Here is a 234,827-nt window from a genome sequence, read left to right on the forward strand (position 1 = left end):
AAATTGAGAAATACTGCTCGAGTTAATCTACTGGATGAAATAAACAGAAGTTTATTTCATCCAGTGAAGGATGAAGGATGAAGGTTCAGGGAGAAGGTTCAGGGTTCCTTTGTGTTAATATAACCATCTTAAATATTCGTTTGTACCACTCTTCATCAGTCTGATAATGGCTGACTAGCGAGGCCTGTACAGAGTAATGGGAGGCCCAGACGATGATCAAGAATAGCATGAAGAGGATGTATTGTATATGAATGGAAATGAGATGGCTTTGGGGGTGTACTGCTAATCTGACGTTTGTGTTTTTATGTATTTTTTTACTTTTTGCAATGATGTTATTTTTATGTACCTATGGTTATTGTCTTTTTTGAAGTATTGTTTATTGTTGTACTGCAGCCTTGCCCCTACTTCCTAAACAAATATCTCCTATGGGAGACTAATAAATGATCTTATCTTAGTTTACATGGCAAATGGTAATGTGTTGCTCATGGTTGTTGCTAGGGAATCTCTTGGGTGCATGATACCTCATCGGACCTATGTAGGGAGTTACTGATTCATGAAGACAGAGGTAGAAAATAGAGGGTTCAGAATGCATAATCGCAGTGGACAGAGTAGAGCAAGTACTGAGGTCACGCTGATAGTTTGTCATGCACAGGGAATGAGTTGAAGAGAGAAGTGATTGCTGACTTCTTGACTTTGGTTTCAATGACTGATCAGATCTTTATTTTTTTAAATTTATTTCTGTGGATATTACTGAGTAATGTGACTAAAAATGGAACTTGATTTTGGTCATTTTCCCACTAACAACACTGAGTCTAATGTAAACCCTTGCTTTAAAATGGCTTCTTATCTGCCGACAGAAACGCCTACTATTGTGTGTGTATTTTTGAATGTTTTTCTTGGTTCCATATCTGTAATAACTGTTTGTGGAAACCTCCTGGTAATAATCTCCATCGTTTACTTCAGGCAGCTTCACACTCCGACCAATGCTCTCATCCTCTCTTTGGCTGTGGCTGACCTGCTTGTGGGCGCTCTGGTCTTCCCTCTCACAATGGAGTTCTCCATTAGCTCGTGTTTGTATCACGAGGAGATATTTTGCAAAGTGAGAAGCAGCTTCGACATAACGCTCAGCACGTGCTCCATTCTGAACCTCTGTTGCATTTCTGTTGACAGATATTACGCAGTGTGCCAGCCGCTGGCATACAGAACTAAAATCAGCAGCCATGTTATTGTGGTGATGATCTTGGTGAGCTGGGGTGTTCCAGGTGTGGTTGCGGTCAGTCTAGTAGGGTTTAACAGATCAAAATGTGGACAAAACTGTTTTTTTACCGTTGTGCTGGGAAAAATTCTGATTGTTCTGATTACGTTTTACTTACCACTTCTGGTAATGATATGCATCTACCTAAAGATTTTTTTTGTGGCGCAGAAGCAAGCACACAGCATCCAGAGCATGAAAAACTCTGGGGCATCTGTCAGCAAGATGGAGAGGAAGGCCACTAAAACCTTAGCGATTGTAATGGGAGTTTTTCTGCTCTGTTGGCTGCCTTCCTTTTTATGTACAACCGTTTTTACTTTCAGCAACGCCTCCCATCCTGGCCCTCTGGTAGAAATACTCAACTGGCTTGCGCTGTCCAATTCAACGTTCAACCCGTTTATTTATGCTTTGTTTTATAGGTGGTTCAGATCAGCGTTCAGGATGATTATTTCAGGAAAAATTGTTCTGGGAGATTTCACTGACTTCAAACTTTTTTGATGTTTGAAGTTCTTCTTAGAGTAAATCCATAATGCCTTATTGAAATTGTGCTGATAACACCTGTAGCTTTACAAGTGCTTAAGAATATGTTAACTGCAAACAAAGCCAGATGTTAATGATTTGTCAAAGCGAAATCTTTGTCAGGGAAAATGGAAAAATAATTTATCAATGTAAAACTAATTAAATTAAACTCCTTTGTGTTCAAGATGTGTTTTTTGTAGACTGCCTCCATATTTCAATAACGTCTTATTTACACACACAAATTAAATGACTATACATGGGGTATATGGAGACTTTCAATCTAATATGTCTAATTTGTTTTATGAAATATTCCATTTGTTCTTAGTCTCAACAAATAGAAACAAGTTGCAAAGCAACAGATTTATTAATGTTTTTATAGCACATTGTCTCTGTTAAATAAACTAAACTAGTATAGACACAGGAAGTAGGACTTAACTACAGACATGATTGTTAAACTTGATTATACAGTTTCCAGCATCCTGCACAGAGGTGATCCTAACAAGTTTGGAGGCCCTCACCTTACAAAATGCCACTCTGGGCAGTTGTCCATGTCACCCATATCAGAAACCACCACTGATCCTGCATGGATATATAGAAAAAAGTCATTTCATTTCCACCTTGACTTTCATTTAGAAATGATCTAGCTGATATCACGTGTAAACACAGACCTCTAATGCCAGGGTTTTTTATTTATTTATTTAAGATCATAAAACACTTAATTGCCCTCATCTTTCTGTCTGTCAATTGTGCATTAATTTTCAAATATTGTCTCCTTAACACATTCACAGCAGGGATATCCTAGGAAGTCGAAAGTATTTGTTCTTTGAACCCAAGCTACTCATTGAGGTGCCCCATTTACATCCATGCCCACCTGTGTACACAATCCAGCCCCTAAGCATTCTGTGAAATGGTGGGTCAAGTAAAATCACAGAACAGAGACAGCAGATCCTGAGGTAAATAGTGCACAGGTCATCAATGGTGGAATGATAGAAAACGCCGTCAACAGACTTGAAGGTAAATGTCTGCAAGTATTTTGGATTTAAAACGCAAAGCAATAAACTGGAGAAAAGCCGAACGGTTTGTAAGATTTGCTTTGTGGGTGTGAAATATTGTAGAAACACAAACAATCTCTGAAACCAGTTAACAAGACACCACCCACAAAAACAATGTGCCTCTGTCCTCGAACAAATTCAGCTCGAGAAAGCATTTGAATGCAAGTTACCAGCAAACTCTTTGCAAGTCCAGAAAACTATGAAAGCTGTCACTACAAATATCTGCAACGACATACGGCCATAGAACAGAGTTGAAAATGACGGTTTCGGCGAAGATGGTATTCAAAAATGGTTCAACATGTCTGCTTGTCCACACAAATGCATCTCCTGGTGCCATGTTTAATTTCTAATAGGAAGTGGTGGTTGTTTTGAAGGATTGTGTTTGGCTGATAAAGGTTTTATTTATTTTTTTTCTCCGAAGAGTTTTTGCGGCGCTAGTGGCTCGTATTTTTTCCACAGTAGACAGGAAGGAGGGTGAGGAGAGGGGGGAAGACATGCGGCAAAGGTCGTCGGGACCGGGAGTCGAACCCGCGACGTCCGCGTCGAGGACTAAGGCCTCCAAACGTGGGGCATGCTAACCCCCTGCGCCACCACAGCACGCCCCTAGGTTTTATTTTTGACCTACCCTGCTCTCAATGGGATTGACATGTTTAAGAAAACACTCAGTAGTGGAATTAATCAGGTTTGTGTGGATGAAGACTTTTCTTTAACCGATCATGTCTGGACGAGATTATTTTATAAAAACAAATATCTCCCCTACATCATATTAAAAAGACAAGGTTAGGTGTGGACAAGGCCTCAATTTTCATTTGTTTCTAGCTGACAGCTATGTAACCCGCTGAGATGCTCTGTTGTATTTGCTTCAGTGGTTGTCAACCCTAAACCAAATCTGTAATATATTCACTAATATATTCACAACACCATGCACAAGTTGTAGTGTGTCCCATCTGACTTGGTGACTGAATGTTTGCATTCATTATGATAATTAGATGGACTCCCCTATTTATTTGTCAGGCACCTTGGTAAGAGGGAAGAGGGTGAGTGCATTCTGACATGCTTGGTAAGCTGCAGGAGATTTATTCTGATGTTTTGACTGTGATGTGTACGATCCATACTGGTGCTGATTTTGTGGTTTTTAATAGTAAAGCATATTTATACTGATTGTGACATTTCAGATATCATCCACTATGGGACCAGAGGTGAATGCCAGCAGAACTGCCATACATCTCTGTTATGAATCATACGACTCATCTTACAAATTTACAAGCAACCCTTCTTTTATTTGTGTAGCATTGTATGTTTTCCTTGGCTTACTGTCTCTCATAACAGTGTGTGGAAATCTCCTTGTGGTAACGTCAATCATTTACTTCAAGCAGCTCCACACTCCCAACAACTACCTTGTCCTCTCCCTCGCTGTGGCCGACCTGCTTGTCGGCGTTTTAGTTTTCCCCTTCAGCATGGCGTTCACCGTCACTTCATGCTGGTATGATGAAGATTTGTTTTGCAAAGTGCGAGGCAGCTTTGACGTAACACTGAGCACAGCTTCGATTTTGAACCTGTGTTGCATTTCTATTGACAGGTATCACGCTGTGTGTAAGCCGCTGACTTACAAAAGTACAATGACTGATCGTATCATTGCAATGATGATTCTGGGATGCTGGGGTACGGCGGCCTTAATTGGAATTGGCATCATCATTGCAGGATTCAATCAGGGAAAATGTGAAGGGGACTGTGTAATTGATGCTTTGATATCGACCACTTTGGCATGTATTTTTTCTTTCTATGTCCCAGTCATTATAATGCTTGGTATTTATCTAAAGATTTTCCTTGTTGCGCAGAGTCAGTTAAACAGCATCCACAGTACTGGCTGTCGAAGCAAAAAGTCTACTGCAGCTGCTAGCAAGACGGAAAGAAAAGCAACAAAAACTCTTGCTGTTGTGATGGGAGTTTTTATCTTGTGCTGGAGCCCCTACTTTCTGTGCATCATCTTTCAGCCTTTATCATATGATGTAACACCAATTTCTGTTATTGAAACTCTAAACTGGCTAACTTTGTCGAATTCTATGTTGAATCCTTTTATCTATGCTTTCTTTTACAGCTGGTTTCGATCAGCTGTCGGAATGATGATTTCTGGAAAGATTTTTCAAGGAGACTTTGCAAACGTAAAGCTCTTCTAACCTTATGTTTTAATGCACATGTAACTTTCATTGGGAATTGATGTTTATAAAATGAATAAACGTTAATGTTTCTACGACACAGTGTTTATTTACAGCACATTTACACAAGATGCCAACAACAAAAGAGACCAAAATGTATGAATCAGATTTAGATCAGTGATTACATTTTGGAACTGTCTGTGTTTGCACAAGTGCGACTAAAATTTATCATTTCCAGAACAGGTTTCAAGATATGAAGAGTTATATGCTCTTGATGGATGATGTAGGGCACAGGTGTCAAACTCCAGTCCTCGAGGGCCGCTGTCCTGCAGTTTTTAGATGTGCCACAAGTACAAAACACTGGAATGAAATTGCTTAATTACCTCCTCCTTGTGTAGATCAGTTCTCCAGAGCCTTAATGACCTAATTATTCTATTCAGGTGTGGTGCAGCAGAGGCACATCTAAAAGTTGCAGGACACCGGCCCTTGAGGACTGGAGTTCGACACCCCTGATGTAGGGGAATGCCCAAAAATCCCCTACTAGGCCACTTGAAGATGTTAGCTATCAATCTATTGTAGCTCATTTTGATAACTGCAAATTAGCTTTTTCAACAACAGCTGGAGAGACGCAGGTTTGCCAGTCCTGCTCTAGATAAACAATGAATTAGACAGCCACAGTATTTAATAGAATCAGCATGAATGCTTCCGGACAAACCTTTACCACATTATGTGTTAAAATAACTTTGAAACTAAACACAGGAATGATTAAACTCTGGGTATTTGATGTAATAAGAAACAAATACGTATACTTTATTTTATCTATGTTTCCTGTCTAACCAGTCCCATCACTAAACTGGTGCTATAAACTGTTCTTCCTGTTTCCACCAAAAAAGTACCAACTATGGTCCAAGCAAACCAGTTTTATCTTAGTTTTGATTCATCGGCAGCCTAAAGCAAACTCATGCAAGCAAAATGGTGTGAGTTATTGTCACTTTTACTCTGCACAATTGAGGCAAAAACAAAAACAACTTGTTGCTTTAAAGTTAATTTTAAAAGTTAGATTACAAATGGAATAACTGTGATCATCATCAGAATTTCAGTCAAATCTACAGTCACCGTTATTGGAGTTCTGAAATGCCAGTCAGGAATAGAGTTGCAGTGAGGAGTGTTCACAAAACCATAAATATATTTCTCGATATGGCATTCATAAATCTAGCTGGTTGTACGAAGATGTAACTATTAAAAAAAATTTGTTTTGCTTATATTTGTATTATTTCCCAGTAAGTGTACCTGTTCCCACACTAATATGCATATATTATGCAAACATGATAAAGGAGCTTACATCTAATTGGCTAATCAAATCAGGTGGTGAATATGGTAATGAAAAGTGGATCCTATAATCCAGGTGGACAGAGCTGAGCTCTGGACACATCACAAGGTAAGGGTGAGTGAAAACAGTCCACACAGCAAACCTGCAACACGCTAAACTGAATCCTGTCTGCTTTTCTCATCATCATAGGTCGATGCCAGTAAACTCTTCAGCATGGATGCAGACCTTATGGTCAACAGCAGCAATGGTGTTGACCCCACACATCCCTGCTACATCTCGGACAATGACACTTATATGTTTGCAAATAACCCCTCTGTTGTATGTGTGTCTTTATACATTTTCCTTGGATTACTGTCTGTAATCACTGTCTGTGGAAACTTTCTTGTAATATTTTCCATCATTTACTTCAGACAGCTCCACACTCCTACCAACTACCTCATCCTCTCTCTTGCTGTCGCTGACCTGCTTGTCGGGGTCGTGGTGTTCCCCTTCAGCATGGCTTTCACCGTGACTTCCTGCATGCACTATGAGAGTTTGTTCTGCAAAATACGCGACAGCTTCGACGTCACAATGTGCACGTCCTCTATTCTCAACCTGTGCTGCATCTCCATAGACAGATACCATGCGGTGTGCGAGCCCCTGGCGTACAGGACAAAAATAAACACTCGGGTAACCGGGGTGATGATCCTGTTCAGCTGGGGCGTCTCTCTTCTAATAGGAGTTGGCATCATTGTTGCGGGATTCAGCCAAGGTGCATGTGAGGACACATGCTCCGTTGACATTATAGTGGCCAACACTACGGGACCCGTTTTCTCCTTTTACCTTCCAGCAGTCATAATGCTCTGCATTTACTTTAAGATTTTCCTGGTTGCTCAGAGACAACTGAACAGCATCCAGAGCACAAACGGCCAGAGCATGAAGTCTGGAGCGACAGCTAGCAGGATGGAGAGGAAGGCCACCAAAACCCTGGCAATTGTGATGGGAGTGTTTCTTTTATGTCTCACTCCCTACTTTATCTGTGTCGTCTTCCAGCCATTATACTACGACCCGCCACCACTTCCTGTGATAGAAACACTGAACTGGCTTACGCTGTCAAATTCAATGCTGAATCCTTTGATTTATGCCTTCTTTTACGGCTGGTTCCGATCAGCTTTCAGGACGGTCGTCTCAGGAAAGATATTCCACAGCGATTCAGCCAACTCCAGATTATTTTGATTTTTATATACTGCTGTACTTTACATATTGGGGTTTTTATAAATAATGATTAATGATAAAACCATGTAACAGGAATATAGTTTTGAAAAAGTACTTAATCTATTTTTATTTGCATAAAGAAGCAGCATGTCAAGAACTATTTGTACCTTCTCAATAATCAATGCAAAAAAATTTAATCGCATTACGTCAATAAAGCACTTCTTTCATTTGTTGACCAATTTTTTTTTTTTTTTTGCACATCTCCACTATTTAATTTTAGTTATTCATTTTTTTAGGTTTCATACATTTTTCAAACACAAGTTTGGTACATATCCGGTCAAAGTCGCGTACATTAAATGGTCTGATTCAACCTGATTTTTTTATCATTTGGACAAATCCGCTAAAATCCGAAAATAAAGACACTTTATTGAACACAGAAATAAATAATTGTTGCAGTTCATATCATCCAGGGTTCTTTAAAGAGTTATTGCAGATACTGATGACTGTGAGCAGGAAGGAACTCCGTTAGCAGTCTGTATAACAGCAAATCTGAAGAAGCCTCTGACTGATAACACTGATGAAGACGATGCTCAGGGTTGTTCATAAATTTCCAGATTTTATGCAGAATCTATTTTTGCGCCATCATATCTAGATGAACACTGAGATATTTATATTCCCCAACCACCAATACTTGTCTCCCGTGATGGGACTAGTGTTTGACCAAATCGTGTTTCTTCCAAAATCGACAGTCGTCTTCTTTGTTCTGTTCACATTCCATGGTCCTACACCTTGATACAAAGCTCCACCAGAGTTCATCAGGGTTCATTAGAGTCTTTTCCATCTCTGATGAACCCAAAGACTTGAGTCTAAAATCAGGGAGATAGATCACATCGGCCCTGCACTGGCAGAGAATAGACTTTAAAATACTGTTAGTTTATGAATCACTTGGCACCAATATGCATTATAGAACTACTGCTGGAGAGCACGAGAGCAGCATCAGCATCTATGCACCATAAATCTAGAACAAACCTTCAGAAAACTAAAAACAGCTGAAACACTGAGGGCCTTTAAATCAAGGCTTAAATCCCTTGATTTAAAGGCATCATTATTATGGTTCAAGTTGATCTTGAACCATAATAACACTGATCAACATATTTGATGTGTACTGATAATACTGTTGATGGCATTTTGTCATCTAGTGATGGCAAATCACTACATTTTGATGACATTGTCACCTTCCATATATTGACTGGTGACAATACACAGTCATCCATCAATTTGTGACTGTATATAGTTTTTATGATCTAAGGCACTTTGAACTGCCTTGTTCCAGAAGTGCTATATAAATAAAATTGATTGATTGATATAAATCACTGAACTGCTTAGCCTTCCTGACCAGAACCAGAAGACTCTTCAGGTCTGCATCCCGAGATTCAGAACCAAACATGGAGAAGCAGCATTCAGCTTCCATGCTCCTCTAAATTAGAACAAGCTTCCAGAAAAGTGCAAAGATGCTGAAACACTGAGTTTCTTTAAATCAAGGCAAAAAAAAATCCACCTGTTTAGAGTTTCTTTTGATAATAGCTGGAACATAGATGAATTCTGTTGTGGATTACAAGTTTTCATTATTTGTTCACTAATTTATTATGCTACTGTAATGTTTCCTTTTTTTGTTACTGAAATGTGCGATACAAATAAGTGTGACTTGTACAACTTAAATCTATGACACGCTTCCTCTCTGCCTCATTGTGTTTTCTGTAGCAAGGAGTTGTGACCTGATCATGAACCGTTAACTCTGAGGTGCAGACTGGATCCTGGTTCTTTTACAGCCTGACACAGATTAGACAGGGATTATCGCTGTAGCCAAAAGTGGAACTATTCAATGGAATGCCTCTAAAAGCTTTATTGTGTTCTATATTTTCACATTTGTCAACTAAGTGTGGAAAGATTTTGATTACTTGAGAGCTATGTGTAAAAGACATTTTTAATGATGCATTTCATGCTTTGCTTTGGCCTCGGATGGCTAAAACAGCCAATTTTCTAAGCAGAGAATAATCCGGTTTAAGGTTGATTGAAATGCTGGACCGATATTGAAGTCAATCCGCATATTGTAAGCACAATTCTTGTGACTTTTCACTGTAGTGAGAAAAATTGGATAACCCTTACTGATTGGATATAGAAAACAGGAAACCTCAACACCAACAAAGTCGTCTGTCTCTGAAACATTGTGGCTAAGGTAATCACAAAAAAGAACACCGTCTGTCTTACCCAAGTATTCCTTGTTTATTTTCTAACTTCATTGGAAACTTTGTAAATAGGACATAATTGCATTGAGGCAGTTGGCTTGGACACCTAATACAGACCTTGGGGAGAAGAAAAGCTCTGTGCAGCACCAGCGCAGCTCAGGGACTGAAGACTCTGCAGTCATTTACACCTTTAATGACAAACGGTGTTAGGTTGCATTATGTCTTTGCATCAGAAGGCAAACCATTAAGTTTGCCATACTGAGTTAAAGCAACTTTACTGCATCATAAAAACATATTTTTAATAGAAATCAAAAACTTTAATTTGAGATGTTCAAATTTAACTCTGTCTCAACAGATTTAGTAAAAAAATAAATTAATAATGTCCCTTTATTTTCTTTCCCATGAAAAGAAATGAATCATTTTCTACTCAAATCACTTATCACTTATCCAATGCCATTTTCTGGGGCAGTTAAAATCTAGAGAACCTGTGTTCTTATTGACACAAGGTTCTCAGCCGGGTCAGTGTTGCTGGATGGAAGAAGACCTTCCATCAGTGAGTGTTAGGCCAGTCTTCTAGGTTGAAGGATTGGTCCTTTAGCAGCCCAAAACCTTTTCTGTCCATTTTCTTGGAAATCTTTTTTTGGATAAAGAATCAACTTGGAGGTCACAAAGCTCATCTTTGTTAACTACAAAGATGAGCTTTGTGACCTCGTCTTTGACAGTGGGAATGTCAGGGGCCATCACCCATTCTCCTGACAGATGCTCATCCATGTCGGCAAAGCAGCTTTTCATCTCCTGGCAGAGCAGCTTCATCTGCTGGATAAACGTCGTGCGTAAAGACGATGTGAATAGTGCCAATGTTGCAGCCGCGTGTTTTTGTCGTCGTAAAGCGTGAATATGTCGGCAAGTTACGCCATTTTGATCCAAAACACGTCATTCAGATGTTCAAACACTGATCGACTGTTTCCAGCAGTGCTGCAGATGCACAACCGCTCTGCTGATCGGCCCATTAGTCGGGTCACAAAGATATCTGTGGACATGCTGGCAGCCCAGGGAGAAGGCACTCAAACCCTAGACAGTGAAGTTGAGAGGCTTCTCCGGTGATCGTGTCAAATACCACGGCTGAGAGAAGCTTCTCCAGCCTCCGTCGACTGATCAACAAGGTCAGATCAGCGCCTTAATCACCACCTCTTCCTACATATCTACAAAGAGTTGACCGATAGCCTGGACCTCAGAGTACTCTGCAACTTCTGCTTTGCCAGTGAGCGAAGGGAGGCGTACTTTGGTAAGTAAGGAGGAAAAAGTAATCTTATGAGGACATCCATCCATTAATAGGCAACGTAGTTACAAATGGCATAAGTAAGTGTAGTTTTTGCATATTAATTTTTTGGTTGTGTTCAAAGTTTGACAACATTTCAAAAATGTTTCAAAAATGAATGCTCTAAATTGGTTCCACTGCACACCTGTCTCTGTGTGGAGACTGCTTTTGCAAAATAAATAAAAAGGGTTTGGATCATTTGCAGAGAAACATATTTTCTAAATGGTATTTGACAAGAATGGAAACTCAGACAAAAGAATTTGCTGAGAAGGAAGCTCGTTTCCAGGAGAATGATTGGAAGAACAAGCAAAATCAAGATGCCTGGAATCAAGGCAAAAATACCCAAAGTGGTAATTATTTTGAGGAGAAGATTAACAGGCTCAAAACTCTTTTAGATGCAGAAAGAGCCAGATTCAATGAAGAAAACCAAAGAGCAAATGGCCTGGATAAAGAATTGCATGACCCGAAACTCAAGCTGTAAGAATGTGAGTTTAATGAAAACAATGTGGACACGGGGAGTGAGACAAAAAAAGGATTGAACGCCGGTGACATAATGCTCTCCAACAGCTAAAATCTCCTCAAGAAAAGGAGACACTTTTACAGAGAGCGGGAGGAAAGTCTGGCCTTATTTTAAGGAATTCTCACTAAGCTTCAAACTGACATAATTAATCTGTCAGAACAGGTGGCAACATTGGAGGAAGAGCTGGATATAGAAAGAACAACTGACTCTCGAGCAACCACGAACAAGGAGCCTCTTCAGACTGTGAAGGGTGAAAACACATCTCAATGTACAGAACTGAAGAAGCCATTGACACTGCTGAAAAAGACATCTGTCGATACGGAGATGAAAGAATCATACCAGGAACTAAAAACCAATTACCAAACTGATGTTAAAACCTTGATACTACATCATTAAAGGAGAAGATAAATGACAACAAAGAAGCTCATCTTGAGGTGATGAAAATGAACCAAACACTGTATGTGGGTCTAAAAGCTGAGAATGAGGATCTTCATCAAAAACTGTTGTCCTTGCAAAATACCTCAGGAGAAACAGAGACTTGTCTCCAGAGCGACCTGTAGCAAGTCAACGAGGCAAACCTGGAAATGGTCAAGAAGTATGAAGCAGATGTTTTAACCTATAGGAAGCGGGTGAGTACACTGGAGCAGGAGCTGGAAGATGACAGAGAATCTCATGCTGAAAGGGTGAAGATGAACAAAATGCTTTACACGGATCTAGAAACTGAGGATGATACTCTGTCAAAAAATAGCATCCCTGCAAAACACTTCCGTAGAGGCAAAGAGATGCATCCAGAAAGAGCTAGAGCAAGTCAAAGATGCAAGTCTGGAAATGGTCAATTAGTACGAAGTAGATATTCTAAGCCTTAAGGAAGAAATAGAAACAATGGGGCAGGAGAACAGGAATGAGAGATATTGTCAGAGGTGAAAGTAAGCGGGTACGGTCGGGTACTGGGTACCACTAGAAGGTTTAGAGGGGTTACACAGTACCAGAAAGAGAGGGCAGCGGCTGTCTGCTGTAAAGAATCAGTGAGTGCACCCACTAATTAGCCGTGACTGATTAGTTTTTCAAGAACAGTGTAAAACATGACTTAATCAGATAGTAAATAGCTTTTTTCCTCATTTCATATTGTTTCTGAACTGTTCATGTTATGCTAGAGCAGGAGATTTGAGTCGATCTCGGCAGTAGGTGACAAACTGAAGCTGCCAGGATGCTGAGACCAGCACTTCCTCTTCTGGCTCGCTCATCAAAATATTCACTAATATCCAAAATGTTTGTAACTTTATTAAAGAATAAAAAAAAAAAATCAACACAACGTGTTCAAATTAATAACTCAACAAAAATAATAATCTCAGTAATTATTGTTTCAACTAGGTGCTGTGCAATTCTGTGAGTTTCGGCTCCATTACCAAAATAATTAAGGGACTCAAAGACTGACTGACTAGCAGAGCAAGAATTTAAATGACCTATTCAACCACCGCTGTGTTCATGAGAGGCTGATTAATAATCGCAAAGTAAATATCAAGCCTGGAAACCTGATATCGTAACGGACTGAATGTTATGTTTTCTACGTAATCTCTGCTCGGTTTATGGGACGCAGGCGGTTGCCACAGCAATAAGTGTACTTAAACAACAGAGAGAGAGAGAGAGAGTAAAAAGGTAAGAGTGGTTCTGAGTTGATCACCTGTTCAGGTTATTTTACCTTTGTTTACCTTTGCTGTGGCGCATTACAGCCGCTGTAGTTTCTGAACGTTCAATAAACGACACACTTGGACTGATTCTCTCGTTTGTTTGCGAGTTTACGTCATTCACAACAAACATCAAACACGGTCAATATGTTTCATTAAGTATGTAACAAACAAATGGCTTGTATCGCAATAATTATGTGAAATTAAATTGTCTATCATTTAGAAAAAAAAATAGTTTGGTGTTCTCTGGCATCTGGCTTTGAGCTCAGAGTCTGAGAGGTTTTTCCTCTATCAAACATGCTATTTATTTTAGACTCTTATTTAGTGTTAATATTGATTATATATACACACACTTTTGTCATAGTTCCGCCAAGAATGTAAAACTACTTTCACCGCTGGATATTGTCATGCTGAGGTTGAGATAAGGATTGGTAAGAGAGCCAAATTAATTCCTCCAGGCAGAGAAGAACATGCCACAGAAGGAATTGGACGAAGTCAACCGTACGCTCTTTTTAAACAAAATAAAGTATAAAGAAGAGCTGGATGCGTCGAAAGTTTAAATTGAACGCCAACTCGCACGTAAGCAATCATAAGCTCTCTGAGGAGCTAAAAGAGAAGGAAGGGGAGATTGCTGAAGCAAAGGCTGCCCTCCTGGTAAAGAAGCCATTTTTGAAAAAGCTTCGGCACGCTCCTGGGTTGAGGAAAACAGAAAAATGGAAGACAAAGGAGGCTGCTGGAAAAAACGTGTAAGGTTGAAAATTAACCCTTACATATTTTCTGTTTGTTTATGCTTCGAGCCAATACCATTCCTGTAATTTATATTATTAATTAAATGAATTATCTCATTTAATTAATCAGATTTATTGAATAAGGAATGAAGGAATGAGGAGATGAAGGGATGAATGAATTTTACTTAATCGTCTTTGGAGAATGCTAGAAAGTTGGGAGTCAGCATAGAACCCCGCAGATGAAACCTGCAGCAAAAGGAGTACAGAGGTAAATAATGACACTTTTAATGCAAAGTTGCTTTGAAAGTTGCATTAAAAGTCCAGTAAAAGCACCAACTTTGCATTAAAGTGTACCAAATAATGCAAAGTTGGCACTTTTAATGGACTTTTAATGCAACTTTGCATATTAAAGTGATAGAAAACCTAATGCAGTTTTTTCTTCAGTGAGATTCTGATACCCCGGGGAGGTTGCTGGTTTCTCATAGTCAGAAGCTGGTTGCAAACCTTGAGGCAGCAGGAATCAATCAGTGATGGTAGATCTGAATTTTGGTTTGACAACCTCAGGATGAGAAATTGCAGACTGATAGGAACCAAAGAGCTCTGCTTAGTTAAAGCCACATCTTCTGAAGTTGGGATATTTTTCCTCCATCAACAGGTTCCAGAGGTGTCACCTACAACCAGATGTGTTTCATATTTCATATTCCACACTGCAATGTGATTCATAATGCTTTGTATCTATCTTAAGATTTTGTTTGTGGCACAGAAACAGACACGCAGCATCCAAAGACTTAAAGGTGGAACGAGCAACAGTTAGATGGAAAGAAAAACAAAAATGTTCCCTATATGGGGAATCTACATATGTACCAAATTTCACATGTCTACAATGTGAGGTACGGCCTCCCTCAGTGTAAGGAGCGTTGTACAGAGGTTTTTCCAGGCTCCTTTTTGATTCCATTAAAAACCTGTTATTTCAGTCAGGGGACAATTTTGGGCAAAGCTTGGTGAGTTTTTATATACAGCTTGGCCCCCAAGTTTCTATTTTCATATAGAAATCATGTTATAATAGGCCTTTGCAGCACTTTAATCTCTCAAGTCTAATTAAACTATATGACTTAGACTTATATTTTATATGTTGCTTCAGACACCAAATCAGATTTTTTTTTTTTTTACCTTATGTATCAGACATGTATCTGATTTTTTTTATGACAGTCAGTACAACACACAGGAGATCACATACAAGTCGCATTTATTTGGACATGTGAACGACCACTCAAAAAAATCTGAACTGATGCAGTGTGAATACTTACTTAGTTTGAACTGCAAATTTGTCCCCGAGTGGGTTTAACAAACATGACAGGTAAAGGTTATCAAAGTCAAGCTAGCATAACTCTACACTGCCTTCAGCACTAATCGGTTCTACCATACATGGCTCTTGGCTACACCCACTAACTTGTTAAGCCAATGAACACATGAACATGGAATAATAAATCTAGGATAAAGTGTGCTTTTCAGTCATGGAGAACACAACGTGCAGCTTTGTGTGAAACTTACAGCAAAGCACAGAGCACTTAAATATCTGCCATCTCCACAGCTCCATAAAAGCAAGCAAGATTTTGTTCAAAGATTTATTTTTTTTCAACAGAACTGAAAACATGGTTGAAGATCAACGTCTCTGTAATGAGTCAGCAGAGGTGGATGGACAGACTGTGACCTCTTATATACTAAATGCTTTTGTGGTTACTTGGTCGATTCTGATAATATGTGGAAATCTTCTTGTGATCATCTCTGTCGTTTACTTCAAGCAGCTCCACACTCCAACAAACTACCTCATCCTCTCTCTGGCTGTGACTGACCTGCTGGTTGGGGCTTTAGTTTTACCTTTCAGCACAATATTGTCTCTGAGCTCATGCTGGAATTCAAGTTATTTACTCTGCAAAATGCGAGGCCTGTTTGATATCTTACTGTGTGCATCATCTATTTTAAATTTGTGCTGTATATCCATTGACCGATATTATGCAGTGTGTCATCCTTTAACATATGGAAGTAAAATGAATGTTCGTGTTATTCTGGCCATGATCCTGGTGAGCTGGGCTCTTTCAGCTCTACTCGCTATAAGCATCACTGGACGTGGGTTAACTCAAGGAAATCTCAACCGGAGGTGTGCTATATTTATAGCTACAAAGGAAACCAGTCCTGGACCATTTTTTGAATTCTACATTCCAGCTATTATAATTTTAACAATCTACTTGAGGATTTTGATGGTGGCAAAGAAGCAGGCGAGACAAATCCAGAACACGATGAAGTCTGAAGCAGCTCTCAGTAAGATGGAGAAAAAGGCCAACATAACTCTGACTGTAGTGATGGGAGTCTTCCTCATGTGTTGGACTCCTTTCTTTTTATCTCTAGGTTTATACAGTATGGGAAAATTCACAATACCTATTGCTGTTATGGAAGCATTTAAATGGTTAGGATGGTCCAATTCCATGTTAAATCCATTAGTTTACGCTTTCTTTTACAGGTGGTTCAGACGGGCCTTTAAAATGATCATCTTTGGTAAATTATTTCAAGGAGATTTTTCCAATGCAACTTTGTGACACATTTTGATTCTATGTGCTGAGGTGCAATTTAACATGTTATCTTTTTATTGTTCACAATATTTTAGTTTAACATGGTAGAATATTCTAATGCTACAAGATACATCTTGCTGACTTTCATTACTTTCAACTGTGAAATATTACAAATTCTAAAAAATTAGAAGTGATTATATTTTTGATTTTGATTTGTAACAATGAAACTGTCATCTATCATATATTTTGACAGCCCATTTAAATCCCAGTTGAAACTTTCCTCTTTTTCTTTCTTTTGGAAAGTTGGGATCGGTGTAGGTCATTAAAACCTACACTACCTGAATAGTTTCAAATACTTTTGGCACTTAATGCCTCATCGCTGAATTATTATTAAATTGAAATGTGCATTACAATTATTGTCAGATTAAAAGTTGCTTATGACGATAACGTTTAGGCAGGGTTTAAAACACTTCATTGGGCTCCCATTTCTATATCTAATTGTTTGAACAGTGTATTTTGCTCATTTAACAAATAAATTTATTTTTGTTAGCTTTAAGCAGAAATTCATTGTAGTTAACAGAAGTTGAGCCGCCTTGAAAACATCAGTCTGTTTTATTGATTTGTGTTGTGGTTCACCTTGTGAATTGGGCTAATAAAATAAATAGCAAGTCTCTGTGTTAGAAATTAGTGAGGCCTGCCAGATCTATTTTATGTCATTGTAATACATTCTTATAACCATATCCTTTTTCCTTGTCTTAACTCTGTTCTTAATGTTCATTCGGAAGTTTCAAAGAAACTTTGTACCAGTTTTCTGAATTATGGTCTATGCCAACGCCTTAATAAAAAAAACAATAAAAATTGACAGAATATGGCAAGACAAAAAAAAAAAAAGAAAGAAACATCAAGGAAATTGTTAAAACAAATGAAAACCAAAAGTGGAAAATGACATAAGATGCAGTTGTGGTAATCAGGTGATTGGAAACAGCTGTGGAAGTGAGCAGGATGAATTGAGGAAAATGATTAACACAAAGAATCCATCCATCCATCCATCCATCCATCTTCTTCCGCTTATCCGAGGTCGGGTCGCGGGGGTAGCAGCTTCAGAAGGGAGGCCCAGACTTCCCTCTCCCCAGCCACTTCTTCTAGCTCCTCCGGGGGAATCCCGAGGCGTTCCCAGGCCAGCCGAGAGACATAGTCCCTCCAGCGTGTCCTGGGTCTTCCCCGGGGCCTCCTCCCGGTGGGACGTGCCCGGAACACCTCACCAGGGAGGCGTCTAGGAGGCATCCTGACCAGATGCCCGAGCCACCTCAACTGGCTCCTCTCGATGTGAAGGAGCAGCGGCTCTACTCTGAGTCCCTCCCGGATGACTGAGCTTCTCACCCTATCTCTAAGGGAGAGCCCAGCCACCCTACGGAGAAAACCCATTTCGGCCGCTTGTATCCGCGATCTCGTTCTTTCGGTCATGACCCAAAGCTCATGACCATAGATGAGGGTGGGAACGTAGATCGACCGGTAAATCGAGAGCTTCGCTTTTTGGCTCAGCTCTCTCTTCACCACGACGGACCGGTACAGCGCCCGCTTGACAGCAGACGCTGCGCCAATCCGCCTGTCGATCTCCCGCTCCCTTCTTCCCCCATTCGTGAACAAGATCCCGAGATACTTAAACTCCTCCACTTGGGGCAGGACACCCCCCCTGACCCGGAGAAGGCACTCTACCCTTTTCCGGCTCAAGACCATGGCCTCGGATTTGGAGGCACTGATCCTCATCCCGGCCGCGTCACACTCGGCTGCGAACCGCTCCAGCGAGAGCTGCAGATCACGATCTGATGAAGCCAAAAGGACCACATCGTCTGCAAAAAGCAGAGATGAGATCCTAAGGCCACCAAATCGGATCCCCTCAACACCTTGGCTGCGCCTAGAAATTCTGTCCATGAAAGTGATGAACAGAATCGGTGACAAAGGGCAGCCCTGGCGGAGTCCAACTCTCACCGGAAACGAGCCCGACTTACTGCCGGCAATGCGGACCAGACTCTGACACCGGTCATACAGGGACCTGACAGCCCGTATCAAAGGGCCCGGTACCCCATACTCCCGGAGAACCCCCCACAGGGCTCCCCGAGGGACACGGTCGAACGCCTTCTCCAGGTCCACAAAACACATGTAGACTGGTTGGGCGAACTCCCATGCACCCTCCAGGACCCTGCCGAGGGTGTAGAGCTGGTCCAGCGTTCCACGACCAGGACGAAAACCACACTGCTCTTCCTGAATCCGAGGTTCGACTATCCGACGGACCCTCCTCTCCAGGACCCCTGAATAGACCTTGCCAGGGAGGCTTAAGAGTGTGACCCCTCTATAATTGGAGCACACCCTCCGGTCCCCCTTTTTGAACAGGGGGACCACCACCCCAGTCTGCCAATCCAGGGGAACTGCCCCCGATGTCCATGCGACATTGCAGAGTCGCGTCAACCAACACAACCCTACAACATCCAGAGCCTTAAGGAACTCCGGGCGGATCTCATCCACCCCCGGGGCCCTGCCACCGAGGAGCTTTTTAACCACCTCGGCGACCTCGTCCCCAGAGATTGGAGAGCCCAACCCAGAGTCCCCAGGCTCCGCTTCCTCAGTGGAAGGCATGTTGGTGGGATTGAGGAGGTCTTCGAAGTACTCTGCCCACCGGCCCACAACGTCCCGAGTAGAGGTCAGCAGCACACCATCCCCACTATAAACAGTGTTGGTGCTGCACCGCTTCCCCCCCCTGAGACGCCGGATGGTGGACCAGAATCGCCTCGAAGCCGTACGGAAGTCTTTCTCCATGGCCTCTCCAAACTCCTCCCACGCCCGGGTTTTTGCCTCAGCAACCGCCCGAGCCGCATGCCGCTTCGCCCGCCGGTACCCATCAGCTGCTTCCGGAGTCCCACAGGCCAAAAAGGCCCGATAGGACTCCTTCTTCAGCCTGACGGCATCCCTCACCGAAGGTGTCCACCAGCGGGTTCGAGGGTTGCCGCCGCGACAGGCACCGACAACCTTGCGGCCACAGCTCCGATCGGCCGCCTCGACAATGGAGGCACGGAACACGGTCCACTCAGACTCCATGTCCCCCACCTCCCCCGGGACGTGTTCGAAGTTTTGCCGGAGATGGGAGTTAAAGCTCCGTCTCACAGGGGATTCCGCCAGACGTTCCCAGCAGACCCTCACAACACGTTTGGGCCTGCCAGGTCTGACCGGCTTTCGCCCCCACCACCGGAGCCAACTCACCACCAGGTAGTGGTCAGTGGACAGCTCCGCACCTCTCTTCACCCGAGTGTCCAAGACATACGGCCGCAGATCCGATGAAACGATGACAAAGTCGATCATCGAACTGCGGCCTAGGGTGTCCTGGTGCCAAGTGCACATATGGACACCCTTATGCTTGAACATGGTGTTCGTTATGGACAATCCATGGCGAGCACAGAAGTCCAGCAACAGAACACCGCTCGAGTTCAGGTCGGGCGGGCCGTTCCTCCCAACCACGCCCCTCCAGGTCTCACTGTCATTGCCCACGTGAGCGTTGAAGTCCCCCAGCAGAACAAGGGAGTCCCCAGGAGGAGCACTCTCCAGTACCCCCTCTAAGGACTCCAAAAAGGGTGGGTAATCTGAACTGTCGTTCGGCCCGTAAGCACAAACGACAGTCAGAACCCGTCCCCCCACCCGTAGGCGGAGGGATGCTACCCTCTCGTTCACCGGGGTAAACCCCAACGTACAGGCGCCGAGATGGGGAGCAACAAGTATGCCCACTCCTGCCCGACGCCTCTCACCTTGGGCAACTCCAGAGTGGAAGTATGTCCAGCCCCTCTCAAGGAGACTGGTTCCAGAACCAGAGCCGTGCGTCGAGGTGAGACCGACTATTTCTAGCCGGAACCTCTCGACCTCACGCACTAGCTCCGGCTCCTTCCCCACCAGAGAGGTGACATTCCACGTCCCAAGAGCCAGTTTCTGCAACCGAGGATCGGACCGCCAGGGTCCCCTCCCTCTGCTGCCACCCATCCCACACTGCACCCGACCCCTTTGGCCCCTCCCACGGGTGGTGGGCCCATGGGAGGGGGGGCCCATGTTTCCTCTTCGGGCTGAGCCCGGCCGGGCTCCATGGGTAAAAGCCCGGCCACCAGACGCTCGCCATCGTGCCCCCCCTCCAGGCCTGGCTCCAGAGTGGGGCCCCGGTGACCCGCGTCCGGGCGAGGGAACACCAAGTCCAAAGTTTTCCTTCATCATTGGGGTCTTTGGGCTGCTCTTTGTCTGGTCCCTCACCTAGGACCTGTCTGCCTTGGGTGACCCTACCAGGGGCATGAAGCCCCAGACAGCATAGCTCCTAGGATCATTGGGACACTCAAACCCCTCCACCACGATAAGGTGGCAGCCCATGGAGGAGTAACACAAAGAAGCTGGTCTAAAAATCAAAAGCAAGTTTAAACCAAGGAGAAAGGAACACAGATCAAAACATAGGTTCTCATTACATTTTTGAGTTGGTTTAAGCAAGGAAGATGCCAGATAATTCATTTAAACATCTGGGACTACAATATCTCAATCACACAAAAGCTGTGTCAAAATTCAGGGCCTGCGTCCTACGAAGGACGACGTTGGACGTAGACTGGAAGTTGGCAGTGATGAAGTCAAACAGGAACTTCTTAAACGGACAGAGGTCCAATTTTAAGGGGTTAAATTACAAAGTCAATTTTCTTTTGAGTCATGTTTTAGACATACAGCAATTCTATAACAAATGAAGGTGACATATTTACTTGATTGTGCTATAAAATGATATGTGGCTGGAAAGCACATAATACTGCCCCTTTAAATATTTTTGATGTGTTCTAATCTGGTTTTATTTAAAAATGTTTTCTTTTTATCAACTATTTAAAATGTTCAAATGAATTTGTATGTTCAATTGTTAAACGTTAATACATTTATAACATTTATTAAAACAGAAACACTAACTTTGTGAACAGTCTTCAGAAATATTATTTGAAAAAAAAAAGAGAAGAAAACCAAAATTTTTAACATATTTTTTCCATATGAAAAATAACTTATCCATTCTTTCCCTACTTTCTTGAGCTCTTCGTTTGGAGCCTCAAAAAGCTTCAGCAGCTCATCATCTCCTCTCTGCTTTTTCTGACTCATATGCACAGCCCATTTGTACAAACTAGGGCCAAGTAGCAGCATTGGGCTTCCCACTCATGCCCTCGTATTACCCTGGATACTTGCAATTCTGAAGGGAAAATCAAAAATTGCAGTTGACAAAAACGACAACAGAGAAAACTTTATTAAATGTATGTTAATTTGCTTGTGGCACTAAAAATTGACATTTTTAAATATTTTTATTATGTTGCCCTGTTTTTATTTTGCTTGCAATGGGGTTACTTTGCCCTGCCGGCCCATCTACTCTAGAATTAACCTGGCACATACAGAAAGTGAGAGAGGAAATCCCTGAATCCACACCGGACGACAACAACGAAGGCGTTTATAAAACTGACCGCTCAATTTTATAAACTGGGTCGTCTGCTCCCTGGTCTCTAAAATAAATTGGTCAGGGTTCCCACAGGTCCTCGAAAAGTCATAAAAGGTATTGAATTCATCAATCTAAAACTGCTCCGTGTCCAGGTAGATCTGAGCATACCTGAATGCTTTGTTCGTCTTGTGCTCAGCGATCTGTGAGACAAGAAGACACGTTTTATATCAGTGGAGACACCACTAGTCCTACTTTCCACTTTTCTTCTGATTGGCTGATTTTGGAGAGTGCAGGACTTTCCAACAGTCATTCCAGCGCAGGAACTCATTGAGCAAACCTCTGAGCGGGTCAGACACAAGAGCCTAGCCGCTAACATTCGCGTAAACGTTTTATAAAGTGCTGTTTAGCACTGTAACGATTCCGTGAATGATTCGAAGAAAATGTATCTGCCTCAAAGCTTCTTTAAATTATGTTTTATTATTCTGCGCACCGTCTGGCCGGGTCATTATTTGCTTTGCACAAAGGAGTGCAAAGAAGGGCTGTCAATGTTCACAAGGCAAACAATCATATCTCTAAACTAATGAGCAATACAGCTTACCTTTTCCAAATGGGCTATGTAGCTTTTCTCCATTAACTCCAAATTTTCCTTTTGGACTTTCCTTCCAGAATTCTGGAAAAGTAGAAATGTTTCCCTGCTTAATTCGATGTAGCAGGAACCATGGGGGCAGGTTCATTGTCAAACTCCATAAACACCCTGGGTATTAGGATGTTTGGCATATGTCTGCCCCTGTTCAAAGCACAAACAATCGTACCTCTAGATTAACGAGCGATGTGGCTTACCTTTTCAATACGGGATGTGCACCTTGAGTTTTCTCTTCCAGAATTCTGGAAAAGTATCTCGAAATAATGTTCCTCAATATTATTGGAGGCAGATGGAACCATCAGACCAGGCACATTTTTGCCGTTTAACTTTCTGATCTGAGAGGCACCCTTAATAGATGGTAAATAACTTGCTAGCTATTGAAAGTTCCAGTTGTTATGGATAAATGGGCATATATATTTTCATACAGGACATTCGAAGAACTACGTACAATTAAAATAAGCAAAAATATCCAGGCAGAGATTTGAAAGGTAGGTCATAAAAGGGTTAAGCCACCTCACTGTATTAATTAATGATCTTTGTTATTCATATTCCTACAGAAGCAGTTGTGTCTGCTTCCCAAGCAATCATATCTCTAGGTACTGTTCTTAAAATTTTATTTTTTCCCTCCATGTGACTGGGCTGTGAAGGCTGTGTGAGGTTTCTTTGGTGTGGTGGTCGTCTTCCTTAACTGGAACTAGATATTTAGAATTACTTACACTGTATATGCAGCTGCTTTTACAACGGCTGAAAGATGAATTGTTTCATAATTCCACTAAAATATGCATTAATTTATCAAGATATTGAGAAAATGATACATTGTTGGCCAATAAAGGATGTTTCTGTTTCTACTTTGTCACATACTGTATGTATTCCATTGTCATTTGTCAGCCTACTTGATGTAATTGTCTTTAAATTTGCTAAAAATAATTTTTTTTTTTTTTTTACCCCTCCAGGGGGTCTTTTGTGGGTTCTAGTGTCCCTTATATGACAGTAGGCTGACAGGAAACTGGAAAGGAGAGGGGGGAAGACATGCGGCAAATATCGTCGGGTCCGGGAGTCGAACCCGTGACGGCCGCTTCAAGGACTCAAGGCCTCCAAATATGGGTCACACTAACCACTACGCCACCTAGGCACACCCTGAAAATAAATTTTGACATTGTAAGCCAATAAATGACCCCTAAAAACTTTATTCATAAATTGACTTCTGGTGATTTAAGGGTCATATTTTTTTCCCTTTCTTTTCTCAACAGCAATGCATAACATTTTGCGACATCATAATAGAACACCGCTAGCTGACCAAGAGGCACATCTATAACGACTTCAATAACATAAAAGGCCTTAGTTTAATTTTATAGTACTGATAAATTAAATTAGTCATGGTTAACAACAGTTAGCAAATAAGAATGAGCCTTAATTATTTAAAAAATTAAATAACGACCAGCTCAGAAGCAGGAACCCAGACATACTGCTCAGAGATTAGCTTTAGGATACTGGCACAGGATCGGAAAAGTTCACGGTGCTCTGTGGGTCCCCAGTTTTTTGAGGCCCCAAAATCAAACCTTTTGGCCCTTAACTTTGGACCAGAAAGGAGTATAGCCGTCATATCCGGAGTGTAAGCTTGCTGGTGGCACTGCTCTAGTAGAATATTAAGAAAATGCAAAAATTATTGTTTGAAAGCACTGCTTTGCTGCAAGAACAATTCTTTTTTAGAAACATTCTGTTATTTTGCTGTGTACCCCTTTATCTACTCTAAATAACTGAAATGTTAATGCATCATGGTTATGTATTTCTTTGTAAGATCTAAAGGGCAAAGAAGATCCAAAGTAAACACACAACTCTATTAGCACTAAAATGTAAATTAGTCCTGTCAGAGACAGCAGGGAACATGTCACCGTGGAAACCAAAGACACAAGTTGAGCCAATGAACACATGGAGATGAAACGATAAATCTAAAAACATGCTGCTTGGTCAGGACCAGAGTAAAAAAAACTGGTCTTCACACTTACAGCTAAGCTTAGGATGAAACACACACAGGACTAAAATCTGAAAACAAGTGCATTTGTTTTTTCATTATTGATTATATTTCAACAAGACCGATGATATGGTTGAAGATCAGCGTGTCTGTAATGAATCAGCAGAGCTGGATGGACAGACTGTGACCTCTTATGCTTTAAATGTTGTTGCCGTTTCTTTGTCAATTCTGATAATATGTGGAAATCTTCTTGTGATCATCTCTGTCGTTTACTTCAAGCAGCTCCACACTCCAACAAACTACCTCATCCTCTCTCTGGCTGTGACTGACCTGCTTCTTGGCAGTTTAGTTTTACCTTTCAGCACAATATTGTCTCTGAGCTCATGCTGGAATTCAAGTTATTTGCTGTGTAAAATGAGAGATATGTTTGATATATTACTATGTACATCATCCATTTTAAACTTGTGCTGTATATCCATTGACAGATATTATGCAGTGTGTCATCCACTAGCATATAGAAGTAAAGTGAATGCTTGTGTTACTGTGACCATGATCCTGGTGAGTTGGACTCTATCAGCTCTACTTGCTATAAGCATCACAGTCCGTGGGATAGGTAAAGTGAATCCCACCTGGAGGTGCAGGATATTTATAGCTACAAAGGAATCAAGCCCTGGACCAATTTTTACATTTTACATTCCAACTGTTATAATTTTAACTATCTATTTTAAGATTTTGATGGTGGCGAAGAAGCAGGCGAGACAAATCCAGAACACGATGAAGTCTGAAGCAGCTCTCAGTAAGACGGAGAATAAGGCCAACATAACTCTGGCTATAGTGATGGGAGTCTTCCTCATGTGTTGGACTCCGTACTTTCTATCCATAGGTTTTTACAGTTTGAGAAAATTCACAATACCAGTTGCAGCCATTGAAGGATTTAAATGGTTAGGATGGTCCAATTCTATGTTAAATCCTCTGGTTTATGCTTTTTTCTACAGGTGGTTCAGACGAGCTTTTACTATGATCATTTCTGGTCAAATATTTCAAGGAGATTTTTCCAATGCGAAATTGTTGTGATATAAAAAATAACTATGTTGATATAATCTGATGTATGTCAATAGATTGTTTATCTCTGTCCACATTTTTTGAACAACATGCATATTGTAGCTATAGTAAAAATGACATTAAACAGAAATTATTTATATGCAATATTTTTAACTTCAGCATCAAAGTTGTAAAGGTCTAACAATTTTGTTGTGTATGTCTTTGTTCTTGTTGTTCCCACTTTCTTAAAAAAAATAAATATATATATATATATATACTGTATATATAGTATGTTAGAATTGTCACCGTTATGTTGTTCCCTGCATAATCCTTTCAGTTGCACACTTGAAAAACTTAGGAATATCCACAGTAAAGTTTATGGTAATATTAAAACATTACACAAAAGTAAAAACAACAAAAGAAAGGTTTGCTTTCGTAACAGAACAAGTAAATGAAAGTAAAGGGCTTCTCACAAGATATTGGCTTTTGGTCCTCACATCCCGCAACTTTAGTTTTGGTTGTTCTTGTGTGTAAAGGAGAGGAGACGGAGTTCAGTGTTCAAGAGCTATCATCCCAGAACTTTTAGATTGATCTCTTTTCCAACAAACCCAAGTCAAATTAATAAATTTACCAGGCATCTTCATAAGCATCTGACTGCTCATATCAAATATCAGCAGTTTGCTTTTCTTGTGTTGGAGCAGTGATGCTCTAACATTAGCAGGATGGTAGCTCTTGAGGACTGGACTTAACCTTAACATTGTGTTAAATAAGTTTTATTTCTTAAGGCATTAAAATCAATTAATTCTGTTAGTCTTAAGTTCAATATTTTTATAAAGTCAGAGAGCTCAATGGCTTTTACTGTCAAAGTAGAAAGACTGAGTCATGCTTCAACAGTCATACACAATGTGACATGTGTTTAGTTATAAGTTCTAATACATTTAATCAAGTGGACTTTTTATTTTTCCTTCCAAAAACGTAAACAGGTAAAACTAGAAGCCCAGCAGCACTCACACTGAAATGCAGATCAGGTGCCTTAGAGGACACCAGGGAACATCTCACTGTGGATACAAAAGACACAAACCAGTTCAGCCAATGAACTCATGATGCTGAAATGTATCTAACACGAATATGTTGCTCAGTAATGACGGACGCTCTACCTCACACATTTACTAAGGCTAGAGGGAAAATTACAAAGATGATGGCCAATGATTTATATGCTAACAGCAGTAATGATATGGTAGAAGGCCAGAATCTCTGTAATGGACAGACTGTGACCTCTTATGCTTTAAATGTTGTTGCTGTTTCTTTGTCAATTCTGATAATATGTGGAAATCTTCTTGTGATCATCTCTGTCGTTTACTTCAAGCAGCTCCACACTCCGACAAACTACCTCATCCTCTCTCTGGCTGTGACTGACCTGCTGGTTGGGGCTTTAGTTTTACCTTTCAGCACAATATTGTCTCTGAGCTCATGCTGGAATTCAAGTTATTTACTCTGTAAAATGCGAGGCCTGTTTGATATTTTACTTTGTGCATCATCTATTTTAAACTTATCTTGTATATCAATTGACAGATATTTTGCAGTGTGTCATCCTCTGACATATAGAAGTAAAATTAATGTCTGTTTTGTTCTGACCATGATTTTGGTAAGTTGGACTTTCTCTGCTCTACTTTCTATCATCATCACAGTTCGTGAAATAGGAAAAAAGATTCCTAGTGGGAGGTGCATGATATTTGTAGCTACAAAGGAATCCATGAGTGGATCTGTTTTTGCCTTTTATATTCCAGCTATTATAATTTTCACAATCTATCTAAGAATTCTGGTGGTGGCGAAGAAGCAGGCGAGGCGCATCCAGAACACGATGAAGTCTGAAGCAGCTCTCAGTAAGATGGAGAAAAAGGCCAACAAAACTCTGACTGTAGTGATGGGAGTCTTCCTCATGTGTTGGACTCCTTACTTTTCATCTATAGGTTTCTACAGTTTGGGAAAATTCACAATACCTGTTGCAGTGATTGAAGGATTTAAATGGTTAGGATGGTCCAATTCTATGTTAAATCCTCTGGTTTATGCTTTTTTTTACAGGTGGTTCAGACGAGCTTTTGCAATTATATTTTCTGGTCAAATATTTCAAGGAGATTTTTCCAATACAAAATTGTTGTGATATATAAATAATTGTGTTATGATTAATATTTTGTTTGTGGTTTTTCTGTCTTAATAATTAGTGTACCATGCACGCCATGCCTATGAAGTAAAACCAATGGCACTATGCACATGCAAATTATTTTATTTTGTGTGTACTTCAAGTTTCAATTTACTCCATCAGTAATGTTGCTTTCACATCTTTTAAATATATACATGTGAATCTTCTTGTAGGACATCAGAAGTTAAAAACATGAATTGGGCCGTTTGCCTGGATGTCCAGATATTGTAAAGAGTTAAATTTGCATAAAGTTCACTGAAATATGAAATAGAGTAAAATTCCTCCGCCTCCCCACAATCCTCAACTTCCCACATTTGTTTCATTCTCTTGCTTAGGAAATTGCATTAGGGAGGCACTTCCTGTCAGTATAGGTGTCTCACTCTTTTCATCCAACTATGTTTCTGTTATAAACAGTAAGATTATGCTCTATACTTAAATATTCATTAGAAATGACTTCATAGACAAAGATTTCATGTTGAATAAAACCAGTTTATGTGAAAAACACTTTGAACAGTTGAGGAAAAAGGAATGTATTGACATTGTTTTCTCTTACAGAAGTGAGCAACTATGATTTTGAATACAAATAATTAGGCATGTTTACTATTTTCTTTTACAGAAGTAAGCCTGCAATGAACCAAACTATGAAGACTGTATCCCAGGAGAATGTTTCATCAGTCATGGTAATATTTGCTTATTAAATAATGGATGCACTTTAATACGTTGAGATTTTTACAATCATTTTGAAGGTAATTTAAATTGTGCAATGTATAATTACCAAGGTAATAGAATGACATGTGACAGATCGATAAGGAACTAGTTATGTAGGCGTATGGAAATGAAGGTGAGCAGTCTGCACATGGTGACGACTAAACGGATGGGATTTGAAAAATGCACAACCATCATCATGCCGACGGCATGAACAAGCTGAAATCACCATCTACCCAAGCAAATAACCAATAAAGTGAGTTGCTGACTGAAGCCTGCCTCCCATTCGCTCATTTTCAAGAAGATCTGATCAGACTGGGGTCTGAAAGCGATCCCATCCCCAAAGCCTCCACCTTCTGATTCAGCATTCAGGAAATAAAGGTTAGATTAAATTGATAATATGTATTATTTGAATGTTCTCAGCTGCTAAATTAAGCCGTTACTGGCTTTTGCAAAACATTGCTAATTAAAGAAGAATGTAAAGTTTTAGAGAAAACGGGGAATATTTGATTATTTGAGTCATCTTTAATCATAAGTTCTACAATGATGGTAAAATTCTTCTGGTGTATGGTTCATAAAATTATAGTTAGTTTTTAAAGGTTAATTTAAGCCCAAAGTTAGTAAAACAACACCTCCGGAGCTGCATGCAAGTCACCAAATAATATCTGGCTCAGAGTCCAGAGCAAGTTGCAGAGTAGAGGGAAACTCCCCCTTAATGGAGGCAATTTGTGGTTCCTAGGTGACCGAAAGGCAACCAGACTGTGAGACCTGACCCCAGCTGTCCTTCATCTGGACACCGAGCATCAGTTCATGTGCTGAGCCTCATTGTGTACTATGTCTACACCTATGATGACAGTCTGTAACACAACAGCCACCTCATCTTCAAATTTGCTGATGTCATCACAGTAGTGTGAGCAATCTCAGAGAGAGATACGGCAGCGTACAGAAAGAAGGTCCTGAAGCTGGTAGCCTGGTTTTTAAAGAACAATCTGGGTCTGAACACCAAGAAAACCAAGGAATCACTGTTGACCTCAGGATGCACAGTACCAACTGTTCTCTATCCGTTAACCCACTTGGACAAACAGCTACTATCACAAAACGTTCTTTCACAGAAAACACAGCAGAAACATTTCATCAAATCTACTCTTCTTCACCCTTAAGCTGTAATGTTGTAGATAAGTTGGTAAATGATTTTCAGTCTAAAGTTTCAGATATCATTGATTCCATCACCCCCATTAAAGTGAAGGTTGTGTCTGGTAGGAAGAAATCTCCATGGAGAAATACACAAACAGTTCAATCTGCAAGACAACCCTACCGTAGGGCAGAACAAAAATGGCGTAAAACTCAACTTCACGTTTATTATGAAATCTATTAAGAAAGATTAGGTAACTATCACTCAACACTGAAACATGCAAGAGAGGCTTTCTTTGCAGATGTCATAAACAAAAACATTAACAATGCTCGAGCTTTATTTGCAACAGTTGACAGAATCACAAACCCTCCTGTGTCGTTACCGCCTGAATTCCAATGTATTGCCGCCTGCAACCAGTTTTCCAGCTTCTTTTCAGAGAAAATTCAAAAAAATCAGAGGATTAATCTGTACATCCACTATAAAGTCAGTACCAATGCTGTGCCCAAACAAAACAAATACAGGAAAAATGACCCAATTTCAACTACTTAATTATAAAACCCTACAGGAAATTATAAGTCAACTAAGCTCCTGTTCCTGCTGTCTGGATGTTTTACCCTCACATTTCTTTAAGAAAGTCCTGCCTGTTACTGCTGCTGATCTGATCCAAATAGCAGAGGTGTGACCAAGTCACTGTGTTGCAAGTCTCAAGTAAGTCTCAAGTCTCTGTCCTCAAGTCCGAGTCAAGTCTCAAGTAAAGACAGGCAAAAGTCGAGTCAAGTCTCAAGTCAGGAACCTTTAATTTCAAGTCATTTCGAGTCGTTTTTATTTTATATTTTTTTTATAATTTGCAATTATACATAAAATTCCAATAATAGACCATTTGTTCGTTTTAAAATATGTATTTATCTCAAATGATAGAACATGTGTAGCTGAACACAAAGTATAAAAAACATTTTTAAATTGGACCACTTTATTGCCCAGTTCTGTTAAACTTGATATTCAATAAAAAAAGACGAAAATGCTGACATTTCCACAGCACAATACAAAGAACCATAACAACAGTTTTTTCCTCTTTTCTCTGACCTGTCAAAACAATATATTGTCAATATAATTTCCCAACGTAGATGTCTTCAAATACACCAACCATCCTTAGATGATACTAGACCCGGCTCATCATCATGATGGGGCAGAGAGACTCTGTTCCCTGTGTTCAGGTCCAGAATCTGCTTTCTGTTCCGGAGCCCCGCTCACTATCCACCGGCTTCCTGAGCTAACACGGTGCACATTATTTGTGGAGGCATTTGAAGGACCGGATTTATGGTAAATCATCACCAATTTAACCCGGAGTACACATGCTAACACGAAGTTAGCTATAGTCAACTATCTTACAGCAAAAGAAAAGTGCCACCTACCGATCTTTGTGAAGCTTCAAATGCCGGACAAAGTTGGACGTCGTGGCATCTCCATCCGATATTCTTTTCTTGCATGTTTTACAAGTTGCAGTTCGTTTTTTAGTCGAAAGTTCATAACCTACATAGCCAAAAGAAATTACTCGCGGAAGCATATTCGAGCGGTTATTTCGTATTTCGTTCCCTGAGCTCTGTAGCTTTGCCGCGTTTTTTTAAACGTCCAAATCCTGTTAATTTGATTGGTTGTGCTGCAGCTACGTACACATACATACATAAGGAGAGAGGAAAAACATAGTGACGGTCTGCGCATATTGATACGGAATGAGTGAAATTAATTAATGACGCCACTTCATAAATAATGTGTTTTAAATTTTAAGACTTTGAGTAAAAAATATCAAGTCTTTTCAAGTAAACAGCTTCAAGTCGAGTCAAGTCCCAAGTCAATGGCATGAAAGTCAAAGTCAAGTCCGAGTCTTTGAGCATTTTTTCAAGTCAAGTCTCAAGTCGTGATTTTAACGACTCGAGTCTGACTCGAGTCCAAGTCATGTGACTCGAGTCCCCACCTCTGCCAAATAGTAAACTCATGGCTCTCATCAGGCGTTTTCCCCCAGGCTTTGAAAACAGCAGTAATCAAACCACTGATAAAAAAGAACAATCTGGACAAATCACTACTGCAGAATTACAGGCCGACCTCTGACCTCTGACCTCCCATTCATCAGCAAAGTTATTGAAAAAGCTGTTTTAACAATTAACTAGCTTCCTAACTATAACCAACCGCTTTAACTCCTTCCAGTCTGGTTTCCAGTCTCACCACAGCACAGAGACCGCCCTCGTAAAAGTGTTCAATGACATCCATATAAATACGGACTGTGGCAGAACCACAGTGCTGGTTCTGTTGGACCTCAGTGCAGCTTTTGACACTGTTGACCACGACATATTACTGAATCGACTGGAGAGTTGGGTCGGACTCTCCGGTCCAGTGCTTAACTGGTTTGAATCCTACATAAAGAACAGGGATTTCTTTGTTTCAATTGAAAACTTTTCATCAAAGAGGTCAAGGGTCACACGTGGGGTACCCCAAGGTTCAATCCTAGGACCAAGTTTATTCAATATTTATATGCCCCCACTAGCTCAGGTTATAACAGGAAATAATATTAGCTACCATAACTATGCAGATGACACACAGCTCTACATTACGATGTCACCAGGGGACTCAGAACCCATCCAATCACTGAACAGATGCTTAGAACAGGTAAATGTGTGGATGTGCCAAAACTTTCTCCAGCTGAACAGAAACAAAATTGAAGTTATTATTTTTGGACCTAAAGAGAAACGATCTAGAGTTATAGATCTAGAGTTATAGATCTAGAGTCAATGCACAGCTTCAGTTATTACAACTAAAAACCAGTGATCAGCCCGAAACCTGGGAATAGTGATGGACTCTGACCTGAACCTCCAGAGCCACATAAAGACAGTCACAAAGTCGGCCTTTTATCACCTGAAGAACATTTCCAGGATTAAAGGACTAATGTCTCAGCCAGATCTAGAGAAACTCATTAAATGCGTTTATCTTCAGTCACATTGATTATTGCAACAGCGTCTTCACAGGTCTGTCCAACAAATAATCGGTTTAACAGTTCTCACTAAGACCAGGAAGATAGAGCACATAACACCAGTTTTATGTGTAAAAAAAATCATTGGCTGCCCTCTCCCCTCACTGGAGGACCTGCACAGCGACCGCTGTCTAAGAAAAGCACAACACATCACAAAGGACACGTCTCACCCCGGACATTCTCTGTTCACACTGCTGCCTTCAGGCAGAAGATACAGAGCAACCAGAACAAGAACCAACCGTCTCAGAGACAGTTTTTACCCGATAGCAATAACAAAACTAAATGCAATCAAAAACAACCATTAATCATCATAAATGATGTATGTGAGAATGTGGCTGTTCTTCTTATTATTTATTTATTTATTTTTTGCCAGTTGTTTGTTGATTCTTGCGTTGTGTGTGAATTGTGAGACAGTTATTTTTTGTTTTTGGGCATGTGCACCGACTGATGGCACCTTTTGAATTTTATTGTTCTTGTGACAATGACAATAAAGATTTATCTTATCTTTTAAAGTCCTTCCACTGGCTCCCTGTAGCTCAAATAGACTTTAAAATACTGTTGTTAGTTTATAAATCACTGAACGGCTTAGCACCACAATACATTAAAGATCTGCTGTTGTTGTATCAACCTTCCAGACCTCTCAGGTTCTGGTTCTGGTTTGCTCTGCATCCGCAGAACCAGAACCAAACGAGGAGAAGCAGCATTCAGCTTCTATGCACCACAAATCTGGAACACACTTCTAGAAAACTGTAAAACAGCTGAAACACTGACTTCCTTTAAATCTCGACTAAAAACCCACCTGTTTAGGATTATATTTGAAACGTAACCAGTTACGAATTTCATGATGGAACTTGACTTAATGTCATGTATTGATTATTGATTCTATGTTGCATTGTGTTTCTGTGTTTGTTATGATGTAAAGCACTTTGAAATGCTTTGCTGCTGAAATGTGCTATACAAATAAAATTAGATTTTGATTTGATTTGTCTTTGCCTGCAGTATTTTTAAACACTTTTCAGTGAGACTTACTCTTTCCTCCAAAGTAACAGATGCCATCAAATCCAAAAATAAAGAAAAAATACATCTGGCTTATTGTGTGTCACGTCATTTAAAAAGTATACAATAAACATTCAGTTTGACAGTAAATAACTTCTTTATCTTTACTTTATGGTAACACAGATTATTCATATAAGTGTAATTAAGAGACTAAGCATATCAGAACAGCATCAGCACTAATATGTGAATTGTTCCTCATTGTGACACCAGGGAGAACATCACTTGGATACTAAAGAACTCCTGGCAACACCCACAATATTAAGCCAATGAACACATGAACATGGAACAATAAATCGAACACATGGATGCACTTTAGTCACATGGATACCAAGGACACAACTCTCCACCCTGACTTACACTGAATCACAGAGAGCACTGAATTATCCGTTATCTCTGCAAATCTATGAAAGCAAGCAAATTTCATTTGCTCATCACTGTTTTCTATATTGATTTGTTTTATAACAAAACTGAAAACATGGTTGAAGATCAGCGTGTCTGTAATGAATCAGCAGAGCTGGATGGACAGACTGTGACCTCTTATGCCTTTAATGTTTTTGTCGTTTCTTTGTCACTTCTGATAATATGTGGAAATCTTCTTGTGATCATCTCTGTCGTTTACTTCAAGCAGCTCCACACTCCAACAAACTACCTCATCCTCTCTCTGGCTGTGACTGACCTGCTGGTTGGGGCTTTAGTTTTACCTTTCAGCACAATATTGTCTCTGAGCTCATGCTGGAATTCAAGTTATTTACTCTGTAAAATGCGAGGCCTGTTTGATATTTTACTGTGTGCATCATCTATTTTAAATCTGTGCTGTATATCCATTGACCGATATTATGCAGTGTGTCATCCTTTAACATATAGAAGTAAAATTAATGTTCGTGCAATTCTGGCCATGATCCTGGTGAGCTGGGCTCTTTCAGCTCTACTGGCTATTAGCATCATAGCACGTGGGATAAATCAAGGAAATCTCAGAAGGAGGTGTAATTTATTTACAGCTACAAAACAATTCAGTCCCGAAACCATTTTTGAATTTTACATTCCAGCTATTATAATTTTAACTATCTATCTTAAGATTTTCATGGTGGCGAAGAAGCAGGCGAGACAAATCCAGAACACTCTGAAGTCTGAAGCAGCTCTCAGTAAGACGGAGAAAAAGGCCAACATAACTCTGGCTACAGTGATGGGAGTCTTCCTCATATGTTGGACTCCTTTCTTTCTATCCATAGGTTTTTACAGTATGGGAATAGTCACAATACCAGTTGCAGCCATTGAAGGATTTAAATGGTTAGGATGGTCCAATTCTATGTTAAATCCTCTGGTTTATGCTTTTTTCTACAGGTGGTTCAGACGAGCTTTTACTATGATCATTTCTGGTCAAATATTTCAGGGAGATTTTTCCAATACAAAATTATTGTGATATATAAATAATATATTAATGGGTTTATATAAAAAATGTTGTGTCTGTTATTTCTGTCTAAACATTTAGATCACTATGCATGTACAGTATGTATTTGATGTTTAATTGTGTATTATTGTGTTTTATCTGTGCAACACTTGTATGTGAAAGGTGTTATATCAATAACATTTACATATATATAGCACTTCTAGAGATGTTATTTAAATTATTTTTTGTATTATGTTGTTCAGAAGTAGCAGTTTAGCTTTGACTATGAATGATTATAATAATTTATTAGGACAGTTATTAGTAAGACTATTACTTTAGGTCCAAAATGACTAAATCAGGGCACCACTTGATTCACAAGAAAATATTAGTCTAATAGTTCAAGCTCAGTTATCATTTAGAAACGCCTGCGTGGAAAGATTAAGGATTTAAGTAATAAATGCATAAATAAGTCTGGCGTTGGAATCATTTGAATAGCAATACACCACACAATTTCTATTCTATTTAGAAGAGTTTACAAAAAAAAATTCAACCTTACAGCAAAATTTATAGAAACTATAGTTTGTTCTTTTTTTTTTTTAACAAACTTGCAATGTTTTTTTTTAAGAAAGAACTATAGTTTCTATAAAATTGTAGAAATATGAAACTAAAGCTACTAAAGGTAAAACAGTAAATTTATAAGAAAAAACCGAACCAATAAAATCCTCCAATGATGTCACAGTTCAGTGTGAATAGAGAATATTGAGCAACCAGATTCATTTCATGAGGAATTTGGAGTGTGTTGGTTAGTTTCAACTAATTCAGATTTGTTTACGGCAAAATATCCTGTTGATTCTTCACACAGCAATTCCAGGAATATGGCTCCACAGCGGGTCCTTGGTGACCTCACCGTTTCCATTGGTGATCATCATCATAAGGGGTCAGATCCTAGGATCATTGGGACACTCATCTCCCTCCACCACGATAAGGAGGCACCAAGAACACACACACACACACACACACACACATATATATATATATATATATATATATATATATATATATATATATATATATATATATATATATATATGTATAGTTCATAATTGTACAAACATTTTAACAATTCAAAATGTGTCCACAAAATTCCAGTGATCATAATATTATAATATTATATAATTATATTACTAATTAATAACTAGAATTATATCATATCGGTCAATATATATTGACCGATATTATGCAGTGTGTCATCCTTTAACATATAGAAGTAAAATGAATATTCGTGTAATTCTGGCCATGATCCTGGTGATCTGGGCTCTTTCAGCTCTACTGGCTATTAGCATCACTGGATGTGAGATAGGTAATGAGAATCCTTGCTGGAGGTGCAAGATATTGCCACCTTCAAAAGAATTCAAAAGTGGACCTATTTTTGGGTTTTACAGAAAAACCCAAAAATAGGTTCTTGGGTTTTTCTTGTAATTTTCAGCTGTTATAATTTTAACAATTTATCTAAAGATTTTGATGGTGGCAAAGAAGCAGGCAAGACAAATCCAGAACACGAGCATAGGGCGAATGACTGAGTAGTCGGTTAAGGCCAAGAGGCTGCTATCAATTCTTGTTATTTTTTCATACAAACAACACATGGAGCTGTCTGATGAAAGGGAAACATGGCTGACACAAGACAGGAAAGGCTTTCAGCATGCTTAATTTTTATAGCAATCATTAGAGCATACAGTCATCTGGACCTTTGCTAATCTACATTTATGACAATTCTGAAATTATGTAATCATTTTAGATTTGCAAGGCATATTTTAAGTTAAACTGTTGTCTTAGTTTTAATAGTAAAATATTCCTTTCTTACAATATATACAACTAAAAGCAGATGTACTGTATGTATGCACTGTATGAACAGACAATTTTTCATGTCCCCGTGACATTTAATATGACTAAGCTTTTCTGTTCATGCCAGAATTACTACAATAATTTCTGTTGCTAAATAAATAGAATACATAAAAGAGAGAGACAGGACATTTTTTAAATTTTTTTATTACTTTCTTCAAAGTCACAAGTTCACATATATACTGAACAAAAATATAAACGCCTCATGTCCAATATTGTTTCCATGTGGAGTTACCTGTAAATGAGCATTATCTGACATTTTAATTGTACAAAAGTAATATTTTTCTTGATTTATGAATAATTTTTAATCCAACTTGCTGTCAGTGAGCATTACTCTGTGAGTTGATTTTTTACTCAGTGCATGGGTGGGGCATGTCCAATGGGTGATCAGACAAAATGAGCAACAACTGGACAATCCTTGGACTGGGGACAATAAAAGGCCACCCCAAAATGTCAAATTTTGTCACAAGTCATAATGCATGCAGGGATGTCTAGCAGAGTAGTAGCTGCCTGGCTCAATGTCCATTATTAGACCACTGGCCGTTTAAGAGTTTGTTTTCAACAGACTGGCACTCCTTCAAGTCGACCTCATCCTTGTCGGCCACTTGTGACCACTCCAGCACAAGATCGCCACATCCGGCTCGTCAACCTGCAGAACTGGCCAAGACCAGCGGCACACGCAGCTCATCAGACTATAGGTCTGCTCAACAGACACATCACACCTCAGACTGTCTGTAACCGCCTATGAGAAACCAACTGGGTCAACATCAAATTCCTCAAACTGACCCCGATCATGTTCAAAGGACTGTCAATCTGCCACAAATGGCCAAACCACGATGTTGTCAATGCTGATACGAAGATCAATAATTACTGAAAATATACTTTGATTTTCTCTATATATTGCGTAATCCAAATATTCATAAAACTCTTATGGGGCGTTTATATTTTTGTTCAGTGTATTTCCACAGTATTAGGTAGATTTTTTTTTTGAGTCAAGTGTTTTGGATTTCCTTCTGAAATCTTCTAGTAAGAGTTTGCTAGAACTTTGGCCCATTACTCTTGATAGAAGATTCATAGATCTCTTTGCTTACAAGACTCCATTTATCTCTGCACATAAATATTTTAAAGTACTGATATTCCTGTGATGTCACAGAATAGTAAATATATTTCCCAATTAACTCTTTTATAATCATCTTATTTTGGGGGGAATTTTCCCCTTATGATGCTCTTTGAATTGCACATGCAAACCATAACACTGTGATTTTACACTTATAATTAAAATTAACAGCAGCGTTATATATTTAAAGACATACAAGTTAATTAAAATGCTACTTCACAGTTTCCTTCACAAATTATTGCCACTGAACCTCACATTCAAGATATCACACCTGTATATGTGATTGAATGAAAATAACAAAGATAAGATACATTTCAGCTTTACAAGTGAACAGATTATTTGTACAGAATCAGGTGTTGGAAAATGCCTCTGATCCACTACTGCTGGTGTTTGAGTTTCCAACCGGTGAAGCATGGTAACCATCTGGAACATAAACAATAAATTGTAAGGAAAGTGGTTTTAAGAGAGCAAAAAAGATAGAGAAAGTAAAACAACTTACTCCTTCCTCTGCGAAGTCGACCAAAAACGCTACTCAGAGCTGAAGTTCCACCACTGGTGCTCTAAAATAACAAATGTGTAAAAAAAAAAGAAAAAAAAAAGCAATTACAGAAAAAAGTTAATATTTAAATGTAATTTGATGATGCAACACTTCAGTAAAACACATTATCTGTTGATCTGATGTCAGGTTAAAATGATTGTTTGCAACACTTTTGCAGTGCTTCAGCAAATTACAACTTACTCTTGTTCGATTAGAGGTCGTGCTTAGAGCTGGTATTTTTCTTAATATCAGGGAACGGATCTGCATACAGACAAACATGTTAGTGATAAATCCAGTACAAACTGTTTTACAAATTGATAAAACAAAATATGCATTTGTGTAATATTTCCTACCTTTTTAAAATAGCTAGCTATCATACAGACTACTGTTAGATTCTTGGCAAGTTATCCAAAAGGTTAAGGCATATTTTTGTTAGACTGATGTAAAACCAAAGAACAATGTTTTATTATTATTAGTATTATTATAATCATTTTGTATTAGCTGGTCTTTTAAAGAAAACATACCTTGGAATCAAACAGAGTCCCAAACACCAAAATAAAGAAACCCTGTAGAGAGTAAAACATTCGTTAAAAAAAGATTAAAATGCCAGTTTTAAATTTGTATCCAACTCAAACACAAATACCTGTAAGGAATTGAAGAAAGCAAAAGCAACATGGATCCCTCCATTTGTTGGGTCCACCATGGTTCCAATTCCCAAGCACCAGGTCAGTCCGAATAGTGGACTCAGTATAGCCACACATCTTAGAATCACTACCAAGGCGTGTTTCTCGTCTGCCTGGTTTGTGTTTCTTCTTCTGAGCATCTTGTACAAAACCACCAGAATGACCAAAATATTGAACACAACTATGGCCAAGGCAGGGATCACTAAGGCCAGGAGGGCTTTGGTCTTTGTCCAGTTTAGCCAACAAGCTAGATCTTCCCTTACATATCCACCCCCAGGTGCAGTGGCAGCAACTGTAGTAACAGCTATGATCAGAGGGCAAACGTATCCCACAGTCAAGCCAATGGCGAACATGGTCCATTTGGACATTTGGGAGAAGACCAAGACTGACCGGTACAAGAGCAGCAGGCTTGAGTCAAGCATCCAAAAGAACATGGCGAGATAGAAAAAGTGCATGAAAAAGGTCGCTGCACTGCACGGTCCAACTGGAACTTTGTAGTCCTCGCCTGGGTTTTCTGCGGGGTTCTTTGAAATAGCGGCCCCAATGATGAAACAGATGTCAGCAATCAGCAAGGACAGGGCTGTGTTAACAATGGCAACATGGCGCATAAAGGCAGTGCTGTTTTTGGTAAGGGGTCGCCATACAATTCCTTCAATGATGAGACAAATAACTAAGCTGATCATTGATATTCCAACGCCGATATATGTCATTATATCCAGTAATAATCGTAGTTCTTCAGGGATGGCAGTTGACATAAGAATTGAGAACGATGTGAGATGGTTGCAGGTGCAGGTTACAGTATTGTTTATATCAGAAACAAACCTACAGCCCTGGTCATCCCAGGCACCAAGATTATCTAAGAGGCTAAAATTCCAGAAGACGCACTGAGGATTCAGTTCCAGAGTGGTATTGAACTTTTCATAGCTCAGAGTGACGTTCTGAATGTTTTCATTTAATTTTACAAGCAGGACAGCAGCATTGATGGCATTGTCAGGTTTAGTTTCATTGCTGGTGGTGTCAGACGCAGTAAGGTTAAACGAAGAATTCCGTGACGGCATAATGTTGTGGAGGGTGGAGAAAACAATCGTGGTTATAAAGACGTCACTGAGGCCTGTATTTTGAAGGTTTATGGAGACATTGGAGGTCAAGGCATCACTGAAAGAGTTGCTGAATTTGGACCTGCCCATCTGGATACGTTCAGTACTTAAAGTAAAATTTCCATCCAGTTTGTTAGAGATTGTCTCCATTGAGCCAAGAAGTGCTGAGCTAGAATTTTGGGTTTCATTTGAGTTCAGAAAGTTCCAGGAGTCTTTTGCATCATCACTAATGAGGACATCGACAGTAGCTAGCACATTCTGTGGATGAGAAATAAAATATTGGGAGTGTAAAATGTTACCAAACTTATTTGTACCTATTTATGAAGAGGTTAAAAATATAGATCGCTCCACATACCTTCATAACGTCTTTAGTAACCACTTTTGAAACCTCTGCGATTATATTTAATATGTTAACAATAGCTGATATTGTTGCCGAAGATTGTGAAATTTTCTTCTTCTCTTCTGTGACAACCGTACTTAGATTTGTTGAAAATACCTGAATCTCTTCTTCCTTCAGATCCTAAGACAATGAAATGTGCAAAAGGAAGATATCAAAATTGGACAAGCAATTTGATTTCAAGTTTATACTTGACTTTATTCTCTGGTGGTCTCTTGGTGACCACAAGAGAAACCAAATGAGAACAAAGTTCTTATTTGTAATCTTTTTTATCAAGATCCATTCATGGTTGTTGTAACGTAAGTCAGAATAGAGGAGTTCAGTGGCATGTGGGATAGTTGGTGGTAGTGCAATCCTATCGACTTGATGCCAAGAGTAGAGTTCTGAATTTATATAGTTTTTTTTAGATGCAGGATGTTATTAAATTTGCTCAATGACTACAAAGAGGTCTACAGTGAAGAAGTAGTTTCTTCCACAGCAATGAAAGTAATTTGTGGAACTTTGTGTGAAGCATTTGTGAAACGAAGCCATTTTCTCAAGCAAATGTGCAATATCTGTCTTTTGGCACTTTCTTAATATTTTGAAACACAGCTAACTGTCTATAGACTGATTTTTTATTTTTATTTTAGGCATTGAGAAACTGATCCGAATTGTGCCAGGTCTTGAAGAAACAGTGACTAGAAAGACGGATGTGCTGTGAAAACACTAGCTGTTGGGGCAAGTCCAAAAGGATCTAGGTTGGGCAGTAGTCTGTGATATTTTTCCATCAGTTATAAATGGTTTCTCCTTCCTAGCCGCTGTATTAGAATCACTCCGCAAACTGTTTTCATTGTCTAATATGTTTTTGTTTCATTAATCTTCCATGATACAAACCTTCTAGAATTGTTATTGGATTGGAATAATGATTCTTATGCTCAAGATTACTTTGATTTGGCAGGTTTTGGAGGGGCTGCTTGAAAAAAAAATGTTTAGTGGAACACCTTGACACAAATGATTTGTATCAAGTTATTAACTCTACTGAACATCCTATTTTTTCTGGTACAGAGGATCCCAGGTACTTGATTGGGTTAAGGGTCTAAACCTCTGGTGAATGGCTGAAATCCATGAATATTTGTGCCTCCCTCAAAAGAATTTGATGAATATGATTTTAATAGTTCATACACCAAATATACATAGTAGAAGCCCTCTTGGCCCAACCTCAGAGGCAAAAGTCCAAGGTTTTTACTTATTTCTGCTATTGGGTGTACAGCCAATCAATGCCAAGGAAAATGAAGGGTGCCGCTGGATTGGCTGCTTTGCAAAAATAGCCTGTCAAGTAGCATTGTGTCTAGATATTCCAGCTTTCCAAGCTGCCATACCTTTTAGATATTTTAGATTTGCTGTATGAAAAATCCACGAATATGCAGGGGCTCCACTTTGCTTTCTCTGATCTCTTTGGTTTTTGTTTTTAACTGCACCTTCAACAGTTCTCTTAAAACCCTGTGATGGAATGTGACAACTAGAGTTGCTAAGATACACACACAATTAAGATGTTAAGAAGACACTGAGAGGAATATATTGGTCCTTTTCAACACTTCAAATGAGGGTTACTAAGTTGTTAATCATATATGGTGCGGATTTCAGTAGGAAGCAACAAAAACAATTTATAGGCAAATCTATAAATTGTTGCAGGTCTGCATCATAACATCAACCATACTGTAATTCATGAAAAATACTATAGTATAAAGCTACCTACCACTGAATTAATAAGTAATTCATTGATCTTGGTTACAATGCAGGAGTCCTCCACAAGTTTCCATTCTCCTGATGCCTGACACACTGCACTCTTGTGCCCCTCCAAGCCAACAGGGCACATTGCGGTTGCTTTGTCACCGGTTCGTCCAGACCCATACACATCATTCTTACATACAATAGCTTAAAGGTGCAAAAATATATACAATCAATGAAAACAAAACTAAAAGAGAACAAAATATTTCATGTTTCAAATGCTACACTTACGATCTGTAAAAATCGTCAGGGTTGTTGTTGCGCTATAAGTCTCGTCTTCAGCAACTTTACATGTGAATAGTTTTGTTTGTACACTGCAGCTTTGCATTGGATATTCATACTTGATGCAGCCTGTATCTGCACCGGCAACTGTGGACATTTAAAATGTTTATAAAGAACTCTGAGCTACACTGATCAGCTGAGCAATATACAGCACATTTGTTTCATACTTACCTGAAGTTAAAAGCGTTGAACCATCATACCACCTGACAGTATAAGGGGACTGCACACAGCAGACGACTGGTTGTTTTTGTCCCTCATTGCATTTCGCCAACATTGTTTGTTGGACTCGCACATTAGGAGCTGATATGATCTCATTTGTTCCCACATTTCTGTCTTGGATGAAAGTAATAGTGTCTCCTGGCACTGAGCATTCATAATTTCCTGTAGTTAAAAATTCATCAGAGTGTTTATTGATTTAATGAAGTCCAAGCAGAAGAATTGCATGAATACTTGATCATGTTGGTGCTAATAACTAACTCGTTTTGATTATACGGTGTAACTATAACTCAAAGGAGAGTGGTTTGCTTGCAACTGGAAGGTTGTGGGTTCGATTACCTGCCACACGATGTGCTTTTGGGCACATCTGTGTTTGGTTGTGAACATATTAGTAAGAGGCTGGGTGAATGTGGCTTGACTGTAAAAGTAACATTTCCTTACTAAAATGTGTATATTGTAGTCTTTAGACAAGGGTCCTTTGTCCTTAAAATCTAATCTAAATGAGCCGAGTTCTGACCTGCCATCTGTTTTCTGTTGTTTGCATAAATATTGTTACTTTTTTGATCTGATAATTAAATCGGTTTTACAAAAACCTATAGATCGGTTACAGAGGGTTTGAAGTGCTTGTGCTGGACTTCTAACCAAGTTGTCTTACTCTAGTTTCACCTGTTTTTGGATTGTTCCAATTCTTTATTGGACAATGTGGTGATTATTGCTTCCTGACCCAGTATTTGGTTTAGATTCTGTTCATACTACTAGTTTACTTGGATGTCAGAGTAGGATTTGGTGCTTGCCTCCCCAATTCTCTTCTCTCTTCAGAAAACTCGACAACCTTCTGGACTGACTGACTCAGAAATGAGTCTCTCTCCTCTACACGGCTTAATTAAGAAGTTTTACAACACAAGACAAGCACAGGTAATCTTCTCATGTTTTGAAATTATTCACTTTCATCTGTTACAAAATAGCTGGAAACCTTCCTTGTTCTGTGTGATATTTGGATCCAGTCATTTTTTGGAATTTTTCTGGATGGGAAAACCAACTGTCAGCTGGATTGGGCATTAAAACATGACCTTTGTGTACTGTTATTGTGATGGAAAGTGACTTAAAGAATTGTCCCTAAACTCTCAAGACGCATACTTTAACAAAGGCTGTACTGTAATATTTAAATTTCACAATTTAGTAGTATTTTTTAACTTGATAAAGTTGTTCTCAACTTACCAGCATCACCAAGAATAACGTTTTCCACTGCCAGCTTGTACTGACTTCCAGAAATAAACGGTTTGTGCCGATGTGACCCGATTACAACATTGTTAAATTTCCATACAGGACTCTTACTGTTTCCCATTTTGGCCTCGGTAGGGTCACATGTCAGTGTCATGGTTTGACCAGTATAAATGAACTTATTTACATCTGACCCAAGATGAGTTGAACCTTTAAGAGAAAATCAGGTCAGTTACTTTTTTCCTTTTCTTTGAATATATTTCTAGGTATTTTAGACTTACTGTAGTACTTTGCAGTCACTGAGCCAATAACAGGAGCAATTGATCTCAATGCTGTCGGGAGATTTGAATTGACTGAATTCAGTGCAGTCGCATCAAGTGATCCAGATTTGACCTTGACAGTAAAATCTGTAACAACACTTCCTTTCCTTCAGGGAAAAGGAAACCAATAACATTGAATTGAAACATACATTAAGCTACTGACTTAACATTTACTTTTAATGAAGAAACATATATACCTGAATTTTGTCACAGAAACACTAAAGAAGCCATCCAGTTTGCGATACTGCTGCTCAAGCTGCACAAGAAAAAAAATCTGATTAATTATATCAACATTAAAGGACACCTAAAACCTGTTACTGAAATATAAAATACTTACCAATACAGTGATATTTCTTGAAAGGATTTTGTATTCAGGACTGTCTGGATTGTTGTACTCCTCTATAAAATCCATCTTCAATTCAACCGACATGTCTATTGCTGTTTGTTTGAAATAAGATGGATAATTTTACTTTCAGGGTTTCTCAAAACAAATATTACACATAAAACACAGATCCTATAAAAATGAATGGGTATAAATAAATATAAATATCCACCCTGCTCAAGCATCAAACACCTTCCTTAAATGAAAAAAATATACATATACAGATTTGTAGATTGACATAAACAGATTTGAGTTTGCATCTTCCTTACTGTGAGGTACTTAGTTTCTAGTGAGTCTTTCATTATGAAAGAATTAATACGTTTAAAAATCTTCTGTATTATCATACTGTAAGCTGTAATAGCTGGTCTGTGGGTAAGCAGCATGACAAGTTCATCACTTCAAAACCAATGATGACATTTGACAGTGTATGTTAGATATTTTTTCTGAAAACTGCATAGCAAGATATCCATCCAGGTCTGATTCCTGTCCATTTTTACCCTGCAATGAACAACTCTACTGCTGTCCATGTTTCCTCTTCCTCTTCTAATCACCTTTCAGTCTCAACAACTGTAAACAGAGTTCTACTTGCAAAGATATTCTGCAAGCACAGAGGTGATTGAAGTGGAAAGAAAAAAGTTCTTTCTGGCCAGAACATTGTAGACTTTTGAATGGAGACCCCCTGTGAATTAAATATATAGTAGGTCCCTCTTACTGTGTGATTTGTCAGTGTAGTAACTTACTTCAGATTTCTCACCAATCACACAATAATTGTCAGACACTACCACAGAAAAAAAACAGTTCCACAAAGATTGAAACAAGAACAAGCTAAGAACATACATTAAGACTATTGACTTAACACGTACTTTTATTGAAGAAAATATATACCAGAGCTGCAAGAACTGAATGATGGGATTTTTTTCCCCTAGATTTTCTGGGAGAGAAAACATTTACCTGTTCTTACAGCGTATGCATAAACCTAAAGATTTTATGATTTTGACATTGCACTGTGTGACAAAACAAGTATGGTTTAATTTCACAAATAACAATGTTCCTGCTTCTACACCACAAGTGTCCAAACATTTAGCAAAATGGGCCAAAATCATCAACTCAAAAGTACTCAGGCATAAAACTTTAAAAAAAATAAAAAATAAAAATCAAAAAGTTTTGATATTTTTTTCTATTTAATAAACTAAGTATAAAATATTTTAATTAAATAATGTTAAATAATGAAGAAGGTCAGATTTTTTTGTAGTAAAGGACTGTGTAAATCATTGTTGAACAAAAACTTCAAAAGGGTACATGTTACTGACAGAACATATTACTGACCTATTCTGTCAGTAACATGTTTCCGTTACTGACAGAAAAGCAATCCTTTTACTAATTTATTTTAGGGTCGATTGAAGAAACCTGCAAAAAATATGGTATATCTTTAGCAATAAATATGTGATTTAGGTCAGTATTATTTTATTTGGCTTTAGAGCCTAAGTCAATGGAGAGTTGCAGTCCAATCAACCTTGAAATGAAAGGAAAATCAGAAAACTTGGTTATTAGAAGACAGAAACTTTGTGCTGTTTCTAACATTTTTGTGAGGAGACCTCAGTACAGCATTTGACACCGTTGAACATGATATTATTGAAATTCCAGGTACAACTCTCCAGTCCAGTGTACAACTGGTTCAAATCTAAGTAACTGACCTTTGTATCAGTTAGGGTTAAAACAAACCACCTCCTAACACAAATTCATAAAACCCATTTTAAGCAGAGTAGAAGAATATATACATACAGTATATACAGTATGTATATATATGTGTGTGTGTGTGTGAGGGTGTGTCGGGGTGTGTGTGTGTATGTGTGAGTTTCTGTGTGTAAAATGAATAATTTGTTAGAAACCGTAAGATATTTGGTGCCAATGTGTTTTAAGTAAACTGGCCTATTAAAAGTCACTTACCTGATACAACTGTCACTGTAGTACTCGTAATCGTTGTTCCAGGTATTGTAGTATTCATGACTGTTGTTCTGGGTGTTGTAGTATATACCACTGTAGTTCCGGTTGATGTAGTATTTACCACTGTAGTTCCGGTTGTTGTAGTATCTACCACTGTAGTTCTGGATGTTGTAGTATCTACCACTGTAGTTCTGGATGTTGTAGTATCTACCACTGTAGTTCTGGATGTTGTAGTTTCTACCACTGTTGTTCCGGATGTTGTAGTATTCATGACTGTTGTTCCGGGTGTTGTAGTATCTACCACTGTTGTTCCAGGTGTTGTAGTATTCATTACTGTTGTTCCGGGTGTTGTAGTATCTACCACTGTTGTTTCAGGTGTTGTAGTATCTACCACTGTTGTTTCAGGTGTTGTAGTATTCATGACTGTTGTTCCGGGTGTTGTAGTATCTACCACTGTTGTTCCAGGTGTTGTAGTATTCATGACTGTTGTTCCGGGTGTTGTAGTATTCATGACTGTTGTTTCAGGTGTTGTAGTATCTACCACTGTCGTTCCGGGTGTTGTAATATCTACCACTGTAGTTCCAGGTGTTGTAATATTCATGACTGTTGTTCCAGGTGTTGTAGTATTCATGACTGTTGTTTCAGGTGTTGTAGTATCTACCACTGTAGTTCCAGGTGTTGTAGTATTCATGAATGTTGTTCCAGGTGTTGTAGTATCTACCACTGTAGTTCCAGGTGTTGTCGTATTCATGACTGTTGTTCCAGGTATTGTAGTATCTACCACTGTAGTTCCAGCTGTTGTAGTATTTATGACTGTTGTTCCAGGTGTTGTAGTATTCATGACTGTTGTTCCAGGTGTTGTAGTATTCATGACTGTTGTTCCAGGTGTTGTAGTATCTACCACTGTAGTTCCAGGTGTTGTAGTATTCATGACTGTAGGTCCAGGTGTTGTAGTATTCATGATTGTTGTTCCAGGTGTTGTAGTATTCATGACTGTTGTTCCGGGTGTTGTTATATTCATGACTGTTGTTCCAGGTGTTGTAGTATTCATGACTGTTGTTCCGGGTGTTGTTATATTCAAGACTGTTGTTCCAGGTGTTGTAGTATTCATGACTGTTGTTCCAGGTGTTGTAGTATTCATGACTGTAGTTCCAGGTGTTGTAGTATTCATGACTGTTGTTCCAGGTGTTGTAGTATTCATGACTGTTGTTCCAGGTGTTGTAGTATTCATGACTGTTGTTCCAGGTGTTGTAGTATTCATGACTGTTGTTCCAGGTGTTGTAGTATTCATGACTGTTGTTCCAGGTGCTGTAGTATCTACCACTGTCGTTCCGGGTGTTGTAGTATTCATGACTGTTGTTACAGGTATTGTAGTATCTACCACTGTAGTTCCAGCTGTTGTAGTATTCATGACTGTTGTTCCAGGTGTTGTAGTATTCATGACTGTTGTTCCAGGTGTTGTTATATTCAAGACTGTTGTTCCAGGTGTTGTAGTATTCATGACTGTTGTTCCAGGTGTTGTAGTATTCATGACTGTAGTTCCAGGTGTTGTAGTATTCATGACTGTTGTTCCAGGTGTTGTAGTATTCATGACTGTTGTTCCAGGTGTTGTAGTATTCATGACTGTTGTTCCAGGTGTTGTAGTATTCATGACTGTTGTTCCAGGTGCTGTAGTATCTACCACTGTCGTTCCGGGTGTTGTAGTATTCATGACTGTTGTTACAGGTATTGTAGTATCTACCACTGTAGTTCCAGCTGTTGTAGTATTCATGACTGTTGTTCCAGGTGTTGTAGTATTCATGACTGTTGTTCCAGGTGTTGTTATATTCAAGACTGTTGTTCCAGGTGTTGTAGTATTCATGACTGTTGTTCCAGGTGTTGTAGTATTCATGACTGTAGTTCCAGGTGTTGTAGTATTCATGACTGTTGTTCCAGGTGTTGTAGTATTCATGACTGTTGTTCCAGGTGTTGTAGTATTCATGACTGTTGTTCCAGGTGCTGTAGTATCTACCACTGTTGTTCCAGGTGTTGTAGTATTCATGACTGTTGTTCCAGGTGTTGTAGTATCTACCACTGTAGTTCCAGGTGTTGTAGTATTCATGACTGTAGTTCCAGGTGTTGTAGTATTCATGACTGTTGTTCCAGGTGTTGTAGTATTCATGACTGTTGTTCCAGGTGTTGTAGTATCTAACACTGTAGTTCCAGGTGTTGTAGTATTCATGACTGTTGTTCCAGGTGTTGTAGTATCTACCACTGTTGTTCCAGGTGTTGTAGTATCTACCACTGTAGTTCCAGGTGTTGTAGTATTCATGACTGTTGTTCCAGGTGTTGTAGTATTCATGACTGTTGTTCCGGGTGTTGTAGTATCTACCACTGTTGTTCCAGGTGTTGTAGTATCTACCACTGTAGTTCCAGGTGTTGTAGTATTCATGACTGTAGTTCCAGGTGTTGTAGTATTCATGACTGTTGTTCCAGGTGTTGTAGTATCTACCACTGTAGTTCCAGGTGTTGTAGTATTCATGACTGTTGTTCCAGGTGTTGTAGTATTCATGACTGTTGTTCCGGGTGTTGTAGTATCTACCACTGTAGTTCCAGCTGTTGTAGTATTCATGACTGTTGGTCCAGGTATTGTAGTATCTACCACTGTAGTTCCAGGTGTTGTAGTATTCATGACTGTTGTTCCAGGTGTTGTTATATTCATGACTGTTGTTCCAGGTGTTGTAGTATCTACCACTGTAGTTCCAGCTGTTGTAGTATTCATGACTGTAGGTCCAGGTGTTGTAGTATTCATGACTGTTGTTCCAGGTGTTGTAGTATTCATGACTGTTGTTCCGGGTGTTGTTATATTCAAGACTGTTGTTCCAGGTGTTGTAGTATTCATGACTGTTGTTCCGGGTGTTGTTATATTCATGACTGTTGTTCCAGGTGTGGTAGTATTCATCATCTCTGCATTTGGCACAAATAATAATGGATTAAAAACTTAACTTATTTGCTAATAACAAACCGAAGGATTTCAGTTCAGAATCCCACTGGCAATAAATGCACCTTTGCAAACAATTTCAAACTTTTAAAGATATTTTGGAGTCAATTTTATTGCTACAAAACAGATATATTAGATTTATTGGTCAACCTGATGGCTTTGCTAAATAAGCATGAAGCAACAATAACTTAGAATCCTAAGACTGCACAACTATCATTGTTTATAATAATAGTAATTATTATTATTATTATTGCTATTATTGCTATTATTACTAATAATTATTATATGATTGTAATAATTATTATTATAGCATTATTATTAAGCAAATAATTATTATTCCTAGTATGAATAAAAATGTTAGCAAACTGTATATAACTGCATATTTAAATATCTGTCAAAAATATTTTCTTGTTGGAGCATTTACACAACAAAGAATACATCAGTGCTATGTTAAATTAAATTAGTTAAAATAGACAATATTCAATTAAGTTTTCAATTAGCTCTAATACAGGTTGGAAAACCTGTATGTTGCAGTATAGCAGAAGGAAGAGTATAGTATTTCTCACCTGTTGTTGGTGATTGTGTCGGGCAGGAATCAAGATCTGTTGAAAAAGACCAAATAATTTAATAATTAATGATCAAATAATTAAATAACCAAGTAAAATAAAACTTGTCACTCCCACCTGACAGTGGCTGGCAATAAGTATTATTTGGAAGAAGTGCATTGATGCATCCACAGGTACTGCCTTGAACATTGTTGCATTGGCCATAAGTGGAGCACATGTCACAAGGCCAGCCATACTGAGCCTCACATCTGCACTGGTAGCTGGTATTATAGGGGGAGCACACTGAAAACGAGACAGGCTGTTTATTTTAAGTTATTAATAAAACATTCAATATAATGTGTCTATATTGTTAAAGTTACAGTTATTACCTGTAGAGATGTTAATAACAGAGATCAGTAGATGGCTACTGAAGCCGATAGGGGAGGTGATGTTTCTCAGCTCTTCTACAGCTCTAACGTCTGTGGTTTTCAGCTCAAAGGAAAGCAGGTATTGACGGATCTCTGGTGAGGTTGTGTCAGCTGAAAATAATGATAATGTACAGAATTTACACTGCAATAAATGCAGGGCATATTTATCAAACTCACATGGTCCTGTGGGTTAACCTCACACAATACAATTTAAGACTTACTTGTTGGTATCACCGTCGTTGATGTTCGAGGGCATGCTGTAAAGTCTGAAAAAATAAAAAGAGACAGAAATCAACATGTTATCTAAAGTTAAAGTTATCCTGAGTATGTTATGAGTTATTTTTTGTACAGTGGCAAAGTAACATCTAGATTTACATCTATGCACTATTGTGCTCACATTCCACAACTGCAGAATGCAGTTGAATTGGATTTTAAAATATTTCAGATATATTTCCAAACTCAAAAAGTTCTTTATAGGATTGCAAAAATAGCAAAAAGGAGGTAAAATATATATTTCCTTCTGTTTCTTTTTTTTCCTAATCAGGTACACTTTAATCTCTTTGAGTACAGATAGTCCTCTCTAGGATGATCTCATATCCAAGCCTAAAGCAAATAGCTGTCATACATTTTTCACAACAGCAGATGGCAGTGTTTTTACTGTTATTGTGTGGTAGTAAACCAGCTGAAAACAAAACCATGAATGCTTAGAAACTGCTTCAAAGATACTCAACTTTGTCAAAAACATTTATCATCAACATACTGTATAATCATCAGTTTTTCATTTATAAGTTTGAAACCAAACCAATATGTTTTTAAAGAAGGAAATGAGAACGGATCAATATCCAACCATTTGTTTTTGAGAAAGAACAAGCTTGAAGTTAGAAGTGTTCAAATCAGATTTGTCTTACAGTGACATTCAATTAATTTCCATTTTTGTTATGATGCATCAGTTTGAAGTTTTTCAGATCCCATTGTTGAAAGTTCTGAAGGGGTTCTGAACTGGACTTGGCCGTTTTTGTTACAAACTGTATTGACAATGGGAGTCAGCGTCACAGATAAAGAAAACATCGACTCTGCAGTGTCTGACAACATTACAGGGGACATACACTCCAGGCTCCCAAAAAGTTTTGAGTTTGAAAGGCCTCTTCAAAGTTGCATTGTCAGCCTGGACAAGACTTGTGTTTGAGATGTCAAGAAATCCTGCTGCTCACCACTCCTGGGGAAGCTTACAGTAGGGCGTCGTAAATAATGCTCTGATGGATTGTCACAGCTTGGATGAAAGAGGAACAGTGTGGCTTTCTTCCTGGCCAGAAATATACCTCACCCTCAAATTGCTTACATGCTAGTCAATGGGTTCATGAGGACACCGGTGTCCTCATAGCAGTTAAGTTATGAGTTCTTATGTTGGGGATGCTCCTATGTGGTATTGGGGCTTAATTTTCAGGGCTATCACGTCCTGCAAAATAAAATTGTGTCTGGATTCTTGGCACATAGCCAACCATATTTCCAGTCCAGTGTTATACTATCTAGTGGAGGACTTTAAATTTTCTAACTTGTTTTGAGTTGTATTTTGGATGGAGAAAAGATGGTTAATGAAAGTGATGCTCAGATTTATCATGTACAAGAAAGAGCTCAACGGAAAAGCAAACTCATGATTTACCAGTTTATATTTCAAGCTTAACCTACGGTAATCAGGTATGGATTATGGCGGAAAGAACAACCTGGTTAAAAGCAGTAAAACAAGTGTCCTGCACAGTACAACTGAACTTTGAAATAAGCTAATGAGCTCTGTCATGAGGGGGGAGGCGTAGAAGTTAAGTCACTGCTTCCTCATCAGCAATGGGGAACTGAAAGGATTCAGGTATATGAACACGGTGCCACCTTGAAGAATTCCTTAGAGCAGGGATCTGCATTTCCAGTCTTTTAAAGTCAATGTCCTGCAACATCTAAATGCATCAATGCTTTAACAGACCTGAATCAAAGAAAGGCTTTCATGACCATGCCTTTGCAAAAACTTATTGATGTGGTTATTTATCCTTTTGATTCACGTGTGTTGGAGCAGACAAGCATTCTAAGGTCAAGGATAAAGACACTAGAACTGGAGTTACAGACACCTGCTTTAGAGGGTTTCAGGCCCATCTGACTGGAAGGGAACCCTGGGGCAGACCCAGAAATTGTTGGCGGCCTCGTCTAGTAATTCTCAAAAATATGCATCAGTGTATAACTGGGAAAAAGGAGGAATACGTTTTTCTAATGGACTGGTTAATCCTCATGACCCAATCTAGGTTAAGCAGAAAACAGTAGATGGATAAATGTATGGTAGTCTGGAACAACTTAATAGCACAAGTGCAACATGTGAATGTTCATGTGGATTGAAAAATAATGTGAAATAATGTGAAATCTAACAATTGGTTGTGTTTAGTTAAGAAGTTTGTTTGCGTTAATGTAGTGTAAAAGGCTTAAAGAGAAGCGATTTCAACAGATGTGACTAACAAACTGGTTAGTCAGGAACAAGGCCATGGCAAGGCAAGATGAAGGTATTTCACACACCTCATTACCGGCAAACAGTGCTGTCATTATTGTTAATACTTCAGTGTGTTGTAAAAGTCTTCCAGTGATTCTGAAAGAGGAATTTATACATTCTTGAACAGATGCCAGGGCAATTGAAGAGATGTTCACGTGACTTCACTTCAAGCACTTATGATCAGTGTGTGCTTGTAGATCAGCACAGTAACAATGTTCCAAACTTAAGAAGAGCGAAATGACAGAGAGGTAAAGTAAAGCAAGCTAATCTCAAAACTGTTTTTAAAAAGTAATTGAAAATTTACAAGGAAAAAATAAAAAATTCAAAGAAATTTTTAGGGACTGACATACAGAAAATGTTAATCGGATTTAGTAAATATCATAAACCCTAAAAGCAGATTGAATAAATAATGATGAGGTCTTGATTTAAAAGATCATATTGATGGAAATAATTACACAGGTAATGGCATAATCTCACTGTGTTGGGAATCGAGATATAAACTTGCCATGTATAGAAAGAAATGTCTATACATATACACACACATTGAAGATTAAAACAAAAAAACATTAGAGAAGGACTCACTGTATTGATCCTCAGCCTGGCAGTACTGTCCACCAGTAGGAATGCCACTGATGCATCCACATGTGTCACCAGTGATGTTGTCACATGATCCATATGTTACACACTGGTCACATGGAAAACGATACTGATCTTCACATCTGCACTGGTAATCACCACTGATTGGAGAGCAGACTGCAGACAAAACAAAGGAAATATTTCATCAGTTTCACAAGATGCAGCAATTTGTTTTATTGAAATTGGTTCAAATGTCTCTGTTAAAGCCCCAGAATCCACTGAAAACTGTTTAGCCCTACCTGTAGTAATGTTAACATCAGAGATTCGTAAGTTCCTGTTCATGCTGATGGTGTTGTTGATGTTCCTCAGCCTTTCTACAACTGTAACATCTGTGGAGTTCAGCTCAATGGAAAGCAGGTACTGATGGAAGACTGGTGGACCTGTAGAGGCACAAATGAAAGAAGAAATGAAGAACAAAAAGATGATTACCAACGTAACCCTTTCAATTATGTACTGTTGAGTGACTGATCAACATGAACCATGCTTTCAGTCTTACTTGTTGGTTGTGGAGTTGTTGTGATTGGACATGCAGTAAAGTCTGTAAAGATGAAGACAGAAAAGGAGTAAGTGCTTGACACAAATCCATTCTCTGACATTCCTGAGGAAAATGGTTTTGCTCTCACTCTCAGTTAGCTCCAGTAGAACAAGGCCTCTAATCAATAACCTGAGTTTCAACGTTCCAAGTTATAAATATTTATTGAAAAGCATTCATTGTCAGAATTCCATCTAAAAAGTCTCACTTAGCTGATCTAACTCATTTTCAAAATCCAATATGGCTGCCACACATAAACTGCTTTTGGCATCAGTTATTGTTTGTATGCCTTTAAATCAGCCAAAACATAAACATATCTGTGAAATGTTAAAAAAGCAAAACTGAGAGAAAAAAATTGCAATTAGCTCAAATTGCTACATCTTGTTAGCCTTGTTTAACATAGTTAGCAAAGCCTGTTGGTTTTTCCATCTGGCTTTTAAGCTAAGTGATACATTAGTTGAAGCCTATGCTTTTATCCTACAGGTATTTGTATTATTCAATTTTATTGTAATACTTTAATAGTAGGTAGCGCTATTTTTAAATGTATATGCTTATCTAATGGTGAAATATAAGAGGTATTGATGCAGAAATGTATTTTGATTGGACATTAAAGTCGTGCAAATTGACGTTTAGAAGAATTATAAAACAAAATAATGAAATAATGATAAAGTATGGTAAAGAGGAAAAATTTCAATTAAATAAGTGACTTTTAATAAAAAATCATTTGCTTCAGGTAAAAAGAAGCACCATTTGTTCCTCTGTCCGTTAATAAGTAAGAGACAATACTGGACAGGAAGCCAGTCTATGACAGAAAACAACCATAAACACACAAGGTTGAAAGAGAACAACAGTCATTCCTCTCCACATTTGTGAAAAGTCTTGAAATGATCTAAATATGTTTGTTTTGTGCAAGTCTGACCTGTTGTTTCTTGATTCATGGACATTAACCCATCAATAACCTGAGTTTCAACGTTCCAAGTTATAAATATTTATTGAAAAGCATTCATTGTCAGAATTCCATCTAAAAAGTCTCACTTAGCTGATCTAACTCATTTTCAAAATCCAATATGGCTGCCATACATAATAACTGCAAAAATTGCAGCTATGTGTTTTGGCACATGTTATTATTTGTATGCCATTAAATAAGTCAAAGACATACACATAACTGTGCTAAATTAATGTACAATCAGAAATAAACAATGTTATCAGCTTAAATTGCTTCTTCTGGTTAGTTGGTCACTATAGTTAGTACAACCTGCTAGTTTTCCATCTGGCTTTAAGGCTAGCTGTTTAATTAGTGTAGTTGAAACCTGTCCTTTAATCCTACAAGTATTTGTATTATCCAATAATATTGCAACACTTTAATAGCAGGTGGTGTTTTTAATAGATGTATAAACTTATCTAACCGTCAATATCAGATACTGATGCAGAAATTTAGTTTGATTTGGCATTAAGTTCCTGTTACCTAAAGAACTAAAAGTACTCATTTGCTATGAAACAATGAAATGATGATAAAGAATGGTATTAAGGAAGAATTCAAATGCATTAAAGAAGCTAAAGTTTCAATGAGTTTGATGGAACTAGACAGCAAACCAGTCTATGAGTGGGTAAACCATCAGACACAGACCAAGCTTCAAGGAAAAATGCTGACAACAGTCAGGATACAAAGAACTTTATTTCTTCAAATATTTAAAGATTAGATTTTCCTCATTGGTGTTAAATGTGTAAAAATTATCTGTTTGTGCTTTGTTTCATGCAAGTCTGACCTGTTGATTCTTGATTCATGGACATTACATGATACAGAACAATTTACCCTAAAATGTCAACCCAACAAACTCTCCAGATAAACTCACTGTATTGATCCTCAGCCTGGCAGTACTGTCCACCAGCAGGAATGCCACTGATGCATCCACATGTGTCACCAGTGATGTTGTCACATGATCCATATGTTACACACTGGTCACATGGAAAACGATACTGATCCTCACATATGCACTGGTAATCACCACTGATTGGAGAGCAGACTGCCGACAAAACAAAGGAAATATTTCATCAGTTTCACAAGATGCAGCAATTTGTTTTATTGAATTTGGTTCAAATGTCTCTGTTAAAACCTAAGAATCCACTGAAAACTGTTTTGCTCTACCTGTAGTAATGTTAACATCAGAGATTCGTAGGTTCCTGTCCATGCTGATGGTGTTGTTGATGTTCCTCAGCTTTTCTACAACTGTAACATCTGTGGAGTTCAGCTCAATGGAAAGCAGGTACTGATGGAAGACTGGTGGACCTGTAGAGGCACAAATGAAAGAAGAAATGAAGAACAAAAAGGATGATTACCAACGTAACCCTTTCAACTATGTACTGTTGAGTGACTGATCAACATGAACCATGCTTTCAGTCTTACTTGTTGGTTGTGGAGTTGTTGTGATTGGACATGCAGTAAAGTCTGTAAAGATGAAGACAGAAAAGGAGTAAGTGCTTGACACAAATCCATTCTCTGACATTCCTGAGGAAAATGGTTTTGCTCTCACTCTCAGTTAGCTCCAGTAGAACAAGGCCTCCCATCAATAACCTGAGTTTCAACGTTCCAAGTTATAAATATTTATTGAAAAGCATTCATTGTCAGAATTCCATCTAAAAAGTCTCACTTAGCTGATCTAACTCTATTTCAAAATCCAATATGGCTGCCACACATAATGACTGCAAAAATTGCAGCTATGTGTTTTGGCACATGGTATTATGTGTATGCCATTAAATAAGTCAAAGACATACACATAACTGTGTTAATTTAATGTACAATCAGAAATAAACAATGCTATTAGCTTAAATTGCTTCTTCTGGTTAGTTGGTCACTATAGTTAGTACAACCTGCTAGTTTTCCATCTGGCTTTAAGGCTAGCTGTTTAATTAGTTGAAGCCTATCCTTTAATCCTACAAGTATTTGTATTATCCAATAATATTGCAACACTTTAATAGCAGGTGGTGTTGTTAATAGATGTATAAACTTATCTAACCGTCAATATCAGATACAGATGCAGAAATTTAGTTTGATTTGGCATTAAGTTCCTGTTACCTAAGGAACTAAAAGTGCTCATTTGCTATGAAATAATGAAATGATGATAAAGAATGGTATTAAGGAAGAATTCAAATGCATTAAAGAAGCTAAAGTTTCAATAAGTTTGATGGAACTAGACAGCAAACCAGTCTATGAGTGGGTAAACCATCAGACACAGACCAAGCTTCAAGGAAAAATGCTGACAACAGTCAGGATCCAAGAACTTTATTTCTTCAAATATTTAAAGATTAGATTTTCCTCATTGGTGTTAAATGTGTAAAAATTATCTGTTTGTGCTTTGTTTCATGCAAGTCTGACCAGTTGTTTCTTGATTCATGGACATTACATGATACAGAAAGATTTACCCTAAAATGTCAACCCAACAAACTCTCCAGATAAACTCACTGTATTGATCCTCAGCCTGGCAGTACTGTCCACCAGCAGGAATGCCACTGATGCATCCACATGTGTCACCAGTGATGTTGTCACATGATCCATATGTTACACACTGGTCACATGGAAAACGATACTGATCCTCACATCTGCACTGGTAATCACCACTGATTGGAGAGCAGACTGCAGACAAAACAAAGGAAATATTTCATCAGTTTCACAAGATGCAGCAATTTGTTTTATTGAAATTGGTTCAAATGTCTCTGTTAAAACCTCAGAATCCACTGAAAACTGTTTAGCTCTACCTGTAGTAATGTTAACATCAGAGATTCGTAAGTTCCTGTTCATGCTGATGGTGTTGTTGATGTTCCTCAGCTTTTCTACAACTGTAACATCTGTGGAGTTCAGCTCAATGGAAAGCAGGTACTGATGGAAGACTGGAGGACCTGAAGAGGCACAAATGAAAGAAGAAATGAAGAACAAAAAGATGATTACCAACGTAACCCTTTCAACTATGTACTGTTGAGTGACTGATCAACATGAACCATGCTTTCAGTCTTACTTGTTGGTTGTGGAGTTGTGGTGATTGGACATGCAGTAAAATCTGTAAAGATGAAGACAGAAAAAGAGTAAGTGCTTGACACAAATCCATTCTCTGACATTCCTGAGGAAAATGGTTTTGCTCTCACTCTCAGTTAGCTCCAGTAGAACAAGGCCTCCCATCAATAACCTGAGTTTCAACGTTCCAAGTTATAAATATTTATTGAAAAGCATTCATTGTCAGAATTCCATCTAAAAAGTCTCACTTAGCTGATCTAACTCTATTTCAAAATCCAATATGGCTGCCATACGTAATAACTGCAAAAATTGCAGCTATGTGTATTGGCACATGTTATTATTTGTATGCCATTAAATAAGTCAAAGACATACATATAACTGTGCTAAATTAATGTACAATCAGAAATAAACAATGCTATTAGCTTAAATTGCTTCTTCTGGTTATTTGGTCACTATAGTTAGTACAACCTGCTACTTTTCCATCTAGATTTAAGGCTAGCTGTTTAATTAGTTGAAGCCTATCCTTTTATCCTACAAGTATTTGTATTATCCAATAATATTGCAACACTTTAATAGCAGGTGGTGTTGTTAATAGATGTATAAACTTATCTAACCGTCAATATCAGATACTGATGCAGAAATTTAGTTTGATTTGGCATTAAGTTCCTGTTACCTAAGGAACTAAAAGTACTCATTTGCTATGAAACAATGAAATGATGATAAAGAATGGTATTAAGGAAGAATTTAAATGCATTAAAGAAGCTAAAGTTTCAATAAGTTTGATGGAACTAGACAGTAAACCAGTCTATGAGTGGGTAAACCATCAGACACAGACCAAGCTTCAAGGAAAAATGCTGACAACAGTCAGGATCCAAGAACTTTATTTCTTCAAATATTTAAAGATTAGATTTTCCTCATTGGTGTTAAATGTGTAAAAATTATCTGTTTGTGCTTTGTTTCATGCAAGTCTGACCAGTTGTTTCTTGATTCATGGACATTACATGATACAGAAAGATTTACCCTAAAATGTCAACCCAACAAACTCTCCAGATAAACTCACTGTATTGATCCTCAGCCTGGCAGTACTGTCCACCAGCAGGAATGCCACTGATGCATCCACATGTGTCACCAGTGATGTTGTCACATGATCCATATGTTACACACTGGTCACATGGAAAACGATACTGATCCTCACATCTGCACTGGTAATCACCACTGATTGGAGAGCAGACTGCAGACAAAACAAAGGAAATATTTCATCAGTTTCACAAGATGCAGCAATTTGTTTTATTGAAATTGGTTCAAATGTCTCTGTTAAAACCTCAGAATCCACTGAAAACTGTTTAGCTCTACCTGTAGTAATGTTAACATCAGAGATTCGTAAGTTCCTGTTCATGCTGATGGTGTTGTTGATGTTCCTCAGCTTTTCTACAACTGTAACATCTGTGGAGTTCAGCTCAATGGAAAGCAGGTACTGATGGAAGACTGGTGGACCTGTAGAGGCACAAATGAAAGAAGAAATGAAGAACCAAAAGGATGATTACCAACGTAACCCTTTCAACTATGTACTGTTGAGTGACTGATCAACATGAACCATGCTTTCAGTCTTACTTGTTGGTTGTGGAGTTGTTGTGATTGGACATGCAGTAAAGTCTGTAAAGATGAAGACAGAAAAAGAGTAAGTGCTTGACACAAATCCATTCTCTGACATTCCTGAGGAAAATGGTTTTGCTCTCACTCTCAGTTAGCTCCAGTAGAACAAGGCCTCCCATCAATAACCTGAGTTTCAACGTTCCAAGTTATAAATATTTATTGAAAAGCATTCATTGTCAGAATTCCATCTAAAAAGTCTCACTTAGCTGATCTAACTCTATTTCAAAATCCAATATGGCTGCCACACATAATGACTGCAAAAATTGCAGCTATGTGTTTTGGCACATGGTATTATGTGTATGCCATTAAATAAGTCAAAGACATACACATAACTGTGTTAATTTAATGTACAATCAGAAATAAACAATGCTATTAGCTTAAATTGCTTCTTCTGGTTAGTTGGTCACTATAGTTAGTACAACCTGCTAGTTTTCCATCTCGCTTTAAGGCTAGCTGTTTAATTAGTTGAAGCCTATCCTTTAATCCTACAAGTATTTGTATTATCCAATAATATTGCAACACTTTAATAGCAGGTGGTGTTGTTAATAGATGTATAAACTTATCTAACCGTCAATATCAGATACAGATGCAGAAATTTAGTTTGATTTGGCATTAAGTTCCTGTTACCTAAGGAACTAAAAGTGCTCATTTGCTATGAAATAATGAAATGATGATAAAGAATGGTATTAAGGAAGAATTCAAATGCATTAAAGAAGCTAAAGTTTCAATAAGTTTGATGGAACTAGACAGCAAACCAGTCTATGAGTGGGTAAACCATCAGACACAGACCAAGCTTCAAGGAAAAATGCTGACAACAGTCAGGATCCAAGAACTTTATTTCTTCAAATATTTAAAGATTAGATTTTCCTCATTGGTGTTAAATGTGTAAAAATTATCTGTTTGTGCTTTGTTTCATGCAAGTCTGACCAGTTGTTTCTTGATTCATGGACATTACATGATACAGAAAGATTTACCCTAAAATGTCAACCCAACAAACTCTCCAGATAAACTCACTGTATTGATCCTCAGCCTGGCAGTACTGTCCACCAGCAGGAATGCCACTGATGCATCCACATGTGTCACCAGTGATGTTGTCACATGATCCATATGTTACACACTGGTCACATGGAAAACGATACTGATCCTCACATCTGCACTGGTAATCACCACTGATTGGAGAGCAGACTGCAGACAAAACAAAGGAAATATTTCATCAGTTTCACAAGATGCAGCAATTTGTTTTATTGAAATTGGTTCAAATGTCTCTGTTAAAACCTCAGAATCCACTGAAAACTGTTTAGCTCTACCTGTAGTAATGTTAACATCAGAGATTCGTAAGTTCCTGTTCATGCTGATGGTGTTGTTGATGTTCCTCAGCTTTTCTACAACTGTAACATCTGTGGAGTTCAGCTCAATGGAAAGCAGGTACTGATGGAAGACTGGAGGACCTGAAGAGGCACAAATGAAAGAAGAAATGAAGAACAAAAAGATGATTACCAACGTAACCCTTTCAACTATGTACTGTTGAGTGACTGATCAACATGAACCATGCTTTCAGTCTTACTTGTTGGTTGTGGAGTTGTGGTGATTGGACATGCAGTAAAATCTGTAAAGATGAAGACAGAAAAAGAGTAAGTGCTTGACACAAATCCATTCTCTGACATTCCTGAGGAAAATGGTTTTGCTCTCACTCTCAGTTAGCTCCAGTAGAACAAGGCCTCCCATCAATAACCTGAGTTTCAACGTTCCAAGTTATAAATATTTATTGAAAAGCATTCATTGTCAGAATTCCATCTAAAAAGTCTCACTTAGCTGATCTAACTCTATTTCAAAATCCAATATGGCTGCCATACGTAATAACTGCAAAAATTGCAGCTATGTGTATTGGCACATGTTATTATTTGTATGCCATTAAATAAGTCAAAGACATACATATAACTGTGCTAAATTAATGTACAATCAGAAATAAACAATGCTATTAGCTTAAATTGCTTCTTCTGGTTATTTGGTCACTATAGTTAGTACAACCTGCTAGTTTTCCATCTAGATTTAAGGCTAGCTGTTTAATTAGTTGAAGCCTATCCTTTAATCCTACAAGTATTTGTATTATCCAATAATATTGCAACACTTTAATAGCAGGTGGTGTTGTTAATAGATGTATAAACTTATCTAACCGTCAATATCAGATACTGATGCAGAAATTTAGTTTGATTTGGCATTAAGTTCCTGTTACCTAAAGAACTAAAAGTACTCATTTGCTATGAAATAATGAAATGATGATAAAGAATGGTATTAAGGAAGAATTCAAATGCATTAAAGAAGCTAAAGTTTCAATGAGTTTGATGGTACTAGACAGTAAACCAGTCTATGAGTGGGTAAACCATCAGACACAGACCAAGCTTCAAGGAAAAATGCTGACAACAGTCAGGATCCAAGAACTTTATTTCTTCAAATATTTAAAGATTAGATTTTCCTCACTGGTGTTATATGTGTAAAAATTATCTCGTCGTACTTTGTTTCATGCAAGTCTGACCAGTTGTTTCTTGATTCATGGACATTACATGATACAGAAAGATTTACCCTAAAATGTCAACCCAACAAACTCTCCAGATAAACTCACTGTATTGATCCTCAGCCTGGCAGTACTGTCCACCAGCAGGAATGCCACTGATGCATCCACATGTGTCACCAGTGATGTTGTCACATGATCCATATGTTACACACTGGTCACATGGAAAACGATACTGATCCTCACATCTGCACTGGTAATCACCACTGATTGGAGAGCAGACTGCCGACCAAACAAAGGAAATATTTCATCAGTTTCACAAGATGCAGCAATTTGTTTTATTGAAATTGGTTCAAATGTCTCTGTTAAAACCTCAGAATCCACTGAAAACTGTTTAGCCCTACCTGTAGTAATGTTAACATCAGAGATTCGTAAGTTCCTGTTCATGCTGATGGTGTTGTTGATGTTCCTCAGCTTTTCTACAACTGTAACATCTGTGGAGTTCAGCTCAATGGAAAGCAGGTACTGATGGAAGACTGGTGGACCTGTAGAGGCACAAATGAAAGAAGAAATGAAGAACCAAAAGGATGATTACCAACGTAACCCTTTCAACTATGTACTGTTGAGTGACTGGTCAACATGAACCATGCTTTCAGTCTTACTTGTTGGTTGTGGAGTTGTTGTGATTGGACATGCAGTAAAGTCTGTAAAGATGAAGACAGAAAAAGAGTAAGTGCTTGACACAAATCCATTCTCTGACATTCCTGAGGAAAATGGTTTTGCTCTCACTCTCAGTTAGCTCCAGTAGAACAAGGCCTCCCATCAATAACCTGAGTTTCAACGTTCCAAGTTATAAATATTTATTGAAAAGCATTCATTGTCAGAATTCCATCTAAAAAGTCTCACTTAGCTGATCTAACTCTATTTCAAAATCCAATATGGCTGCCATACGTAATAACTGCAAAAATTGCAGCTATGTGTTTTGGCACATGTTATTATTTGTATGCCATTAAATAAGTCAAAGACATACACATAACTGTGCTAAATTAATGTACAATCAGAAATAAACAATGCTATTAGCTTAAATTGCTTCTTCTGGTTATTTGGTCACTATAGTTAGTACAACCTGCTAGTTTTCAATCTAGATTTAAGGCTAGCTGTTTAATTAGTTGAAGCCTATCCTTTTATCCTACAAGTATTTGTATTATCCAATAATATTGCAACACTTTAATAGCAGGTGGTGTTGTTAATAGATGTATAAATTTATCTAACCGTCAATATCATATACTGATGCAGAAATTTAGTTTGATTTGGCATTAAGTTCCTGTTACCTAAAGAACTTAAAGTACTCATTTGCTATGAAATAATGAAATGATGATAAAGAATGGTATTAAGGAAGAATTCAAATGCATTAAAGAAGCTAAAGTTTCAATAAGTTTGATGGAACTAGACAGTAAACCAGTCTATGAGTGGGTAAACCATCAGACACAGACCAAGCTTCAAGGAAAAATGCTGACAACAGTCAGGATCCAAGAACTTTATTTCTTCAAATATTTAAAGATTAGATTTTCCTCATTGGTGTTAAATGTGTAAAAATTATCTCGTCGTACTTTGTTTCATGCAAGTCTGACCAGTTGTTTCTTGATTCATGGACATTACATGATACAGAAAGATTTACCCTAAAATGTCAACCCAACAAACTCTCCAGATAAACTCACTGTATTGATGCTCAGCCTGGCAGTACTGTCCACCAGCAGGAATGCCACTGATGCATCCACATGTGTCACCAGTGATGTTGTCACATGATCCATATGTTACACACTGGTCACATGGAAAGCGATACTGATCCTCACATCTGCAGTGGTAATCACCACTGATTGGAGAGCAGACTGCAGACAAAACAAAGGAAATATTTCATCAGTTTCACAAGATGCAGCAATTTGTTTTATTGAAATTGGTTCAAATGTCTCTGTTAAAGCCTCAGAATCCACTGAAAACTGTTTAGCCCTACCTGTAGTAATGTTAACATCAGAGATTCGTAAGTTCCTGTCCATGCTGATGGTGGTGTTGATGTTCCTCAGCTTTTCTACAACTGTAACATCTGTGGAGTTCAGCTCAATGGAAAGCAGGTACTGATGGAAGACTGGTGGACCTGTAGAGGCACAAATGAAAGAAGAAACAAAGAACAAAAAGGATGATTACCAACGTAACCCTTTCAACTATGTACTGTTGAGTGACTGATCAACATGAACCATGCTTTCAGTCTTACTTGTTGGTTGTGGAGTTGTTGTGATTGGACATGCAGTAAAGTCTGTAAAGATGAAGACAGAAAAGGAGTAAGTGCTTGACACAAATCCATTCTCTGACATTCCTGAGGAAAATGGTTTTGCTCTCACTCTCAGTTAGCTCCAGTAGAACAAGGCCTCCCATCAATAACCTGAGTTTCAACGTTCCAAGTTATAAATATTTATTGAAAAGCATTCATTGTCAGAATTCCATCTAAAAAGTCTCACTTAGCTGATCTAACTCTATTTCAAAATCCAATATGGCTGCCATACGTAATAACTGCAAAAATTGCAGCTATGTGTATTGGCACATGTTATTATTTGTATGCCATTAAATAAGTCAAAGACATACACATAACTGTGCTAAATTAATGTGCAATCAGAAATAAACAATGCTATTAGCTTAAATTGCTTCTTCTGGTTATTTGGTCACTATAGTTAGTACAACCTGCTACTTTTCCATCTAGATTTAAGGCTAGCTGTTTAATTAGTTGAAGCCTATCCTTTAATCCTACAAGTATTTGTATTATCCAATAATATTGCAACACTTTAATAGCAGGTGGTGTTGTTAATAGATGTATAAACTTATCTAACCGTCAATATCAGATACTGATGCAGAAATTTAGTTTGATTTGGCATTAAGTTCCTGTTACCTAAAGAACTAAAAGTGCTCATTTGCTATGAAACAATGAAATGATGATAAAGAATGGTATTAAGGAAGAATTTAAATGCATTAAAGAAGCTAAAGTTTCAATAAGTTTGATGGAACTAGACAGTAAACCAGTCTATGAGTGGGTAAACCATCAGACACAGACCAAGCTTCAAGGAAAAATGCTGACAACAGTCAGGATCCAAGAACTTTATTTCTTCAAATATTTAAAGATTAGATTTTCCTCATTGGTGTTAAATGTGTAAAAATTATCTGTTTGTGCTTTGTTTCATGCAAGTCTGACCAGTTGTTTCTTGATTCATGGACATTACATGATACAGAAAGATTTACCCTAAAATGTCAACCCAACAAACTCTCCAGATAAACTCACTGTATTGATCCTCAGCCTGGCAGTACTGTCCACCAGCAGGAATGCCACTGATGCATCCACATGTGTCACCAGTGATGTTGTCACATGATCCATATGTTACACACTGGTCACATGGAAAACGATACTGATCCTCACATCTGCACTGGTAATCACCACTGATTGGAGAGCAGACTGCAGACAAAACAAAGGAAATATTTCATCAGTTTCACAAGATGCAGCAATTTGTTTTATTGAAATTGGTTCAAATGTCTCTGTTAAAACCTCAGAATCCACTGAAAACTGTTTAGCTCTACCTGTAGTAATGTTAACATCAGAGATTCGTAAGTTCCTGTTCATGCTGATGGTGTTGTTGATGTTCCTCAGCTTTTCTACAACTGTAACATCTGTGGAGTTCAGCTCAATGGAAAGCAGGTACTGATGGAAGACTGGTGGACCTGTAGAGGCACAAATGAAAGAAGAAATGAAGAACCAAAAGGATGATTACCAACGTAACCCTTTCAACTATGTACTGTTGAGTGACTGATCAACATGAACCATGCTTTCAGTCTTACTTGTTGGTTGTGGAGTTGTTGTGATTGGACATGCAGTAAAGTCTGTAAAGATGAAGACAGAAAAAGAGTAAGTGCTTGACACAAATCCATTCTCTGACATTCCTGAGGAAAATGGTTTTGCTCTCACTCTCAGTTAGCTCCAGTAGAACAAGGCCTCCCATCAATAACCTGAGTTTCAACGTTCCAAGTTATAAATATTTATTGAAAAGCATTCATTGTCAGAATTCCATCTAAAAAGTCTCACTTAGCTGATCTAACTCTATTTCAAAATCCAATATGGCTGCCACACATAATGACTGCAAAAATTGCAGCTATGTGTTTTGGCACATGGTATTATGTGTATGCCATTAAATAAGTCAAAGACATACACATAACTGTGTTAATTTAATGTACAATCAGAAATAAACAATGCTATTAGCTTAAATTGCTTCTTCTGGTTAGTTGGTCACTATAGTTAGTACAACCTGCTAGTTTTCCATCTGGCTTTAAGGCTAGCTGTTTAATTAGTTGAAGCCTATCCTTTAATCCTACAAGTATTTGTATTATCCAATAATATTGCAACACTTTAATAGCAGGTGGTGTTGTTAATAGATGTATAAACTTATCTAACCGTCAATATCAGATACAGATGCAGAAATTTAGTTTGATTTGGCATTAAGTTCCTGTTACCTAAGGAACTAAAAGTGCTCATTTGCTATGAAATAATGAAATGATGATAAAGAATGGTATTAAGGAAGAATTCAAATGCATTAAAGAAGCTAAAGTTTCAATAAGTTTGATGGAACTAGACAGCAAACCAGTCTATGAGTGGGTAAACCATCAGACACAGACCAAGCTTCAAGGAAAAATGCTGACAACAGTCAGGATCCAAGAACTTTATTTCTTCAAATATTTAAAGATTAGATTTTCCTCATTGGTGTTAAATGTGTAAAAATTATCTGTTTGTGCTTTGTTTCATGCAAGTCTGACCAGTTGTTTCTTGATTCATGGACATTACATGATACAGAAAGATTTACCCTAAAATGTCAACCCAACAAACTCTCCAGATAAACTCACTGTATTGATCCTCAGCCTGGCAGTACTGTCCACCAGCAGGAATGCCACTGATGCATCCACATGTGTCACCAGTGATGTTGTCACATGATCCATATGTTACACACTGGTCACATGGAAAACGATACTGATCCTCACATCTGCACTGGTAATCACCACTGATTGGAGAGCAGACTGCAGACAAAACAAAGGAAATATTTCATCAGTTTCACAAGATGCAGCAATTTGTTTTATTGAAATTGGTTCAAATGTCTCTGTTAAAACCTCAGAATCCACTGAAAACTGTTTAGCTCTACCTGTAGTAATGTTAACATCAGAGATTCGTAAGTTCCTGTTCATGCTGATGGTGTTGTTGATGTTCCTCAGCTTTTCTACAACTGTAACATCTGTGGAGTTCAGCTCAATGGAAAGCAGGTACTGATGGAAGACTGGAGGACCTGAAGAGGCACAAATGAAAGAAGAAATGAAGAACAAAAAGATGATTACCAACGTAACCCTTTCAACTATGTACTGTTGAGTGACTGATCAACATGAACCATGCTTTCAGTCTTACTTGTTGGTTGTGGAGTTGTGGTGATTGGACATGCAGTAAAATCTGTAAAGATGAAGACAGAAAAAGAGTAAGTGCTTGACACAAATCCATTCTCTGACATTCCTGAGGAAAATGGTTTTGCTCTCACTCTCAGTTAGCTCCAGTAGAACAAGGCCTCCCATCAATAACCTGAGTTTCAACGTTCCAAGTTATAAATATTTATTGAAAAGCATTCATTGTCAGAATTCCATCTAAAAAGTCTCACTTAGCTGATCTAACTCTATTTCAAAATCCAATATGGCTGCCATACGTAATAACTGCAAAAATTGCAGCTATGTGTATTGGCACATGTTATTATTTGTATGCCATTAAATAAGTCAAAGACATACACATAACTGTGCTAAATTAATGTACAATCAGAAATAAACAATGCTATTAGCTTAAATTGCTTCTTCTGGTTAGTTGGTCACTATAGTTAGTACAACCTGCTACTTTTCCATCTAGATTTAAGGCTAGCTGTTTAATTAGTTGAAGCCTATCCTTTAATCCTACAAGTATTTGTATTATCCAATAATATTGCAACACTTTAATAGCAGGTGGTGTTGTTAATAGATGTATAAATTTATCTAACCGTCAATATCATATACTGATGCAGAAATTTAGTTTGATTTGGCATTAAGTTCCTGTTACCTAAAGAACTTAAAGTACTCATTTGCTATGAAATAATGAAATGATGATAAAGAATGGTATTAAGGAAGAATTCAAATGCATTAAAGAAGCTAAAGTTTCAATAAGTTTGATGGAACTAGACAGTAAACCAGTCTATGAGTGGGTAAACCATCAGACACAGACCAAGCTTCAAGGAAAAATGCTGACAACAGTCAGGATCCAAGAACTTTATTTCTTCAAATATTTAAAGATTAGATTTTCCTCATTGGTGTTAAATGTGTAAAAATTATCTCGTCGTACTTTGTTTCATGCAAGTCTGACCAGTTGTTTCTTGATTCATGGACATTACATGATACAGAAAGATTTACCCTAAAATGTCAACCCAACAAACTCTCCAGATAAACTCACTGTATTGATCCTCAGCCTGGCAGTACTGTCCACCAGCAGGAATGCCACTGATGCATCCACATGTGTCACCAGTGATGTTGTCACATGATCCATATGTTACACACTGGTCACATGGAAAGCGATACTGATCCTCACATCTGCACTGGTAATCACCACTGATTGGAGAGCAGACTGCAGACAAAACAAAGGAAATATTTCATCAGTTTCACAAGATGCAGCAATTTGTTTTATTGAAATTGGTTCAAATGTCTCTGTTAAAGCCTCAGAATCCACTGAAAACTGTTTAGCCCTACCTGTAGTAATGTTAACATCAGAGATTCGTAAGTTCCTGTCCATGCTGATGGTGGTGTTGATGTTCCTCAGCTTTTCTACAACTGTAACATCTGTGGAGTTCAGCTCAATGGAAAGCAGGTACTGATGGAAGACTGGTGGACCTGTAGAGGCACAAATGAAAGAAGAAATGAAGAACAAAAAGATGATTACCAACGTAACCCTTTCAACTATGTACTGTTGAGTGACTGATCAACATGAACCATGCTTTCAGTCTTACTTGTTGGTTGTGGAGTTGTTGTGATTGGACATGCAGTAAAGTCTGTAAAGATGAAGACAGAAAAGGAGTAAGTGCTTGACACAAATCCATTCTCTGACATTCCTGAGGAAAATGGTTTTGCTCTCACTCTCAGTTAGCTCCAGTAGAACAAGGCCTCCCATCAATAACCTGAGTTTCAACGTTCCAAGTTATAAATATTTATTGAAAAGCATTCATTGTCAGAATTCCATCTAAAAAGTCTCACTTAGCTGATCTAACTCTATTTCAAAATCCAATATGGCTGCCATACGTAATAACTGCAAAAATTGCAGCTATGTGTATTGGCACATGTTATTATTTGTATGCCATTAAATAAGTCAAAGACATACACATAACTGTGCTAAATTAATGTGCAATCAGAAATAAACAATGCTATTAGCTTAAATTGCTTCTTCTGGTTATTTGGTCACTATAGTTAGTACAACCTGCTACTTTTCCATCTAGATTTAAGGCTAGCTGTTTAATTAGTTGAAGCCTATCCTTTAATCCTACAAGTATTTGTATTATCCAATAATATTGCAACACTTTAATAGCAGGTGGTGTTGTTAATAGATGTATAAACTTATCTAACCGTCAATATCAGATACTGATGCAGAAATTTAGTTTGATTTGGCATTAAGTTCCTGTTACCTAAAGAACTAAAAGTGCTCATTTGCTATGAAATAATGAAATGATGATAAAGAATGGTATTAAGGAAGAATTCAAATGCATTAAAGAAGCTAAAGTTTCAATAAGTTTGATGGAACTAGACAGTAAACCAGTCTATGAGTGGGTAAACCATCAGACACAGACCAAGCTTCAAGGAAAAATGCTGACAACAGTCAGGATCCAAGAACTTTATTTCTTCAAATATTTAAAGATTAGATTTTCCTCATTGGTGTTAAATGTGTAAAAATTATCTCGTCGTACTTTGTTTCATGCAAGTCTGACCAGTTGTTTCTTGATTCATGGACATTACATGATACAGAAAGATTTACCCTAAAATGTCAACCCAACAAACTCTCCAGATAAACTCACTGTATTGATGCTCAGCCTGGCAGTACTGTCCACCAGCAGGAATGCCACTGATGCATCCACATGTGTCACCAGTGATGTTGTCACATGATCCATATGTTACACACTGGTCACATGGAAAGCGATACTGATCCTCACATCTGCACTGGTAATCACCACTGATTGGAGAGCAGACTGCAGACAAAACAAAGGAAATATTTCATCAGTTTCACAAGATGCAGCAATTTGTTTTATTGAAATTGGTTCAAATGTCTCTGTTAAAGCCTCAGAATCCACTGAAAACTGTTTAGCTCTACCTGTAGTAATGTTAACATCAGAGATTCGTAAGTTCCTGTCCATGCTGATGGTGTTGTTGATGTTCCTCAGCTTTTCTACAACTGTAACATCTGTGGAGTTCAGCTCAATGGAAAGCAGGTACTGATGGAAGACTGGTGGATCTGTAGAGGCACAAATGAAAGAAGAAACAAAGAACAAAAAGGATGATTACCAACGTAACCCTTTCAACTATGTACTGTTGAGTGACTGATCAACATGAACCATGCTTTCAGTCTTACTTGTTGGTTGTGGAGTTGTTGTGATTGGACATGCAGTAAAGTCTGTAAAGATGAAGACAGAAAAAGAGTAAGTGCTTGACACAAATCCATTCTCTGACATTCCTGAGGAAAATGGTTTTGCTCTCACTCTCAGTTAGCTCCAGTAGAACAAGGCCTCCCATCAATAACCTGAGTTTCAACGTTCCAAGTTATAAATATTTATTGAAAAGCATTCATTGTCAGAATTCCATCTAAAAAGTCTCACTTAGCTGATCTAACTCTATTTCAAAATCCAATATGGCTGCCATACGTAATAACTGCAAAAATTGCAGCTATGTGTTTTGGCACATGTTATTATTTGTATGCCATTAAATAAGTCAAAGACATACACATAACTGTGCTAAATTAATGTACAATCAGAAATAAACAATGTTATTAGCTTAAATTGCTTCTTCTGGTTATTTGGTCACTATAGTTAGTACAACCTGCTAGTTTTCCATCTGGCTTTAAGGCTAGGTGTTTAATTAGTGTAGTTGAAACCTGTCCTTTAATCCTACAAGTATTTGTATTATCCAATAATATTGCAACACTTTAATAGCAGGTGGTGTTGTTAATAGATGTATAAACTTATCTAACCGTCAATATCAGATACTGATGCAGAAATTTAGTTTGATTTGGCATTAAGTTCCTGTTACCTAAAGAACTTAAAGTACTCATTTGCTATGAAATAATGAAATGATGATAAAGAATGGTATTAAGGAAGAATTCAAATGCATTAAAGAAGCTAAAGTTTCAATAAGTTTGATGGAACTAGACAGTAAACCAGTCTATGAGTGGGTAAACCATCAGACACAGACCAAGCTTCAAGGAAAAATGCTGACAACAGTCAGGATCCAAGAACTTTATTTCTTCAAATATTTAAAGATTAGATTTTCCTCATTGGTGTTAAATGTGTAAAAATTATCTGTTTGTGCTTTGTTTCATGCAAGTCTGACCTGTTGTTTCTTGATTCATGGACATTACATGATACAGAAAGATTTACCCTAAAATGTCAACCCAACAAACTCTCCAGATAAACTCACTGTATTGATCCTCAGCCTGGCAGTACTGTCCACCAGCAGGAATGCCACTGATGCATCCACATGTGTCACCAGTGATGTTGTCACATGATCCATATGTTACACACTGGTCACATGGAAAACGATATTGATCCTCACATCTGCACTGGTAATCACCACTGATTGGAGAGCAGACTGCAGACAAAATACGTTTGTTATGTAAAGAAAATTGTTTAAAACTTTGAGTTAAAAAAATTCTCTATTTAAGTATTTTCTCCTTTTGGAAACAATATTAAATATACATTTTCAAGTATGAAACAATGCAGCAATGTCTAAAAATGAGTAAGACTTGTTTTCTGTTTTTTTTAACGAAATGATCAAACATGAGGAAAACCTTGTCCATGTTGATGAAGGGACATCTCAAGGAAAACCAAACTATGAAAAAAAATTTGTGACTTATAGTCAAAAAATTTAAAATAAATTTGACCTCATTCTGTTACAATGGCACCATTATTTAAAGAATTGTAATTTGACTTATTGCTATGAAAAAAATATTTGGTATTTGCTTATATAATAAATGCATACATGCACAACAGATAATAAATCCAGTAAGAATTAGAGATTATTACCTGTAGAGATGTTAACATCAGAGATCTGTATGTTGCTGTTGATGCTGACTGGATAGCTGATGTTTCTCAGCTCTGCTACAACTTCATCATCTGCTGCCTTCAGCTCGATAGATATCACATATTCATAGACAGGTGGAGGAGCTGCAGAGAAAAAAAAAACAAAAAATAAACACCAAACAAGAAACGTTCCTGATTTACGTTTCCTGTTACATGTTTGCAACATGTTAAATAAATATCTTACATGGGGCAAGTGTAGTAGCAGGACATGATGTAAAGTCTGTAAAAAATATATTTATATACAAGATGATATAAAGAATATTATAAGAAGTGACAAAAAGCAATGTGAACATATTTAATCTACTGACTGTATTGATCCTCAGCCTGGCAGTACTGTCCACCAGCAGGAATGCCACTGATGCATCCACATGTGTCACCAGTGATGTTGTCACATGATCCATATGTTACACACTGGTCACATGGCCAACGATATTGATCCTCACATCTGCACTGGTAATCACCACTGATTGGAGAGCAGACTGCAGACAAAATACGTTTGTTATGTAAAGACAAATGTTTAAAACTTGGAATTATAGAAATTCTCTATGTAAGTATTTTCTCTTTTTGAAAGCAATATGAAAAATACATTTTCAAGTATGAAACATTGCAACAATGTCTGAAAACTAGTAAAACTTGTTTTCGGTTGTTTTTTTAAAGAAATGATCAAACATGAGGAAAACCTTGTCCATGTTGATGAAAGGACACATGTACAGTTGTCTGTCAATGAACTCACAGAACCCAGAACTTTGATTTAGAAGATTCATAGCAGTTTCTGACTGACAGGTCATAAAATACTTCAGAGAAAAAAATTGTGTACAAGTCATTCTGGACTACAAGTCTCAGGGAAAACCAAACTATGAAAAAAAAAAGTGTGACTTATAGTCTAAAAATTTGACAAAAGTTTGACCTCTTTCTGTTACAATGGCACCATTATTTAAAGAATTGTAATTTGACTTATTGCTATGAAAAAAATATTTGGTATTTGCTTATATAATAAATGCATACATGCACAACAGATAATAAATCCAGTAAGAATTAGAGATTATTACCTGTAGAGATGTTAACATCAGAGATGTGTATGTTGCTGTTGATGCTGACTGGATAGCTGATGTTTCTCAGCTCTGCTACAACTTCATCATCTGCTGCCTTCAGCTCGATAGATATCACATATTCATAGACAGGCGGAGGAGCTGCAGAGAAAAAAAAACAAAAAATAAACACCAAACAAGAAACGTTCCTGATTTACGTTTCCTGTTACATGTTTGCAACATGTTAAATAAATATCTTACATGGGGCAAGTGTAGTAGCAGGACATGATGTAAAGTCTGTAAAAAAAATATATGTATATAAGATGATATAAAGAATGTTATAAGAAGTGACAAAAAGAAATGTGAACATATTTAATCTACTGACTGTATTGATCCTCAGCCTGGCAGTACTGTCCACCAGCAGGAATGCCACTGATGCATCCACATGTGTCACCAGTGATGTTGTCACATGATCCATATGTTACACACTGGTCACATGGAAAACGATATTGATCCTCACATCTGCACTGGTAATCACCACTGATTGGAGAGCAGACTGCAGGACACAAACATTTAATAAATCAAGATTCCAATGGGGGACTTTCCAGGGTTTCCCATGATGCTCCTCTGTTACCTGTGGAGAGGTCAAGCTGTGTGACATTCACTGTTGGACTCAGGGTTAGAAAATTGCTGCCATTGCTCAGGAGGCGTCTAAGGAAGTCCACTGTTGCGATGTCGGTTAGATTCAGCTCCAGATTGATCACATATTCAGTTTGGACCAGCAGCTCTGGAAGGCAGTGGAAACAGGATTTATGTTTGGTTCTTTTTATGTTTGTTAACAGACCTCAAAAGAACAAACTTGTTGCATTACAAGTTTGGTCTGATTTAGCAAAAAGTATCTAGAATCTAAAAAAAGTAACACAATTACAAAAGTCATTCAGTTCTAATGAAAGGACGCAAACAAACTTTCCCAAAAATCTCTGCAGGCCATTAGCTGGGAAGCATCACATGACCTCATGACAAACCTGTTTATCCTCAAGTTTATGAACTCTCTGACACATCAGCATTCATGCATTTTTGTAATGCTTTAAGTGAACAAAACAAAATCAAGTGCCAATTCTCCTCTTAGTGTCATAAGGGACAGAAACGTGATATTTATACGTAGATCTATTATAGAGAAGTACTTTTATTGGTCAGAAATTATAAAGAACAAAGCCATTTCTACATCAAATTCACATGAGTCATGTTCAATGTGTCATGGATCCTCTAACTTGAAGCCAAATGGCATTTACCTGGACATGAAAAATAACATTGAATAAATAAAACGGCTCCCTGAAAGTCCCTTTCAGATCCTAGTTCACCAAGTTTGTTGCTGTTACTGTCAGTAAAATATTTATTCTCAGTTTTTGGCCTGGTTTCAACAAACCGGTGGCACTTTGGCAACAATATCTTGTCTTTCATCTGAAAAATAAAATATGTATATATTTTTTTACCTAAATATATATCATGATCTGTGTTTTTTATTTCACTTCAGGTCTTGCCATGTCGTGCAATTATTATTGCAGTCTTCCCATATCAGTCTATTCCATTCTATTTATTTTATTAGTTTATTCCTGTATTTTGTTTGCTCTCTGTGCATTTGTATTGAATTTCCTTAGAATACTGTAGCGGGAAAGTCCAACTGATCTAATGTAACACCTGTTACAACACTGGAAACATTCCCAGAATGCCCACGCACTGAACAATGCAAACAGCGTCCCGGGACACTGAGAAGCAGAAATGAAAAGTGCTGGTGCTGGTACATGCCGACCAGCTTAAACAATGAGGAAATGTATCCAAGATTTTCTGATTAAAACCTTCCCCACACCCAGTATTATGTTTTTCATTTCTGGTTTCTACCGGCAGTCACTCCGATACTGGCATTCATTAAATTCTCAGCAACATTGCTGAAACCAGTTTGTTTTGGAAATGTGATTTATGCAAAGACAAAGACATTTTAGACAGATCTAAAATTTGAGATGACATTTTTAAATGTATTCCTCAGTAAATTTAAATGAACACTTATTGACAATCCCACACCTTTCCTGTCTATGATGTGTTTTTGTTTTTGCTTGTGGCCATGCTGCATTTCGATCTTACCTGGAGTGCGTGTTGTAGCAGGACATGATGTAAAGTCTGTAAAGAAAATAATTCATATGCACATTATAAATGAAGCTCATGAAGCAGTAAAATTAAAACAAGTGAGTTTTTCTTTTTAGCAGGTCAACACAGTAAAAACAAATAATGGGATTTGAAGATTTTATTTAAAAAACTCACTGTATTGATTCTCAGCCTGGCAGTACTGTCCATCACCAGGAATGCCACTGATGCATCCACATGTGTCACCAGTGATGTTGTCACATGATCCATATGTTACACACTGGTCACATGGAAAACGATACTGATCCTCACATCTGCACTGGTAATCACCACTGATTGGAGAGCAGACTGCAGGACACAAACATTTAATGAATCAAGATTCCAATGGGGGACTTTCCAGCATTTCCTATGATGCTCCTCTGTTACCTGTGGAGAGGTCAAGCTGTGTGACATTCACTGTTGGACTCAGGGTTAGAAAATTGCTGCCATTGCTCAGGAGGCGTCTAAGGAAGTCCACTGTTGCGATGTCGGTTAGATTCAGCTCCAGATCGATCACATATTCAGTTTGGACCAGCAGCTCTGGAAGGCAGTGGAAACAGGATTTATGCTTGGTTTGGGTTTTGTTTGTGTGAGTAGCATTAAAATTAGGAAACTAAAATAAGACGGGGGTGAACCTCAAATTTCTCTGTATTATTTACAGAATTTTGTTCATGTTTGTTCTATTTATGTTTGTACTTTTGCACAAGAATTGCAGTGAGGATATTGATCAGTGTCTGGAAGTCTTTTATGTCACTAAATACAGTAAAGTGTAACTTATCTGTAGATTTCAAGTGGCTGTGCGGTGTAGAGGGACATGTTATGACCAAGACTTGACTTTGTTTGATTTGCTACAGTTAAATGCTATGTTATGCTACAGCCACGGACTTCAACTTGTTTCATTTATAGAACAATACAATATGGCATAATTGTGAACGGCAGCAAAATTATTCTTGATTATTGAGTCTTTCACCAAATCAATCTAGAAGGTGCAGAAGTCTATTGGTCTGAAGTCTGATGGTGATTGTAGGTTCCTAAATAATGAAGCCATAAGCTTGACGCCCTCCGTCTTTTTCCTTCGGTCCACTTGATGACGAAACGACAAAAAACCAGACTGGATCCTCGATAAAGTTTAACGCTTTACTTCAGAAATAAAAACGGTACAAATGTTACTTTTCCACAAAATGATAAAGAGTAAACAAGAGAGTCTAAAGAGAGAGGTCAGAAAACTGTGTGGCTCCACTCAACTCCCTTTAGCCACACCCTAAAACCCTTAACTGCAATTAGATATGGAAATATACAAGAAGAGAACATAAAGCTCTCAGCTTCCATACATAAGTTCAGTCTGTCTGGATAAACAACATCACAAACAACAAATAGTATCACCAGTTTCTCAATCATTTTTGGTGCAGGCTATTGTAAAAATGGATATTTAAGTCTGAGCATTTCGACCAATCAATGTGTCTTTGGGTTCCAGCCTCTTGCCTTGATCATGTCCCAGGCCTGAACTCCTTGCACTTCTGTGCACTACCAGTAAGCAAGGTTAAGCTCCTAGTTTGATTCTCACATTTGATTCTTTTCAAATCTTTGTCATTTGTTTCCTTTTTTATTGAAATGTCTTTTTGCAACTGGTACAGACCGTTTGAACAGCACAGCACCTGTCTGACAGATGAGTAATTTTGACTTTTAAGAGACAGTTAATGGCGAATAATGACAACTAACTGCCCACAGGGCTATTAATTGTGCACTTATGGCAGGATAAATTATAAAATGCATTATAATACACAACACATATGCCACTGCATTTCTTTTGTCCATAACTGAGCTGTGATTACCAGAGATCAGCTGACAGGAAGAGCCGTCAGCTGGGATCGCCGAGATGCATTTGCAGATGCCGCTGGATATGGAATCACAAGCTCCATATGTGATGCAGGAGCTGTACGGCCAAGCAAACTGCTCTTCACACTCACACTGGAAACCAGTTTCAGTGGAGACACAAACTGAATGAGGAGAGATGAAAAGAAGTTGACTATGTAATGTTGATATCGCTGCTGTTTGTGTCCCAGTCGTCACTCACCTGTTGTAACAGTAATATCTTGGATCTCTGTGGTGTTATCAAGCTGGAGAGGATAACTGGTGGCGTTCAGGGTCGACAGCAGCTGCTCATAGGTTCCCACGCTCGATGCATTTAATAAAATGTTTGCTGAGTAAATCTCAGAGTCTGAAAGCACTGCAAAGATTAACATCAGAAAAAATTCGTGTCAATGGTGGATCTTTTTAAAAAAAACATCTAAGACCTAATATTGAATATGAGTAACCAATTCATGTTCAGTCTTCTCTCATCATACTAACCACTTCTTTCCTGCCGTATGTGAGGAAGAATGTGTTCTCCTTCCTCAACCTAAGTCATATGAAAAGTATAAATGACTGTTATTTATCTAAAAATAGAAAGGTCCGTCGTTCAAATTCCATGTTTTCAGTTTAGTGAAATATATAGATAAAGTGGCCTTACCAGATAATCCAGGGCGGGAAAGTAAAACTGAAAGTTACGGTTCCTTGTTTCCAAAATAAGCACAGTCACCACAAGGGCAAAGACGACGAAGGTTTTCAGACATAAGGCCATTCCTTTCCAGGAAATGAGAGAAGGGCAATGGAGGAAAACAGGACATCCATTTAGGTTTTCTGAATACATTTTCCAAAAGCTTGTATTGTCATTGATTAACATAAGAGTAATTAGTCTGATACAATAAATAGACTCCTAAGGGTACACATACTTTTGGAAGTGGACAGCTCTGATCTACGATGGATCAGCTCTGTATAAGATGTTTTAGAGCTTTTCCTCCTTGAATATAATCTGATTTAAATTAGTCATTTATTAACAGGTTTCTACAACATCTGGAGGCAGATCAGGGATTCAGCTGTGCGGTGACAGGAAGGTTTGAAAAATGCAGTATATTGGCTCTTGAAAAGTAATTCAACCAGCTACCCACCACTGAAAAGATGCTTACTTCTAAATTATATTCGAGTTATTATGTTTGGAAATTTTAGGATAAATTCTGACCCGTATTCAGGATTAATTAGGCAAAATCATAAACCAAACATTAACAGCAAGTGACCACTTCACTGCATCACTGTTTAAAATTTCCTTTTAGATTTTGTTTCTTCTACATCTATGAAATAAATCAGGTTTGAATAGTAAGTCCCATGAGAACAGACACAGTCCTAATGGTTGTTGGTACATTTTCAGACTACTTCACAGTGTTTTCTTATTATACACACCTTCAGTGACTTGTACTCTTCAAAATGACTTCAGTTGAAGTAGACCCAGATGCCACGCAGTATTGGTTGTGTTTCCAGCAAATTCAGTGTTGCTGAACAGCATGCTGGGTCAGAGAATATTATCTTTCTGCTGTCAGAATGAAAATCAGAGAAAATGGGTAAAAAAAAATACATTTATGTTATGTTTATTGAGTAGCTCTAACCAATTAATGTGTAATCAGGGTTATGCGTTCATAAAACGGCTGTTTTTCACCGTTCTGAGGTTTCCTGTCTGCTCTGAAAAAAGGTAGTTTTGCTAGCAGCAACTGTCTCAGGTGTGAAAGGTGTTAAAGAAGTTATACTATCAGAGTCAGAGCAAGCATAAAAGGTGGAAGAAATTTTTTTTTCTAATATATCTGCTATTCAAAAAAGTTGCTACTTTACAAAGAAATTACAAACAAAGTTTCTCCAGTTACCTTTTAACTTTCAGTCTTTTGTCCTTTAGGAAAGCTCAGGGTTAAGTTGAAGGTCTACATTCTTAACAAAATACTCAAAGGAACCAGGGTCCACAGTGATGAACGCTAATCATTATTATAAAGTGCTAAAGCTTTTCAGCTGTTCAGTTTTCTTTTGTGAAATATATACTGGTGTGTTGCTGGGATCAATGGTGTGGACTTCACAGTGTTCTTGTGTGATGACCGGCTGAGTTACTTTTCTAGGATATCACTCACTCTTTTTCTGACCATCTGGGAATGATTGCCCCCAGTTGGTCAGAAAAGATTAAACCAAACCAATGTAACCCTAATGGATGCATTAAGTTTCATGTGTTGCGTATCATTTATAAATGAGAATATTGTTCTATTTCATGAAACTAAGCCTGAAATTGAAGCTAAGATTTTATTCATATTTTATGAAGTTGCAGGTAAACATTCCTACCTGATGATGACTGTCTATATCACAGGTGTCAAAGTCCAGTCCTCAAGGGCCGCTGTCCTACAGTTTTTAGATGTGCCACAGGTACAAAACACTGGAATGAAATGGCTTAATTACCTCCTCCTTGTGTAGATCAGTTCTCCAGAGCCTTAATGACCTAATTATTCTATTCAGGTGTGGTGCAGCAGAGGCACATCTAAAAGTTGCAGGACACCGGCCCTTGAGGACTGGAGTTTGACACCCCTGGTCTATATGCTTATCTACACCCACATTATTTTACAAAAACAAACTTAATGCTTTTTGGTGAATATTCACTGAGACTTTCCACCTCAATTTTTTAACATTCAATCATTTACATTTGGTTTGGGTTGACCCGGGTTGCTTAAGTTAAAAATATACAACAATAACTCCACATTTGTTATTGGTCAGGATTTGCTCCAGTATAACAGAGAATCTGGTCAGACCCAGTGGGGAAATATGGACAGACTCAGAAGGTTTTTAAAAAACACTTCATATTCAATTCTCAGATGACAAAATAGCTGAATATAATTTTAATTTTACTGAAACTCCCTGTCCTGAAATTCTTCCACTGAAAGAATGTCGGTGTGAGGTTAACGAGAGTCTTGCATGATTAACCGTCAACCTGTTCCAACCGGTTTAACCTCAGCATGAATTTTTACATGGGCAGAAATCTTCAATGTACTTTGGTCTAATATTCTTCAGCCTGTCATACGTTGACAGGTCGCAATTTACATACCTGATTGTCGTTGTGTTTAAATGTCACAGGATGCCTTAGCATGAATGTACCAGACTGTCAAGCTTTTCATTCTTTTCCCAGTAGCAACAATGAATTGTCACGAAGCGGACCCAATGTCACACTACTGACACCGTCACATCAGATTCCCATACCAACTACTGTTTTACTGTTTAGTATATCATACAGGTTCTGAGTAAATAAGAAAACCTAAAATGCAGTTTTCAGATGAGGAACTCCTGTATGAAGGCCCAGAGTTATAAACTGCTGGACAAACTCCTTCATTATTTCAGACGGACAGCAGAATCCAACGCTTCAGCAATCACAGCAAGTCAATCAGATCCAGATTCAAATCTCCATTCATGTCTCAATGGGCAATTCATTTTACAGCAAGTCACAATGAAAACACGGACATCAATTAATATTTAATTAGAAGGCGTAGAACTAAATTTCACTGCTTCAAACAATGGAGGTGAGACAGCACAAAACTTGTAAATCAAAAACAAAGAGCTGGTAAGACTAAAGAGTGAACGATAAGCAAACCAATAAATACACACCAAAGGCATAATGAATGAGATTAACTAAAATGTATGAAAGAAAAACCTTAAAATTTGATTTACTGAAATAAATTTACATTTTGATTATATTTTTATTGGAATGATTTTTCTTGATTACAGAAAGAAAAATGATCATTAAAATTCTAAGCAAGAAGTAAAAGATATTTCTGAGAAAATTTATTGAAGCCCACTGAGAGGCTTCTGGTTTTAGACAGGCTAAAACAGTCATGTTATGATCATCACAAGGTAGCAGTGAAGGATTACCAAAACATGACAGACGCTTTCTTGTTCCAGTCACAACATCTTACCAAGTCTGACATTTATTTTCACTTCACATCCCAAAGTAATCTCATGGGGGATTTTGAGCTTGACAGAAATGAAAGTGTAAATCATAAAAATATTTGTTTCTGTTTTGTTTTTTTTATAAAGACAAGCCACTTTTACTTATTATGCCAGCAAAGTGCAGGGAAAAAAAAGAGCTGAACACAAAAGTATAAAAATGGAAAAGTCTTCCCACTTATCTAGCAAGTAACCAGAGGGTTGATAGTGGGATCAGTTTTGTTACTGATAACAATGACTTCAAAATAATGTTTCCAAAAAAAACATCAGGACAAATGAGCTTGTAACAAATAACTTGCCATCTTTCTCATGTTTTTTTTTCTGTACTGGAACTACAACAGGACAGTTTTGGAACCGTTTTAGGGGTTTTAACTGCTCTGAATTCAAGTTTATAACGTTACGTTGCATTAAGGGTTTTGTAGTTTGGTATAAACTTGATATTGCCTAAATTATCGAGCCAAAACTATAGAACATGAAATGAACAAAAAAGAAGTTACATATAATAGATAATAAAGCAATAAATGACTGTGAAACATTAAGAGCTAATCAACTCGGCACCTTGTGTGGCAGGTTTGTAATGTTGGAACGTCTAAAATCCACAGTTAAATTGAAGACTTTTGTTCCAAAGCCGTATAGAAACTCTGTTCATGACCAAACAAACACTTCATTCATTTACAAGTGAAGTGTTTGTTCTTAGGTTACAAGAACAAACAAAGCAATAAGGGGTCTTAGTAAGAACATTACACCAAATGCTAAAAAAGAGACAACACAACATTTAATTGGTTTAGTTTCATTCACATTTAAGGATTCTGGGCACATTTTAGGAATGAATTCTATTATTCTAGGACTCTTTTTAATAAAATCTATTTACTTTGATTTAGTAGAGGTGAAAATTTAACTTTTTATTTTAAAGATTTTTGGTTTTCTGGCCTTTATCTGTTAGTGATCTGACAAGAAAGCGGGTTGAGAGAAAAGGTAGACTTGGCAAAAGTCACAGTGCCGAGACTCGAACTGACACCTCCGAATATGAGTCACCATGCCACTGCCAAAGAGATTAATTTTATTTATTTTGATCAGTAAATTAATGCAGCAACATATTTGTTAACAGCGGCAGCTACTAACAGTGTAAAATGTCCAGACAAAGAATATCCTTCCAAAGAGATGCAGTCATACCCATTTCTCTCTCCCTTCACAAAGTTTCATGTAATATATCAAAATTAATTACTTTCCAACACGCCCTAACCTTATTTTCTCTGTTTTCCTGTTACATTTTCATACGCATCAGTGTAAAATATCACCTAAGCACTCATAAACTGAGTTAACTGTAAAAAGGTTAGTAAGAGAAACTGCCATGAAGCTCTTTAGTGTAATCCTGTTTGCAGAAGCAAATTTCCTAAGACAATGAAATAGATTTTCTTTGTTCCAGTGTCAGTCATACATAAAGGAAAGAATACAGAAAACAATATTTTTTCACATAAACCACATTATGTATAAAGACCTGTCAGACTAAATCAAACAGCAGAAAATAATCAGCCTACTTACCATAATTCTTCTCTCGGTCTTGCAGTCTGACGGCGTACTGTGTGCTGAGGCAACACTGTGAATGACAGCAGAGAGTAGACTAGAGCAATAAAAACATTAAATAACAGGTAACAAAGAGCTTCCTGACATACAGCCAGGAAGAGTCAGTGCACTGGTAGTGACTCAACAGGTTCCATCGCTCCACATGCTTTGCTAATGTCAATTATGAGGGGAAGTGCGTTAGCATGGTGATCTGTTAAAAAGTGATTTAAAGGTCTACATTTTCTGCTGAATGCTTTTCTATTTATAGATTAACATCCTTCTGAAAGGATTTTGTCCATTTGAGTCCAGTTATTTTAAAAAGGCGCATACATTTTTTTTCTCTCTTTCTGAAATTAAATCTCATCAAACTTCTCTTGTTTTAGGTTAGTTAGATCGCCCAAAATTATTTTTAGTTGCGAAATGTCAGAAAGTGTAGCGAGAACAAGAGATTTGTTTCTCTAAAAAAAAAATTCTCTCTCTTTTTTGAGATTTTATTTGTAAAGTTCCTCAAATTCAAAAGCACTTTGTCACTATCAGGGATAACTGTCTTTTAAAAATGTATGACTTGGATCAACCCTTTTGGATTTCCTTCCACAAAATTCTGACACATTTGAGTAAATTGGAGTGACACCTGTGGATGTACAGTATGTTAAGGCCACACCTTAAACACACTGCGTTCTTGTTTGATACAATGCGAAAGTCAAAAGAAATCAGCCAAGATGTCAGGAAGACAAATCTTCTTCATCCATGAGAACAATTTACCTTTGCTTGAAGGCATCGCATTCATCTGTTCAAACAATTATCTGCAATAATAGATATGATGGGAACATACAGTACAACCATCATGCCGCTCAAGAAGGAGACGACTTCTGTGTCCCAGAGATGAATATGTTCCAGCCTAAAACATGCAGATTGAACCCAGAACAAAAGCCGCAGAGCTGGTGTAGATTCTGCTGTAGTTGATAAGACAGTAATATCTGCAGTCAAACTGTCCTGTACCAACATGGGCTGAAAGGCCACTCAGCAACACAGAAGTTCTTACTTCAACAGAAAAATAAAAAGCCAAAAGGCAGTTTGACCTCAGTCCTGTGGAGAAGCTGTGGGAAGATGGGAAATCTGAGGCGGCCTACAAACCTGACTAAGCTACACCAGTTCTCTCAAGAGGAATGGACCAGAACTCTGGTAACTATGACTTGGGTCAAACCTTTTAGATTTCCCTTATAACAAGCTTCTCACAATGCAGCCTAAAAGACAGCTATCCCTGATTTAAAACTGACCAAATGTATGTAAACTTTTGAATTTGAGGAAAGTTTAAAAAACATCTCTAAAAATCGTCCTCACCAAGTTTTCTGGTATTCAGCAAACAGAAATGATTTTGGTAAATCTAACAGACCTAAAAAGAAGTTTGGTCTGATTTAACTTCAGACCGTGAGAAAAATAAAAATGCGTGCGAATCTTTTTATTCAGTGTATGTAAATATCTGGTTTCAAATGTCATCTTGTTATCTAATTTCTCCAAAGCATGCTGCCATGCTTGCTTCGCTCCAATTATGCTTCTGCTGCTATAGAGCTTTGAGATCTGCCAAGATTTTTTTCTTTACACTTCTTTTAAAAGATGCCAAAGAATTCATTTCCTCGCCTATCTGCATGCTTCATTGCAGGGTTCCAGTATTTCCAGTTAACATGTTCAAGCCCTGCCCCCGACTTACTGGAAGGTTCATTATGGCCTAACAGGAAGTTCCTTGAATTAGCTTCTTATATTTGTGACATTTTATCAAATGTGGCGAGTCCTTATCTACCACAGCATCACCATCTAAACTGTGGCCGTCTTGAGCTTCATGTTTTTATCTCATATAGGACAAGAATGTCAAATTGGAATTGTACCTGTAGAACAATCAGAATTATTCTCTGTCCCCAATCGCTGTCTTTCAACCTGCTCTGGGTGGCAGCACATTCATCTGACACGCTGCCTAAAAGGAAAAAGTAGAGAGATCTGATGAACAGAAGTTTACAAACTGAACACAATTTTAATTTGAAATATTTGGTCTGCAATTGGCCTCACTTAGAGATCTTAGAGAAAAAAGAGCTTCTCGGTCTTCTCCCAGTGCCACCAACAGGCAACCAATCAGAGCCAGGACACGCTGGTCACCCTCTGTCTCATATTATACTGTCAGAAAATGCAGCTATAAGTGCTATTCAATGTGCAAGTGAAAATAGATATGCTTTGGTTCAAAGGTTACAGTGTTTTTTCTTTTTGACCTACCGTTTAAAGTTGCGTGCCTTCCTAAAAGCGACCCCTTTCACTTTAACTTTGAACACAAGCATCAAAAAAACATTTCAGAGGAACAGCTGTCTGACCAAAACACACTGTGACTGGTTTGGGTTTACAAGCATTTACAAGCCGTGATGCTGACTCAGCAAATCAGACGGGCACAACAACAAGTCGAGGTCTTGATGGTGACGGCTTTGGTTGATTCTCTGCATGCTGAGTAGGACAATGCATAACTTTGGACAGTTCTGACTAAATTTATGCATAACCTCTCTTGGATTTAGAAATAAAATTATTTTCATTTGACAAAGAAAAGGCTCTGAAACTATGTAGAATGAGTAGTAGTTTGGAAAATATTTTTTTCAGTTTTTAATTTCCTTTTTTTTTTTTTTTTTCATTTACCCTTTATTCACCTATTTGAATAGGTTCACCTATTCCTAAATAGGTATTTTATCTATTTAGGGCGGTGAAATACTCTTCCTAATAATCAATAAAAAATTAACAGCATTAAAGCAATTAAACCCTTCTGACTGCTGAGGTTTGCTTTAGTTGCAAAAATAATAAAAAAATAAAAATAAAAAGCCAGAGAGAGGAGTCTGCGGTACTACATCAAAACATTCCATCAAACCTGACAGGGTAAAAAGTCTTAGTGTCTTAAAAACTGTTGCACGTTAAAAGCAAGTTCTCTAGTCAAATAAAACCATCCAAAAGAAGACATTCATATATTGCTGGAAGATAGATTTCTGTTGACTGCTGAAAAGTTTGCAGCAGAAAATGGCCTCAAAATGAATGAGCAAACATCGGCCAAAGACTGAGTCACTTTGCAGCTTTATTGTTTTGAAAATGAAAACAACTTTTTCCAAAACTGGAAAGAAACAATCATGGAAATATGTGTGAGTGGAAACAACCTGAGTGTGAATGTCTGTCAAACTTGGTCACTTATATTCAAAAGCTTAAAATAAGTAAATTACTTTGTGTTGATGCAATGAAAGCACCGACATTCGTCTGGTCATGTAAGGGTGGACTATTTACACAACAGCAAAACAAAAAAACTACTGCAGCAAAACAATTGAGCAATTTTTGCCAACACAGGTAATTAAAACATAAGATTAACAGGGGAAAGACACAGTTTTGAATTTGGCATAAAAATGATTAGCAAATAACTTTTAAACCTCAGTTAGGACAGTTTTCCCTCACTCTTGAGATATATTTTAAATTACAACAAAATGACTGTCACACTGTCATAATTTAATAGTTATTTTAGTACTTATTAAAATGATGGGCCTAATTTATAGTATGCTTTTGACAGTTGTGCCTTAATAAATGGGTTGTTAGTTCTAACAGAAATATCAGCTTTAAAGAAGCATTTCTGTGTGACATGACAGAAAACACTGAAATAAACACATTATAATGACCTTTGTGTTGTATCACAAAGTGTTTAATTTATAATTCCACAAAAAACACAGAATAATATTAAGCAGATGCAACTACAGCAAATTTTCATTAGGACATGTTAACATATTATGAGAAAAATTCCTCTGCAAGTTAGTTATACCTTTAAACATGACAGAAAAAGGCGCTATATAGTTTTCATAAAATAATAAAAAAAGAGGTTGAGGAAAATACCCTGATCCAACTGAAAACAAGAAAAGTAACTTTATTTACTGCAACCACTGAGCCAAGCGTTTGATACAACTGCCCACCAGATTCCACTGTGTGGGATAAAAGGGAACAAGTTTTGTTGTTCCCAATGAACAACTCTCATTGTTCATTGTTAATGAACAATGAGAGTTCATTAACTCTCATTGTTTTATTTTCAACCTTCTGGGATCTGCAGCTGTTCTGATAAAATGTTCTTAATTATTACCCAAGTCATCTTCAACTCATCTAATGTCCACATCTTTGAATGGGAATCAAACCAATATCCATATTTTACGTGAATTTCTGTAGAGATCAACATTTCACTCAGCTTTTGAATTAGCCTTCAACATTTTTAAAAAATACTTCTTTTTAACTCCATTTTCTAAAGCGGCACCATTATATCTTTGCTTTAATTTTAAATGTAATTCCTAATATGACTGTTTTTACGTTGTCATATTTTACATAACTTTTCTTTCAATCATCTATGAAATGATCTTGTGTAACATTAGTGGAAGAGTTCAGGGTTGTGGAAATTATTATTTTATTCTTTTCAGCTCTCTACGTTGCACTGTAAAAACTCCCATACATTCTGACTGTGAAGGTGTAGGCTTCACAATATCAAGACAGAAACAGCAGTAAAGTGCACAAGAGATGTGCCACTGTGTAAAAATCCTATTTCAGCTTCCTTCATAAGTTTGTGGATGGAACTTTGTGCAATGGTTATGATGCTGGACTATTTATAGCATCATAACCATTTTTTATCTTTAAAAAGCAGCATTTACAAATCAATTAACAACAAAAAAAGAGGAATTTAGTGCTTAAATCTGCAGACATGATGTGAACTGATTTAGATGCTGCTGTATGACTGTGAGGAGTCAGTGTTGCTGCTTGTGTTTGGAACTTGTGAAACATGGTACACCCCTGGAAGACAAACAACAACATGTCAATCACGATAGTGAACTCAAGTTCAAAAATGATCGTAATGAACATGAAAACAACTTACCCCTTCTCCGAAAAATTCGGTTTATGATGTTTTCTGCTCTACTGGAGGAAGTTCCTGCACTAGTGCTCTACAGTAGGAAATAGGTGTGACATTAAAAGTTTGTTTTGTGTATATTTAATGAAATCACAGGTCTATTGTAGGCTCTTTGACATATCAGTAATCCAAAATGTAAAGCTGATCAAATTATAGATTTATTTATTTTTTACAGTTTGGTGAGCTTTAGTTTTCAAATTAGAACTTACCCTTGTGCGATTAGAAGTAGAGCTTAATGCAGGCACTTGTCGCAAAACAAGAGAGCGGATCTGAAAAGAAATATATTTGTTAAAGAAAAAACTAATAAGTTTGGGGGGAGGGGTGTGTGAACTGGCAAGCATACAACATAACTAATTTTGATATTTTTGTTAAGCTAAGCTAATATCCTTTTCTGTGGTGACTTAGATTTTGTAGAAATTTGAGCAACATGTATTTACTAGTCCCTTAGTTTGGATGTGAGACCAAACCAGACATCAGCCTTATTCATCAGTTGAATGCAGATTTTTCTTTATCACATAGTCTTTGTTACAGCTATTAGTGTGAAAACCTGTCTGCCCCTTCATTTTGAGAAAGTACTAGCACATGCAGATCAATAGTTCAAAATAAACAAAGAAAATAATTACTACAAAATTTTAAGAATTCAACCTACCTTGGCATCGAATAACGTCCCAAACACTAAAATGAAGAAACCCTGAGGAAGACCAAAAATTACTTCATCAACAGAGTACAAGAAAAATGAAGAAAATAAATACTGAAATGCCAGCAACAAACTGCGTTAATTTTCCGGATCAAGTACCTGCAATGAGTTGAAGAAAGCAAAAGCAACATGGATCCCTCCATTTGTTGGGTCCACCATGGTTCCAATTCCCAAACACCAGGTCAGTCCGAATAGCGGAGTCAGTACAGCCACACATCTTAGAATGACTAGCAGGGCATTTTTCTCATCTGCCTGGGCTTGGTTTCCAGTGCTTCGTCTTCTGAGCATCTTGTACAAAACCACCAGAATGACCAAAATATTGAACACAACTATGGCCAAGGCAGGGATCACTAAGGCCAGGAGGGCCTTGGTCTTTGTCCAGTTTAGCCAACAAGCTAGATCTTCCCTTACATATCCACCCCCAGGTGCAGTGGCAGCAACTGTAGTAACAGCTATGATCAGAGGGCAAACGTATCCCACAGTCAAGCCAATGGCGAACATGGTCCATTTGGACATTTGGGAGAAGACCAAGACTGACCGGTACAAGAGCAGCAGGCTTGAAACAAGCATCCAAAAGAACATGGCGAGATAGAAAAAGTGCATGAAAAAAGTCGCTGCACTGCACGGTCCAACTGGAACTTTGTAGTCCTCGCCTGGGTTTTCTGCGGGGTTCTTTGAAATAGCGGCCCCAATGATGAAACAGATGTCAGCAATCAGCAAGGACAGGGCTGTGTTAACAATGGCAACATGGCGCATAAAGGCAGTGCTGTTTTTGGTAAGGGGTCGCCATACAATTCCTTCAATGATGAGACAAATAACTAAGCTGATCATTGATATTCCAACGCCGATATATGTCATTATATCCAGTAATAATCGTAGTTCTTCAGGGATGGCAGTTGACATAAGAATTGAGAACGATGTGAGATGGTTGCAGGTGCAGGTTACAGTATCGTTTATATCAGAAACAAACCTACAGCCCTGGTCATCCCAGGCACCAAGATTATCTAAGAGGCTAAAATTCCAGAAGACGCACTGAGGATTCAGTTCCAGAGTGGTATTGAACTTTTGATAGCTCAGAGTGACGTTCCGAATGTTTTCATTTAATTTTACAAGCAGGACAGCAGCATTGATGGCATTGTCAGGTTTAGTTTCATTGCTGGTGGTGTCGGACGCAGTAAGGTTAAACGAAGAATTCCGTGACGGCATAATGTTGTGGAGGGTGGAGAAAACAATCGTGGTTATAAAGACGTCACTGAGGCCTGTATTTTGAAGGTTTATGGAGACATTGGAGGTCAAGGCATCACTGAAAGAGTTGCTGAATTTGGACCTGCCCATCTGGATACGTCGAGAACTTAAAGTAAAATTTCCATCCAGTTTGTTAGAGATTGTCTCCATTGAGCCAAGAAGTGCTGAGCTAGAATTTTGGGTTTCATTTGAGTTCAGAAAGTTCCAGGAGTCTTTTGCATCATCACTAATGAGGACATCGACAGTAGCTAGCACATTCTGTGGATGAGAAATAAAATATTGGGAGTGTAAAATGTTACCAAACTTATTTGTACCTATTTATGAAGAGGTTAAAAATATAGATCGTTCCACATACCTTCATAACGTCTTTAGTAACCACTTTTGAAACCTCTGCGATTATATTTAATATGTTAACAATAGCTGATATTGTTGCCGAAGATTTTGAAATTCCCCCCTCCTCTTCTGTGACAACCTTACTTAGATTTGTTGAAAATACCTGAATCTCTTCTTCCTTCAGATCCTAAGACAATGAAATGTGCAAAAGGAAGATATCAAAAATTGGACAAAGTCAACAAACAAAGGAAAGGAGCAGGAGTAGAGGAGTAAAGTTCTGAATTTTAAGTTTTTTTTAGGTGTAGGTTGTTTTTGGATTTGATTGATAACTGCAAAGAGGTCGACAACAGAGAAGTAGTAATTTCTTCCATAGCCACAAAAGAGGCATTAAGCATTTGTGAAATAAAGCCGTTTATCAAGCAAATGTGCAATATCAATCTTATGGCACTAACTTAACATTTTGAAACACAGCTAACTGTCTATAGACTGATTTTTTATTTTTATTTTAGGCATTGAGAAACTGATCCGAATTGTGCCAGGTCTTGAAGAAACAGTGACTAGAAAGACGGATGTGCTGTGAAAACACTAGCTGTTGGGGCAAGTCCAAAAGGATCTAGGTTGGGCAGTAGTCTGTGATATTTTTCCATCAGTTATAAATGGTTTCTCCTTCCTAGCCGCTGTAACTCCACAAACTGTTTTCATTGTCTAATGTTTTTGTTTCATTAATCTTCCATGATACAAACCTTATAGAATTGTTATTCTATCAGAATAATGGTGCGTTAACACTAAACGCATTCACATGTCCAATGCTACAAGTTTGACGTGTGTGCACTTTAAATGCAGACGATTGAGCGTTCACACCAAACACATTTCGCACGTCTTCCTTACATTCAAAATCCATATGTAAGCACATTAGATGCGTCAAAATCGCTCTGGTTTTCTGTTGCCGGCCTATTTGTCGGACGGCCTGACACGTCAAACACTCCAAGCGCTTCAAACGTGCCTCCATGGGCTTTTGATGTACCTCCACATAGACTATGAATGTAAATCAGATGCGCAAAACACATTCGGTGTGAACACAACATAATAGTTCTTATGCTCAAGATGAATGAAATTTGGCAGGTTCTAGAGGATCTCTAGGTGGCTGCTTGAAAAAAAGAAATCTATTTTCTGTGGAGCACCTTGATAGAAATGATTTCAATCAAGTTAATTAACTCTACTGAACATCCTAATTTTTCTGGTACAGAGGATCCCAGGTATTTGCGTGGGTTTAGGATCTTAACTACTGGTGAATGGCTGAAATCCATCCAGCCATTCAAAACCAGAGCGATTTTGACACGTCTGCACATAGAATTTGAATGTAATGTGGACGTGTGAAACGTGTTTGGTGTGAACGCTCCATCGTCTGCATTTAAAGTGCACACACATCGAACTTGAAGCATCGGACGCGTGTAATGCGTTCGGTGTTAAGGCACCATTTTTCCAATAGAACAATTATAGAAGGTTTGTATCATGGAACATTAATGCAAAAATAGCCTGTCAAGCAGCATTGTGTCTAGATATTCCAGCTTTCCAAGCTGCCATACCTTTTAAGTATTTTAGATTTGCTGTATGAAAAATCCGCAGGGGCTCCACTTTGCTTTCTCTGATGTCTTTGGTTTTTGTTTCTAACTACACCTTCAACAGTTCTCTTAAAACCCTGTGATGGAATGTGACAACTAGAGTTGCTAAGATGGAACAAATGGCACACAATTAAGATGTTAAGAAGACACTGAGAGGAATATATTGGTCCTTTTCAACACTTCAAATGAGGGTTACTAAGTTGTTAATCATATATGGTGCGGATTTCAGTAGGAAGCAACAAAAACAATTTATAGGCAAATCTATAAATTGTTGCAGGTCTGCATCATAACATCAACCATACTGTAATTCATGAAAAATACTATAGTATAAAGCTACCTACCACTGAATTAATAAGTAATTCATTGATCTTGGTTACAATGCAGGAGTCCTCCACAAGTTTCCATTCTCCTGATGCCTGACACACTGCACTCTTGTGCCCCTCCAAGCCAACAGGGCACATTGCGGTTGCTTTGTCACCGGTTCGTCCAGACCCATACACATCATTGTCACATACAATAGCTTAAAGGTGCAAAAATATATACAATCAATGAAAACAAAACTAAAAGAGAACAAAATATTTCATGTTTCAAATGCTACACTTACGATCTGTAAAAATCGTCAGGGTTGTTGTTGCGCTATAAGTCTCGTCTTCAGCAACTTTACATGTGAATAGTTTTGTTTGTACACTGCAGCTTTGCATTGGATATTCATACTTGATGCAGCCTGTATCTGCACCGGCAACTGTGGACATTTAAAATGTTTATAAAGAACTCTGAGCTACACTGATCAGCTGAGCAATATATAGCACATTTGTTTCATACTTACCTGAAGTTAAAAGCGTTGAACCATCATACCACCTGACAGTATAAGGGGACTGCACACAGCAGACGACTGGTTGTTTTTGTCCCTCATTGCATTTCGCCAACATTGTTTGCTGGACTCGCACATTAGGAGCTGATCTGATCTCATTTGTTCCCACATTTCTGTCTTGGATGAAAGTAATAGTGTCTCCTGGCACTGAGCATTCATAATTTCCTGTAGTTAAAAATTCATCAGAGTGTTTATTGATTTAATGAAGTCCAAGCAGAAGAATTGCATGAATACTTGATCATGTTGGTGCTAATAACTAACTCGTTTTGATTATACGGTGTAACTATAACTCAAAGGAGAGTGGTTTGCTTGCAACTGGAAGGTTGTGGGTTCGATTACCTGCCACACAATGTGCTTTTGGGCACATCTGTGTTTGGTTGTGAACATATTAGTAAGAGGCTGGGTGAATGTGGCTTGACTGTAAAAGTAAAATTTCCTTACTAAAATGTGTATATTGTAGTCTTTAGACAAGGGTCCTTTGTCCTTAAAATCTAATCTAAATGAGCCGAGTTCTGACCTGCCATCTGTTTTCTGTTGTTTGCATAAATATTGTTACCTTTTTGATCTCATAATTCCTTGGAGCACCAAATTGTTATTCATTTCTTAACATCTGGTCTCCTGTAATTCACTTTTCATCGGTTTTACAAAAACCAATAGATCGGTTACAGAGTGTTTGAAGTGCTTGTGCTGGACTTCTAACCAAGTTGTCTTACTCTAGTTTCACCTGTTTTTGGATTGTTCCAATTCTTTATTGGACAATGTGGTGATTATTGCTTCCTGACCCAGTATTTGGTTTAGATTCTGTTCATGCTACTAGTTTACTTGGATGTCAGAGTAGGATTTGGTGCTTGCCTCCCCAATTCTCTTCTCTCTTCAGAAAACTCAACAACCTTCTGGACTGACTGACTCAGAAATGAGTCTCTCTCCTCTACACAGCTTAATTAAGAAGTTTTACAACACAAGACAAGCACAGGTAATCTTCTCATGTTTTGAAATTATTCACTTTCATCTGTTACAAAATAGCTGGAAACCTTCCTTGTTCTGTGTGATATTTGGATCCAGTCATTTTTTGGAATTTTTCTGGATGGGAAAAACAACTGTCAGCTGGATTAGGCATTAAAACATGACCTTTGGTTGTATTTTGACCTTTGTGGACTGAGTGGAAAATAGTGCTCCATTTAGATTCTGTATAACAAATAAAGAGCTTTAAATGGACAACTGCTCTAAATATTCTACTGACCAAACTGGAACATGGGTTGGTTTTCTGTCATTGGGATGAAAACTGACGTAAAGAATTGAGCTCTCAAGACGCATACTTGAATAAAGGATACACTGTAATACTTAAATTTCACATTTTAGTAATTATTTTTAACTTTGTAAATTTGTTTTTAACTTACCAGCATCACCAAGAATAACGTTTTCCACTGCCAGCTTGTACTGACTTCCAGAAATAAACGGTTTGTGCCGATGTGACCCGATTACAACATTGTTAAATTTCCATACAGGATTCTTACTGTTTCCCATTTTGGCCTCGGTAGGGTCACATGTCAGTGTCATGGTTTGACCAGTATAAATGAACTTATTTACATCTGACCCAAGTTGAGTTGAACCTTTAAGAGAAAATTAGGTCAGTTACTTTTTGCCTCTTTTTGAATATATTTCTAGGTATTTTAGACTTACTGTAGTACTTTGCAGTCACTGAGCCAATAACAGGAGCAATTGATGTCAATGCTGCCGGGAGATTTGAATTGACTGAATTCAGTGCAGTCGCATCAAGTGATCCAGATTTGACCTTGACAGTAAAATCTGTTACAACACTTCCTTTCCTTCAGGGAAAAGGAAACCAATAACATTGTATTGAAACATACATTAAGACTACTGACTTAACATTTACTTTTAATGAAGAAACATATATACCTGAATTTTGTCACAGAAACACTAAAGAAGCCATCCAGTTTGCGATACTGCTGCTCAAGCTGCACAAGAAAAAAAATCTGATTAATTATATCAACATTAAAGGACACCTAAAACCTGTTACTGAAATATAAAATACTTACCAATACAGTGATATTTCTTGAAAGGGTTTTGTATCCAGGACTGTCTGGATTGTTGTACTCCTCTATAAAATCCATCTTCAATTCAACTGACATGTCTATTGCTGTTTGTTTGAAATAAGATGGATAATTTTATTTTCAGGGTTTCTCAAAACAAATATTACACGTGAAACACAGATTCTATAAATAGACAGTATTCACTCTCCAAGCATCAAACACCCTCATTAGGTGAAAAAATATACATATACAAGTTCGTAGATTTGACAGTGTACAAAACAAATTCAGATAGCATCTTGCCTACTGAGCTCCTTATGTAATGTTAAAGAGGAAAGTTATTATGTTAGCTTAAATTTTGGAAAAGCATGGCTCTCCTTTTCCTCCTGTTAGCCGGGTCGCGAGTGGATGTCATCACGGCTGCAAAAGTACGGCGAAACAGAATGACGTCACAGATCACAGAGTTTAATCTCATACAAAGCAATCGACAACAAAGCTGCAGAGATACAGAGATATGCATTTTCTCATGAAAATAAAAACACACAAGGGAAGACAGACGAACACAAAACATATAAGACAGACAAAGGCGCCCTCGTGGAGAAAAGATGAAAAAAAACTCTCTCAGCCCCTCTCCGGTGCTGCCCTGAAATTTTAACCAAAGAGGCGTTTCCCTATTTAATATATGCAAAGAAGGCGTTCTGCTCTTCGACCAATTAGAACTCCCTCAGGCCCCCAAAGAAAGTTGTGACTTCCTGATTTATAGCAAAGGTGTCTGTTTTTTTTATCTAAGCAAAGGCGGACCACTTCGTGCCCATCGCTGCCTGATACGGAAGATCCCTGGCGCCAAACGTCCTAAGATGAGATTTCACAGACACCTCCGTAGTCCCCACTTCCATTGGAATGCAAATTTATTGCTCTAGTGTGGGGGAGGCAAAGGGCCCTGCTCTGTCTGCTTACCGCATCTCAGACGAGACCTGTTCCAAATAAGAGTATTGTATATAACTGTTACACATGTCGTAGATTAACTGTATTAAGCGCCAACAAATAATCATTTTCCTTTACAGTAACCAGACAGAGCCTGGTGGCCGTCATACAGAAAATCTATGATCATCATGAAAAACTCACTAGAAACTATCAAACTGTAAGCAGTAATAGCTGGTCTGTGGACAAGTTCAGTTTCCTCAAAACCAATGACGACGTCTGACAAAGTAAGTTAGAATTTCTCTGTTCTTGCAGCGTATGCATACACCTAAAAAGTTTATGATTTTGACATTGCACTGTGTGACAAAACAAGTATGGTTTAATTTCACAAATAACAATGTGTGTGTCAAGCTTTAAACAAGCAAACACATTCCTGCTTCTACTCCACAAGTGTAAAACGTTTAGTAAAATGGGCCAAAATCAGCTCAAGAGTGCTCACAGGCCAAAAATTTAACTTTAAAAAAAAAAAAATCACTTAAAGTTTTGAGAATATTTTTTCTACTTAATAAACCAAGTCTGAAATATTTTAATTAAATAATGAAGATGGTCTGATTTTTGTAGTAAAGGACTGTGTAAATTATTGTTGAACAAAAGCTTCAAAAGGGTTCCACATGTTTCCAATATTGAAAGAACAGCAATATCTTTATTAATTTATTATTACTGAAAAAGACATGGTCTATCCTTAGTAAAAATATTATATGTCACTCTTTATTTAAAAGTTTAAGAATATAATTAAAAGCAGATTTGAGTGCACCAAAGTCTGCTTCAGTGCTTAAGTCAATGGACAGTTGTGGTCCAATCAACCGTGAAATGAAAGAAAACGCAGAAAATGTGGTTATTAAAAGATAGAAACTTTGTGCTATTTCTAATGTTTTTGTGAGAAGACTAAATTTTTGATAAATGGGAAAAAAAGTCTCCATCTGGATACAACTATCTGCGTGTTTGAACACATTTGTAACATTACATCATCACAAGAATCATTCCAAGGGCTGCAAATTGCCTCCAGATTGAACTTTCGACACCTGTCGTACAAAATATATTCAAAAAAATATACAGTAGTAAATTTAAATTGTAAAAATCTCAATTCACCCTAATGGCACAGCATGAATAATCTAAATGATAGCCTTCATGATATGTTTAAAAGTAATTTTTAAATTTATCATTACCTGCAGCAGTGGTAGTAGTTGTGGGGGTAGTAGTTGTGGAGGCAGCGGTGGTAGTCGTGGGGGGAGAGGTGGTAGTTGTGGGGGTAGCAGTGGTAGTTGTGGGGGCAGCGGTGGTAGTTGTTGGGGTAGCGGTGGTAGTTGTGGGGGCAGCAGTGGTAGTTATGGGGGCAGCGGTGGTAGTTGTGGGGGGAGCGGTGGTAGTTGTGGGGGCAGCGGTGGTAGTTGCGGGGGCAGCGGTGGTATTAGTTGTGGGGGGAGCGGTGGTAGTTGCGGGGGCAGCAGTGGTATTAGTTGTGGGGGCAGCAGTGGTATTAGTTGTGGGGGCAGCGGTGGAAGTTGTGGGGGCAGCGGTGGTAGTTGTGGGGGCAGCGGTGGTAGTTGTGGGGGCAGCGGTGGGAGTCGTGGGGGGAGCGGGGGTAGTTGTGGGGGCAGCAGTGGTAGTCGTTGGGGCAGCGGTGGTATTAGTTGTGGGGACAGCAGTGGTATTAGTTGTGGGGACAGCGGTGGTAGTTGGGGGGGCAGCGGTAGTAGTGGTGGGGGCAGCGGTGGTATTAGTTGTGGGGACAGCGGTGGTATTAGTAGTGGGGGGAGCAATAGTAGTTGTGGGGGCAGCAGTGGTAGTTGTGGGGACAGCAGTGGTATTAGTTGTGGGGACAGCGGTGGTAGTTGTGGGGGCAGCGGTAGTAGTGGTGGAGGCAGCGGTGGTATTAGTTGTGGGGACTGCGGTGGTATTAGTTGTGGGGGCAGCGGGGGTAGTTGTGGGGGCAGCGGGGGTTATTGTGGGGGCAGCGGTGGTATTAGTTGTGGGGACTGCGGTGGTATTAGTTGTGGGGGCAGCGGGGGTAGTTGTGGGGGCAGCGGTGGTAGTCGTGGAGGCAGCGGTGGGAGTCGTGGGGGCAGCGGTGGTAGTCGTGGCGGGAGCGGGGGTAGTCGTGGGGGCAGCGGTGGTAGTCGTGGGAACAGCAGTGGTAGTCGTTGGGGCAGCGGTGGTAGTCGTGGGGGGAGCGGTGGTAGTCGTGGGGGGAGCGGTGGTAGTCGTAGGGGGAGCGGTGGTAGTCGTGGGGGCAGCGGTGGTAGTCGTGGGGGGAGCGGTGGTAGTCGTGGGGACAGTGGTGGTAGTCGTGGGAACAGCGGTGGTAGTCGTGGGGGCAGCGGTGGTAGTCGTTGGGGCAGCGGTGGTAGTCGTGGGGGGAGCGGTGGTAGTCGTAGGGGGAGCGGTGGTAGTCGTAGGGGGAGCGGTGGTAGTCGTGGGGGGAGCGGTGGTAGTCGTGGGGGCAGCGGTGGTAGTCGTGGGGGCAGCGGTGGTAGTCGTTGGTGCAGCGGTGTTAGTCATGGGGGCAGCGGTGGTAGTCGTGGAGGCAGCGGTGGTAGTCGTGGAGGCAGCGGTGGTAGTCGTAGGGGGAGCGGTGGTAGTCGTGGGGGCAGCCGTGGTAGTCGTGGGGGGAGCGGTGGTAGTCGTGGGGGCAGCGGTGGTAGTCGTGGGGGCAGCGGTGGTAGTCGTGGGGGGAGCGGTGGTAGTCGTGGGGGCAGCGGTGGTAGTCGTGGGGGCAGCGGTGGTAGTCGTTGGTGCAGCGGTGGTAGTCGTGGGGGCAGCGGTGGTAGTCGTAGGGGGAGCGGTGGTAGTCGTGGGGGCAGCGGTGGTAGTCGTGGGGGGAGCGGTGGTAGTCGTGGGGGCAGCGGTGGTAGTCGTGGGGGCAGCGGTGGTAGTCGTGGGGGGAGCGGTGGTAGTCGTGGGGGCACCGGTGGTAGTCGTTGGTGCAGCGGTGGTAGTCGTGGGGGCAGCGGTGGTAGTCGTGGAGGCAGCGGTGGTAGTCGTGGAGGCAGCGGTGGTAGTCGTAGGGGGAGTGGTGGTAGTCGTGGGGGCAGCGGTGGTAGTCGTGGGGGCAGCGGTGGTAGTCGTGGGGGCAGCGGTGGTAGTCATTGGGGCAGCGGTAGTAGTCGTGGGGGCAGCGGTGGTAGTCGTGGGGGCAGCAGTGGTAGTCGTTGGGGCAGCGGTGGTAGTCGTGGGGGCAGCGGTGGTAGTCGTGGGGGCAGCGGTGGTAGTTGTGGGGGGAGCGGTGGTAGTTGTGGGGGCAGCCGTAGTAGTTGTGGGGGGAGCGGTGGTAGTTGTGGGGGCAGCAGTGGTAGTTGTAGGGGCAGCGGTGGTAGTTGTGGGGGCAGCGGTAGTAGTTGTGGGGGCAGCGGTGGTAGTTGTGGGGGCAGCGGTGGTAGTTGTAGGGGCAGCGGTGGTAGTTGTAGGGGCAGCGGTGGTAGTTGTAGGGGCAGGGTTTGTGGTCTGGATGGTCACAGTTGTACCTGAAAAAGTAACAGCTTAGACAAGTTTGATGCATCATTTGTTGAACTGAAGTCCACTGATTGCATAAAACAGACAAATACAAGGAAATGCTAAAAGTAGATGAGAAGTCATTCATCAATACCTTTATGTTACATTGAAAACAAATTCTAAATTCCAAAGATTTTTTCTGCTCTTAAATTCTCTGGTGTATTTTCTGAGAATTCACAACTGTCGCCATGATCTTTGTTTAATGACTACATTTAAATCAGAAAAGGCTTATTGGGTTGTTCCAGTGACCATTTGTCTCTGAAATGTCAGAGTGGCAACATGATGGCAGGATGACATAGAATGAGATTTTTTTTTTAAAAAGTAGAATAATGTGCCTCAGATTTTTAAATTCTGTGTTATCCTTTGAATCACATAAAATTCAAAGGATTTTGAAAATATTTAGGTCCATACTCCCATCATATGGAGTTATAGTTTACTTTTTTAGCGGCTTATCTTAACTAATAAAATCTCCTACATCTGCAGCCTACATTTCACTGGGAAATGCAGAGCAAGTGACTTGGATAATTCCTTATGTACTTGTCACATGTGTTGTTCCGTTTGTGGCACTGGATGTTGAACCTAATGGAGAAAAAGTATTTGAACTAACCACACAGCTTATTTAATAATGTGAAGAGTTTACCAAGATAGCTTGACTGGATGTATGAATGACATGAAGGTGACTCAAGATATCTTGTTCTAGCTAGGGACAATACAGCAGTCATTATAAAACAGTGTTTCTAATTTAAAAGAAACAACTGCTCTAATCTTAATTCTTTTGTTTTTAACAAGGGTCTTCTTAAAGCTGAATTTTTATCCCTTATCTTAAGTTTTGGGTACCCTAAACTTAATTGTTGTGACATCTGTTAAAGTGCTAATGGCTGTCCTGAAATACGAGGATAATAAACTGTCCGTTGCACTTGCTTAAAGATGCAATTGTTCTGAGTTTTGGAGACTCTGGTGCAGGAGTAAATTAGAAGTGGCTGCATGATCACTATGTTGTACTTATTCGAAACTGAAGGGATAGTAGGAGAGGCCGTCATATTTACAAAAAATAAATAAATAAAAAAATAAAGAGAAAAGGGTCAAAAATAAAACGGTAGATGGAAAAAATCTTGACAAAATTATTAGTTAATATGAACAACTCTTGATTTTTTTCTGTTTTTAATCAATGTTGGAGTTTAAGTAGTAAATATGAGAAGTTTTTTAATGCAAGCTCCATTCCCAAATAAAAAAGGGCATTTATACCAAAAGGTTACAGATAATCCATGCAATCACAAAAACTGGACTAGACCCTTGACACTACTCAGACCAAAAATAAGACAACTGCTTTGTTACGCAGTGTCAGCAGTGTTGGGTAAAAGAAATGAAGCTGATTTCTAACTTGTGTCCTCTTACTGAAACTTTGATAGACTGCTCTTAAGTTGCTTTTTATATTAACAACATTTTATATTTTTACAATTTATAGCATTTTATATCTTATTTTTTATTTTTATTTTATCTACAACTACTACTCAGTGGTAGTTGTTATTGTGTCTTGTCTCTATGCTGTAACTGCGAAGTAATTTCCCTGCTGGGATGAATGAAGTACTTCTATTCTATTCTATTCTATTGTTTCTATTTTCCTTGATTTTGTCAATGACACATGCATGTTAAATTTCTCTGTTTATCATTCAAGGGTCAGGTCATTTTCAGGTGAGACTCTTAAAAAATAATCATTTTTTAAGATTAAAAAATGATCGACTTGGAAATAAGTCGTATCATCTTAAGCTTGTTGGAAAGTAAATAAGTCTACAGAGCAGTGGAAGCTAACAAGCTAGTCAGACAAAAACTATGTACTTTAGCTAAACTGAGTAGATTGACACTTAAGCTTCCTTAGTATATTGCTTTTAAAAACACTCTCAGTAGTTTTTGTGATTGTGAACAAATAACATCGTCATCAAAGAGGAAAGGAGCTAAAAACATTTAGCTATACAGAAAGAAATAAATTACTTCCTACCAAGGGACGGAAAGGTGGGTATCGGGCAGGTGTCAATATCTGTTGAAAGAAAATATTGGGAGTTGCAAAAGAAATACAATATATTAAAAAATCACTATGTACATAATGAGTAAGAAATGCTAAAACATAAAAACTTGTTACTCTCACTTGACAGTGGCTGGCAGTAAGTATTATTTGGAGGGAGCGCATTGATGCATCCACAGGTATTGTTCAGAATGCTGCTGCATTGGCCATAAGTGGAGCACATGTCACAAGGCCAGCCATACTGATCCTCACATCTGCACTGGTAGCTTCTATTGTTAGGGGAGCACACTGAAAACGAGACAGGCTGTTCACATTGAAACCATTGCTTCCAATACAGTAATGGGGCACACAGTTTTACCTGTAGAAATATTCATGGTGGAGAGCTGGACGCCTTCACTGAGGCTGATGGGGTAGCTGATGTTTCTCAGCTGCTCTACGACTCCAACATCTCTGGTTGTCAGCTCAAAAGAAACAAAGAATTGATGGATGACTGCTAGGGCTGTGGAGGCTGCAATTAAAGTAGGAAGGAAAACATGAACCAATGCTTATCACCAGAATAATACCATTAAATGCTTTCTTTTTATTGCATTAAGCATCTTTTGAGTCTTACTTGTAATTGTTATTGCTGTTGTTGGAGGACAGGGTGTAAAGTCTGTAAAGATTAAGAAAAGCCTTTAGTATATGAAATATAGACACTAAGAAGGCATTGATTGATCAGTTGCTAGCTCATTTAAAAAAAGATCAAACACTGCAGTAGGATGATGGGGCAAAACTGCTGTTTTAAATAGAAAATAAAGGGATTTAGGAGTAACTGGGGAAGGAATCCAAAAATGTTGCTTTTATTTTGAATGAAAGAGTTGTTTCTTTGCTAAATGTCCACTGTTGTGTGTGTCAACTTAAGCTCACAATAAAACATTAGGCAGATGTAAAATACAGAGTTTTTAGCAATACATGGACCTCCAACTAAGTACTATAATACATTGTATGCACAAATTTCAGTGTGTGCTAGTGTATATCTATTGCTACCAGTAAGGCATCTGGGATCTATTGGGGAAAATGTGTAATAGCTGAGCTTTTATAAAATCAGGGAAGGTATGTGAGGAAGGTTGGAGATTACATTTCATATTCACATGAATCCATCGGCTACTCACTGTATTGATCCTCAGCCTGGCAGTACTGTCCACCAGCAGGAATGCCACTGATGCATCCACATGTGTCACCAGTGATGTTGTCACATGATCCATATGTTACACACTGGTCACATGGCCAACGATATTGATCCTCACATCTGCACTGGTAATCACCACTGATTGGAGAGCAGACTGCAGACAAAACAAAGGAAATATTTCATCAGTTTCACAAGATGAAGCAGTTTGCTTTATTGAAATTGGTTCAAATGTCTCTGTTAAAGCCTCAGAATCCACTGAAAACTGTTTAGCCCTACCTGTAGTAATGTTAACATCAGAGATTCGCAACTTCCTGTTCATGCTGATGGTGTTGTTGATGTTCCTCAGCTTTTCTACAACTGTAACATCTGTGGAGTTCAGCTCAATGGAAAGCAGGTACTGATGGAAGACTGGAGGACCTGTAGAGGCACAAATGAAAGAAGAAATGAAGAACAAAAAGGATGATTACCAATGTAACCCTTTCAACTATGTACTGTTGAGTGACTGATCAACATGAACCATGCTTTCAGTCTTACTTGTTGGTTGTGGAGTTGTTGTGGTGATTGGACATGCAGTAAAATCTGTAAAAAAGAGGAAGCCAGAAAAAGAGTAAGTGCTTGACACAAATCCATTCTCTGACATTCCTGAAGAAAATGATTTTGCTCTCACTCTCAGTTAGCTCCAGTAGAACAAGGCCTCCCATCAATAACGTGAGTTTCAACTTTCCAAGTTGTAAATATTTATTGAAAAGCACCCAATGTCAGAATTGAAACTTAAAAACCAACAGGTAGCAAACCAATTTTCTAAAACCAATATGGCTGCCACACATAACCACCTGCTTTTGGCACCAGATATTGTTTGTATGCCTTTAAATCAGTCAACAACATAAATATACTGTAGGTGAACAATGTTAAAAAATCAAAACTGAGAGAAAAAACAATGCAATTAGCTTAAATTGCTACATCTTGTTAGCCTTTCTTTAACACAGTTAGCAAACCCTGCTGGTTTTCTATCTGGCTTTTAAGCTAGGTGATAAATTATTTGAAGCCTATACTTTTATCCTACAGGTATTTGTATTATCCAATTTTATTGCAATACTTTAATAGCAGGTGACGCTATTTTTAAATGTACAGTACAGACCAAAAGTTTGGACACACCTTTTAATTCAATGAGTTTCCTTTATTTTCATGACTATTGACATTGTAGATTCACACTGACGGCATCAAAACTTATCTAACAGTGAAATATAAGAGGTACTGATGCAGAAACATATTTTCATTGGACATTAAAGTCGTGTAAATCAAAGTATAAGAAGAATTATTCAGAGAAACAATGAAATGATGATAAAGGATGGTATTGAGAAAGATTTCAATTAAATAAGTGACTTTTAATAAAAAATCATTTGCTTCAGGTAAGAAAAGGCACCATTTGTTCCTCTGTCCATTAATAAGTAAGAGACAATACTGGACAGGAAGCCAGTCTATGACAGAGAAAACAACCATAAACACACAAGGTTCAAAGAGAACAACAGTCATTCCTCTCCACATTTGGGAAATGTATTAAAATGATCTAAATATGTTTGTTTTGTGCAAGTCTGACCTGTTGTTTCTTGATTCATGGACATTACATGATACAGAAAGATTTAGGCTAAATTGTCAACCCAACAAACTCTCCAGATAAACTCACTGTATTGATCCTCAGCCTGGCAGTACTGTCCACCAGCAGGAATGCCACTGATGCATCCACATGTGTCACCAGTGATGTTGTCACATGGTCCATATGTTACACACTGGTCACATGGAAAACGATATTGATCCTCACATCTGCACTGGTAATCACCACTGATTGGAGAGCAGACTGCAGACAAAAAAAGGAAATATTTCATCAGTTTCACAAGATGCAGCAGTTTGTTTTATTGAAATTGGTTCAAATGTCTCTGTTAAAACCTCAGAATCCACTGAAAACTGTTTAGCTCTACCTGTAGTAATGTTAACATCAGAGATTCGTAAGTTCCTGTTCATGCTGATGGTGTTGTTGATGTTCCTCAGCTTTTCTACAACTGTAACATCTGTGGAGTTCAGCTCAATGGAAAGCAGGTACTGATGGAAGACTGGTGGACCTGTAGAGACACAAATGAAAGAAGAAATGAAGAACAAAAAGATGATTACCAATGTAACCCTTTCAATTATGTACTGTTGAGTGACTGATCAACATGAACCATGCTTTCAGTCTTACTTGTTGGTTGTGGAGTTGTTGTGATTGGACATGCAGTAAAGTCTGTAAAGATGAAGACAGAAAAGGAGTAAGTCCTTGACACAAATCCATTCTCTGACATTCCTGAGGAAAATGGTTTTGCTCTCACTCTCAGTTAGCTCCAGTAAAACAAGGCCTCCCATCAATAACCTGAGTTTCAACGTTCCAAGTTTTAAATATTTATTGAAAAGCACCCAATGTCAGAATTGAAACTTAAAAACCAACAGGTAGCAAACCAATTTTCTAAAACCAATATGGCTGCCACACATAACCACCTGCTTTTGGCACCAGATATTGTTTGTATGCCTTTAAATCAGTCAACAACATAAATATACTGTAGGTGAACAATGTTAAAAAATCAAAACTGAGAGAAAAAACAATGCAATTAGCTTAAATTGCTACATCTTGTTAGCCTTTCTTTAACACAGTTAGCAAACCCTGCTGGTTTTCTATCTGGCTTTTAAGCTAGGTGATAAATTATTTGAAGCCTATACTTTTATCCTACAGGTATTTGTATTATCCAATTTTATTGCAATACTTTAATAGCAGGTGACGCTATTTTTAAATGTACAGTACAGACCAAAAGTTTGGACACACCTTTTAATTCAATGAGTTTCCTTTATTTTCATGACTATTGACATTGTAGATTCACACTGACGGCATCAAAACTTATCTAACAGTGAAATATAAGAGGTACTGATGCAGAAACATATTTTCATTGGACATTAAAGTCGTGTAAATCAAAGTATAAGAAGAATTATTCAGAGAAACAATGAAATGATGATAAAGGATGGTATTGAGAAAGATTTCAATTAAATAAGTGACTTTTAATAAAAAATCATTTGCTTCAGGTAAGAAAAGGCACCATTTGTTCCTCTGTCCATTAATAAGTAAGAGACAATACTGGACAGGAAGCCAGTCTATGACAGAGAAAACAACCATAAACACACAAGGTTCAAAGAGAACAACAGTCATTCCTCTCCACATTTGGGAAATGTATTAAAATGATCTAAATATGTTTGTTTTGTGCAAGTCTGACCTGTTGTTTCTTGATTCATGGACATTACATGATACAGAAAGATTTAGGCTAAATTGTCAACCCAACAAACTCTCCAGATAAACTCACTGTATTGATCCTCAGCCTGGCAGTACTGTCCACCAGCAGGAATGCCACTGATGCATCCACATGTGTCACCAGTGATGTTGTCACATGGTCCATATGTTACACACTGGTCACATGGAAAACGATATTGATCCTCACATCTGCACTGGTAATCACCACTGATTGGAGAGCAGACTGCAGACAAAAAAAGGAAATATTTCATCAGTTTCACAAGATGCAGCAGTTTGTTTTATTGAAATTGGTTCAAATGTCTCTGTTAAAACCTCAGAATCCACTGAAAACTGTTTAGCTCTACCTGTAGTAATGTTAACATCAGAGATTCGTAAGTTCCTGTTCATGCTGATGGTGTTGTTGATGTTCCTCAGCTTTTCTACAACTGTAACATCTGTGGAGTTCAGCTCAATGGAAAGCAGGTACTGATGGAAGACTGGTGGACCTGTAGAGACACAAATGAAAGAAGAAATGAAGAACAAAAAGGATGATTACCAACGTAACCCTTTCAATTATGTACTGTTGAGTGACTGATCAACATGAACCATGCTTTCAGTCTTACTTGTTGGTTGTGGAGTTGTTGTGATTGGACATGCAGTAAAGTCTGTAAAGATGAAGACAGAAAAGGAGTAAGTCCTTGACACAAATCCATTCTCTGACATTCCTGAGGAAAATGGTTTTGCTCTCACTCTCAGTTAGCTCCAGTAAAACAAGGCCTCCCATCAATAACCTGAGTTTCAACGTTCCAAGTTTTAAATATTTATTGAAAAGCATTCAATGTCAGAATACCATCTAAAAAGTCTCACTTTGCTGATCTAACTCATTTTCAAAATCCAATATGGCTGCCACACATAATAACTGCAAAAATTGCAGTTATGTGGTTTTGGCACCTGTTAGTTGTATGCCATTAAATAAGTCAAAGACATACACATAACTGTGCAAGTTTAATGTACAATCAGAAATAAACAATGCTATTAGCTTAAATTGCTTCTTCTGGTTAGTTGGTCACTATAGTTAGTACAACCTGCTAGTTTTCCATCTGGCTTTAAGGCTAGGTGTTTAATAAGTTGAAGCCTATCCTTTTATCCTACAAGTATTTGTATTATTCAATAATATTGCAACACTTTAATAGCAGGTGGTGTTTTTAATAGATGTATCACCTTCTCTAACCGTCAATATCATAGATACTGATGCAGAAATGTAGTTTGGTTTGGCATTAAGTTCCTGTTACCTAAAGAACTAAAAGTACTCATTTGCTATGAAAAAATGAAAAGATGATAAAGAATGGTATTTAGGAAGAATTTAAATGTATTAAAGAAGCTAAAGTTTCAATAAGTTTGATGGTACAAGACAGCAAACCAGTCAATGAGTGGGTAAACCATCAGACACAGACCAAGCTTCAAGGAAAAATGCTGACAACAGTCAGGATCCAAGAACTTTATTTCTTCAAATATTTAAAGATTAGATTTTCCTCATTGGTGTTAAATGTGTAAAAATTATCTCGTCGTACTTTGTTTCATGCAAGTCTGACCAGTTGTTTCTTGATTCATGGACATTACATGATACAGAAAGATTTACCCTAAAATGTCAACCCAACAAACTCTCCAGATAAACTCACTGTATTGATCCTCAGCCTGGCAGTACTGTCCACCAGCAGGAATGCCACTGATGCATCCACATGTGTCACCAGTGATGTTGTCACATGATCCATATGTTACACACTGGTCACATGGAAAACGATACTGATCCTCACATCTGCACTGGTAATCACCACTGATTGGAGAGCAGACTGCAGACAAAACAAAGGAAATATTTCATCAGTTTCACAAGATGCAGCAGTTTGTTTTATTGAAATTGGTTCAAATGTCTCTGTTAAAGCCTCAGAATCCACTGAAAACTGTTTAGTTCTACCTGTAGTAATGTTAACATCAGAGATTCGCAAGTTCCTGTTCATGCTGATGGTGTTGTTGATGTTCCTCAGCTTTTCTACAACTGTAACATCTGTGGAGTTCAGCTCAATGGAAAGCAGGTACTGATGGAAGACTGGTGGACCTGTAGAGGCACAAATGAAAGAAGAAATGAAGAACAAAAAGGATGATTACCAATGTAACTCTTTCAACTATGTACTGTTGAGCAGTGTTGTATAGTAACAAAGTAAAAATACTTCACTACTTTACTTAAGTATATTTTGGAGTACTTCATACTTTCCTCGAGTATGAAAATTTTTGATGACTTTCACTTTTACTTCACTATATTTCCGAACTTAATTGCGTACTTTTACTCCGATACATTTTCAATGTGTGGTTTAGTTACTCGTTACAAAAAAGCGAGAGAGAGAAACGCAAGTGTTTTGACCCCACCTACTGATTAGCAAGTAGCAAGTAGGCTACCGAACAAAGTCCATAGCCTACTTACCTGGGCTTGTTCATCACCACCAATAGGATACACCTGTTTCGCTTCTCCCATTAAACACAAAGCAAGTCTCGCAATCAGCAGCAGCCACATGGAGGAGGAGACGGAGACCACAACGACTGCAACTACGTCGGACACGGCTCCAGGGGAACCACCAGCTGGTGATGAGAGCCCATGGCCTTATTTAAACACAATACACTCTTTCGTGGGTGTTAAAGATTTTGTCGTACCGCATGCAGTGTATGTTATTCCTGCCCGAAGATGTGGAAATTCTATCTTACAAAAACTCCCCGTCCAACTTGAAGAAACACATCGAGGTAACGTCTTATGAAATGGTTATAATCCTCCTGTTTCAGTAACTATAGCTTGGTCACTAGGCACTACTGTATTGTGAAACGTTGACCATAAATGAACTTTGTTTGGCATTGTTTCAGTTCCACACGTGGTGTATTTAGCTTAGGCCTAATGTTGACTGTAGCAGGCTACCTAGACTCCTCTGTTCAAGGGGGGACAGAAGCCATAGCGATAGCAATTTAGACTAAATTTAACGAATATAGGAAAGGCATGCAAGTTCAAAACCAGGTTTACAGATGCCAATAAGCTGCATTTCCCTCCCAATTCTTTTTTTCTTTTGCATAATGACCAGTTGTGTGCACCACCTACTGACTGTAGGATTGACTGATTCACTGATTTGTGAAGTAGAGTAATCGTAACAGCTCTTTCTCTTCATGTTGGCCGCATTTTCTGTACTATTTATTTTTCTCATTTTCAGCACTGACCTTACTTGAAGGGAAAACTTAAGGCTTACAAAAACTTTGTATTTTCTGTCCTGGAGGGTATACTAAGAAGCTGGTTCAGTTGTAAAGCAGGTTAAGTTAACCTTGTGCTATAGGTAAAGCACCTAATTTTCTTAACTAAATGATGCCTGCAGGTATATCTATTAGCAGGTTTAATTTTGCCTGCACTTGGTTGTGTACATTATTTTAAGTGTATTTGACAAGTTTACCAAAATATAAAAAATGTCATTCAAACTGCATTTGCTTTGTTTTACTTTTTACTTGTACTTTTCATTACATTACTTGAGTACATCCATTTTTACAGTAATTTCCATACTTAAGTACAAGAAGTTTCAGATACTTTAAGACTTTAACTCAAGTAACATTTCAGTCAGTGACTTGGACTTTTACCAAAGTCATATTTTGGAGAGGTACTTGTACTTTTACTTGACTCTGAGATTTGAGTACTTTATACAACACTGCTGTTGAGTGACTGATCAACATGAACCATGCTTTCAGTCTTACTTGTTGGTTGTGGAGTTGTTGTGATTGGACATGCAGTAAAGTCTGTAAAGATGAAGACAGAAAAGGAGTAAGTGCTTGACACAAATCCATTCTCTGACATTCCTGAGGAAAATGGTTTTGCTCTCACTCTCAGTTAGCTCCAGTAGAACAAGGCCTCTCATCAATAACCTGAGTTTCACCGTTCCAAGTTATAAATATTTATTGAAAAGCATTCAATGTCAGAATAACACCTAAAAAGTCTCACTTAGCTGATCTAACTTATTTTCAAAATCCAATATGGCTGCCACACATAACCACCTGCTTTTAGCACCAGTTATTGTTTGTATGCCTTTAAGTCAGTCAAAAACATTAACATATCTGTGAAATGTTAAAAAATCAAGACTGAGAGAAAAACCAATGCAATTAGCTCAAACTGCTACATCTTGTTAGCCTTGTTTATCACAGTTAGCAAACCCTGCTGGTTTTCTATCTGGCTTTTAAGCTAAGTGATAAATTAGTTGAAGCCTATGCTTTTATCCTACAGATATTTGTATTATCCAATTTTATTGTAATACTTTAATAGCAGGTAGCGCTATTTTTAAATGTATATGCTTATCTAATGGTGAAATATAAGAGGTATTGATGCAGAAATGTATTTTGATTGGACATTAAAGTCGTGTAAATCAAAGTATAAGAAGAATTATTCAGAGAAACATTGAAATGATGATAAAGGATGGTATTGAGAAAGATTTCAATTAAATAAGTGACTCTTAATTAAAAAAAAATCATTTGCTTCAGGTAAGAAAAGGCACCATTTGTTCCTCTGTCCATTAATAAGTAAGAGACAATACTGGACAGGAAGCCAGTCTATGACAGAGAAAACAACCATAAACACACAAGGTTGAAAGAGAACAGCAGTCATTCCTCTCAACATTTGTGAAATGTATTAAAATGATCTAAATATGTTTGTTTCATGCAAGTCTGACCTGTTGATTCTTGATTCATGGACATTACATGATACAGAAAGATTTACCCTAAAATGTCAACCCAACAAACTCTCCAGATAAACTCACTGTATTGATCCTCAGCCTGGCAGTACTGTCCACCAGCAGGAATGCCACTGATGCATCCACATGTGTCACCAGTGATGTTGTCACATGATCCATATGTTACACACTGGTCACATGGAAAGCGATATTGATCCTCACATCTGCACTGGTAATCACCACTGATTGGAGAGCAGACTGCAGACAAAACAAAGGAAATATTTCATCAGTTTCACAAGATGCAGCAGTTTGTTTTATTGAAATTGGTTCAAATGTCTCTGTTAAAACCTCAGAATCCACTGAAAACTGTTTAGCTCTACCTGTAGTAATGTTAACATCAGAGATCCGCAAGTTCCTGTTCATGCTGATGGTGTTGTTGATGTTCCTCAGCTTTTCTACAACTGTAACATCTGTGGAGTTCAGCTCAATGGAAAGCAGGTACTGATGGAAGACTGGAGGATCTGTAGAGGCACAAATGAAAGAAGAAATGAAGAACAAAAAGGATGATTACCAACGTAACCCTTTCAACTATGTACTGTTGAGTGACTGATCAACATGAACCATGCTTTCAGTCTTACTTGTTGGTTGTGGAGTTGTTGTGGTGATTGGACATGCAGTAAAGTCTGTAAAGATGAAGACAGAAAAGGAGTAAGTGCTTGACACAAATCCATTCTCTGACATTCCTGAGGAAAATGGTTTTGCTCTCACTCTCAGTTAGCTCCAGTAGAACAAGGCCTCTTATCAATAACCTGAGTTTCAACGTTCCATGTTATAAATATTTATTGAAAAGCATTCAATGTCAGAATAACACCTAAAAAGTCTCACTTAGCTGATCTAACTTATTTTCAAAATCCAATATGGCTGCCACACATAACCACCTGCTTTTAGCACCAGTTATTGTTTGTATGCCTTTAAGTCAGTCAAAAACATTAACATATCTGTGAAATGTTAAAAAATCAGAACTGAGAGAAAAACCAATGCAATTAGCTCAAACTGCTACATCTTGTTAGGCTTGTTTAACACAGTTAGCAAACCCTGCTGGTTTTCTATCTGGCTTTTAAGCTAGGTGATAAATTAGTTGAAGCCTATGCTTTTATCCTACACGTATTTGTATTATCCAATTTTATTGTAATACTTTAATAGTAGGTAGCGCTATTTTTAAATGTATATGCTTATCTAATGGTGAAATATAAGAGGTATTGATGCAGAAATGTATTTTGATTGGACATTAAAGTGGTGCAAATTGATGTTTAGAAGAATTATTCAGAGAAACAATGAAATGATGATAAAGGATGGTATTGAAAAAAACTTCAATTAAATAAGTGACTTTTAATTAAAAAAAATCATTTGCTTCAGGTAAGAAAAGGCACCATTTGTTCCTCTGTCCATTAATAAGTAAGAGACAATACTGGACAGGAAGCCAGTCTATGACAGAGAAAACAACCATAAACACACAAGGTTGAAATAGAACAACAGTCATTCCTCTCCACATTTGTGAAATGTATTAAAATGATCTCAGAATGTTTTTTTTGTACAAGTCTGACCAGTTGTTTCTTGATTCATGGACATTACATGATACAGAAAGATTTACGCTAAAATGTCAACCCAACAAACTCTCCAGATAAACTCACTGTATTGATCCTCAGCCTGGCAGTACTGTCCACCAGCAGGAATGCCACTGATGCATCCACATGTGTCACCAGTGATGTTGTCACATGATCCATATGTTACACACTGGCCACATGGAAAACGATATTGATCCTCACATCTGCACTGGTAATCACCACTGATTGGAGAGCAGACTGCAGACAAAACAAAGGAAATATTTCATCAGTTTCACAAGATGCAGCAGTTTGTTTTATTGAAATTGGTTCAAATGTCTCTGTTAAAGCCTCAGAATCCACTGAAAACTGTTTAGCCCTACCTGTAGTAATGTTAACATCAGAGATTCGTAAGTCCCTGTTCATGCTGATGGTGTTGTTAATTTTCCTCAGCTTTTCTACAACTGTAACATCTGTGGAGTTCAGCTCAATGGAAAGCAGGTACTGATGGAAGACTGGTGGACCTGTAGAGGCACAAATGAAAGAAGAAATGAAGAAGAAAAAGGATGATTACCAATGTAACTCTTTCAACTATGTACTGTTGAGTGACTGATCAACATGAACCATGCTTTCAGTCTTACTTGTTGGTTGTGGAGTTGTTGTGGTGATTGGACATGCAGTAAAGTCTGTAAAGATGAAGACAGAAAAGGAGTAAGTGCTTGACACAAATCCATTCTCTGACATTCCTGAGGAAAATGGTTTTGCTCTCACTCTCAGTTAGCTCCAGTAGAACAAGGTCTCCTATCAATAACCTGAGTTTCAACGTTCCAAGTTATAAATATTTATTGAAAAGCGCCCAATGTCAGAATTCCATCTAAAAAGTCTCACTTTGCTGATCTAACTCTATTTCAAAATCCAATATAGCTGCCATACGTAATAACTGCAAAAATTGCAGCTATGTGTATTGGCACATGTTATTATTTGTATGCCATTAAATAAGTCAAAGACATACACATAACTGTGCAAATTTAATGTACAATCAGAAATAAACATTGCTATTAGCTTAAATTGCTTCTTCTGGTTAGTTGGTCACTATAGTTAGTACAACCTGCTAGTTTTCCATCTGGCTTTAAGGCTAGCTGTTTAATTAGTTGAAACCTATCCTTTTATCCTACAAGTATTTGTATTATTCAATAATATTGCAAGACTTTAATAGCAGGTGGTGTTGTTAATAGATGTATAAACTTATCTAACCGTCAATATCAGAGATACTGATGCAGAAATGTAGTTTGATTTGGCATTAAGTTCCTGTTACCTAAACAACTAAAAATGCTCATTTGCTATGAAAAAATGAAATGATAATAAAGAATGGTATTTAGGAAGAATTTAAATGCATTAAAGAAGCTAAAGTTTCAATAAGTTTGATGGTACTAGACAGTAAACCAGTCTATGAGTGGGTAAACCATCAGACACAGACCAAGCTTCAAGGAAAAATGCTGACAACAGTCAGGATCCAAGAACTTTATTTATTCAAATATTTAAAGATTAAATTTTCCTCATTGGTGTTAAATGTGTAAAAATTATCTCTTTGTACTTTGTTTCATGCAAGTTGACCAGTTGTTTCTTGATTCATGGACATTACATGATACAGAAAGATTTACCCTAAAATGTCAACCCAACAAACTCTCCAGATAAACTCACTGTATTGATCCTCAGCCTGGCAGTACTGTCCACCAGCAGGAATGCCACTGATGCATCCACATGTGTCACCAGTGATGTTGTCACATGATCCATATGTTACACACTGGTCACATTGCCAACGATATTGATCCTCACATCTGCACTGGTAATCACCACTGATTGGAGAGCAGACTGCAGACCAAACAAAGGAAATATTTCATCAGTTTCACAAGATGCAGCAATTTGTTTTATTGAAATTGGTTCAAATGTCTCTGTCAAAGCCTCAGAATCCACTGAAAACTGTTTAGTCCTACCTGTAGTAATGTTAACATCAGAGATTCGTAAGTTCCTGTTCATGCTGATGGTGTTGTTGATGTTCCTCAGCTTTTCTACAACTGTAACATCTGTGGAGTTCAGCTCAATGGTAAGCAGGTACTGATGGAAGACTGGTGGACCTGTAGAGGCACAAATGAAAGAAGAAATGAAGAACAAAAAGATGATTACCAATGTAACCCTTTCAATTATGTACTGTTGAGTGACTGATCAACATGAACCATGCTTTCAGTCTTACTTGTTGGTTGTGGAGTTGTTGTGGTGATTGGACATGCAGTAAAGTCTGTAAAAAGGATGAAGACAGAAAAAGAGTAAGTGCTTGACACAAATCCATTCTCTGACATTCCTGAGGAAAATGGTTTTGCTCTCACTCTCAGTTAGCTCCAGTAGAACAAGGCCTCCCATCAATAACGTGAGTTTCAACGTTCCAAGTTATAAATATTTATTGAAAAGCGCCCAATGTCAGGATTCCATCTAAAAAGTCATAGGTAGTTCATCTAACTCATTTTCAAAATCCAATATGGCTGCCACACATAATGACTGCAAAAATTGCGGTTCTATTTCATCCCTACTGACCGCCACAGTCGGTGCTTAAAACATGAATCATCACTCTTGCGCATGCACAGGTCGAGAATCTTATACCAACATGGTCACGTGTGACCCCCTGTGACACCGGTAAGTCTATATAATCACATGACAATGACAGCTCAGACCCCTTTCATCTTCTCGCATGCAGGTTGAACAGGTGGTAAGACCTTGATTATTTGCCTGTCGCTGGTAGCCTCGAGACTACGGTCGGAGCTGCGAGAATTATCTCGCCCTCAGAGGCTGCGCAAGCTCCTTTTGATACAACTTGTTCTTTGATTGGTAAGTTGTTGTTTCTTTTGATCGGCAGGAACGGGGACGCATTTGCTTCCCTAATGCTGGTCGTAAGGCGTTGGCCGATTCCGACCAGCTTGTTTGCTAATTGGCTTGTAGTTGTATTGCATCTGTTTTCGCGATTGCTTTTTCTTTATATTGTGCGCCATATCTGGCTTGTCTTTATTTATTATCGTTGCCGCTTCGGGCTTGCTTTTGTTACATTGTGCAGCCGTGTTCAGATTGCCTGTATTTTGTTAATCGCAGCCGTTTTTGGGCTTGCCTTTTTCACTTACTGTGCAGTCGTGTTCAGCTTGCCTATATTTTGGTACATAGCAGCCATTTTCGGGCTTGCTTTTGTTTGCATTGTGCAGCCGTGTTCGGTTTTGCCTATTTTTCTTTACACAAGCAGCCGTTTTGCGGGGCTTGCTTTTTCTTTCATTGTGCAGCTGTGTTCGGCTTGCCTCATTGAGTGTTGTAACCGTGCTGGATTTGCACTTTTTCTGTACATACGGTGGTCGTAGTGCTCCTTACAGCTTTTACGCTGGTGGGGATCCCCTGGTGGCGTTTTCCGCTCGACCGGGTTCCTAGCCTATTCGCTCTCCGGCTTAAGTGTCAAGAGTGGCGATTTCAGCTCGACCTGACATAATCCTGTGAGCGTGAGATGCTGGACGTGCCCTGCTGCAGAGCTTGTTTGGCCCCTCTCCAGTTGGAGGATGGGCATGATCTGTGTTCCTCTTGTTCGGGGCAAGATCACCTACGAGAGGCCTTGACTGATGTGGTCTGCCCTAATTATTCTGTCCTGCCCTTGTCCCTGTGTTCTGCTTGTTTGGCTGACTTTCAAGGCGCCAGCCAGCCTGTGAAGTGTATGGCTCCTGAGGCTATAGGGCCTCCGCGGAAGAGGACCAAGAAGAGCTCCAGGGATTCAGAGGACCTATCTGGGCAGGTGGCCCATCCCACTTCTGAGCTGGAGGAGATGAAGGGACTGCTCGAGTCCCTTAGGGACGGGCATGGCGCTGGCCTGACTGGAGACCCTGACCCAGGGCGGAGCATGGGTTCAGGACTCTCTGCTTTAGAAGACGATGCTATATCCCTGTCAGTATCTGGCACTGATTTTCAAGAACAGTTTGACTCTGGCTCACATCTGTCGGCAGCCAGTTCGCGTAGGTCATCCGGCTCTCAGTCGGGAGAGGATGGTTCGATAGTGGCAACTTTGAGAACTGCTTTTGCTCGGTTGCAGCTGGATGCTCCACAGAACCAGCCTGCGGCTTCCAGTGCTTTCTTTCGACGTCCTACTACTAGGTCATCCTTTATGGTTCCCCCATCTGCTGAATATGTGAAGGAGGTTCATGCCTCTTGGGCAAACACCAAGGCCTTTTTGCGGCCAACCTCTGATGGCAGGGCCCTGGCGGCCATGCAAGATGCGCCCAAGTTTGGCTTGGGCCATATGCCTTCTGTCGAACCTGCCATAGCATCCCTCATTGTGGCACCAGATGAGGCTTTAAGAGCTAATGCCAGGTGTCCTCGTCCTCAGTGTCGTGTGACTGATGATCTGCTCTGCAGAGCCTATGACTCGGGGTCTCGTTTGGGGCGACTTGGTAATTCATTGTCGCATTTATTTCTGGGTCTCTCAGCCTCTTTGGAGGGCTTCGCGATTGATGCGTCTACTCAGGGGTTGGTGGATGCATCTCTTCATGCATTTGCTCTTTTATCGAGGGAAATTGGCCGTGTCCTGTCTACCCTTGTCCAGGCACGCCGCCAGGTTTGGCTGGCACAGTCTCCTCTAACCAAAGCCTTTAGAAGGACCATGATGAGCCTTCCAGTGGTTCCTGGGGAGTTGTTTTTGTATCTGCTGCGCGTGCAGCCTTGGAGTGGTCGGCCCAGGCTTCTCGTACCAGGCAGCAGTTGGCCGGCCTTCATCGCAGACAATTGCAGCATCCTGCTGGGAGTGCCTCTGCGTCTCTTTCGCTATCCAGCCCCAACTACACCCTCCCAGGGGCAGCCACGGCCTGCTGCAGGGCCTGCTCATGGCCAGTGGGATCTACCCAGGGGTCGGGCTCACATCGCTTCTCAACCCAGGCAGTTTACTCGGCAACCCTCCTGCCCTCTTAAGGGCAGGGGGGGGGCTCAGAAATGACATCACTGAGCTGGCGGTGGGACACTTTACCCCAGACCAACTCAGTTGCTGCACCGCTCTCGTTTCCGATCCATGGGTGGTGTCTACACTTACCCGGGGTTACACGCTACAGTTCCGCCGCCGCCCTCCTGTTCCTGGTTGAGTCAGGATGACGATGATTCACGACCAGATAAAGGCTCAGACTCTGAGCCACGAGATAGAGGCCTTGCTGGCCAAGGGCGCTATAGTGCCTGTCGACCCACTGTGGGATCCAGGGGGCTTTAACTCGAAGTATTTTTGGTCCCAAAAAAGACTGGTGGACTCTGCCCAATTTTGGACCTGAGAGGTCTGAATGTTTTTTTGAAGACCATCTCTTTCCACATGTTGAGCATCAGGGATGTGCTTCAGACAATCTCCCTAGGCGACTGGTTCACCTTGGTTGACTTGAGGGATGCATACTTTCATGTTCCAATTGCACCATATCATTGGCAGTTTCTCTGCTTTGCATTTCCGGACAAGCATTTTCAGTTCAGAGTTCTTCCGTTTGGTCTCTGTCCCCAAGTGTGTTCATTCGGTGCGTGGCTGCGGCCCTGTGTCCTCTACAGGCCAAGGGGTTGAAGATCCTGCCCTACTTGGATGATTGGCGCCCACAGAAGCTCAAGCGGCTGCAGATACACGAACATTACTCAATCACATTACTCAATCACAATCACATTACTCAATCACATCAGGTCATAGACCTATTGGGTCTTCGTGTGAACTGGCAGAAGAGCAACTTAGTTCCCTCTCAGGAGGTCACGTTTCTTGGGATCACAATGGACTCCCTCACTATGACTGCTCGCCCTTCGCCTCAGCGTGTCGAGGGCATTCTGCAAATGCTGCCCGCCTTTCTGCCTGGCCGTGCACCCCCGTTTGTTGCTTATTTTCGTCTGTTGGGCAAGCTGACTGCTGCCTCTACAGTAATACCCCTGGGACTGTTGTCTCTGCGACCACTGCAGATGTGGCTCAACGGCCTAAGGCTAGACCCATCTCGTACGCTGCACCGTCGCAGGAAACTGCTGATGTCCTCTCAATGCCTCGCATCACTGGATCAGCGACGAGATGCAGCGTTTATGACAAAGGGGGTTCCACTGGGCGTGCTGCCGTCTCAACGAGAAGTTGTCTCTACCGACGCATCCACCACAGGATGTGGGGCGTCGTGGCAGTAACGGATCGCCCGGGGGACATGGTCTCCTCGGGAAAAACTGCAGCACATCAACGCCTTGGAATTGGAGGCTGTGCAGCGGGCGTTGCAACACTTCCTCCCAGATCTGCGTGGAAGGCATGTCCTGGTGCCGTCGGACAATACTTCAGTGGTTTTTTATATCAACCATCAAGGGGGAACTTGGTCAATGACATTGCTGAGGCTGACCCAGAAGCTCCTGACCTGGGCAGCCCCTCTTTTTGCCAGCCTGAGGGCAGCCCACATTCCAGGGGTGCAAAATGTTCCAGCCAATGTTCTGCCTCGGGGACGCCCACCACCGGGGGAGTGGAGGCTCCACCCGGAGGTAGTGGGGGTCATTTGGGAGAGGTACGGCAAAGCAGTTGTGGACCTATTTGCATCCGAAGAGATGACACATTTTTTTCTCCCTGGCAGACAATGCCAGTCCCCTGGGTCAGGACGCACTGGCACACCACTGGCCGAGAGTGCTGCTCTAAGCCTTTCCGCCGCTTCCCCTGATAGGCCCAAAACTCCTGAGGGTCCTTCAGAAGGGGCATCGGGTTCTTCTAGTGGCTCCCCAGTGGCCAGGGAGAACCTGGTTTCCACTGCTGCATAGGCTCTGTTGCAGCTCTCCAATGCCTCTTCCCCAAAAGGCAGGACCTTCTGTCACAGCTGGGGGGTCAGATCCTGCATCCCAATTCCAGTCGCCTCCAACTCTGGGTTTGGCCGCTACGGGGCCCAGCGTTTCCTTCTCAGAGTATGACGGAGACATCGGACATACAATGACTAATGCCAGGGCCCCTTCCACACGACTGGAGTACACCCATAAGTGGAAAGTTTTTAGCAGCTGGTGTCATGCAAGACATGAGGACATAAAAAGTATCAGAGGAACAATGAAATGATGATAAAGGATGGTATTGAGGAATATTTCAATTAAATAAGAGACTTTTAATAAAAATTATTTGCTTCAGGTAAGAAAAGGCACCATTTGTTCCTCTATCCGTTAACAAGTAAGAGACAATATTGGACAGGAAGCCAGTCTATGACAGAGAAAACAACCATAAACACACAAGGTTGAAAGAGAACAACAGTCATTCCTCTCCACATTTGTGAAATGTCTTTAAATGATCTAAATATGTTTTTTTTGTACAAGTCTGACCTGTTGTTTCTTGATTCATGGACATTACATGATACAGAAAGATTTACCCTAAAATGTCAACCCAACAAACTCTCCAGATAAACTCACTGTATTGATCCTCAGCCTGGCAGTACTGTCCACCAGCAGGAATGCCACTGATGCATCCACATGTATCACCAGTGATGTTGTCACATGATCCATATGTTACACACTGGTCACATGGAAAACGATATTGATCCTCACATCTGCACTGGTAATCACCACTGATTGGAGAGCAGACTGCAGACAAAACAAAGGAAATATTTCATCAGTTTCACAAGATGCAGCAATTTGTTTTATTGAAATTGGTTCAAATGTCTCTGTTAAATCCTCAGAATCCACTGAAAACTGTTTAGCTCTACCTGTAGTAATGTTAACATCAGAGATTCGTAATTTCCTGTTCATGCTGATGGTGTTGTTGATGTTCCTCAGCTTTTCTACAACTGTAACATCTGTGGAGTTCAGCTCAATGGAAAGCAGGTACTGATGGAAGACTGGAGGACCTGTAGAGGCACAAATGAAAGAAGAAATGAAGAACAAAAATATGATTACCAATGTAACCCTTTCAACTATGTACTGTTGAGTGACTGATCAACATGAACCATGCTTTCAGTCTTACTTGTTGGTTGTGGAGTTGTTGTGGTGATTGGACATGCAGTAAAGTCTGTAAAGACGAAGACAGAAAAGGAGTAAGTGCTTGACACAAATTCATTAAATAAGTCAAATACATACACATAACTGTGCAAATTTAATGTACAATCAGAAAAAAGCACTGCCATTAGCTTAAATTGCTTCTTCAATCAATCAATCAAATTTTATTTGTATAGCACATTTCAGCAGCAAAGCATTTCAAAGTGCTTTACATCGTATCAAACACAGAAACACAATGCAACATAGAATCAACAATCAAAACATGACATTAAGTCAAGTTCCATCATTAAATTTGTAATTTATTACATTTCAAATACAATCCTAAACAAGTGGGTTTTTAGTCGAGATTTAAAGGAAGTCAGTGTTTCAGCTGTTTTACAGTTTTCTGGAAGTTTGTTCCAAATTTGTGGTGCATAGATGCTGAAAGCTGCTTCTCCTTGTTTGGTTCTGGTTCTGCAGATGCAGAGCAGAACCAGAACCGGAAGATCTGAGAGGTCTCGAAGGTTGATACAACAACAGCAGATCTTTAATGTATTGTGGTGCTAAGCCGTTGAGTGATTTGTAAACTAACAACAGTATTTTAAAGTCTATTCTTTGAGCTACAGGGAGCCAGTGGAGGGACTTTAAAACTGGTGTTATGTTCTCTATCTTCCTGGTTTTAGTGAGAACGTGAGCAGCAGCTTTCTGGATCAGCTGCAGCTGTTTGATTAATTTGTTGGACAGACCTGTGAAGACGCTGTTGCAATAATCAATACGACTGAAGTTAAACACATGAATGAGTTTCTCTAGATCTGGCTGAGACATTAGTCCTTTAATCCTGGAAATGTTCTTCAAGTGATAAAAGGCCGAATTTCTTCTGGTTAGTTGGTCACTATAGTTAGTACAACCTGCTAGTTTTCCATCTGGATTTAAGGCTAGGTGTTTAATTAGTTGAGGCCTAACCGTTTATCCTACAAGTATTTGTATTATCCAATAATATTGCAAGACTTTAATAGCAGGTGGTGTTGTTAATAGATGTATAAACTTATCTAACCGTCAATATCAGAGATACTGATGCAGAAATGTAGTTTGATTTGGCATTAAGTTCCTGTTACCTAAACAACTAAAAATGCTCATTTGCTATGAAAAAATGAAATGATAATAAAGAATGGTATTTAGGAAGAATTTAAATGTATTAAAGAAGCTAAAGTTTCAATAAGTTTGATGGTACTAGACAGCAAACCAGTCAATGAGTGGGTAAACCATCAGACACAGACCAAGCTTCAAGGAAAAATGCTGACAACAGTCAGGATCCAAGAACTTTATTTATTCAAATATTTAAAGATTAGATTTTCCTCATTGGTGTTAAATGTGTAAAAATTATCTCTCTGTTTCATGCAAGTCTGACCTGTTGATTCTTGATTTATGGACATTACATGATACAGAAAGATTTACCCTAAAATGTCAACCCAACAAACTCTCCAGATAAACTTACTGTATTGATCCTCAGCCTGGCAGTACTGTCCACCAGCAGGAATGCCACTGATGCATCCACATGTGTCACCAGTGATGTTGTCACATGATCCATATGTTACACACTGGTCACATGGCCAACGATACTGATCCTCACATCTGCACTGGTAATCACCACTGATTGGAGAGCAGACTGCAGACAAAACAAAGGAAATATTTCATCAGTTTCACAAGATGCAGTAATTTGTTTTATTGAAATTGGTTCAAATGTCTCTGTTAAAGCCTCAGAATCCACTGAAAACTGTTTAGCTCTACCTGTAGTAATGTTAACATCAGAGATTCGCAAGTTCCTGTTCATGCTGATGGTGTTGTTGATGTTCCTCAGCTTTTCTACAACTGTAACATCTGTGGAGTTCAGCTCAATGGAAAGCAAGTACTGATAGAAGACTGGTGGACCTGTAGAGGCACAAATGAAAGAAGAAATGAAGAACAAAAAGGATGATTACCAATGTAACCCTTTCAACTATGTACTGTTGAGTGACTGATCAACATGAACCATGCTTTCAGTCTTACTTGTTGGTTGTGGAGTTGTTGTGGTGATTGGACATGCAGTAAAATCTGTAAAAAGGATGAAGACAGAAAAAGAGTAAGTGCTTGACACAAATCCATTCTCTGACATTCCTGAGGAAAATGGTTTTGCTCTCACTCTCAGTTAGCTCCAGTAGAACAAGACTTCCCATCAATAACCTAAGTTTCAACGTTCCAAGTTATAAATATTAGTCCAAAAGCACTCAATGTCAGGATTCCATCTAAAAAGTCACCGGTAGCTGATCTAACTCATTTTCAAAATCCAACATGGCTGCCACACATAATAACTGCAAAAATTGCAGTTATGTGTTTTTGGCACCAGTTGTTATTTGTATGCCATTAAATAAGTCAAAGACATACACATAACTGTGCGAGTTTAATGTACAATCAGAAATAAACAATGCTATTAGCTTAAATTGCTTCTTCTGGTTAGTTGGTCACTATAGTTAGTACAACCTGCTAGTTTCCCAACTGGCTTTAAGGCTAGCTGTTTAATTAATTGAAGCCTATCATTTTATCCTACAAGTATTTGTATTATCCAATAATATTGCAAGACTTTAATAGCAGGTGGTGTTGTTAATAGATCTATCACCTTCTCTAACCGTCAATATCATAGATACTGATGCAGAAATGTAGTTTGATTTGGCATTAAATTCCTCTTACCTAAAGAACTAAAAGTGCTCATTTACTACAAAAAAATGAAATGACGATAAAGAATGGTATGTAGGAAGAATTTAAATGTATTAAAGAAGCTAAAGTTTCAATAAGTTTGATGGCACTAGACAGCAAACCAGTCAATGAGTGGGTAAACCATCAGACACAGAAAAAATATCCAGGAAAAATGCTGACAACAGTCAGGACCCAAGAACTTTATTTATATTTAAAGATTAGATTTTCCTCATTGGTGTTAAATGTGTAAAAAATTATCTCTTTGTGCTTTGTTTCATGCAAGTCTGACCAGTTGATTCTTGATTTATGGACATTACATGATATAGAAAGATTTATGCTAAAATGTCAACCCAACAAACTCTCCAGATAAACTCACTGTATTGATCCTCAGCCTGGCAGTACTGTCCACCAGCAGGAATGCCACTGATGCATCCACATGTGTCACCAGTGATGTTGTCACATGCTCCATATGTTACACACTGGTCACATGGCCAACGATATTGATCCTCACATCTGCACTGGTAATCACCACTGATTGGAGAGCAGACTGCAGACAAAACAAAGGAAATATTTCATCAGTTTCACAAGATGCAGCAATTTGTTTTATTGAAATTGGTTCAAATGTCTCTGTTAAATCCTCAGAATCCACTGAAAACTGTTTAGCTCTACCTGTAGTAATGTTAACATCAGAGATTCGTAATTTCCTGTTCATGCTGATGGTGTTGTTGATGTTCCTCAGCTTTTCTACAACTGTAACATCTGTGGAGTTCAGCTCAATGGAAAGCAGGTACTGATGGAAGACTGGAGGACCTGTAGAGGCACAAATGAAAGAAGAAATGAAGAACAAAAATATGATTACCAATGTAACCCTTTCAACTATGTACTGTTGAGTGACTGATCAACATGAACCATGCTTTCAGTCTTACTTGTTGGTTGTGGAGTTGTTGTGGTGATTGGACATGCAGTAAAGTCTGTAAAGACGAAGACAGAAAAGGAGTAAGTGCTTGACACAAATTCATTAAATAAGTCAAATACATACACATAACTGTGCAAATTTAATGTACAATCAGAAAAAAGCACTGCCATTAGCTTAAATTGCTTCTTCAATCAATCAATCAAATTTTATTTGTATAGCACATTTCAGCAGCAAAGCATTTCAAAGTGCTTTACATCGTATCAAACACAGAAACACAATGCAACATAGAATCAACAATCAAAACATGACATTAAGTCAAGTTCCATCATTAAATTTGTAATTTATTACATTTCAAATACAATCCTAAACAAGTGGGTTTTTAGTCGAGATTTAAAGGAAGTCAGTGTTTCAGCTGTTTTACAGTTTTCTGGAAGTTTGTTCCAAATTTGTGGTGCATAGATGCTGAAAGCTGCTTCTCCTTGTTTGGTTCTGGTTCTGCAGATGCAGAGCAGAACCAGAACCGGAAGATCTGAGAGGTCTCGAAGGTTGATACAACAACAGCAGATCTTTAATGTATTGTGGTGCTAAGCCGTTGAGTGATTTGTAAACTAACAACAGTATTTTAAAGTCTATTCTTTGAGCTACAGGGAGCCAGTGGAGGGACTTTAAAACTGGTGTTATGTTCTCTATCTTCCTGGTTTTAGTGAGAACGTGAGCAGCAGCTTTCTGGATCAGCTGCAGCTGTTTGATTAATTTGTTGGACAGACCTGTGAAGACGCTGTTGCAATAATCAATACGACTGAAGTTAAACACATGAATGAGTTTCTCTAGATCTGGCTGAGACATTAGTCCTTTAATCCTGGAAATGTTCTTCAAGTGATAAAAGGCCGAATTTCTTCTGGTTAGTTGGTCACTATAGTTAGTACAACCTGCTAGTTTTCCATCTGGATTTAAGGCTAGGTGTTTAATTAGTTGAGGCCTAACCGTTTATCCTACAAGTATTTGTATTATCCAATAATATTGCAAGACTTTAATAGCAGGTGGTGTTGTTAATAGATGTATAAACTTATCTAACCGTCAATATCAGAGATACTGATGCAGAAATGTAGTTTGATTTGGCATTAAGTTCCTGTTACCTAAACAACTAAAAATGCTCATTTGCTATGAAAAAATGAAATGATAATAAAGAATGGTATTTAGGAAGAATTTAAATGTATTAAAGAAGCTAAAGTTTCAATAAGTTTGATGGTACTAGACAGCAAACCAGTCAATGAGTGGGTAAACCATCAGACACAGACCAAGCTTCAAGGAAAAATGCTGACAACAGTCAGGATCCAAGAACTTTATTTATTCAAATATTTAAAGATTAGATTTTCCTCATTGGTGTTAAATGTGTAAAAATTATCTCTCTGTTTCATGCAAGTCTGACCTGTTGATTCTTGATTTATGGACATTACATGATACAGAAAGATTTACCCTAAAATGTCAACCCAACAAACTCTCCAGATAAACTTACTGTATTGATCCTCAGCCTGGCAGTACTGTCCACCAGCAGGAATGCCACTGATGCATCCACATGTGTCACCAGTGATGTTGTCACATGATCCATATGTTACACACTGGTCACATGGCCAACGATATTGATCCTCACATCTGCACTGGTAATCACCACTGATTGGAGAGCAGACTGCAGACAAAACAAAGGAAATATTTCATCAGTTTCACAAGATGCAGTAATTTGTTTTATTGAAATTGGTTCAAATGTCTCTGTTAAAGCCTCAGAATCCACTGAAAACTGTTTAGCTCTACCTGTAGTAATGTTAACATCAGAGATTCGCAAGTTCCTGTTCATGCTGATGGTGTTGTTGATGTTCCTCAGCTTTTCTACAACTGTAACATCTGTGGAGTTCAGCTCAATGGAAAGCAAGTACTGATAGAAGACTGGTGGACCTGTAGAGGCACAAATGAAAGAAGAAATGAAGAACAAAAAGGATGATTACCAATGTAACCCTTTCAACTATGTACTGTTGAGTGACTGATCAACATGAACCATGCTTTCAGTCTTACTTGTTGGTTGTGGAGTTGTTGTGGTGATTGGACATGCAGTAAAGTCTGTAAAAAGGATGAAGACAGAAAAAGAGTAAGTGCTTGACACAAATCCATTCTCTGACATTCCTGAGGAAAATGGTTTTGCTCTCACTCTCAGTTAGCTCCAGTAGAACAAGACTTCCCATCAATAACCTAAGTTTCAACGTTCCAAGTTATAAATATTAGTCCAAAAGCACTCAATGTCAGGATTCCATCTAAAAAGTCACCGGTAGCTGATCTAACTCATTTTCAAAATCCAACATGGCTGCCACACATAATAACTGCAAAAATTGCAGTTATGTGTTTTTGGCACCAGTTGTTATTTGTATGCCATTAAATAAGTCAAAGACATACACATAACTGTGCGAGTTTAATGTACAATCAGAAATAAACAATGCTATTAGCTTAAATTGCTTCTTCTGGTTAGTTGGTCACTATAGTTAGTACAACCTGCTAGTTTCCCAACTGGCTTTAAGGCTAGCTGTTTAATTAATTGAAGCCTATCATTTTATCCTACAAGTATTTGTATTATCCAATAATATTGCAAGACTTTAATAGCAGGTGGTGTTGTTAATAGATCTATCACCTTCTCTAACCGTCAATATCATAGATACTGATGCAGAAATGTAGTTTGATTTGGCATTAAATTCCTCTTACCTAAAGAACTAAAAGTGCTCATTTACTACAAAAAAATGAAATGACGATAAAGAATGGTATGTAGGAAGAATTTAAATGTATTAAAGAAGCTAAAGTTTCAATAAGTTTGATGGCACTAGACAGCAAACCAGTCAATGAGTGGGTAAACCATCAGACACAGAAAAAATATCCAGGAAAAATGCTGACAACAGTCAGGACCCAAGAACTTTATTTATATTTAAAGATTAGATTTTCCTCATTGGTGTTAAATGTGTAAAAAATTATCTCTTTGTGCTTTGTTTCATGCAAGTCTGACCAGTTGATTCTTGATTTATGGACATTACATGATATAGAAAGATTTATGCTAAAATGTCAACCCAACAAACTCTCCAGATAAACGAAAGTTACTACCGTAACTACGGTTCTATGAATCCCGGATGACCGCCAGAGGCGGTGCTTCAAGCACTGAATGATCATTCTTGCGCATGCGCAGGTCGAGTACTAATGACAACAAAGTCACCTGTGACCTGCCGGGGACCCACGTGACTCTATATAGTCACGTGGCACCCGGCAATCAATCCCTCAATCTTCTCGCGAAAGCAGAGATTCCGAGGGACCAAGCACTCTGGCGGTCATCCGGGATTCATAGAACCGTAGTTACGGTAGTAACTTTCGTTCTATTTCATCCCTACTGACCGCCAGAGGCGGTGCTTCAAGCACTGGATGACTCATATCAACAAGGTCACGAGGAATCAGCAACAAGGAACAGCGACTACACCACCCACCTAATGTGATGTAGAGGCATGCTGCTCCAAAACTCCTTGAAGCGGATGGGGCGCAGCCACATTCACCCTGTAGAACCGAGTAAAGGTACTAGGTGATTTCCAGGAGGCCGCACGGCATATAACATCCAATGGCACCCCAGTCATGGCAGCAAACGACGTCGACATGCCCCGTGTAGAGTGGCACTTCACTCCCGCCGGCAGTGGCCGGTCCTGCAAGGCATAAGCCTTGGAGATCAAATCCACAACCCAGTGTGCAAGTCGCTGCTTGGAAAGTGCCTGCCCTTTCCGTGAGCCAGCGTAGCAAACAAAAAGGCTATTAGTCTTTCGGAAGGATGCCGTGGCATCGATATACGTCTCAAGGGCACGAACAGGACACAGTGGTTCAGAGGGGCTCCCGGTGTCAAGCCGAGCAAGATGGAGCGGCTGGGTACTGCCAGCCGCCAGTGATACCTTAGGAATAAATGCAACGTCAGACCACAGTGTAACACCCGAGCCATCAGGAGTCCACCGGCAGCAGGGCTCGGCTATCGAGAGAGCCTGTAATTCCCCCACACGTTTAGCAGAAACCATAGCTAAAAGGAACGCCGTCTTTAGTGAGAGCCATTTGAGGTCTGCCGATGCCAGGGGCTCAAATGGGAGGGACCGAAGAGCCTCAAGCACAAGAGAAAGGTCCCAGGCCGGTGCCACAGGGCGGTTGGGTGGGTGCAAACGCCGAGCACCCCTTAAAAACAGTACAACCTCTTTGTCTCGGCCCACAGAAAAACCATTCAGCCCAACATGCCAACAGGAAATGGCAGCCACATACACCTTTAAGGTAGATGGAGACCGTCCTTGATCCAGCAATGCCTGCAGGAAGGTCAGGATGTCCGAAACTGAACACTGCACCGGGTCCTGCCCCCTATCACGGCACCAGGTCGCAAAGACCGTCCACTTGTTAGCATAGACAGCTCGCGTGGACGGTGCCCATGCATTAGCCATCGTATGCCCTATGGACCCAGGGTATCTTGAGAAGGTGGACCCCGGCCCTGCAGGGGCCAAATCCAGAGCTGGAGCCGGTCCGGTTCGGGGTGCAAAATCTGACCCCCCACCTGGGAAAGAAGATCTCTCCTGGAGGGGAGACGCATTGGCGAGCCGGAGCTGAGCTCGCACAGTAGAGGAAACCAAGTCCTCGCTGGCCAGTAGGGGGCCACCAGCAGAACCCTGTGCCCCTCCTGACGCACCCTGAGGAGAGTCTGAAAAAGGAGGCCGAATGGCGGAAAGGCATAAAGGAGGGCCCGGGGCCAGTCGTGTGCCAGGGCATCGCGGCCCAGAGGGCTGGTGTTGTCCAATGAGAACCAAAGGGGACAGTGAAATGCGTCCCTTGAGGCAAAGAGGTCCACGGCCGCCCTGCCAAAGACCGTCCAGAAGCGCTCCACTACCTCTTGGTGAAGCTTCCACTCCCCTGGAAGCGGCTTCCGACGGGATAGAAAATCTGCCGGCACATTCTCCGGCCCTGGTATGTAGGCTGCCCTGAGGCTGGCTATGCATGGAGCTGCCCAGGTCAGAAGCCGTCGAGTCAAGCACAACAGTTTCCTTGACCTGGTTCCCCCCTGGTGGTTGATGTGAAAAACCACTGTGGTGTTGTCTGACCTCACCAGCACATGCTTCCCCTGCAAGCCTGGAAGAAAGCTCTGAAGAGCCAGAAAGACAGCCTGTAACTCTAGGACATTGATGTGTTCCCTGCTCAGCCGCCGGGACCATGTCCCCTGTGCCATTTGACCCCGCCAAGTCGCACCCCAGCCCGTGGAGGATGCATCCGTAAACACAACTTCCCGACGACACGAGAGGGAACCGAGCGGGACCCCTGTGGTCATAAACAACCTCACCCTCCATTGGGACAGAGACTGAAGACACTGAGGCCCCACCCGAAGTCTGCGGAGACGATGAGTGTACCGTGCGGGATCCAGATTCAAGCTGTTCAACCACATCTGGAGGGGCCGCAATGACAGCAGCCCCAAGGGCACTACGGCAGACGCAGCTGTGAGCATGCCCAAAAGTCGAAGATACCGCACAAGAGGCGGTGCCATGCCGCGCCCGAATTCCGGGAGCATGCTCAATATACTGTCCACCCGCTGGGGTGACGGGCAAGCAGCCATTGAGATGGAATCCATGGCAATGCCCAGGAAGACAGTCTCCTGTGAGGGAGTCAGAGCGCTTTTCTCCATGTTCACCTGCAAGCCCAAGCATCCCACATGATGGAGCACTAACCGAGTATCCCGAACCGCCTGGTCCTGTGTCGCGGCACAAATGAGCCAGTCGTCCAGATATGGGAGGATCCTCAATCCTTGTGCCTGCAGAGGAGAGAGGGCCGCCGCAACACATCGGGTGAACACCCTGGGAGACAGTGAAAGTCCGAACGGGAGGACCCTGAACTGGAAATGCCTCCCCTGAAAAGCAAAACGAAGAAACCGCCAATGGGGCGGAGCGATTGGGATGTGAAAATAAGCATCCCTGAGATCTACGGAAGTGAACCAATCGCCTGGGGAAATCGCCTGCAACACTTCCTTGGTGGTCAGCATATGAAAGGGCATGACCTTCAAGTACACATTCAGGCCTCTGAGGTCCAAGACCGGACGCAGGCCCCCGGTCTTCTTCGGAACCAGAAAATACATGGAATAAAAGCCCCCTGGATCCAGCAGGGGGTCCACAGGCACTATAGCACCCTTGGCCAGCAAGGTGCAGATTTCTTGGTTCAGTGCCTGTGCCTTCACCGGGTCGCAGATCGCAGTCATCCTGACCCGGCCAGGGATAGGTGGCCGGCGGCGGAATTGAAGACGGTACCCCCGGGACAGGGTGGACAACACCCACAAGTCCGGGGTGTGGGCAGCCCAGAAGCTGAGCTGACCCGGGGAAAAATAACCGACCGCCGGCCCTAAGGCATCATCTGCGGGCCCCCCGGCCCTTCGAAGGCCCGGGAGGACGTCGGCCAGACTGCGCGGCTCGAAAGGGATGAAAGGACCTCGTCCCAGCTTGGTCTCGAGCCCTGTTTCTCCGATCTGGAGCAGGTCTCTGGACCGATCTCTGACCTGGTACCAGCCCCTGGGGCTCAGTGGAAGAAGGAGAAGGCCCTGAGGACCTCCGTGAAGGACCCGCAGCCGCCCAGGTGCTGACTGGCTGGCGATCACGTCTGTGAAGCCCTGCCAGCTGTTGCCTCGTTCTAGAAGCCTGAGCTGTACGGTCCAAGGCGTCCAGTGCCGCAGAACCAAAAAGTTCCCCCGGAACCACAGGCAGGGCCCGGAGGGTCCTCCTACAAGGCTCAGTAAGTGGTGACTGCGCCAACCAGACTTGGCGGCGAGCGTGAACCAGTGTGGATAGTGTGCGTCCAAGTTCCCTCGACATAAGAGCAAAGGCCTGCAGAGATGCATCAACCAGGCCTTGCGTGGCATGATCCAGTGGAACAGATTCCAAGGAGGAAGACAGGGCCAGCATAAGATGGGATAGAGAGTTCCCAATCCGGCCCATGCGGGCCCCAGAGTCATAGGCCTTGCAGAGAAGGTCATCGGTAATACGGCACTGAGGACGCGGACAACGGGCATTGGACCGCAAAGCCTCATCAGGTGGGATAATAAGAGAGGCAATGCCCGGTTCCACCGCTGGCATCTGCCCCAAGCCAACCTTGGGGGCCTCCAGCATAGCTGCCAGGACCCTGCCATCCGTCGTCAGACGCGAAAGCGCCTTGGTGTCTGACCAGCAAGCATGGAGTTCCCGCACGTACTCCGCCGAGGGAGGAACCATAAGGGCAGTCTCTGACCTACTGCGCTTAAAGAAGGCACTGGAAGCCGTAGGCTGGGCCTGAGGAACACTAATCTGTAAACGGGCAAGAGCCGTTCTAATAGCGGATGTCACAGATTCCGCCGTATCCTCCTGGGAGGCAATGGAGTCCGACCCAGAGGCCCCGGAGCCCAGCTCCGGCAGGTCCTCACAGAAATGGGTGCCAGAGGCCGCCACAGAAACAGCATCATCGGCGTTGACTGACATGTCATCCTGCTCGGAAGGGAGAGCCGGGCCGCGATCATCAGCAGTCTGAAAGGACTGGAGGAGGGCTTTCATTTGGGCCAGTTCAGTAGTGAGATGATCCACTCTCGTGGACAACCGCCCTGCATCGGTCCGTCTGGCTCGTTTTGTCGGTACCGAAGGTGCAGCCACAGTAGACCGTTTGCACATCGCTTTCCCCATCGGCAAATGAGTACGCGGCGCAGCGCCCGCCCAGTCGGTAGGCTGCTCCAGCGCAGCCAACCGATCCAGTCTGACTGACCGGGGCATGACGCAACAGTTGGGGCAAGCGTTATCTGACAGCGCCTCCCGGAGATGTTCCACACCGAGGCAGGAGGGACACAAGTCATGTCCGTCGTCGGGCTGAAGTGGAGCCAGACAGGACGAGCAGCATAAATTATCCAGCATCATACCGCTGAAAGGCGTGATTAGCCTGCCACCAACAGAAGTCAACACGAGCAGAAAACGCTACCGGCGACTCCGTTGCAGAAAACCCCCCGTAGAGGTTCCAAACTCAGCATGAGCAGAACGCCACTAGCAAATCGATAATCAACCAAAGATGAACTCAGCACGAGCAGAGACGCCACTGGTGAGTCAGATAAACAACAGCAAAGTAAAATGGACTCAGCCCGAGCAGAAAACGCTACTGGGGAGTGTAGATAAACAACTGTAGAAGAACTCAACGCGAGCAGAAACGCTACTGGTGAGTGTAGATAAACAACTGTAGAAGAACTCAACGCGAGCAGAAAACGCTACTGGGGAGTGTAGATAAACAACTGTAGAAGAACTCAACGCGAGCAGAAACGCTACTGGTGAGTGTAGATAAACAAACTGAAAACTCAGCGCGAGCAGAAACGCTACTGTGAGACAAAAGAGCCACAAAAGAGGCAAATCAAAGCGAACAGTAAACTACTGCTGAGAAAAGAACAAAAACTTACCAGTCACCGCGGATCTGGTAAGGTGAAAGCAGCTTGTGCAGCCCCTGGAGGGCGAGACTTACCCGCAGCTCCGACCAAACCCGGTCACGGGGCTACCAGCAACAAGCAGCTAGGAAATTAGTGGTATACACAGAAGCAACCGGCTTCACACGACCACACACCTGTCCTCAACACACCTGCGCGCGAGAAGAACAAAAGGGATTGATTGCCGGGTGCCACGTGACTATATAGAGTCACGTGGGTCCCCGGCAGGTCACAGGTGACTTTGTTGTCATTAGTACTCGACCTGCGCATGCGCAAGAATGATCATTCAGTGCTTGAAGCACCGCCTCTGGCGGTCAGTAGGGATGAAATAGAACTCACTGTATTGATCCTCAGCCTGGCAGTACTGTCCACCAGCAGGAATGCCACTGATGCATCCACATGTGTCACCAGTGATGTTGTCACATGATCCATATGTTACACACTGGTCACATGGCCAACGATATTGATCCTCACATCTGCACTGGTAATCACCACTGATTGGAGAGCAGACTGCAGACAAAACAAAGGAAATATTTCATCAGTTTCACAAGATGAAGCAGTTTGCTTTATTGAAATTGGTTCAAATGTCTCTGTTAAAGCCTCAGAATCCACTGAAAACTGTTTAGCCCTACCTGTAGTAATGTTAACATCAGAGATTCGCAACTTCCTGTTCATGCTGATGGTGTTGTTGATGTTCCTCAGCTTTTCTACAACTGTAACATCTGTGGAGTTCAGCTCAATGGAAAGCAGGTACTGATGGAAGACTGGAGGACCTGTAGAGGCACAAATGAAAGAAGAAATGAAGAACAAAAAGGATGATTACCAATGTAACCCTTTCAACTATGTACTGTTGAGTGACTGATCAACATGAACCATGCTTTCAGTCTTACTTGTTGGTTGTGGAGTTGTTGTGGTGATTGGACATGCAGTAAAATCTGTAAAAAAGAGGAAGCCAGAAAAAGAGTAAGTGCTTGACACAAATCCATTCTCTGACATTCCTGAAGAAAATGATTTTGCTCTCACTCTCAGTTAGCTCCAGTAGAACAAGGCCTCCCATCAATAACGTGAGTTTCAACTTTCCAAGTTGTAAATATTTATTGAAAAGCACCCAATGTCAGAATTGAAACTTAAAAACCAACAGGTAGCAAACCAATTTTCTAAAACCAATATGGCTGCCACACATAACCACCTGCTTTTGGCACCAGATATTGTTTGTATGCCTTTAAATCAGTCAACAACATAAATATACTGTAGGTGAACAATGTTAAAAAATCAAAACTGAGAGAAAAAACAATGCAATTAGCTTAAATTGCCACATCTTGTTAGCCTTTCTTTAACACAGTTAGCAAACCCTGCTGGTTTTCTATCTGGCTTTTAAGCTAGGTGTTAAATTATTTGAAGCCTATACTTTTATCCTACAGGTATTTGTATTATCCAATTTTATTGCAATACTTTAATAGCAGGTGACGCTATTTTTAAATGTACAGTACAGACCAAAAGTTTGGACACACCTTTTAATTCAATGAGTTTCCTTTATTTTCATGACTATTGACATTGTAGATTCACACTGACGGCATCAAAACTTATCTAACAGTGAAATATAAGAGGTACTGATGCAGAAACATATTTTCATTGGACATTAAAGTCGTGTAAATCAAAGTATAAGAAGAATTATTCAGAGAAACAATGAAATGATGATAAAGGATGGTATTGAGAAAGATTTCAATTAAATAAGTGACTTTTAATAAAAAATCATTTGCTTCAGGTAAGAAAAGGCACCATTTGTTCCTCTGTCCATTAATAAGTAAGAGACAATACTGGACAGGAAGCCAGTCTATGACAGAGAAAACAACCATAAACACACAAGGTTCAAAGAGAACAACAGTCATTCCTCTCCACATTTGGGAAATGTATTAAAATGATCTAAATATGTTTGTTTTGTGCAAGTCTGACCTGTTGTTTCTTGTTTCATGGACATTACATGATACAGAAAGATTTAGGCTAAATTGTCAACCCAACAAACTCTCCAGATAAACTCACTGTATTGATCCTCAGCCTGGCAGTACTGTCCACCAGCAGGAATGCCACTGATGCATCCACATGTGTCACCAGTGATGTTGTCACATGGTCCATATGTTACACACTGGTCACATGGAAAACGATATTGATCCTCACATCTGCACTGGTAATCACCACTGATTGGAGAGCAGACTGCAGACAAAACAAAGGAAATATTTCATCAGTTTCACAAGATGCAGCAGTTTGTTTTATTGAAATTGGTTCAAATGTCTCTGTTAAAGCCCCAGAATCCACTGAAAACTGTTTAGCCCTACCTGTAGTAATGTTAACATCAGAGATTCGTAATTTCCTGTTCATGCTGATGGTGTTGTTGATGTTCCTCAGCTTTTCTACAACTGTAACATCTGTGGAGTTCAGCTCAATGGAAAGCAGGTACTGATGGAAGACTGGAGGACCTGTAGAGGCACAAATGAAAGAAGAAATGAAGAACAAAAAGGATGATTACCAATGTAACCCTTTCAACTATGTACTGTTGAGTGACTGATCAACATGAACCATGCTTTCAGTCTTACTTGTTGGTTGTGGAGTTGTTGTGGTGATTGGACATGCAGTAAAGTCTGTAAAGATGAAGACAGAAAAAGAGTAAGTGCTTGACACAAATCCATTCTCTGACATTCCTGAGGAAAATGGTTTTGCTCTCACTCTGTTAGCTTCCGTAGAACAAGGTCTCCCATCAATAACCTGAGTTTCAACGTTCCAAGTTATAAATATTTATTGAAAAGCGCCCAATGTCAGAATTGAAACTTAAAAACCAACAGGTAGCAAACCAGTTTTCTAAAACCAGTATGACTGCCACACATAACCACCTGCTTTTGGCATCAGTTATTGTTTGAATGCCTTTAAATCAGTCAACAACATAAACATAGCTGGACAATGTTAAAAAAATCAAAACTGAGATAAAAAACATTGCATTTAGCTTAAATTGCTACATCTTGTTAGCCTTGTTTAACACAGTTAGCAAACCCTGCTGGTTCTCTTTCAACATTCATTTCGGTATCTCACTATGGGACACGACTCCAGCACCTGTCCCCCAGAAACTCTATTACATTAAGCCAGTCTTGACTGGCCGGTAGAAGTGACGTCGGCTCCAGGAGGAGGGGATTCCTCCCAGTATAAATGCCTGACATCACGCAAGCGATCTTCAGTCTAACACCTCTTCTCAATCCCAGAAGCAACTCTCAGACGGCTAGTACGGTAACTATTGAGCTAGCTTAACTGTTTACAGAGTGAGCTAACAACTCGGTCACTGAACGCTTCTCAATAGCTGTGCTTGGTTGTTCTGAGTTCTCCTACCGCTGGTCTGTCACCAAACAGCAGCAGCTGCAGCTAGCCTCCAAACTAGCTGCGCCCTTTTGCTTTGATTTTAAACGACGCTGATATTCACGAAGCTTGGACCTGTACTCACCATGGACAGGACCAAACTACTGACTAGAACATGCACGTGTGGCAACCTCATTGCCGGGGCAGATACCCATTCTGTCTGCGCTTCCGCACCATGCCCAGGACGGGTTAGCATCACCAGCGAGCCACGAACATTGTGCACAGCTCACTGTTAAAACTCGTCGATGCAGGCTAGCATGCCAAGCTAGCTTGTCAGAGGCGGACCCTGTGCTGGGGGTATCCAATCCCCCTCCACCAGTTCTTGCCGCGACCGATGAGGGAGAGCTCCCTTTAGCTCAAGCCAGTTGGGGTGACCAGCTTGATGCTGTCGCACCACTTCTTGACCTGGAGGAAGATGGAGCCGACCTCCCGGCGTTCAGTAATTTTGCTGGTGCAGAATCTGACTCCAAGGTGGAATCCATTAGTCTCGGGTCTGATGACTACGAGCAGGACGACGAGACATTCTCTATCCCGTTGGCTGCAAAGCCCATGGAAACTGGTGAAACCTGCTGAAGCGGTCCACCAAACCCGACTGCATCGGACCTGCACAATGTCTGCAGAAGAGCTGCTGCAAAGCTGGGCATTGAATGGCCGGAAACCCCAGCCGAGGCCACCACATCTCAGTATGAGGGGAAAATGCTTTCAAAAGCCAAATCTTCCACAGTACAGCTGCTGCCCGTTTCTCCAGAGTGCCTCGAGGAAGCAACCCGGTCCTGGAGTAATCCCCTCACCGCCAAAAACCCCGTTCTGGGATGGTCTGAGCTGGACTGGACCGGCATGGAGGGCAGCGTTTTTTTCCGCCTGCCTCCTGTTGAACCTCAGCTGGCATTTCACCTGCACCCCTCACAGAAATCGACCGTGACAGCGGCAGGACCAACCCTCCTGTTCAAGGCCGATTCATTTCAGTCAGCTTTAAACGAAAAAAGCTACAAAGCAGTGGCAGGATCGGTTAAAGCCCTGAACGCCTCATCTCTCCTCCTCGCTTATCAAGCAGAACTGCAGGAGCAGATGGCGGGTGCAGCAACCGCAGATCTGTGGGACGAGTTGTGCGTGGTGACAGACCTCTGCCTGCGTCGCCACAGAAACGCTGTCCAGGCCTCGGGGCGAGCAATGGCTCTGATGGTCACTCAGGAGAGAGCCAGATGGTTGAATCTGTCCAGTCTGTCTCAAAGAGAGAAAAATCAACTCCTTGACACTCCGGTGGACCCGAAGGGCTTATTCGGCCACACCGTTGCAGCAATGCAAAACGCTGCGAGGAGAAAAAGAAAGAAGGTAAAGTGCAGCAACTCTGTCTGCCCAGAAGACCGCAGCCTCCTCCCTCCGCAGCACCTCGTCAAACGTTCGCTCAGGCCAAGACTCGACCGGTCTACCACATCCCTAAACGCCAACCTCAGCCGCAGTCAGCGGACCACGGCCAGGGAAAGCAGATCGAGCTCAAGGGTGCATGGGGAAGAAAGCCCTTCGCGCCACCGGTGACTTCGGGAACCAAACCTCCGGCCACCGCAAGCTCAAAGAAAAAGGGGCGGGCTACCTAGGCAGCTAGCCTCGGGGTGGGAGAGCGGGCACTGCCAGACACCTGCTTCCCCCCGCCCCCTGGGAAACGTTCTGTCCCAGTTCGAGTTTGTGAAACCACATTCAGGGCAATTCAAACGGCCTGCAGAGCCAGCGTTGGAGCTCGCAGTTCAGAGCCGAACAAAGAGGAGAAAACTTACACACACCCAGAGCTCAGTGTAGCCAGAGCTGTGGCCAGAAAGCACACAGCAGTGCGCAAACACACACCAGTGTTTGAAAACACAAATATCTCCCTCCACAACAAACTCAATAAAATTGTTCCCAGGCGCGCAACCAGGTCAAGAACGGAGGGTGCAGCCAAAACAAAAAAAACATAATAAAAGTGTCAAAAATGACATTAGGACAGAACGTGGCCGTGCAGCTGCACATGAGGCCAATAGGGGAAGCTCTTGCCCCACCTTTGGCGTACTTGGCAGCTCTCTCTATGAAAGAGAAAGTGGACCGACAGCAGCTACAGCTTACTCAGCCAGCACAGAACAATGCTCTCACAGAAGTACTTCCCAGCCCACTAGCGAGAAAAATCCAGCTGTGGCGAACATGCAGGGCATCAGATTGGGTGATAAAGACTGTATCCAGAGGATACAGGCTCCAGTTTGGAACAGCTCCTTCCTGTTTCAAAGGCATAATACAGTCATATGCCTGGGGAGAACATGAACGCATTTTGCAGGGGGAAATAATATCTCTGCAGAACAAAAATGCAATTCGGCTGGTCCAGCAGGAGCAAAGCAGAGACGACTTTTACTCCAGATATTTTCTCATACCGAAAAAAGGCGGGGGACTGCGGCCGATATTAGATCTGTGAGCTCTGAACGCATATCTGAGACGGTATACGTTCAGGATGCTGACACACGCAGCTCTGATAAGTTTTGTGCGTCGAGGAGACTGGTTCATCTCCGTAGACTTGAAAGAGGCATATTTTCACATCCCTATATATCCCCCTCACAGAAAGTACCTCAGATTTGCCTTTCAGGGGAAGACGTACGAATATCTCATACTTCCCTTTGGCCTCTCACTGAGTCCACACGTGTTTGTGAAATGCACCGAGGCTGCAGTCGCACCCCTGAGGGAAAAGGGAATATGTCTGGCTACGTGTATAGACGACTGGCTGATTGCAGCTCAGTCCCCGGGGGAACTTATGGCGCACGCCGAGATGCTGATATCACATCTGGCGGCTCTGGGTTTCACAATAAACTGGGAGAAGAGTATTCTAACCCCAGTACAAACAATAACCTTCATTGGGATGTCCCTGAATTCAGAGGAGTTCAGAGCATGCCTCTCAGCAGAACGATTGAAAGCCTTCCAGGCTTGTCTGGCAGTTTTTCGCAGAGGCACACTCGTGAAATTCAGACTGTGCCACAGGCTGCTTGGTCTGATGGCGTCAGCACTATCGGTCATCATGTTCGGCTGTTTGCACATGCGGCCGTTTCAACAGTGGGTAGCATCGCTCAATTTGAGCCCAACATGCCATGCCCACCGGAAGGTGATCGTTTCTGGGACATGCGCACGCGCTCTGAGTCCGTGGAAACGCGCCGCATTCCTGAACACCGGCGTTGCCATGGGAACCATCCTAACACGGAAGGTTGTTACCACGGATGCCTCGTTAATTGGCTGGGGAGCCACACACGAGGGCATGATGGTAAACGGTGTCTGGAGCTCACAAACACGGACAGCTCACATCAACTGTCTGGAGCTCCTAGCTGTTATAGTGGCTCTGAGACATTTTCTGCCCTCTATCAGAGGGCACCATGTTTTGGTCAGAACAGACAATACAACGGTGGTTGCATACATCAACAGGCAGGGAGGCCTGCGCTCACATCATTTACACATGCTGGCACACAGACTGATAGTCTGGACCAGCTCACGCCTTCTGTCATTGAGAGCCACTCATGTGCCAGGGGTGATGAACAGGGGTGCAGACCTGCTGTCGAGAGGCAATCCCCGCTTCAAGGAGTGAAGACTCCACAGTGGGGTGGTAACCCAAATATAGCAGCAGTACGGTCAGGCAGAGGTAGACCTCTTTGCATCAGAGGAGAACACTCAATATCCGAGGTTTTTCTCCCTGACCGAGGAGGGCGATTCGCTGGGCCTGGATGCTCTAGCACACGAGTGGCCTCCGGTTCTCCTGTATGCTTTTCCACCGCTGGAACTGATCATTCCTACCCTTGCCAGGGTGCAAGAGAGGAAACATTCACTCATCCTGGTAGCTCCCCGCTGGCCGGGGAAGCACTGGTTAGCAGAGATTTTCCAGTCACTGCAGGGCGAGCCGTGGCGGCTCCCTCTCCGCAGAGATCTCCTAACACAGGCACGCAGAGAAATATTTCATCCTCATCCGGAACGCCTAGCTCTATGGGCCTGGCCTGTGAGAGGGTGAATCTGGCGGCCAGTGGGCTTCCCCAGAACGTCATTGATACGATTCAGAGCACAAGAGCAGTCTCAACTCGTAGCACATATGAGGGAAAATGGCGTGCATTTGAGGGTTGGTGCGCAAAAACCATGTTTAGCGCAATGCAGAGCCCTGTGTCAGTTATTCTGGCATTTCTACAAGAGCTGCTGGATAAAGGCTTGGCTTTTTCCACTGTCAAAGTATATTTGGCAGCTACTTCAGCTTGCCATGTAGGCTTTGGAGACAAAACAGTGGGGCAACATCTTCTGGTGTGCCAGTTCATGAAGGGTGCACGACAGCTCCGGCCAGTGTCCAAAAGCCTCACTCCTTCATGGGATTTACCGATGGTACTTGATGCCTTGTCACATGTACCTTTTGAACCTTTGGAGCAGGTTGAGCTTAAAGTGCTCTCATTTAAGACAGCCTTGTTAGTTGCATTGGTTTCTGCCAAACGTGTGAGCGACATTCAAGCTTTTTCAGTAAACCCCTCCTGCATGCGGTTTACTGAGCGGAATCATAAGGTTTTACTGACACCCAATCCGGCTTATATACCAAAGGTTTTTAACCCAGCCTTGCCATGCCGCCCTTTGGAGTTGATGGCTTTCGGCCCTCCATCATTCTCCTCTCAGGAGCATGAACGACTGCATACGCTCTGCCCTGTGCGAGCGCTTCGGATGGAGAGAACAGCTGGTTTTCACAAATCTGAGCAACTGTTTGTGTCATGGGCTTCACCACATAAAGGGAAACCTCTAACAAAGCAACGCCTTTCCCATTGGATAGTTGGAGCTATTGCTATGGCCTATCAGAGTAAAGGCCTACCCCTGCAGGTCTATGAGATCATTCCACTTGAAGCATGGCCTCATCCTGGGCACTGTTTCAGGGTATACCTTTGGAGGACGTATGTGATGCTGCCAGCTGGGCAACTCCTCACACCTTCACCAGGTTCTATAGACTGGATGTCACGGCACCAACTCTGGCTCACACAGTTCTGGGCCTGGAATCCACATTTAGATAACTGCAGGATGCATCTTTTGGTCTTCAAGTAAGCTTATCTGGCAATATGGGACTCACCACATCCTATAGTGAGATACTGAAACAACTGTTGAAAGAGAACTTTAGGTTAAGGAATTAACCCCGGTTTTCTGAAACATGAGTGAGGTATCTCACCAGATCACCCTCCTTGCCTGGAGCAAGGAAGAGGTGTGCTTAAAAGACTGAAGATCGCTTGCGTCATGTCAGGCATTTATATTGGGAGGAAGCCCCCCCTCCTGGAGCCGACGTCACTTCTACCGGCCAGTCAAGACTGGCGTAATGTAATAGAGCTTCTGGGGTACAGGCGCTGGGGTCGTGTCCCCATAGTGAGATACCTCATTCATGTTTCAGAGAACTGGGGTTAATTGCTGATGATAAAGGATGGTATTGAGGAATATTTCAATTAAATAAGAGACTTTTAATAAAAATTATTTGCTTCAGGTAAGAAAAGGCACCATTTGTTCCTCTATCCGTTAACAAGTAAGAGACAATATTGGACAGGAAGCCAGTCTATGACAGAGAAAACAACCATAAACACACAAGGTTGAAAGAGAACAGCAGTCATTCCTCTCCACATTTGTGAAATGTCTTTAAATGATCTAAATATGTTTTTTTGTACAAGTCTGACCTGTTGTTTCTTGATTCATGGACATTACATGATACAGAAAGATTTACCCTAAAATGTCAACCCAACAAACTCTCCAGATTAACTCACTGTATTGATCCTCAGCCTGGCAGTACTGTCCATCAGCAGGAATGCCACTGATGCATCCACATGTGTCACCAGTGATGTTGTCACATGATCCATATGTTACACACTGGTCACATGGAAAACGATATTGATCCTCACATCTGCACTGGTAATCACCACTGATTGGAGAGCAGACTGCAGACAAAACAAAGGAAATATTTCATCAGTTTCACAAGATGCAGCAATTTGTTTTATTGAAATTGGTTCAAATGTCTCTGTTAAATCCTCAGAATCCACTGAAAACTGTTTAGCTCTACCTGTAGTAATGTTAACATCAGAGATTCGTAATTTCCTGTTCATGCTGATGGTGTTGCTGATGTTCCTCAGCTTTTCTACAACTGTAACATCTGTGGAGTTCAGCTCAATGGTAAGCAGGTACTGATGGAAGACTGGAGGACCTGTAGAGGCACAAATGAAAGAAGAAATGAAGAACAAAAAGGATGATTACCAATGTAACCCTTTCAACTATGTACTGTTGAGTGACTGATCAACATGAACCATGCTTTCAGTCTTACTTGTTGGTTGTGGAGTTGTTGTGGTGATTGGACATGCAGTAAAGTCTGTAAAGACGAAGACAGAAAAGGAGTAAGTGCTTGACACAAATTCATTAAATAAGTCAAATACATACACATAACTGTGCAAATTTAATGTACAATCAGAAAAAAACACTGCCATTAGCTTAAATTGCTTCTTCAATCAATCAATCAAATTTTATTTGTATAGCACATTACAGCAGCAAAGCATTTCAAAGTGCTTTACATCGTATCAAACACAGAAACACAATGCAACATAGAATCAACAATCAAAACATGACATTAAGTCAAGTTCCATCATTAAATTTGTAATTTATTACATTTCAAATACAATCCTAAACAAGTGGGTTTTTAGTCGAGATTTAAAGGAAGTCAGTGTTTCAGCTGTTTTACAGTTTTCTGGAAGTTTGTTCCAAATTTGTGGTGCATAGATGCTGAAAGCTGCTTCTCCTTGTTTGGTTCTGGTTCTGCGGATGCAGAGCAGAACCAGAACCGGAAGATCTGAGAGGTCTCGAAGGTTGATACAACAACAGCAGATCTTTAATGTATTGTGGTGCTAAGCCGTTGAGTGATTTGTAAACTAACAACAGTATTTTAAAGTCTATTTGAGCCACAGGGAGCCAGTGGAGGGACTTTAAAACTGGTGTTATGTGCTCTATCTTCCTGGTTTTAGTGAGAACGCGAGCAGCAGCTTTCTGGATCAGCTGCAGCTGTTTGATTAATTTGTTGGACAGACCTGTGAAGACGCTGTTGCAATAATCAATACGACTGAAGTTAAACACATGAATGAGTTTCTCTAGATCTGGCTGAGACATTAGTCCTTTAATCCTGGAAATGTTCTTCAAGTGATAAAAGGCCGAATTTCTTCTGGTTAGTTGGTCACTATAGTTAGTACAACCTGCTAGTTTTCCATCTGGATTTAAGGCTAGGTGTTTAATTAGTTGAGGCCTAACCGTTTATCCTACAAGTATTTGTATTATCCAATAATATTGCAAGACTTTAATAGCAGGTGGTGTTGTTAATAGATGTATAAACTTATCTAACCGTCAATATCAGAGATACTGATGCAGAAATGTAGTTTGATTTGGCATTAAGTTCCTGTTACCTAAACAACTAAAAATGCTCATTTGCTATGAAAAAATGAAATGATAATAAAGAATGGTATTTAGGAAGAATTTAAATGTATTAAAGAAGCTAAAGTTTCAATAAGTTTGATGGTACAAGACAGCAAACCAGTCTATGAGTGGGTAAACCATCAGACACAGACCAAGCTTCAAGGAAAAATGCTGACAACAGTCAGGATCCAAGAACTTTATTTATTCAAATATTTAAAGATTAGATTTTCCTCATTGGTGTTAAATGTGTAAAAATTATCTCTTTGTACTTTGTTTCATGCAAGTCTGACCAGTTGTTTCTTGATTCATGGACATTACATGATACAGAAAGATTTACCCTAAAATGTCAACCCAACAAACTCTCCAGATAAACTCACTGTATTGATCCTCAGCCTGGCAGTACTGTCCACCAGCAGGAATGCCACTGATGCATCCACATGTGTCACCAGTGATGTTGTCACATGATCCATATGTTACACACTGGTCACATTGCCAACGATATTGATCCTCACATCTGCACTGGTAATCACCACTGATTGGAGAGCAGACTGCAGACAAAACAAAGGAAATATTTCATCAGTTTCACAAGATGCAGCAGTTTGTTTTATTGAAATTGGTTCAAATGTCTCTGTTAAAGCCTCAGAATCCACAGAAAACTGTTTAGTTCTACCTGTAGTAATGTTAACATCAGAGATTTGTAAGTTCCTGTTCATGCTGATGGTGTTGTTGATGTTCCTCAGCTTTTCTACAACTGTAACATCTGTGGAGTTCAGCTCAATGGAAAGCAGGTACTGATGGAAGACTGGAGGACCTGTAGAGGCACAAATGAAAGAAGAAATGAAGAACAAAAAGGATGATTACCAATGTAACCCTTTCAACTATGTACTGTTGAGTGACTGATCAACATGAACCATGCTTTCAGTCTTACTTGTTGGTTGTGGAGTTGTTGTGATTGGACATGCAGTAAAGTCTGTAAAGATGAAGACAGAAAAGGAGTAAGTGCTTGACACAAATCCATTCTCTGACATTCCTGAGGAAAATGGTTTTGCTCTCACTCTCAGTTAGCTCCAGTAGAACAAGGCCTCCCATCAATAACCTGAGTTTCAACGTTCCAAGTTATAAATATTTATTGAAAAGCGCCCAATGTAAGAACTGAAACTTAAAAACCAACAGGTAGCAAACCATTTATCAAAATCCAATATCGCTGACACACATAACAAACTGCTTTTGGCATCAGTTATTGTTTGTATGCCTTTAAGTCAGTCAAAAACATAAACATATCTGTGAAATGTTAAAAAATCAAAACTGAGAGAAAAAAATTACAATTAGCTCAAATTGCTACATCTTGTTAGCCTTGTTTATCACAGTTAGCAAACCCTGCTGGTTTTCTATCTGGCTTTTAAGCTAAGTGATAAATTAGTTGAAGCCTATGCTTTTATCCTACAGATATTTGTATTATCCAATTTTATTGTAATACTTTAATAGTAGGTAGCGCTATTTTTCAATGTTATGCTTATCTAATGGTGAAATATAAGAAGTACAGAAGCAGAAACATATTTTCATTGGACATTAAAGTCGTGTAACTCAAAGTATAAGAAGAATTATTCAGAGAAACAATGAAATAGTGATAAAGGATGGTATTGAGGAATATTTTAATTAAATAAGTGACTTTTAATAAAAAATGATTTGCTTCAAGTAAGAAAAGGCACCATTTGTTCCTCTGTCTGTAAATAAGTAAGAGACACTACTAGACAGGAAGCCAGTCTATGACAGAGAAAACAACCATAAACACACAAGGTTGAAAGAGAACAGCAGTCATTCCTCTCCACATTTGTGAAATGTATTAAAATGATCTAAATATGTTTTTTTGTACAAGTCTGACCAGTTGTTTCTTGATTCATGGACATTACATGATACAGAAAGATTTACCCTAAAATGTCAACCCAACAAACTCTCCAGATAAACTCACTGTATTGATCCTCAGCCTGGCAGTACTGTCCACCAGCAGGAATGCCACTGATGCATCCACATGTGTCACCAGTGATGTTGTCACATGGTCCATATGTTACACACTGGTCACATGGAAAACGATATTGATCCTCACATCTGCACTGGTAATCACCACTGATTGGAGAGCAGACTGCAGACCAAACAAAGGAAATATTTCATCAGTTTCAGAACATGCAGCAATTTGTTTTATTGAAATTGGTTCAAATGTCTCTGTTAAAGCCTCAGAATCCACAGAAAACTGTTTAGCTCTACCTGTAGTAATGTTAACATCAGAGATTTGTAAGTTCCTGTTCATGCTGATGGTGTTGTTGATGTTCCTCAGCTTTTCTACAACTGTAACATCTGTGGAGTTCAGCTCAATGGAAAGCAGGTACTGATGGAAGACTGGAGGACCTGTAGAGGCACAAATGAAAGAAGAAATGAAGAACAAAAAGGATGATTACCAATGTAACCCTTTCAACTATGTACTGTTGAGTGACTGATCAACATGAACCATGCTTTCAGTCTTACTTGTTGGTTGTGGAGTTGTTGTGATTGGACATGCAGTAAAGTCTGTAAAGATGAAGACAGAAAAGGAGTAAGTGCTTGACACAAATCCATTCTCTGACATTCCTGAGGAAAATGGTTTTGCTCTCACTCTCAGTTAGCTCCAGTAGAACAAAGCCTCCCATCAATAACCTGAGTTTCAACGTTCCAAGTTATAAATATTTATTGAAAAGCGCCCAATGTAAGAACTGAAACTTAAAAACCAACAGGTAGCAAACCATTTATCAAAATCCAATATCGCTGACACACATAACAAACTGCTTTTGGCATCAGTTATTGTTTGTATGCCTTTAAGTCAGTCAAAAACATAAACATATCTGTGAAATGTTAAAAAATCAAAACTGAGAAAAAAATTACAATTAGCTCAAATTGCTACATCTTGTTAGCCTTGTTTATCACAGTTAGCAAACCCTGCTGGTTTTCTATCTGGCTTTTAAGCTAAGTGATAAATTAGTTGAAGCCTATGCTTTTATCCTACAGATATTTGTATTATCCAATTTCATTGTAATACTTTAATAGTAGGTAGCGCTATTTTTCAATGTTATGCTTATCTAATGGTGAAATATAAGAGGTACAGAAGCAGAAACATATTTTCATTGGACATTAAAGTCGTGTAAATCAAAGTATAAGAAGAATTATTCATAGAAACAATGAAATAATGATAAAGGATGGTATTGAGGAATATTTTAATTAAATAAGTGACTTTTAATAAAAAATGATTTGCTTCAAGTAAGAAAAGGCACCATTTGTTCCTCTGTCCATTAATAAGTAAGAGACAATACTGGACAGGAAGCCAGTCTATGACAGAGAAAACAACCATAAACACACAAGGTTGAAAGAGAACAGCAGTCATTCCTCTCCACATTTGTGAAATGTATTAAAATGATCTAAATATGTTTTTTTGTACAAGTCTGACCTGTTGTTTCTTGATTCATGGACATTACATGATACAGAACGATTTACCCTAAAATGTCAACGCAACAAACTCTCCAGATAAACTCACTGTATTGATCCTCAGCCTGGCAGTACTGTCCACCAGCAGGAATGCCACTGATGCATCCACATGTGTCACCAGTGATGTTGTCACATGATCCATATGTTACACACTGGTCACATGGAAAACGATATTGATCCTCACATCTGCACTGGTAATCACCACTGATTGGAGAGCAGACTGCAGACAAAACAAAGGAAATATTTCATCAGTTTCACAAGATGCAGCAGTTTGTTTTATTGAAATTGGTTCAAATGTCTCTGTTAAAACCTCAGAATCCACTGAAAACTGTTTAGCCCTACCTGTAGTAATGTTAACATCAGAGATTCGTAATTTCCTGTTCATGCTGATGGTGTTGTTGATGTTCCTCAGCTTTTCTACAACTGTAACATCTGTGGAGTTCAGCTCAATGGAAAGCAGGTACTGATGGAAGACTGGAGGACCTGTAGAGGCACAAATGAAAGAAGAAATGAAGAACAAAAAGGATGATTACCAATGTAACCCTTTCAACTATGTACTGTTGAGTGACTGATCAACATGAACCATGCTTTCAGTCTTACTTGTTGGTTGTGGAGTTGTTGTGGTGATTGGACATGCAGTAAAGTCTGTAAAGACGAAGACAGAAAAGGAGTAAGTGCTTGACACAAATTCATTAAATAAGTCAAATACATACACATAACTGTGCAAATTTAATGTACAATCAGAAAAAAGCACTGCCATTAGCTTAAATTGCTTCTTCAATCAATCAATCAAATTTTATTTGTATAGCACATTACAGCAGCAAAGCATTTCAAAGTGCTTTACATCGTATCAAACACAGAAACACAATGCAACATAGAATCAACAATCAAAACATGACATTAAGTCAAGTTCCATCATTAAATTTGTAATTTATTACATTTCAAATACAATCCTAAACAAGTGGGTTTTTAGTCGAGATTTAAAGGAAGTCAGTGTTTCAGCTGTTTTACAGTTTTCTGGAAGTTTGTTCCAAATTTGTGGTGCATAGATGCTGAAAGCTGCTTCTCCTTGTTTGGTTCTGGTTCTGCGGATGCAGAGCAGAACCAGAACCGGAAGACCTGAGAGGTCTCGAAGGTTGATACAACAACAGCAGATCTTTAATGTATTGTGGTGCTAAGCCGTTGAGTGATTTGTAAACTAACAACAGTATTTTAAAGTCTATTTGAGCTACAGGGAGCCAGTGGAGGGACTTTAAAACTGGTGTTATGTGCTCTATCTTCCTGGTTTTAGTGAGAACGTGAGCAGCAGCTTTCTGGATCAGCTGCAGCTGTTTGATTAATTTGTTGGACAGACCTGTGAAGACGCTGTTGCAATAATCAATACGACTGAAGTTAAACACATGAATGAGTTTCTCTAGATCTGGCTGAGACATTAGTCCTTTAATCCTGGAAATGTTCTTCAAGTGATAAAAGGCCGAATTTCTTCTGGTTAGTTGGTCACTATAGTTAGTACAACCTGCTAGTTTTCCATCTGGATTTAAGGCTAGGTGTTTAATTAGTTGAGGCCTAACCGTTTATCCTACAAGTATTTGTATTATCCAATAATATTGCAAGACTTTAATAGCAGGTGGTGTTGTTAATAGATGTATAAACTTATCTAACCGTCAATATCAGAGATACTGATGCAGAAATGTAGTTTGATTTGGCATTAAGTTCCTGTTACCTAAACAACTAAAAATGCTCATTTGCTATGAAAAAATGAAATGATAATAAAGAATGGTATTTAGGAAGAATTTAAATGTATTAAAGAAGCTAAAATTTCAATAAGTTTGATGGTACTAGACAGCAAACCAGTCTATGAGTGGGTAAACCATCAGACACAGACCAAGCTTCAAGGAAAAATGCTGACAACAGTCAGGATCCAAGAACTTTATTTATTCAAATATTTAAAGATTAGATTTTCCTCATTGGTGTTAAATGTGTAAAAATTATCTCTTTGTGCTTTGTTTCATGCAAGTCTGACCAGTTGTTTCTTGATTCATGGACATTACATGATACAGAAAGATTTACCCTAAAATGTCAACCCAACAAACTCTCCAGATAAACTCACTGTATTGATCCTCAGCCTGGCAGTACTGTCCACCAGCAGGAATGCCACTGATGCATCCACATGTGTCACCAGTGATGTTGTCACATGGTCCATATGTTACACACTGGTCACATGGAAAACGATACTGATCCTCACATCTGCACTGGTAATCACCACTGATTGGAGAGCAGACTGCAGACAAAACAAAGGAAATATTTCATCAGTTTCAGAACATGCAGCAATTTGTTTTATTGAAATTGGTTCAAATGTCTCTGTTAAAGCCTCAGAATCCACTGAAAACTGTTTAGCTCTACCTGTAGTAATGTTAACATCAGAGATTTGTAAGTTCCTGTCCATGCTGATGGTGTTGCTGATGTTCCTCAGCTTTTCTACAACTGTAACATCTGTGGAGTTCAGCTCAATGGTAAGCAGGTACTGATGGAAGACTGGTGGACCTGTAGAGGCACAAATGAAAGAAGAAATGAAGAACAAAAAGATGATTACCAATGTAACCCTTTCAACTATGTACTGTTGAGTGACTGATCAACATGAACCATGCTTTCAGTCTTACTTGTTGGTTGTGGAGTTGTTGTTGTGATTGGACATGCAGTAAAGTCTGTAAAGATGAAGACAGAAAAGGAGTAAGTGCTTGACACAAATCCATTCTCTGACATTCCTGAGGAAAATGGTTTTGCTCTCACTCTCAGTTAGCTCCAGTAGAACAAGGCCTCCCATCAATAACCTGAGTTTCAACGTTCCAAGTTATAAATATTTATTGAAAAGCGCCCAATGTAAGAACTGAAACTTAAAAACCAACAGGTAGCAAACCATTTATCAAAATCCAATATCGCTGACACACATAACAAACTGCTTTTGGCATCAGTTATTGTTTGTATGCCTTTAAGTCAGTCAAAAACATAAACATATCTGTGAAATGTTAAAAAATCAAAACTGAGAGAAAAAAATTACAATTAGCTCAAATTGCTACATCTTGTTAGCCTTGTTTATCACAGTTAGCAAACCCTGCTGGTTTTCTATCTGGCTTTTAAGCTAAGTGATAAATTAGTTGAAGCCTATGCTTTTATCCTACAGATATTTGTATTATCCAATTTCATTGTAATACTTTAATAGTAGGTAGCGCTATTTTTAAATGTTATGCTTATCTAATGGTGAAATATAAGAGGTACAGAAGCAGAAACATATTTTCATTGGACATTAAAGTCGTGTAAATCAAAGTATAAGAAGAATTATTCAGAGAAACAATGAAATAATGATAAAGGATGGTATTGAGGAATATTTCAATTAAATAAGAGACTTTTAATAAAAATTATTTGCTTCAGGTAAGAAAAGGCACCATTTGTTCCCCTATCCGTTAACAAGTAAGAGACAATATTGGACAGGAAGCCAGTCTATGACAGACAAAACAACCATAAACACACAAGGTTGAAAGAGAACAGCAGTCATTCCTCTCCACATTTGTGAAATGTCTTTAAATGATCTAAATATGTTTTTTTGTACAAGTCTGACCAGTTGTTTCTTGATTCGTGGAGATTACATGATACAGAAAGATTTACCCTAAAATGTCAACGCAACAAACTCTCCAGATAAACTCACTGTATTGATCCTCAGCCTGGCAGTACTGTCCACCAGCAGGAATGCCACTGATGCATCCACATGTGTCACCAGTGATGTTGTCACATGATCCATATGTTACACACTGGTCACATGGAAAACGATATTGATCCTCACATCTGCACTGGTAATCACCACTGATTGGAGAGCAGACTGCAGACAAAACAAAGGAAATATTTCATCAGTTTCACAAGATGCAGCAATTTGTTTTATTGAAATTGGTTCAAATGTCTCTGTTAAAGCCTCAGAATCCACTGAAAACTGTTTAGCCCTACCTGTAGTAATGTTAACATCAGAGATTCGTAAGTTCCTGTTCATGCTGATGGTGTTGTTGATGTTCCTCAGCTTTTCTACAACTGTAACATCTGTGGAGTTCAGCTCAATGGTAAGCAGGTACTGATGGAAGTCTGGAGGACCTGTAGAGGCACAAATGAAAGAAGAAATGAAGAACAAAAAGGATGATTACCAATGTAACCCTTTCAACTATGTACTGTTGAGTGACTGATCAACATGAACCATGCTTTCAGTCTTACTTGTTGGTTGTGGAGTTGTTGTGGTGATTGGACATGCAGTAAAATCTGTAAAAAAGATGAAGACAGAAAAAGAGTAAGTGCTTGACACAAATCCATTCTCTGACATTCCTGAGGAAGATGGTTTTGCTCTCACTCTCAGTTAGCTCCAGTAGAACAAGGCCTCCTATCAATAACCTGAGTTTCAACGTTCCAAGTTATAAATATTTATTGAAAAGCATTCATTGTCAGAATTCCATCTAAAAAGTCACAGGTGGCTGATCTAACTCATTTTTAAAATCCAATATGTCTGCCACACAAAAGCACTTCAAAAATTGCAGTTATGTGTTTTTGACACATGTTATTATTTGTATGCCATTAAATAAGTCAAAGACATACACATAACTGTGCAAATTCAACGTAGTTTGATTTGGCATTAAGTTACTTTTACCTGAAGAACTAGAAGTGCTCATTTGCTACAAAAAATATGAAAAGATGATAAAGAATGGTATTTAGGAAGAATTTAAATGCACTAAAGAAGCTAAAGTTTCAATAAGTTTGATGGTACTAGACAGTAAACCAGTCTATGAGTGGGTAAACCATCAGACACAGACCAAGCTTCAAGGAAAAATGCTGACAACAGTCAGGATCCAAGAACTTTATTTATTCAAATATTTAAAGATTAGATTTTCCTCATTGGTGTTAAATGTGTAAAAATTATCTCTGTACTTTGTTTCATGCAAGTCTGACCAGTTGATTCTTGATTCATGGACATTACATGATACAGAACGATTTACCCTAAAATGTCAACCCAACAAACTCTCCAGATAAACTCACTGTATTGATCCTCAGCCTGGCAGTACTGTCCACCAGCAGGAATGCCACTGATGCATCCACATGTGTCACCAGTGATGTTGTCACATGATCCATATGTTACACACTGGTCACATGGCCAACGATACTGATCCTCACATCTGCACTGGTAATCACCACTGATTGGAGAGCAGACTGCAGACAAAGACATTTTAAAAATCTCTGACAGGATCTTGGTAAAAGTATTCAAACTGATTTTCAGATCTTGCATAAGATCTGAAGCTTATGCTTTATGCATGAGCTTTATGAAACAGCATAAAGCTGTTGCAAGAAAATCCAAGATCAATTGAGGCTGATGAGGGAATGGTATATTTGTGTTTATTGGTCTTACCAGTACTAATGTTAACATCAGAGATCTGTACGTTCCTGTTGATGCTGACGGGATAGTTGATGCTCCTCAGCTCTTCTACAGCTGTAACATCTGTGGAGTTCAGCTCCACATAAAGCATGTACCAATAGATGACTGGAGGAGCTGGACAGGCATAAATGGAAAATGTAGAACAGCAGATAGAGTTGGTGAAGTGTGTTCCTTTGAGATTTGTACAGTTGTATATTGTTTTCTCATTAACAAGGTTTTCAGTCTTACTTGTTGGAGTTAAAGTTGTTGTGGTTGGGCATGCTGTGAAGTCTGGAAAGATGAAGACAAAGAAGAGGAACTTATTTATAAGTGTATTTATATACACTCTTATGCTAAAAAATAAATAGCTTTGCTCTGATGTGACATGCTAGGTCACCATCAGATGGACTCATTCTCTCTCCGTGTCGACTAACAGAAACACTGGCAGTGTCATAGCTTTTGGTAGACATCAATGTAGCACTGTTTATGAACAGCAGGTGGTGCTGTTTGAAAAATTTTACATTGTCTCACAATTTCACATGATGCACAGAAAACTATAGGGTAGGAGCAAAACGCCAACAACCCCAAATAATATCCGTCTAATCCATCCATCATCATCATACACTCTTTTCTCATTGAGGTTGGGAGGGGTGCTGGTGCTTATCACAAGTGCTCAATGGGTGTAAGGTGGGGCCATCCTGGACAGGTCGCCAGTCCATCGCAGCTCCTAATAATATTGCAAAACTAAGTAATTTAAAGTAATATCCAATTCACTGATCCAAAATACCTCTGCAAAGGTCTTAAAATCAGTTACTGACCCCTTTTGCTCTGCTGGGAGAGAGGCCTATCTGACAGTCCTATGAGGTCATGTCTGGTTAGCAGTAGTTGTCTTACTTTTGCTAATTTAGCAACTTCCACAGTAGTAATCAAAAAGTTTGTTAAAAATCTGTGAATCTAGCATGTACATTGAAGGAACTCACTGTATTGATCCTCAGCCTGGCAGTACTGCCCATCAGCAGGAATGCCACTGATGCATCCACATGTGTCACCAGTGATGTTGTCACATGGTCCATATGTTACACACTGGTCACATGGCCAACGATATTGATCCTCACATCTGCACTGGTAATCACCACTGATTGGAGAGCAGACTGCAGACAAAGACATTTTTTTAAAATCTCTGACAGGATCTTGGTAAAATATTCAAACTGATTTTTAGAGCTTTATGCTCTGCTTTTCCAAGATCAGAGGTGGATCAACTTCAGTTGATCCAAGATCAATTAGGCTGATGAGGGAATGGTATATTTGTGTTTATTGGTCTTACCAGTACTAATGTTAACATCAGAGATCTGTACGTTCCTGTTGATGCTGACGGGATAGTTGATGCTCCTCAGCTCTTCTACAGCTGTAACATCTGTGGAGTTCAGCTCCACATAAAGCATGTACCAATAGATGACTGGAGGAGCTGGACAGGTAAAAAAGGAAAATGTAGAACAGCAGATAGAGTTGGTGAAGTGTGTTCCTTTGAGATTTGTACAGTTGTATATTGTTTTCTCATTAACAAGGTTTTCAGTCTTACTTGTTGGTGTTAAAGTTGTTGTGGTTGGACATGCTGTGAAGTCTGGAAAGATGAAGACAAAGAAGAGGAACTGATTTAGAAATGCAAATATAGACACTCATATGCTAAAGACAAATAGCTTTGCTCTAATATGACAGTCTAGGTCAGTCTTTCTCAAACTGTGTTCCCAGGACCACTGGTGGCCTGTGGGCGCCCCCTAATGGTTCGCGAGGTACTGCATATAAACGACCGTTTGTTTGCCTTGATGTTAGCTTAAAATCCAACGCTGCAGCTAGTTTACCAAAGGATTGCATTAAAAGTAATAATTTATTATTAGTTTGTTAGTGCACATAACACATGGTAGTGAAGAAAGTTTTTTATTTCCATGTGTTATTATTAGAAAGCATTATTGGAAAGCTTAGACAATTTCAGAATCTATAAATAATTCAAAATGCCCAAGCAAACGTGTTCATGGCTTTGTCGTACCCAGTCACATTTACCAAACAGCACAACTCTTCATTAGGACGAACAAAGAAAACAATAATACGGAAGTTAAGAAGCTAATATTTTGATTTCAGGTTGCATCATATATTAAGATGTGTTATCATGGGGTAGTTTCAGATTAGGTGGTCCGTGACTGTTTGTTAAATGGGTTAAGTGGTCCTCAGTCTGAAAACGTTTGAGAAACACTGCTCTAGGTCAACCTCCAGTTTAATTGTCTCTCTCTGTACTGACTGAGTCACTGCTGATTGGTAGACGTCAAAGTAGTAATGCTTCTCAACAGCAGGTGGTGCTGTTTCACAATTTTTACTTTGCCTCAGAATTTCACATGATGCACAGAAAACTATAGGGTAGAAGCAAAACGCCTCATCATCATACACTCTTTTCTCACTGAGGTTGGGAGGGGTGCTGGTGCTTATCACAAGTGCTCAATGGGTGTAAGGTGGGGCCACCCTGTACAGGTCGCCAGTCCATCGCAGCTCCTAATAATATTGCAAAACTAAGTAATTTAAAGTAATATCCAATTCACTGATCCTAAATACTTCTGCAAAGGTCTTAAAATCAGTTACTGTCCCCTTTTGCTCTGCTCAGAGGCCTATCTGACAGTCCTATGAGGTCATGTCTGGTTAGCAGTAGTTGTCTTACTTTTGCTAATTTAGCAACTTCCACAGTAGTAATCAAAAAGTTTGTTAAAAATCTGTGAATCTAGCATGTACATTGAAGGAACTCACTGTATTGATCCTCAGCCTGGCAGTACTGCCCATCAGCAGGAATGCCACTGATGCATCCACATGTGTCACCAGTGATGTTGTCACATGATCCATATGTTACACACTGGTCACATGGCCAACGATACTGATCCTCACATCTGCACTGGTAATCACCACTGATTGGAGAGCAGACTGCAGACAAAGACATTTTAAAAATCTCTGACAGGATCTTGGTAAAAGTATTCAAACTGATTTTCAGATCTTGCATAAGATCTGAAGCTTATGCTTTATGCATGAGCTTTATGAAACAGCATAAAGCTGTTGCAAGAAAATCCAAGATCAATTGAGGCTGATGAGGGAATGGTATATTTGTGTTTATTGGTCTTACCAGTACTAATGTTAACATCAGAGATCTGTACGTTCCTGTTGATGCTGACGGGATAGTTGATGCTCCTCAGCTCTTCTACAGCTGTAACATCTGTGGAGTTCAGCTCCACATAAAGCATGTACCAATAGATGACTGGAGGAGCTGGACAGGTAAAAAAGGAAAATGTAGAACAGCAGATAGAGTTGGTGAAGTGTGTTCCTTTGAGATTTGTACTATTGTATATTGTTTTCTCATTAACAAAGTTTTCAGTCTTACTTGTTGGTGTTAAAGTTGTTGTGGTTGGGCATGCTGTGAAGTCTGGAAAGATGAAGACAAAGAAGAGGAACTGATTTATAAGTGTATTTATATACACTCATATGCTAAGAAATAAATAGGTTTGCTCTGATGTGACATGCTAGGTCACCATCAGATGGACTCATTCTCTCTCCAGAAACACTGGCAGTGTCATAGCTTTTGGTAGACATCAATGTAGCACTGTTTATGAACAGCAGGTGGTGCTGTCTGGTTAGCAGTAGCCAACCCTACTTTTGCTAATTTAGCAACTTCCACAAAATACAAGACAAAGCAAAAATTAGCAAAAATTATTCAATGACAATAAATTCATTTGAGTGGATTCTAGAGCCCACAAATTTGATCTAACGGTAACGGCACTGCTTGTTAAATTTAAATGACAAATCACATCAAGGTTTTTTTGTTTGTTTTTTTAAGCAAAAGCTTGTTAATATCTGTGAATCTAGCATGTGCTTCCAAGGAACTCACTGTATTGATCCTCAGCCTGGCAGTACTGTCCATCAGCAGGAATGCCACTGATGCATCCACATGTGTCACCAGTGATGTTGTCACATGATCCATATGTTACACACTGGTCACATGGAAAACGATACTGATCCTCACATCTGCACTGGTAATCACCACTGATTGGAGAGCAGACTGCAGACAAAACAAACGATTAAGGAATTCCATTACCAACAACCCCTAAGGATGTCCTTTAATATATTCTCTCCAGTATTTGGTTTATCTGGACTTTAAGCAGTGAACTCCAACCTGTGGTGAGGTCGATCTGTGTGACATTCACTGTGGGGTTCAAGGTAAAGAAGCTGCCATTGTTCAGAAGGCTCCGGATGAATTTCACTGTTTCAGCATCTGTTAGGTTCAGCTCCACTTCAACCTCATACTTGGACTGAACAAGCAGCTCTGCAAGATAATGAAAAAAGAAAACATATTTCTGTTTTCTTGGTGGGTGATTTCCAGATACACACACAAAATAAGAAATCATAAACAACACACAGGATTTGTCTGTGCTAAATTGTTATTATTAAAAGATTATATGCCTTTTAGTCTTGAGTGGCCATCAAAGTAACAGCAGTCATTAGATAATGTAATGTTGGACAACCAGGTTCTCTATTTTGTAACTTTAGATTAGATAAGGGAGCTGGTCAAACAAATGAACACACAGTGGTGTGATAAAGTGAAAACAGAAGTGTGACAAACATGCAATAAAAATAGGAAATCAAGGAGGGGGTACCACCGCATATGCGACACCTCATGTTTGATTTAGCTTACTGTCTTTCCACAAAAAAAAAAATCCAGTTCCACACCTCTGTATGATTTGTCCAGATAAACTTACTTCTTATGACCAAGATCTTAAACGAGATACATCAGTTTTTCCTTTCCACTCCTCTCACTAACCTGCATAATATTGTCTTAGCTGTGAATGCTAAAGCTAAATGTTCTGCTATTGCTAAAGCTAAGTTAGCCACTAATGGTTCTGCTATGTTTAAAACATAACCACCAGCGCTAATAAAGACATGATTCAAAATGGTGCTTAAAGGAACAAGTGGGACTTAAATGGATTACTAAATAGCACAACAGTGCTAATTTCTTTATTGGTAAGTTTAGCGTTAAATTTGACGCGTGACATCATCACTATTAGTCGTCATTCTTATTTTGACGTTGTAGTTCAGGTGAGTATTATTGGCTAACTAAAGCACTAACTTTAACATGAGGTTGGAGTATTTTGTTCATAAATTCTCATATTTTACTCAGAAGTTGTCCGTCAGACCAAATCCTCTTGCACAACACACTACAACATGTTTAGTTGAAAGTCATTCACATTTTCATCTTATATTGCAACACATCAACTTTTTCATTAAATACAATGATTCCTTCTTATCCACTGACTGCATGGGATTTATTTTTTTAAAAATATGAAAAAAAGCTACACAACACCAGTAATAATTATTTTATGTTTGGCTGAAACAGCTTTTTTATATAATCCCTAGTGCATCCGAGATATAAATACAAGTAACCAATTGCTTTTAATTTCATTTCAGTTTACAAAATGTCATTGTGTGTGTTTTTCTAAGGGTGTTGGGGGCGGGAGGGACGACTCTTACACATCAAAATTACAAAAAAACACAGGGCTTTGGTAAAATCCAGAAATGCAACTTTGGGCCACACACAATACATTAGAATGACAAAAAAAAAAAAAAAAAATCAGGAGGGGATTTCTTTTATCCAACCACCAGTGTTGCTACAACACTAGCAACATCTCTGTGCGCCGCTGTGATTACCGGAGATCAGCTGACAGGAAGAGCCGTCAGCTGGGATCGCCGAGATGCATTTGCAGATGCCGCTGGATATGGAATCACAAGCTCCATATGTGATGCAGGAGCTGTACGGCCAAGCAAACTGCTCTTCACACTCACACTGGAAACCAGTTTCAGTGGAGACACAAACTGAATGAGGAGAGATGAAAAGAAGTTGACTATGTAATGTTGATATCGCTGCTGTTTGTGTCCCAGTCGTCACTCACCTGTTGTAACAGTAATATCTTGGATCTCTGTGATGTTATCAAGCTGGAGAGGATAACTGGTGGCGTTCAGGGTCGACAGCAGCTGCTCATAGGTTCCCACGCTCGATGCATTTAATAAAATGTTTGCTGAGTAAATCTCAGAGTCTGAAAGAACTGCAAAGATTAACATTTGAAAGGGAATAGTGTTAATTTTCCCATATTAACAAACTGACCTGATATTTCAGGGATGACAACATACTTTTGCAGGTTTTTTTTTTTGTTAAATATAAAATTTGCAGTTGAAATCAAACTGTTAACATGCACTGTGTAAGAATATAAATATGCTTGTTTTCTCTCACTTTCTAAAGATAAATTAGACCAGAATTATTTATATTTGCTAAATGCCACAGTTAGAGATTTATTCATTAATGTCTTCAGAACCAGAATTCTGCGATTTAATGGATCAAACTAACCATCTCTTCTCTCCCGTGTGCGAGAAAGAAAGTGTTCACCATGTGGCTCCTAAGGAAAAGAAATAAACACAAAATGTGTTAATATAAAACACAGAAGCTCTGTTGTCATCAACAAGTCCCATGTTTTGTGTTTGGGGTCATAAATAAATGAAGTTGCCTTACTAGAAAATCCAGAACCGTAAAGTAAAACTGAAAGTTGAAGGTTCTTTTTTCCAAAGCAAGCAATGTTGCTAGAAGCACGAAGACGGCCAAGATTCTCCTGGTTATTGCCATTCCTTCAGAGGAAATTACAGGAGGACACTCAATAAAAAAATACACAAAAACAAAACAAATACAACTTCAGAAAGCCATTTAGGTTTTTAATCAGACAGAAACATCTCCGGTCTTGTGATACACTGACAATTTTTGTTTAGATGTAATTTTATTCAAACGAGTTCCTAAATCTAAAATTAAAGCATTGTGGTGAGATGATATCATATCTTCCTATTTTTGGTAGTTTTCTAAAATATAGTTGTTGTAGCAGAATCTACCAACTTGTACTTTAAAACTTCAAATGCGTCATGAGAAAAATACATCTATAAATAAGAAAAGAAAAAATATGTAGTAAAGGCGACCAGTTTAATTAGGACTTCTATTAGGACTAATTTTAACTACCAGACATGTAACTTCTTCAGTTTTTTCGAGCATTAAAAATATTTCAATTTGTTTGTGAAAATGTATTGATGAGTCTGAACAGAGGTGACTAGTTACATTTTTAACTGGTCACCTCTAGTTAAAAATGTAACATGGATTGACTGACCTCATTTGACTATTCTAAGCTACAATATTTATTTATTCATATATATATATATTTTTTGAAAACTTTGTTTGCTAAAAATACCCGAAAAGCTATTTCATCTTTATTTGACATTATTGAAACAACTTTCCAATCATGGCATGATTTCTACAGGTAATGATAAAGACCAAATTGGACTGGAATATGTCACATGCTACAGATTCTGATTTCAGAAGCCTTCAGATGTGAAAACTAAAATCATAATAATTAGAAAATTTTTTATCAATTATAGAAATGCATAAAATTTGCATTTCACCTCATTCTTGTGACCCCCAAAATATGCATCGTCTTATTTTACTACTTAGATGAGCCCCATAGCCAAAAATTGTTTAATCTTCGTAATATATCAATAACTTTTGTGTGGATTTTTTTTTTTTTTAATTTCCATTTCATTAAAAAAACAAACAAACTTAAACATAATAGTATTCTAATTATACAATTTCCTATGTAGTATAAAGAAAAATAACTGTAAAATTTTAGACTAAAAATATCCTCCAACATAAACTTGTATTCCACTGATACAAACATCAGAATTTAAACGTAGAAATTATACGGTCAGCTAAAGCGGTTTTCTTCCACCTATGTGAGGATTTATTACGTTAACAAACTCAAGGTGATCTGACCTTGAACAAGAGAACCCTGACCCTCTGTACAATAACCAGAACTAACAATAGCTTCACAAACCCTCAGAAAAAGTCTAAGCTGGTCCTGTAACTTTGAAAAAAATTTAAAAAAAAAGATGGTCAGTTGTTTCTAACGCACCTTAAAAGCTTCGTGTTGCAGCAGTTACGATATTATGAACACAGTTTGGAATAAAACTAGACTTGAGAATGGCTCACCTAACCCTGGAGTCTTCGCCAGACTTTGACTTTACTAATTAGGTTAAATAACAGAGTCTGATAGTAACGTATTTTTGCTCACACACCTACCTCGGTTTGTTTTTTTACTACACAGGTCTGTAATGTTGGTGTTTCAGAGTTGACATTTTTGAGTTTGTGGGTGCTAATTTTGGACTTGTTTTGACATTTAAAGTGATCGAAAAAGCTCTGCGAGCGTTTTCAATCAGGCGAGTTAAATGTTAACACCTGTGATGTGTGCTGCGTTCCAGTTACCTCGGAATTCGGAGTTTAGTTTAACGTCAGCCCCGAGATAACAACGTTCTAGAGAAGAAGTCGGGATTCAACATGGCAGCAACACCCAGAGTTTGCAGTACCTTTTACAAGCATAGTTTTAAGTTTTACTTTCCATAGCTGAGCATCACTTTTAATTAGCTCGTCGTAAAATGACACACGCTTATAGTTGCAGTCTTGGTTGTGTGAGTTGTAAAATAAACATGTTCTCACCACACCGAAGCGAATCAAGTGAAGGTGGCATTACAAGTCCTAACTGGGGAAAGTTGGAGTTGCTCCCAGTTTCCAGATGGAAAATCCGACTTCGGAGGGTGTTCCAGTCGATTTTTTCGACTGGGAAGTCGGAATCTCCCAGTTCCGAGTACAACTAGAACGCAGCATTAAATTCACTCCGGTTTGTTGATGGTTTTATCTACCATTTCAGTCAGCATATTCATTTTTACATTTGAAAATAATGACAACGATGGTAAAGCAGATAGTCTTGTTATTTATTAACCCGTCAAGTGCTTATGCCAAATTATTATGCATTTGACTGTCACGTTGCTTCAGTGAGGGATTCTGGGTAGAATTTATGTTCATTTCGTTTAGTTGTAAGTATTTATTTATTTATTAAGATTAGTCTGTTATTGTTACTTTATGTTATGTGTTCGTTGTTTGTTAGTTTGTGTTAGACAATTCATCAGAGTAACCATGGGTGAGAGAGATAGTTGTCATAAAAAATGTGGGGTACGCTATGTCACAAACATTTTTCTCCAAATAATTTGATTATGTGTGGATTTGTGCGATAGACTGAAGATTTGTTGTCAATGATAGTAATAACAATTAACACATTAATGAAATGAATTAGCAGGAGTTTAGCATGAAAAATTCACAGTAATGTCCTAAAATAACATGATGTAGGTCAATTTAATATCAACTCAAAATTTGTTAGAAGTATTTAAACTCAGAAAAAGTGTTCAATTTGACACAGAGATGACCTGACACTTTTTATTGTGAGGTCTAGTACGCCTGTGATTCAGACGGATTCGACTTTAGATGTGATATTATTGTGGTTATTTATTGTATAACTTGGCCTCTGTTGAAATGGGTTGCATCATTTCTAACATATGAAATGAAACATAACAGTTTTGAGAGCAGCTCCAGCTGGAAAGTGAGACCTTCCAGGGTGGAGTTTACGCACCGGCGTCGTGGGAAAACCCACGCGTTCTCAGCTTTCCTCTCACCGTCTACACACACTCGCATGTCAAGAGTCGGTGGTAACTCTAAGTCCCCGAGAGTCTGCGAGGAATCCCCACCAAACCGGTTCCAGTGTTACACCTGACAGAACAGGCCTAAACCTTCCATGGCTCAGGCAACATCTGACAAGGCGCAGGTGGACAAGTGCATGTAAATCTGCCTTTTCACCTGTCTGCAACACATCTGTTCCGTTCCCTCTGCTAGGTAAATAGTAGAAATATTGGTTTTATGTTACACTTAGAGGATTCACTGTAAAAATGTGCCCTGTTTTGAGATGGTTGCATAAATCCAACAAGTTAAGCAGCAACCTTTTTCCAACATGAACAGAAATATCTCAATGTGCTTCCTTCAAGATATCTCATAAAGAAACCTTCCAAAAAAAGGCCCAGCATCTTAAATGTTCCCTATTTGGAAACAAATTTCATTATGAAGTCATGTTATCTTCTCATGGAGTATTGGTTGGTTTTAAATGTTGTTTTTTAGTTGAAATCTACAAAGTGTGTAATTTACTCTGATCACCACTGGACTTTGAGTCACCAAATTAGAATAATTAGAAATTGTTAGAGAACTTTAGAGGACAAACAGAATCATAAAAATCCAGGAACACAGAACACACTCTGTAAGAGTCCGTAGTTCAAAACATAATTGAGTCTGTCAAATATTTTGGTTTATAAAAAACGATGATATTACACATTTTTCAACAACTGATTTCAATGATGTTGCTATGTGATTTTTTTTTTCATGTGTAACGGGTTATTTAAATTTAATCCCTCAGGATGTTTTGGTGCTGGCCATATTTAACGAAGCCCGTGTTTTTTCAAAGGGGTGGCCACCAGGGGGCGTCAGAGTGGCCGCAAAGTAGGAGGAAAGATCAGAAAAAACCGAATCTAATATTTTTTTTACGCATACATTTTTTTTGCTATAAATTTATTCTGTTTTTCATTCATTATCATAAAATCTAAATTAGAACAACTTTTTAAACGTTTATTTTTAAGGCTAATTTTTCTGATGAGCACCGTTAGCTGTTTTGCTCCTTAAGCTAGCTTGAAATGGAGAAGTTTCTGTCAACAAAAATGGAGGAAACAATAAGACCCCATGGCCAACTAAAACCAAAATGTGTGACGGAACTAAACAAATATAATAATTACTGAATAGTGAATAAAAGTGCAAGAAAAAAAACCCTCAAAGTCTTTTTATTTTTGTTGACATATTTTGTAGCATTGCCTGTGGGATTGTAAAAGTTGTCTTTAGCTAGAAAATAACGAGGTTTGGGAGCCATGGTGTGAAAAAGTCCGGGGATCCCTGAACTATGTCAAATAAAGATGCATAACGTCAGGTGAAAGTTTTCTAATGTGCATTTATATCTCTGGACAAGGAGATATACAACTCAGAACAATTTATGTTAAAAAAAAATAGTTTACAGACTACTAATAAGAATCAAATATCCGACAGTGTAATAATGCTGAGCTGAAAGAACAGAAAAAAGAAAGCAAAACTTAAGAATTCTCATGAGAAAGAAGCATTTCATTTGTTTTATCTTTCTGATCTCTGTTGCTGGACATAAAAACAGGTTTCAGGAGGAAACAGATTGCTGATTGGGTTTATCAAATATGTACCACATTCCAACTTACGTGTGCTCTGACACAACGGCTTGATTTTTATCCTATCTGCTCCTCATTTGCATCACATGGAGTGAAGAGGAAAAAAAAGATTGACTGACTGACATTAAAATATGTTAAACATTTCTTGGTTTAGGTCATTTGGATAAACCGGAATTATGGTATTTGGCTAAGAATAAGAAGAAAGAAAAACAAATATGGTGCATATCAAAAGCCACCTACTGTATGTTTCCTTTAGCATTTGGGAGAAAAGCTCTTTAAGCTGTATGAATTGGATCAAACATTTCAGCTTACCTTCCACAATCGTCTTCAAACAGCTTGCTGTAATTTTGGCCAATTCCTCCAGAGGGAACTCCTGTAACCCAGTGGGGTTTCTAGGTCACCTGGCTCACACACCTTATTTGCTCTGCTCACATATTTCCTGTGGGACTGAGATCAGATATTTGTGATGACCACTTCTGAACACGTCACTAGTTTGGGAATGTGCATAGAGTCACTCTGTGTTTAAAAGACCCATTTGGGCCAAAGGTCACTTCAGCATTGCCACATATTTTCTTCCATATTTTCATGAAGCGCACCAGTCCCTCCTGCTGTGGGGCTCCATTTGTAAAGTTGCACAGTAAACAATTAAGAGCAAAGTTTTAGTATATTTATCCTGTCATGAAAATATGAGTGTTCCTTTTTAAGTCATATTTTCACCATGTTATTCACACATTTATAGATTTCAGAGTTTTGCATATTAGCTAATTTGCTAATTAATGATAATAATATTGGACCTAAATATTTAGTTAGCATGATATCCTGCCAACTAAGTATTTATTTAGTAAGCTAAATAAAGTCTCAGGTAAATATTTAGCTTGAAAAATATTTTATTTGGAAAATATTCAGTTTGGATCTAAATATTTAGTTTGCAAACTAAGTAATTAACTAGCGAAATGTTTATTTTGGGTGCTATAAAATAGACATATTTAGCATGTGAATTAAGGTTTAGATTTAGGGTTTCTTCAAAAAGAGCATCTGTCTAACATTCACTGCACATACACTACACTTAAAAACCCTGGAAGTGTTGCGCGTTCTGTCTGCAACGTCTGTCTGCACCAGGAGAGCCAGTTTAAATCTCCCTGTAATTGTGAAGCTGCTGTTGCAAGAACAAAACTAACTCCGGAGTGCAGCCTGGCAGAATTAAAATATTATCCTCTGATCCACACCTAAGACTGTAAATCTGCTTAAACTGTAAAATCTCTGTTGCAGACGTGAGCACAGACATTTAAAATCAAGTTATTAACAAACAACTGGACAAAGTTCTTCATTTCATCAATGTAAGCGGATGGACTTTGGGACATTTTGTGGATTGAGGTAAACTGCTTTGTGTCATCAGAAAATTCTCATTGTAAGATTGTTATGTAAGTGACGGGACTTGATGTTTGACAAAATACGAACATCAAGTCATATCTGAGTCACTTAAAAAGCTCCAAGAAAATAAGAACCAGTATTGAGATTCTAAGTTAACGCAACTAAACCTGCTTAGTTTCATCATCATGTGGAAACTAGAACGGTTTAAGTCAATGGGTTTCCATCCAGTTTTCTAGAAAAGTCTATTTGGGTTAAGAGTACCTTGACAACAACAAACAAAAAGATCTAAAAGTTTTTCTAGCTTTCTACCAAAAGCCATATAAATACAGAAACAAGTCCCAAAGCAGTTCTGAAAGAGTTTTCATTAGTTTCCCGTTAAGCAACTACATAGTCCTTCCATTATTCAAATTTTAAACAGGCACACAAAAATGCCTGCTTATGTCATCCATGCCATAACATGTTGTTCAACATCAGGACACTGGGGAGTGGTACTCCCAATATTTTTCTCTTTTTTTATTGAATTAGATTCATAGTTATGACTTTCTTTTTGGATGTTTTCAACTCACATTTTCTTAAATGTGCAGCAACAAAAATAAACAAAGATCCACAGAACACACACTTCTCCTTCAAATAAGGTCAACTGAAACGACAAGTATCTATCATGAACCATTTCCCAACAATATTTAATCTAACTTCACTTCATGAGATCTCATCCTAGTTTAAGGTTTTATTTGTAACAGGCTCAACAACAAGCTTATTCGCTTTTGTCACCCAAACTTTCACAGATTATCTTAGCCATCCCCCTGATACTGTCAGTGAAGATATCAATGTCATATGGTTACACCTTTGAATCTTAAAAAGGTCTAAATTCTCAAGTCATCCCCATCCTGCTGCATGGATTGGCTCGGTTTGCAGGGGCATAACAGCTAAAGGTAAATTAATCCGATTTCAAAGTGATCTGTGCACTTATGATCTAAGAAAAGTTCACAGAATACACTTGGAAACATGACAAACGAGTGATAGAGAAAAGATAAAGATTCACTGTTCTGAGAAGTACACCATCCTCGCAATACAAAAAGAAAAAAAAAAAAATAGGTCAGACAGAGTGAAGAAAAGCAGTTCCACAAAGAACGAAAACGTCGCCTGGAGCAGAAAATAATCGGCCGTCTTACCACAATTCTCCTGCCGTCAGTGTTACAGCAACATGCTGAATGCTGGCGGAAGAATGTCAAAGCATTAAAATCCAACAACCACAAGGAGAAAAAAAAGTTTCCTCAACAACTATTAGCCACAAACGGTACAGGTACTGACTCAACAGGTTTAATCATTTCACTCAGTCTCATAGTCTGATTTTTATCAGGGGAGGTTCTTTTGTGCAACACTGTGGGTAGATGTAACACAAGTCTTAAAATCTGCAAGGTCAGCTATAGCATAATGGATTTATTATATTACCACATTTTATATATCTATATTAATAGAACAGGGTGGGAGCGATTAGAGGTAACATGAGTTCCAGTCGCCACGGTGTGAAAACCGCTTCTAGTGAGGAAAACATTAGCATCACCCAAATGATGCTAATGTGGATTAAATAAAGTCTATCAAGGGGCAGACGCTGTGTGGAAAAAAATCCAGCAACAGTCACTGAACCTGAGCTAGACTTGCTACATCTAATCACACACCAGATCAGGTCAGTGTGGATCCATATGTAGTTATGCTCAGTGTGTCGTAACTTTCAGCAAAACCGAAGTTATGATCCTTGGGAGTGAAGAGAAATGATCTAGAGTCAGCACACACTTTCAGTTATTACAGTTATTATGAAGTGTGAGATAGCAATCAGAGATCAGGTTGAAATCTTTGTGTAGTGATGAACTCTGACCTGAACCCTCAGAGACACATAAAGACGGTTACAAAATCGGCCTTTCATCACCTGGTGAACATTTCTAATGCCACGTCAGGCTCAGCAGGTAAAATATAACATTAGAATAACAAAGCTTGTGCAGAAACAAAAAGTCTCACTTCAACCTGATCTGTAGGTGTGTAGGTGTGTCTGAATCTCATGCATTTTCAGTTTATTTCTTCATTTAGTAAAATTACTCGCATTAGCAGCGGTCAAAGATATCAAAACCATTTTCTTGTGTGTCCTGTGGATTTTTCTGTTATAAATGCACACAGACCTCTGAAGTGGACACTAGTGCGGCCTACAATGCACTATCAACTTCTGATCATCCACTGCAAGTGCAAGAAATTATTTGCTAAATCCAATATGACAGATGGCCAAAAGATTATGCAGACAAACTCCAGTCTCCACTCACTTGTTGTAGTGTGACTACAACAAGTAGTCACCAGCAGGTTTATATCCTGTGGAACTTTTTTTTATTGACATCACATACATTAAGCAACAGAGCAATTGGATTATACAACTTAATAATTGCTGCTAGTTACGACAGAGAACAAATTCTATTGTCCGTCCAGCTGTTTTGTCTTGCATCATGTTTTTCACACTCAAAACAAAATAACTTGTAACACAACATGCATACTCCCTCAAAGCTGAGACTGTGATCAGAATAACAAGAGTAGGAAGCAGGGAACCTCTCTTTAGTCATTTGGAAACTAAAAACTCAAGTTGCTTAAAAATAACTAACAGTTGTGAATACAGAACAAGTCTGTCAGTGTGGGAACAATTCATATACTGTCTTTTGTTCTGTGGCCTGACATTTACGAAGAAAAAAAACAACCTCATTTGGTAACTTGAACTTGAAACAGTTGGAGGACATGAACAACTGTGATGTCACAGCATATATGAGTGGAAAACATGATTCTCGGGGGAAAAAAGTGACCCTGATGGATCGGTCTACATCAAAATATTCTCACTTATTCCTCAAAGCTGCAGCTTCTTCTACAAACAACATGTTTACAAAGTTGTTCAAACTGTCACTAAGTTCAGAAAGTATAAGATGGGGCAGGTCATCTGACCCCCTGTGGTTCTACTGCCATCTACAAATACACACAGCTGTCAGAAACAACCAATCAGAGCAGAGCCAGTCTCACAACCTGCGCCTTGCTCTCTGCTTGGCTACAGCTAGTTCCCCACATGAATGCTAAGGCTAGTTAGCATAGCCACTGATGACAGCGGATAAATGGTTTTCCTGTAACAGTACATTGTGAGTCCGCCATCAGCACATTGAGCAGCAGCCGTGTATACACAAGTGTGATTGGCAGCACTAAGACCCTCCTCCGGGTTCTGATTGGTTGTTTCTGACTGGGAGCGTTGTGTTTCTCCAGATGGCAGCAGAACCAATGGGAGGAGGTGGAGGAGCTCAGTGTTTTTATTAATTACCTCATGTTGTATGTTATGTCAAATAAATAGGAAAAATATAAAACCTGTAGCTTCAAAAACAATTAATTTTTTTTTTACATATTTCACAGTTCTGTGACTTTTATAAAGCTCTGTGTTCACCAGAATAAATAGAAATGTGTTTCATTAATTCCATTTTGTTTGTGTACTTCATCTTTCTGTTACACTGTGAACTATTAGTTCCCAACCCAGGAGCGTTTACGTTTTTTAACTTACCACTGACACTCAAAACATTAGGTCACGTATTGACTGCATTTTATTGCAAAAAAATAAAATAAAAAAATAAACTTCTTTACAATCATGTCTGCGTCAACAGAAATCCATAGAGCATCAGCACGACACTGAAAGGTCATTTTTTTGGTTCTAAGTTTAAAACTTCACTGATCATCATTTCCTTTCTGCTGCCAGGTCTCTTATTCCTGTTGCTGTGCATCATAACGCTGATTGAGCTCCAGGTTCAGAGTTGTGAAAAAAGTCCAAATGTCCACATATGCAAACAGCTCTCGTTATGTAGCACACAAAGCAGCAAATTTCTGTCTGACACAGTGTTTGATATACCAACAAACGAGGAAGAGAAAAAGAAAACAATCCTCTTTTTGGCTTTACTGGAAATCATTTCCAGTTAAAGATTTAATCAGTTTTTAAGTTTGTTGTTTTTTCAGTAAGATAAATCTCATCAGAAAGATTCCTAACCCTGGAATCTGTGTGATTAGGACATGTAACCTTTTTTTTCTTTTTCTATGGTAGAGGCACAGGGAGGTTGAGATTTTTATGCAACTTGAACACCATCCTTCAGTTTAAATAAAAAGTAAGGATTCTTTCCTGTCTTAAATTAACAGTCAAAGATTTGAGAAGAATCAAATGTGAAGCTACCAGGGACCCGTCATCTCCTGGTGCTGTCGTATTCCAGAACTGCGACCCACCTGGAGTTCCAGAAGTATGAAATGTTCAGAGCTCAGAGACCTGGGGAAGGTAAGGAAGGCTGAATCAAAACCACCACTGAACAAGAAACATAAGCTGAATCATCAAGACTGGACCAAGATATATCTGAAGACAGATTTTTCAAAGGTTTTATGGACTGCTGGGATGAGAGTGACTCTTGACGGACCAGATGTCATTGATCATGGATGGGCACAGAGCTCCACTTCAGATAGCAGCAAGGTGGAGGCAGGGTACTGGCACGGGCTGGTATTATTAAAGATGAGCTAATTGGACCTTATCGGGTTGAAGATTGACTCAAAATCAATTCCCAAACCAACGGCCAGTTTTTAGAAGACTCTTTCTTCAAGCAGTGGTTCAGGAAAAAGTCTGCATCTATCAAGACCATGATTTTTATGCAGGACAATGCTCCATCGCGTGAATCAATAAAATGGCCCCCTTCCTCACCAGACCTTAACCCCATTGAGAACCTGCGGGCCCTTCATAAAGCGGAGATTTACAGTGAAGGGAATCAGTTCACATCTCTGAACAGAGTCTGGGAGGCTGTGGCTGCTGCTGCACAAAAAGTTGACCGTCAAACAAATCAAGAAACTGACAGACTCCATGAATGGAGTCTTTTCAATATGTTATTGAAAAGAAGGGTGGCGATACTGGCCACCGATTTATGTTTTCAATGTCAGAAATGTTTATTTGTCCATTTTGAGTTGTATGTTTATTATTCTCACTATAACAGATGACAATAAACAAGTGAGATGGGAAAAATTTTCAGTTTGAATTCAGTTGCATAATAATTCTGCACACTGAAGTTGCCCAATTATCGTACACACATTGATATTGTCCTGAGAAAGTCAAAATTTCACTATTACTTTCTTAACTATTCGGCCATTTTGAATTGACAGAGAGTGCTGTAGTTGTACAACAATAAAATTAACCCTCAAAACTCAAACTTGCATAACAATGGTGCATATAGAGTTTATTTGTGGCTTCGTGTGTGGAGAACATGCTAACGATCTTTAGCTTGGTTTCATCCGTCAACAATACATTGTTCCATGTTTGAATAGTGTCCCAAGTGGATTTTTGCATTCTGTTTTCTAATAAAACCAGGTTTTAATTGGAAGATTGTTCTGCTCTTGGTTGGCCGTCACCTTTGAATTCTAAGCACAACCTGACTGTAGTGGAAAAGTTGTGTTCTCATCTGACATTCAGATTAGGAGAAGTGACCCAGTACTAAAGACAATATGAGGTCAAAATCAGTTTACATAAGAGCTGAGAGGAACAGCAGCTTTAGCTTTAGCTATCTTTTGCTAATGCATGACTTCATGTCAGGAATGCTGCCCCCCGCATGTGTGAAACATGAGGATGTGGCGTTTACTGCAGTCTGACTACAGCTTACCGGACTTTACTGACAAACATCGACCACGTCACACCATCCAGGATCTACTTTTTTTCTTATTTTCATTTATTTATTTTGAACTCACAATAAAAATAACAGCAGAAAAACAATAAGACAAACAGTCATGCCGACTGGCATGCAATTTTACACAATTTGTTCAAAAACGAGCAGGTAGAAGATGTAATATCTTCTGACTGCCTGCAGCTCTCACACTGATCAACATACAATCATTTAAATCTCCCCACATCAGTTCAACCCTTCAGGTTTTCCCACATGAAATATTGCTTAAACATCACATTATTGTCATTGACTGTACAAGTATTTACACATATGTCAACAATAGCATTTTTGGCCTTTGAGACGCCCATCCTACACAATATATTTACCAATAAGTTTAGTTTTGTACAGTTGTTTCAAGCTGGTTTATTCTGATTTGATATATCATCACACTCTATACCAGGGGTCTCAAACTCGCGGCCCGCGGGCCAACTGCGGCCCTCGGGACGATAGTTTGTGGCCCCCGCCTTAATATGAAAGTTTAATGTTAGTGCGGCCCGTGAGTTTGATATAATTGACACTTTTCAGCGTCGTATGCGGAGCTGAACGAACTTACCAATCACGGTGGAGTATATTGATCTCGGGGGCGGGACATCGGCCGGGCCTATTTGCATTTTCTATTTGTCATTATATGCATGCGGTACATGCGCAATTTCCGTGGCCGCTCCCGCTTCACGTGCTTCAGCATCCAGTCTAGACCCGGAAGTTGCTGATCAGTGTAACGTAATTAAGGTTAGGCGCTGTAACGCTTGGGTTGTGTTTAAGGGAGGAGAGGAGGCGGCAGATTCGTCAGGACGGTCAAAAACTCACAACCACACTGGTACTGGGAATTCCACAGTGTTGTCCTTTAATAAATACGCTCTTCACCAACCTTACAAAGCCCGGTTGAATGGCTGCTATATTATCAGACATGAAAATTGAGCAGCGTCCAAACAACCCGTAACATTACTAAAAAGTTAGGGAGCTAACATGTCCGTCTAGCACGTTTCTCCCACGCTCTCTACAGAGAAGCCGTGGCGCATACTTCTGACATCATTAGCAATACTAGAGTATCTTAAAGAGACACTACACAATTACGGCTGTTACAGCGCCTGACTACGGCCAAATATGGTAATAGGCAATCAGAAAGGTTTGGCTGAGGAGACCGTGTGTGTGAATGCGGCCCAGCCTCACCCAGACTCTACCTCCAGCGGCCCCCAGGTAAATTGAGTTTGAGACCCCTGCTCTATACATAATGGACTATGTATTTTCTTTTTTTACCAAAAGTGATTGTTTTGCAATAAAATGATGTTTTTATATATATATATATATATATATATATATATATATATATATATATATATATATATATATATATAACTTCTGATATATATATATCAGAACTTTTATTTATTAAAATTACTTCTACAAATTTTTGATGTATTTTATTATTATACAAGCTACAGTAGCTCATAACTGTAAAATGCTCTTTCACTACTAGACATTTGATTGCAGGACAACCAGCTGGCTGTTGAAATGCTACCATCTGCTGGTTGTTTTGAATCTTTTTTTGACTCAGGTTAAATCCAATAAAAGGTCACAAACAACCAATCAGAGCTAGGAGGAGGGGCTTAGCACTGTGGGGTCAGAACAAAGGGCAAGATATCCCAAATTATATTTGTTTGAGATATTTCCACTTACATTTTAACAAGTATAAAGGATATCAGATTTACCAACGACTTGTGGTAAATGTGAATATATTTCAGATAAACCAATTATAATTAGTCATAAAGTAAATTTGGGATATCTTGCTTTTTAATCTAACCATAGCCATATTTCCAATTACAGACATCTTTGGTGCATCAAAGTTCAAGCCAGAGTCTGGACAGACATGTTAAAATATTATTTAATTATGGTCCAAAGAACCAACTTACATGGAATGTTATGAACAAATGCAGAGCGAGTGCAGAAGGAGAGAGGAGGGGAGGGAAGCAGTGATGATAGAGAGGCGGCTGGGAGGTTGAATGCTGGAGCAACGATGGACTGGGACTGATCAGGTAACAGGTTACAGGTGTGAGGTAGGAGGGAGGAGGGAGGCATTAAAGGGGCAGTGTTATGTATAATCAACTCTTTTTAATGTTATTCTTTCACCAAAAACATACCTGGTGTTGCTTTAATTCTTTCATGCTGGTTTGAGAAATCTTTTCATCTCCATGGTAACCATTCAGTTGTGCAAAACACCCACGTGGACTGAGCGTCGCCTCCTCGGAGCTGCAGTTTCCAAGCTTTCACCTCACAGAAACCCTTCCCCCAAAAATCCCCCTCACTCAGCTCCTTCAGACTAGTCAGCAGCAATTAGCAAACACTGTCCATTTGCTGAGCTCATCATATGAGCAACGTCTCAGGGAAACGCTGATAAAAGCATTGTTAAAGGTTTAAGAAAGTGACGTGATGATTTCCTGAAGTTTCAGGAAGAGCAAGAGTTTCTTAAAGAGACAGAGGCCCAATTTTAATGCACTAAATGACAAAGTCAACATTTTTTTTAAGTCATACTTGATTTAATGTTGCATTTTTATAACTGAAGGTAACAGCTACTTGATTGTGCTGTAATACTGCACAATACTGTATAATAATGCCTCTTTAATAACTGTAGGCTTGTATACATAATTGTATGTCTGTAAATAATAGCAAACAAGTAAAAAGTTCTCAATATCTTGGCACATATGCACGATAGGAAAATTACCTGAAAAACTATAATGGAACATAATTTATTGGCTTTGATTGATTAAATTCAGTCCTGCTGATATATTATTTTGATTCCTTTTAATTTTCACAAACTTTGCTCCGTCCTTCCAACTCTCATTTAAAATCTAAAAGGCTCAGATGTTTTAAACCATTTCTCTTTTCTGTAACTTGGTTCTGAGCCGCCGCACCTGCAGTCAGACTCCCAGTTGGCAGAATGAAATTTTCACACGGTAGCCGACCGAATGCTGCAATGATTGAGGTCAGTTATTCTGTACTATTGTTCATATTTGTGTTAAATTCCTTTCAGATGAGTTAGTTTAAATAACCCCAACACACATTAAAAGACAAACAGAAATATACCACACTCCCAAGAACCTAAATGACAAAATGACAAAACTCTGCACAAGAATCTGAAAAAAAACAAAAAACTGCTTTATTTAGTTAATCTGAAGAGTAAACATACTGGTTACATTTGAGTTGTGAATTTGATGAAATCATCTCCTCAGACGTGTCCACTTCGCTTCTACCCGTCATTGTTTCAAAAAAACCCCTAAAGAGTCCGTCCCACCGCTGTGGCCCCCGCAGCGCAGCGGAGAGCCACTTCCCACTTCCTCACCGCCGTCATCCAGTCTGCAGTCCGCAGCAGCGGCGCCGTCAGTCACATCCATCCGAGCTGCAGCACCTGAAGCAGCTGTTCTCCTTCCATCATGTCCGAGTTCTCTACTGCCAGGCCAAAAGGCGAGAGTCCACACCACAGAGGTTCAGGCAGAACCCGGATGCTCTGGTTCCGTGATGCGTTGAAGACAGAGGGGTTTATGAGGTACAAGATGCTTTTGCAAACTGTTTAAGGTGAAAGAAATCGGTAGACTAGACTGCACTCTGTTCATTGGTGAGCTCAAGTAACAGACTTCAAGTTAAGTGCAGAGTATGCATGTGTTACAACCCAGCCAGGGAAGGAAGGGTTCAAAAACATACGAATGCCCAGGACAGAGAAACCCGCATGCTACAATAACTAATAATAGTAAATCAAAGTGTGTATGGAAAACAAAACAAAACAAAACAAAACAAAAAAAAGCACGTACAGAAATTACCATTAGTGCATGAGTATTACATTTGAATATCAAGAACATAAAACATCTAGAAAATTGGACTGAGTTATTTCCCTTGATGGCGCCAGGAGGCTGTGAAATGTATCAGGAATGCTTTCTCAGCGCTACACTGGGCTCACATGTGGGGTCAGGGTTCACCAAACAGGCAGTTAAGAAATTTTCTTTCCCAGTGAAGTTTAAAACAAAACGGGGGAAAACAAAGGCATTTCTCCCACTGGCAGGTGAACTAAAATAATGTCTAAGTATTGATATCCTCTGAGCTTTTTAGCGTTTTGTCGCCTTACAACCAGAACCTGCGATGTATTTTACTGGGACTTTATGGCCTTTCATTGCTTTTGCGGTTACTTTATGTTTCACATCTAAAAACCGAAAAGGTTCTGCCTGTTGGAAGGAGAGTGTGTCTAAAAATCTAATTTGAAGTGGCACTAGAGATGTTCAACTGGACGAAGGTCTGGACTTTGACTATTCATGTCTTTCAACATCCTCAAACATTAGTCCTTGGGGGGAGGGGCAGTGTGCAACAACTTTTTTACGGTGTTTTCACACCTGATAGTCCAGTAGACCGAGTTTGATTGGGAACCAAAGTTCCTGCTTTTGGAGCGACCTCTGGTCCGCTTGGTGTTCACATGTGCATTCAAACCACACCAGAGTTTACTTTAACCGAACACAGGCCCAAGATTTTATGTGGACCAGAGTTTATTTTTTGGTCCTCATCACTTTGACTACACATTACCAAATGAACCGGACTTTCTAGACAACTGAACTAGAGTACAGTGTATCTTTTCTCATCATTAGTTTTGGTATTACGGGTATTTCTGATGAAGACCTCAGATTTACAGGGTCACAACGTTTTGGATGTAAGTGTGAAGACAGACTCTTGAAGCAACTTTAAGCAACTGACTAGCTTTAACCCTCTGGCGGTCTTAGTGTGACGCCGAGGAGGAACGTAGCAAAAGCGACGGTCAGACAGTGGTGAAGCATAGGGAGGTGGGGTGTTGTGCCGTCAGACCGTCAATTCCAGAAACCACACAAAGAAAACCTCGTAAAGCACACGTGTGGTCCAAATGATCCCATCTCTTAAGACCGCCGGAGGAGGTAAAAAAATCTGCCCACACATGGCTGGGTCAGAAAATTCAACAGAACAGCACACCACGCTTTTCAATTTTTGATTTGTACCTTTTTCCATTCACCTCACAGCAATACCCTACTTTGAGTTTGGCCTTTAGTATAAAATCCCATAGAAAGAACAAAGGGTTTGTGGTTGTAACATGACCGAATGCGGAAAAGCTCGAGGTGCTGTATGAGGCACTGCATTCCTTCAGTCTTCACTCATTTTAATTGACGCATTTGGTGTCGGACTGTTGAAATGATGCTACTGCCTGCTGGTGGTCACAAGCTACCAAAAAACACCCATCCTCCACCCTCAGGATCAGGCAGCATGAGGGAAATAAAACCAGGGGCTGTGGAAGGGAAAACGTTTAGGCACATGACTCAGAAATCAGCCCAATCCGTTTGATTTACAAGAACCTTAAATCAAAGAATAATACCAGTGTTGTTTAGAGTTATAGCTTATGTACCATTGCCTGTTGTGTTAATAATAAATATGACTTTTACACTGAAATATTAGTAAAGGCAAGAAGAGCCTAAATGATTGGCACAAACAAGAAAAAACACCGGTATTGTCCTTTAAACAAGAAGGCGTTGGCCGTTTCAGATAAATAAAGTGCTAGCTGAGTGGAGTCTGTACATAATTCACGCCGTTTGGACTCAACTCTTTAAAACCCAGAAGGCCTTTGAGCCTCACGGTTAGCTTCACCGGTGGTCATGTGACGCAGCAGAGGGGGGGGTTTTATACAGAAGGAATGAAGGAGTGGTCAGGATTGACCGGACTCATCAGAAGGAGCAGACCAAAGGTAAATAACCTGCTGGAGCCGTTTTACATTAGTGGCCTCATGAGTCCAACTCCACCGGTTTGAAAAATTCAACTCGAGCTAAATCTCAACTACACCCCATCCCTTTGCCTTTGAACATCTGTGTGCTTTTTTAATTTTTATTAGTTATTCCCTCTTCCTCCACCCGGCCACTATAACAGGTCAGGCAGGTGGCTGTAGACGGAGTCCAGCAGCGTCTGGCTGGCCTCCTGGCTCTTCACTCCGGCGATCTCAAACAGCCGGTCCAGCTTGTCCTCAGCGGTGGGGATCTCCTCGAGGACGTGCAGCTCCTCGGGGTTCAGGATGTGCAGCATGTCGTCGAAGATCGGCTGAAGGTCGCACGGGTCCAGGCGAACCTGCCGGAGAACCGTGTCTTTCTTCTCTGCAGAGGGACACGAGAAAAAGATTAGATTGAATGCTGCAGGTTTTGCATTTATACTTCACCTGAGAACCACCCAAACTTTTCTTTCTCTATTAGGTACTGAAACATTTCTATTTCCAGTGGCATGTACATTCAATAATGACTATTAGCTGGAATAACATTAAGGACAACCTTAAAAAGTCTTAAATCTTCATTGCTTTATGTGAGTCACTGCTAACATTGTCTTGCTAGCTAACAAGCTGAGTGCTAATTTATTGCCAGTTGGCTGGACGAAGTTGAAGTACCTTTCTTTGGAGGTATAAGTCCTACATTACATTCATAATGTTCTTTATAAGAACTAAAGTTGAGTTGTTGAATCTTACAAAAATCCTGTTAAAACTTTGTGTGTGTTTTTTGTTAGCAAATTAAGAAGATGAAACATCAACAAGGTTTAAACGTAGGTTTTGCTGCCCTCCAGTGGAGAAACCGTGTATGTTTTTTTTGTTTTTTTTTACTTAAAATTCTTCATTGATGTAGAATGACAACAATTACAAAATTAATCATGTAATCATGGCTATAAATGTGCAACTAAATAAAGCTAGGCAGCTGCAGACTATTCTTTGTCATTCTCTTGCTCTCCATTTTCTATAGAGCTACAGTTGCAGTATGTAACTTTTGTAAATGTTGATGGAAAAAATAGATTATTTTCCATCCCTGGTCTGTACCAGACAGAGCACTTCAATGATTTTCGCAGGTTATTTGTCTCATGTTATATTGTTGAGATACTGTGACAGTTTTAACAAATATGTAAAAAACAAACATTTTCTTTCTTCTTTTTTGTTTTCAATGAAACTTACACACTGCAAACTTTAACTGTGAGGAAACGTTTTGGGTTCTCCCAATAGTTTGCTGGAATTTTGACCAATTCCTTCAAGCAGAAAGACATAGAAATCAAATGTCATAAATAAACAACAACCGGTTCAATTTGAACTTTAATCAAAATGTTGAGATGGTTTTGTTCAGTTTTGCTTAAAAGTAGAAGTGTAATTTTGGACAACATCAATGTAATTATCTTTCACACCAGTGTCAGTAAAGCAACTTTCTGTTCTTGAACTTTAGCTCTTATAATAATTGGTATTATTTAATCTAATAAAAAACTTCCACATTTTCTCATCGATTGTGGAAACAAATTTAAAATAGTGCTGACAACATTCACAATCCGATTAGGTTCCTCATGAATATACAGATTGTAATAGCAAGAACAGACCACATGGGGGCACTCAAACATCTACTTATAACTGGGAGTCATGCTTTCCCACATTTCTTTCAACAGCCGTAACATTACAATAACAATGAGCCAACATGAATGAGAGTCTGAATCATTTGTTAAGGACTTAAAGAATCTGAAACAGCTGAACCCCAAAGGCTCCACTGTAATGAAGAATCTGTGCTGCCTACCATGACACCAGTCCACCTCTGTAACTTTACATTGTGTCTAAAATTTGAATTGTACAGTGTATTACATTACCTGAGTAGGTGACACACATGTTCAGAGGAGAGGGTTACCTACTCACCGATGCTTGCGGCGTTTACAACAAAGTTACCCGGTGACACAGTTTCTGTGTCAGACTGACTCACAGGAGTGACTCCACAGAGAACACAGAAGATCTGTTCTACTATCTGGATACAAGCAGTAGGTAACAACTAAAACACATGAGTCACATTCAGACTCATAGAGTGACACTTTCTTCCTCCTTATTCTTCGTCTACTTCCATCGATTACATAAGAGTTACAAATCCTCCTGGAGATGTTAAGGAGTCTTTGAACATCGACAGATTTTTACTTATTTACAGAGCTGAGGTTTTTTTTTAATCGTTTTCAAATGAATACCAATTATTATGTCAATAAGAAAGTTCGCGCAGACATTTTCAAACTATTTGAGCAAGTAGAGTAAGCAAACACTTCATCTTGTTGGGATCTCCGCCTTTGGTTGGAGGCATACGCGACACACACAACAAGTGGAGAAACGGTTCAAAGTTCACCGTGTTCTGGCCGAACTTCACCTCTCACCTTTGGTTATGAAGGAGCCGTTCCTGCTGAGGGCGGAGTCTTTGCTGGACGTGGAGTCGCAGCGAAGGAGCGGTTCTGACTCGTCGGCGAAGAAACCTTTGGTTCGGTCCATCGGCGACTGGATGGGCCCGACGCCGCCGGCTCGGTACACGCTGCTGCTGCTGCTGCTGCTGCCGCTGCTGCTGGGCGACTCCAGCAGCTTGTGGATGGGGCTGAGACTTTGGCTTACATTCACTGTGGTCGTCAGCTGGTTGATGTCCAACTGCATGGAGAGGGGCGACAGGAGGATTTTAACTACCAACCAAACCTCATTGGCTTTAAATAATAGTACTAATGATAATATAAAGAGACATTCATTTCACGTCATGTTTTAAATAGGGTTGAAACCATTCATTTCAAATGTAAAGAAATGATTCCAAAGAGCCTTTGGCTCCTTGTAACTTTGCATCATCAATCTACCGTACCCCTTTTTTCTCTCCTTTTTTATTCTACCTACAATTTCAAGGTGAAGAGAGTTGGAGTAAACTCCATCAGCCATTAGGAGGCAGGGAGTCTGACTCAGTTCATTTTTTGCACAGATTTAAACCCCTTCTCATGCTTATGTTCTATCTAGTTCATTCCTAATATACCCCATCTCCTCATTTATGTACAGTAACAGATATCTTATGTTTTGCTACCAAGTAGATTATAAATTAAGTTAATTTATTCATTTCAGTATACACATTTTAGGTAGCTAGCATGTTCCAAAACTAGCCCAAACTCTGACCACCAGGTGGCAGTAGATGGCTGTGTACAATATGAAGCAACAGGCGTTAGTGGTATAGATACTCGAAGCTGCATGATGCTTAGGGATAGTAGTTTAAAACGGGACGTATATCAGTTTTGCGTGTGTATTTCTGTGAATAAACATAACTTTTCTTTTTTTAAAAAATATGGTAAAGTCTTCACATGATTCAATTTAAGGTATTTTTGCACATTTCCTATTTCCATGTGTTTAGGTTCTGATTCTTGCTTGAGACAGTTGATGATGGAGATATGACTTCGGATTAAAAGAAGACCACTTAAAACAACTTCCTGCTGGCAGATGTTATCAGTCAGGTAATAAAGGTTTGTGTTTTGAGATTGCCTAAGAAACCACATGTTAAATATGTAACAACATTAATATCCCCCCGACTAAATTTGAGCAATTTTATCGTTCTTTATGCTACATGGTTCTTTATCTGTAATTCCTCCTTGTTCTTCTATTCTTCCTACTCTCGCGCTTTTGTCTCTTTGTTTGGTTTTTCCTGTCTTCCCATCCTCCCTGTTCTCCCTCTCTTTCCCCTATCTCTCTTCCCCCCACTTCCCTCACTCTCTCGTGTCTCCGTCTTTGGTGTGGTAATGAACCTGTGGTTTGAACCAGTAGCAACTGGTTTGGGGATGAGCTCATGACAGAGCTTCTTGTTTTTCACTGCGAAGCCCCACTTGGGCTGAAAGGATATACCAGCAGAGGTCATTTCATCCCCAAGATAATGGATAGGACCCAGGACAAAACAGGGTTTTTTTTTCAGTTGTTGAATCCAATCTGTTAGAAATGTTTGCTCACAACATGAAACAGAAAAATAATGGCAGCTTTCCTCCTTTGTTCCCTAACATCTGGTTTGCTGTATTCCAACAGAACACACATGCTTTGTTTAGCTAGCTAAGGCATATTTACATCTATGTGCAGAGTCCGGACAGCGATACCCTGAATGAATACAATTGGAAGTAATGTTTTTTCTGACAGCAGCTGTAGGAAAACAAAGGGACCCACAGGGAACCATAAACAGCTTCTCCAGGGGACAGGAAATCATGCTAGCATTTGCTAAGCTAATACCTCTGTGACACAGATCTGTCTCTCTTGTAGCTGCTGCTTAGCAAATATTTTTGGTTTCTGTTTCACAGTTTGGTCTACTGCTTATTTGTTTCAGTTGTGCTAAATGACACCATGGTTGTTTTGAGTGAAGTAGGTCAGTCCAATTGATTCACATGTTATAGACTAACTGGCTCTGGTGAGGAATAAGGTTTTCAAACAAGTGTATAAAAAACCCAACAGTGTCATGTTCATGTTCATAGACATGAACATGACACTGTTGAAATGTGTGTTATAGATTTCTCAGGGTACTCCAGCTTCTGCCTACAGACCAAAAGCACCATGTTCCTTTAACTAATCATTCTGTATGATTCTCATGTGCTAGTGAGCATCCATAGTGGTTTGTAATGTGTAATCCTGTGTTGTCCTGTGATGAGCTGACAGCCTGTCCAGGGTTTACCCCACCTCTTGCCTTTTAGCCACAAGCACGTTTTTAAGGGTTAAAAAGGACAGATTGGCTCTAAAATGAAGCACCCATCAGAAAAAACATCTAAAAATCGGTGAATTCCAAAGTTCTTTAATATTTCGATTCAATTCAATGACACTATATTTATCATGAAGAAAATGTAAGTGTTGTCGTAACTTGTACCAAGTATCTTCAATCATCGTCGTTATAGATGGTGATGCTTTGGCCAGGAACTCTTGCTCCTAACCCGAAGAGGCCTCTGACTGAAGACTGTTGCTGTATGACGGCCACATGCTAACAGCTCAATTTTCAGGTGGCAGGGACGGAAGACGTGGCCAGTTCCTGAGTCCAAGAAACTCACCATTTTTACAAAATCATTGGTCCATGTTGTATTGCAATCTCTACATCTTCTTCGTTACAACCATGTGTCAACATCTGACAAAATCATGCCTGGATGATTCACTCAAAACCAATAGATGGAAATATGCCTGCTTCGCTTAAAATTTGCATTGCAACTGGATGGAGACAACGTACAAACTTAACAGAACCAACTAAATAGACAAAACGACCTATTTCCAGAAACACAATTCAGTGTTTTTGAAATAAATGAAGAGCCAGAATTCACATATAGGTTTGAAGGAGGTTGTTGAGCCAGAAGGAAGAGGAAAAACGGACTGCATTAGATCTGCCCACCTCTGCAATTATCTGGTCTAACCATAGAAAAGATGAGTTCGACCTCTAAAGGAAAACCAGTCAGAGTACACGGCGTTCCCACAAAGGAACCCACAAGTTCTCGAGCTGACGAAGTCATAAAGCTGCTTCAAGCACTGATGACTTTGTGCAGAGCTGTTATCAAAGAAGAAAGGGCTTACTTTGAAGGTTGGAACATATAAATCATACTTTGGTGTTTAACCACATTTTGCTCTCAGTATGCATTTTGGTGCTTCGTTTTCCAACAAAATGCTTTTCATGACTGAGTTAATCTGCTTTAATCAGCTAGACGAAGTAGCAGATTGCAGTTTACGCATAACGTCAGACCACAGTGCCAAACAACAGAAGCTTTGTCCCCAGTGAAGCATGACGGGCCACCCAGGAAGAATCTTTCGCAAATATCTATGTATTCCATCTGAGAGCCTCTTGTAAGCCAATGGGAGTCCTGCTTCCTTGCAATTCACACGTAGTACATATTGAACTGCAGAGGACGACGAAGCAGAGAAGGGGTCACGGAGAGGAACAAAGGAACGGCGGCTCCAGAAAGCTCCGAGGCCTGTGTCTTCCTGTGCGTGTGAGCGAGAAAACCACCAGATTGGGCTGCTGACCGTTGCTTTCAGCGCAACGCGAGGGCCTGCTGGGGACAAGACACACACAACTCCCCAGCACACAGCTTGTTTAGACATACACACTCTGAGGGACTGCACCAGCCAGGCTCACTTGGCAGAAGTGGCAGACTGCAGCAGAATGAAGTAGCGGGGAGAGATTCCCTTTATCAGATCAAAAGATTAACTTGTCACTCCAAAAAAATATTTTGCTTGCCAAGATGCAGACTCAAGTGGAACTGGGCTCCCTCTGTGTTCTTCCCTCTGTATGTTCAGCTTCTCAACTTTTAGTTTGAATTCACTACAGCCTTCTTTAGTCCATTTTAATCATTTTAATCAAACTCTAGTTTGTTTCCTTAGAAGGTCCGGTTCATTTGGGGAGGTGTGAATGCGTAATTGAACTCTGACGCAGACCAAAAACAAAACCCTGGTTCACCTACAAGCCTCGGTCTTGGTTTGGTTGACGGCCATATGTGAACACCAAGCGAACTAGAGACCTCCCCAAAGCAGACGGCATCGCAGGGCATTCTGGGTAAAACAACCCCGTGTGTCTAGCACCAGTGGGAGAAATGGCTAGTGGTCTTTTGTCTTCTAGACAAGAGAGAAATCAACTGCTAAAATCTGACGACACTCCATTTATGTTTGCATTTTGAGAAGAAGAAAGTGGCTCTCAGTATGTTCTTCTTTAGAGGTTTTAGTCCAGTTTCTTTCAGTGGTTCTTGATGCAGCGCCACCACAGGTGAGGAGGTGAACAGTTTTTCAAAGGGTTTGGGTCATGTCACACAGTGAAGGCTGAAAGTGAACTACAACAGCTGAAAATGGGACAAATGTTGCCATTTTGGTCCCCAATGGAACCATGTCTACCAGACTATGGTAATGTGAAAATACTACTAATCTACAATATTCTGACTAAGACATTAGTCCTAATTATTCCTAATCAGTGCATGTCATGATTAATGCAATGATCTGTTAAAATTCACACGTTTTTTTAATCTTTCTATAAGATCTCAGTGAATCTTAAGCTAGTCTTGGCTTAGTTGTGTTTCTGGTATGGAACAGAAACCTGATCTGTGTTTGAATGTTTTGGTGGGTTTATTTTGCTTGCTCTTTAATAACAGATCATATCTCATGTCTCATGTACTCATTCCAACCTTTGCATATTTGCTGTACTGTTGATCTTGTTCTTTGACAGATTGCCCTCTTCAACATTTTTCCTGTAGAGTTGGTTTAACTATCTTTAATCTGAAATTTTAACTGTGATTTTATGAAGAATTTCCCCCTTCAGCTTGGGTTTGGATGCTCACTTACACACCCCAGCGGGACAAACACAATCACAGACATGTGATGGCGACGGCCCCCCAATTACATTTAAAAAAGCTCAAGAGGGACTTCTTTGAAATTGTTGTCTTTTTCTTCAGAAAAAAAAGCATGTGCTCTTTTGCTCTGGGGCTTGTTGGAGAAGGGACTGCAAGGCTGATAATGGGAACTAAGCCATAAACACTAAGCCACAAGCTATGTCACAAATTGCCCTTGATTGTGTCTTTTCATAGTTAAAAGGCAAAATAGGATTGTAGTGTTTTTGCTCATTAGTGGTGGACTGTGAAAGATTGCTCTAGGGAGCAATGGGAGGTATTTTAGAGTTTCCACATGGTACTGAACACACGTGATTTTTCTTTTAACCCTATTGAAGATGGTGCCATGGTTTTGGAAGTGTCTGATTGCAGAACCATGGCTCAGAGACAATGAAACTGCAAATCAACCTCTTGAGGTAACTCATTACACTCTGACATTTTAATCCCAGATGGTCTGTCGATCCTTCATCGTGTCAGATTGTAAAAATCGCAGAAAGGTAAGGCACCTGGTCATGATGCAGCAGAACACTGTCAATCTCACGCTGATTGCCAGAATACACGAACATTACACAGGACTACGTCAACTTCGCATACTTCTAACGCATGCCAGGACTCGATGTTCCACCACATCCCATTTGTAGAATGACAGTAACTTGCGTAATATACTGAATTGGACCCAATAATCTAACCTACGAACTCCAGCAAAAATGTTTATTTTCTTTCTGATTTTGAGTATCAGGGCAAATTTTAAATCGAGCTCCTGTATAAAGGACACTGTGATGAAAGAAGAGGTCGTTCCGTTATGTTTTGCAGCTCTGTGTGAACTTTGCTGTGGTCTTCAACATGATGCTTTAATTCACTGCGCTCTCACAGGAGCTTTTCTTTAATCAGTCATTCACCGTAGAAGTCGAAAGGCGCAACGCAATCTCTTTCAGACACATAATCCACAAAGGCTTTGCCTCACTTTACTAGTAAACTCTGATCTCATAAAACGGGGGACTTGTATGTGAAAACCCATTTTTTTCTTTCATCACTTAAACTATGTGCAAGAGCCACAAAAAACAAATGCTTCCTTACAAGGAGACGAGCATTTAAACCCATGACTGGGATATTTTGTTGGTGATGTAGCATAATAATGGACTGTATGCTAACTAATGAATGCTAACCACAAACATACTACAGGTTAAAACACCAAAGTCTCACCTCAAGATAACATTTCATCTAACTGTGTAACTATTTTTGTGACATCAGTCCATCAATGTTTCTGTTGATAGATGAGGTTAAAAGAAAAGAGAAGAAGCCTTTAGGCTTTCCATCAAAGCATAGATTCTTGCTCATAACTATTTTAGCATCACTGCAGTGCTGCAAACACACAGCCTGGACGTTCTGTTGAGGTGCTGCTCCGCTCTCTCAGAGTGCCTCTAGGCTTTCTGTGAGCAGAAACAGAAATGAGGGAAGAGAGGCGATTACATTCGTCTTCTGTCTGGCTTCAGCGCTCACGGTGAAGCGGGGACAAAAACAGAAACGTCAACCAGGAGGCTGATGCTCCATTCTTCTTCTTTTTTTTCTGCAGCAGGAAAAACCACTGACACTATGACAAAGCAAAACCCGGCCTCAGATATCTCCATCGCGTAAGAAGACGCATTGACACGCTTCCCAAAAATGCAGCACAACTGATTCATTGGGAATTAAGGACTAACGTGCAGTTCATCAAACGGTCATGACCTCAGGAACAGCCCATAAATTACGACTGTTTCATTTTTCTTGGAATAGCATAAGCAGGAGAAACATTTTTTTTTTTAAAGTTACAATGAGGAAAGGCCAAAGAAACAAATCTAAATGACTTTAGCATCCGTCATGGACTGGTATGCCACAGTTACGGTCAGCTAAACAAAATCGTCTGATCCTTACAGGTGCAAAACGTACTAATACTTCAATATAGATGGAATCTGATTTGTTGAATTATTTATATTCTATGATCCTGCTTGGCTTGTGCTACCGTCATTTCCTTAAAAGGAACACAAATATTATTCATTTCTTTTGAAAGGGTCGGGGGTAGATGAAGGGCCAGAGTTAACCAAAGAACCTTAGAGGTAAAACTGTCCTTCTCCAGAAGTCTGCTTGGTTCTGTTGTACAGATTCACTTCATAGAAAATATGGAATCATTAATCACCTGATAACTCGGTAAGATTGTGTTAGATGATCAAGAGCAGGAAGTCAAGAAAAAGGTGACTGAAATGAGCTAGTACTAGGTATGGGCGATATGAACTTAAAGTGACAATAAGAACCATTAATTATCCGAATTGTGATTTTTGCCACTTAAATGCATACAATAATTGCATTTAATCATATTTTCAGATTTATTGCTATTCATTGATAGGTCTTTATTGACAAAACAGCGGAGAAAATACGGGCAGTTTTACTGGTCCTTAAACATCAGTTGCAATGTATTATGTCAACAATAAATCAAAATCAAATCATGATAAGAAATTTATCACAATAAATGATAAACGGTACGATAAATGGCCATATTTCTAAGGCTTAGAGCATCTACAGAGATCCATGTGCACTGAAAAACATTAGCTAAAGGTTTTCAATAGGGATGATTGATATATTGGCAATAACATCGGTATCGGCCGATATTAGTCTTTTTTTTTAACATATGGGTGTCGGTCTGATGAATAAAACTATTTATTTCCATCTTGTTACTGTTTCTTTCTGGACGGGGAGTGGATGAGGTTGGTCATGTGTTGTCTGTTTGGGTCTGTGTGAGAATGATAGTGATGCAGCAAAGAATTGTGGGAAGTTTAACTGAATCAGTTAGTAGGGTTGCTGTTTTTTCTAAGTGTCGAAAGCAGGGTGAAATGCATGTAAAATATACAATATCAGTAAATATCGGCTACCAGCCATAACAGCCATCTTGGTCATGGATATATATAAATAGGAACTTATTATCTTCCTGCTTGATGTGAAATCTGATGGTGAACAAAGTAGAGAAGTTTGTTTAGATCTTCTCTACTTATAGCCAGGCTTGGTTACGTTCATAGTGAGAAAAGTAAAACCAGAATTAAACGGACAGTTTCCCAATGTTGGTTGAAGACCATACAACCTCACCGCCATTTTGCCAGGCAGTTCCGTTCTACGCAGTTTTAATAACCTGCACCTTCTGCAGCATCACTCTTTATCTTGAGGTGATCTGATAATAATAAAGCAGAGATGAAAAAACACATGAATTTGGCTGGTGTGCTTATTGTGCAGCCCTGACCTTGGAGAGTGTGGTCAAGAGCACTGATTCAATAAAAACTGTTGAAACAAGAGCAGAAGGACAGGACAGGAAAGGAGAGACGCTAAGTAAATGGTGATGAATGATCCAAAATGTCCATAAGGGATTGCAGTGCAAGGTCAAAACTCCTCGAGTTTTACTAAAGCATGCATGCAACAAGTCGCGACCTACCGGCACATGTGCACACAGAATCCTGAACCAAATTCGTATTATCTCTCTTTTTTTCCCCCCTAAACTTTGGAGAACGCTGCAACACACGCTGCAATTAGCGCTGAAACATCAAATCATCTTCTGAAAGTGAAGTGGTACTTTAATGTGGGGAATGCAGCTGAGCCTCCGGGACCGGCTTCAGAGGGAAAAATCGGAGAAATCTTGCCTCCCAGATTAGATTTCAGTAAAACAGACATGCAGAGAACAGTGTGTACCAGAACATGTGCGCCTGATGTTGATAGAGCCCTTAATGGAAAAAACCTGATGCGAGCAAAGGTCACACATATTGGTTTGTTTTGGGGTTTTTTCTTCTGACATCCAGAACAAACTGGTTTGGAGCGTTTTGAGCTGGGTGGAACGTGGACAGAAACGTACCTGCGGGTTGTCCTCCATGACGCAGCGGATCTTCTCCACCACGTCGATGCGGCGCAGCCGGTGCAGGGCGTTGATCAGCTTGGCCAGGTTGGCCCCGCTGTCTCGGATGGTCCAGTGCTGCAGCGCGGCGTACGCTCGCTCGTGATCAGAGGAGTAGCCGTTTGAGAAGGCGGCCACCTCACGTTCGGTGGCATTGGCCAGGGACTGATAGATGTCCACCCACTGGTTGCCCACCTGGGCCGCCACCAGCTTCAGGATGTCCACCCCTGTGCAGAAACACATACAGATGAACACGTGTTGAAAGAATGACCCATTAATTTATGTAAAAGTTCCTACAATCACAATTTACTGGATCTTAAATGTGCAAGAAATACATGGCTGCTTTCTGTAAATGACCTACAAAGATAGAACAGGACAAAAAGTGGATTTGTGACAGGAGTTTCAGAACCAGCAGCCCATTGAAAACATCTAAACTGGCACTCTACCATTTTGGAGGAAAGTGAACTGGTACAGAATTGTGTAATGTCTTCAATGAGACTGAGGCCGCTTTGTGGAGCCTGGAACAACCAACCAAGTGACATCACTCAATCTCAGCTTGGGCTGGGAGACAATTCACAAGTTTAGACAAGTTTACAAGACCACCACGCCGGGGTCAAAGTGAGTTATGTAACTCCATGCAAGTCAGACTTATACGTTATCTGAAGGTCGGTCTGACAACTTTTCATAAAATGTGATAAAAATCACATACGGAGTACCGCAAGGTACCATCCTGGGGTCCCTTTTATTTGATATATACAAGTTCACTCTATTATAGCATATCATAAGATAAGTTATCATATCCATGCAGATTATACACAGCTATGCATCTCAACGTCACCAGGTGACGATTAACCCTTTGAAGCACTGAACAGATGCTTAGAACAAATAAATGTGTGGATGTGCCATAACTTTCTCCAGTTAAATAGAAACAGAACTGAAGTTACTGTCTTTGGAGCAAAAGGGAGCAATCAAGGTCAATGCACAACTTCAGTTATTACAGCTGGAAACTAGTGATCAGAATGAAATCTGGGCATAGTGATGAACTCGGACCTCAACCTCCAGACTCACATAAAGACAGTCACAAAGTCGGCCTTCTGTCACCTGAAGAACATTTTGTAGGATTAAAGGACTAATGTCTCATCAAGAGCTAAAGAGATTCACCAATGTGTTCATCTTTAGTCACATTGCAGTGCAGCAGTGTCTTCACAGATCTGCATAAAAAAGGTAAACTACAAATTAAGTTGATTAAGAACGCTGCTGCTTGTGTTCTCACTAAAACTAGGAAAACAGCACATCTCCCCAGTTCTAAAGTCCTTCCACCGGCTCCCTGGAGCTCAGAGAATAGACTTTAAAATACTTCTGCGGGTACATAAATCATCGAATCAGAATCCGAACTAAACATGGAGAACAACCATTTAAGCTTTTATGCTCCTCTAATCTGGAGCAAACTTCCAGAAAACGACATAAATGCTGAAAACACAGAGTTCCTTTAAATCAAGCGTTGCCTTTGATTAGTAATAACGCAGACATCATTAATTTTAGTCTGTATTCCAACTTTTCATTACTTTTCTTTATTATGCCTCTACCATGCTATCATGTGAAGAACACTTTGAATTGCCTGGTTGCTGAAACGTGTTATACAAATAAACTTGTCTTGGCACTTTAGTTCCAATAAATCTCACAATCTGCAAGTTTGAAACGCTGACTCAACAAAGATTCAATTCACTTTGACATTTTGAGTAACTCATTTATCGCCAACTCTAACTCAGCTTTTTGTTTTCACGCATCAGCTATTTATTTTCAATTGCAACAAGGACAAGGGCATCCTAGTAGATTGTTGGTAAAACTGAGATGTTTCTTCTACAGGTCGTCCACACTCCAATGCAAAATGCTACATTTTGCACCGCAGAAGACGCGGCTTCAACAGAAAGCTGTCAAACCACTTTTTCTTGCTTTCACAAGAAAAGAAAAAAAACGGATCAATATTTTTGATACACTGTTGTTTCAGTCACGAAGAGAAAGACTGAGAGAACTGTTCAGTTGGACTTCTTAACATTTTGAGACATAGTTACCGGGATGAAAGCCTGGCATTCTCAGAACCAAGTCAAGGTTTATCAATTCGAAGCACTTTTCAAAAGACTGTGTTCTTTCTTCCTTGAGATCTCAACACGCGGCGTTACGGGAACCGAGACCCGTCGACGGCAGAAACGTGAGCTCACTGTGCTCCGTCTACAGCGAGCACATTAGGTCAAAGGTCATTTGTGGATGGACGAAAACAAACTGTTCGGGTGCTACGTGTGATTTATGAGTTTGTAGAGCAGCAAGCAAGCGACTGTCTTTATCTAATGTAAGGAATGTCTCATTTTGAAATGCGTGATTTTGACAGAAAGGACAGTGTTATATTTGCTCCGTTGTTGTTATTCAACCAACCAGAAATGCAGAAAGTGGCAGAAACTAGACACGTACAAGCATTTTCCCACCGTTCGCAGAGGTTATCATTCCACTGCGGCGATATATAAGGTTCAGCTCCCAGCAGAGTCCATTAGCTGTGTGTCCTCCTTGTCTCCTTCTTCCACTTTGCTATCTAGAAACTGTCAGATAAAAGCCGACCGAGTCCAAAACTCCTAAACCCATCCTGACAGAAAACCTCCTCTGGTTGGAACTACCTCAAAAACTGTCATCCAGGTGCTGGAAACACAAATTCTGGCTTATCTGAAGCTCCCTTTGTTTTATTTAATTTTGATATATGGGTGGTTTGTTATTAGTCAAGTTTACAGGGATTCTGTTAACCTTATTAAACAAAGTCATATTTTCAGGTTAAGAAAATACGTTTAAAGCTGCAGGATAATATCTGTCCGGAGAATGAAATTGTCTGAACTGAAATTGATATGCTGCTGGACAAAACGCAGTCACACACACACACCCACCCCCACGCACACACACACACACCCCACGTACTTGCACACCCTGAAAACAAACACTGTGTTTCTGGCAACCACCAAACCCAGAGCTGGCCAGTGGCTTGCCAGACAGCCCGTCTCCACGGAGGGGCGTGCTTCCTGGTGCAGCGTTCGGATGTGGCTGCTCACCTACAAGGAAGAAGAAATGCTGTGTATTCAGTGAAAACACATTTCATCCAGAAAGGCTCAACACGGCACAGCGTTCCTCCAGTTTTGATGAGCGTCAAGTTGATCCCTGATTACCGTCTGCGGCAGGAAACATGCTAAGTGCATAAATCCAGGATGAGGCGCTCAGACTGGAGAGGAGAGATTAGACTGCTGTAAGCTCATAGTAGTGACTCAGGGCGTGACACATATATGAGGAATCACATGTACGTCCTAACTGTATGAGCAGAGAAATGAATGAACACAAAAGTCAAGAGGGAAGTCTTTATGTACATGTGAGGTATGCACCAGTATGTGAGGTTTAGAGAGGCAACCAAAAAATACATCCAAGACTGTTTTTCTTCAGCTCAAATCTGACCTTAGCATCAAGATTTAACCCAGGTTTAAGCTGTCATGGTCTTTTATGTGGCAAAACAAAAATATTCCAAGAAAAGGCCGTGGGTGGCAAGAGGTGATTTGTTCCTGGGTGTTTTTACACCTGATATTCGTTGGACTCGCTTCAGAACTGAACTGATTTCGGCTGCTGCGATTCGTTTTCACACTGCACCCAAACTGTCTAAACTATATTCTTGAGCCATTCCAAGGAAGAAAAAAAATGGGGAGAACTAATGATTTACAAGAATTGAATAACATTAATTTGACCTCAATAAGCAGTGTATCTCTGTCCCAGATGGCTTCCAGCTGAAGCACACACAGCAACACACACTCCACTACTTCTGCTCCAGATGATACTGCTGATATTTCATCGGGTCAGAGGAGCTCGCGTGTCGGCCTTTTGGGCAGAGAGCCTGTCAAGTCATATCTGCCTCGCTGGCCTCGACACACTGCGGCAAAAAAGAAATGCCCCCCTGCTCCGCATACTTCACTAGCTACAGCAAGCTGGACTCATTTAAATGACCTATATAAGTCACGTGAAGATTCAGTGTGTCAGAGTGCAGATGTGTTAGTCTGGAAAGTGGGAAAACTGAGTTTAATCGAGGCTTATGCTGGATAACGTGTTTGTGTGTTTGCTGTATGGAGAGTCTGCCGTTTAAAGTGACATATGGGTGCCTAAATGGGACAACCTGAGTGATCCAATAGTGCATCGACGAAGCAAATGTGATTTTCGCATGAGAAGCGCTTAATGAGACAGATCGCGTCATATTTGTTGCACTGAATAACACATAAGTCTCAAGACCGACGCTTGACTCATAAATGTGCAAAAATGTTTTTCATCCTACTTGGCGGTACACATTTTTTGGCTTGTGGTAGCAGCATTCATTGTTTTCTTTCACAGTGGAATTAGCAGATAAGATGTTTCAGATTATTGTGATAGAAGAAGATAGATCAAATCTAATGGGGCTCGGAGGTCTGGAAGAAAAACAGGTCATCGAGGGCGAAGTGGACACAGAAGCCTAACAGCGACAGCAAAATCGTCAGTGTGAGAAAGATTGTGTGTGTTTCTATCAATGTTTTTTAGAAGCATTTTGAAGTATCGCATTAGGAAAGCTTGATGGAAACAACAGAATTCGAAAAAACTTTCTCAGTTTTGCAACAAAGTCTTTTTACGCTGGCATGTGTCGGCTTTTGGCTTTTCCAAAAGAGAAAATACATTCTGATGTAGCAACATTTACCTCACATGACCTACCAGCTGTTTCCACTGTCAGAGAGCATTAAAATGTCTTTTTCTACATCTCCAAACAGCAAGTAACATCACCAATACTAGTTCACATGAAAGAACAGGTACAACTTGCCTGATAGCAACACATTCCATGCTAGCCTGGTTTTATTTTAGCCACTCGCTAACGTTTGCCCGTGGTGTACTATATGTAGTGCATCAGTTTGACAATAAGAAGCTTTCTGGAAATTGCCTACGCTGTAAACAACAGTCCTCCACCGCAAAGAGAGAAGAGTCGACCTGAACGAATTCAAAATTAGGAATTGTGGCCGTTCACTTACTCCACTGGCATTGCTTAAACTACAGGCAGACTACAATTCTACAACAGCGCTGAAAAGCAACGTCATCGTTCACAACTCCTTCTGTTTGCTGATCGGCCCGGTTGGAATTCCACCAGATGTAAAGTAAGATTAAAATCGAGCAGAATTGTGTATGGAAGGTGCTGACCAGGCTAAGACCTTGCTAGCCTCCTTCCTGTTTACAACAGCCACAGATAATATTAACATCTGACAAAATTACGCTTTGCGTAGCATGACATTTGGTCTAAACCAGTAGGTGGAAACATGGCAAGTTTTTTTGTTTGTTTTATTTTGATTTGCAAACTTTTAACAACAACATTAGCAATTTAGCTTGGCATGAGGTAGAGACATTGATTGGGCATGCTAAAATTCACATGCCCAGTCAAAGTCTCTACTTCATGCTAACCATGCCAAGCTAAATCGCTAATGTACCAATCTATGTATTTAGTAATTACTTCTATCACTATTTTCACATAGTTTTGAGCAAAGAACTGTTTGATTAGTCACAGTAGTTAACACCCAATTCTCAAGATGTACAGCAGCAGTAACTGTACTTTGACCTTATTACCACAAATCAGTTCCAATTAGAACTGTTTAATACAAGGTTTTGCTCTCAAGTTCCATCCCCAGTGTTGTGAGTTTGGTGAGATTTATTAACAAGGTCACACTTATGTGGCTCTTTCAGAGTGAGAGTGGCCCCGTAAACTAATAGTTTGTTTTTGTTTAACAAACCCTTTCCCCAGAAATGATGTCTTTTTTTAAACACGTTTTAACTTTTCAACCACCACATTGACATAAACAAACCCAAAACGATGCCTCAGCTCCGTACCCTGTACTAGTCTGTAGCAGGACTTGAAGAAGGGCAGTGTGTGCGTCAGTATCTTAACAAACGCCATTCAGTTGAATTATTCACGACATAGTCCTCTCCCGTTAATTCAGGAACACACAAAACTAAATTGATGAAATGTGTGTGCAGCTGTGTGGTAGCACAGCAGGCGCTGCGAAACTCCAACCAGGCAACAACCCCCTCAAATTCTGCTCTTCGCAATCAGTCCCAGGCTACCCCGGCCCACCCTGATACTGCACACAGCCGCGTAGTCAAACACATGGCTCCCCGCTGGCTTTGGATGTGGAACTTGGCATTATTAAAGGTGTGGATGTTTAACGAGGAAGGATGGTGGGCAGGTACAATGTTGTTTTTCTTCACGTTTTCCCCCGTATCTTTCTTTGGAACTGTTTGCCGTAAATAACATAGCTCAAGACCACACCCACCTGATCTTATCGTAAGGGTATGACGGTGCCTTTGTGCTGAGTTTTGCTTTCAGGATTAATCTGCTACCTTGAACACCGCTGGTGTTTTCAATAAAGTCGTGACGATGTGAAATACGTTCTCTAGCAAAGACCCAGAAGGAATAGTTCATTTGGGACCAATGTTTACACACTCTGGGGTTCTGGCAAAACTATAATTGGCATCAGAAGGAACAACAGGTGAAAGACACTTCACTTCCGGTGATGCTGATTGTATGGGAGCCCCCCTTCTGTCAGACTGTCCAAGGGCAGCTGTGGCTACATAGTAGCTTACCACCATCGGTGTGGGAATGTGTATGAATGGGTCAATGAGCTTTGGAGTCCTCTGAACTTGATAAAATGCTATACCAGCACAGACCAGTTGAACACATCCTACTTTCCAGAAAAACACTCAGGTGAGGCTGTTGTACTACGTCTGAATGATGTGCAGACATAGTGGTTGTTAGAAAACTACATGGTTCCCGTGACAACATAGAGCGGCACAAATGTCAATGCGCTTTGGATCAACAACTGCATACACTATATGATCATCAGTATCTGTAGTTACACACTGCAATTGCCATTGGCCACTTAAACCAGCCTTTATTTGGCTTTGCATTTTGAGAATTTCCGCTTAACCATAAGCACACCCAAATTGTTATTTTTATCACTTTTTTTTTCATGTTCATGTTAGCAAGATAGCCAGGGCTGTTACAAGCTCAGTAGCTTATCAAATTTGCCGAAGATAATTTATTCAGTGTTCATCACAATGTCTAAAAAAGTTTGGAGATCAAGGATAGTTGTGATTTGGGGTCAAAATAAAGTGTCAAATATAATCAATTTGTTGCAAAATTTTATTTTTGTTCATATCAAAAACCCGTAAGCACCATCTCTTCAGTAAAGCACATAACGAGATAATCAAGCAAGAACGTTTATAAAAGTGACTTGGAATATAATTTCAAAATCTAACTTCATGCGACAAACTTTTAATCAACAATCAACCAAACAGATTCTGCATTAGATGGCTACACTCGTCTAGCTGCTCTGGAGTCTCAAGATACACCTGAGGAGAATCAAATTACAACAATAAAGTTCTTTTTTATTACTATACAGCTACAATAGGGAAGGTCTACAAAGGAAATTAACATATTATAGTACAGTTTAGTTGAGGGAAAATGTTCAAAAGTTTCAGGGCTTGTAAACGTCTTGAATGTAATCTTTATGAGGCATTTTTGTGATTCCTTTTGTGTGACGGCTCCACCCTCACCACAACAACACAAACCCGGCCCGGGGTCCCGGAAAGCCCTGCCTGGCCTTACTGTGGAGGAGTAGCATTTTTCACCATTTCCTGGCTGGCTCTGAGCAAATGCCAAGCGGTGCATGTGTGTGATCCATGCCTGAACATTTCCCCTTCTTTTTGCCTTTATTGCCCGACTGCTTTAACTGCTCTAGTAAAGGTGGATTACAACCTTCAAGGGGAGCCAGCCACGCACCTTGGAAGGATTAAGAAGCAGTTTCGTTTTATGTTCCAGAGAGTAAATAGCAGCGTAAACTAGCTGCTTGAGTTGCATGTGCATACATATAGCTCCACATAAGTGCATGCATATGGGCACGGCATTACTCATCAGGAGAGAACACACATCAGGAAAACACACATGAGCGCAATAAAGAGAAAGGTTGAAGTGGAAAACAATTCCTTCAAAGCATTGCTAATGCTCAGCTTTCATTGTGACACACAAACACATTTCATAGGGTCACACTTTCAAGATTACTGATTGATTCTATGCAAGGGTTTTAGGATTTTTTGATATTTTTGCTGATTTTTTTCCCCCACTTTACACAGCATATTTTATCGTTATTGGAAGAGGTAGACCATCATAGATTGTTGCTTGATTGAGAAGTGAAAGGGAAAACAAGTATTAGTTTAAATAGCTTTTTAAAATAAAAATCTCAAAAGTGTTTCAGACATTATTCAACCTCTTCTTATTCTATTGCCGTGTCCACACCCAGCCACATCTACATTTGAGAAAATTCTATATTTATTCACTTTCTTGCTTTGACATGATTCCCAATTCACGTGTTTTAATAACTTTACCATCTAAAATGCTATTTAAAAGTAGTTATACCTATCTGTCGACACAAATGAACCTCCTGGCACCATATTTAATTCCTAACAGGAAGTCGTGGTTGTTTTGAAGCGCTCCGATTGGCTGGTGTAGGTTTTAGCTTTGCGCTACGCTGCCCCCTATGGGTTTGGCATGTATAAAACAATGCTCAGGGGCGGATTTGTGCAACTGAAAACTTTTCTGGTCCCATGTGGATGATGTTATTTCTTTAAACAATGTCACAGAGATATTCATTTTCATAAAGACCTGGCTAAGTGTGTACAAGCCATGATAACTAAATAAAGTCAGTGCAGCCAATATTCTACTACCTAGTTAGGAAGTGGAGTCGGCATGTGTAGACTTTAATCTCAGTGTGAGAAGAAAGCTAATGAACCGTCAGCATAATGAAGACCAAGGAACACAGCACAGAAAGATCCAAGAGAAAATAAAAGTATATTGCTGCTCTGGGCTGGACTAGCAAGCTCAGGGAAGCAGGAAAGGAAAGCATTAATCAGAGAAGCAACCAAGGCAACAATGGTAACTCTGGAGGAGCAGCAGTTTCTGTGCAAAATGGTACATGCCTTACAGAACTTGGAGTTCATATTAAGGGGAGTTTTTGAATTCATTTGAACAAATTTTAAAGAGTATGTGACTTTCCTTCTGCTTTGAAGATATGCACTATTTTGTCCATCACATAAAAAGTGAAGACAGTAAAATTTATGGATTGTGCACATATTTTAGCAATGAACTGTAGAAGCAACTCTAAACAATCAAACACAATCATCACAGCAGACACAAGACCGACAACTGAAGTTCTCTTGTCACTGTGTTTGGTTGTTTTGTTTTTTTTACAAACTTGCAAGGAAACATATGATCATTGACATACATTAACAACACTCGCACTGACACACACCACTGTACTGTTTGATATACTCTCCTCATTGCTTTCTCTCCATATATCTCTTTGTTGTCCCGTAAGAGACCCGATTGACCCAATAATGTGCCTTGCCAACCAAACAACAACCCTGGTTCAGCTGAAACCAGATTATTCCAGTTCTCTGTGGGCTGTCACTGAGGGAGCACAGTGTGAGAGAGGCGGGTGGCTCAGCTTCATCTCAATAACACATACACACACACGCCAACTTTCAACGGGGAAACCTGAGTGTATTAACCGAGAGGTGTCCCCTTAGTTTTGCGTCCCCTGTCTTTGTCTAAGAGAGAAACTGAGACCTCGGAGGTGGAGAAAGCATGTTCCCCACCTCCTGATAGAATGTAACAGATGTAATTACATTTTAGAAGAGAAACAGTGAGTGTAACTGGAAAAGGAATTGAGGAAAGAATTGTATGCAACAGAAAAACCAGACAAAAATAGAGCATTGGCAACAGAAAATGGGAGGCTATAAGTAGGAGACTGAAAAGGAAATGAGAATCAGTAGAATTGGGAAGACTTTACAAAAGAAAAGACTAAGAGGACCGATATGAAGGTGACGGAAGCAGAAAAGAAAGTTCATGCTGAGGTGAAATTTGAGAACTGAGATCTGGAAGTGAACCTGAGTGTAGACGTTGAGAGAGGACAGCAACAGAAGGGTGGTACAACAGGGTCATGTCCTCATTTGTGTAACCGCTGCCCTGTACAACATGTGCTCAGGGGTACAATTGATTGGATTAGAAACTAACAGCAGTTCAAACACATCAACACATGGTTCCACATCAGCAGACACATGTCGTGACACTCAAGTGGAACCGCAAGTGTGCAACAAGAATTCAATATTTATTCATGAAAGCTAAAACTGTGAAGCAGATTAAGGCATCACTGGTGAGATTCCGAGAACGTCCCAACTGTGGAATGGTTGATACCTGTTAGAGATGTTCCTACCCTTCATCAACACCAACTAACTGAAAGAGAGCTATTGTACCTATTCTGTGTTTGGCACACAACATACATAGATATTTATACATGGCTAAAAAGTAACCCATTAGAGTTAAAGCAGTAGGCTAAATGCTAAAACTCAAAGAATAAGTCACAAGCTTACCCTGGCCATTGGAGTAGTAGTAGATCCACTTCTCTCTGGCCTGTGTTGGAGTCCCAGATGTCTTCTTGTGAATTGCCTTCTCCATGATGCTGCTTGGGTCCTGCATTGGGCCCTTCTTCAGCACCCGAGAGCTCCTCTTGACGCTACACACCACGATCACGACCAGCACCAGCAGGAGCAGCAGAACTATCATCCACGGCAGGTGCTCGTTGATGTCAAAATGATCGTGCATGGTCGGCCTTGTTGACCCCCTGCGGTTCGGTCTGTAGTAATTGGAGGCTTCACCCGCATTCCCCAAGTTAACCACGTTACTGATGCCTGTTCCAACCCTAACTACTTCTGGGCCTACTGCACCCTCCATTCTTGGTTTATTTGCCCCAGGCTCAGGATCAGCATCAGACTCGCCCAAATCTTTCTTGAGATCCTTGGCTTGCTTTTGAGCCACCGACAAGGGAGTCCATGACGCTTCCTGATTTGGTGGGGTGGGGACGCCAGAATGGGTAAGCATTAACTCCGCTCCTCCGTCTTCCCCGCCTACAGCTTTCCTCAGTTGAATGGCTGCTGACTGGCTCAAGGGATCTGTGATGTTTGACAATGGATTTGATGGAGACAAAGATATGGTAATAAGATGAGGAAAAGGAACATGGAGATGGTACACAAGAGATAAGACGCAAGAGAGACACAGACATAGGGAATTAAATTCACTCAATTTGAGATATGCTCACCCTGATGAGGAAAACAGAAGGTATTACAGGAGAAAATCCTCATCCATGCAAACAATCTGGAACACTAGCATTGTAACCAGTGGTAGTGTCTTTTCTCCTTTATTTGTGTGTGGCATTTACATAGGAAGAGTCTAGTACTTTTGAGGTTTTGAGATGGTTAGCACCATATTTTATAAAAACTAACCAAAAAACTGATACATTCAATAGGGGAAGAGTGCCGGTGCTGGATAGCACTTACTCTTGGTTATTATTGATTGCTCACATGGATCAGGATTCCATCGTGATATCTTATTTTTTAATAGTTTAGGTTAAATATGTCCAGTTGAGTGAATTTAATTAGATTTTCTACCTGTTACAATAAATGATACTGGAAATTGGCAAAAATGGAGTGACACTCTTCGATCATGCCACATGATATTAAGTTTAGTACCTCAGCAATTGTCTAATTCTCTGCAAGTAAGCGAGAGAAGTTTGAGGATATCAGTTAGCTGACATGACTGTAGAGCAGTGGTCTCAAACTCCAGTTCTTGTGTCTTGCAACTTTTCAGCACACCTGATACCAATATTAGCTAATTAGCAGCACTCTGTAGAGCTTGGCTACATACTACCGTAGTGACACAGTTCAACCATTTAATTCCAGTGTGTAGGACATCTTCACTCCTGTACAGAAAGCGGGCAGTAAATGCACCTTAAATAGCTTTGCCAACCACAAATAAAACTCAAAAGAAGAATAGACACATGTAGAGGTTTCAGGACACCGGCCCTTGAGGACTGGAGTTTGAGACCACTGCTATGGAGAAATATTTTATATTTCAATCAGGAAAAGGTGTCACTCTACAGATTAATAATTGAGGGCAAAAGCCAGCATGACCTTCAATTAGCATTTTTAAAGAGTCTTCCCCTGATATTTTAGTTCCAGGTATAGCTCCAAATGTTTTAAGTGTGGAGTCTTATGAGGACCCTCACTTGCAACCTCATAAGCCAGGGGTGGGCAATCCTGGTCCTCGAGGGCCGGTGTCCTGCAACTCTTAGATGTCTCCTTGGTTCAACACGCTTGAATCCAATAGCTGAATCACCTCCTGAGTGCGGTCAAGTTCTCCAGAGTCCTGCTAATGACCTCATTATTTGACTCAGGTGTGTTGAAGTAGAAATGCATCTAAAAGTTGCAGGAGACCGGCCCTCGAGGCCTGGAGTTGCCCACCCCTGTCATAAGCCATAGGTCTGCTAGTCTTCCATTGGCCTTAGAAGAGCTTTAACCTCTGGTGAAATAATTCAAAACAGCGTCAAAAACTCTGTTTAGAAAGGTTGGTCCATAATGACGTGATAGCACCGTGCACTCCTGTCCAATCACACCCCAAAGGAGCACATTGTCATATTTGGAAGCCATCAGCTGGCTGGTACACTGAGGTCATAAAGGGATAGACATGGTCAGCAAAAATACTCAGGTAGAGTGTTGTGCTGAAATGACATTTGATTGGTATAAAGTGACCCTTAGCAACAATTGAGAAAGAAGACCTTTTCCCAATCTCCAATTGTCCAGTTTTGTTGAGGCTGAGTCATTTTTTAGCCTCAGGCTCCTAAAATTAGCCGGTACAAGTTATAACTTGCTTCAAAGGTCTACATATGGTATTTTCAGAGATGGTTTTCCACATAGCTTGGTTTCAATTGTGGTCCTTTAAATTTCTGCTGTCTTTCTGCAATTTTAAAACAGTTTTGCTCATCGCCTCCTCAAAGCAGACAACTATGCCATATTGAGTCAATTAAAATCTCTTTTTTTTCTTTGTTCTGATGCTCAAATTGAGATGCATAAATGCATTGAGTTCCTTCAGTGTGGCAGGCCGATTCCCTGTTAAGTGGCTAGCGAGTGTACATTTCAGGCTTTGCTAGAGAATGATTTCAAATTGGTACCATCACTGCAGAGTGAAAAAAAGATAATTGTAATGCCAATGAGCTTATCCCCAGAAGCTAAATTTGGAGGCGACAAAACACACGTGTCACACAAATTGTGAACCATCAAGCTGTGGCTGAGTTCTCTGGACTGTAAGGACCCTTAATCTCTGTCTGCTCCCACTGCTTTGCTCCAGCCCTGGCTGGTAATCACACAGCATATGCAGTCCAAAATTGCTCACACCACAGTCTGCTTGTTGATTAAATTGAAGCCAGGGGAAACCTAATCAGGATTCGACTCAGCCGAAGGAACAGTTTGAAAAGTTGTCCTGGCCGACACTTCACAGTCAGTGCTGGACGCATCAGTTGGATGGGGGGGCAGTTAGGGTAGTGTGTTGCACCCACCACTAACAACAGCTGCAGTTAGTGTTCTCCAGGCATGGAAAAGAAAAAGTGTGGTTTGTCAATGTCAGTGCGTCACTTCCTGTCATTGATTATCGATGCAATCTCCAGCTTGCATTCTGTGCTTCAGCACGCCTAATGATGATGGGATCTGAGTTCCATAATCCCTAAATAGTCATTCAGATGTGTAATAATCCCATTTATCCTCTCATCAGCAGAACATTGCCCAGGTGGGACTCTAATCCAGAAATTAAAAGTGACATTTTGACAAGAACTCTAAAGCAGGGGAGAGAAACCGCCCAATGACAAACACAGGGACACAGAAGGTGTTGGGGCATTTCAGAGTCTTTGGCTTTATACAGACACGCTTCTGAATATATGTAGCTGTCAAATGTATGACAGGTTATGTGGCTTGATTATTTTCCTAAACAAAAACTGTAAGAAAGAAAAACTTTTGATTGAGTGGATATCAACTCAATCAAAAGAAGTGAAAACCAGTGTGGCAGATGTCTCATAATGGAGAACTTTGCATTAATTCTGCCAGCAGTATAAAACTAAGTTATTTCTATGTATTGGACAACTGCTTGGCTCCAGATTTATGGGTCTCAAAGGACAAAGCTAAGAGCTTTTAGTTCAAATTGAGTCTACTGACACTAATCCTATTAGTTTTCAGGGCTAACCATATAAATATGTCTATAAAAAATACCTTTGGCTTGGTATTACTGTATTGCTATTATTATTATCATGAGTTATTTGTTATGCTGTGGGCATTTATAGTTCACAGGCAGAAGCGTACATGCTGAGCATCTACATATGTCTAAATGTGTCTAAATGTGACTCAGTGTTGTGTATACAACATTTTGACTCCAGGTGGACTAGAGAAGATTCATTTAAAAAGTGCATCTAATGCAAGTTTTTTTTAAAAATTATGGAAGTTAGTTGCTTAATTATTCCATATTGTAAAAATATCTGTTTTGGATATATATTTAAGCAGTAAATCAATCTAATAAACTCATCCATGATGAGTTGAACTAGCAAATCTCACCACCAATTTAGTTTGGAGCGGCCAAAGCGCATATCTTTTTTCCCCTTACTTTTCTGTAATCTGCCATTGTGAAAATTACAGTTGATTTTCCAGGATTAAACTTTAAGCAGTCATCATGCATACACTGGTTTTTAATTTTACCGGAGCTGATTATTTACACAGAAAGGACATTGAAACAACCATGTTTCGACTTTTACTTGTTCTGCGCTTGTTTCACACAGGAAGATCATTGGTGACGCGTAGCCTCTTACATCATTTCCATCAGTGTAAATAACAAACCAATGACAATGTGATGACGTGATTTAATTTAATTTAATAGCATTTAATGTGATGTTAAATGTTTACAGAGTAGAGTTTGCCGAAACTGCTGAGACTGGTGTTGTTCTCAAGTGGTGGAGGTCTGCTTAATGTGGAAAACTTTAGTTAGACACAGTCCAATAAAATACATTTTTACATTTATTAGAAAATTTTGTACAAGAAATCTTGGCCTACAGTATTTAGATAGGTACTATATTACCACATTTGATTGTTTATTGTGTTTCATGAAAACTAGTCAAAGAGCAGAATGTATATGTTTTCTTAAGCTAGTGAAATATGTCAAAATGCTTATTTATGTTAAGAGTGTATGTTTAAATTAGTGGTGGAGCTTAACTGATGGGTCGGTAATTAATTAAATGCAATTGTTTGCATTTTAAATCAAAATCCATATTGGCAAAAGCAACATTTTCAATAAAAAAACATGCTGCTAGCTTAGTGAATGAATAGACGTATGGATATTTATTGTTCTTAATTTGTTATTTATATTATTACGCCATCAGATTGGTGGAAATTGCTATTCAGTTTTCCGATGTTTCAGGAACCGCTGATCATTCATGGAACTTCTTTAAAAATTAAAATAATCTTTCTTTAGAAATGTGGACAGTAGACGCTGACATTAGCGTTTGGGTTGTCTGTGCTGCTGCTACATGTTTAGTTCTGAGACGCTATTTTAAGGTACAAAAGATTCACTGACAGGTTAATTGTTTTTAGCACAACATTTCCAGAGTCCAATCAGATTGTTTTTTTGAAAATAGGGTCAACCCCCAGAGGGCCAAGAGAAGCGGCTTTGTCGTCCATCGTTGTTGTTTGCAAATGTTGCTTGTGCGTCAGATTTACAGGCGTACCAGAAACACAGTACAAAGGTTCCTCCTCTGGGCTTTTGTACGTAAACGAGCAAATTGTATTTAAAGAATTTCCTGTGCTAGAGTCCATGTATTTAATGAACTGAAATCACCACGTTAAAGTCTCGGCACTAGCTTAAATAAAACCTGAAGGGCCTGGAAAAGCCTACAGCCCACACTGTGTAAGGTGGATATAACAATCAATGCAACATCTCTGCTGAACATTTCTGGTTGCTAGGAGATGTGTGCTGTAACCTCCAATTATCTGAGTTATCAAAAAAAAGAAACACAAACTGACTTCCTCTACAAAAACTTTACAACTCAATCTAATCTTCCTCTCCTTTCAGAATGGGGGTGACCACCCCCTCCTCTATCATTGGTAAATAGCAGGTGTAAGCTAACAGCCCCAACCACTCGCCCACCCCCCACCATGGTTCTAACAGCTCAGACGGTGTCAAATTAACTGGCTCAAAGGCCATCGATCCCCTGCCAACACAAACAGCAGTGACAGTATTATGGCTGTGGGGGGTTTAGTGGAGGAGAGGTATGCTAGCTATGGATGGTTGATTCTGAGAAATGACTCCTTGGCTGGCTCAGACGAGCATGACGTAAGAACGGGTAAGGACATGACGAGTCAGGCAAACAAACGGGAAAATGTAGGGGGACTACCGAGGGTTTTTTCTCTACTAACAGGCGAAAAAGAAAAGAAGGAAAATGAAACAAGAGGACAGAAACATCCTTGAGTCACCTTGAAAATGCAATCACTCCTGGCAAACACTGGGCAGCCTGCTGTTTCCGTGCCAACAGACATCCCACTTATGGGAATTCTAGGCTGGACGAGACGGGGGGGGGGGACGTTTGTGCAATGAGGATGCGGCACTTCAAAAAAATACATAATCTGCAGCTATGTAACAGTTTTCACAACGTTTCCGCATTTCTTCATGTGCAACCACAGGCCTCAATGTGCTTTACTGGGATTTTATGTAATAAACCAACACAAATTATCTCATACATAGTTTTACTTTTTTTTTTTCTAACATAAATGTGACATACATGTCTATGAAGCCCTACCCAAGTCAAGACTTCGTAGAATCAGCTTTAATTCCAGCAACAGCTGTCGGCACTTGCCGGAATGTGGCAACCGGTTCACATTTGGACACGGAAGGTTTTTCCTTTCAAAATAGCTTCATGTCAGCCAACGATTATGTAGAGCAGGGGTCCCCAAGTCCAGTCCTCAAGGGCTACCGTCCTGCAACTTTTAGATGCAACTCTGCTCCAAAATGTCTGAATTACCTCACCAGCATCCAATCAGCTCTGCAATAGGCTGGTAATGAGCAGTTTATTTGATCCAGGTGTGTTTCAACAGAGGTGCATCTAAAAGTTGCAGGATGGGGGCCCTTGAGGACTGGGCTTGGGGACCCCTGATGTAGAGAATACGCAAGTGTCTATTTCCAAGTCTCGTCGCAGTTTTAGGTTTGGACTTTGACTGGGCCATTTTAACACATGAATAGGCTTTGATCTAAAACACTCCACTGTATGTTTGGGGTTATTTTCTTAGTGGTAAGTGAATCTTAAAACTTCCACACTTTTAATTCTTTTAATGCATTTTCTTAGCAAATGCAGTCACTTATGTTTCATGTCATTTCTCTTCTAGGGATTTGCTTTTACTGAGACTAATAAATACCAGGAAGTTCATCTGAATGGGAATTCTTCTCAACAAAAGAGAAGTGCATTATGGCCGCCTCACCTTTACGTGCATGTCCATTCAACGATGGGGAGACCGAGGACATCATCGTCTCCTGAACAAACACAGCCTGTACAGGCCCCAGTGGAGTGGTCGGGGGGACAGAAGACAAAGTGGCAGAAGGGGGTCCACACACGTTATCCGTCTGTCTTGTCCCCGGTGTCAACAGCAGCCTTGCCAGAGCTTTGCAGTCCGTGTGATTTCTGCAACTCATGGCGCTGGATTCCACCTGAGAAAACGTGCCCTTCGTGCACGGCTTGCAGAGAACATCTTCCTTTTCGGTGCCGCGCCTTTTCACCCGGGACCCCGGCGGGCACAGGGAGTGGGGCTTGCAGTCCAGACCGCCGCCCTTGGACAGGAATGTGTTGGGCGGACAGGTGCAGACTCGGTCCTGGGTCGCCGTGCACGGCACCTTCTCGATGAAGCCCGCAAGACACGGAGCCCGACAGCGGTGGCATTGCTGGACACCGTTCTCGCCCCGTGTGAAGGTGCCCCTGGGGCAGGGGCTGCACTCCCTCACTGTTGTCGGAGAGCAGTGGACGGAGACGTAGGTGCCTGCTGGGCACTTGTCACAGACCAGCTGGGTGCCAGAGTCCCGGTCTGTGTGCTGATAGTGGCGTGGAGAGAGGAGGGGCTGGTCGTCTGCGGTGGATGTGGTCAAAGCTCGGGCTGAGATGTCAGCCACCACCATGCACAGGAGCTGAGAGGAGAACAGGAAACAGCAGGTCAGTTGCTTTAGAATATGAATTATTTCCATCTTGCTTTGGCAGGATCTTCTGACATCTGCTTTCTCTGTTCGGATGGTAGTTGAAGACATTAGTGCCAAAGTTACTAACGCCACTTTTTTTGTCCTGATTTGTCTTAAGTGGCTACACATGTAAAAACTGAAGGGTGTTAAGTTACAGTTATTTCCTGAAACCTCTGCCATCGTAGAATGAATCATAATGAAACTCACTGACTCATCCTGAGACTCAACCAGCACAGAGTTTGTGGGCTTTTTGTCACAGTTAATGATTCATCCCCCAGTGTAAGCTGTAGTTGTTGCTTTGCCTCCACAGAATGCCCTCTCACCTCTGCTTGGAAGTTGTCAGCTTCCTGGATTTCAGGCACGTGCAGAGGGAGGGTTTGGGGGTCTTGAGCCCCTGCCCTTTTTATCCTTGATGCCCCTAGTGCCCTTTTTGAGTTTTTTTGTTGTTTTCTTTTTTTCAAAAAAAAGTTACAGGACCTGACTAAAACCCCAGTGTTGTTATCTTGAGAAATAATGAGATTTGGTTAAATATAAAACAGGTTTAATGCAGAAAATTATCAAATGTTACATACAAATGGAACAGATACAGAATGACGTTCACCCTCCAGGGCTGGGCTCCACTCAGCTCACCTTAGAGGTGACAGTGAGTGAAGCAAAGATTGTAGCACGAGTTCTGCTTTTAATTTCCCCTCATTCTGGTCCCTCTCTAAAGTGTCTTAATCAGTTTTTGTGTGACTGTAACCAGTCTTAAATATGGTTATGTCAACGTGCAGCCGTGTGCGTGTGAGCAGATAAAACAGATAGCGAAAAGACAGAGTCCTTTTGTCCATAACAAAGTGTTCCTTCTGAATTTCTTGTAACAATTCTTGTCTATAAAATCATAAGATTCATAGTTTCTTTTACGGACATTTTAGTTCCATTAGTCTTTTTGTTTTTCACAATGTAGCATCAGGGCTTTTTTTCTATTTTTTTGTATTTATGTTTGTCCTTAACTTTATGTTTGTTAGCACTTTAGCTCCACTTTACACCAAACTAACTTTGAGCCACATAAAACAGATGGGGTATTTTTGAGTAGAAGATGAATATGTAATCACCTCTCTAATTAGTCAAATCACAGGCTGTTACTCGCCGGCTTGTCTTGTTGCTCCTCGTCCCTTCTCCCTGGTTTCCTCATGTTCTCTTCGTGTCTCTGGTTTGGGTTTATTTTTATTCCTTGGACTATGTTCTTTTGTAAGTTTGACTTTTTGATTAAATTTACAACAGAACTTTTACGTCTCCTGCATGCTGCATTTGGGTCACAGAGTGAACTTAGTTCCTGTGAGATTTTGTCACACCAAAATGTGTAAGTTCAGGAGGCTTAAGTCACTGCATGTCTACTATCAGATCAGATTACAGTTGTTTTTGATTGCTTTGACCTGCTGAAAGGATCTGGGATCCACTCAGTTTCCACCATCTCAGCAGCAGAAAACCTCCTGCAGATATATGAACATCTGGACACGCTTCTCTTACCCTTTCTGAAGACAATTAACACAGACGTCATTCAAGCAGTCCAAACTCCATCGTTTATGGCAACCAAACAGAAATCACCTGTTCTTTCTCACCCATTGAAAGCTGCATGCATTAGTATGAATCCATGTATGAAGCAGCTGTTTCACTTCCCAAAAATCTATAATGGGTCTGCAGGCCTCAAAGATCTCCTTTGAGGCACATGACATTTTTTCTTCAGAAGAAATAATAGTATAATGAATAGGAGAGACGAAATATGGATTAACAGGTTGATGTTTGGGCATAGTGGTTTAAAATTAATAGGGAGACATCCATCAGGTGATTGTTCTTATTGCAGGGAAACAGAAGGAGAAGAATATGTGTTGATTTATTGAAGAAAATATATAAAAGAGAGGAAAGAATGTGAAAGGGTAATGGGGAGTTCAGTAATTATGGCTAATTTATTGGGGAAGCATCAATCACATGATATAATTCAAGCGCTCATTAAATATTTAAAAGATACAAAATTAGCTGAGAGGATTTAGTATGTATGTGTGTGTGAGTGTATAAGTACATATATAATTTAGTTATTTTAAGGTTTGAAGATATTTAGGATAAATACATTTCTTAATTACATCTCTGTCCAGTTGATGGCGGTAATACACAAAGTTTGTAAACTGCCAGAAAATGCTATAGAAGAAGATTTTTGATTTTTAAGAAAACATTTATTGTACAGTAATTTAACAATAAAAACGTTACATAATCAAGTCAAGGAAACTAAAAAAAAAAACAATAAATATTTACATTAGCAGTTTGTTATATTTTAGTTCTCCCTGATCAGAAATGGTGCACGAAACACTCTTAAAACCCCACAGTTGTAAAAAAAAACCCTTCAAATCCCCGGTGGCTCCAAACTCAACCTGGCCTTGACGTTACACTTCCACAGAGCCACAGCATCGAGTCGAGGTCCAGCCTACATTTTGTCCCTTTGAGTTAAATAAATAGCCATTTTGGCTTTGGCTATAAATAATTTAAAATCCGGGATTTAAAACTAGTGGCTCGACTGTAATGTACACCGTTGATAAAAACGGTATTGGTAAAAACCACGCCAAAAAGGCCAAAAATTCCTATTAAAATTTTTTTAAACTAGTTAACTGTACACAATCCATAAAAACATGAAACACACTCTCGGACATACTGCAAAAAGGACATTCGTTTAAAACCCCAGGACTGATGACCAATAAAAATGAGTTTGTTGCGTTGGCGCTGTGCAGAATCCTCCACTGAAGGTCACCAGTCCGTCATTTGTATTATAGGTTCTGTTTCTGACGTTCTTATTCTCTGATTTTAGTTTGGTTTACATTTGCAGTATTTTCATACAGACTTAAAATCTGGAAACAGCATTTCTGATTCTGATTTTATTTCAAGGACAATTTAACACAACCTGTGTACGTAGACAGATTTTATATTTAGCGAACATCAACAAACCTGAGGCTAGTATGGAAGCTATTACATAGACTAGCATGTAGGCTAGTTCTCCCACATCTTGAAAACCTATGGACTTCACTGAAGATCAAGTCTTTGTATTTTCCAGTGTAGACAAATATTACATTTAGCCAACTTCAGCAAGCCTGAGGCTAGTATGGAGGCTAGCATCAGGGCTAGCAAGGAGGCTAGGATAGAGTCTAGCATGGAGGCAAGAATGGAGGCTAGCACTGATACGAGCATGTAGGCTAGAATAAAGGCTAGCACAGAGACTAGCATGGAGTCTAGCAGGAGGCTAGCATGGAGATTAGCATAAAGGCTACACAGACACTAGCTGAGTGTTTCTAGTTTCTACTGCAAACCTCTCAGTTCACTTGAGTTAAGGCAAAACTTACCTACAAGTAACTTTGCAGCAAAATATAGGAGCTGCTTGTTTTAAGTCAATATTGATGAAAAAGTTCTTGTTTCATTGCCTGATTATTAAAGTTATACGAGGGAGAAATGTTTTATTAGGAACAAGGACTTTTTCAAGTTTCTTTAGAATGATGAGTTGTTTAAGTTCGTCTGTGTGCAGATGACAGCGCAGATAAGTGTCTGTGCCATGATTGGACAGATCTTCTTCTTCTTCTATAGCGTTTTCTGGCAGCTTACAAACTTTGTGTATTACCGCCATCAACTGGACGGAGATGTAATTCAGAAATTCATTTATCCTAAATATCTTCAAATCTTAAAATGACTAAATTATATACGTATTTATACACTCACACACACATACATACATACTAAATCCTCTCAGCTAATTTTGTATCTTTTAAATATTTAATAAGTGCTTGAATTATATCATGTGATTGATGCTTCCCTAATAAATTAGCCATAATTACTGAACTCCCCATTACCCTTTCCCATTCTCTCCTCTCTCTTATATATTTTCTACAATAAATCAACACATGTTCTACTCCTTCTGTTTCCCTGCAATAAGAACAATCACCTGATGGATGTTTCCCTATTATTTTTAAACCACTATTTAAATTAGGATGCCCAAACATCAACCTGTTAATCCATATTTCCTCTCTCCTACTCATTATACTATTATTTCTTATGATTACCTCCTTCTGTATTTTATGTAAATGATTGGACAGATCAGTGTCCGTCCTGTGACTGGACAGATCAGTGTCCGTCCTGTGATTGGTGGCTTCCTACAGGAAGTTGTGAGCAGAGTTTAAAAGCTGCTGCAGGACTGCAGACATTCACAGGAAGCTGGACCAGCAATGGCTCTGCTGAAGGTTCTGCTGCTGCTGGGGCTGGGTGAGTCAGCCAAACTGGAGACACTTCCCTCTGATTCTGTTTCAGACTGAAACTTCTTTGCATTTAGACTGTGATGCTTTTTAATATTTAACTGTTTATTCTTTTTCTGTTCCAGCAGCCATGTTTGCACCTGATTTCTAAGTAAAGTCCTCCTTTTTCTTCTTCAGGTGTTTCAGTGAACTCAAATGTTTCTCTGCAGAAGAGAATCATTGGAGGCCATGACTGTGATGACAGGGAGCGTCTTTATCATGTTCGGATTGAGAGCAGCAATTATACTACAACAAGCCTGTGTGGAGGATCTCTGATCGACGCCAAGTGGATCCTGACTGCAGCTAACTGCTGGGAGTCGGAGGCAGGGTGGTAGGAAAGAAACATTAAGACAGTTTTATCTGCAGAAGATCAGGTTTTCTGTGTGTTTATTATAATCTAACCTTTTTTGCAGGATTAACGTAGCAATGCTAAAAGTTCATCCAAGGAGGGCTAAACAGCAGAACCATGTAATCCGATATGATCCGGTGATTTATACTGACCAGGGCCAAAAGTATGATATTATGTTGCTGAAGCTTCGGAGACCAGTAAAAGATGTCCCACCTGCTCGGCTACCAAGATGCCAGAATCGTTCTAAAATGCGAGTCTTTCTCTGATCAACTGGACTTCAGGTTTTCTGTCTCTACTCCTTCAGTCCTGCTGCCTCTGCTTCAGCATACCTGAGTCAGGTAATCAGCAGAACCAGAACCCATTTAGCTCAAGTGTGTTGGACCAGAGACACATGTAAAGGACGCAGGACATCGTCACTGAGGACTGGACATGGACACTCCTGTCAGAGGATGAAGTCCTTCATGGATTTATTTTTTGCTCTTTCATTGTTCTTCATCACAATTCAATTTCTACAGTTATCTTGTATTTTTACATTTTATTCTTATTGTGTTATAGAGGCGATACAGTTCAGCTGGCAGGAGAGGGAGGAACGACAACCGGCCCCAATTATGAGCAAAGTGAGAGAAATATTGAAGTTATGAGAATAAAATCTTTGTTTCTGTCGCTACAGAGAAGGTCGAGTGAAGAACATGTTTATGATTCTCTTGTTTCTCTACAGACGCCAATGCTCCTAGTCCAACACATCTTCAGTGTGTCAACGTGAATGTTGATCAAGATACCTACTTTAGACCACAATGTGGGAATGTATTTCTTACTGAAGCACCAAACAAGGATATATGTTATGTAAGTTTTTCATCAATATCTCTCTGCAGTGATTAGAACCTTTCTGTTTTACAACATAAATAAATATATTGATATAAATTTTTCTACAGGGCGACTCTGGTTCAGCAGTGGTGTTCAACGGGATGATTTATGGTGTGATTGCTGAAAGTAGTACAGGCTTTGCATATCTGATACCATCTACAATCATAGATGTTTGTGAATACATTGATTGGATAAAACAAACAATTGGGCTTAAATAAAACATAAACTATCATGAAACAAAATTCTCATCAAATTTCCTCAGATGTAATTTTATAGTTGTTTCTTCATCACTTTGAAGTTTGTAGAATTAGGATAAATGAATAATTTTGTTTTTTCTCACCTGACCTTGACCTCGCTAATGGAGCTTTCTCTGCCTCAGAAATGAAAAATGAATCAATAAATGAATGAAAAAGAAGCATTTCCTGTATGATCGTCTTTACATTCATGGTTCAGTTTGTTCAGTCGATATTTTCCCTGAACTGAGCCTAAAAACGTGACATGAGTTTTAAATCACACGAAGAGGAACACTAGAAGTAATTTAGTTATTCAGTTTTTGTCTTTATTTTACATCAGAAATGAACATGCAGCATCTAAACTCTGCAGCTCTGGAGTTGTTGTTCCTGATTTAGTTCTAGAGAACTTCAACTCCAAGACCAAAGAACTGTGCACAAAAATAATGAAACAGAAGTAGCATAATATAATTAACAAATAATAAAATCCTAATAATTTAAAAGTAATACAAAAAGCCCATCACATTTTTAATAAAGATACAAAGGAAATAAAAGTTCAATTAAAAACAATTTAAATGTCAAAATCTGGAATGAAAGAGAAGTTTTAAGAAAATATTTAAAAATAGGTCAAACTAATTAGTGGTACCTTCTGGTTGCCACAAATTTAACATAAAAATGATAGATTTTTTTCCTGTATTGCAGTTAAAGTGTCATTGTCATAGTAATTTTTACAATTGTTTTAAGGTCTTGTTCAACGTGCCCCTCTTTAACTTTGAGACCCTGCCCCTCCAAAGGTCTCTGCACGGCCCTGCTGGATTTGGTGGAATGAGACACACCTCTGGGTTCAACATCACAGACATAGACTGAGTCATGCCTGTGTAACACTACCTGGAACACGAAAGGCACAGATCTTCCATTCTAGAGAAACTTAATCCACTGTCTTGTCGTTTTTTTTTTAAACTACAAAAAAGCTAAAGATGGTAAAAGCTGCTCCACACAGTAAAGCTGTGTGGTTTAAAGAGTGTAATACTTTCTGAAACAAAGGGATTATACAACCTGAACTACACCAGTAGACAGTGGTCTACTGGTAAGAGGTGTTATGTAATGTACAAATGTCCATAGCCTGAGTCAGTTAACCAAAGTGCCCTTCATAGTCGTAAACTGAGGGTTGGACATTCTGTTTTAGGATTTGCTGCAGGTATTCCAGGTTCTGCCACCATGTTTGTCTGTATGTATGATGCTGTTTCTCCTAAATCTTTTTAGTTTGGGAACTTTGTGGTAATGCAGTTTATGGCACTGCTCCCCTGGTGAAAGACGATCCAGGGTTCTTCTTTGTGTGGATTCTGCATGCTTAACCCAACATGTTGTTTATGGCTGTTCTGGTGTACTGTTCACAGTGTACCCCGATGCAACCCTGGATTGTTGAGCAGGCATTGAAAATGGGCAGATGTTTTAGTTCTACACCATCCAACAGGACAGAACCTTCTAAAGAATCCCACTTTTGTCTCGCCAGTACCCTGAATATGTCCCCAAAGATCATCAGATGTTTTTTTTAGCATATGTGCAATGGGACAGGGTGTTCTTTTGAGTCACTAGTGATTTTAGACTTGAAACTCTTCCAAGATACTATTCTTGCTGCTGAATCATGAACACTGACATTAAATGAGTAAAGCGAGGCCTGTAGTGCTTTAGGTGTTTGTCTTTTATGAATTCCAGGATAAATCGTTGATGTCCTATTGTCCAATCAATAGGCCATCACTCCAATAATTGGCCAGTCCAATAAATGGAACATTCATTATTCATATATGCTTTTAATATGTATGGATAATGTCTCTGACTCTGGTTTACTAGATTCCCAAAGCTTTCAAAGTGGCTTTTCAACCCCTTCCAGGCTGAGAAATGTAAATGAAAAACATAGGCTCAGGTTGGACAGCAGAGTTAAAATTTCTTTAATAATAAAATCATATTTCGTAAAGTGCATATTTAGTCTTTGGAGGGTATAGTTGTTTTGCAATGACAGTTGTTTCCCATATTTTAAAGTATTTTTTAATCTGATACAGGGCTGATACAAGGCATACCTTCCTTAACCCCTTTTAGCCTTATAATTTGTATACCAGTCCATGTTACTTGGACACTAAGGTTTGACTAGAAAGATTTTACACCCAGATCACATAGAAGTTGAAAGGAAAAATCTGAGGTATGATTGGAAATATTTTTTCAAAAGTAATTTCCAAAAATCAGTCCTTATACTAATTACAGAAACACAAGCAATACCTTCAGCGCTGACAGGGTTGTCCCTTCATCCACCAGTCCGCTGCCCTTTCATCACCACAACGTCCATTCAGTCCATTGTGTTCATTCCCAGAACCTCATCCATAAACATCAGAGCGTGCTGTCAACATTCAGCGTCCAGCTCTGTTGCGTCAGTGATATCAATGCGTTCATTCACATCCATGTTCAAAGTGAAAAGTTCTGGCAGGGAGCGCGTGTCGTGGGAAAATGAGAACATTCTGCTGCTTCCGGGGAACAATGGACAATCTGCCCCGGCTCTCTCTGCTGGTTTACTCTTCAGAATGACCTCAACTTGACCCTTATTGTTGTGTACATATTTACCAATCAGTGTGAGTTTTGATCAAAAACCTTAAAAAAGGATAAGTGTTCTACGTTGGAAAAGGTACTAAATACCCAAATGTTATTCAAAGGTCAATGGGGAATAATTCTGGAAAAATATTTGTTTTTTCCAGTACTAAGATATGCTGATATTGATATATTGATAAATTACCAAAGGATGTGAATTTACAATAATATGGCAATTTCATTCTTTTGAAAAGTAGCATTGTTAAGCATACAGCGAATGTCTCAGACAGCAGGAATAAATGTTGTTTGTACCCTTCTCTTGACTGATACCTTCCTACAATGATGCCTCTCAGCAAACTGTCCACTAACTATGGCATTACTAAAGAATGCAAATGAGCTGATATCAGGACAATCCTTCAGGGACAGCAGAACTTTGACTATAGTCCATCAAATCAGCAAAGCATTCTCTTAAGGGTGAATGCTTGTTCAGACTTGTACAATCAGGCTCCTGGAGTGTTTTTATCTTCTATATTTTCAGATTTGAGCCCCTGACTTTACATCAATGGTACTTTATCTAAAGTAAACTTAGATCTTTGATTTGAATTTTGTTTGTCTTCCAGAAGAAATACTCAGCAGTTCTATTAAGACTGAGACTATAGGGTTAAAAGGCTGCTGATTGGTCCAAGTCAGGGCTCCATCTTTTGGCCTTTCTAAGCAGAGAGATTCCAGATGTCTCAGCACTCTTTAACCATATGGTGCTAAGCACTGCGACAGCTGCTACTCAGCATGTTAAGGGAACAGTGCGATGGGCTAATGGCAGCTAAATACCTGCTCCTAATTGGCTGCTTGTTCATATCTGTGTCTCCTTCCTTGTGTGGTCAACAACCGCACCCCCTGTGATCCTCTAGACTAAAATCAGCCCTGTCATTTAGAAAATAAAAAAATGCAAAGCCATCAAAGACACAAAGCAGAAGAGGAAACAAAGTGCAGTACCAGCATTTTCACACTACACACACACACACACACACTTAGAAAAATCCACGCACACTGCATGGAGATATTGTCTGGAGCCACTGTAGCAACCACCTCTGCTGATCAGCACTACATTAATCCATTTCAGTCCTTCTGCTGCCAGGGTTGGGCCTTTCCTGCCAACTCCTCCTCAATCCGCCTGCACCACTAAATACATGATCTGCCTGGGGCACAGGACGGCCAACCAATCAGAGACCATGATTCAAGGTGGGTTAAGCCTGGGGACAGGGCAATTTTATTTACCCCGACCTCAACCATCATCTCTCCATACAAAATGGACATGCATGAGGTATCTCTGAGTCCAAAGTCCAAACTCTTTCTGTCACAGATTCAAAAGAAAATGCTGACGAATATTAAAACTAAACAGAGCTCTGTGAAGCCTTTAGTTTTTTTGTGATTCCGCAACAGTGGGAATTCAGATAAATTCAACAAGTACCTGCATTTTGTTTGTGAGAACAAGTTAAGTAGGTAGGTTTTTGAAAATCTTCCTAAAAAAATGGTCAAATTGAAAACATTGTGTTTCAGTAAGTGCTACCTCCCACCAGCAGGTGGCAGTAGTTCTTATGGGCTCGAAAGGCAAAGTTTTTCCACTACCCGTGGTAAAACCAAGCATAAAAGTAACAGCTGCTCTTTGTTCTCTAATGTTCCCTAAGGGTGTTTTCACACCTGACCGTCCCGTAGCCTGTGGGGGCGCTGCAACAAGAACCAATGAAGGAAATGACATGAACATTTCTGAAGAAGAACTGAGCGGAACATCCTTCTTCACGAAATGCAAACAAAAATTAAATGTAGGATTTCTCTTTTTTCTTTCTCAAATGACCACAATCCATTTCTTCAGCTAGCTCTATATACACACATTTGTTTTGGTTGTATTTACCCAGAATGCCCTGACCTATAGTCCACTTCCTGCTTTTGGTCCGGTCTTCCATCCAGTAGGCGTTCACACCACACAAACCACGCCAGATTTTACCTCCACCATGATGAGAGATAAGTTTGTAAGCGGAGAGAGTTTGGTCCACATCAGAGTTCGATTAGACGTTCACACCTAACAAATGAACCAGACTTTCTAGAGAAACGGACTGGAGTTGGAATAAAGCGGACTAAACAGGGGTGGGATGAATGCATCTATTGTTTCACAGTGACGCCGTATTTTCTGTTGATCTATCTCATAATCTCATAAAATGCCTTGAGGTTTTTTAGGTGTAAAGTGACAAACTCTCATATGGAGGCATAAGCCTCTTTAGGTTTCCTGTCAGGACTTCCTCATGAAACAAAAACACCCACAGCCACACTCAAAGCCCGTCAATAGGACAAGAATTCTCAACTTCCAGCCGCAGTTACAATGCGATTCATCCAGCGACATGTACAGCTCTCCATCGAATCGCGTGCGAGCATCGGATGCCAGGGCAACACATGATTTAAACATAACCCCAATTGCTTTAACTTCCCTGTTTTTTTTTCTTTGACAGTATAAAATAGTCTGAACATTTCCGGCATGTGATGGGCTGCCAAAGCAGTACGCATACTTCATCACGCAATGTTTGTTTGGTCCCCTCTGTCAAAAATGCTGAATCGTGTCCTGCATTTGTTTAGAATCGGGGCCACAGCTTCTTGGCTGGAGCACAAACCCAGTGGAAGTTAAGGACAAGTAAATCCAACCAGCGGACACATTAGATGAAGAACAGACAGCGGCGAATATGAGCGTCTTAACATTTCCAAACATCGTCCTAAAATAAACCGCTTGCAGACGCCCATCACCACAACCGGCCTGCCACTGACAAGATGTTTGTCTGTAAGGCGTTTGATATGGTTTCAGTCTTCTGACCTCTTTGATACGAATTTTAAGTCAGCATTAATGGATGTTTCCCAACTTCAACTGAAATCCCATGGAGGTGTTCACCAGGGATCCATTCTTGGCCATCCTATTTTTTCATATTACCTTCTTCAATTATTTTCTGTAAAAAATAACCGTTTTGTTGTTGTTGTTGTTGTTTTCTTCTTTTTATGCAGACAACTGTCAGGTTTATCTTCAGCTGAAGCACATTGCTCTGTCAAGCTGACTCTTGGATTGCTTTGTTAACAATTTGAGACATATGGCACTCTCGCAAACAAGAAAAACACGATGACAAATTTGGGTGTAACGTTTCTTACTTTTACAGACTCAAATTCCCAGATTTCTCAGTCCTTTTGAGACACTGAAAAAAATCACAGGGTAACTTACAGTACACGTTTATGGCGTCTACGGATGGATGGATGGATAGATCTTTATTGCATTTTCCCACATTCATCCATACCAGGCACACACCAGAGTACAGTACACCTCCAGTATTCACAGGGGTTAGGGTTACAATAATAAGTAAAAGGCTAAAAACTTTGTATTTATATAGTTCAGACATCAAATATACCTTAATCTGCATTAATATCGAGAGAATGTAGGATATTTTAGATATGCTATGTGGAAAAACCCACAAAGATTTGGAGAATTTATCTCCAAATATAGCTAATGATCCAGCTGTAGCAAACAGTTCAAGAATGAAATTCCTACAAAAAACTGCTACTTCTGTTGTTACTGTTACTTCATTAACAGTATATGTTGAGTCATGTTAAGTGCTACAAGTGGCTGTTTAAAACAAGTGTGTTACATAAAGTGCGCATGCATGGGTGGAACGGCTTTGGCAGACACTAGGTTGTCATTACTGTTCAATTAAAGTATGGCTCACAACACACCCAGTCAAATCAAAATTACATCAAAAGTACACACATAAGTACTTCCACTAATACACACACACACACACATATACACGTTTGCCTGGCACCTGTTGCAGTGTGTCCCAATGCCATCGTCCAGCACAGCTGAGAGAAAGAGTCTCTGTTTAGACTCATTCACACTGCATTTATCACTGACAATAACTGCCGATGATTATCTGTTGAGATGCTTCCACTTCTCTGCTAATGACGGAAGCTAGGAGCTTTGCCAGCTGAGCTGTGTTCTTCCTTTGGGGTGAAAAATGACGTCTGAACTGTTAACTTTGGGTGTCCGGGATGTCTTTGTTGAACAATTTCATACACTGTGGGTATGTTGGAAGTAAAGTCACAGCATTAAGAGGGATTTTAAGCATAAAACTAAAGATTATAGACAAACTGAAAACCTAATTTAGAGTCAAAATTTAGCACCGACAGTTTCCAGATTGACATTTTCAAATTTTGTGACATTAACAACTAGCCTGATTATGCTAGGCATTCGATTCTCATCTCCCCTCAGTTCTTTGTCTGGGATTAGTCCCATTTCATGCATTTCATCCTGGCCAACCAACAAACAGAAGGAGAGGCTATAAGTGATGACGTTGGATTTCTGCACTGTTTTTTTAATTGTAGTCTGGCTAGTTTGGCAACGGCAACGGTGGAAGTGAACGAAGCCATTCAGTCCAGAGACAGGCACCAGCCCCACTGTTAGCCTGAAAGGTAACGCGACTAAAAATAATGGATGGGGGGATTTCTGAACACCGCAATAAAAAAAAAAAATCAAAACACAAAACTTAACTTCTACTCATTTCGTTATGCCGCCACCACAAACGTCTGTATTTATTGGGATTTCATGTGATAGACTAAAGTAATCTGTTTTGTAGCATGATGGTCATTTCACAATGGAGTCAGTGTGATCAGGGCGGATCAAGTATTAATTTTGAAAATCACATCTAATTCTCCATCGACTTCATCTATTATGTACTAGGTTGTGTTGGTCCATCACATAAGATCCCAATAAACTTCTAAATGGGTGTGAATCCGCAGAGCAAATGCACATCTTTTGCATTTAATCCATTGTAAATTACTGTCACAGATTCATCATCAACATATGTTTACCAGCAATGCCCGGTGATGCATATTCAACACATACCAAGGATCACCATGGTAACACAAGTATACCTAGATTTGAGAATAGCATAATCAATACTTAGATGTACATTTGTTTTATGATTTATATTCAAATACTAACCGAACAAAATCTGTTTAACAAGAAAAACAAATAATGTATTTTTATATAATAAATATATTCAGAAAGCAAGGAGTTAACCTGCAATTATGACTGGATGTCATCTATCAATCTATAGACTTACTTAAAATTCTAATGATTTTCTCTTTTTTTATGATTACAATGAATCCAACAAATTCTATATCTGGACAATAAACCAACAAACATATCTTTGCAGCCTTTTTGGGACTGATTCTGGATGACAATAGACTGCAGGCTGCCCTTTCTTTGTCACCAACTGCAAACTTTTTTTCCCCCCTTTTGTTCTGTTCACCCACTGTTAAATTTCCACCTAAGAATGCTTTTTACTTACAATAAAATAAAATATCTTTTTGACCATTTCTCTCTCTCTTTTTATTTTTATTTTTACCATTTGACAGTCATTTCAGTCAATTGATTTCAAGTTGATTCAGAAATTTTTCACAAAAACACGCGCTGTCCCTTTAAATGGAGAACCTGCCGAAGCAGCCCCTTAGAATAAACAATGAAAAGCAGTCCGTGGAGAGAGTTGGGTGGATATGTGATGCACTCACCACGGCGGACACATGGATGACAGACATCATCCTGAATCAGAGAGCACGGATGCGGGTCGAGCAAACGTCCTTGTCCAAGTTGTCTGCTTGAGTAACACGTCTCATCTCTAGATGTTACTGATCATCATCACCACGGTCCTCCTCAGCACACCGGAGGAGGGGGAGCTGGTCGGGGCTCTGGGCTGCTCTGCTTTATACTCTGTGTCTCCGGGTGGAGCGGGCTGAGGGCTCGATTCACTCAGGACGCTGCGCTTAATTCCCATAGCGATGATGGATGCCGCCTCGCCCCTGCCGGTTCAGTCGGTGTGCAGTGCGGCTCGCTGCCCGCTGCAGAACCTCCACAGACAAGCGCAGCGCTGACGTAAAGCTGGTGGGCGGGACTTAGCGGGTCGTCTCGCCAATGGCAGCTCCGCGAGAGGCACGCACGTGCACCGAGCCGCAATTGTGAATCGAGGAGGGAGGAGACGAAGATCCCCCGGTGAGATCTGTAATGTCATGTCCTCAGTGTGAGGAGACTGTGGGATGAGAGACTGACACTGTGTGACAGTCTGAGGCCAGGAACTTGTAATAAATACCTCTCCCAGTCCCATTAGTCCCATCCGGCTTGTTCCACTGGTAGTCAAGGCTCAAGCTGTTCTTCAATGAATCAAAATCCACTCTCCTTAATTCTGAAAAGAAAAAGATATAGCCTATGTACGTACGATTTGTAATGTTACACGGTCACACTTTAAAAAAAAATAACATAATTTTTTAGATTATTTAACTTGTCATGAAGAGAGAAGCATTGGTTGTCAGTAAGCTAACTTGTATGTTAGCTAAATATTTAGTTAGCATGCTAAATATTTAGCTAATGTCAATCACGCTAGCCTGCAAACTAGCAATATTTACCTTGCTAGCTAAATATTTAGGTCCAAGCTAAATATTTAGTTTGAAAACTAAAGACTTAGTTTAAAAAATAAATGTTTAGTTTGGAACATAAATATTCTGTTTGTATATTAAATCTTTAATTTTGGAACTAAATATTTAGTTACCAAAAAAGTCAAACTGGTTGGAGACAGTTTCTTGCCCCAGACTGACTCTGATGAACACGATGAACACCTTACAACTAGAGTAATTTACTTCTTTACAGTGAAACTATTTTTGCATGGTCACAACTATCACATTTACTATCTATCACTATCTAATAACCAAAAAGTGGCAGCAAAGCATTTATTCTATTTCCTCTGAAGCTGATTCTGATTTTATATCCAGCTTTTACAATTGCTTCAGCCTAACCTTACAACAAGCACTCAGGCAACTGTGTGTACTTCCCCCTGTAGCTAATGTTAGGTGGATAGACTGCCTCCTCACACAGCGTCATTAAGCTTTGCTGAGTCCTATCAATCATACGATCGTATTCAGAAAGACTTGTGTTTCCATTAAATCAGACTGATAATATTCCCTAAATCATCAATTAGGAATTTATTATGAAAGCTGAAGCAATTTTAGAAAGTGCTTACTAACAGAACCATGCATGCATGAATAATTTAACAGGCCTGTTGACTGCATGCTTTAAAGCTCCTGTTTACAAATAGCCTGCAAATCTCTATTTGCTGTAGAAAGGAGGTCATCTCTATCCTTTGATAGGATTTTTATGTGTGACACCCATGCAGTGAGCTGCTTCAATGCACTGAGAGCCCAAAGTCGTTTAGACTGTGACAAATATGAAGAGATAACAGGATTTTTGTCTCTTGATCTATCACAAGACAGCTTCATTGTGTTAACCTGATATCTTGTGGTGTCAGAAGTCCCTTCACCTTGTCATGCAACAGATTTGTTCTCAGATTGGGGCTGACTGGGTAAGGCTCTGTGTGCCATTAAGTTGGCATTGTATAACCTGCGACGTGTGAGAGGTTTATTTGCAAACTGTTGAGTTTCTCTCTGCCTTCTATTTGTCACCAACTTTTCAACTACAATCATGCATCAATAGAAATAGTATTTTCTACAAAATTTGATCAAGGAGGAAGACTGTCCAGTGACTTTTGAAGTGAGACGTGTGATTGGGTATTCTGCTTTGAATCAAGTCCCTATGTGATAATAAATTCATAACAGATCGGTTCAATTTTAGCTCAAGGCATGTTAATGCACACGACTGGCATTAATGTCTTCAAGAAATGCCCTTCAGTCTTCCACGCCCTTCAGTCTTTCCCCATAGAGTTTATATGTTCTAACCTTGCATGCATGGGTTTACCCCAGGTACTGCAGACAGTCACATCCAAAGACACGTGTTAAGTTAACTTGTTACTCGAAATTACCCTTAATTTTGAGAAACCAATTGTTTCTCCTTTTGTCTTTATGTTGATGAACTGGTGTACCCCGCCTCTCGTCCAAAGATATGCACCACCCCCTTGTGATCCTTCAAGGACAATGGATGCATATTCCAGATAATGTTTCTTGCCTCATTAAGTAATTCATTGAGCAAAGATAACACAAGCTAGCCTACAAGGCAGACATGAGGTACGTGTAGAACCTGTGAAACAAAAAACTAAACAATTTGCTGTCCACTATTTAAGAGCATAATTTAACAATTTCCCATGACTTTAGGCTGCATGTCAGGTCAGAGGTGGCCTGCCTGGTTATTGCCTTCCTGCGCTATTCCGCTTGACTCAAATCTCGCTTACAGCACAGTCTGGGCTTTCTCCCGTTGACTTGGTTTTCCTCCAGTATATTTTCTGACAGGCTAATCAGCGAACAGAAGAAGAAGTTTTGAATGATGATTTTCTGCCCTCTTTTAGAATTGTAGTCTGCCTGCAGTTTTAGCAATGACAGCAGAGGAAATGAGGGAAGTTGTTCAGTTGGTCACGCTTCCAAATATTGAATTAACATTAGCGGCCATCTTGTTTGGGTTGGAAATGGCACATTACATAATGTCACAGACAAACATTAGGAATTAGGTAACATTTGAAATATCAACATAGTCCACGTCTCCGGCAAGACGATAGTCAAGAGCTCAGTGCAGAGCCTCTGTATGAGGCAACATATAGAACAAGGAGCTGGTTTTTACCAGGCTAGGTCAGAGATGGTCAGGTCTGGTCCTTCAGGACCTGTGTCCATGTTTTAGTTGTGCTCCTGATCCTACAATAATGATTCATTCCTGATTTATTCCTCAGCCTGCTGCCTAGGAAGGTGAGAGGCACTGACCCATTTATTGAAATCGGGTTAGCTAAAGCACAGAAGCACCTAAAACATACAGAACACTGGCGGTGGAGAACTGGAGTGCATCTGTGTAAGGTGCTTCTTGCATTCACAAGCACCTGCTGGCAGCCATGTCTTTATTGGACTAATCCCTCAATCTGAATCTGAGACACCAACTGTTGGACATCCAGTGTCCCATATGTTTGAGCGGAGCAAACATTCCAGCTTTTTGCCAGGCAGGCGCTCAGTCATCTGCTGAGCCAAAACCGCCGTCCGTATGCTTTCGGGCCCTGCTGTCGCGCATCCAAACGTAAGGGGAGGGAGGGCATCGGCTAATTAGCCCCAGTCAGGCACGCGACCTGGCGCGCGCACAGTCTCTCTCAGCCGTTTCTCCAAATAGCAGCAGCGGATAAAAGGGTAGAGCACCATCTGCCCCGCACGTGGAGCAGAAAGGCGTGGATACAAACCGAAGGAGGGGCTGATTGGGAGGGGGACGAGATAACGGGATGAAAGATGCTACTCTGATTTAACTGCAGGGGGGACGAGCTGAGATTAAATGGGTCACTGAATCAGCATTTAGAAAGGAAAATCCATGGTGAGTGGAAAGTTAAGGCTGAATCATCTATGCCCGAAATACATGACTGTATATGAGCCACGCCAGAGAGGGTTTTGGTCCTCGCTGCTCACTCGTGCCGCAGAGCAGTGCCGAGTTGCTTGTCGGCTCTGCCGGGCTGGTATGGCTGCGGGGGCCCACACATAGCCTCGCGCTGCAGTTACTGGGTGAAGTTGCCTTTTATAGAACTGGAGTTAAAACAGCCTATTATGTGGGGAAATGGGGATCCACGTGTGGAGATGTAAAGAGGGTGCACCAGTCTGAGCGAGAGGCAGGGAGAGAGTGCTTCCCGTCACCGGGGCATTTGTGCATGCGTTTTCCTTTTTATGAGCGCCTCTTAAACCAGATATGCTACAAAAGCTTCCACAGTGGTCTAACTCTCTTTCTTTCTCTCTCTCTCTCTCTGATACACACACACACACCCACACGCTCAAAAACCCAAACCCAATGAGCTTCCATCCAAGCATTTACTATCAGCAGCCCACCCTGACACAAACAAGCACATTGGCAAACATTTAAATCAATGCTGCTGTAATTCCCTCTGAAGGATAATTCCAGTTTATTACAGCCTCGGTCTATTATTTTCATAGCTTAATCGACATCTGTAAAAAGAAGTCAGGCAGAGAAAAGAACACAAATAGCAAACTGAATTTTAAAGGATTAAGAAAAGAACTGTTGCATTCTCGTCTACTAATACTGTAAAAAAAACATCTGTATGATGATTTTACTGGTCTGTTTGGTGTGTCCTTGTAGCTTTGTCACAGAATAACAGCTGCGTTTCCATTACAAATGTGCTCAAAACTTTGTCAGTATTAAACTAATGTTGAAAAATCAGAATTTCACAATGGTGGCGTTTCCATTTAATAAGACATGAAAATCACACATGAATATATTTGTTCAAATAATAAATAATAAAAACAAAAAACATGCCATAGTACCTTACCACTTCCTGTTGTCTTTTTTGCACCAGTGGCAACATCCGGCTGTTGATCATGTGACTTGTGTGACGCATGAAAGTGGCAGCTTTATGAAATAAACCAATTTGAAATGACTGACAAATCAACTCATCTTAGCTGCAAAACTTTTTGTTGAAAAACGCTTTTTTTTTTTCTAAATTGGCATGTTTCAATTTAGCAAATTTATTTTACGAAATGTCAAACTGCGCAATTATAGGGTCAATGGAAATGCATCTGCTAAGACACAATAGGCACACGCACAATTGAGCTTAAGGATAATTTAGAGTAACAAATTAGCTGTGCCTGTTGCAACTCAGTAAGTGTTAAAAAAAAAAACATTTCTATTTTCTAAACCAGAATAACGGGAATTTGCAAAAAAAATAATTATTTGGAGTAAGAAATGTCAAAACAATAACTTTCTACAGTTGAACAGAAACAAAACTGAAGTTAGAATCTTTGGATCTAAAGAAGAACAATCTAGAGTCATAACATAGCTTCAGCTATTGTAACTAGAAACTAGAGTTCAGGCCCAAAATCTGGGAATAGTGATGGACTAAGTTCTGAACCTTCAGAGACACATAAAGACAGTTACAAAGTCAGCCTTCTATCACCTGAAGAACATTTCCAAGATTAAAAGACTAAGATTCCAACAGGATCTAGAGAAACTCATCCATGCTTTTATAGTCGCATTGATTACATAAGCTCAGACTCTCTGTAGAACAAGAGGCTAGTTTTATATGTGTTATACTAATAAACTTGACTTGACTGACTCACCTGCAGCATTTGGTAGTTATTTGATGTAGTTTCTTTTAAAACTGCATGACTTGGGTCAAATTCCTTCAATGCAAATGCTTCTTAAAGTAGTTCCCTGGTATTTTGGGACATTGCTCCTGAAAGAACTGACTGGAACTGAAATCAGGACTTTGTGATACCCACTCCAGAAACATGCACTTGTTCTCCTTGAGCCATTTTGTGACTAAATTTGGTATGATAAGAGTTCTTGACCAGATGTTGCCTTTAAGGAACAAAGGCAAGATGAAGGTAGACTTTATGTCCCACTGACTACATCAAATCCTTCCATAAAACACAGGTTTGACAGCATTATGCAGTGGGCCTGCTTTCTGGAGGAACAGGTAGGCAAAATTTGATGGGAAGATGGATGGAGCAACATGCAGGGCAATCCTGGGAGAAAACCTGTTAGAGGCCACAGAAGACTTGATTGCCTGTACCTGTGTTTGCATGACTCTCTCAGGTTTTCTTGTAAAAACCTCATTGTTCACCCCTATCCTTGGTGCATGACTTACTGTAAGGCATGTTTACAGTTCATTGTTCTTGATTTTACAAGAACAATAGAGTTTTCCTGTAAAAACGTAATTGTTCACCCCGTGTCTTGGGTGCACGGCTTACTGTAAAGCGTATTGATGATGTGTGAGATGACAGGTGGCTGCCAGTAGGTGGTGAGTTCCTGTACTCCCAAAGCAAGTACACCTTAATTGGAAAGACTTTTATTGACTCTGGAAAGCTTGTGGAAACCCAAAGAAAGGAGGCCAACATGGAACACAGCAGATGTTTTACGGCTTCAATATATTTATAATCCACGATTGTTAATATCCAAACTGCCATTCACCTCCTGCTTTTGTGTGTGCAGGTGGGGAACCTCTTGTGCGAAGCATTCTGTTTCCATTTCCTTCTGCTTGTGAGTGTTCGCCTGACTTCAAAGCGACCACCCAGGACGCGAGTAAAAGAGGTTTCGTTAAAAGTGCTAACCGAGTGCTGTTGATTTGTTTTCAATCTGCTGCTCCCTCTCGAGCAACCCACTTTTCATCCAGATGACAAAAAATAATGCTCAAAGGCAGCATTTTGGAATTTTGAGGTTTTCTTTGGCAGCTGATGGAACAAAGTCAAACTCAAGTGTTCCTCCCAGGAGGTCTGTGATGTCTGAAAAGAGGCATAATGTGTTTATACCCACATCAACAAGGAGGTGATTGCTGCTCCGCTGGGTTCACCATATCAGTGTAAGCCTAAATTACAACCTAACAACCTCTTTGTAATGTTCCAGCCACTGACTGATGAATGGATGGACACAGATTAGGAGTTAGTGGGTGGTGCAGGTTTCCCACCCTCAGGATAGTTCTGAGCAATTATCCTTCCACACAGGGTCCAACTGGTGTTTTTGGGAAGGGGAAGTTGTTTGTTTATGCAGTCCCAGTAAATTATGTACTCCATCACATGCTGCAGTGACTCTCAAAAGTCTACACATCCCTGCTAAGATGCCACGTTTTTATGGTGTAAAATGAAGGCATGAAGGAAAATGAAGGAAGATTAAAACCATCCTTTGCATACAACTCTAATAACTCAACAAAATAAAACAGCTGCAATAAGGCATTTAATCTTCAGCATGCTAGTGGCAACCAGAAAGGTTTTACTCAAAACTGCTTTGGAACTTCTTATAACAGTGGTCTCAAACTCCAGTCCTTAAAGGCCGATGTCCTGTTCGCAACATTTGTTACATGTTCAGTTTTCACACTGCACTGGGTAAAACAATCCAAACCCTTTGAAATGCCTGTTTACCCCCGCGCTTGTGCTACCGCTGTCATGTTCGAGGGTAGGCTTCAGACCCACATGCAGAATCAGATCCGGGAAGCAATGGTAAGTTAAGAATTTATTTACGAAGTGTACAATCACAGGTGTCTTGCAGATGATTCTTTGGATCGGATCCGGGGTTCGTCTGGAAGCGGAGAGTCATTGACTGTGCGAAGGGTGGACAGAATGTCTGACAGGACAGCAGGAGAAATTAGCTTCTCAACGGGGGGAGGGAGAAGGAGCAGGTTGGATCCAGGCAACCAGTTGGGAGGTCCGAGGCAAGTTTCCCCCATGGGAATGAACTGTGGGCTGGAGCGAGCAGGGAGGTGAGGTTTGGAGCTGCAGGTGGGATTACAGGTTTGGGGGGCCTGGCTTATACCTGGGAATGAGAGACAGAGAACTAGTGAGGGAAGCAGACAACAAGCTGAGGCATTCTCAAGAAGGTCACAAATAACTGGAGTTTCTCAGGAGAAGGTCTAGCAAGCTAGAGACTACCGTGAGGTCTGGCCACTCTTTAAATCCTCTCTGGCTGATGATCCAACAAGCTGCAGGTGTGCAGCTCTGCTCCAGGCCACTCCCAGCAGGAAGCCAATGTGGAGAGACACTTTCATAAACCCAGATCCTGACAGCCGCTGCACCAAGAAGTACTACAGGAAGTGACACAAATATCACAGAAGAAGACATAAGCGCAACTTCCTCCTTCACAAAACATAAACAAAAATGGAGTAGCGTCAGTTTTTAGTAGTTGCGGGATTTCTCATATGCCTTTGGTAAAAGACCACAGGCCATTTCTCCATTTAATGCTAGACACAAGTGTTTGTTTTGGCTGTATTTACCCAGAATGCCCTACACTACAGTCCATTTCCTGCTTTTGGAGCGGTCTCCGGTCTGTTTGCATCCACATATCCATTCAAACTAAGTTAAAGTTCACTTCAATCAAACACCGTGGTTTTTAGGCAGGCCAGAGTTAGCTTTTTTGGTCTGCATGAGGGTTCAATTACACATTCACACCTCTCCAAACAAACCCGACTTTCTAGACAAATGAACTACAGTTCAATAAAAGTGGACTAAACAGGATTAGTGTGAATGCACTGAAACCTTTGAGGCTCAGAAACAGAACGGCTGCATGTTAAGTGTTCTCTGTCTATTGACTTTTTAAGGCAGCAGGTTGACTGAACTGTATGCTAGTGAGGCAGTTTCACCATTAAATTTCAGTGTGTAGCACAAGGGACGCATCTAAAAATTACAGGAATCTGACCCGTGAAGACTGCAGTTTCAGACCAATGGCTTGTAATATCTTGTTGTTGTTTTGACCAAAACAACTATTATATTCCAGAGCAGGATGCTGCTGTCACCATACCTCACAGTGGACATGGTGATAGTGAAAGTGGTTTTGGCCAGAAACGTGCCTCTTCTGATTCAAGTTAAGTTTCCAAACTTTGGAAGATTTTAACCAGGCCTAGACATTTTCTTTGTCTCACAACCTTACTCCCTTAGCCAAAGCACTTGCATAATAAAAGACTGATACTTCACTTCACAGTTAATTGCTTCTTAGTGTTGGTCTATGACAGGGAAGTACCCAAAAAATACACAGCAGCTAAAAATGAAATGTATGAGTTAAGAAAGCAGTGTAGCTACAAATAGCACATTTCATTGAGCAATGACATAGTTTCAATCTACATGTGACTACATTTAGTCCAAATACAGATGTGACACTGTTATTCAAACCCCGTAAGTTTTATGCAGAACTTGAAAGTTTAGGACAGGTCTTACAGTAAGTCCATCATAAGCCAGATGGTGCACTCACACCTAAATCTTGTAGAAATCCAAATTTGGCACCTGACTAAGTTGGACATAATGCCTTAACCTCTGTTTCCTTTCATCTATTTCCTCCATAAACTTTGAATTCTGCAGCCCAGTGTTTTATTACTGTTTCCTCCTGAGCAGACTGCAATAAAAAAGAGTACAGTGACCTCTTCTGGACAAAGACTGCCACAGCAGATCAAATGAGCCACCAAAATGTTGCTTTGTTTAGAGACTCTCTTCATTCTGACAGATAAAGCATACTGCTGAATGTGCAACATGCCTATAAAACACATGAAGAAACATACAAAACGAAGAAGTGAGTGACATCGTTTGAAGGAAACTGTTATTTTGACAAATCCACTTAAATAAGCCGGACTGTTCAGCTTTCATCCTCATTTCAGCTCACTTTTTAAAATGATGACTATATTTCTTGTTTATGAAGCCACCTCTAGCAAATACTGTTTCACTGTAGTAACACTCTACTTATTCAATGTATGAAAGACACGTTTAAATGGGATTAATATGCATTTGGTTAAAACTGCAGCGGATGGTGAGATTCATTAAGGATCCTCCTTTAGAACTGCTGCAGGAACAAATCTCTCAGCTCTGCTAGAGACTCTTTACAATTGTCATATTTGTATTTTTAAAGACACAAATACAGAGCAAACTTAGTGAAAATGGAGCAATTGCAGTAAAACAAAAACTTAACAGGCGTAGGTAGCAAACAGGTAGAATGACGGACGATGAATAATTAATGCGAAATATATATTTAGCATCCCAAACCACACTCCATTCCACTTGGAGGTGGTATGCATGTAGATGCTGGTTGACAACTGTCACTAAACAACAAGAAGATGAATGAACTCTAGCAGCTGAATGGAGACTCAAATAATAAATCAGGGGGAAAATAACAACACTAGTCTAAGAGTACAAAATTGAAATGTACCAAGAACTGAAAGCAAGAATAAACTAAAGAACTACTGTAGATACAACTGAATAAGCTGATAATGTGGGATCGTTTGAACAACAACAGGACAGGGAAGCTCTGGCTGTACCTTCAACTTAAAACAGAGCTTCTTGTGGAATTTCTCAGGTACTGTCTACTATGCTGCCATCAGGACGAATATTCAAACCAGAAGGCAAGGTAAACAGGGCCAGCAGGGTTACCCTGTTTTCACTCTGTCCGATAAAACCCTCCACCTCATTGTTGAGGATCCCATAAATGTAGCAGTGACTATGTTGTATAATCATTGATACATAGCATACATTATGACCCCATGAAGAGTCTTCCAAGTACAATCCTGTTTTTATATATATATATATATATATATATATATATATATATATATATATATATATATATATATATATATATATATATATATATATATATATATATATATAAAGGGGTCAGAAATCTGCCATTTGTGGCTGCAGTTTTACATTTTGCCCACATGGTGGCTCCAGACTATCAAAGTAAAGGTCCAGGAATCAGCAAGAACTGAAACTATGTCAACTAGGTCAAGTAAACCTATAGATTCAGAATGTTTAACATGGGAAAGTATGAGATGAATCTAGTTCATTAAAGTTTACTGTTCTATTATCAGCTAACAAAGCAGAGTCAAACTTGGGTTTTTACTTCTTCAGCAGTTTTTGTGTTTTAGATGATAGACCTGTTGACCTGTCACTTCGTTTTCAGCTGCTGTTTGCAGAGGGGCTTCTTCTGCTCTGACCGTCTCCCTGAGGTGTCCTGAAAGCATTCTGCTTGGATTGGTCAGACGGCATACTTCACCTCTCAGTTCTCACCTCTTCATTCATCAGTGACTCTTGGGAAATGTTATTGCTTTATTTTATTATCATTCCACAACGTTCCTCTTTAGCCATGCTTCTAAACTTATAGTGCTTTGCCACAGCGTTCACATTTTCCCATGTGTCATTTCACTACCACAGACTTCAGTGCGTGTAATTGCAATTTTACGTAGTAAAGCCAGTTTTGGCTGCAATTCCACCCTCAAATATTTAGAATATGTTGTTACCACCTTCGCATATCTTCAGACTGAAACATTCATTTTCAATCCTGCCACATATTCTCAGTTGGCATTATGTCTTGACTTTGACTGAAGCAATTTTATTGTGCCCAGCATGAGGCTATACCACCACCCTGTTTGGTGTGCTCAGGACGTCATGCAGGTTTTGATTTCCACTACACTTTATGCTTTGCATGAACGCCTTCCTTTACATATTTGCCGTTTCCTCTGCACGGCTGGTGGCAAACTGCAAACAGGACTTAGAATGGGTTTCCATAGGCAACGGCTTTGTCTCTAGATCCCAGAATTGTGAAGTGGGTAACTAATGGTTGAATGCTAATTTTAGTTGGTCTATCAGATAAAATGCAACTCCTTCATTTATTCTTGAACAACTTTCACCTTCCAGCCTTAAGACTTTTCGTCTTTTCTGAAAAGTCTCAGCCTGTTAAGGCACTCTTTATATGTTTTCCCTCTCTGCGGCATTGAGAGGAATTAGCGTGATTCACCAATCTGCCCATCTTCATGATTGATTGGGTAGTTTCCATCTATGACTTGTTTATCTTGTCAGGGTGTGAGATGTGTGTGAGTGTCATGCAAACACCTTGTCATGAAATTCTATGTATTCAACTCTGCATAATTTTGACCCTGTTTGGGTTAGAAATAAAGGCACCTCAAAGAGGTGAACAGAAGGGGCCAAGAGCCCCCATAAACCAGCTGCCTGCCTTATAATAAATTAATAAATAGATTATGTATGACATGATAAATATATCGATCTATATATAGTAGTGATTGGTTGGTCAGCAATTGCTCAATTGAAATAAATCACATTGAGAACCATGAATCTACAAAGTGAACATTTAGAATTTCTTATTTTTTCTGCTAATTTATTGAACAGACACCTGAGCTCAGCAACAAATATATTTGCTGTTTCAAATGTGTTTAAGTTAATTCATAATATTTAATTACGTTTTAATCGAAAAACGTACATCAACAAAATGAACGTTTTCAGTTCAAAAACCATTTTTACTGTTAAATTATTGAGAAAACCGAAATATGAAACCAACAATAAGGACATTTATTATCCTTAAATTTGTCTAAATTATTTAACCTTTAGACTGGTCTATAGTGTTACTAAATTCATTCTGTTTTCAGAAATCAGGGGTTTCACAAACCCCTGATTTCTGTTCTTTTTAAAAAATCCTTCTTTGTGGACAGTGGACTCTGACAGCAGCGTTGGTGACGTCTGTGCTGCTGCAACATGTTTAGCATTGAGATGCTATTTTGGGCTTGAAGATATAAAATGTTGCCTGTTGTTCTTGCTCCCACATGACCTGTGTACTTGCTCTACATTCCAGAGCTCTAGACAACGAGAAATTATTCAGCGTAATTCCAACAAGCAAAGTGTCAGGTGCCGAGTCAGCAAAATCCTAGTTCATGCAATTTGCTAAAAACATTTTCCTCCTTTGCAAGAATCCGAGTCGACAACAAACCGCATGTCATCATAATACAACGAAGCAATTGCAACTGAGGGCAGTTGTGGTTTTTATGACCCATTTGGGACAGTGTTGCATTCACTAAAGCCAACAAAAACACAGACACACACACACATACACCCCTGCATGTGTGTGTGCTCCTGTGGTCAAACACATTTGCATAGCATTTGGTGTTTTGCGTTGCCTTTTGAACGCTTGTTGACATTTTGCTCAAATGGCCCCTTTGAGAGTGAAATTACCCTCAACTACTTCCTTTTCTAGCAGTTCACTCTCTGGTGGCACCGAGATAAGCCGGGTAATTGGCAGTGGGCGCTGTGCCCGTCTGCAGCCAGAACTGTGGAGGAACAGCTCGGCTTTTCATAGCAGAGCAGGCAGGGTAGTGAGACGGACCGTTCCCGTCTCTGGGATCGATGCGACAACATATTCTGATGGGAAAAGTGTGTTTCCTGCTAAGAAGTCAGCTTTCTCTGTGTCCCTGTTTGAGAGCAACAGTTAGCATGTCGTCAGGCAGGAATAAAAGGAAGTCTGCCTGAACATTATGGGTTCAGTTTGAATTGCAGGTGAATCAGTGTGGCTGATCTGCAGAAATTACAAAAGAGTTGTGTATGTGGGCGTGTGCGTGTGTTTTAGCATTTCTCATGTTTTAGGAAAAATAAATTTCCCAACAAAAACTACATTGTGAGGACACACTGCTCCTTATGGGGCCCGAAGCAAAGAAGTGTTTTTATAGGGTTGTGGGTTTAGATGTAAAACTGAGCTGTGATTTAGGTTATGGTTAGGGTTAATAGAAATAAATGAAAAATAAAGGAAGGCAATGCAAAGTCATACTATGTGTCTGTGTGTGTGAATGTGTGTGTACTTGCATATACTGCATACTTGGGAAAATGTCTGGGTTAGGCATAAATGCTAGCTACTAAAATGAAAAGAAGTCTGTACATTGCAAAGAAGTACAAGGAGGTGTGTGTGTGTGTGGGGGTGTGTGTGGGTGTGTGTGGGGGTGTGTGTGTGTGTGTGTGTGTGGGGGGGTGTGTGCGTGAGTGTGGGGGCATGTGCGCGTGTGTGTGATCACTAATGCTTCTGCAAACCACCGAGCTGCTCTGAATAAGAGACTAAAATAGCAGCATGGATTCTCACCCTTCTTAACAAACCACTGCAGGCCTCACACAGTCTTTACATAACAGCACAACCTTTTTCACACTCCTGATCAAAATCCTAAGAACCAGAGAACAAATGGCAAGTGTTTCAGCTGGGTTTTCCCCCCCTGTACAGTTTCAAAATGCAAAAAGTAGGAACGGGAGCAAGAGACCATGAAATCAGAGGAGGCAAATTATTCAAAACATTGAAATTCAAACAGGTTGTTGACTATCAGGTTAAACATTCAAGACCGTAGGCCTAAAAAAGTCCAAATCTGAGCATTAATCCTTCTCTTATGGAATTTTCTGTCAGGCTTTTAATTTGTTATTGACCTCCTGTTGACCTTTCTGGCCTGAGGATTCCACAGATGGAGGATTCCAAAGGACACATCCTCAATGTAGCTTAGGGCATCCAGTTTAAAAAACAAAGAAACCTTCAAAGGTCACGTCTTCTTCCCCACCAAGGATGTTAAAAAGTTTTAAGTAAGTTTTATTTTCTGTCCAGAAAAAAGTTATCCAGATCATCCTGGTGGCCGTCTAAAAGACATGAAGGTCCCACTGGAAATGTTTTCTACGTAACACGGAGGAGC

At 39.8% G+C, this 234,827-nt stretch overlaps 11 protein-coding genes and 3 long non-coding RNA genes across 15 annotated transcripts; 8 read left to right on the forward strand and 6 right to left on the reverse strand.

Moving 5' to 3' along the window:
• Positions 1-586: 586 nt before the first annotated feature.
• LOC116734695 (trace amine-associated receptor 1-like) lies at positions 587-1,896 on the forward strand. The gene has a single exon (XM_032586224.1). It carries the CDS (start codon positions 770-772, stop codon positions 1,748-1,750), a length of 981 nt encoding a protein of 326 aa, XP_032442115.1. The 5' UTR covers positions 587-769; the 3' UTR covers positions 1,751-1,896.
• A 2,108-nt stretch (positions 1,897-4,004) lies between these two features.
• Positions 4,005-5,068, forward strand: LOC116734531 (trace amine-associated receptor 1-like). Its single transcript, XM_032585996.1, has one exon. It carries the CDS (start codon positions 4,011-4,013, stop codon positions 4,998-5,000), a length of 990 nt encoding a protein of 329 aa, XP_032441887.1. The 5' UTR covers positions 4,005-4,010; the 3' UTR covers positions 5,001-5,068.
• Positions 5,069-6,366: 1,298 nt separating this feature from the next.
• On the forward strand, positions 6,367-7,683 carry LOC116734507 (trace amine-associated receptor 1-like). Its single transcript, XM_032585954.1, has one exon. The coding sequence runs from the start codon at positions 6,523-6,525 to the stop codon at positions 7,522-7,524; it is 1,002 nt and encodes a 333-aa protein (XP_032441845.1). The 5' UTR covers positions 6,367-6,522; the 3' UTR covers positions 7,525-7,683.
• A 7,786-nt stretch (positions 7,684-15,469) lies between these two features.
• On the forward strand, positions 15,470-16,714 carry LOC116734562 (trace amine-associated receptor 1-like). The gene has a single exon (XM_032586036.1). The coding sequence runs from the start codon at positions 15,653-15,655 to the stop codon at positions 16,592-16,594; it is 942 nt and encodes a 313-aa protein (XP_032441927.1). The 5' UTR covers positions 15,470-15,652; the 3' UTR covers positions 16,595-16,714.
• An 8,041-nt stretch (positions 16,715-24,755) lies between these two features.
• On the forward strand, positions 24,756-26,325 carry LOC116734567 (trace amine-associated receptor 1-like). Its single transcript, XM_032586044.1, has one exon. It carries the CDS (start codon positions 24,791-24,793, stop codon positions 25,733-25,735), a length of 945 nt encoding a protein of 314 aa, XP_032441935.1. The 5' UTR covers positions 24,756-24,790; the 3' UTR covers positions 25,736-26,325.
• A 524-nt stretch (positions 26,326-26,849) lies between these two features.
• Positions 26,850-28,880, forward strand: LOC116734509 (trace amine-associated receptor 1-like). The gene has a single exon (XM_032585957.1). The coding sequence runs from the start codon at positions 26,898-26,900 to the stop codon at positions 27,861-27,863; it is 966 nt and encodes a 321-aa protein (XP_032441848.1). The 5' UTR covers positions 26,850-26,897; the 3' UTR covers positions 27,864-28,880.
• A 5,308-nt stretch (positions 28,881-34,188) lies between these two features.
• LOC116734633 (trace amine-associated receptor 1-like) lies at positions 34,189-35,450 on the forward strand. The gene has a single exon (XM_032586124.1). It carries the CDS (start codon positions 34,221-34,223, stop codon positions 35,235-35,237), a length of 1,017 nt encoding a protein of 338 aa, XP_032442015.1. The 5' UTR covers positions 34,189-34,220; the 3' UTR covers positions 35,238-35,450.
• Positions 35,451-37,232: 1,782 nt separating this feature from the next.
• LOC116734036 (adhesion G protein-coupled receptor F5-like) lies at positions 37,233-47,893 on the reverse strand. Its single transcript, XM_032585159.1, has 14 exons — positions 47,071-47,893; positions 45,079-45,179; positions 44,939-44,997; positions 44,703-44,848; positions 44,419-44,631; positions 43,156-43,365; positions 42,934-43,071; positions 42,671-42,849; positions 40,894-41,058; positions 39,402-40,796; positions 39,283-39,324; positions 38,960-39,019; positions 38,720-38,780; positions 37,233-38,643 (listed from the first exon to the last, which is right to left on the reverse strand). Exons 1-14 carry the CDS (start codon positions 47,816-47,818, stop codon positions 38,570-38,572), a joined length of 3,591 nt encoding a protein of 1,196 aa, XP_032441050.1. The 5' UTR covers positions 47,819-47,893; the 3' UTR covers positions 37,233-38,569.
• A 350-nt stretch (positions 47,894-48,243) lies between these two features.
• On the forward strand, positions 48,244-48,897 carry LOC116734039 (uncharacterized). 2 transcript variants are annotated; one of them, XR_004342158.1, is made up of 3 exons: positions 48,244-48,372; positions 48,583-48,762; positions 48,853-48,897. It is a non-coding gene; the product is annotated as an uncharacterized LOC116734039 (long non-coding RNA). The 2 variants fall into 2 exon arrangements; XR_004342157.1 differs by having other exon boundaries at positions 48,583-48,732.
• A 357-nt stretch (positions 48,898-49,254) lies between these two features.
• adgrf6 (adhesion G protein-coupled receptor F6) lies at positions 49,255-151,707 on the reverse strand. Its single transcript, XM_032586107.1, has 75 exons — positions 151,680-151,707; positions 151,464-151,604; positions 151,171-151,341; positions 150,128-150,172; positions 149,871-150,011; positions 149,578-149,748; positions 148,068-148,112; positions 147,810-147,950; positions 147,517-147,687; positions 146,478-146,519; positions 146,220-146,360; positions 145,927-146,097; positions 144,886-144,927; positions 114,963-115,103; positions 113,059-113,229; positions 112,006-112,050; positions 111,748-111,879; positions 111,455-111,625; positions 110,403-110,444; positions 108,601-108,741; positions 108,308-108,478; positions 107,252-107,293; positions 106,994-107,134; positions 106,702-106,872; positions 105,558-105,599; positions 105,301-105,441; positions 76,643-76,813; positions 76,466-76,501; positions 74,961-75,113; positions 74,712-74,882; positions 74,588-74,623; positions 74,348-74,488; positions 73,607-73,777; positions 73,483-73,518; positions 73,242-73,382; positions 72,637-72,807; positions 71,576-71,617; positions 71,318-71,458; positions 71,025-71,195; positions 69,969-70,010; positions 69,712-69,852; positions 69,419-69,589; positions 68,363-68,404; positions 68,106-68,246; positions 67,813-67,983; positions 66,757-66,798; positions 66,499-66,639; positions 66,206-66,376; positions 65,150-65,191; positions 64,892-65,032; positions 64,599-64,769; positions 63,543-63,584; positions 63,285-63,425; positions 62,992-63,162; positions 61,936-61,977; positions 61,679-61,819; positions 61,386-61,556; positions 60,330-60,371; positions 60,072-60,212; positions 59,779-59,949; positions 58,723-58,764; positions 58,466-58,606; positions 58,173-58,343; positions 57,117-57,158; positions 56,859-56,999; positions 56,566-56,736; positions 54,677-54,718; positions 54,420-54,560; positions 54,127-54,297; positions 51,242-51,286; positions 50,982-51,131; positions 50,731-50,895; positions 50,614-50,649; positions 49,319-50,013; positions 49,255-49,260 (listed from the first exon to the last, which is right to left on the reverse strand). The coding sequence occupies exons 1-75, from the start codon at positions 151,705-151,707 to the stop codon at positions 49,255-49,257; spliced, it is 9,219 nt and encodes a 3,072-aa protein (XP_032441998.1).
• LOC116734038 (adhesion G protein-coupled receptor F5-like) lies at positions 87,969-95,832 on the reverse strand. Its single transcript, XM_032585160.1, has 13 exons — positions 95,676-95,832; positions 95,536-95,594; positions 95,299-95,444; positions 95,016-95,228; positions 93,574-93,783; positions 93,352-93,489; positions 93,089-93,267; positions 91,148-91,312; positions 89,647-91,050; positions 89,500-89,541; positions 89,060-89,119; positions 88,818-88,884; positions 87,969-88,735 (listed from the first exon to the last, which is right to left on the reverse strand). Exons 1-13 carry the CDS (start codon positions 95,766-95,768, stop codon positions 88,662-88,664), a joined length of 2,850 nt encoding a protein of 949 aa, XP_032441051.1. The 5' UTR covers positions 95,769-95,832; the 3' UTR covers positions 87,969-88,661.
• Positions 151,708-152,500: 793 nt separating the features above from the next.
• LOC116734041 (uncharacterized) lies at positions 152,501-153,197 on the reverse strand. Its single transcript, XR_004342160.1, has 3 exons — positions 153,157-153,197; positions 152,902-153,042; positions 152,501-152,705 (listed from the first exon to the last, which is right to left on the reverse strand). It is a non-coding gene; the product is annotated as an uncharacterized LOC116734041 (long non-coding RNA).
• Positions 153,198-158,634: 5,437 nt separating this feature from the next.
• LOC116734040 (uncharacterized) lies at positions 158,635-159,602 on the reverse strand. Its single transcript, XR_004342159.1, has 4 exons — positions 159,494-159,602; positions 159,332-159,380; positions 158,880-159,032; positions 158,635-158,802 (listed from the first exon to the last, which is right to left on the reverse strand). It is a non-coding gene; the product is annotated as an uncharacterized LOC116734040 (long non-coding RNA).
• A 14,781-nt stretch (positions 159,603-174,383) lies between these two features.
• On the reverse strand, positions 174,384-220,828 carry tnfrsf21 (tumor necrosis factor receptor superfamily, member 21). Its single transcript, XM_032585480.1, has 6 exons — positions 220,453-220,828; positions 205,789-206,485; positions 198,823-199,401; positions 188,278-188,543; positions 179,445-179,706; positions 174,384-177,394 (listed from the first exon to the last, which is right to left on the reverse strand). Exons 1-6 carry the CDS (start codon positions 220,480-220,482, stop codon positions 177,165-177,167), a joined length of 2,064 nt encoding a protein of 687 aa, XP_032441371.1. The 5' UTR covers positions 220,483-220,828; the 3' UTR covers positions 174,384-177,164.
• Between the last annotated feature and the right edge of the window lie 13,999 nt (positions 220,829-234,827).

This window comes from Xiphophorus hellerii, chromosome 15 (assembly GCF_003331165.1).
Source record: "Xiphophorus hellerii strain 12219 chromosome 15, Xiphophorus_hellerii-4.1, whole genome shotgun sequence".
NCBI classification, from domain to species: domain Eukaryota; kingdom Metazoa; phylum Chordata; class Actinopteri; order Cyprinodontiformes; family Poeciliidae; genus Xiphophorus; species Xiphophorus hellerii.

Coding starts and splice junctions, on each gene's coding strand:
- LOC116734695 (XM_032586224.1), top strand. CDS start 770: ATGGAACTTGATTTTGGTCATTTTCCCACTAACAACACTGAGTCTAAT.
- LOC116734531 (XM_032585996.1), top strand. CDS start 4,011: ATGGGACCAGAGGTGAATGCCAGCAGAACTGCCATACATCTCTGTTAT.
- LOC116734507 (XM_032585954.1), top strand. CDS start 6,523: ATGGATGCAGACCTTATGGTCAACAGCAGCAATGGTGTTGACCCCACA.
- LOC116734562 (XM_032586036.1), top strand. CDS start 15,653: ATGGTTGAAGATCAACGTCTCTGTAATGAGTCAGCAGAGGTGGATGGA.
- LOC116734567 (XM_032586044.1), top strand. CDS start 24,791: ATGGTTGAAGATCAGCGTGTCTGTAATGAATCAGCAGAGCTGGATGGA.
- LOC116734509 (XM_032585957.1), top strand. CDS start 26,898: ATGATGGCCAATGATTTATATGCTAACAGCAGTAATGATATGGTAGAA.
- LOC116734633 (XM_032586124.1), top strand. CDS start 34,221: ATGAAAGCAAGCAAATTTCATTTGCTCATCACTGTTTTCTATATTGAT.
- LOC116734036 (XM_032585159.1), bottom strand. CDS start 47,818: ATGAATACGACAACACCTGGAACTACAGTGGTAGATACTACAACACCT. Junction 40,797..40,893: donor TTACTAAAGACGTTATGAAG/GTATGTGGAGCG, acceptor TCTCATCCACAG/AATGTGCTAGCTACTGTCGA. Junction 39,020..39,282: donor GGACTCTGTTTGATTCCAAG/GTATGTTTTCTT, acceptor GTCTGTATGCAG/ATCCGTTCCCTGATATTAAG.
- LOC116734038 (XM_032585160.1), bottom strand. CDS start 95,768: ATGTCAGTTGAATTGAAGATGGATTTTATAGAGGAGTACAACAATCCA. Junction 89,542..89,646: donor CTTTCTTCAACTCATTGCAG/GTACTTGATCCG, acceptor GGTCTTCCTCAG/GGTTTCTTCATTTTAGTGTT. Junction 89,120..89,499: donor GGACGTTATTCGATGCCAAG/GTAGGTTGAATT, acceptor ATTTCTTTTCAG/ATCCGCTCTCTTGTTTTGCG.
- adgrf6 (XM_032586107.1), bottom strand. CDS start 151,707: ATGGTTCATGTTGATCAGTCACTCAACA. Junction 71,618..72,636: donor CCAGGCTGAGGATCAATACA/GTGAGTTTATCT, acceptor TCATCTTTACAG/ACTTTACTGCATGTCCAATC. Junction 60,372..61,385: donor CCAGGCTGAGGATCAATACA/GTGAGTTTATCT, acceptor TCATCTTTACAG/ACTTTACTGCATGTCCAATC.
- tnfrsf21 (XM_032585480.1), bottom strand. CDS start 220,482: ATGATGTCTGTCATCCATGTGTCCGCCGTG. Junction 206,486..220,452: donor TCATCCATGTGTCCGCCGTG/GTGAGTGCATCA, acceptor TTCTCCTCTCAG/CTCCTGTGCATGGTGGTGGC. Junction 179,707..188,277: donor TCATGGAGGACAACCCGCAG/GTACGTTTCTGT, acceptor CTCTCCATGCAG/TTGGACATCAACCAGCTGAC.